The 270,000-nt window shown below is 42.6% G+C and overlaps 7 protein-coding genes and 4 pseudogenes across 16 annotated transcripts in view; 3 read left to right on the top strand and 8 right to left on the bottom strand.

Moving 5' to 3' along the window:
* rock2a (rho-associated, coiled-coil containing protein kinase 2a) overlaps positions 1-15,604 on the bottom strand; it is a 47,321-nt gene extending 31,717 nt beyond the window's left edge. For all 3 annotated transcript variants that reach the window (XM_023994291.2, XM_023994293.2, XM_023994294.2), the window contains exon 1: positions 15,196-15,604. In XM_023994291.2, the coding sequence (XP_023850059.1) occupies positions 15,196-15,294 (99 nt within the window). In that variant the 5' untranslated portion in view covers positions 15,295-15,604. The remainder of the gene's footprint in view (positions 1-15,195) is intronic.
* A 1,603-nt stretch (positions 15,605-17,207) lies between these two features.
* Positions 17,208-57,184, bottom strand: LOC111968597 (sine oculis-binding protein homolog A). 7 transcript variants are annotated; one of them, XM_023994282.2, is made up of 9 exons: positions 56,858-57,174; positions 43,412-43,483; positions 36,492-36,627; positions 35,650-35,862; positions 33,629-33,780; positions 33,090-33,113; positions 29,460-29,555; positions 23,391-25,434; positions 17,208-22,813 (listed from the first exon to the last, which is right to left on the bottom strand). In XM_023994282.2, exons 1-8 carry the CDS (start codon positions 56,951-56,953, stop codon positions 23,401-23,403), a joined length of 2,823 nt encoding a protein of 940 aa, XP_023850050.1. In that variant the 5' UTR covers positions 56,954-57,174; the 3' UTR covers positions 17,208-22,813; positions 23,391-23,400. The 7 variants fall into 7 exon arrangements, with proteins under 7 accessions (XP_023850050.1, XP_023850056.1, XP_070301262.1 ...); XM_023994288.2 differs by having other exon boundaries at positions 23,682-25,434; XM_070445161.1 differs by lacking the exon at positions 56,858-57,174 and adding an exon at positions 44,609-44,778.
* Positions 57,185-60,728: 3,544 nt separating this feature from the next.
* LOC111968598 (all trans-polyprenyl-diphosphate synthase PDSS2) lies at positions 60,729-104,159 on the top strand. 2 transcript variants are annotated; one of them, XM_070445162.1, is made up of 9 exons: positions 60,729-61,388; positions 71,655-71,792; positions 82,340-82,538; positions 92,946-93,020; positions 94,606-94,779; positions 102,094-102,225; positions 102,375-102,410; positions 102,824-102,856; positions 103,802-104,159. In XM_070445162.1, exons 1-9 carry the CDS (start codon positions 61,144-61,146, stop codon positions 103,955-103,957), a joined length of 1,188 nt encoding a protein of 395 aa, XP_070301263.1. In that variant the 5' UTR covers positions 60,729-61,143; the 3' UTR covers positions 103,958-104,159. The 2 variants fall into 2 exon arrangements, with proteins under 2 accessions (XP_070301263.1, XP_023850058.1); XM_023994290.2 differs by lacking the exon at positions 102,375-102,410 and having other exon boundaries at positions 60,730-61,388.
* Positions 104,160-124,969: 20,810 nt separating this feature from the next.
* Positions 124,970-129,218, top strand: LOC111968595 (BEN domain-containing protein 3-like). The gene is made up of 4 exons (XM_023994280.2): positions 124,970-125,057; positions 125,908-125,962; positions 126,111-126,307; positions 126,486-129,218. Exons 2-4 carry the CDS (start codon positions 125,911-125,913, stop codon positions 128,733-128,735), a joined length of 2,499 nt encoding a protein of 832 aa, XP_023850048.1. The 5' UTR covers positions 124,970-125,057; positions 125,908-125,910; the 3' UTR covers positions 128,736-129,218.
* A 5-nt stretch (positions 129,219-129,223) lies between these two features.
* Positions 129,224-132,813, bottom strand: mtres1 (mitochondrial transcription rescue factor 1). Its single transcript, XM_023994281.2, has 4 exons — positions 132,692-132,813; positions 131,437-131,884; positions 131,099-131,171; positions 129,224-129,707 (listed from the first exon to the last, which is right to left on the bottom strand). The coding sequence occupies exons 2-4, from the start codon at positions 131,862-131,864 to the stop codon at positions 129,525-129,527; spliced, it is 684 nt and encodes a 227-aa protein (XP_023850049.1). The 5' UTR covers positions 131,865-131,884; positions 132,692-132,813; the 3' UTR covers positions 129,224-129,524.
* Positions 132,814-136,052: 3,239 nt separating this feature from the next.
* LOC111968997 (transmembrane protein 151B-like) lies at positions 136,053-138,920 on the bottom strand (annotated as a pseudogene).
* A 1,257-nt stretch (positions 138,921-140,177) lies between these two features.
* On the top strand, positions 140,178-146,423 carry LOC111968594 (growth/differentiation factor 6-A-like). The gene is made up of 2 exons (XM_023994279.2): positions 140,178-140,705; positions 143,574-146,423. The coding sequence occupies exons 1-2, from the start codon at positions 140,288-140,290 to the stop codon at positions 144,578-144,580; spliced, it is 1,425 nt and encodes a 474-aa protein (XP_023850047.1). The 5' UTR covers positions 140,178-140,287; the 3' UTR covers positions 144,581-146,423.
* A 9,240-nt stretch (positions 146,424-155,663) lies between these two features.
* Positions 155,664-223,084, bottom strand: LOC111968593 (lipid droplet-associated hydrolase). The gene is given in 11 exon segments (XM_023994277.3): positions 155,664-156,103; positions 161,407-161,489; positions 173,209-173,245; positions 173,247-173,273; positions 173,275-173,333; positions 173,336-173,370; positions 173,372-173,448; positions 203,891-204,060; positions 207,769-207,903; positions 221,944-222,096; positions 222,689-223,084. Coding segments are annotated over 10 exon segments (963 nt in total). The 5' UTR covers positions 222,089-222,096; positions 222,689-223,084; the 3' UTR covers positions 155,664-155,908.
* Positions 223,085-230,621: 7,537 nt separating this feature from the next.
* On the bottom strand, positions 230,622-234,017 carry LOC139028263 (apolipoprotein B-100-like; annotated as a pseudogene).
* A 506-nt stretch (positions 234,018-234,523) lies between these two features.
* On the bottom strand, positions 234,524-235,331 carry LOC139028262 (apolipoprotein B-100-like; annotated as a pseudogene).
* A 10,000-nt stretch (positions 235,332-245,331) lies between these two features.
* Positions 245,332-249,690, bottom strand: LOC139028261 (apolipoprotein B-100-like; annotated as a pseudogene).
* Positions 249,691-270,000: the final 20,310 nt, after the last annotated feature.

Genomic DNA, 270,000 nt, shown 5'->3' with positions numbered 1-270,000 from the left:
ATGTGCAGTTGTGTCACACAACACAAAGCCACAGATGTCTCAAGTTTTGAGGGAGCTTGCAATTGGCATGCTGACTGCAGGAATGTCCCCCAGAGCTGTTGTCAGATAATTCTATGTTCATTTGTCTATCATAAGCCGCCTTTTGAGAATTTGGCAGTACAGTGGCTTGCGAAAGTATTCACCCCCCTTGGCATTTTTCCTATATTGTTGCCTTACAACCGGGAATTAAAATAGATTTTTTGGGGGGGTTTGTATCATTTGATTTACACAACATGCCTACCATTTTGAAGATGCAAAATATTTTTTATCGTGAAACAAACAAGAAATAAGACAAAAAAACTGAAAGCTTGAGCATGCATAACTATTCACCCCCCCAAAGTCAATACTTTGTAGAGACACCTTTTGCAGCAATTACAGCTGTGTGTCTCTTGGGGGTATGTCTCTATAAGCTTGGCACATCTAGCCACTGGGATTTTTGCCCATTCTTCAAGGCAAAACTGCTCCAGCTCCTTCAAGTTGGATGAGTTCCGTTGGTGTACAGCAATCTTTAAGTCATGCCACAGATTTTCAATTGGATTGAGGCCAAGACATTTAAATGTTTCCCTTTAAACCACTCGAGTGTTGCTTTAGCAGTATGCTTAGGGTCATTGTCCTGCTGGAAGGTGAACCTCCGTCCCAGTCTCTAATCTTTGGAAGACTGAAACAGGTTTTCCTCAAGAATTTCCCTGTATTTAGCGCCATCCATCATTCCTTCAATTCTGACCAGTTTCCCAGTCCCTGCCAATGAAAAACATCCCCACAGCATGATGCTGCCAGCACCATGCTTCACTGTGGGGATGTTGTTCTCGGGTTGATGATGAGAGGTGTTGGGTTTGTGCCAGACATAGCGTTTTCCTTGATGGCAAAAAAACTAAATTTTTGTCTCATCTGACCAGAGTACCTTCTTCAATGTGTTTAGGGAGTCTCCCACATGCCTTTTGGCAAACACCAAACATGTTTGCTTATTTTTTTCTGGCCACTCTTCCGTAAAGCCCAGCTCTGTGGAGTGTACGGCTTAAAGTGGTACAGATACTCCAATCTCCGCTGTGGCGCTTTGCAGCTCCTTCAGGGTTATCTTTGGTCTCTTTGTTTCCTCTCTGATTAATGTCCTCCTTGCCTGGTCCGTGAGTTTTGGTGGGCGGCCCTCTCTTGGCAGGTTTGTTGTGGTGCCATATTCTTACAAAATTTTTATAATGGATTTAATGGTGCTCCGTGGGATGTTCAAAATTTTGGACATTTTTTTTATAACCCAACCCTGATCTGTACTTCTCCACAACTTTGTCCCTGACCTGTTTGGAGAGCTCCGTGGTCTTCATAGTGCTGCTTGCTTGGTGGTTCCCCTTACTTAGTGGTGTTGCAGACTCTGGGGTCTTTCAGAACAGGTGTATATATACTGAGATCATGTGACACTTAAATAAAGTCCACCTGTGTGCAATCTAACTAATTATGTGACTTCTGAAGGTAATTGGTTGCACCAGATCTTTCTGCCATCGTCTCATGTTTCAACATGATAATGCATGCACACAATTCCTGGAAGCTGAAAAAAGTCCCAGTTCTTTCATGGCCTGCATACTCACCAGACATGTCACCCACACCCATTGAGCACGTTTGGGATGCTCTGGATCACCATGTACAACAGCGTGTTCCAGTTCCCGCCAATATCCAGCAACTTTGCACAGCCATCGAAGAGGAGTAGGACAGCATTCCACAATCAACAGCCTGATCAACTCCATGCAAAGAAGTGTTGCGCTGCATGAGGCAAATGATGTTCACACCAGATACTGACTGGTTTTCTGATCCATGCCCCTAACTTTTTTAAAGGTATCCGTGCATATCTGATTTCCCAGTCATGTGAAATCCATAGATTAGGGCATAATGAATTTATTTTAATTGACAGATTCCCTTACATGAACTGTAACTCACTAATATCTTGACCATGTATTATCAGTTACCAGTTTTAAAACCATGTCTATTTTTATTTCCCAAACAATTCAACAATCACTTATTTGTCTTTTCATGATTTTAAGCATATTTTAAAACACATGCTTAACACCTTACAAACACTTCGTACAAAAAATGAAAGAACAAACTTTTAAGGTAGGCAGGCCCTGTTGTTACCGCATATACCAGCAATAATGCCTTGCATTACGTGTGGGAAGAAAACACCAATTTGCTCAACTTGACATTGGGTCAACTTAACCCATTGTCATTGGCTCAACTTACCCCATGGTCATTGCCCAAAGACAAACATTTCAACAATATGAGCCCACAGAGCTACAAGGATGCACTTTCATGCTAGGTTTAGGACCTCATATTGAAGCTTATAGAGACCCCCACTGATGTATAACACATTCAATTCATTTGACTTGGAGAAAATCTGATTTTTGGATGTAACTTACCACTTTTTCCATGTGGTTTCTTTCTTCACAGACACCATGAAATTATGACCTCTTCCTAAATAATTGGTAAAATTATTAATTTTGTGTATGGTTTTCTAGAAACAAGATTGGCTCATCTTACCCCACTCTCCCCTATCGGTATTATCTTTGTGTGACTTTCCTGTCACAAGCAAAGGCAAAAAATCATTGAAGGGAAAGAAATGTTTCATTTTCTGATTCAACTATTATTATTTATTATTATGAGTAATGCAGTTTATTATTATGATCCATTTCATATGAAGCCTTTATTTCATTGTATTAATTAAGAACAAATTCTTGTTAGTTAAACCAATAGCAACAGACTTGACTCCAACAGGGAACCTCCTCTCTCCATTTCCCAAACCCTCCTCCCTATCTCCAATCCCATCTCCAGGCGTGCGAAACAGAAAACAGCCTTTGGACTTTAAAAGGCTTGAGTAAAAAGCTAATGTTTTGATCAAATTCCAGACGTTTAAAAATAGTTGCTGGGAGAAGTGGAGCCGGAGCTCAGGCAAAGTGAGGGGTATGCCAGGCAGAGCCCATAACTCTAAAATACTGGAACAGCCAGAGCCAGAGTCTCACAAATGGCAAGGGCCCCATGTTGTACTGTGACCAATGGAGGGAAACGGACAAGCACCACGTCTGTGTTTTGTCTAACTGCTGATGGATGTCTTGCCTGATATGTTCTGTTTTTGAACAGATGTGCTGGACGTCAGAGAAATGAACCCGTAGATGTTTTGTGGACTTATTCATCAAGTATATTATGTATTTTTCCATAGGTGATTTGACTACGGGTGATAATGTACATAGAGTTGGTGTGATGACGGCTCACTGCTTTGTATGTAGGAGTGTGCATGTGTTTATGTGAGCGTGTGCATGCACAGCGTTTCTGTGTCTGTGGGAAGCGGTCTCTACCCAGGAGGTTGTCATGACGAGGTGATGCTTGAAGTCAGATGGATAGAATGGTAAATGAGTAGGCGGAACGCTTCTCCAAAGTACCTTCTACTCCCATCGCTGACATGTTGTCATGCATGAAAATAGAGTCTGACTCCACCCCTCCCCCCCACACACAGTAATATATTATATCACATTCACAGAATTCTCCCACACAGGTCTGTTAGCAGTGTTAAGTGAGGTGTTTCACCACCAAATTAAATCGTGCTTGCTTTAGCTAGAGACCTAGGTGCTTCTGAACCAAACACTGTTGTCATTTTATACTATGAGTAGCCAGCATTCATTCAAAATGAAGCACAGAGATCCACCTGTAAAGGACTAAGTCTACTGGGCAGGATGGACTGAAGGACTGACACTTAGCTACACCAAACAAGGCAACAACAAAAATATCCAACACTAACTACTTCCGGTCGTAAGCTTAGCCCCTTGGCCTACGATTACAGAATACACTTGCTCTACATTTGCATGACCAGAGCAAACTAGCTAACATTCTGCATCCTGCACAGGAGCCGGGACTTCCGCTGCTAACAGAGAGAATGTGGGAGAAGGAATAGGGGAGGAGAGGGAGAGGCTGTCTCAAGAGAGGAGGTGTACAGGGTTGTTTTGCACAACTTGGCCCTGGCCACCATCACACCGCCATATATGGCAGTGTTTCTCCCCACTGGCACATCGCACCCAGTGCTGCTAGTGAGCAGAGCGGTCACATTTAGAGACAGATCGGACAGAAAATCTGCCTCCTCCAAGTCAGAGCACAGCTGGAGCTGAGCAGAAGTGCCATGGAAGACTGAATTTCCCGCACAACTGGAGACAGGAGAGAGAGAGAGAAGGAAAGAGGAAGAAGGGAAAGGGAGAGGGGACAGGGCAGAGAAAGGGAGAGGAGTCAAAAGAGAAATGAATGTGGAAACAAATACGAGCAGAGATTAAACCTGGTCCTAAGATCATGAGAAGTGGATTCATATTTTACACCACTTACAGGCAATTGCAGAAGTGTAACTTCATTTTAGCGATCTGCTGGGGTAAGAGCCTCCAAGTTCTGTGCTTTGCAATGGCTTCACTGTGATGTCGGCCCCTAGATAACACTCTACCATTAATCTTGAACAATGTACACAAACTTCAACACATCAATTCAAACAATGTGTCTCCTATCCACAGAAACATCCTAATTATCAATCAATAAAGTCATCTTCTTGTTAGCACTAACCATAACATGGCGCTACAGCAAAGAGAAGGGAAAATGGCAGTCTGCTACTAAACATTTACCCAATCAATTACCCAAATCTATTCTCAATACCCAAACAAAGCCCATTGATGATAATACTTCCTTCAGATGGCACCACCTATGCCAGCCAATGCTAAACTCAGACCATACAAAAGTACAGACCCAGAAATCAATGGTGCCATTGCCATGAATGTGGTTCCACTCAAAGTAACCCACATATATAAATAATCAAAACAAGCCGGCAACTAATAGTAACGCAGCGGTAGTTGCACTGGCAGTATGTCAGTGAATACATACAAACAGTAGATGGACTTTCTAGGGCATCTGCATGTTTCCAACAGACATTTAAAGTGCCTCACTCACAGCACCAGAGAGAAGTTTGATAGACATTGCAATGCCGTTGGGGGTACGCCAAATAAAAATGTGATTCACATAAAAAATGTATACAGGTCGTGGCCAAAAGTTTTGAGAATGACACAAATATTAATTTTCACAAAGTTTGCTGCTTCAGTGTCTTTAGATATTTTGGTCAGATATTACTATGGAATACTGAAGTATAATTACAAGCATTTCATAAGTGTCAAAGGCTTTTATTGACAATTACATGAAGTTGATGCAAAGAGTCTATATTTGCAGTCTTGACCCTTCTTTTTCAAGACCTCTGCAATCCGCCCTGGCATGCTGTCAATTAACTTCTGGGCCACATCCTGACTGATGGCAGCCCATTCTTGCATAATCAATGCTTGGAGTTTGTCAGAATTTGTGGGTTTTTGTTTGTCCACCCACCTCTTGAGGATTGACCAAAAGTTCACAATGGGACTAAGGTCTGGGGAGTTTCCTGGCCATGGACGCAAAATACCGATGTTTTGTTCCCCGAGCCACTTAGTTATCACTTTTGCCTTATGGCAAGGTGCTCCATCATGCTGGAAAAGGCATTGTTCGTCACCAAACTGTTCCTGGATGGTTGGGAGAAGTTGCTCTCAGAGGATGTGTTGGTACCATTCTTTATTCATGGCTGTGTTCTTAGGCAAAATTGTGAGTGAGCCCACTCCCTTGGCTGAGAAGCAACCCCACACATGAATGGTCTCAGGATGCTTTACTGTTGGCATGACACAGGACTGTTGGTAGCGCTCACCTAGTCTTCTCCGGACAAGCTTTTTTCCCAGATGCCCCAAACAATCGGAAAGGGGATTCATCAGAGAAAATCACTTTACCCCAGTCCTCAGCAGTCCAATCCCTGTACCTTTTGAAGAATATCAGTCTGTCCCTGATGTTTTTCCTGGAGAGAAGTGGTTTCTTTGCTACCTTTCTTAAGACCAGGCCATCCTCCAAAAGTCTTCACCTCACTGTGCGTGCAGATGCACTCACACCTGCCTGCTGCCATTCCTGAGCAAGCTCTGTACTGGTGGTGCCCCGATCCCGCAACTGATTCAACTTTAGGAGACGGTCCTGACGCTTGCTGGACTTTCATGGGTGCCCTGAAGCCTACAGGAAACGTATGATCTCTGTAATTGCAAACAAAGGTTTCTGTACCAAATATTAAGTTCTGCTTTTCTGATGTATCAAATACTTATGTCATGCAATAAAATGCAAATTAATTACTTAAAAATCATACAATGTGATTTTCAGGATTTTTGTTTTAGATTCCGTCTCTCACAGTTGAAGTGTACCTACGATAAAAAGTAGGAAAACCTGCAAAATCGGCAGTGTATCAAATACTTGTTCTCCCCACTGTATATATACATTTTTTGTTAAAAAAAAATGTCTTCTTCACATTTTCAAACAGCCCATTTATATTTTCCAACGGGGCTATACATTTGGCTGAGGTTTTTATCCTCGCCTGAGTAGTGTCGTTTCACTGCCAAAAATAAAATTAAACCATCTAGTGTTCATATAACAACACAATGTCAAATACAGGTAGCCTAGTCAAATAATTAACATCCAATCACATTAACCGTTACTCTCTCGCGGGAATTCCCCTACGTATGTAGCCAAACGTAGCTGCTGCTCATGTTGGTATCTGTACTGATGGAGCAAAAGCCATGACAGGGAGACATAGTGGTGTGGTAACACGCGTGCAAGCAGTTGCTCCCGACGCCACTTGGGTACACTGCAGCTTCCACCGAGAGGCTCTTGCTGCCAACGGAATGCCTGACAGCTTGAAAGACGTTTTGGACACTACAGTGAAAGTGGTTAACTTTGTTAAAGCAAGGCCCCTGAACTCTCGTGTATTTTCTGCACTATGCAATGATTTGGGCAGCGACCATGTAACGCTTTTACAACATACAGGAGTGCGCTGATTACCAATAGGCAAAGTATTGACATGTTTTTTGTAATTGAGAGACGAGCTTAAAGTTCTCTTTACTGACCATCAATTTCACTTGTCTGACTGCTTGCATGATGACGAGTTTCTCACAAGACTGGCCTATCTGGGTGATTTATTTCTCTCGCCTGAATGATCTGAATCTAGGATTACAGGGACTCTCAGCAACTATATTCAATGTGTGGGACAAAATTGAGTCTATGATTAAGAAGTTGGAGCTCTTCTCTGACTGTATTAACAAGGACAATACACAGGTCTTTCCATCATTGTATGATTCTTTTGTGTGCAAATGAACTCAAGCTTACGGACAATGTCAAATATGATACAGCGAAGCACCTGAGTGAGTTGGGTGCACAATTACCAAGGTACTTTCCCGAAACAGATGACACAAACAAGTGGATTCGTTATCCCTTTCATGCCCTGCCTCCAGTCCACTTACTGATATCTGAACAAGAGAGCCTCATCGAAATTGCAACTAGCGGTTCTGTGAAAATTGAATTTAAATCAGAAGCCACTGCCGGATTTCTGGATTGGGCTGCGCTCAGAGTATCCTGCCTTGGCAAATTGTGCTGTTAAGACACTGATGCCCTTTGCAACCACGTACCTATGTGAGAGTGGATTCTCGGCCCTCACTAGCATGAAAGCTAAATACAAGCACAGACTGTGTGTGGAAAAAGATTTAACACAGACTCTCTCCAATACAACCCAACATTGCAGAGTTATGTGCATCCTTTCAAGCACACCCTTCTCATTAACCCGTGGTGAGTTATTCACAATTTGATGGACAAATAAGGTTTAAATGTAAGATGGTTAAAATAAAGAGCAAATTGATTGATTATTATTTGTGCCCTAGTCCTCTTAGAGCTCTTTGTCACTTCCCACGAGCCGGGTTGTGACAAAAACTCACTCTTATTCTTATGTTTAATAAATGTATTTTATAGTGTGTGTGTGGCAGGCTTACAATGATGGCAAAAAACAACATTTGAGAGTGCGCTGACCCTGGTGCTAGATGGGGTATGCAGCTGGATGTTGAATGTTTAAAGGGGTACGGGACTATAAAGAGTTTGTGAACCACTGGACTAGTGTAACCAATGCACTTTGACACATTTAATTGAGAGTTCAGCTTGATGTCAATCGTTTTTTAGTCTCTCTCTCCAGACTCTGAGTGCTCCGCATGCTTCACAGCGACAGTGAGAAGAGACTAATCGTTTATATAATTCCATCATTTGCAAGTTGTCACTCACAGTGGAAGCTTGAAATTGAAGCTGTGTCGAGTCTGGCTGTCACATTTGAGACGTGAGAATTGAAAAAAAAAATTCTGTCATACCAGGACAATTCCACGATAATGGAATTGCGCTGAGACTCAGATTTTTCACTTAAAAAGTATGCCAAACAAAAAACATTGATTTAAAAGTTTAAGAAACCATACAACTATATGCACATGGACATTTTTTTAAAAAAACGTACACTGAACATTTTATAAAAACATTTACTGGAAGAACTGTGCAGATGCAAATTTTGGCAACATAATTCAAAATCTCCCTCATTGTTTTGGGAAAAGGTGGCCACAAACTATCTGCTCTGAATGAAGATTCAACTATGTCTGCAGAAAGAATGGGGTGTCAGGTATGACATGACAAATTTACTTTGATCAAATCTCTTTTGGGTATTAAACTACACTAAGTGAAGTGGATTTACACCCAGTAACGGAATTGCAAGAAAAACAAGACCAACGGAAAAACAAGACCACATTTTGTTGGACCAGACCAAATCTGAACCAATTATACACGTCTATGTTTCACAAGTTTGGACAAAGTACAGCACAGAACAGTAGAGTTCAGTACAGCAGAGTATAGTTCAGTACAGTACATTATAGTGTACTCAACTCGTGTACGCTGTCCAAACTTGTAGCCAATTCAATAGCCGAAATTACATTACTAATTTTTGGGAAATTCTGTTACTGATTTGATAACATAATTACGTTTTTTTTTATTAATCACTTAATAATTCAAACAAAATCGATATTAAAAACACTAATTGATAGGTCTACCTTCACTTGTTACTTCTGTGAACTTGTATTATCCTCCCTCCCCATGACAGAGATATTTGAAAATATCTTAAAAGGTATGTGGGTTTTTTGCTAAAGTAATTCTCAAGGAACAAGGCAATGTTTCTTTAAAAAACGAACAGAAGGCAGAATAATTTATCCGAAACTAAATATGTGTTGCTATTAGTTGGCAGGGGTCTTCACTTCAACATGATTGTGTTTTGATGTATTATTAATACCTTTCAAGACTTTCTGGATGTTTTCCAAGACCCCTTTCCCATCTGTTGGACCTGAAATCAAAGCCTTTGCTTAATCCTAATTTTTAGGATGGAAAATGCTTGAAAAGTGTATATATACTTTAATAAAATATATATTTTGACTCAGCTTTCATTTGACATTTTCCTACAAACTTCACATGTTGGTGCTCAGGTGTCCTTTTACATGGAAATGACCATCAGCTGTCTATTCTGGTTCAATGGTTATCTAACAATTATGTATACAGTGGGCATCATACGTTTTCACCCCCCATGGATTTGTTCACATTTTGTTGCATTACAAATTAAATTTAAATAGATCTAATTGTGATTTTTTTTGTCATTGAGCTACACAAAATCCTCCATAATGTCAAAGTGAAAAGAACATTTTACAAAGGTTTACAAATGAATACAAATTAAATAACTAAAATATAGTTGTTGCATAAGCCTAAATTAGTTCAGGAGTAAAATGTGGCTTAACAAATCGCAAAATAATGGACTCACTTTGAAATAGAGATTTGACATGACTTATTTAATGACTACCACTTCCGTTAGTCAAGTACTGAGTTTGAAGCACAAATTCAACTACAAAGACCAGGGAGCTTTTTCGAAAGCCTCAAAGAAAAGCAGTGATTAGTAGATGGGTAACAATAACAAGTCAGACATTGAATATATCTTTAAGCATGGTAAAGTTTAAATGATGTATTAAACCACCAAGACAACAAAGATACAGTGGTCCTTCTGAACTGAACTGCAGGAAAGGAAGGAAACTGCTGAGGGATGTCACTATGAGGCCAATGGTGATTTTAAAACGGCTAGAGTTAATTGACTGTGATGGGAGAAAACTGAGGATGGATCAAGAACATTGCAGTTACTCCACAATAACGACCTAAATGACAGTGAAAAGAACAATATACAGTACCAGTCAAAAGTTACTATTTTCTACATTGCAGAGTAATAGTGAAGACATCAAAACGATTAAATAACACATATGGAATCATGTAGTAACCAAAAAAAGTGTTAAACAAATCAAAATAGATTTTAGATTCTTCAAAGTAGCCACCCTTTGTCTTGAAGAGAGCTTTGCACACTCTTGACATTCTCTCAACCAGCTTCATTAGGAATGCTTTTCCAACAGTCTTGAAGGAGTTCCCACATATGCTGAGCACTTGTTGGCTGCTTTTCCTTCACTCTGTGGTCCAACTCATCCAAAACCATCTCAGTTGGGTTGAGGTTGGGTGATTGTGGAGGCAAGGGCATCTGATGCAGCACTCCATCACCCTCCTTGGTCAAATATCCCTTACACAGCCTGGAGGTGTGTTTTGGGTCATTGTCCTGTTGAAAAACAAATGATAGTCCCACTAAGTACAAACCAGATGGGATGGTGAATGCTGTGGTAGCCATGCTGGTTAAGTGTGCCTTGAATTCTAAATAAATCACAGACAGAGTCACAAGCAAAGCACCCCCCCACGCCATCACACCACCTCCTCCATGCTTTACGGTGGGAACCACACATGCGGAGATCATCCATTCATACACTCCTTGTCTCACTAAGATACAGCATTTGGAACCAAAATCTCACATTTGGACTCATCAGACCAAAGGACAGATTTCCACCGGTCTCATGTCCATTGCTCGTGTTTCTTGGCACAAGCAAGTCTCTTCTTATTCCTATATGTCCTATAGAAGTGGTTTCTCTGCAGCTGTCGTCAAGGCAAAGAGTGGCTACTTTGAAGAATCTCAAATATATTTTGATTTGTTTAACACTTTTTTGGTTACTACATGATTCCATATGTGTTATTTCATAGTTGATGTCCTCACTATTATACTATAATTTGGAAAATAGTCAAAATAAAGAAAAACCCTGGAATGAGTAGGTGTGTCCAAACTTTTGACTGGTACTGTAAATATATACACATACATACAGTACATATATTCCCAAAACATGCATAATCTATGCAACAAGGCACTAAAGTTATACTGCAAGAAAACACAGCGAAGGATTACAACGCTTTGCCTTTAGGCCAAAAAGTATGTTTGGGGAAAATCCAACAACACATCATTGAGTATTTGCCTCCTTATTTTCAAGCATGGTGGTGGCTGCATCATGGTATGGGTATGCTTGATGTCGGCAAAGACTGGGGAGTTTTTCAGGATAAAAAGAAACGTAATGGACCTAAGCACAGGCAAAATCCTAGAGGAAAACCTGCTTCAGTCTGCTTTACACCAGACACAGGGAGAGGAATTCACCTTTCAGCAGGACATTATCCTACAACACAAGGCCAAATCTACACCGGAGTTGCTTACCAAGAAGACAGTGAATGATCCTGAGTGGCCAAGTTATAGTTTTGACTGAAGTCTGCTTGAAAATCTATGGGAAGAGTTAAAAATTGCTTTCTAGCCATGACCCCCAGCAACTTGACAGCACTTGAAGAATAAGGTACAAATATTGTGCTATACAGGTGTGTTAAGAGACTTACCCAAAAATAATCACTAGTGTAATTGCTTACAAAGGTGTTTCGAAATATGTATTCATTCAGGGGGGTGCATACTGTTGTAATCAAGGTATATTAGTGTTTCATTTTTTATATAAAAAACACATTGACAGAGTATTGTGTAGATCTTGACAAAAAAAGAGGCACTTAAATCCATTGCAATCCCACTTTGTAACACAAAATGTGAAGAAATCCAAGGTGGGTTTGTGATACCCACTGTAGGTGCATATAGAAACAAACAAATGAAACAATCGTATATATGTTCCTTTGACAACAATGAAACTCTAATATCAGAATAGAAATGAGTTACTGGTGTGAATCTCTTTGAAACTCAAATAAAACATTCATTTTGAGCCAGTGAGAGAGGAGAGGTGCAGTTAGATAAAGAGAATAGTGAAAGGGGAAAGTGCAGCAATTCAGAGGGACTTTGAGACCCATATATAGCTCCAACTATTTACTCAATGAGGTCATTTCCTTGAGGACAGTGAAAAGGCTGCAATCAAGTGTGCCTAGTTAGGCCTATCTCAAGAAATGCCCTCTCTTTCATGCTGCTAGCCCCGAGTGGCCGTTTTGGCGTTCAAGTTTCATCTTTTAATATCACGTGGTTATCAGTACAGTGGTTGATGCTGGTGACTGAAAACAGTTACCCAGTCAGCACTGATGCTCTGCCAAATAAAGGGGATCAGTGGGGCTGGGGCCTGGAGAAAAATACTGCCATCAGTGATGTTTTACTTCAAGCCTCCATGATACAGTATAACGTGTCTAAGCTGATACAGAGCACTCCTGAAATTAAAAGGGTGTGCCCTGGGATTATATTAGATAGCAGTATAGGAGAAGGAGCAACAGAATACAGGAATGTTACATTACTACAAAGTTTTGCAGGTGAAAATGACTATCAACGTAGTTGACATTGCAAAATATGCCAACTGGGCAGGATTTTTCACACTAGCCAGCAATGGACTCAGCTCATGAAATATCTCAAGTACAATTTTTATTGAAATAGTAAAAACATATAGCTAATCAAAGTTCAACATTTCATTTGAACACTATAAAACACTAAATGCATTCCATCCAATAAAGAAAAAATAACATTAATGGGTCAATTTGAAAGTGCCAGAGGGAGAAGAAAAGAAACAGCCAACACTGCAGATCAGATCCTGTTGACTGGCCTGAGTTACCCGCCCCTGAACCTGTACTGAACACACCTCACTCTCTCAGCTGCCTGTTAAAGGCACGCCATCTGATCCAGTTCACATTCTGAGATGGCAGAATGAATGCCATCTCATTCCTGAAGCTTTCCAGGAGACCTTAGTCAGTCTGCTGCAGTACCAGACAGGTCAGCAATAGTTGTCCTCCTCTACGTAGCCCAAACTAGTCTACACACACTCCTCTGATATGAGTTCCCTCCTATCCTTCCTTTTATTGGATAAATTGCACACTCCATTTAGGTGAATCACAATTCACTAGTACCCATTCAAATGCATTCCATTTAAATGCTTTGAAACACTGCATTCTTCATTCTATTACACACATTAAACACATTCAAGTCAACAGTACTTCAGTCATTCATAAGATTCACACTGCTCAGTTGTGTAGTGAAACCTTGGCGGGGTAACTGACAGATCCCAAGCTGCATTCCACTGAGTGTGGGCCTAATTTCAAGTGGTAGTCAGTCCTACACTGCATCAGATCACATCAGGGTGATAAGAAACCCCCTTTGAAGAGCAGCTTGACATTCCTGAAACACTCCAGGGACATGTTTTAGGCCTACTCTCTATTTTAGACTATTATCTCATATGTACATTGTGCAAAACAAGAAGCGTACAGGAAGAAAAACGTTTACAGGAAGTAAGGACATAAAAAAAGGCCCAGGCATTGTTCTGCTGAGGCAACAAGTGCCTTATCCAGGATAATTATATATAAGCAGCTGTTATAGGTGTTAATGGATGTCAATGACTAAATATGTGTGTGTTCATAATTTATCATTAGGCAATGTTTTTAAAGTGAACAATGGATGGTATATCAGGAAAGGTCTGAATGTGAGAGCATGTAGAAACAGGTCTGACTACATTATTGCAATGCCTGATGCTTGCCTCTGTGCCTTCTTCATAGCAGACAATAACAGAAAGCGAGAGTAGGCCAAAAATGGCTTGGGAGGATACAGCCTGTTCAGTCCTACGCACTCCTCCCACTCAACTTCAGTCTAGAACAGTCATCAAGCTTTGATATCTATCTCCTACTCATTCCCAGGAAATAAACACTTTTCAGCTGAGGATTCAGTCACTGCATATAAATTAGACCCATTATGCACTTTTAACAGATGGATTCTTAATTCAACTGGTACTGAAGAAGTTGAACTCTGGTTCAGAAACTGCTTGACATTTTTTAATAGTGTCTGAGGGAGCTTCACCAGGAAACACTTCAAATCCTGAATGTGTAAATCATGAGTGTTTATGATCTTGGTGTGGCCATTTCAGGCTGGACCAACTATTAGGCTATCACAATAGGTTTCTGCAGAATGTTTTCAGGCCTATAAACAGATGACAGTCCTCTCGACATTCCACAGCAGTGAGTAGGCCTGTATGGGTAAACACTCCTAAAACGTTCACTTATTATTATTATTAACCCACTCCTCTCTTTGGCAGTTACTACAACGCATCAGTTTGTAGACAAGCGCGCGTGTGACATGCCGTTGGTACCCGTCTGGTGCCAAACATGACAATGTGGCGCATATCCCATACAAGTCAGTGGGCCAATCCCTTGCCAGGCGGGAGATCGTTCAGGGACTTGACCGGAAGAAACGTTTCCATAGAAGTAGGCTAACCTACAGGACTATGCACATTTTCCAATAATCTTCAAACAGATGTAATGCAGTTAGCCTACAGCTATAGCTGTGTTGTCTGCTGCATCAGATGCCCTCATATCACTAGAAAAACATATGGCTCAACTATTTTCGATCCATATACCCTTACATAGGCCTATGTTGCCTGGAATCCCGATGTTGAATTGCATGGAATTCTAAGTCAGGCAGAAATGAGCATTTCAATCAGGAACTATTAACAATATAGGCTACACATTGTCACAGGAAAGGCTACACATGATGCTGTTATAGGTGACAACTTAATGCTAAATAATAACGATGTGTTTATAATTTTTGTTACTCTAAAATATAGTGTAACAGGCCTATTCTTTCTGAAGTAAATGTTGACCTGAATCATGAAAGGCTTGGTGGTGAGGAAGTTAGCTAAACCTTGCCCAACACCGCGCAGCCAGCGAATGATAGGATTTGGCTACAATGTCGACATCGGCAACATCAAAATAGATACATATTGGTTAAATGGCGTAAGAAGTATACTGCTACAATGCATCATGTTGGTTGCTTCAAAGTGCGCGAAGGGAAAACAGAATAGGCCCTATTAATAATTAATAAAATATTAGCAGACTTACGAGTAAACTTTCCAAGTTTATCGCAGATCTTGGATCTTTGATCATGGCCTCCAGCTTTTTCAACCGGTTTTCCATCCTTCTCTCTGCACCAAGTGACATTTTTGCGATTGATAAATGCCCGTTTCTTTTACATATAAGACGAGCCTTATGAGAACTGTTTGGGTTTACATGGGGAAAAGTCTTTTTGTTCTTGGGCAATGGCCGTGGGCCTAGCAGCCTCCTTCTATAATCGCCTCGGAATTGTAGAATCCACAATGTAGAAAAAAATTATAATCCACCATAAACGGAGAAGCGCAGCACCGCAAACTTGCCAATTAGTCCGGAGATTTAGTTGAACGCAAATCAAGATAGACATTTATAGTACCATATTCCATATGACTGTTCTCTGTGATTCACACCGCGATTAAGTTAGAATTTTAAGAAGATTCAGCAACAGGGCGTTTTCTTGCCCCCCTCCCTTCTCTTTTTGGGCGCTCCGATGTGCTTTGCTTAAATAAAAAAAAATGTGTTTCCAAAACAGTCGAAAGTGTTTAAAATCCAACATTTGAAACACTCAAATTACATGGATTTTGTAATTGCATCACTGTCATAAGCAAATTGACAGAGTATGGCGTTCTCCAAAATAGCTTGAGCGATGAACAGTTTAAAAACGTTATACAATCAGCTCTTCTCCTATGCACTACAGAACTATTTCGGTATGTATCCCTGCATGACGAAAAACTAAGGGTTGTCGGAATGTCTAACTGCAGTTAGCCACTGTGGATTCCTCGTACATACTCCACTTCCAGAGCTAGATCTCTCCTCCCTCCTCTGACATCAACATGCAGACACAGCCGCCTCATTTACCCATAAGCCTTCTCTGTCTCCTCAAATCAAGCTGCTGTTCAATGTGGGAAGCTGCATCATGATGAATAATAGAGCTATGTGATGACTACTCTCCTAAAGTTTTACAAATACATTCTTCACACTCAGTAATGATTTACCTGATTGACACATTATTTCCACTTATGCCCCACCATCTCTTGATATTGTTATAACAGTAAAGTTTTTATGGCTGTGTGCAATGATCATGAAGTGTGCAACAAATATGCTACTTCCAGATGATATCATAGCTGCAAGTTAATAGATGTCTGAATATTAGTTGTTGGATTTAAATGTAACATCTGGCCTCCCAGCAGCGCCATATGACTTCTGACACCAGTGTAGCGATTTGGGGGGCTAGCCAACTGGGACTTGAACAGGCGTCCCTCAAATGACCCTGCGACTATCAATCGAACACATTGCAACAAGACATTTAAACCTCTTGACGGCTTGCAAGGTGTTGTACTAAGGTAGCTACAATTCTATGTTTAATTGGTCAGCATCACACTATTGCAGTAGACATACTGTAGGCCTACACATACTACAATTTACTGTTGCTTATGTCCGTCCATTGATGTCGATGACATTGCTCCCATTATAATCTATGTGTGGTGTTGTTTTGGTACATTGTGTTTATGCCAATGCATGTAGCTGTTCAGGCGGATGTGAAACCCCCACGGTTTGCTAAATTCAGCAATGGGAAGGGGGACCCCTGCTGGTGGGCTATTAAGGTGGGTAGCGCACAGTGAGGAAAGCGCCATAGGATGGCGCCATAGCCACAGGCTCCTACTGTACATACCTGCAGTAGAGTATCAATATGGCACTGTGGTTGCACCAGTCTTCATGCTGTGTAGGCTGGTGCAGACTTTTTGCTGATTGCCACCCCAAGTGTTCTGTGATGCACGGTGGATGCTATGACACAATGTGTCCAATACATATTTTTGTGCTTCTGCTCCACGGTGAGAGAAGGAATTCATGTGTGTGTGTGTGTGTGTGTGTGTGTGTGTGTGTGTGTGTGTGTGTGTGTGTGTGTGTGTGTGTGTGTGTGTGTGTGTGTGTGTGTGTGTGTGTGTGTGTGTGTGTGTGTGTGTGTGTGTGTGTGTGTGTGTGTGTGTSTGTGGWTAAACAGATATTGACAAAGATGAAACAAGTTGGTGTGTGCCTCTATTTATTAGTCTCCATAAGCAATTCACTGAATAAAGCAAATACTGTTACAGCACAAAATTATTATTTTCAAAGCAATCTTGGCAACAAGTTATAGTAACAACTTCATAATAAAAAGACAACAGTTATATCCATTTCTTGCAGTTTTCTTCACTTTAATTAAATAATACTATAAAATGTACACAAAGGTTGATAATTCACCACTAGATAAAACATAGAAGGGGAAGGAGGATGTTTGTTGGTGGTGTAGGAAGAAGGGTCCTTTAGCAAAATGTGAGGGTTGGGTTTATACAAGTCACAGAAAGCTGATCATCTATACATCAACACTAGCAACATAACAAAGTTGTTTTTTGTCCATTTTATTTTGTACAAAGTGGGGAGTCTTACAAGCGAGCATCATCGTCTGCACTGTAGAGTACACAAGTGAGAGTTAAGGCAGATTTTCTGTTCACGTTTGAAAAGTGACATGAGAAATGTCATGTTTTTGTTTCGTTTAGTATTTCTACTCTCTATCAAGATTTTGAATAGGAAGTTGTCATTGCATATCTTAGGCTGTTGACCTAGCCTATTTAATTCCATTAAATGGGTGCTGGATTTTCGCTTTTATTCTTTCATCTCTCCCCAATGAAATAGACAGATGAAGTTATTTCCACTTCATTCCTTTAAGTAGCATTTGCAAGACTGACGATGCTGGCACTGGAGGGGTGAATTGGCCTTTCGGTCACAATGATGAAGGCGATATTAAGGTGTGTGTGTGTGGTATTGTCGGTATGTTAGGGTGAGGAGGACTATGCGTCAGGGCCACTATGCGTCAAAGGTCTGTGGAAGTGCTTAAAAAAATCATAGTTGTGAGTATTTTCAGTTCAACTGTGTTCGCAGCAAAGAATATCTACCCTGACACCTAGTGGCAATTCTTAGCTTCACACAGTTATTTATATTTTACTGAGATGCCTCCAGTCCAACAGACAATGGCAGCAGTGGTCGGCTGAAATCAGTTGAACACACACATGCACACACAGACCCAGACACACATTTCTGCTGTCAGACAGAAGCCCGACCTGTTTCATTGTCTCAGTTTCAACTGTCTCCCACATCTGTCAAGAACCGCAGACACTACAAGTTTCCAGTTTCAAGGCTATATTTGTTGAAGTATCTCTGGTTCGCATTACATATGGTGATGAGGTCAAGTGAAAGTGAATGAAAGAATGGAAATTATTCCTCATTATCTCTGTTTCTTATTTGATCTCTAATTTTGGTTGAAATCATTGAGGATTAGTCAGTGCAAAAGTTATTTGTTTTCAAATGAACTGCTACTCTTTGAGTGTGCAGTCGGATGACTGCAAAAGGCTAGGTTGCCGAGTCTGGAAATGTATTTTTTAAAGATATATACAGTACCAGTCAAAGGTTTGGACACACCTACTCATTCAAGGTTTAAAAAAAAAAATGTATTACTATTTTCTACATTGTAGAATATAATAGTGAAGACATCAAAACTATGAAATAACACATATGGAATCATGTAGTAACCAAAAAAGTGTTAAACAAATCAAAACAATGCATTGATGACAGCTTTGCACACTCTTGGCATTCTCTCAACCAGGTTCATGGGGAATGCTTTTCCAACAGTCTTGAAGAAGTTCCCACATATGCTGAGCACTTGTTGGCTGCTTTTCCTTCACTCTGTGGTCCAATTCATCCCAAACCATCTCAATTGGGTTGAGGTCAGGTGATTGTGGAGGCCAGGTCATCTGATGCAGCACTCCATCGCTCTCCTTGGTCAAATAGCCCTTACACAGCCTGGAGGTGTGTTAGGTCATTGTCCTGTTGAAAAACAAATGATAGTCCCACTAAGCCAAAACTAAATGGGATGGCAAATCGCTGCAGAATGCTGTGGTAGCCATGCTGGTTAAGTGTGCCTTGAATTCTAAATAAATCACAGACAGTGTCACAAGCAAAGCACACCCACACTATCACACCTCCTCCTCCATGCTTCAAGGTGGGAACCACACATGCGGAGATCATCCGTTGACCTACTCTGCATCTCACAAAGATATGGCGGTTGGAACCAAAAATCTCACATTTGGACTCATCAGACCTAAGGACAGATTTACACCGGTCTCATGTCCATTGCTCGTGTTTCTTGGCCCAAGCAAGTCACTTCTTATTATTGGTCTCCTTTAGTAGTGGTTTCTTTGCAGAAATTCAACCATGAAGGTCTGATTCACACAGTCTCCTCTGAACAGTTGATGTTGAGATGTGTCTGTTACTTGAACTCTGTGAAGCATTTATTTGGGCTGAAATCTGACATGCAGTTAGCTCTAATGAACTTATCCTCTGCAGCAGAGGTAACTCTGGGTCTTCCTTTCCTGTGGTGGACCTCATGAGAGTCAGTTTCATCATAGCGCTTGATGGTTTTTGCGACTGCACTTGAAGAAACTTTCAAAGTTCTTGAAATTTTCCAGATTGACTGACCTTCTGTAATGGACTGTCATTTCTCTTTGCTTACTTGAGCTGTTCTTGCCATGATATGAACTTGGTCTTTTAACAAATAGGGCTTTCTTCTGTATACCACCCCTACATTGTCACAACACAACTGATTGGCTCAAATGCATTAAGAATGAAAGAAATTCCACAAATTAACAAGAAATACCTGTTCATTGAAATGCATTCCAGGTGACTACCTACATTTTTGATCCTTTATTTTACTAGGCAAGTCAGTTAAGAACAAATTCTTATTTACAATGACAGCCTAGGAACCGTGGGTTAACTGCCTTGTTCAGTGGCAGAATGACAGATTTTTACTTTGTCAGCTCGGGGAGTTGATCTATAAACCTTTTGTTTACTTGCCCAACGTCTAACCACTAGGCTACCTGCCGCTAATGAAGCTGGTTGAGAGAATACCAAGAGTGTGCAAAGCTGTCATCGAGGCGAAGGGCGGCTACTTTTGAAGAATCTCAAATATAAAATATATTTTGATTTGTTTAACACTTTTTGGGTTTTTGGTTACCAAATGATTCCATATGTGTTACTTCATAGTTTTGATATCTTCACTATTATTCTACAATGTAGAAAATAGTAAAAATAAAGAAAAACCCTTGAATGAGTAGGTGTGTCCAAACTTTTGACTGGTACAGTATATATATTTATTTTTAAGACTGGAAATTCAAGAAAATAATTACTGTGACACAGAATCGTAGTCTTGGCACGGGACAGGCGAAGCCTAAATGCCTGACTATCATGCGGCAGATTGTGTTGCAGTGCTTACTTTGAGTCAACAGTCTCTAATCTGAACATTGGTCTCTGGTTCCACCTGCTTGGCATACACAGACACTGGCAAACACTACTGTCATCGGGGAGGAAGTCAAGATAGAGCAGTTGGAACAATACATGGAAGGAGAGAGAATGAATCTCTAAACATCATTTTAGTTAGTGTGTGTGCATGTGCGTGTGTGAGAGAGTACATCATGGAGGGTGGTGAGTCGTTGCTGTGCGTGTGCGCGTGTCTGCAAATGCATGCATGTGTGTGTATGTTTATGTGTGTAACTCTCCCATTTTTGTAATAAAACATGCAACCCATAGCTCTGGCTGGTGTGTGGAATTACACCTCCCATCTGCGTTCAGAGGAAGAGAAAGAGGGTTCAGACCCAAAGGGAAATGGGAGAGATGGAAAAAGAAGTTGGCAAGAAGCTGGAGATTTTGGCTGGACAGATGGAGCATGAAAATCGAAAGAGCAAATTTTATGTTGACAGAAGTCTATAGGGAGAAATCTTTGTACCAAAAGACATACTTTTATCTGAACCTGACAAGCAACATGATGCTTTCTAATTTTTCTGTGCAACTGACAAACTTAGAGCCTTTTTGACACCCTCATGTGGTACACTACCCACCAATTTGGCAACATGTACTGTAAGTGCAACTCATTTTGGGTAATAATACATAAGGTTCGTCATTATGTCCCTCAATAGACTCTCAGTCCTTTCAGATCACCGAGCACCAACTAGTGTGTGTGGGGGGTCTGTTTGTGTCTACCGGCAATATAAACTAGAATGAAGCAAAATATACACTGCCAAAATGTTATAATGCAGACAGATTAACACTTGCAAATGACAACATTTTGAACAGGGTGAAGGACAGGGAAGTGAGATGATTCCCCATATCATAATGTAAATATGACAAAATCTTTCACTCATTAAAGAATTGACTAATTTGTTTCAGTAGTTTGACTTTACAAATAGTTCTACAGTACGTTTGGACCAGTGTTTCCAGAGAATTATCTATGACTGACAAGCAAATTTGATTTAAGAGAGCCAGCTTCCCTTGTCAATGATAAATCCTAGTGCAACATTACGACCCTGAGCACTAGTGACGAAACAATGCTAATGGCTGTGGTCTCAACTCTCGATTCACGCAATCCCTTTGTGGTGTGATAAGCAGCAGTCATATTTTTGCTTCCATGATGAAAGTCACATCCTTACCATAACCTTACTGTACACATCAGAGATGTGGCTGTAGATATATCATTATCATCAATATCATTGCGGTGTTAAAAATGTAAATACAGCCGTGATGATTACAATTAGAATTACACATCTGATTTTGTCTGACCAGGGGCTTGCAGAGAAGCAAAATAGCCTCCACGTTGGCAGAGATTGCACATTGTCCACAGTTACCCACCATCGTTTGCTGGTGAGGTCTCTACCCTGTTGTCCACAAATCAGTGAATGAGGATAAACTTGAAAAATCTTGTCTTTTATGACCATGAAACCCACTGAAGATGAGCAGTTCAATAGTGCCAAGGTCTCCTTTTATTGTGGAGATATCCCCACTGCTCCACAAGAGAAAGGTTCTGTGACGCAAAGGGGCCCCTGGTATCTCCAGGAATAGAGTGTGCTACAGTCAGAACACAAGGATTTAACCGCTCCTCTTTTTTCTTGTTATTATTCCTCAACCTGTGAGGCTCAGAAAATGTCTCCCTCTGATTGTTACCTTCCATTATGAGATGTCTCTTTTTGGTTTCCAGTTCAAAACAAATGTCCTGTCACCCTCAATGGTGGGATGGGGGTTGGAGGTTAGCATTTTGTGCTGGTTGTGATCATGCAAAAGTGGGTGGGGATGACTTTAGCCTGAATTTCTTGCCACATAAAAATGCTACACCTTTCACTTTGGAACAGATTGGCTAAAAATGCTACCTTAGGCCTCTTCCAGCGAACACAAAACTGCTGGTAAATCTATTGGCTTAGCATTGTGGCTTATCAGTCTGACAGCAGAGATCTGACAGAGCATTTGCTTTGGAAGGAAGGGAGAGAGGGGCAGTGTGGGCTAAAGGAATGTGTCTCAAGAGAAAATAACACGTCTGGTCTGGGTTAAAGGTGAATGCCTCCAAGTCCCACTTCCACTGGTCCAGGGGTTATTGTGGTCGGCCTGTGCCGAGTTGTTAAGATTAGGGTGACAAGGCTAGAATTTTGAGTGCTAGTTGGCTGGGAGAGACGTTCATGGAGTGGAGGAGCGACGGGCGGATAGTGGAAGGCTAGTGTTGTCAAGAGCTTCAACAGCATACCTCATTCTGTAGGGGAGTTACTGCCATCTGTCTGAGCTGAAATATGAAAGGAGAAAGAGGATCCAGAATTAGACATGTTAGATCAGACAAAGGGAATCCCCATTCTACAGGTCTATTTTTCTACCAGACATCTCTCTCGCTCAGATCCAATAGATTTACTGCGGCATGCTTGACTAAAGTAACATTAGCGTGTTATCAACCCTGACATCAATAGTATATCTTCCTTCATGGTTGTACATTTCTGTCAGCACCCTCTCTCAGATCAGGTCAAAAGCTACAACAAGGGCAGTGGTGAGGGAAACATTGCAATAGATCTATGCTGACAAAAAAGGTAATTATATGTTTGATGAAGAAAAGTCTCTGTATATTTAAACACTATGATCAAACAGTGCAATGGTATGCATCAAAATATGCTGCAAAGCAGCACAAACAAAAAATACCCTACACAGATTTAAATCGGACATCTTCATGTTTTGAAGGCCTTTTTGAAAAACTGTCAGACTGTCTGATATTTTTGTGATATTTCCACACCACCTTTAGGGACAGGTACAGGGCAGAGATGATGGGAGGGGGACCTCCTTGGGTCCTCAGTAGAGGGCGCCATGAGACCAACCTTTTCTGCCTCATTTGTTCTGATTGCGTATTCGCAGGCACCTCCTCTTTAGCGGCGGCTCCAGCTCGGGGCTCCCTGCCCCTGCTGCCAGGGGAGCGCTGATGCTGCATGACACGATGGCCGTCTTGTCGCTGGGCTTTGGCAGGGGCTGGATGACACAGCCAGCCTTGGGCAGCAGCAGTGCATAGGCGTGGTCGTCATCATCGTCCAGATCCATAAGGTCGCTGAAAGCTTCTAGCTTGCCTTCATCAGTCCCCCCCTGTGCTGCCTCGTCACTCGGGCCTCTCTTACCTGGTTCCCACTCCGCCACTGTGCAGCTGTTCTCCTTCAGGGCATCCCGCTCCAGCTCGCAGTTGGCCGGTTCGCCACCTCCTCCTCTCCGACCAGGGTCAGACTGAGGTGTGGGTAGCGTGCTCCTGCCGGGACTGTCTGTGGATTGACTGCTGCCGTTTACTATGACATTAAAGGGGGCAGCGAGGTTGCAGAGCTGGGTCTGTGGGGTGCCAGGGTGGTTTGTGAGCTGGGTGGGGTAGGAGTTTTGGTTTGGCTGGGGGGATGGTGATGTGGCCTGGCAACAAGATAGGGAGTTTGGCTTCAGAGAGACACTAATGGCCTCCCTGACCTCCTGGCTCATGTCCTCTAGGCTGCTGTCCCCCTTCCCAGAGACATCAAGAGAGGATGGTCCAGAGGGTGGGGGGCTGGATGAGTCCCCTTCCGGTTCCACCTTCACCTGGACACTGGGCACCACCCGCTGGATGACTTGCTGCAGCCGCGACCGCTGGCCCAGAGTCAGGTCGATCACTCCCTCGGGGAGAGAGGCTGCGGGGCCACCAGAGAGCGAGAGTCCCAGGGTGGTGGCACTCTCCGGACTCTCAGTCTTCATGGTCAGGTCCACCACGTCAATCCTACTTCTCTCAGAGCCAAAGCGGTCCAGAGTGTAGCCAGGAAAGCCCAAGGAGTGCACCCCACAACTGGAGTTCCCCAACTTCAGTTCCCCTCTGGAGGAACCAGGGTAGAAAGGCTTGGGCTCCATCGGATCAGTGTTCTCCCCCGACGCACTTGGAATGGGGTCGTTGTTGTTGCTGGGGTTGTCCTTGGAGGTCTTGGGGTTGAAGGGGAAGGGTATGGGTATAGGGATGGGCACCGGCAGGGGCACGATGACAGGGTAAGGGACCAGCAGGGTTGGTGGGGGCACCAGGGGGGCGAGGGAAGGTATACTGAAGTTCATCATGTGCGGCATATGCATGGGCCCGTTTGGCATCATGTTGGAGTGGAAGGGAAAACCGGGTATGTGTAGGCCTGGATGGGGTGGCATCATCCCTGGGGGGTTCCCTACCAGGTTGGGGTTGTTGGAGGGATGGTGGTGGGGTGAGAACTGTGTCCTGTGCATAGGGCTGGATGGTGGACCCAGGGTTCTCGGCGGGGGTGGTGGTGGTCCGATGCCAGGGATCATTGGGTTGGACAGAGGGCTGTTGGGGTCTGGGCGGTGGGGAGGTGGGCGGAGGAACGACGGGCGCATCTGCTGCATCATCTGATGCTCCATGAAGAAGGGCAGGGGCACAGGCCCCCGGGGCGTCATCACCATGGGGGGGCTGCCCGAGGGGACTCCCATGGGAGGGTGCAGAGAGGGGTGTGGGGGAGGGGGTAAGGTGGGGGTCTCGTGGGGTCTGGGAGTGGGGTTTTTGGAGGAAGGGGAGCAGACAGTGCCTGTCTCAGAGGGAGAGGCAGCGGTGGAGCTGGAGGGGACTGGCACAGAGGGGTTTCCCCCAGGGGAAGGGGCTTTGCGGCGTAAGTCACCCAAGGGCGTGCCCCAGGACTCGGGGGTGAGGAGCTGAGCCCCGGTGCTGCTCTCCGACTTGCCCTCCACAGGGCCGTGTCCTGGGTTACACAGGCCCCCTGGCAGCGCCGCCTGAGTCTCTTTGTAGAAGATGTCCATCTTGTACTGGTTCAGGCATTTGGCACTGCAGAACTGGAGCCTCCGTTCACCAGCACCAAAGTCCAGGTACTCCTTGGTGTGGCGGATGTGTTTGCACCAGTCACACACCTGTAACACAAAACACAAGACAAAAGACATCATCAGGTATAATGCATTACAGATACCACACATAAGCAGTTAAAAAAGTCAGCAACATTGCCCTTTTGCCATGTGGTTATTCAAACAACTTTGGTAACCAGAATGTAATCTCTCAGCCTCACACAGTATCTGCAGATTAGGTACACTAAAACCTGGATTGTAATTAAATTAACTGGTCAAATTTTGTTTTGTTACACCAAGTAAATAAAAGTAAATCTGCATGGCATGTTTGTATCCTCGTTATTGAAACCCATCTGTATTTTTGTGCTTCCATTGCATAATGGCACATGTATAGTCTATATGTACTGAGTGAGACAGAGAGATTTTCATACTAACTTCACACTGCTATGACCCTTCAGGTACAGGTAATGTACAACACATGGCAACATCTTGATAAATGCTTACAACGTGAGGAAGTAGCATTCAACTGGCTTTAAACGTGAGTGCAAATCTGGATCGGCGTACTTAAAGCTTTTTAATGAAAAACACTTTGTCCAGACATGTAATTCACATTTACACCTGCCATGGGGTTTTCACCTCTTAAACTTCCTTCATAAGGAGGAACCACTCCGATAAACATGAATCCACTGAGCCGTGTGTGACAGTGGCCACAGGCACAGCCGCAGGACATAACAGCCTCAAGTAAAAGGTTTTCCCTGTAAGGCATGATCATAAGTGGGGGTAGATGAATGTGGTGGCTGGGTGAGATGGACAGACGGAGACAAGTGAACAAGCTGCCAGTAGGGGGCATGGAAGTGAGAGTGACAGCTGGGTGGAGTTTTACATGTTCTGGTGAAAATGGCTGCTGAGAACCACCTAGGTGGGTGCTATGATGCATCGCTATTCACTACTGGTGTGCAACTTTAATATGAGTGTTTTGGATATTTTTATTGCATAAAAATATTCTGATTAATGAATTGACTGCATTAAAATGGAATTGACTGCATTAAAGTAGAATTGAATGCATTAAAGTGGAATTGACTGTGTTTAAATGGAATGTGATTATCGAACCCTACCCCGGGGGCATTACACACATTGGTCAGGGCAGGGGAGCAGCCTGGCACAGCTTGTCAACACTGTGGGATGCCAGGGCCTTGTGATGCCAGGATATTTTTCACTGGCTACAAAAGTTTCCAAAATGCTCACTGTGAACGTTCAATCATCATGTGGCTGTTCGTTTCCATACGGTTAGTTTCATTAGTGTACCTGAGATAATGAACATGACCCTGGTGAGTGGATGGCAATGGGTGGGCCAGGGAGATGGGTACAGCCCGGGCACACAACTCACTCTGCCAGCTCAGAAGGACGTGACAGCGACTCACTGAAGATAATTAAAGCATTAATCAGCTGTCAGACCCATGAACGACGTTCATCCATCACACACACCATAATCCCCCTTGTTGAATGCTAATAAATTGTGGGATGCTACTGGAAGATGACTAGGTTCGGCTCACAGACATACATGTACTGTATGATCCTTATGATCCTAACCATTTAACGTTTCAGAGCTCACATATATGCCTGCCACACTTGAGTCAAATTTCGATTTGAACACGCACACAAGCACGCAAACACACACACGTCATGACAACTTCAGATTTGGAACGGTCATGGAACCCTCATAATAATACGCTACTCTTGTGTCATCCTCCTCTGAAACCTGGCCTGATTCAGTGATTTGTACCTCATTTTTCACTAAACTAGATTTCCCATAAAGTACTTAGATCTCAGTTGATAGGCCACCCTGATTCATTCAATCTTCTTTAATCTCTCTTTTCCATCCCTTCCCCGTCTCTCAACTGACAGGTCACACATGTCAAAGAGATGGACAAATCAGTCAATGACAATCTTGTCCATAATTGGATTTTAATGTTAAACAGAGGTCTCCTCCATCACTAGATTTCAGTCAAATGGCCACTGTTAGAAAGGCTGTCATAATGTAGACATGACCATCAGAGACCATATCTGTAGTGCTCTGTACTGTTATAGTGGCGCAGCATTACAGGACCAAAGACTAGTGTTCCATATACTGTCAGCCTGGTTTCATAGACTAGACGTAACATAGTAAACAAAAATCTGGTACACTCAAATTAGTAGGATATGTTACGTTTGGTATGGGTACATAAGACAGAAGGTTACGTGTTCGAATCACATCACGGACAACTTTAGCATTTTAGCTAATTAGAAACTTTGCAACTACTTACTTTTTTTCTCTACTTTGCAACTACTTAGCATGTTAGCTAACCCTTCCCTAACCGTAACCCTGTAACCTAACCCTAACTTTAACCTTAACCCCTAGCCTAGCTAACGTTAGCCACCTAGCTAAGGTTAGCATTAGCCACCTAGCTAACGTTAGCTACAACAAATTGGAATTCGTAACATATCATACGTATTGCAAATTCAAAACATTTTGTACGAATTGTAATTCATAAGATATCACAAATTGTCATTCGTAACATATACGAATTGTAATTCGCAATATATCATACGAAATGGATGATGGAGATCCACAAATTAATGTTACGTCTAGCCCTGAGTCCAAGTTGATACTGTAGCTCGGTACTCTTACAGGTGAGTGATCAATAGTCAGCCCTTTAGCCTTGATATCAGTAGTCTTCTTTTTAAACTGTCCATTTGGTACAGAATGACCCATAGCTAAAAAAGTCTGAAAAGTGCTCTGAGAGTTGGGTTCAATGATGGTAAGCCTGGATATTTTAAATTATAAATGTGTTGACATTTTCTTGGGCTAAAAAAGAAGACAGATGGAGAGCAATTAACGACTTTCTGCACCGTGAGTGAAATTTCACTGTGCATTACCATAATGGAGTTCTTTTTTATCTCTCTCTACTCACTTCCTCTCCTGCACAAAGATGTTTGCAGTTTAATGTAATTATGGTCATTTATTTCAACCACGGCCATCATACTGGCGGTCGCTCTGGCTCGGTTTAACCATTTGCTTTGCTGTAGGTAATTACCTAGCTACCTGGGCCTCCCGAGTGGTGCAGTTGTCTAAGGCACTACATCGCAGTGCTAGCTGTGCCACTAGAGATTCTGGGTTTGAGTCCAGGCTCTGTCCCAGCTGGCTGTGACCGGGAGACCCATGGGGTGGCGCACAATTGACCCAGCGGTGTCTGGTTAGGGGAGGGTTTGGCCGGGAGGGATTTCCTCACCACAGCGACTCCTGTGGTGGGCCACAGCTGTCACGGTAGCCAGGTGTATGGTGTTTCCTTTGACACAATGGTGCGGCTGGCTTCTGAGTTAAGTGGGCATTGTGTCAACAAGCAGTGCGGCTTGGTTGGGATGTAATACTGATTTCTAGTGTGTCTAGAGAATTTCGTTTTTGAAAACCTCTCCATCTCGCTAACCATCTGGTTAAACACTTAACAAAGTGATCAGCAAGAGAACAGATTCTGATACTGTGTGTGATAGTATGTGCTGGAGGAACAATATCTGATGGGGTGGAAAGTATTATTCGGGAAATTATATTATGGGGACCAGTATCTGCTGGGGGTACAATATCTGGATCATGATAATCTTATGAAGCTTGCAAAACAAAGTGGGTATATTCCATCACAAATAATTTAAATGCATTCATTGAACCTGACACGATTCAAATAGAAAATGGCCAATGTTGTAGAGCTGATCTTTACATGTGAACCGCATGTCCAATTCTATTACTGGATTGAAATGTATTGAAATGTCACCCCAAAAAATGGTCAAGATAAAATTGGCAGAAAATTCCTCATTATGGATCTATGAAGAGAGAACACAACATCTGAATCTAACACAATGCAGAATGAAAATGGGAAAATAAAACAATTTGAATGAAAAAAGTATGTGATTCACTTTAAATCAACGTAATTGTTACATTCTCTAAAAACAAACCTCTTTCCATTATTCAACACATCAAACAGTCATGAATATCAAAATATGTCATTACATTTCTAGCCATCAAAAACTTAAACTCTATCTTTGTTAAACGTTTTAGTCCTTACAAGCACATCGCTGTTTGTCTTGAAGACAAGCCTGGGCGTATCCTTAGAATAGCTGTGCTGGGGTAATTTCTCACCACGGCCGTCTTCGTCTCTCGCCTGAGGGGAGAAATAACGGCCTCTTTTTACGAACGGACAAAATAAACAGGTGGACAGAAAAGAAGAAGGGAAAAGAACAACAAACTTATGAATGGAAAGACACCGACAAAGGTAAAATGGTGAACATGCATTTGGGTTGTGGAATCATATGCAGGTTCTCAGCATCATAAAATAAAGCCATGTGGAAAGTGTGTGTGTGTGTGTGTGTAGTAACTATAGTTAATTGTTCACATTGACAGCTAAAGAGCCTAGATGTTATATTGGCATTATGAACTGTGAAAGAGGGGAATTCTATGAGATTGCACATTAATCTAAACATTGTTATCCGGGGAGTAAATGCTGCATTAATCCTATTTAAAGACTTCCAAGGAGAAACAACTGTTTAACAATATCACAAGCAATGTCCCAGTAATAAAGGTTAAAGGAAAGAGGATATGGGATTTAAAATTCACCAGCACCACTGGGTTGACGGGATGCTCTCTCTTTTTACATTGGCACTAGACACTGTGCAGTCACATCTATAAGCATTGAAATTTACACCACACACACACACACACACACACACACACACACACACACAACACACACACACACAACACACACACACACACACACACACACACACACACACACACACACACACACAGATGTGTCATTGTGTCATTATCCAGTCTCCATTTTGTGCTGTGACCTCTGGTCCTGTGCCAATTCATTTACATATAGTGCTAATGAGGTGCTGGCACAGTGAACGAGGCATGAGGGGCACACACACACATACACAAACAGAGAGAGGGAGAGAGAGAGCGATGGAGAGCGAGTTCAACCAGCACCAGACATAGTGTCGGGTGAAAGTACAGTCATACAATGGGGACACCACGTCCTTTACTGGGAATCAGGCACAACTGTGTTGTATGACGAGACTGAGAGTACGAAGGAAAACCGACTACCTGGTGATAAACCCAGACATTGGCTATGAAAGTGCCTACCCGCCATGGGTAAAACAATTTGTCCATCCAGAGAAGTCAAGCTGCAAACAACTTTCCTTTCAAAAAATCATATAATCATTGGCCATCATTTCTAATCATCAGTTGCTGTTGCAGTGATTATGGGTGACGATGACTCACTCTCCACTTTTTGGAAGGAAAGCTGTTTCAAAAGTACTCTTCCTCAAACTACTCCTTGGCTATTAGAAATGTTATTTACGCAAATATTACCACAGCTTATTCCCCTGGAAAATCCAGTAACCCTTTTTATCACAGAAAATATTGATGTCTTATTGTTGGAAACACTATGACAACTAAATACAGTTGCAGTCTGGCTAAAGTGTCCGGTGTAAACATGGCATCACAGTTCCACACCCACCAGTATCTGTGCCATTGGTGACTAAGATGCCCAGAGGCAGTGGCACACCAGCTGTCACTGTGCAAGCCTCCATCTGCGCATCAGTGCCTGCACAAGTGTGTGTGCTTTTCACCTGTCAAGAGGTGTGTTTCCCAAAAGGTATACCCTCACATATATACACACACACACATACCCACAACAACAAGAAACAAACAATCATGGAGGACGCTCCATCGACAAAATACACACACATACACACTCACACATTCTCAAACGCATCTAGCAACTTCACAACTCGTCCACCCACCTGGGACAACACACATCTTTGGGCCAACCTCCTCCTTCTGTCCTCTCATTAGATTAACCAGCTAATAGGAAATGTTCCTTGAACATTCTCTTTTTGTTCATGTTTGGTTGTGAGATAACAAGCTTGTTTAAGCTTGTCAAGTAACTTATGTACTGCTGTTGTAAAAGTGATCTTCATGTCATATTACAACGATCTACAAAGTCAGTGTTTATTTATCTGACTAACATTTATTCTGTCGGTAGGTGCGCTGATTGGTCCAACCAGGCCTCTTTGTTGTGATTTCTAATGATCATCAACCTTTACCTAAAAAAGAAATACAAAATCTAAGCCCGAAGCTATCTAGCGGGGATAGTTAGACTTTGAGAGGAAGAGAGAGCATGATATGACCATGTCTGTGTAGTGCAAGTTCAAGCTCTGGTTTCTTCCCTCAAACTACTCTCTAAGTTTCCCCCTTTCCCTTTTTTTGTATTAATCGCTGTCAGCTATGAAATAATCACCTCCCTCACTAGGCTCTCCTGCTGCGATATGGGGACCTATAGGTTCCCTAGCCAGGACTGAATCACAATGAGGACAGGTAACACACTTCATCAAACACACACACATACACATCTTATTCCGTGTGTCTTCCTTGATACTGGATCCAGATGGTAAAGTAAATTGCAGAGTGTGTCAGAGCAGTGCAGGCAACCGACAGCCTGTGTATAAAAATTTGTGTCTGTTTGAGGTGATGTGACATTACTGGGGTTACGTAAAGAAGCACTTGCCTGGAGGGACCTCAGAGACAAAGACAGAGATGGAATTTTACAGGTCTCTAGAGGTGTAAGGAAAGATTCCTGAGCCATGAAAAAAGATAGACGTATTACATCAGAAATGGGCTGTAAAATACAAGCTAGGGCCTCTTCACTTGGACTTTACCCTCTCTAGTGCTTTTACATGATGTGAGGGGAGGGCTGAGAGAGAGAGTGTGTGTCTATGTTGAATGCCTATGTGAAATAAACCAGACTAGTCATTAGATGAGCTCAAAACTGGATCAAAACTCTTCTACCCCCAGCCACCCTATCACATGGCTGAATGTTGGTATTATTCCTGGTGCACTGGATGGATGGTGTTGTGCAGTGGCAATGGAGGAAACTGAATCCTCCTCACCCGCGCTCGCCATAAGAGGAGATTGGATTACGCGGACGAAGCAGCTGTAGATATTTAGCGAAACATGATGCGTCTCCACTGCCCACCCCTACGCCACCCTACTCGCTATGTCCTGGCTCCCCTTTCAGACACAAACAGACAAGATACGTTTTCAGCCATGCCATTTTTTTTGTTGGAAAAACTGGAGGGTTTGGAGTTGTGGCCAATCTTGTGGGTGCATGAAAAAAGAAACATGTGGATATCACTTACACAAATGGCCTGCATGAATGTGAGAGTGTGAGACATAATATAGAATCTGCACCTCCTCAGCAGACAAGGACTTTCTGTGCTCTAGCCATGTCTGTTTTCCTAACGTGGGAATTCTGTCCCTGGATAGCTCTTCACTTTGGTCCTTACTCACTGAAATGCAATATCACTTCAGTTGTGCTTTTGTTTATATATCTACGTACAGCACTCATAGAAGTGTCAAATAAACTTAGACTTTAGTGTGAACTGTCACTTTACGACTAGCAATACTTAACAAATGTGGGAGAAACCACAGCAGGTACAAGGCAACTCATGCTATGAAAATTGATAATGTGAACAGAAAAAACTGGATTCCCGTACAGTATCTTAAATTATCAGACATATGTATACTTTCATTTCAACAGCCGGTAGCATACAGAGCTATGCTAAGTGATTATGTTTTGATGAAAAAAGGGAAAGGAATAAAGACATAAATAAAAACATATCATACTTACACTGTAATTCCTTACATATCCAAGCTTAGGTATAAGAAAGAAAGCAGAATGTTTAACTTCAGAAATCAGGACAAATTAAAACACTATTTACTTTATGGTCTGTCTTTGTAAAGATAATATATACTGATAATTGGAACCAATGCATGTTTGAAAGTCAACTGCATAGGGTGTGACTGAAACCGTGTTTCTACATGTTCAATGATGAAACCACAAGCCAAGGATGGATATTGGTTTTGTGTTATTCTACTACAATGGGTACTCAAAAGAAAGGCCAAAACTCAGGAGCGAAATATCCAAAGTACCTAAGCTTCTGGGCTCCTCACCCAGCCATCTAGTGGAGATATTGTACAAAGTTGAAAGTTGGTCAATACAATTCCTAAGGACTGACAAGTGTCCTACAGCATCTTAATCTGAGAAATCAGGAAGAGTGGATGTAGGGAGGAAGTGATGTATGTCAGTACATGTATGTACCACATGGTCTTGTGTGCACTTGCATAATTGGTTCATTAATGAGATGGGAGTGTTAAGAAGGAGTTTACCTTGTTTCTCTTGAAGTAGGCTCTGCGGCAGGCGGCAAAGCATTTCTCACTGCAGAAGCTCTTCAGCTCAGTGCCCATGTTGAGGGAATAGCGTTTGACGCCAACCTTCTGACACCATGCGCACATGATCTGGACGTTAGACACATCCTCGTCTGGGGGACCACAAACACAAACAGACACAATGTGAGGATAACTGGATAACACTCCAGCCAACCCCCCCCCCACCCACCCAAACAATCTGACAGCCACCTGTCAAATCTCATCATGTGAATGAACCGACCAACAATGCATCCTGACAGTATTCCCCTTCCAGGCAAAAGAGGACAGTGCTTCCCACCCCAAGTTTTTTTTTCTGCAGTCATGAAGGCAGTTAGAGACATTCTAACTAGACAGATGCCCTAAGAAATCGCTGTGGACAAAAATTGTTTGTCGATTTTAAAATGCTTCAGCTGAAGTCTACCTAATTAAATTGCAGAGGGCTTCATTGGAGATTCATTAGAACATGGAAACTAAACACCCTCCATGACATCAAATGGGTCTCTCATCTTAAACAAGGGTTGCTGGGTAATTTACATTGCTTTTTTAGCCCCTCAGTGTTGTACTATGTGGAGAGACTTCTTCCTGTGAGACTCACAATTATCACATTATGACTAAGTGTGTGCAAAGGTGAAAAGAAATGTGCCCATTAGTCTTTCACCTCCGCTCGCTCCCTTATCACACTGTGGTGGGTACTGGGAAGGCTTTTTCCCTCTTGTTAAGCTTAATAGATCTATAGTGCAAATCTGTTTTAAAGGAAAGACATTTTCAATTAAGGGGAATAACTCCCGGGAGGCCCAAAGATAGCACCGTGGCCACAGCATGCATATTTTATATTCCTTTATGCTCCTGCTGCATGGCCCATATTGAGAGATCTCTGTAGAGGTAGGTGTGAATGGGGGTAGAAGAGCTATATTAATATTAATTTCTTCTTTCTAGAAAATTTTCCTGGGGTAGTTCCCCCTCTACATGCCTCCATTATTGCATTGTTTTATGTCTAAAGTCCAACGGCAACCTGGCAGTAATTAAATAAAATATTTGGCAACAACAAACAAGTTAAAATGTGGCAGGTAGCCTAGCGGTTCAGAGCGTTGGGCCAGTAACCGAAAGGTCGCTAGTTCGACTCTCCGAGATGACAAGGTGAAAAATCTGCCGATGTGCACTTAACCCTAATTGCTCCTGTAATTCGCTCTGGATAAGAGTGTCTGCTAAATTACTAAAATGTAAAGTGTTCATTTGAAAGCATCTAATTATTTTCATACAAAAAGGTCACTTGACGTGGTATGTTTGCATTCAGATTTTTCTGGCCTTTTTCTCAGCTCTCGTTATGCGTTTCCTTATTAAAGAACTCACATCTGCTGGGAGAGAGCCTTGTACTGTAATTACGCAGCGCCCATATTAAATACCTCTATCATCCAGTGTACCTGCACCTCAAAAGCCCCTCTATTGCTCTTGCAGGGCATATGAATAATTCAAAAGGGGTACAAGTTGGATGGGCGGTGGGAGGGGGAGTGGGAGTGGGGGCGGTTGGTGTTGAGCTGTGAGAGAGGGACCATACCATCTGTTTTTCCCCGTGCTGTGTTAGGTTGTGTGAGGCTGTGAGGCCGCCTCTAGGGTGATGCCATGGCACTCTCCTCTCCCCGTGCAGGCTGATGAGCCTCTTGAGTATCACGGCACACTTGAAGCCCTCTGTCCATGTACATTTCCACTGAGTTGACCAGGTGATACTGACACTTAAACAGTTGGAGGAGGGGAGCCTGGGGTGTCTGTCTATGTATTTACAGACCTTTGTTCCTCATTTATCAAGTGATTGTAAAACTGACAGTGGATTTGAGCACTGAAATGGCAGTGATTCGTTAGATTCGTACTACACTGTTATGTATATTTGGGATTCGATTGTAGGATCCATTCTGATAGTCCTTAAAGTGCAAGCTTAAACACATGCAGTATGTTTGTTGTTTTTAGGTGTGTGTGAAGTGTTTTACCTGCTGGTGGCTTGATCATGGGGGGTGGGATCAGTGGAACTATGATGGGCATGTTCCCATGCTCCCTGGTGCTGGGTGTGGAGGTGGACGGGGTGGTGGAGGACTCTGTCACTCCGTTCCTCAATATCGGTGTAGAGTGGGAGCTATTGGCTTGGTTTGGGGAGACATCACTATTCTCCCCCGATCCTCCTGGGATTTTTGGTAAAGAGTTTTCTGAGGGAGACAAAGTGAGTGTGCTGGTCTTTCTGGAGTTGCTGTATGTAAAGCAATGGAAATGGACATCATTGATCACTTCAATGAATCCAAACAAATATGCTTTTGATGCAAGATGGGTGTCCTTTGTGTTACCCTGGAAACCATGTTGGCAGCTTTGATTAGATAAGGCCCTATGCTTGCTCAATGCCTGATGTGAATTTCTACAATTTTATCCAACATTATAATCAGGGATCACCATGTAGAGATTCCAGAGACACTTGTTTAATCACCAATAGGAAAGCAAAGTGCAGTTTCCTGCTGAAACACAACTACACCATAATGACTGGATGATGCAACTACAGCAGATTTTGAACTGGATAGCCTGACTGAATTGCCTCATCAATCATGATAAACTACTGCCAAGTTGCAGCAGTACTTTCCCCAGCCTCTGTCCCTGACCCTGCAGAGGGAGTTTGCAACTCAGCATAGACAGTAAATGTCACATTTTGCATCACTTGTAATACCACTTGCAAAACCGTATTTTTAGATTAAGAAGTATGCTCCTGTGCACAGAAAATAGCTTTTTCAATGAATCAACAACTGCAATGACCAGATAAATAAATATCTGTCTCCATGGTTATGCTCACCTTTCAGGACAGAGATGTGTTGTTGTGCCTCTCCATCTGGGTAGTTCCGTATGTCGATGTTGTCCTGGACTCTCAGGTCCACCTTGTCATAGCCATACCAGCCAAGCAGCTCATTCATGGTGTTCTCTGCAAAACTCTGCAAGACAAGAGCCACAATATTTGCCATTAGGATTAACAAGCATGAACCTCGTTTCACTATTACATCACAGTGTAATGAGGGGAGCAATGAGGGATAAAAGGGGTTGTTTGCATATGAACAAGGTTTTCTCCCCCAAAAACACACAATAAAGGACATGCTTGTTATATGAAACAAAGCTACATGTTTTTTGAATTGGTTGCTCCAATTTCCTGCAATAATGCTTAATATATTCACAGTAGCAATTATTCACTGATGGCAGAATCCTAACTAGAGATACGTGCACACGTACTGGATCAGGACAACTTGACAGCTGACTTATCCCAGACTGGTTTGATCAAGGCCTCAATTTACCAACACATAATCTAATAGTTTGATCATAGCTTTTTACAGTTGATTTCCAGAAGCAATCCACATGAGTAGCATGTAACAAGTCTATACTGATCACAGCACAACAATTCCACATTGTCTACGTATCATACGTTATACAGAATTCCCAACCCATTAAACCATGACTGAGAACGACCACAGAGTTATTTTCACTGCACTTCCACTGCAAATCTACACAGGCAGTAATATCCAGTCAACCCCACCTCACGTCCTTACATGTAAGGAGCACAATAGTGTTACTCTATTAAGACAGAACCCTCTGCCCCTCATACATTAAACCTGAAAATCTCAAGACACTCTCCTAGTAGCACCAGAATCGTATGTAGACAGAGTTTGGTCATCTTTAGTGGTGCTACTGTATGTTCATGTTGTATTTCTAACAGTTCAATTAGCTATCTAATTAGTGAATGCTACATGCTGACCAGACCGGACATGTAGCATGCGCGAGCAAAATAAATTTAGAAATCCATGTTATTCGATTATTGGAAAATTGGGTAGTATTTGGATGAGACGTTGATCAGTGAGATTGCAACCTATATTCACCCACTCAAAAAGACATCCAAAGGTTAGTTGAATTTCAAAAGTCTTATCACAAAGCTTTCAACCATCTAAAAACAAAAACTAATTCTAATGGAAAAACAATGTCAGATCTTTGGTGTAGTTGTCACTCCAATGTCTATTAATGCGCTTTCAACCATTTAAAAGCACAGAAAATGTTAAATGGGAATTCAATGTCAGATATTTTGTTTATTTACACAACAGATGAATGTGTTATCCTCACTAATAGCAGAACCAAATGATCTGGATTGCAGTTGAGATTACATAAAAAATACAACTGATCAATGTAGTTCGAGATTTTGCGCAATTGTGAAGATCTCCACAGACCTGTGACGACCTATGTAGGCTATCATGCACATGCACGCTTTATGATTACATAAGAAGAAATGTATAGGTACAATAGCCTCATAATGTGGCCATGGATGTGCTACTCATTTTAAGGTTGAATGTTACATTAGTTTGTAAGATTGCCTTAACTTTAGGCTATTTACTGTATTACAAAAGTAATGTTTCATTGTGTTTGGTTGACAACGCATCCAAATATCAACATTTAAAATTAAATGTATCTACTGCTTGGATAGTTTCATCTGTGCCTACAAATGAATAATTGATATGTTGGATTCACGTCTCCAACTCAAAGTAAAAAAATTGGTTTAAATTCACATCAAACTTAAATTGCACATTAAAGTTTGATTTAATTTAGTCCCATTCTTTAACTTAGATTTTTGGTTGAGATGGAGAGGTGAATGAAACATATCAATGATTAATTTGTAGACAAACTGGAATTAAAGGCAGACTAAGCCAAATATCAACACTGCTCGCGCGCGCCAACGAGCGTCTGCGATGCCAAGGGCTAAAATAGAACTCCTGTCTATTTCTGACGCAGATCGCGCTGAAAGTCCTGCCTCTCCCATCTCCTCATTGGTTTATAGAAGCAGGTACCCATGTGCCATCTCCTCATTGGTTATACCCACGTGGGTGATTGATAGGCGAACTATTTGCCGGTCGTCGTGGTAATACTATGAAAGTTTAGATGTCGATCACCATATAAGTTCAAAGATGAAAAAGCCTGGAAGGAGGAGAGATGACTAGAAACGATTCGGTTGGCCGTTTTATATGTGGATTAATTGTCGGAGTAGAGGACCTTGCGCATTTCAGGTAAAATAACAACTCAATGTTTATATCCCAGGACAAATTAGCTTGCAACAGCAAGCTAGCTAAATAGGACAAATTAGCTAGCAAGTGCAAGCTAACTAGCTAAATTGCCATACATGTTTAATGCTTTTTGACCTGTCCCCAAATTAATGTCATTGGTTCAGAGTTTGTTTTGATATTTTAACCTGCTTGTCGTGATCGCGTTTGGTGTAGGGGGACAAAATAAATGTATGCACGATAGCGCACGATGGCGCACGCGTGCAGCCGGTTTGGTTTCCGTGTTAGGCTAGGAAAACATTAACATGGCTGCCATAGCATTATGTGATGTCATGTAAATGACAAATACAGCTTTCTGCCTGCAATTTCAATGGACAATCTCTCTCTCTCTCTCAATAAATCCAAGATGGCGTAGCAGTCAGACGTCTTTGTCTTGTCCCATGTACATATCTTTTTATATCTTTTTATTTTTCTTTGCATTCTTTTAAATATTTTTCCTAAACCCCAACTTCAAAATACTCTCCTGCAACCCGCCTCAACCAATGTGGTGTGGATCTGGGTTTTTTTCTAAAGTATTTCTACTTACATCGGAACTGGAACTCCTCAACTGAAGCTAACTAGCTACCAGCTACCAGCTATCAGTCAGCTAACCACTGCTAGCGGTCATCAGCTAACCTTTAGCTCGGAAAGCTCTCGCCAGTTCGTACAACGCGTTTCAAACCAGAGCATACCGGACCTATTTTTCTCTCCATATCCCCAGATTCCTACCACAAACTCTGAACTTTTTCATCTGGACCATTGCAGCTAGCTAACCGCAACCCGGGTTGAATACTCCTGGCTAACGTTTCCATCCCAGAGCAAGCACCAATTAGCCTGGAGCTAGCCCATGCTATGTTCATCTCCCGGCGAGGGATCCTGGGCTACTCCTGAAGCCCACTCCTCGGCTACAATATCCGGACCCCTTCTACTGCCGGTACGGGGCACAGAACCCTGCCGATTCTTCACGACTGGAATACCGACATAATCTGCCCGAGGATTCCAACAGACCCCCCAGGCTCGACGTCACCTGAAGGCCCATTCTGCTAACCGCGGCCTGCTAGCTATCTAGAGCATATTGGACTGATAGCTGATCCATCGGACAGTTTCTTGGACCCCTCTGCTACTTGGAACTCTACTAATTCCACGACTGGTCTATCGACGTCACCGCACGAAGAGGCAAAAACAGACTTTCCCCCATCGCGACATCCCTCTAAGGCCCTTCTGCTAACTTGCTAGCCCCAGCCTGCTAACTGCTAGGTTGCTAGCCCCGGCCTGCTAACTGTCTGAATCGCCATGTCCCCAGCCAGCCCAACCACTCACTGGACCCATACGATTCACTTGGCTGCGCATGCTTCTCCCTAATATCAATATGCCTTGTCCATTACTGTCCTTGTTAGTGATTACTGTCTTATTTCACTGTAGAGCCTCTAGCCCTGCTCAATATGCAACCATGTTGTTCCACCTCCCACATATGCGATGACATCACCTGGTTTAAACGTCTCTAGAGACTATATCTCTCTCATCATTACTCAATGCCTAGGTTTACCTCCAATGTACTCTCTTCCTACCATACCTTTATCTGTACATTATGCCTTGAATCTATGTTATCGTGCCCAGAAACCTTTTATCTCTGTTCCGAATGTGCTAGATGGCCAGTTCTTATAGCCTTTAGCCGTACCCTTATCCTACTTCTCCTCTGTTCCTCTGGTGATGTAGAGGTTAATCCAGGACCTGCAGTGCCTAGCTCCACTCCTACTCCCCAGGTGCTCTCATTTGTTTACTTCTGTAACCGTAAAAGCCTTGGTTTCATGCATGTTAACATTAGAAGCCTACTCCCTAAGTTTGCTTTATTCACTGCTTTAGCACATTCTGCCAACCCGGATGTCTTAGCAGTGTCTGAATCCTGGCTTAGGAAAACCACCAAAACCCCTGAAATTTCCATCCCTAACTATAACATTTTCCGCCAAGATAGAACTGCCAAAGGGGGCGGCGTTGCAATCTACTGCAGAGATAGCCTGCAGAGTTCTGTCTTACTATCCAGGTCTGTACCAAAACAATTTGAGCTTCTACTTCTAAAAATTCACCTTTCCAGAAAAAGTTTCTCACCGTTGCCGCTTGCTATAGACCACCCTCTGCCCCCAGCTGTGCCCTGAACACCATATGCGAATTGATTGCCCCCCATCTATCTTCTGAGCTCGTTCTGCTAGGTGACCTAAACTGGGACATGCTTAACACCCCGGGCTTCCTACAATCTAAGCATGACGCCCTCAAACTCACACAAATGATCAATGAAACTACCAGGTACAACACCAAATCCGTAAACACGAGCACCATCATAGATATCATCCTAACTAACTCGCCCTCCAAATACACCTCTGCTGTTTTCAACCAAGATCTCAGCGATCACTGCCTCATTGCCTGCATCCGTAATGGGTCTGTAGTGAAACGGCCACCCCTCATCACTGTCAAACGCTCCCTAAAACACTTCAGCGAACAGGCCTTTCTAATCGACCTGGCCGGGGTATCCTGGAATGACATTGACCTCATCCCGTCAGTGGAGCATTTTTCTACAGCTGGCCATGCTTTCCACCTGGCTACTTCTACCCCGGTCAACAGCCCTGCGCTCCCCACAGCAACTCGCCCAAACCTCCCCCACTTCTCCTTCACCCAAATCCAGATAGCTGATGTTCTGAAAGAGCGGCAAAATCTGGACCCCTACAAATCAGCCGGGCTAGACAACCTGGACCTTCTCTTTCTAAAATGATCTGCCGAAATAGTTGCAACCCATATTACTAGCCTGTTTAACCTCTCTTTCGTATCGTCTGAGATTCCCATAGATTGGAAAGCTGCCGCAGTCATCCCCCTCTTCAAAGGGGGAGACACTCTAGACCCAAACTGCTACAGACCTATATCTATCCTACCCTGCCTTTCTAGGGTCTTCGAACCGTACCTTCTCCGCTATGCCCACCGTACCTTCTCCGCTATGCAATCTGGTTTCAGAGCTGGTCATGGGTGCACCTCAGCCACGCTCAAGGTCCTAAACGATATCATAACCGCCATCGATAAGAGACATTACTGTGCAGCCGTTTTCATCGACCTGGCTAAGGCTTTTGACTCTGTCAATCACAACATTCTTATTGGCAGACTCAACAGCCTTGGTTTCTCAAATGATTGCCTCGCTTGGTTCACCAACTACTTCTCCGATAGAGTTCAGTGTGTCAAATCGGAGGGCTTGTTATCCAGACCTCTGGCAGTCTCTATGGGGGTGCCACATGGGTTCGATTCTCGGGCCGACTCTCTTCTCTGTAAACATCAATGATGTCGCTCTCGCTGCTGGTGATTCTTTGATCCACCTCTACGCAGACGACACCATTCTGTATACCTCTGGCCCTTCTTTGTACACTGTGTTAACTAACCTCCAGATGAGCTTCAATGCCATACAACTCTCCTTCCGTGGCCTCCAATTGCTCTTAAATGCAAGTAAAACTAAATGCATGCTCTTCAACCGTTCGCTGCCTGCACCTGCCCGCCCGTCCATTATCACTACTCTGGACGGTTCTGACTTAGAATATGTGGACAACTACAAACACCTAGGTGTCTGGTTAGACTGTAAACTCTCCTTCCAAACTCACATTAAACATATCCAATCCAAAATGAAATCTAGAATCGGCTTCCTATTTCGCAACAAAGCATCTTTCACTCATGCTGCCAAACATACCCTCGTAAAACTAACCATCCTACGGATCCTCGACTTCGGCGATGTCATTTACAAAATAGCCTCCAACACTCTACTCAACAAATTGGATGCAGTCTATCACAGTGCCATCCGTTTTGTCACCAAAGCCCCATATACTACCCACCACTGCGACCTGTATGCTCTCGTTGGCTGGCCCTCGCTTCATACTCGTCGCCAAACCCACTGGCTCCAGGTCATCTACAAGTCTCTGCTTGGTAAGGCCCCGCCTTATCTCAGCTCACTGGTCACCATAGCAGCACCCACCCGTAGCACGTGCTCCAGCAGGTATATCTCACTGGTCACCCCCAAAGCCAATTCTTCCTTTGGCCGCCTCTCCTTCCAGTTCTCTGCTGCCAATGACTGGAACGAACTGCAAAAATCTCTGAAGCTGGAGACTCTTACCTCCCTCGCTAGCTTTAAGCACCAGCTGTCAGAGCAGCTCACAGATCACTGCACCTGTACATAGTTCATCTGTAAATAGCCCATCCAATCTACCTCATCCCCATACTGTATTTATTTATCTTGCTCCTTTGCACCCCAGTATCTCTACTTGCACATTCATTTTCTGCACACCCTACCATTCCAGTGTTTAATTACTATATTGTAATTACTTCGCCACCATGGCCTATTTATTGCCTTACCTCTCTCATCCTGCTTAATTTGCACATGCTGGATATAGATTTTTGTACTGTATTTTTGACTGTATGTTTGTTTATTCCATGTGTAACTCTGTGTTGTTGTATGTGTCGAACTGCTTTGCTTTATCTTGGCCAGGTGTCAGTTGCAAATGAGAACTTGTTCTCAACTAGCCTACCTGGTTAAATAAAGGTTAAATAAAAATAAATAAATAAATACATATATATATGGCTCAGAGTAGCACTATTGTCTCACACGGACAAGGGGGCTCACCATGGAGTAGGGCGGGTTGCCATGGAGATCACCCGCCTTGCCTGCCCATGGGTGGGCCCGCTCATCCCGAACCTGATGAGACACGAGTCATTTCATTACATTCTGGCATTGAACTGTCAATCAAATAGTACTCAATCAAGCATTTAATTGTCAATTACGGGCTGCCCTGTCAATACCACTGGATCAGGGAGGTAATTTCATTACATGAAAGCATAATCAACATCAGTTATAACATCAGCTCAGAATCAAAAACTGCAGACGTGGAATCACAAGGCATGATATACAAGTAACATTTAGCCAAAGAAAAAAGGCAATGTTTTAGAAATATAAGCACTGATAATATACTTATATCTTACACCAAGAACAGACTGAGACAATACTAGGCTAGCTGCTTCACATGCCGATCATGTATATATTCATACCACATCTACTAAAGCGAACATCATGTCAAATCAATAATAATTTTGTTTTCATTATGACATTTGTAATCTATGCCCTAACCGATGAATTGCTTTTCAAAAGTTTCCTAAGCATCCATTGATAATACTGCCAGTCTTTAGCAGGGATGACCAGACCCTTAAGTGAGGTTATTCATTACAATCAGTTGGTCCAACACATTCGTTCAGGGTGAGGTGAGTTACCCCAACATCAATTCGGAGTGCAGGTGCACAAGACCCGATGGTAATGCCTGTGGTAAATTTGGGTTGACTTTGAATATCCCTATGGGGCTAGTTAGGGACCATCCGTAAATTACACAATGTACATGGGACAATATGTTCAAATTCCAATAGCTCCAAATTTCAATGACTTAACCACCCCCAGGACTAAGTTTGGGAAACCCTGTCTTAATATACCAAATCTAAAATAAGGCAAAATCAGCCGTCCTTTAAAAAATGTTTGCCTTCTGCCCCTCTAGAGCAGTTGAATATTCCAGTCACTAGGTGTCACTAAGGATGCTGAGAGTCATATCCACCACTTCACTGAGACTTCTTAGTCACTACACTCACAACAACATAACATGAAAAGGCACAATGTCTGAGTTTCATCACCAGTCAATAGCAATACTTATGGAGATCAAAAGATATAAACACATCAATAGTTAGTGAAAACAAAATCTAAGACATCATGACATCAAACACAAAAGGTCAATTGAAGTTTGCATGAGACAGGTTCAATGAAAGAGTTTGTAGTCCCTACTATTGTCTCGGTTCGATTCTGCTGCGCTACTTCTTTCAACCACTTCTGAGGTTTTTACATGTTACAGAAGAACATTGACTCTTGCTTGCCCATTGACTAAGTGCTTGTTTGACTCAGATGTGACTGGATCACATTACTCAAACAAAATGAAAGGGTACAAAGCCAGCAACGGTCATCTGTCTGTCTCTCTCCGTCTTCAAGAAAGTTTGCCCTCGTCTTTGCTCCCTGTCCCCTCTGTCACCCTGCCACTTCCAGAAAGAGGGAGTGGTATAAAGTGAGTGGAACCCAATCTGTATGGCAGGTCATGAAAGAAGCACACAGGCTTGATGAGGAGGGAGGCAGTGCTATGGTGCTGTCTGGTCACTGATAGTCAACTGTTTATTGCAAATGTGCAAACTCTCTGGGCTGGACTAAACCTCTTCTATGGCTATCCAATTTATCAGGCTTGTCCTACAGAGTGTCCTTAAACCCTGGTCCTACAGGACTTTGTTCCAGCCCAGGACTAACACACATGATTCAACTAACCATCAACCTCTTAATCAGTTGAATCAACAGAGATCAAAAGTGATCAATGTAGAAACAGAAGTATGAGCAAACTTTAATATAAGAAATGGTCGCAAAATACCACCATTCAACCCCAATCACAGCTCTGCGAAACACTGACTTGCTGCCGATGTTCAACTTTGAACAGAAAAAACTTTAGCAGTTTAGAATAATGATATTATTTAATACAAAAGCTTGTTTCCTTCAGTTAGCAAGAAGTGAAAGGTAGGGGCGAGCAGGAGGAATCCGATACCTTGGGCAGAAACCAGAGTAGGTCACAGTACACCATAATAAAAGTCTCATTGAGTGGGCCCTCCTTCACTCTCCTAGCCCAGACTTTCTCCCACTGCTCCGATTTCATTTCCCCCTACCTTCCTTGATATCTGATCCTGTGCAGACGCTCAGGTTTCAGTTTTTACAGCTTAGGCAGCCTATTGCTGTATACATTCCTTTCTCCCCTGCTCTTACCCTGCACTATCCCCTATCCCACCAAGTATCTCCTTGATTACTTACTGTGGCTTATTTTACCATGGTGCACATTAAAGCGGCACAAGATGAAGGAAACACTGTCAGACTGATTTTCTGAGGTATGATCTCTCACAAGGGCACATTGTGTGGTGTTTTTTTTCTTTCTTGCTTTTTCAAGCAGAGGAGAGAGGAGGGAGAAAAGAAAGAACGAACAGTAAAAATGTTTCAAGTAGCAAACAGGCCTTCAGTTTATGGTTAAGGGAGAGAGTTAAACTGTAGCATGTTTGGCAGAGAATGTTTAAGATAGTGGCTTTTGAGATAAATACTGTATCTTATGGAAACATGGAACTAGGGCTACTTTTTCATCTGTATCCACTAGTCTTACTGGTCTTTGTTTAGCAGTAACAATTTTGTCACACTGTTACATACAGTGCCTTCAGAAAGTATTCACACCCCCTTGACTTTTTCCACATTGTGTTGTATTACAGTCTGAATTTAAAATGTATTACATTGAGATTTTGTGACACTGGCCTATACACAATACCCCATAATGTCAAAATGGAATTATATATACTATACTAGTCAAAAGTTTGGACGTGGCTACTCATTCAACGTTTTTTCTTTATTTTTACTATTTTCTAAACTGTAGAATAATATTGAAGACATCAAAACTATGAAATAACACATATGGAATCATGTAGTAACTGTCACGAGCGTTTGTAGAGATGGACCAAGGCGCAGCGTGATTAAAGTTCCACATAATTTATTAAAGTGAAACTATCAAACAAAAACAAGAAACAAACAACGAACCGTGACTACAGAGGTACACATGCACTAACTCAAAATACAAAATTCAATATCCCACAAACACAGGTAGGAACAAACACTACTTAAATATGATCCCCGCCTCCCGGGTGGCGCAGTGGTCTAGGGCACTGCATCGCAGCGCTAGCTGCGCCACCAGAGTCTCTGGGTTCGCGCCCAGGCTCTGTCGCAGCCGGGAGGTCCGTGGGGCGACGCACAATTGGCCTAGCGTCGTCCGGGTTAGGGAGGGTTTGGCCGGTAGGGATATGTCTCATCGCGCTCCAGCGACTCCTGTGGCGGGCCGGGCGCAGTGCGCGCTAACCGAGGGGGCCAGGTGCACGGTGTTTCCTCCGACACATTGGTGCGGCTGGCTTCCGGGTTGGAGGCGCGCTGTGTTAAGAAGCAGTGRGGCTTGGTTGGGTTGTGCTTCGGAGGACGCATGGCTTTCGACCTTCGTCTATCCCGAGCCCGTACGGGAGTTGTAGCGATGAGACAAGATAGTAATTCCTAGCGATTGGATACCACGAAAATTGGGGAGAAAAAGGGGGTAAAATTTTAAAAATAAAAAATAAAAATATGATCCCCAATTAGAGACAACGATTACCAGCTGCCTCTAGTTGGGAATCATACAAATCACCAACATAGAAAATTAAACCTAGAACCCCACATAGAAATATAAACTAGAACACCCCCAAGTAACGCCCTGACCTACTCCACCACAGAAAATAAAGGCTTTCTATGGTCAGGACGTGACAATACCCCCCCTAAAGGTGCGGACTCCGGCCGCAAACCTGAAACCAAAAGGGAGGGTTAGTGTCGGGTTAGTGTCTAGTGTCGGTGACGGCTCTGGTGCAGGACGAAGAACACTCTCATCCCGCGGATCAGCCAGCATCGGGGGCAGCTCTGGTGCGGGACTAGGAATCCGCTCTGCTCGAGGATCAACCCTCTTTGGTGGCGGCTCTGGTGAGGGCCGAAGAACCCGCTCATCCTGCGGATCCAGCCATGAACCCAGGCTGAACACTGTGCCTGGACTGGACCTAGATGCCGCAGGAGGCTCCTGCCATGGAACAGGACTGGACACCGACCCTGGCCTGAACATCGGTGCAGAGGAAGACTCCTGCCATGGAGCGGGACTGGACGCCATGTCTGGACTGGGCATCGGCGCAGAGGAGGGCTCCTGCCATGGAGCTGGACTGGACACCATGTTTGGACTGGACCTCGGCGCAGAGGAAGGGTCCTGCCTTGGAGCTGGACTGGACGCCGTGTTCGGACTGGGCATCGGCGCAGAGGAAGGCTCCTGCCCTGGAGCTGGAGGTTCCGGACCGTGGACCGTCGCAGGAGGTTCCGGACAGTGGACCGTCGCAGGAGATTCCGGACCGTGGACCGTCGCAGGAGATTCCGGACCGTGGACCCTCTCAGGAGGTTCCAGACCGTGGACCGTCTCATGAGGTTCCGGACTGTGGACCGTCGTTGGAGGTTCCGGACTGTGGACCGTCGTTGGAGGTTCCGGACTGTGAAACGTCGCCGGAAGCGCTGGACTGGGATCGTCGACGGAAGCTCTGGACTGGGATCTGTCACCGGAAGCTCTGGACTGGGAACTGTCGCCGGAAGCTCTGGACTGGGATCTGTCGCCGGAAGCTCTGGACTGGGAACTGTCACCGTAAGCTCTGGACTGGGAATTGTCGCGGGAAGCTCTGGACTGGGAACTGTCGCGGGAAGCTCTGGACTGGGAACTGTCGCGGGAAGCTCTGGACTGGGAACTGTCGCGGGAAGCTCTGGACTGGGAACTGTCGCCAGAAGCTCTGGACTGGGAACTGTCGTCAGAAGCTCTGGACTGGGGCTCGTCGCAGGAAGCCTGGTGCGTGGGGCCGGTACCAGACTGGTGACATGGACTTCAGGGCGAGTGCGGGGAGGCGGCACAGGACGTACTAGACTGGGGAGGCGCACTGGAGGCCTGATACGTGGTACCGGTACAGGTGGCACCAGACTGGTGACACGCACTTCAGGGCGAGTGCGAGGAGAAGGAACAGGACGTACTGGGCTGTGAAGGTGCACCGGAGACCTGGTGCATATAGCCTGCATCAATGGTACCGGTTTGATGACACACCGTGCGAGGAGCTAGCACAGGACACACTGGGCTGTGGAGGCGCACTGGAGACCTGGCGCGTAGAGCCGGCACAAATTGTACCGGAACGATGACACACTTTCGCATGGTGAGTGCGAGGAGCTAGCACAGGACGTACTGGGCTGTGGAGGCGTACATCTGGGCGAGTGCGAGGAGCAGGCACAGGACGTACCGGACTGGGGAGGCGCACTGGAGACCTGGTGCGTAGAGCCGGCACACATGGTACCGGACAAATGACACGCTCCTCAGGACGAGTATGGGGAGCTGGCACAGGTGGCATCGGACGGCTAACATGCTCCTCAGGGCGAATGCCGTGCATACTACACCAAACCAACAGCTCTCTCGCTTCACTCTCCTCCAATTTATCCAACAACTCCTCGAAGGTTTCTAACTCTCCCCTCCGTTCACTCTCCTCCAATTTATCCAATAACTCCTCGACGGTCTCTGACTCACCCATCAACTTCGCCGACCACCCCGTGTGCCCCCAATTTTTTTGGGGGGGGAGGCTGCTTCTTGGGGTTGCGTCGTGGCCATGAACCCCGGCGTCGTCGCTGTCCTTCCTTCACCGCTTGCGTCTGCTTCCATGGAAGGCTTTCGTCTCCTGCCATTATCTCTTCCCAAGTCCAGGATGTCCTTACCTCCTGGACACGCTACTTGGTCCTGTTGTGGTGGGATATTCTGTCACGATCGTTTGTAGAGATGGACCAAGGCGCAGCGTGATTAAAGTTCCACATAATTTATTAAAGTGAAACTATCAAACAAAAACAAGAAACAAACAACGAACTGTGACTACAGAGGTGCACATGCACTAACTCAAAATACAAAATTCAATATCCCACAAACACAGGTAGGAACAAACACTACTTAAATATGATCGCCAATTAGAGACAACGATTACCAGCTGCCTCTAGTTGGGATTCATACAAATCACCAACATAGAAAATTAAACCTAGAACCCCACATAGAAAAAATAAACTAGAACACCCCCCAGTCACACCCTGACCTACTCCACCATAGAAAATAAAGGCTCTCTATGGTCAGGACGTGACAGTAAACATATTTTAGATTCTTCAAAGTAGCCACCCTTTGCCTTGATGACAGCTTTGCACACTCTTGGCATTCTCTCAACCAGCTTCACCTGGAATGCTTTTCCAACAGTCTTGAAGGAGTTCCCACATATGCTGAGCACTTGTTGGCTGCTTTTCCTTCACTCTGTGGTCCAACTCATCCCAAACCATCTCAATTGGATTGAGGTCAGGGGATTGCGGAGGCCAGATCATCTGATGCAGCACTCCATCACTCTCCTTCTTGGTCAAATAGCCCTTACACAGCCTGGAGGTGTTGGATCATTGTACTGTTGAAAAACAAATGATAGTCCCACTAAGTTCAAACCAGATGAGATGGCGTATTGCTGCAGAATGCTGTGGTAGCCATGCTGGGGAAGTGTGCCTTGAATTCTAAATAAATCACAGACAGTGTCACAAGCAAAGCGCTCCCACACCATCACACCTCCTCCTCCATGCTTCACAGTGGGAACCACACATGCAGAGATCATCCATTCGCCTACTCTGCATCCCACGGTGGTTGGAACCAAAAATCTCAAATTTGGATTAATCAGACCAAAGGACAGATTTCCACCGGTCTCATGTCCATTGTTCGTGTTTCTTGGCCCAAGCAAGTCTCTTATTATTATTGGTGTGCTTTAGTAGTGGTTCCTTTCCAGCAATTCGACCATGAAGGCCTGATTCACGCAGTCTCCTCTGAACAGTTGATTTTGAGATGTGTCTGTTACTTGCATTTATTTGGGCTGCAATTTCTGAGGCTGGTAACTCTAATGAACTTATCCTCTGCAGCAGAGGTAACTCTGGGTCTTCCTTTCCTGTGGCGATCCTCATGAGAGCCAGTTTAATCATTGCGCTTGATGGTTTTTGCGACTGCACTTGAGTAAACTTTCAAAGTTCTTGAAATGTTCTGCATTGACTGACGTTGATGTCTTAAAGTAATGATGGGACTGTTATTTCTCTTTGCTTATTTGAGCTGTTCTGGACATAATATGGACTTAACTTTTAACAAGGCACACCTGTTAATTTAAATGCATTCCAGTAATTTAAATGCATTCCAGGTGACTACCTCATGAAGCTGGTTGAGAGAATGCCAAGAGTGTGCAAAGCTATCATCAAGGCAAAGGGTGGCTACTTTGAAGAATCTCAAATATAATATTTGAATAACTACCTCATCTCTGTACCCCACACATACAATTATCTGTAAGGTCCCTCAATCGAGCAGTGAATTTCAAACACAGATTCAACCACAAAGACCAGTGAGGTTTTCCGATGCCTCGCAAGAAGGGCACCTATTGGTAGATGAGTAAAAATGTGAAAACAGACATTGAATATCTCTTTGAGCATGGTTTAGTTATTCATTACACTTTGGATGGTGTATTATTTTTATTTCACCTTTATTTAACCAGGTAGGCCAGTTGAGAACAAGTTCTCATTTACAACTGCGACCTGGCCAAGATAAAGCAAAAACAACAACACAGAGTTACACATGGGATAAACAAACCGTAGAAAAATGCTTATTGAAATTCTTGATTATTGAGGATATATCGGTGGTGACAGTGTTTCCTAGCTTCAGTGCAGTGGGCAGCTGGGAGGAGGTGCTCTTATTCTCTATGGACTTTACAGTGTCCCAAATTTTTGGGGAATTAATGCTACAGGATGCAAATTTCTGTTTGCAAAAGCTAGCCTTTGCTTTCCTAACTGACTGTGTATATTGGTTCCTGACTTCCCTGAAAAGTTGCATATCGTGGGGGCTATTCGATACTAATGCAGTACGCCACAGGATGTGTTTGTGCTGGTCAAGGGCAGTCAAGTCTGGAGTGAACCAAGGGCTATATCTATTATTAGTTCTACATTTTTTGAAAGCTTATTTAAGATGGTGAGGTAAGCACTTTTAAAGAACAACCAGGCATCCTCTACTGACGGGATGAAGTCAATATCCTTCCAGGATACCCAGGCGAGGTCAATTAGAAAGGCCTGCTCGCTGAAGTGTTTTGACAGAAAGGCCTGCTCGGGAGCGTTTGACAGTGATGAGGGGTGGTCGTTTGACAGCGGGCCCATTACGGATGCAAGAAATGAGGCAGTGATCGCTGAGATCCTGGTTGAAGACAGCAGAGGTGTATTTAGAGGGCAAGTTGGTCAGAATGATATCTATGAGGGTGCCCATGTTTACCTATTTAGGGTTGTACCTGGTAGGTTCCTTGATCATTTGTGTGAGATTGAGGGCATCTAGCTTAGATTGTAAGACGGGCAGGGTGTTAAGCATATCCCAGTTTGGGTCACCTAACAGTACGAACTCTGAAGATAGATGAGGTGCAATCAATTAACATAGGGTGTTCAGGGCACAGCTGGGGGCTGAGGGGGGTCTATATCAAGCGGCAACAGTGGATTTTTAAAAGTAGAAGCTCAAACTGTTTGGGCACAGACCACTACAGTATGACAGAACTCTGCAGGCTATCTCTGCAGTAGATTGCAACTCTGCCCCCTTTGGCAGTTCTATCTTGACGGAAAATGTTGTATGAAATTTCTGTCACGTTCCTGACCTATTTCTGTTAGTTTGTTGTATGTGTTAGTTGGTCAGGGCGTGAGTTTGGGTGGGCATTCTATGTTGTCTGTTTCTATGTTGGTTTAAGGGTTGCCTGGTATGGCTCTCAATTAGAGGCAGGTGTTTGGCGTTCCTCTAATTGAGAGTCATATTTAGGTAGGTTGTTTCACAGTGTTCGTTGTGGGTGGTTGTCTCCTGTGTCTGTATGTATGTTCGTGCCACACGGGACTGTAGCGTTTGTTTGTAGTCGTGTACCTGTTCGTGCGTTCTTCACGTTATATGTAAGTTCGTGTCCAGGTCTGTTTTCATCGTTTATTTGTTTTGTAGTTTATTCAAGTATAGTTCGTTTTCTGTCTTCGTTGTTTTGTCGTGTCTTAAATAAATCATGTCATCATACCTCGCTGCACATTGGTCTTCAGATCCCTCTCTCCTCTCCTCGTCTGAGGAGGAGGAGGATTTAGAGTATCGTTACAATTTCAGAATTTTTGGTGGCCTTCCTAAGCCAGGATTCAGACACGGTAAGGACATCAGGGTTGGAGGAGTGTGCTAAAGCAGTGAATAAAACAAACTTAGGCTTCTGATGTTAACTTGCATGAAACCAAGACTTTTTCGGTTACAGAAGTCAACAAATGAGAGCGCCTGGGGAATAGGTGTAGTACTGGGGGCTACAAGGCCTGGGTTACCCTCTACATCACCAGAGGAACAGAGGAGGAGTAGGATAAGGGTACGGCTAGAGGCTATAAGAACTGGTCGTCTAAGAACTGGTCATATTTTTATTTATTTAAATGTTTTTATTTCACCTTTATTTAACCAGGTAGGCCAGTTGAGAACAAGATCTCATTTACAACTGCGACCTGGTCAAGATAAAGCAAAGCAATGCGACAAAAACAACAACACAGAGTTACACATGAGATAAACAAACGTACAGTCAATAACACAATAGAAAAATCTATGTACAGTGTGTGCAAATGTAGTAAGGTTAGGGAGGTAAGGCAATAAATAGCACATAGTGTCGAAATAATTACAATTTAGCATTAACACTGGAGTGAAAGATGTGCAGATGATAATGTGCAAGTAGAGATACTAGGGTGCAAAAGAGCAACAACAAAAAAATAACAATATAGGGATGAGGTAGTTGGGTGGGCTATTTACAGAAGGGCTGTGTACAGGTACAGTGATCGGTAAGCTGCTTTGACAGCTGATGCTTAAAGTTAGTGAGGGAGATATAAGTCTCCAGCTTCAGTGACTTTTGCCATTCGTTCCAGTCATTGGCAGCAGAGAACTGGAAGGATAGGTGGCCAAATAAGGTGTTAGCTTTGGGGATGACCAGTGAAATATAGCTGAGCTGAGATAAGGCGGGGCTTTACCTAGCAAAGACTTATAGATGACCTGAAGCCAGTGGGTTTGGCGACGAATATGTAGTGAGGGCCAGCCAACGAGGGCATAAAGGTGGTGGGTAGTGTATGGGGCTTTGGTGACAAAACGGATGGCACTGTGATAGACTACATTCAATTTGCTGAGTAGAGTGAGTAGAGTGTATCAATACATCCAGTCACTACAAAGGTACGGGTGTCCATCCTAACTCAATTTCCAGAGCGGAAAGAAACCTCTCAGGGATTTCACCATGAGGCCAATGTTGACTTTAAAACAGTTACAGAGTTTATTGGCTGTGACGGAAGAAAACTGAGGATGGATCAACAACGTTGTAGTTACTCCACAATACTAACCTAAATGACAGAGTGAAAAGAAGAAACCCTGCACAGAATAAAAATATTCCAAAACATGCATCCTGTTCGCAATAAGGCACTAAAGTTAAACTGCAATAGAAGGTGGCAAAGAAATAAACGTTAAGGCCTGAATACAAAGTGTTATGTTTGGGGCAAATCCAACATAACACATCACTGAGTACCACTTTTCATATTTTCAAGCTTGGTGGTGGCTGCATCATGTTATGTGTACGCTTGTCATCGGCAAGGACTAAGGAGTTTTTTAGGATAAAAAGAAGCTAAGCACAGGCAAAATCCAAGAGGAAAACCTGGTTCAGTGTACTTTCCAACGGACACTGGGAGACAAATTCACCTTTCAGCAAGACAAAAACCTAAAACAGAAGCCCAAATATACACTGGAATCTCTTACCAAGTTTACACTTAAATCAGCTTGAAAGTCTATGGCAAGACTTGAAAATGGCTGTCTAGTAATGATCAACAACCAACTTTCAGAGCTTTAAGATTTTTTTTAAAGAATGTGCAAATATTGTACAATCAAGGTGTACAAAGCCCTTAGAGACTTACCCAGAAAGACTCACAGCTGTAATTGCTGCCAAAGGTAATTCTAACATGTATTGACTCTGGGGTATAAATACTTACGTAAATTAGATATTTCTGTATTTAATTTTCAATAAATTTGCTAAAATTTCTAAAAACAGATTTCCACTTTGTCATTATTGTATTGTGTGTAGATGGGTGAGATAATTAATTTTGAATTCAAGCTGTAACACAACAAAATGTGAAATAAGTCAAGGGGTATGAATAATATAAAATCCATGAACACTTTCAGGGTCAGATTTGATTTAGTACCAGGTGCAAAGTTTAAACCTTGTTTTTCCAGATGGAATTACTGCATCTCAGTCAACATAAAGCCAATTGTAATTGTGGCCCCATAAGAGTCTTGATGGTCAGGAACAGCTTGTTGACACCACAGCACATCCTATAGCCACAAACTGGCTAGGAATGCTATTTGATCGGTCTCTAATTCTATTACCACTTCCTTGATAATCACTTATCTGTTAAGGCTGACATAGAACTGGAATTCACAGTAGTAAGTGAAAGATGTACATTGTACTTGATGTAGACTTTTGCTGTTTTCTGGCTACCATCAGCTCTGAATTGGAACTGTGTTCTTCAATGTTGAAGGAGAATCAGTTAATCTTATATTTGGTTGTACGGAGACATCCAGAATTCTCTACATATGCTGATAATTATACTGTAGATGTGGCACCTTCCACACTTTAAACTAAGGTAATTGCTTTAAACTAAGCTCATTGAGGAGGAGATGGAACAGAAGGATATGACAGCTTTGCTCTGAGTAGTTTTTTTACAACTGATGTCAGTCAGTCACTTCAGAGAATGAATATGACGATTGAGTCATTTTCCCAACAGTGCAGACAACTTTGTCTGTCTGACACTATGAAATTAATTAAACACTTGGACAGCATTTCATAATTTGATTGATGGAGACAAAGAAACAAAATCAAATCCACAGAATACTATTATGTGCTAGTCAAAATAATTCCCATTTAGAATGCCTGTTGGTCCATTGTCTCCCACTGGGCACACAACAGTTGAATTGACGTTGTTCTCACGTAATTTCAATTAAATTACGTTGATATGCCACTCATTTTGTAGAAATTAAAATGAATCAATACATAAATATGGCATCTTAAATGCAATAGGGCTGAATGTAGCACGCATGAGACCAATATTCAAATCCAAATATTGTATGTAGCATGCCTCCACACAATTCACAGCAAGAGAAAAAGGGGTGTTTCTCTGAAACCCAGTACACACACCTCTCAGACGAGAAGAGACATGATGCACACCAAAACGTCTGTAGGCTTTTCTGACAATCTTTGTTCATAATTCCTCTAAATCAATATATAAAAAATAAAACCCATACTCTAACAATAAGCCTATATCTGAATATGCTTTGGGAATTATTCTGTATTGGAAATTGTTTTTCTCAACCCAGGCATAGAATGTGTACAAACAATGAACACATGATGAAACCCTGAGACAAAGCAGCGATAGGTTCCCTGCATGCCATGCCCTCTTCACGTTTTTTCCACAATGTACGACAATTCCATCACAGCAGGAAAATCTATCTTACTGCTAAATATTTAGATCAATACATGGCATGCATAAGTGTACCATTAGGTAGGCTTATAATGTATGCAGAACAGTATAACGCACGATAAACAATGTGATCTTGTCCGGCGTCTGTAGACACACATCTGGAAGCACACCTCTAGCGCTTCGGCTCGTCCACAGCTGGAAAGGACAGATATCGTTTGGCTTGAGTTCACGATGCCGTCTAGAGACGATGTCTAGCGTTAATAATTTGCAGTAAGTCAATTTCCTTTCATTGATCATGATAGTCTCCCCGCGATGTTTCAATTGAAATGCGTAGGCTACGCTCAGTGTTGTTTCTGCGGGAGTAGCGGTAGTAATAGTATAGTGGCACTGTTGACGCCTTGACTGACGCACTGGATTTACCATTTACTTCAATGGAACCATGTGGGCCAAGGAAAACCACACAAATTACTATAATGGGGTCCTAATTCTCCAGAATATGTTTTCCCATTCATTGCCAAAAAGTAAATGTGGGCTACTGTTAGGCCTATGTGGAACAACAAAGACGGTGTAGCCTAGGCTGTATTATAACGCATGGCAAGACATTCTACCCTATCAATTTTTATTCAACCTGCTGTGGACACTGGACTATGAATGGGTTTAATTAATTCCCAAAAATTGATATGACGTTGAACTTATTCGCTATTCATCCAATAAATTGCATTAATGAATCAGGTCTACTCTAAAATGTGAACGAGGATGCGCGCTTTACGCATCCACATATATCACGCGTTTTAATGAGTGCTCTGTTTCCATGCGTAATCACAACCAAGTGGTCCAATGTCGATCACTTACCTTCATTTCTTCGTTGATTTCCCTTTTCACCGGGTGAGCCGGTTTTCTGCTTCTTTTATTTTCGGGGGGTCTGCCCTCTTTTTCCATCTCTGCCATTTTTTATAATAGCTCTGTCAATATTTGCGATTGGGGTAGAGTGGACAAGTGCGAGGCGGGGCCGCTTTAAAGTTGCCCAAAGGCTAATGTCAAGCTGGGGAACAGCCCGGGTGAAGTTGATGATGCCGTTGAGGGCTTGCGTTGCCCTGTTAAGTCAGCCATCTTCTGCCCCTATTTTTCCACGGTCTGTGCGCAAGTTGGTGTGTGTGAGCTGCCTCTGAGTCAAATGAGAGGTTGAGTGAGAAAAAAATCTAGACAGGGGGAGGAGCGTCCCCTGTAACATAATATGACGCTGTTGATCAGAGGTGGGCTATTTCCTCTCGATTTTCCGTAACGTTTTAACTTTGGGCCCTCCTCACCTCACACATGCAATCTTACAACCTAGTCTGGCAGGCTCTCCCACTTCATGAAGGTATTTGCGCCCTATCCTGTCTGCCACTTCTGGACAGATGTTGCTTATCTGTAGCCATTACAGATTTACAATAGAAATTGTGCAAGCCTCTGACAGGTGGTCCCAATCAAGTTCTTGACCTCTTCCATGTGATAGAACCAAGGAGTTTAGGTAGAACTCAGTTGCAACAAAGGCAAAGCTCTAACACACTTGCATGATTTTATGATGAGAAGAGGCAGATGCCCTCCTACTTAACATATTAGCTCCATGACTTTCCACAGGGTGTATCTACTGTAAGGTGGCTTACTTCCTTCCTGGTAGGCTATAATTGATTTTACTATCCTCAATGCAGATGAAGGAAAGGAGAGGCATCATCGTTAATCCACAGAGGAGTCCCAAAAATGGGAGCTCCTTGTTCTAGAAGAAAATGTCCTTGAAATAATATCCCTGTCTAGTCTCTGTTCATAAGCAGATTGTGTAACTCAATGAGTGCATTGTCCCGCGTATGCATGCACAGACAGACAGACAGACACACACACAGCCTGCAGTTCGATATTGTTACATGAACTGAAACATAATAATTATGTTTTTCCTGTAGAATAGTCAACACAAAATGTAATGTAGCACAGCTCCTTCCACTCAACCAGACCCTCCAGACATCTGCAATTGGTAGTTGTGTTATTACACAGGTAGGCTTATATGAGCAAGTTGGTATAAAGTGTTATCAAAATGCTTAATGAAAGCAAACACATATTTAATGAAATTATAGCTATCAGTCATATTTAACAGATTTAGATTTTTTTTCCTGGAATCCATGCTCAACGGCTGCATTTACACAGGCAGCCCAATTCTGCTCTTTTTTTCAACAATTTTGTCTTTTGACCTATCAGATTGGACAGTAGATCGGAATTGGGCTGTCTGTGTAAACACAGCTAAAGATGCTCTAAGGCTGCATTTACACAGGCAGCCCAATTCTAATTGATGTTTTGACCAATCAGATCAGCTCTTTTGCCATTAATTGGCCAAAATATCAGAATTGGGCTGCCTGTGTAAATGCAGCCAAAGTTCTCTGAATAAGAGTGAATTTACATGGTGAAGATCCCACGCTTATAGAGTATGACGTAGATGTAAAAAGTAAACAGCATAGTGGGTCAATTTCCGCAACAACTAACAGCATTGAAGCGCGAAGCTACAACTTCTCCCCTGTTTTGGTGCCCTGGCTACCATGCTGTCAACAGCATGAAGCGAACTCGTGCACATGTGCAGATACTGTGTGTGACTGTGAAAGAGCCTCTCGCTCTTCTCAATATCTGCGGTGCTACTCGTGGCAAAGTCATTTCGCTGAGTACCTTTAATTAGGCAAACTTTTTTATTGGTAGTGTAACAGTTTAACTTTAGTCCGTCCCCTCGCCCCGACCCGGGCGCGAACCAGGGCGCACACATCAACAACAGTCACCCACGAAGCATCGTTACCCATCGCTCCACAAAAGCCGCGGCCCTTGCAGAGCAAGGGGAACCACTACTTCAAGGTCTCAAAGCGAGTGACGTAACTGATTGAAACGCTATTAGCGCGCACCACCGCTAACTAGCTAGCCATTTCACATCCGTTACAGTAGCACACTGGTGCTCCCAACTTAAAAAAGTTAGGAGCACCAAACAATATTTAGGAGCACCAGAAAAAGAGATTAGGCCTAGGCCTATTCTCAATTTAATTCATTTTAAACTCAGGCTGTAGCACAACAAAATGTGGGAAAAAATAAAGGGGTGTGAATACATTCATACTGTATGTCCCTCCGTGCACCTTCTGTGACTTCTACGATTTTAACTCATTAACCACAATATTTCTCCAAGTTTTCACCATCATTGTTAAGCCCTAGTTCTTTTTTTGTTGCTTTGACAAAGTAAGTAATTTCTGAAGATTATTATTTATTTCATGTGATGAGTGATTCAATTACGTCTGTCCCTCATTTAAAGTCAACCTTAAACAAAATCTTGTTTAAAATATTTTTTTATATTTTATTTCAAAAGAAACATTGAACATCTAATAGTCAAATCCTGGTGTAAAAACAGGTAAACTGGTTCTACTCTTTTTGGCCATTTTCTAGTATTTTGTGGTGGAATACTGAGCTGGTTGAGCATAGGCCTAATTTGAAATGTTTTGACAATTTCATTTTTTTGCTTACAATTGCTCTTCCCTGTGCACACAACAAGCTTCCATTCCCCATGTCACAAGAGGATTTATGGCTGATTTTAGATTAAGTCGTCAACCCTGTTACTTTATTTGGCACTTAATAGGCACTTATTTTGTTTCTCTTGAGATGTGAAAACGTTTTTCTTTTATTAAGTTGAACATGTGCTCTGTATGACAGAATGTTAAAATGAGGTGAAATCAAAGTTTTTTTGTTGTTGAAAAGGCACCAATTGCTGGAACGACCCAAATAGGGCTAAGCAATTTTATCAACTTCCACTGTCCTCCCAAGAGTTTCTGAATTGCCTCAGGTGAGGTGAAATGATAGGCTGCAATGTATTGACTTTGCTCGCCGCTGATACAAATGTAACAGCAGCAGGAGCGCACCAGACACGAACACAAATGTAACAACTGTGATGCCAATGACAAATTCTAGCCTACATGGTGGTATCATGTCAGCTTTGTTAGCCTAAATGAGTTTTCAATAATCATATTATATCAAAGACACTTCTTCTGAAGGATATCCAAAATCCGAAGAAAAAAAGCATGTTTTTTCCCTCAATTTTATTTCACCCGAATGTTGGATCCTTCCCAGTTAGTAAAATTAAACAATGTTTTATGTTTTGTCAATTTTTCTACACGCAACACTAATATTTTTCTTTGCTAAAATGCGTGACGGTTAGTACTGAATGACGCGTTTCCCCCAAAAACATTCTTCAACGTTCTCGAACAGATTTTGAGGTACGTTTACTCCGTTAGGTGGGTGTCGCGGGTGTGGCTTGAAGCTATGAGTGCCTTATTCAAAGGCCGGCAATGCATTTTGCCAACCCCTCCCCGTTTTTCAACTGGTTGTTCAGAACCGTACAGTTTCCGTTTAACTGAATGTTGCACACCGTTTTTCCGGCTCGCCACTGGTTAATAAGGCACAAAGTTAATGAGACACAATAAACACCACCAATTTCTACAATTTATCTTCTTAAAACCTGTTTTTAAACCTATCCCTAACATTAACCACAATACTAAGCGTAGGCCTACAATAATCTTAAATTAAGACCATAAAGCAAATGTTTGTTCTCATACATACATTTATTTACGATATAGCGAATAGTGGATGTGCTATCTAGCGGAAATTTATTTTCGTACTGAACGCAGCCCAGGGCACATCAAGCAATAACTTTTGTGACGTTTTTGCGACATACCGTATTGCGTTTCGTCAAGATGGCGGCCTCCTGTGTCAATGTTTAACATTTTAGGTCGTGTGTTACGGTATATTTACTGGACATTTTATAGGATACATCAAAGGGTATAAGTATCAGATTAAGTAGGGTGATAACATTATGTATAATACTTATTTCAGTTAATGTGACTGTCGACAGCGAGGATGATATCCATTATAATAACATTAGGTTCTGTAAATATGGATGGATAGCTAGCTAACAGTTACATATCTAATTTCATCAGTTAATGTAATTTTCCTGCCACCGTTTAGTTTATTTATTTAATCGACATAGCTATCTATACTAGCTTGTGTCAAGCTTGGATATAGACCTGTCAAGGGTTTACTTGATATTTGTTTAAACTTTAATTAGTAAAAGACCTTCAGCTGTAAAGATGACAGTAATTTGGTCTCGGCTCTCGTGCATTGTTTTGCTAAACCGTGGACAGAGGAACATAAGTCTTTTCTCCAACACAACGCCTTCTAATTGGAATAAAGTGGTCTCGGATGCAGAGAAAATAGTGGGTTATCCGACTTCTTTTATGAGCCTACGCTGCTTGCTGAGTGATGAACTCAGTAATGCAGCAATGCACGTGAGGAAACTGGTTGGAACAAAACACCCGTTACTCAACACTGCAAGGTATGGTTTACACACGATCATCTAGTATTGCATACATTACATCATGTTTGTAATGCAAATGTCAAAATGTCAAAAATACACAATTTCATCATACACAATGCAACTCTATATTGGCTGTGGTTTTAGAAGACCTGATTTTATGGACCTGTCATGGTTATGACGTCAATCACCAGCTTTTTAATTTTTAATTTGTTTCACCTTTATTTAACCAGGTAGGCCAGTTGAGAACAAGTTCTCATTTACAACTGCGACCTGGCCAAGATAAAGCAAAGCAGTGTGACACAAACAACAACACAGAGTTACACATGGAATAAACAAACGTACAGTCAATAACACAATAGAAAAGTCTTTATACAGCGTGTGCAAATGGCGTAAGGAGGTAAGGCAATAAATAGGCCATAGTGGCGAAGTAATTACAATTATACAAGTTAACACGAGTGATAGATGTGCAAGTAGAAATACTGGTGTGCAAAAAGTAAATGAAACAATATGGGGATGAGGTAGGTAGTTGGATGGGCTATTTACAGATGGGCTGTGTACAGCTGCAGCAATCGGTAAGCTGCACAGATAGCTGATTCTTAAAGTTAGTGAGGGAGATATGTCCAACTTCAGCGATTTTTGCAATTCGTTCCAGTCATTGGTAGAGAACTGGAAGGAAAGGCGGCCAAATGGGGTGTTGGCTTTGGGGGTGACCAGTGAAATATACCTGCTGGAGCGGGTGCTACGGGTGGGTGTTGTTATGGTGACCAGTGAGCTGAGATAAGGTGGAGTTTTACCTAGTAGTGACTTATACATGACCTGGAGCCGGCAGGGCGAATATGAAGCGAGGGCCAGCCGACGAGAGCATACAGGTCGCAGTGGTGGGTGGTATATGGGGTTTTGGTGACAAAACGGATGGCACTGTGATAGACTGCATCCAGTTTGCTGAGTAGTGGTGGAGGCTATTTTGTAAATGACATCGCCAAAGTCGAGGATCGGTAGGATAGTCAGTTTTATGAGGGTATGTTTGGCAGCGTGAGTGAAGGATGCTTTGTTGCGAAATAGGAAGCTGATTCTAGATTTCATTTTGGAATGGAGATGTTTAATATGAGTCTGGAAGGAGAGTTTACAGTCTAGCCAGACACCTAGGTGTTTGTAGTTGTCCACATATTCTAAGTCAGAACCATCCAGAGTAGTGATGCTGGTCGGGCGGGCGGGTGCGGGCAGCGATCAGTTGAAGAGCTTTAAGAGCAGTTGGAGGCCACGGAAGGAGTGTTGTATGGCATTGAAGCTCGTTTGGAGGTTTGATAACACAGTGTCCAAAGAAGCACCAGATGTATACAGAATGGTGTCGTCTGCGTAGAGGTGGATCAAGGAATCACCCGCAGCAAGAGCGACATCGTTAATATATACAGAGAAAAGAGTCGGCCCGAGAATTGAATCCTGTGGTACCCCCATAGAGACTGCCAGAGGTCCGGACAACAGGACCTCTGATTTGACACACTGAGCTCTGTCTGAGAAGTAGTTGGTGAACCAGGCGAGGCAGTCATTTGGGAAATCAAGGCCGTTGAGTGTGCCGATTCAGAATACGGTGATTGACAGAGTCAAAATCCTTGGCCAGGTCGATGAAGACGGCTGCACAGTCCTGTCTTTTATTGATGGCGGTTATGATTTTGTTTAGTACACTGAGCATGGCTGAGGTGCACCCGTGACCAGCTCGGAAACCGAATTGCACAGCGGAGAAGGTACGGTGGGATTCGAAATGGTCAGTGATCTGTTTGTTAACTTGGCATTCGAAGACTTTAGAAAGGCAGGGCAGGATGGATATAGGTCTGTAACAGTTTGGGTCTAGAGTGTCACCCCCGCATCTTCCCAAGCATAACTTCTGATAGAGCTGATTCAACCAACTTCTGCCTTCTCGACTGACAAGTTCACCCCCACAACAATGCCCCAAAATGTAGACGCACTAAAGGGCCCGCTTTCTTTCATATAGGCCTGTCGCAGCTGGCACCATATGCCGTCGAGCCACTAGAGCTCACTTTTAGTGACCCAAGCCATGTTGCAGTTACTGGGTACCAGTCTGTGTGTGCCATCATGGCACTCCTTGTCATGGACGTTGACATGAAAGCAAACAGATCTGGGACCAGGCAATGCTGCAGTTAGTTACGAAATGTGGCGATGAATTATGTAAACAATGCCATGCATATTTACATAGAAAAATGCTAAACGTCCCTTGTCTGTCACGAATGTTGAATACAATTATATTTAAACTTACTCTGCCGATTGTCTGTGGTGTTGGTGGTCAATCTCTAGTCGAAATCTGAGAGAAATGATCCACAGGAAAGTATTATTATTATTAAACCTACTTCAAAAAGTGGGTCTATGGGCCTCCCGAGTGGCACAGCTGTCTAAGGCACTGCATCACAGTTCTTGAGGTGTTACTACAGACCTGGGTCGATCCCAGGCTGTGGCACAGCAGGACCTGACCAGGAGACCCATGAGGCGGCACACAACCCAGCGTTGTCCGGGTTAGGGGAGGGTTTGGCCGGTTGCGATTTCCTTGTCCATCACGCTCTAGCGACTCCTTGAGGCGGGCTGGGCGCATGCAAGCTGACTCGGTCGCCAGCTGGACGGTGTTTCCTATGACACATTGGTGCGGCTGGCTTCCGGGTTAAGCGAGCAGTGTGTCATGCATACTAACCGAAGTCTTACAGGTGTTTACATGGTTTTGTTTAAATTTTGAGCAGCTGAACACACTACGGACAATCGGGCAGAGTGTAAGTTCAAATATAATTTTATTTAACATTCTTGCTTGCAGAGAACCTGAGAGGACCAATTCATGATTCTATATTTGGTGCACTGACTCTGTCATGTTAGGTTGTATTTTGAGTGGACAATTCCTTTTAATTTATCATAATTCAATTTAATTAGAAAACCCATTGTTTCTGGTGCCTCAGTACAGTCTACGCCAGGGGTATTCCATTCTTACCCTACAAGGTCCGGAGCCTGCTGTTTCTCTGTTCTACCTGATAATTAATTGCAGCCACCAGCCACTGTCTTCGAGGTCTGGAGTTAAGTTTGAGGGGTCTACGCTATAGGCTAAGTGTGTCAAAGATGCTGGTATTGAGAGCAAGTGTGATTGACTAGATGGTTGTAATTAACCATCCTTATGTTTCAGAAAAGTTTGAATTTCTTATTTTATTTCATGGTTGCTTTTACAGGTCCCAGAGGAAGATGCTGGTGTGTCTTCTTGTTTCTCTGAGCTGTAGAGGAGTGAGCTGGGTACAGTGGCTACCCCCTTGTGGCTTGTACTGGCAATTTAAATATTCTCCTCTCCTCGTACAGTGCCTGCTGGTATTGGGTGCAAAGTTATGTGTAGACTAGAGTGACCTCCTCTGACAAATAGTGTCATCCAGTAAATGGATCCAGTTGCTTCTTAAAACAGCCTACAGTAAATCAAATGGAGGATTTAAATATAATAAAAAGACACAATGATGCATTGTGGATCATGGAATGACAACTAAAAGAAAGCCAATTTTGGTGATTTTCCTTCAGTGAATTGTAGTCTACTAAAAGGTGAAACAAAATAAACGTATTGTTTTATTATTCCATGTCTCTAAATGTGTCTAATTTAAATGAAAAGTCCCATGGAATCTGTGCTGTTTAGATTATGTTAAATTATCAACCCCAAATGAGTGTGTGACATTGACAGAGTGACATTAACTGATCTAAACATTTGACCTCTGTTAGAGGTTAAAACGTTGATTTTGTAGTACACCTATCACTTAGTTCAAATGTATTAATTACAGCCTCGTAGCTGAATTTGACCAAATTACCCATTAAGCATTTACCCTCCCACCACCTCAACAAAGGTATTGCAGGGGAATATATCTTATTTTTTACCTCTCTAAACTATCAGCTAGATAGAGTCCATTCGGAAAGTAGTCAGACCCCTTGACTTACAGCGTTATTATAAAATGTATTACATTTCCCCCTCATCAATCTACACATACTACCCCATAATGACAAAGCAAAAAAGGTTTTTGGAAATGTTTGCTAATTTATACATTTTATTTTTAAGTATCACATTTACATAAGTATTCAGACTTTGTTGAAGCACCTTTGGCAGCGATTACAGCCTAGAGTCTCCTTAGGTATGATGCCTCAAGCTTGACACACCTGTATTTGGGGAGTTTCTCCCATTCTTCTCTGCAGATCCTCTCAAGCGCTGTCAGGTTGGATGTGGAGCGTCGCTGCACAGCTATTTTCGGGTCTCTCCAGAGATGTTCGATCGTGTTCAAGTCCAGGCTCTGGCTGGGCCACTCAAGGACATTGAGAGACTTGACCCGAAGTCACTCCTGCGTTGTCTTGACTGTGTGCTTAGGGTCGTTGTCCTGTTGGAAGGTGAACCTTCACCCCAGTCTGAGGTCCTGAGCGCTCTGGATCAGGTTTTCATCACGGTTCTCTCTGTACTTTGCTTGGTTAATCTTTTCCTCGATCCTGACGAGTCTCTCAGTCCCTGCCACTGAAAAACATCACCACAGAATGATGCTGCCACCACGCTTCACCGTGGAGATAGTGCCAGGTTTCCTCTAGACGTGACACTTGGCATTCAAGCCAAAGAGTTCAATCTTGGTTTCATCAGACCAGAGAATCTTGTTTCTCATGGTCTGAGAGTCTTTAGGTGCCTTTTGGCAAACTCCAAGCGGGCTGTCGTGCTTTGTACTGAGGAGTGGCTTCCATCTGGCTACTCTACCATAAAGGCCTGATTGGTGGAGTGCTGCAGTGATGGTTGTCCTTCTGGAAGGTTCTCCCATCTCCACAGAGGAGCTCTGGAGCTCTGTCAGAGTGACCATCGGGTTCTTGGTCACCTCCCTGACCAAGGACCTTTTCCCCCGATTGCTCAGTTTGGCCAGGCGGCCAGCTATAAGAAGAGCCTTGGTGGTTCCAAACTTATTCAATTTAAGAATGAAGGCCACTGTGTTCTTGGGGACCCTCAATGCTGCGGAAATGTTTTTGTACCCTTCCCCAGATCTGTGCCTCGATCCAATCCTGTCTCGGTGCTCTACAGACACTCCTTTGACCTCATGGCTAGATTTTTTTCAACTGTGGGACCTTTATATAGATAGGTGTGTGCCTTTCCAAATCATGTCCAATCAATTGAATTTACCACAAGTGGACTCTATCAAGTTGTAGAAACATCTCAAGGATGATCAATGGAAACAGGACGCACCTGAGCTAAATTTTGAGTCTCATAGCAAAGGGTCTGAATACTTATGTAAATAAGGTATTTCTGTTTTTATTGTTAATACATTTGCAAAAATGTCTAAACCTGTTCTCTCTTAGTCAATATGGGGTATTGTGTTTAGGATTGATGAAGGGGAAAAAATTAAGTCTGTAATGTATCAAAATGTGGATAAAGGAGTCTGAATACTTTCCGAATACACTGTAGTTAGATTACCCTCCAGTGCCATCTCTCTTCATTGGGGATGAATGGCTCCTCACTGTAAGAAATAAGGAATAGGACATGGAATGATAGTGCTGGAATCCAATCCCGCCATTGCAGACGAGTGTGTTGGAAACTGTAGCTCAAGGGTGTAATAACCTATACACCTAAATCTGATATGACAATCCATTTGGGTGTTGTAGTGCGGGGGCGAAGTGGACCTCTGACAGTCTGACTCCTCACTGTCAGCTTGGGTTGGCTGGTTCCTATTTCCTACTGTGTCTCTGCCCAAGACGTGGCGCAGATAAAAATATCCACAATAGCAGACAGGCAGACCCTTGTGGAGTTGTGTTTCGGTTTTCCCTTTCCTTTCATTCTAAAAAATGCAGCTCAGCTAACTTTGCTCAAAGTCTGGAGTTAGTGTGGCCATGCAGGAAAAAGGAACTTTCACTTTGTAGCAGGGAAAGACCTTGACACAGTTTGACTTTTCTCTTCAAGTGGCTTCCATTATTTTTGACTGAGTTTTGTCTTCCTTTTTTTTGTTTGTCACATTTAGGGTTTCAGGAAATATTTAGAGGTAGATGTCAAATTCTATTTTGTACACGAAAGAGTTTATCCAAATGTTACTTTTATGTGCTTAAGGCTTCAGTGGTTGTGCACTCACTTAAGAAATGGTTATTGCTGCTTTACCCCAAAAATTGGCTAACTAGGCCTACATTCGATACATTTGAATAATTGTGCAGGTCTAGGTAGAGGACCGGTAGATAAGATTCAGAGAGCACTGTGATAAATGTTGGCTAACATTTAGTCCTACCCATTAAAATGACATTGACCCATCTCTCTCCCTCTTTCCCTCTCTCCCAGCGCTCATCCCAGCCCCACCCCTTTGCAGGAGGGTGATTATGATTGATTGATGTGCCATGGTGTAGAGACTGGCATGCATATTAATCATTTGTCATCTTCAGGCTGCGGACTTGGCCAGTCTCGCCATAGGCAGACAAAAATTTTGGTGTGGTTGCCGTTGTTTAATTGAAAGCTATAGGAATTCCAGTGTAATTTCACCCCTCGTAATGTCAGTTTTTACCTTTTGAATACATATTTTTTGGTTACAGAAAGTGCTTCGAGAGGCTAGTCAAAGACCATATCACCTCCTCTCTCGCCAATGCACTCAACCCTCTCCAATTTGCCTACCGCCTTGACAGATCCACGGACGACACAATCGTCATTGCACTGCACACTGCCCCTACCCACCTGGACAAAAGGAATGCTTATGTGAGGATGCTGTTCATTGACTACATCTCGGCCTTCAATACCTTAGTGCCCTATAAGCACTTTACAAAGCTCACAGCCCTGGGTCTGAACTCCTCCCTATGCAACTGGGTCCTGGACTTCCTGACGGGCCGCCCCCATGGGGTGAAGGTAGGCAACATTACCTCCTCGACACAGATTCTCAACACGGGGGCCCCACAAGTGGCATCCTCAGTCGCTTGCTGTACTCCCTGTATACCCACGACTGCGTGGCCTCACACAGTTCCAACTCCATCATGAAGTTCGCTGACGACATGACAGTATTAGGCCTGGTTACCAACAACGATGAGGCGGCCTACAGAGAGGAGGTAGGCACTTTCATGGCGTGGTGCCAGGTAAACAACCTCTCCCTCAATGTCAGCAAGGAGCTGATTGTGGACTTCAGGAGGATCCAGGCTGGACACGCCCCCATCAACACCAGGTGTCGCAGGAAGGCCAAGAAGATCATCAGGGACCCCAGCCACCCAAACCATGCCCTGTTCTCCCCGCTTCAATCGATCAGACGCGGGCAGTACAGCAGCATCATGACAACTGGAAGACTGACTAATAGTTTCTCCCATCAGGCTGCTGAATAGCCAACCCTAGTCAGCTACCTTCCCCCCCCCCAAACGGACTTTTACTCTGCTCCCACCTCAACGACGTTCATCACTGTTGTTAATATGTATATTAGAGTTTAAAAAAAAGAAGTTTAATCATTTTTGTTTTTATTTCACTTGGTCCCCACACATGCTGCTCCCCCTATGGTCATTCCACCCCACCCCTTCAACAGTCTTTACTCTGCCTCCACCCCAATGGACATTTAATTTATTCATCACTGCTACAGTTGTTATGACGTGTGTGTGTGTATAGTGCTATTTATATTGTAGTTTTTTTAATTACCATTTTCATTGTTTTATTTCACTTGGTCCTGCATGTTGAAGCTCGGAGCCTAAAATGTTCACTGTACTCTGCAATCACACCTGAAACCCTGTACATGTGACTATTAAAAACTAAATCTCTGAATCTGATGTAGGAGGTATTTTAGAAACCTGGTAAAAGTGTTGTGGTTCACCTAGGCTACATGCTGTTCTTTTTGTTACCATTACGAACACTGGAAAGTATCAGACCACAACTTACATTATTTCATGTGATGGTTTTTGTTAGGGTCCATTGGATTTAACAGATCTAATTAGACTTGTCACTTTCCTCGCTTATCTATTGCACTTACCGTATCTCCTATCATCTCCCTTTTTTATTTCTCTCCATTCCCCTCTCCCTGCCCGTCTCTCTCCCTTTCCACTCCTCTCTCTTCCTCCACCTCTTTCTCCCGCTCTCTTCTTCCTCTGCCTTTTGCTCTCCCTTCATTTTCTGTCTGTCTCTTTCCTCCCCTCTGCCTCACTCCCTCTCCCCAGCTCTCTCCCCTCCCTGTGGTGCAGGGCTGGGTCAGGGGGAGGGAGACTGTCTTGTGGACGCTGGTGTCTGGGCTCGAGCAGAGTGGGCGGTGCTCGGTGTCTACTCGGGGCTCTAACGAGAGTGTGATTCATGGCACAGGGGGCACCCTGGGGACAGGATTAGATGTGCTCTGTCTAAGCGCTCCCCTGGGACCATAGATATTTTATCTCCAGAGTGGCAAGACCAGTGCTAGACTTGCAGCTCTGCTTGAACTGCATGTTGTGCCACAGCTGATCAATATGGTTTGGTCTTTAATGAATCATAAGTCTCTTTGTTTATTTCACCTTTATTTAACCAGGTAGGCCAGTTGAGAACAAATTCTCATTTACAACTGCGACCTGGTCAAGATAAAGCAAAGCAGTGTGACAAAAACAACAACACAGAGTTACACATGGGCTAGACAAACGTACAGTCAATAACACAATAGAACAATCTATATACAGTGTGTGCAAATGTAGTAAGATTAGGGAGGTAAGGCAATAAATAGGCCATAGTGGTGAAATAATTACAATTTAGCATTAACACTGGAGTGATAGATATGCAGATGATGATGTGCAAGTAGAGATACTGGGGTGCAAAAGGGATGGGGGGGATGAGGTAGTTGGGTGGGCTTTTTACAGATGGGCTGTTCTATAAGCTGTGATCTGTAAGCTGCTTTGACAGCTGATGGTTATAGTTAGTGAGGGAGATATAAGTCTCCAGATTCAATGACTTTTGCCATTTGTTCCAGTCATTGGCAGCAGAGAACTGGAAAGATAGGCGGCCAAAGTAGGTGTTGGCTTTGGGGATGACCAGTTGCAGCGCGTGCTACGGGTGGGTGTTGCTATGGTGACCAGTGAGCTGAGATAAGGCAGGGCTTTACCTAGCAAAGACTTATAGATAGACCTGGAGCCAGTGGGATTGGCGATGGATATTTTTTTGTTTGACCTTTTATTTAACTAGGCAAGTCAGTTAAGAATAAATTCTTATTTTCAATGACAGCCTAGGAACAGTGGGTTAACTGCCTTGTTCAGGGGCAGAACGGCAGATTTTTTACCTTGTCAGCTCAGGGATTTGATCTAGCAACCTTTTGTTTACTAGTCCAACACTCTAACCACTAGGCTACCCGCCACCCCAATGTAGTGAGGGCCAGCCAACGAGAGCATACAGGTCGCAGTGGTGGGTAGTAAATGGGGCTTTAGTGACAATGGCACTGTGATAGACTACATCCAATTTGCTGAGTAGAGTGTTGGAGGTTATTTTGTAAATGACGTCAAAACTTGCTTATTTAAAGCTACTCTGTGAGATGTATATTTGTTTCCATCAAAGAGTGGAGTCCACCAACAAACAGGAAGTAGTGGAGCAATATTCTGAGGTCCATTCAATGACATACATTTTCACAAATAGCAAATCAAGTTCTTCTCTCACCTCCCCATAGCTGTGCTCTCAGGTGGACACTTTCCCCTAGCAATTAAAAAAAGTTTGTCATTTCAGCTACTGAAAATGTTTATCTAACTCAGAGCTCTTGACTGAATAAAAAGCCCCTTCACTATTTGCAATGATGTAGCCCAAATAATCTTTGGCAATGCAGCTGAATTAATGATGATCTTGAAAAGCAGTTGTCTTCATGAGTGTGTTGACCTTTCTCTATACGTCACCCCCATGAAGCAGCAATTAGCCATTTTGTTTGCTTAGCGATGATGTGAGAGGGAATAAAGGGATTTCTGGGGCACCCCTGGAGAGAGGTGGTGAAAGCTACACACAGCCTCATTAGCATAGTTGCACCACATCTCATTTCCATACAGTTACTGGCCATTTTCTTTGTCATTGTTAAGAGGTTGCTTACTTAGCCTGCCATCCCAAGTCAATTCCCTGCTTGTCAGAATGGATTTTTGAATGATGAAAATATATCGTTTTTTTTTTTCTTACTCCTGAAGGACATTTCTTTAAATGTGTGGGAACGAACAAATATCCTACATGAAATGGCCAATTTATTCAAATTCTAGATTTGGCACAAGGGCTGCCTGTTTTATGGATTTTCTGTGTATGAAACAGTGTATTCCCACATTTATAAACCCTTACCCAACAATAAATGTGTAATTGATGCTTGTCCCTCTTCTCAGGGGCTTTGTCTATGACAGTAGAAACAACCTTCAGATGAGGGGCCTGGTCGTCCTACTGATGTCCAAGGCAGCCGGTCCCAGCCAGCACAAAGCCTCAGACCTCTTCCCCCAGGACATGATCAGTGGCATCTACCCCAGGTAAACACGCCTCTCTGGGGCTTTGTCTTCACATTCCTTTATCTTCCTTTCCTTAACTCCTTTCCTTTATTACCACTGACTTGGTGAAAAGACAGGAAAATACTTGTCATTGCTCCTGATCTGACAGCACCCACACACACCAGCTCCAATTTATGTCCTTTTTTCTGATGACGACATTCACTCACACACGCACACGCACACACCGCACATACACAGAATGTTGCCCAGAAGAGGGAATTCTCTGTGAAGATCACTCTACAACCATGCCAAGTGGTTACCAGAAGTCGCTGTTGTGTTTGGCAGGTGATGCGCTGGGTGTCTGAATGGCCCTTTTCTCCTAGCTGGCAAGCAGCGCTGCCTCTACTATAGGATCAGTGAGGGAGTCTGTCAAGCAGGGCGGGTAGAGGGGATATTGGGGGGTGGCTGAAATTAATATGCTTACAGTCTGACTTGTCCATGGTTAATCATTTGGTAAGATTAAGGCACCAGCTATTGACATGACCAACTATTCAGATTAAAGAGAATGAACGGTATCTTCAAACTAATGTATTTTGAAAAATATATATATTATTTTTTGTACTCGACGTGGCAATGTAGGGTTCATACATGTATAGTACACCATTTATATTTTCCTGGCGGAGAAAACCTAGCAGTACATTGAATGCATAAAATATTTGGAGTGGCTGCGATTCCTGATTTTCTGGAACCTGGAAGTTTTGGACTAAAGAGAGATATTTCTGCGCATGTGCAGGATCTGCTTTTTATTTTAACTAGGCAAGTCAGTTAAGAACAAATTCTTATTTACAATGACGGCCTACACCGGCCAAACCCGGACGACGCTGGGCCAATTGTGCGCCGCCCTATGGACTCCCAATCACGTCCGGATGTGATACAGTCTGGAATCGATCCAGGGTGTCTGTAGTGACACCTCTAGCACTCGGATGCAGTGCCTTAGACCGCTGCGCCATTCGGGAGCGCAAGCATGACGCAACAGGCAGTCTAGAGATTTCATGTAATTTTTTCAGAAGGGGAGTTAGCCTACATGCAGCTATTTATGCAAGCTATATACAAAGTATATCAACAAGCAAGACACAGAGAGTCAATAGCGATTTAATGGGCAACCATTGGCTATTGGGAGGCAGAGTTCTTTTTTCAGCAACTTTGGCAATATGGCAGCATAACTATAAAGATTACATCACATAAAACGCGTATAGTTTTGCCCCAATGCAATGTATTGTGCAATATCTGTTACAAAATACAGATAGCCTTCATATATATTTTTGGGAAGGTTCGCTCAAATCGCCACCAAGTTTTTATTTTAGCTGTTCAGAAATACAGTACCAGTCAAAAGTTTAGACGCACCTACTCATTTTCTTTATTTATATTATTTTCTACATTGTAGAATAATAGTGAAGACATCAAAACTATGAAATAACACATGGAATCTTGTTGAATCCAAAAGTGTTAAACAAATCAAAATATATTTATATTTGAGTTTCTTCAAAGTAGCCACCCTTTGCCTTGATGACAGCTTTGCACACTCTTGGCATTCTCTCAACCAGCTTCATGAGGAATGCTTTTCCAACAGTCTTGAAGGTGTTCCCACATATGCTGTGCACTTATTGGCTGCTTTTCCTTCACTCTGCGGTCCAACTCATCCCAAACCATCTCAATTGGGTTGGGGTGGTTGTGGAGGCCAGGTCATCTGATGCAGCACTATCACTCTCCTTGGTCAAATAGCCCTTACACAGCCTGGAGGTGTGTTGGGTCATTGTCCTTTTGAAAAACAAATGCTAGTCCCACTAAGTGCAAACCAGATGGGATGGCGTATCACTGCAGAATGCTGTGGTAGCCATGCGGGTTAAGTGTGCCTTGAATTCTAAATAAATCACTGACAGTGTCACCAGAAAAGCACCCCCATACTATCACACCACCTGGAGATCATCCGTTCACCTACTCTGTGTCTCACAAAGACATGGCAGTTGGAACCAAAAATCTCAAATTTGGACTCATCAGACCAAAGGACAGATTTCCACCGGGTTAATGTCCATTGCTCGTGTTTCTTGGCCCAAGCAAGTCTCTTCTTCTTATTGGTGTCCTTTAGTAGTGGTTTCTTTGCAGCAATTCGACCATGAAGGCCTGATTCACGCAGTCTTTGAACAGTTTATGTTGAGATGTTTATGTTGTTACTTGACCGCTGTGACGCATTCATTTGGACTGCAATATGAATGTATCCTCTGCAGCAGAGGTAACTCTGGATCTTCCTTTCCTGTGGCGGTCCTCATGAGAGTTTCATCATAGTGCATGATGGTTTTTGCGACTGCACTTGGTAGAAACTTTCAAAGTTCTTGAAATGTTCCGTATTGGCTGACCTTCATGTCTTAAAGTAATGATGAACTGTCATTTCTCTTTGCTTATTTGAGCTGTTCTTGCTATAATATAGACTTGGTCGTTTACCAAATAGCCCTATCTTCTGTATACCACCCCTACCTTTTCACAATACAACTGATTGGCTCAAACAGATTAAGAACAATAAATTCCACAAATTAACTTTTAATGAGGCACACCTGTTAATTGAAATGCATTCCAGGTGACTACCTCATGAAGCTGGTTGAGAGAATGCCAAGAGTGTGCAAAGCTGTTATCAAGGCAAAGGGTGGCAACTTTGAAGAATCTCAAATATAAAATATATTTTGATTTAACACTTTTGGCTACTACAAGATTCCATATGTGTTATTTCATAGTTTTGATGTCTTCACTATTATTCTACAATGAAAAAATAAAGAAATCCTGAAATGAGTAGGTGTCCAAACTTTTTACTGGTACAGTATGATGCAAAGACATAGGCTACATCATAATGTCGTTCAAATTGGTTGAGCGGTTCAGAAAAGGATGAATAAAGCATAGAGTAAAGAGAGTTACTTGAACGTGTGTGTAAAATAACACAACATGATTCGAATCCTTAGTTTAGAGAAAGTAGTTTCTAGAGGGGCAGGCGGGCGGGAGAACTCTGTAATCGTAGCCTTGGTTTAAAATATTTAGTAATTGTGAGTTGCGCGCTCGTCCCTTTCATTGTGAAACTGCAATTACAAATTCATAACATACTGTATTGTACGAATTGGAGGACGCAACATATCAATCATACGAAATGGATAATGGACATCCACAAATGCATACGTAACATATCATAATAAATGGAGGGACACAAATGTATTGTCAACACGATCAGAAACACTCTGCTCACAACCATTTATCTTTTAAATTGTGTCGCTGGCATTTTTTTGGAATTTTGGAATATAACTTGTGCAGTATGCTTTTAACAGGCGCGAGCCCATCTTTATCCTGTTGGCACAACACTAACTTTTTATGCGCTCGAGAAATCTATAGTGAATCAAACGTTCACCTTTCACTTTTTAGATAAGAAAATATTGACCTAACTTTTTGTTATGTCAACCATCCATCAAAATCAAATAATTACATGTGTCTGCCTTTTGTCTTTATAAACGTTCACACACGTATTCCATGATATGGGGTAATCTGGGCAACATTAACTGTTGATAATCATTCATCACGTAATGTAATCATATGCTATATATAACCAATACTCAACTTCCAAGGAAATAGGGTATTTGATGCAAACATAAGTATACTTTTCCATTGTATAAATTTCCATTAAAGTATTTATAGATACAAAGTGCTTTCATTTCTAAACGGTAAAACAAAGTTGTATGAAAATACCCTCAAATAAAAGGTCACATTCTGTACTGTTGCCTCAGATGAAACATTTTATTTCAAATCCAAAGTGAGTATAGAGCCAAATTAAACATTTTAGCTACACTTTCCAAATAAATAGAGGGGAGTGTATGTTCGCTGTCAGCTGGTGGCTACTATAGGGAAGTTACAATCTAATGAAGCATTTTGTTAAATAACAAATTATTTTAGTCCAGGGGTCATGTTAACCCAGGATTCTGCGTTTTTTATGCAGAAAAGGAAAGAAACTGCTTTTACAAAAAAAAAGGTCTTTTCTCCGTTAAAATGGAAGATTAACATTAGGAAGTGTAGCTGGCTACATTCTTTCTATGATTAACATTAGAATTAGAATTGCCATGCATTGTTTTTACAAAAATACTAATTAACTTGTGTGGCACATCTGTCTGTTGTCATTTGATGAATTTTTTTGTTGTTGCTGAAATGTGTTTCACAAAATGAAAAGATGAAATGTCTTGTCAATAAGTATTCAACCCTTTTGTAATGACCATCCTAAATAAGTTCAGTAACAATGTGCGTAACAAGTCACATAAGTTGCATGGACTCTGTGTGCAATAATTGTTTTTAACATGATTTTTAAATGACTACCCCATATCTGTACCCCACACATACAATTATCTGTAAGATCCCTCAGTTGAGCAGTGAATTTCAAGCCCAGATTCAACCACAAAAACCAGGGAGGTTTTCCAATGGTTCGCAAAGAAGGGCACCTATTGATAGATGGGTAAAACAAATAAAAAAGCAGACATTGAATATCCCTTTGAGCATGGTGCAGTTATTAATTCACTTTGGATGATATCAATACACCCAGTCACTACAAAGATACAGACACCCTTCCTAAATCAGTTGCAAAAAAAAAAATATATATATATAAGGAAACCACTAAGGGATTCCACCCTGAGGCCAATGGTGATTTTAAAACAGTTAGAGTTTAGTGGCTGTGATAGGAGATAACTGAGGATGGAACAACAACATTGTAGTTCCTCCACAATATAGAAAATAAATAAATAATAATACAAATATTCCAAACCATGCAAACTTTTTGTCCAGAATACAAAGCATTATGTTTGGGGCATATCTAACACAACACATCACAGAGAACATATTTTCAAGCATGGTGGTGGCTGCATCATGTTATGGGTATGCTTATCATTGGCTAGGACTAGGGAGTTTTTTAGGATAAAAAGAAACAGAATGGAGTTAAGTACAGGCAAAATCCTAGAGAAAAAAAACATGGGAATTGCAAAGGAAATTCATATTTCAGACTGTCCAATAAAAATAAAAGATAGGCAAAAGAACAGACACTGGACAGAGGAACTCATCCTAGAAGGCCAGCATCCCGAGGTCGCCTCTTCACTGTTGACGTTGTGACTGGTGTTTTGTGGGTACTATTTAATGAAGCTGCCAGTTGAGGACTTATGAGGCGTCTGTTTCTCAAACTAGACACTCTAAAGTACTTGACCTCTTGCTCAGTTGTGCACCGGGGCCTCCCACTCTTTCTATTCTGGTTAGAGACAGTTTGATCTGTTCTGTGAAGGGAGTAGTACACAGCGTTGTATGAGATCTTCAGTTTCTTGGCAATTTCTCGCATGGAATAGCCTTCATTTCTCAGAACAAGAATAGACTGACGAGTTTCAGAAGAAAGTTATTTGTTTCTAGACATTTTCAGCTTGTAATCGAACCCACAAATGCTGATGGTCATAGATACTCAATTAGTCTAAAGAAGGCCAGTTTTATTGCTTCTTTAATAAGCACAACAGTTTTCAGCTGTGCTAACATAATTGCAAAAGGGTTTTCTAATGATCAATTAGCCTTTTAAAATGATAAACTTGGATTAGCTAACATAGCGTGCCATTGGAACACAGGAGTGATGGTTGCTGATAATGGGCCTCTGTACGCCTATGAAGATATTCCTTAAAAAATCTGCTGTTTCCAGCTACAATAGTCATTTACAACATTAACAATGTCTATACTGTATTTCTGATCAATTTGATGTTATTTTAATGGACAAAAAAATGTGTGTTTCTTTCAAAAACAAGGACATTTCTAAGTGACCCCAAACTTTTGAATGGTAGTGTATGTTCCTGAGTGGCCTAGTTACAGTTTTGACTTAAATTGTCCTGAAAATCTTCAGCAAGACTTGAAAATGGCTGTCTAGCAATGATTAACAACCAACTTGACAGAGCTTGAATTTAAGTAATATTGGGCTAATACTGTACAATCCAGGTGTGCAAAGCTCATAGACTTATCCAGAAAGACTCACAGCTGTAATTGCTGCCAAAGGTGATTCTAACATGTATTGACTCGGCGGTTTTAATCATTATCTAATCAAGATACTGTATATTAGTGTTTTATTTTCCATACATTTTGTTAGATTTTTTCCCACTTTCACATTAGAGTATTTTGCGTAGATCATTGACAAGAAACTACAATTAAATCCATTTTAATCACACTTTCTAACACAAAAAAATGTGGAAAAAGTCATGGGTGTGAATACTTTCTGAATGCACTGTATGTGACATCGTGTTCACTTTTCAGATACCCTTTTTGGCTCTTGAGTGCTACTTTTAAAGCTACTGGCTTAAAGTATACACTACCTCTACATCATTCTTTTTTTAAGTGACACTACTCATAATGCAAGATGTTGCATCCAGTTGCATGACCTCGTGCCTTCTATGTCATGTGTCGTGACTCATGATGACTAACTATTGTATTGTACTCACTGACCTTTGCATTTGCATACACAATCATATGTGTGTAGACACACATACTAAACCTAACCCTAGCTCCTAACCCCAACACTAATTCTAACCTTAACCCTAAACCCCTTAGAAATAGCATTGTGGGGACTAACAAAATGTCCCCCGTTGGTCAAATTAGTGTTTGTTTACTATTCTTGTGGGGACACGTCCACTCAGAGAAATCTCTGCTGGGTCACCTCATTTGCTCCTTTCACTCTTTCTGTACCACAACCCCCCTTTTCCTCTCTCTCCTTCTGTCTCACCCCCTCTTCCCTGTCAGAGGGTGGGCTCATTAGCACCTGGGCCGGAGCACTGATGGGGGGATTGATTGATACCTCTAGGGGAATGTTCTCCCCCCTTCTGACAGCCAGCATTTGTAAAATGTCTCCCACTCCAGTGCCCAATACTGATGGCTCACCAGGGAACTAAACACAGAGAGAGGGCCAGAGCTGTACAGAATCAGAGAGATGGAGAGAGAAAGACAGAATCAGAGAGAGTGATAAAGACCGACAGAGAGAGAGAGAGGCCAGATACACAGCTGTATTGCAGGGTAATGGGGACCCTGTAGAGGGAGGAAAATGGAACAGAACACTCAGGACAATGGGCGTGTTAGGGGCGGGAACGCCTCAGCGAGATGGCATCAGTTGCTATGCAACCGGGTGCCGAAGCTATTTATACACAAGTCCCGTTTTTCCTCTCCTGGCGAAGACGCTGCTTATCATGAGTTGTAGATCTAAGGCAGAGACGGGGCGAGGATTCTGTAGGGGTCCTAGGGTGGGGTGGGAGGAGTGGTGAATATCGTCAGAATAGCTCCTAGTGCCAACATTATTATTTAGCTGCATTTGTACAGGATGTACTCAATATCCTTTACTTTTGCTGCAGTGACAATGTGTTTGGTATATTTGTACCAAGGTTACTATTTGATGTAGGGAGTATGAACATATAAATTATTAAACTGTTTTGAATGTTGAATCCAATAATCAAATAGGCCTATTTTGAATGTAAGGTCTTAAATACATCTTGTTAAATTAGATAAATTGTTCTCAACATTTAGGCTGTCATTTTCATCCCTAACATGAATTGTCTGTTAAAACGTCTACAGCAACACAATTGAATCCTGTGTGTGTTAACAATAACATCAATGCAGTGTCAGGGATTGAAATGAAAGACATTGCCAAATGTTCTCCTCTCCACAGAAGGGGGACAATAGATATGATTGAGCAGACAAATAAATTACATTATTGCATTTTAATAACAACTCTCTCTGAGCAACTGTAGAACATGCAATTACCTGCCGTTAGACAAAGCACGTATGTGTACGGCTATACGGCGTAGTATGGGCAGGAACAACTAGAATTGACAGACGACTGGAATTGAAATGTCTTATCAGGACTGTTTCACACCGGCTGAAAGATGGTCCTAAGTGGCCATCAGCGCACCCATCCCTGGCTCCCTCCACAGACAGATCCCCCTGTCTGTCTCGCCCTGGCAGGCTCAGCCCATATGGAGAGGGACGTAATTATCCACCCGCAATGAATGAATCAACATTTGATTATAGGCTTCCTCAGGCCAAGTTCAAAAGCTCCGTTCAAAAACCAGTTGAGCGTCTTTTTTATGGTAATCAAGAATAGCACTGAGTAAAGGCTTATTTTTTTCTCAATAATGGTAAACTTTTTTCTCCAGGTTATATAAAATCTATTTAAAAATTATCTCTGAAAAATCGTCTAATTTGTAGGATGTGTGAACGTGCTTTGGTGATGAAATTTCACTTCTTTATGCTATAAAATACATTTTACCAAGACAAATGATAATTATTCATGTTCGGAATCGTTAAGTGATGTTTTGTCTCTAACGTAACATTAACATATCCAAAAAGTCAGATTTCGTAAACTAATACATCCGATAATAACCACTGAGCGCTGTTGATATAGCGGTGAAGGTTTCTCGTAACAGCTTTTGAGAATTTTACATTTTGTGGTCATCTTCAAAGTAATATCAGCGTGTCGAAAAAACTAACATTATCATGACAGAGCTAAATTAAATTAAAGACTTTGAAAATAAAAAGCCTTCTTATACGCTCAGTGCTCTGTTGACATTTCAGAGTTAAGTTTGTTTTGGTGAGAAATCTTCGAAAACGAACAGGAATTTCAAATTAATATGCAAATCGTATACTAAAATACTACGTCGTGTCTCAAAATCGATATCCTTCCGATTCGAGAAGAAATATGACCAGTTCAATGCGAAAGTGTCAGTGCCTGTCAGGTAGCCAGTAGCCTTAATACTAGCACATAATCCAGCCTGAAGCGATTAAATTTTCCTGATTAATTCTTTTTTTTACCACTTTTTCCCCCGTTTGGCCTCTTGATTTAGTCACCCTAATTCTGGCCACGCTACAATGGTAAAAACTCCAATAACTTTTGAACGGATTATGATAGAGAAATGAGGTTGGAACCTTTGATTTTCTTAGAGGATTGTCTACACAATTTGTCATTGGTCAAACTGTGTTTTTGATTAGACACCCTATAATTTGCACTTTTGATCTTTAAACCATTGTAACTCATAACATTTGATACATGCTTTTGTAGAAGTGAATGTGAAATAGAATGAGCTTCAAAAGTATTGGGCAAGTGACATATTTTGTTGTTTTGGATTTGAAATGATACAATGACTGAGGTTAAAGTACAGACGTCAGCCACTCCTCAGCTTTAGAAATGTAGAAATTACAGCTTTTTTTTTTATCATAGTCCCCCCGCCCATTTTAGGGGACCGAAAGTATTGGAACAAATTCTCTTATGTGTATTAAAGTAGTAAAAGGTTTAGAATTTGGTCCCATATTCATTGCACGCAATGACTACATAAATATTGTGACTATAAATTGGTTGGATGAATGCTGTTTGTTTTGGTTGTGTTTCTGATTATTTTGTGCCCAATAGAAATGAATGGTAAATAATGTATTGTCATTTTGGAGTCACTTTTAAAAAAATATATAAAAAAATATATATATTTTTTAGCCCCCTTTTTTCTCCCCAATTTCGTGGTATCCAATTGGTAGTAGTTACTGTCTTGTCTCATCGCTGCAACTCCCGTACGGACTCGGGAGAGGCGAAGGTCGAGAGCCATGCGTCCTCCGAAACACAACCCAACCAAGCCGCACTGCTTCTTGACACAGCGCACATCCAACCCGGAAGCCAGCTGCACCAATGTGTCGGAGGAAACACCGTAAACCTAGCGACTTGGTGCACTGAGCCAGGCCCGCCACAGGAGTCGCTAGTGCACGATGAGACAAGGATATCCCTGCCGGCCAAACCCTCCCTAACCCGGACGACGCTGGGCCAATTGTGCGCCACCCCACGGGCCTCCCGGTCGCGGCCAGCTCCAACAGAGCCTGGGCTCGAACCCAGAATCTCTGGTGGCACAGCTAGCACTGCGATGCATTTTGGAGTCCCTTTTATTGTAAATAAGAATATAATATGTTTCTAAACACTTCTACATGGATGTGGACGCTAACCTGATTTTGAATAATCCTGAGCGAGAAAGTTAGACGCACAAATATATATGCTAACCTCCCCTCTTATTGTAATGGTGAGAGGTTAGGATGTTTTTGGGGTATGATATGTGTGGCTGTAACTTTTGGTCCCCTAAAATGGGGGGACTATGTACAAAGAGTACTGTCATTTCTTAACGGTTCGCCCGATATGGATGAAAATACCCTCAAATTAAAGCAGATATCCACAGACTTCCAGTCATTGCTCTAACGCTTGTTAGTATTGGCTCATGAAACTACCTTTAACTTGCTTCATACTGGAGACATAAAAATGGTATCCACTAGTTCATCTGACTAGGGAAGTAGATAAAGGGCCTTATTGCCAAAATCCCAAAGTATCCTTTTAACCTCGTTGTATCATATTTAAATCCAAATTGCTGGAGTACAGAGTCAAAACAACAAAATGTGTCACTGTCCAATACCTTTGGAGCTCACTGTATGTGTTAAATTGGATGTTTTATTGATGTCATAAAGTGTGTTTTTCTCCTCTGCAGCCAGCGGAACCTGGCTGAAATCACAGAGCTCATCCACACGGCTTTCCTGGTGCACCGTGGGATTGTCAACCTCAAGGAGTGGACCACCTCAGACGGACCCCTGAAGGACATGCAGTTTGGAAACAAGATGGCCGTTCTCAGTGGGGACTTCTTGCTCGCTAACGCCTGCACCGGACTGGCCCAGCTAAACAATACTAAGGTATGAAATAGTCATCATATAACAAATTCTGTTGGAGATAGAAAGATTTCTTGCCCTGGAGCTTTTTTGTTCAGCCTTCAAATGAGTCTTCCAAAATGCAATCTGAATTCAGCATTTATATGTCTGAGGTCTCAATAGTTTTTCAGTGAGATGAAATGATACTTGACAATGTTGAGGTTGTTGCAGTATGGCAAACGATATTGATGAGAACACAAACCGTCTAAGCGGAGGAGTTTAAACACCACTCAATTTTTCCTGGCTGTTGTGGATTGATTGAATCAACAAATCTATTCTCTCACTTAGACCTCTGGCAGGCAAACAGATACTCACACACATAGATAAATAAAAATATGTTTGGGTGGGAATAATGCACCCGCATATACACAGTATGTAGAAGAGGTTGCGTTCTCTTACGGCCTTCTACTTATTCTTACCAAGCACTTCTGCAGATTATGTGTGTCTGTGCGTGCATGTGTCCGTGTCTGGGTGCAGGCATGGGTGTCACAGATCACTTCCAGTGTGTACGCTGGCAACCCATTGCTGACATAATCTGTGACCAAGCTCAACTGTCAGAATGTGGCTGCACAAAATAATCTAAATAACCTATTTTCTCTCTGCTTTGCGATCTAAAAAAATTCTCCTCCCTGCATCAGCTCAGATGGTTCATGCTCAGATAGAAAAACGGGCATTTAAAATGCCACCTCAGGTCATGGTGATCATGATCAAAGGGATAGTAGAAGTACTTTTTCCCCCCTCAAATACATGTGGGCATATTACAGCAAAAACATCTGGCAGCTTTCAGAGGTTGTCAGTGACAGTAAACATAGGCATTATTACACCTTCACCTTATTACACTTTCATGTGTTTTGCAGTGTTCTTAATATCTTATTTTTCACCATTTCATCACATTCTAGAGCTCCCCCTGCTGGACAGACATGCATGTCAAAAATATGTTTGGGTGGGAATAATGCACCCCTATATACACAGTAAGTAGAACAGGTTGCTTACTCGTATGGCCTAGTACTCATTCTTACCAAGTAACCACTCTTCCCCTCAAATGAAATGAAATGAAATGTTATTGGTCGCATACACATATTTAGCAGATGTTAACACAGGTGCATCAAAATGCTTATGTTTATAGCTCAAAGTGCAGTATATCTAACAATATACCTAAATTAAAGAATGTGAAATGCCAGAATAATAGTAGAGAGAATTATTTATTTCAGCTTTTTTTTCTTAGATCACATTCCCAGTGGGTCAGAAGTTTACATACACCCAATTAGTATTTGGAAGCATTGCCATTCAATTGTTTAACTTAGGTCAAACGTTTCGGCTAGCCTTCTACAAGCTTCCCACAATAAGTTGGGTGAATTTTGGCCAATTCCTCCTGATCGATCTGGTGTAACTGAGTCTGGTTTTTAGGCCTTCTTGCTCGCACACACCTTTTCAGTTCTGCCCACAAATTTTCTATAGGATTTAGGTCATAGCTTTGTGATGGCCACTCCAAAACCTTGACTTTGTTGTCCTTAAGCCATTTTGCCACAACTTTGGAAGTATGCTTGGGGTCATTGTCCATTTGGAAGACCCATTTGCGACCAAGCTTTAACTTCTTGACTGATGTCTTGAGATGTTGCTTCAATATATCCACATAATTTTCCATCCTCATGATGCCATCTATTTTGTGAAGTGCACTAGTCCCTCCTGCAGCAAAGCACCCCCACAACATGATGCAACGTGAAGCACAACCCTGTGCTTCACGGTTGGGATGGTGTTCTTCGGCTTGCAAGCATCCCCCTTTTCCCTCCAAACATAACGATGGTCATTATGGCCAAACAGTTCTATTTTTGTTTCATCAGACCAGAGGACATTTCTCCAAAAAGTAGGATCTTTGTCCCCATGTGCAGTTGCAAACCGTAGTCTGGCTTTTATATTGACAGTTTTGGAGCAGTGGCTTCTTCCTTGCTCAGCGGCCTTTCAGGTTATGTTTATACTTGCGTACTATTGTTTGTACAGATGAACATGGTACCTTCAGGCATTTGGAAATTGTTCCCAAGGATGAACCAGACTTGTGGAGGTCTACAATTTTTTTCCGGAGGGGTTTTCTTTTTGATTTTCCCATGATGTCATGCAAAGAGGCACTGAATTTGAAGGTAGGCCTTGAAATACATCCACAAGTACACCTCCAATTGACTCAAATTATATCAAATAGCCTATCAGAAGCTTCTAAAGCCATGACAATTTTCGGGAATTTTCCGAGCTGTTTAAAAGCACAGTAAACTTAGTGTATGTAAACTTCTGAACCACTGGAATTGTGATACAGTGAATTATAAGTGAAAAAATCTGTCTGTAAATAATTGTGTCAGTACAGATCTGGGGAAGGGTACCAAAACATTTCTGCAGCACTGAAGTTCCCCAAGAACACAGTGACCTCCTCCATTCCTAGAGCTGGCCGCCCGGCCAAACTGAGCAGTCGGGGGAGAAGGGCCTTGGTCAGGGAGGTGACCGTAGAGCTCCGAGACAGGATTGTGTCGAGGCACAGAGCTGGAGAAGGGTACCAGATCTGTGTCTCCCCAAGAACACAGAGGCCTCCATCATTCTTAAATGGAAAAAGTTTGGAACCACCAAGACTCTTCCTAGAGCTGGCCAAACTGAGCAATCGGGGGAGAAGGGCCTTGGTCAGGGAACTATCTCTGTATCACTCCACCAAACAGGCCTTCATGGTAATGTCCAAACGGAAGCCACTCTTCAGTAAAATGCACATGACAGCCCGGTTGGAGTTTGCCAAAAAGGCACCTAAAGGACTCTCAGACCATGAGAAACAAGAATCTCTGGACTTTTGAAACCAATATTGAACCCCTTGGCCTGAATGCCAAGTGTCATGTCTGGCGGAAACCTGGCACCATCCCTACGGTGAATCATGGTGGTGGCAGCATCATGCTGTGGGGATGATTTTCAATGGCAGGGACTGGGAGACTGGTCAGGATCGTAACAAAGATGAATGGAGCAAAGTACAGAGAGATCCTTGATGAAAACCTCATCCAGAGCTCTGCCTGCCCTCAGACTGGGGTGAAGGTTCACCTTTCAACAGGACCAGAACCCTAAGCACACACCAAGACAACGTAGGTGTGGCTTCGGGACATGTCCTGAATGTCCTTGAGTGGCCCAGCCAGGGCCTGGACTTGAACCCGATCGGAGAAACCTGAAAATAGCTGTGCAGCAACGCTCCCCATCCATCCTGACAGAGCTTGAGAGGATCTGCAGAGAAGAATGGGAGAAACTCCCCCAAATACAGGCGTGCAAAGCTTGTAGCATCATACCCAAGAAGACTCGAGGCTGTAATCGCTGACAAAGGTGCTTCAAAGTACTGAGTAAAGGGTCTGAATACTTAAGTAAATGTGATTTCGGTTTACTTTTTTTTCTCTCTAAAAACCTGTTTTTGCTTTGTCAAAATGGGTTAGTGTGTAGGTTGATGAGGGGAAAATGTATTTAATTAATTTTAGAATAAGGCTTTAACGTAACAAAATGTAGAAAAAGACAAGGGGTCTGAATAATTTCCAAAAGCACTGTATGTTGTGGGTAAAACATAATGTAAACATTATTAAAGTGACCAGTGTTCAATGACTATGTGCAGCAGGGTAGAGTACCGGGTGGTAGCTGGCTAGTAACAGTTACTAAGTTCAGGGCAGGGTACTGGGCAGAGGCCGGCTTGTGGTGACTATTTAACAGTCTAATAGCCTGGAGATAGAAGCTGTTTCTCTCTGTCCCAGCTTTGATGCACCTGTAACGTCTCCGCCGTCTAGATGCTAGCAGGGTGAACAGGCCGGGTGGCTGAGGTCCTTGATGATCTTGTTGGTCTTCCTGTGATACCGGGTGCTGTAGATGTCCTGAAGGGCATGCAGTGTGCCCCCTGTGATGCGTTGGGCTGACTGCTCCAACCTTTGGAGAGCCCTACGATTGTGGACGGTGCAGTTGCCATACCAGGCGGTGATACAGGCCGACAGGATTCCCTCATTGGTGCATCTGTAGAAATGTGTTTGTCTTAGAGACCAAGCCAATTTTCTACAGTCTTCAAAAGGTTGAAGATGCACTGTTGTGCTTTCTTCACCACACTGTCTGTGTGGATGGACCATTTCAGGTTGTCAGTGATGTGCACACCGAGGAACTTGAAGCTTTTCACCCTCTTCACTGCGGCCCTGTGGATGAGGGGGGCTGCTTCCTCTGCTGTCTCCTGAAGTCCACGATCAGCTTCTTCTTCTTAAACCACTCCCCCAGGGCCCTCACCTCCTCCCTGTAGGCTGTGTCATCGTGGTTGGTAATTAGGCCTACCACGGTTGTCTTCAGCAAACTTCATAATTGAGTTGGAGACGTGAGTGGCCACGCACTCATGGGTTAACAGGGAGTACAGGAGGTAAAAGTTTCACAAGCATGGGAAAGCATAGCCTAGGTGAAATGTTGAAATCAAATTTTATTGGTCACATACACATTTTGCAGATGTTATTGCAGGTGTAGCGAAATGCTTGTGTTCCTACTGTAGCTCCAACAGTGCAGTAGTATCTAACAATTCACAACAATACACACAAATCTAAAAGTAAAAGAACGGAATTAAGAAATATATAAATATTAGATCGAGCAATGTCGGAGTGGCATAGACTAAAATACAGTATATACATATGAGATGAGTAAAGCAGTATGTCAACATTAGTAAAGTGACTAGTGTTTCATTATTATAGTGACCAGTGATTTCATGTCTATGTATATGGGGCAGCAGCCTCTAAGGTGCAGGGTTGCGTAACCTGGTGGAAGCCAGCTAGTGATGGCTACTTAACAGTCTGATGGCCTTGAGATAGAAGCTGTTTTTCAGTCTCTCGGTACCAGCTTTGATGCACCTTTACTGACCTCGCCTTCTGGATGATAGCGGGGTGAACAGGCCGTGGCTCGTGTGGTTGATCTCCTTGATAATCTTTTTGGCCTTCCTCTGACATGGGGTGCTGTAGATGTCATGGAGGGAAGGTAGTTTGCCCCAGTGATGCGTTGGGCAGACCGCACCACCCTCTGGAGAGCCCTGCATTTGAAGTTGCCATACCAGCCAGTGATACAGCCCGACAGGATGCTCTCAATTGTGCATCTGTAAACGTTTTAGGGGCCAAGCCAAATTTCTTCAGCCTCCTGAGGTTGTAAAGGCTCTGTTGCACCTTCTTCACCATACTGTATGTGTGGGTGGACGATTTCAGATCGTCAGTGATGTGTACGCCAAGGAACTTGAAGCTTTCCACCTTCTCCACTGCGATCTGGTCGATGTGGATAGGGGCGTTCTCCCTCTGCTGTTTCCTAAATTCCACCATCAGCTCGTTTTGTTGAGTGAGAGGTTATTTTCCTGGCACCACTCTCCCAGGGCCCTCACCACCTCCCTGTAGGCTGTCTCGTCTTTGTTGGTAATCAGGCCTACTACTGTTGTCGCCTGCAAACTTGAGTTGAGTTGGAGGCGTGGGTGAACATGGAGTACAGGAGGGGGCTGAGCACGCACCCTTTCAGCGAAGTGGTTCAGTTACCTTTGCTTTCTTGGGTACAAGAACAATGGTGGACATCTTGAAGCAAGTGTGGACAGCAGACTGGGATAGGGGAGAGATTGAATATGTCCGTAAACACTCCAGCCAGCTGGTCTGTGCATGCTCTGAGGCTAGGGATACCGTCTGGACCGGCAGCCTTGCGAGGGTTAACACGCTTAAATGTCTTACTCACGTCGGCCATGGAGAAGGAAAGCCCACAGCAATACCCTTGGTAGTGGGCCACGTCAGTGGCACTGTGTTATCCTCAAAGCGGGCAAAGAAGGTGTTTAGCTTGTCCGGAAGCAAGACGTTGGTGTCTGCGACGTGGCTGGTTTCCCTTTGGTGTCCGTGATTGTCTGTAGACCCTGTCACATGCGTCTCGTGTCTGAGCCGTTTGATTGTGACTCCACTGTGTGTCTGTACTGACATTTGGCTCTTTAAAAAATGTTTGCCTTACGGAGAGAATAACTACGCTGTTTGTTTGTATTCGGTTATATTCCCAGTCACCTTGCCATGGTTAAATGCGGTGGTTCAGTTTTGCATGAATGCTGCCATCTATCCAGGGTTTCTGGTTTGGGTTGGTTTTAATAGTCACAGTGGGTACATCATCTCCTATACATTTCCTGAAACTCAGTCACCATATTCGTGTATTCGTCGATGTTATTCTCAGAGGCTACCCGGAACATATCAAAACAATTAGTACTCACACTTGTGTCTAAACTATGTTCATGACACTGCCTGTTAAACCAAAGGACAATGACAAATAGAGAACCCTATTCAATCCTTAATGGAGAATAAAATGTTTTAAACTCACCAATTGCTTGAGGTGTAATGATGTTAAATTGTATTTTTTTGTTTTGTGTTTGTGTTTCACCAAGACAGACATGACTGTAGTAGCAGTCGTAGCATTAGCACTGTGGTTTGGCAAAATATATTTTTTTAGGAGAGCAATTCATCTGGATTATGTGTCCCGGCTTTGAGAGGAATCCTAGGCTGGTACTTGTATAAATGGTAAAGTGATCTCAGAGCCCAGCTCCGGTTTCTCTCCCTCACAGACCTGTCGGCAAAACACGATCCGCCTGGATTTGGGAATAGAGTAAGGGGGAGGCGGGGGCTTATCTGATACTTTCCCCAAAAATGTTCCTCATACCCAGCCTAACAAAGATAGCACATCTGGTAGCACTTTAGGTGCATTGTCCTTTGGGGCCTTTTGTGAGGCTGGTTACCCAGAGGTCACTACTAAGACTAGAGACAGACAGTGCAACCACTTTTAAATTATGAAAAAACGACTTGAATGTATTGAGGGAGTACAACGTATGAATTCTCTTTTTCTTATCATCTACGTAGACCTGTAAATGTTTGCCCATACACGGCCATTTCTGAAATTGGTTGTGAAAGATGATAAAGCTAACCTTTGTAAAAATCATGGTTTGAGATCTAAACTCAGTCACTGGTTTGAACAATCATAAATTAAGGTGTCTGATTGATTTTTACTTTGGAGGATTAGTATCACGTGTGAGCAAGGGTGCTATTTAGAATGTAATCATGGATGCCCCCTGCAAGAGGGATATTGCAACTGCAGACAGATGACACAAAAGTTTAGTGGAGCTTAATTTTTTATTTTATTTTTTATTTCACCTTTATTTAACCAGGTAGGCTAGTTGAGAACAAGTTCTCATTTGCAACTGCGACCTGGCCAAGATAAAGCATAGCAGTGTGAACAGACAACACAGAGTTACACATGGAGTAAACAATAAACAAGTCAATAACATGGTAGAGAAAAAGAAAAAAAAAGAGAATCTATATACAATGTGTGCAAAAGGCATGAGGTAGGCAATAAATCGAATAATTACAATTTAGCAGATAATGAGACAAAGCTGTTCAGCCTCCCAAAGATCTTTGACTTGGCATCCCAAAGGTCACAATTTTACCTGGGGCAAGTTGAATCCTAAATAAGAAAATACAAATGAAGTAAGAAGAACCTTTTAATTTTGGACCATTTATTCCACTACATGCCCGCACACCTGGACCTAGTAGAATTCCTCGAAGGCGAGGGAGGGTGCTAGTGAAGAACATCTTGATCATGATGAACGTACGATACCACCCAGCAACACACTGTTGAACAGAGTGAAGTTATATCTAAAACAAGAAGAAGGTATCAATACCGAGTTAGGTTCTTAATGACAAAGATCCACAGCAACAGATGTCAGACCACTGCTCAAGAGCCTCATCCATCCTCACAGCCCCCATGACATTTCCTGATTTCTGCCTTGCCATCTGCCTTTCAGCTCCTCAGACTTGACACCTGATAAAGCCTCATAATAATTCAGTTTAAACTGGAGGTCGCTATAAATAAAATAAAAATGGAAAAAGCTCAGTCTGGGTGTACTTAAAGAAAACAGCAGCCAGTCCACACTGGTCTGATAATGTGAGGAGTTAGAGTTGGTCAATTCACAGCCCAGACACCCACTAAGTCTCAACCCTTATGTTTACAGCCACCCCCTTAGTCTAGAGGATGGGAATCCTCTATACCAAGGATCAACAACTAAATTCAGCCGTGGGAATTTTTTTTCTTGATGATGGTCAGGGCACCGGAACATAATTACAAATAATATGTAGACTGCACATTTTCTGCAAGAAGCCCAAACAGATTTAATATTTGGGTAACACTTTACTTGACACCCAGCGTCATAACACATTGACACGTCATAACACTGTCATGACCCATATATTTACATCTTATGTGACATATTGCATTATTTTATGGCTGGTTATGACACCTGCATAAGTGTCAAAACCCACATTTATTCAAATGTGTTTTTTCCCTTGTGCGCAATTACAATTTAATATGGTAAATTTCATGAAATGTTGTGTGACATAAACGTACTGTTGACATGTAGGCTATGGTGTAATGGAATATTTTGCGTTGTGTGGTAGGTTTTGACACTCTTATGAAGGTGTCATAACCAGCCGTAAAATAATGCAATATGTCACGACAATATTATGACGCTGGGTGTCAAGTAAAGTGTTACCCAATGACTAAAACAATAATTTCAAACCTTGCTTACATTTGTATACGAGCACACATCTCTTTATGCGTGGGAATACTTTGGGGAACAGATTTCCAACATTAAAACACCAGCTCCAAGTGATTTTAGTCTTTTATGTCCAACAATAAAAATGTAAAAAATACATATACAGTACCAGTCAAACATTTGGACACGCCTGCTCATTCAAGGGTTTTTAATTTTTATTATTTTCTACATTGCAGAATAATAGTGAAGACATCAAAACTATGGAATAACCAAAAAAGTCTTAAACGAATCAAAATACATTCTCTCAACCAGCTTCACCGGGAATGCTTTTCCAACAGTCTTGAAGGAGTTCCCACATATGCTGAGCACTTGTTGGCTGCATTTCCTTCACTCTGCGGTCCATACTATCTCAATTGTGTTGAGGTCGGGTGGTTGTGGAGGCCAGGTCATTTGATGCAGCACTCCATCACTCCTTCTTGGTCAAATAGCCCTTACACAGCCTGGAGGTGTGTTGGTTAATTTGTCCTGTTGAAAAACAAATTATAGTCCCACTAAGCCAAAACCAGATGGGATGGCATATTGCTGCAGAATGCTGTGGTAGCCACACTGGTTAAGTGTGCCTTGAACTCTAAATAAACCACTGACAGTAACACCAGCAAAACACCATCACACCTCCTACTCCATGCTTCATGGTGGGAACCACACATGCGGAGATCATCCGTTCACCTACTCTGCGTCTCACAAAGACACGGCGGTTGGAACCAAAAATAAAACATTTGGTTTCATCAGACCAAAGGACAGATTTCCACCAGTCTAATGTCCATTGCTCATGTTTCTTGGCCCAAGCAAGTCTCTTCTTCTTATTGGTGACCTTTAGTAGTGGTTTCTTTGCAGCAATTCGACCATGAAGGCCTGATTCACACAGTTGATGTTGAGATGTGAATGTTACTTGAACACTGAAGCATTTATTTGGGCTTCCATTTCTGAGGCTGGTAACGCTAATGAACTCTGGGTCTTCCTTTCCTGTTGCGGTCCTCATGTACTTTAAATTTGTGTGTATTGTTGTGAAATTGTTAGATATTACTGCACGGTTAGAGCTAGAAACACAAGCATTTCATATCTGCTAAACACGTATGTGAAATTAAATTTGAAGGCCAGTTTCATCATAGAGCTTGATGGTTTTTGCGACTGCACTTGAAGAAGCATTCAACTTTTTTGAAATGTTTCGCATTAAGACATGAAGGTCAGTCAAAGTAATGATTGTCATTTATCTTTGCTTAGTTGAGCTGTTCTTGCCATAATATGGACTTAGCCCTATTTGGTAAATGACCATCTTCTGTATACCACCCCTACCTTGTTACAACACAGCTGATTGGCTCAAATGCATTAAGAAGGAAAGAAATTCCACAAATTAACTTAAGGCACACCTGTTAATTGAAATGCATTCCAGGTGGCTACCTCATGAAACTGGTTGAGAGAATGCCAAGAGTGTGCAAAGCTGTCATCAAGGCAAAGGGTGGCTACTTTGAAGAATCTCAAATATAAAATAAATACAAATTGTTTAACACTTTTGTTTTCTACATGATTCCATATGTGTTATTTAATAGTTTGTCTTCACTATTATTCTACAATGTAGAAAATAAGAAAAAGTAAGAAAAACCCTTGAATGACATTTTTTTTGCTGTTGTTGCTCAGAAAACTTGGGGTCCAAATACAATCCTGTTGGGGAACCCTGCCCTATACCATCTCTCTTTAGAGCAATTTCAATACTACATAAAGTGCTTTCAAGGTGGTTAACCAAAGCTTTTTTATTTTGCATTTGACAGGTTGTGGAGTTGATCTCAAGTGCCATTGGTGACTTGGTGCAGGGAATCTACCATGAGATGCCCAACAGTTTGGAGGTAAGACCATTTCCATACCACTACCAGGGACAGTGTAGCTAGTTAGCTGTAAACTCACCTAAACAAACTACACTGTCAATTTAGGAGTCTACAATCTCACCATGTTCAACCTGCAGATCGATGTGCCTCACAGAGTGGAGTCTTAACATACGCAACAGCAGATACACTTTTGAGGAGATAGGGAGACGTTGTCCATGCTACATCAATGGGCCACACAGTGCATTCTGGGACAAGGAGCGAATGGGAGTCTATTGGTCACTAGCTCAAAAACCCAACATTAGCTTGAATTTCGTCAACAAGAAGTACAACATTACAAACCTTTTCTGAGATGTTAGATAATTAACTTGCTCTCTGTAATATCGAATAGCTTTGGAATCATGACATTACGTACTTTCGAGGAACATAGGCACGTTTCTTCGATATATACACAGACTTTGAGAAGGGATTGCGTGACGATTAGCAAACACGTGACGTAGCATGACAATGTGAACGTGATTGGTCGACAGTCTGCTGTGTGTGGCTTTATACTTTCCTTCATACCTCTGGCAGCGCACCGTGGACTAAAGAGGCAGACAAATAGGAAACATGCTAGACCCTCCATTCAATTACACATTTCTCAAGGTAGGAATATCGCAAAAATATGATCAATGGCTCATTCGAGAGAAGACATCCTCCTGTGTTATGACATCGGACAGTATTGAAGTCTGACATGTATGGTAAATGTTTTCATGATCTAGAAGTTGTATTCCTATTAACTTCCAGTGTAGTGAGAGCGAATTTATCACAGTGCTGTCATACTGGCCAGATTTATGGCCAGATTTATAGTTGTCTTGTCTTGGCTGTGTGCTTAGAGTTGTTGTCCTGTTGGAAGGTGAACATTCGAACCAGTCTGAGGTCCTGAGCGGTCTGGAGCAGATTTTCATCAAAGATCTCTATGTACTTTAGTCAGGATCGAGAGAAAGAGCAGTCTCCCAGTCCCTGCCGCTGAAAAATATCCCCACAGCATGATGCTGCCACCACCATGCTTCACCGTAGGGATGGTGCCAGATTTCCTCCAGACGTGACGCTTGGCATCCAGAGAATCTTGTTTTTCATGGTCAGAGTCCTTTAGGTGACTTGACAAACTCCAAGTGGGACTGTCATATCTTTTACTGAGGAGTGGCTTCCGTCTGGGCACTCTACCATGAAGGCTTGATTGGTGGAGTGCTACAGAGATGGTTGTCCTTGTGTAAGGTTCTCCCATCTCCACAGAGGAGCTCTGTATGAGTGTCCATTGGGTTCTTGGTCACCTCCCTGATGAAGGCCCTTCTTACAGTGTATTCAGACCCCTTGACTTTTCCCACATTTTGTTACAGCCTTATTCTAATTATTTTAGAATGCGAAGATAAAATAAATGTTTTTGCTCTTCTCACTAACAGCAAATGATTGCATCTTATTCTATTAAGCTACTTGTTTATTTTGTCATGAATAAGAGCGTCATCATATATTCCTGCAAAAGGCTACTACTAGGATAAAAATGTACTTCCACACAATGGGAACAGACAGAACTGAATACATAACGTTTGATGTAAACTGCTATTTTCAGGACAAGAGCCTGACTGATGACATCAACATGGTTACGTGGGAGGAGCAGAGGTTCTTGTCCCATGGTGCCTTGCTGGCGAAAAGCTGTCAGGCAGCGATGGAGCTCGCCAAACATGACAAAGATGCCCAAGGACTGGCCTACAAATACGGCAAGCATCTATCACTGGGCCACAAGGCAAGTACTGCATGTTATGTCTCGTGGGTTTCGTCTTTATAACAATTCAATAATGATGAGACAGAAGGGGCCTCCTGAGTGGCGCAGCGGTCTGAGGCAGTGCTAAAGGCATCACTACAGACCCGGGTTCGATCCCAGGCTGTCACACAAAGGGCCGTGATTGGGAGTCCCATAGGGCGGTGCACAATTGACCCCAGCCACATCCGGGTTAGGGGAGGGTTTGGCCGGAGGGGCTTTACTTGGCTCATCGCGCTCTTGCGACTCCTTGTGGTGGGCCGGGCACCTGCAGGCTGACCTCGGTCTTCAAGGTGAGCGGTGTTTCCTCCGACACATTGGTGCAGTTGGCTTCCGGCTTAAGCGGGTGGGTTTTAAGAAGCGTGGTTTGGTGGGTCATGTTTCGGGGGGATGCATGACTCGTTCTTTGAGACCGAAGACCGGAATCAGTTCAACCATTATCTAGAACAGGGATGGGCAACTTTTAAAGGGTGGTGGGGGCCACTCATCATGAGGGTCTGCAGTGGCTCGGGAATCCATACACACACATGCAGTCAGAGCCGGCCTTAGCCTTTTGGGGGCCCTCCCTCCCCCACCTAGAGGAGCAAAACTTTTTAGCTGCCCCCGTCTTGACAGCGGAGATACTTTAAAAAAAATTGAGTTAATTTCCTGCAATTCTACTAATTTTGCCATGGGGCGGAGAGAACATGTTTGCAGTTTAATATCATCTGAGTATCTTTTTGTAGAGGGTACTATGCTGCATACAGACCCCGCTGCGCACTCAATGTTGCGGGGAAACTGAAGTGAGCTTTAGCCTATTGTCTGAGTCTTAGAAAAAAGAAAATGTAACATCGTCTATTTTCTGCTTTTCAATCAATCATGTAGCTGTTCTTTAGGCTATGGCCTAAGATAAATGTGTTCATATGGGCAGAATATTATATTTTGTATTATGAAAATAACCAGTTCATGTGAAAATATTCGGATCTGGTAAAAGGCTGACATTAGCTTGTTTCAATAAAATAAAAAAGACTGTCACATGACAATGGAAACTGATTTTAGAGACAAAGTAACAATAGCCTCTACAATTAAAGGGATCAGAGTCCATCTTATTGGGCTCTTACCATTATTTATATCTTTCAAATTCACCAAACAATTTTGTTTAAAAGCCCTCTAGGCTACTCATTTGTTAAATGTTTTTGGATAATAGAAAGGAAAATGCTGTTGGGTGTTAATGTAATTGCCTATCCTACACAGTACCCTACTGTACCTCAGTGTCCAATCCGATACACAGAAACATATGAAAACATTACCTTGATGCTTTCTCTGTTAAATCTTCTAGACCCTGCTGTACCTCAAGGAGACGAGCAGATAATCAACAAATGTAGGGGTATTGGATCCAACACGGATCACAACTCCCTTCACTGGCGCAACAAACGAGACAACATATTCTGGACATTCTTCTGAACGCTGTTTTGGCATCATGTGCTATATCACAACAGCTGTGTGTCACTCGACTGTCATTCAGAAACATATTTCCTGGATTAGCTGATGATGGCCTAACTAAACAGCTGGATACTAAATGTGCATCCAACAAGTAGGTCTAGCCTACCATAGCCTATAGAAGAACCACAAAAGTTAGGTGACTTTCGGTTAGAAGCATTCGATTTTGCAACCGCATACATTTTGGATTTACCAACCCTGTTTTATTTATTCTGTCTAAAAGGAATGCAACACATTTTTATTTATACAATATTCTGCCCATATGTTTTTAAATTATTTTAGTGCATAAGGGAACCAATATATGAGAACCTTCAGACCGGTTTAAACAAGTTTCCTCATGGAGCCATTGCATTTTTATTTATTTTACTCAATATTCTGCCCATATTAATTAATTTATATAAAATATTTTGCCCATTTTAACAAATTTATTTTAGGGCATAAGTGAACCAATATATGACTGGGTTGCGCCGTGAGGAAACTTGTTTAAACCCTTCAGACGGGTTTAAACAAGTTTCCTCACGGCGCAACCCAGTTGTTCCCCAGCCTGCGTGTGTGAAAAAGTCGCCGACAAAGGAGTTTGCTTCTGCCTCAGCCTTCGCTGTAAAATATTACTCATTACGGCGGTGGTTCGCACACTCCGAGTAAGAGTGACTAACAATGGGGGCCCCCTGGTCGGTAATTCGACCATGATTACTACAAATTGAGATCGCTGGCCGCTAGACTAACTTGCCAGTCAAAAAAATGTAGTTGACATGGGCTAATTGAGTGACTGACATAAGAGGAAAAACTGCTGATGCACAATCAAATTTAGAAATTGCACCTTGTGTATTCTGCTATTCTAAGTTGAGACCAGACTTCCCAAAAAACATTTTACATTTTTACTGATCTGCGGGCCTACAAAAGGGGCCAGTTGCCCATCCCTGATCTAGAAGTGCTTGGTCTCAATACATACAACCCCCATGATGCTCCGCTGCACAACCCCAATACACCACATCTCTTCCCCTCCTACCTAAATTGTCCCCATTATGAACAATAGTCCTGAGAAGCTGACTGAGCCCCTATAGGTGACTGCTGGGTCAGGGTGTCAACCAATAACAGTTCCAGACCACTCCTGACTGGTGGTTCTGTCGGTGTTGCGGGACCAGTTTGAGCAATGCCTGTAGCAGGAACCCACTTTGGTCCATTGAGGTAGTTCCTAACTAAGACAGTTTCTCCAGGATTGAAAGCTCTGTCTTTTGTTCTCAGTTCACGACTTGACTCTCCTGTTGACGTCACACTCCTTTTCCTTCTGAGGTTTGAGTAGGTCGAAGCTTGTGCTTAGCACCCTCTGAGTAGCAAAGCAGGGAAGCCTTGTTTGTTGCATGAGGCTTGTTCCTTTAGGATAGCAGGAAGCTGTTCAAGCGTTGGTGCAACGTCCCTTGACCATAACACTTTCAATGCATGTTTCATGGTCTGTATGAACCTCAACGCCAGCCAGTTTATAGATGGATGATACGGGGCGGGCCTGATGTGCTGTACGCCATTCACCTGTAGGAACGTAGCCATTTATTGGGACACTAGGTGTGGTCCATTGTCGCTAACGAGTTGGAGTGGCGATCCGAACCGACTACACTTCCCCAAGTTTATCGATGCTGTTCTCTGCAGTAGTAGACCTCATGATGGCAACATCTGGCTACTTGCTATGAGCATCCACAACCACAAGAAACATGGTCTTCAAATGGACCTGCGAAGATGCGTTGCCACACCTCCTCTGGCCAATCCCACAGATGAAGAGGTGCAATTTGAGGTATGTTTGCGAACCTTCTGACAAGAGGAACACGCTTTCTCCTCCATCCAGTCCATCAGAGGTAGCTTTGTGCAATTACCTGAGTGTAGCTGGTAAATTTTCCACTTGTCTGGAGTAGAAGTCCACTTGGCGGGACTCTGGCTTGACCACAGGTAGTGGTAACCTGGAAGAACTGCAATGCAGATGGATTTAACTTGCGGCTTTTGATGTCCTTTGCAGCAAGTGACTGAATCCCAGTATGCAGTCCAAAGATGCTCGTCAGCGGACGATGATCTGTAAAAAGGGTGAACTTACTCCTGTACAGCTACTAGTGAAATTTACGCCCTCCAAAAACAAATGCCTAGGGATTCTCATTCTATCTGTGCATAGTTCGTTTTGGCTTTGTTTAATGTCCTTGACGCGAAAGCGATAGACTTCACCTGAAGGCATGATATGGGACACGACTGCACCCGCACTATAGGTACTAGCATCACAAGCTAGTTGGATGGGCAATGACAGGTCGAAGTGCATCAGATTTCAGAAGTGTTTCCTTGGTTTTCACGAATGCTTCCTCGGATTGTTCTGTCCATTTACATGTTTTGTCTTGACAAAACAACTAATGCAGCAGCTTCAGCTTCATTGCTAAGCTCGGAATAAATCGTCCTTAGTAATTCAGTAACCCCAGGAAAGAACATAGTTGGCTTACGTTCTGAGGAGCTGGGGTCCAAGATAGTCTTGACCTTGGACGGAGCCCTGTGAAGGCCCACTGCGTTGATGACGTGTCCAAGGTATTCAACCGGTGATTGGAAGAATGCACCCCCTCTCCCATCAATCTTTTTTTTTTTTAAATGTCACCTTTATTTAACCAGGTACGCAAGTTGAGAACAAGTTTTCATTTACAATTGCGATCCAGAAACTCCCCAAATACAGGTGTGCCATACCCAAGTAGACTCGAGGCTGTAATTACTGCCAATGGGGCTTCAAAGTACTGAGTAAAGAGTCTGAAGACTTATGTAATATTTTTTTATAAAGTCTAAAAAACTGTTTTTACTTTGTCATTATGGGTTATGTGTAGCTTGAGGACAAAAAATAATACATTTTAGAATGAGGCTGAAAAGTCAAGGGGTCTGAATACTTTCTGAATGCACTGTATATCCAAAACTAGGTGGACACCCCTTCAAATTCGTGAATCCGGCTATTTCAGCCACACCCGTTGCTGACAGGTGTATAAAATCGAGCACACAGCTATGCAATCTCCATAGTCAAACATTGGCAGGAGAATGGCCTTACTGAAGAGCTCAGACTTTCAACATGGCACCGTCATAGGATGCCACCTTTCCAACAAGTCAGTTCGTCAAATTTCTGACCCGTTAGGCCACACAAGCTCACAGAACGGGACCGCCGCGTGCTAAATCGTGTAGCGTGTAAGAATCATAGGTTTTCGGTTGCAACACACACTACCGAGTTCCAAACTGCATATGGAAGCAACGTCAACACGAGAAATGTTTGTGACACTAAGATCACCATGCGCAATGCCAAGCGTCGACTGGATTGTGGAGCAGTGGAAACACGTTCTCTGTAGTGATGAATCACGCTTCATCTGGCAGTCTGACGGACAAATCTGGGGTTGGCAGATGCCAGGAGAATGCTACCTGCCCCAATGCAAAGTTTGGTGGTGGAGGAATAATGGTCTGGGGCTGTTTTTCATGGTTCGGGCTAGGCACCCTGTTCCAATGAAGGGAAATCTTAATGCAACAGCATACAATTACATTCTAAACGATTGTGGGAATCCAACTTTGTAGCAACAGTTGGGGAAGGTCCTTTCCTGTTTCAGCAGTGCACAAAGTCCATACAGAAATGGTTTGTCAAGATTGGTGTGGAAGAACATGACTGGCCTGCACAGAGCTCTAACCTCAACCCCATCAAACACCTTTGGGTTGAATTGGACCGCCGACTGCGAGCCAGGCCTAATCGCTCAACATCAGTGCCCGACTTCACTAATGCTCGTGTGGCTGAATGGAAGCAAGTCCCCGCAGCAATGTTCCAACCTCTAGTGGAAAAACCTTTCCAGAAGAGTAGAGGCTATTTTTGGGGACCAACTCCATATTAATGCCCATGATTTTGGAATGAGATGGTCGACGAGCAGGTGTCCACATGCTTTTGGTTATGTAGTATATGTTCTTACGAACTCGTCTGTAATGTGGTGTATGTCCTTACGAACTCCTAGTCCGTAGTACTTCAATCTCTGTAAGGTCTTCTTCGTCTTTCCCGGTAACGAAGTGTCATCCAGGTAGCATTGTACCCCTGGCAAGATCTTGTCATTCGCCCTCTAGAACAGCGCTGGCGCACTTGGGATTCCAAATGGTAGATGAGAGTACTTGAAGAGCCTCTTGTGTGTCACGATGGTCAGAAGCTCCATTGACTTTTCATCCATGTGCATCTGCAAGTAGGCCTGGCAGAGGTCGATCTTGCTGAACTTTTGACCCCAGATAATCCTGTGAAAAGGTTGTGTATGTGTGGTAGCGGATTCTGCTTAGTGGACAACACGGGGTTAACAGTAAAGTTAGTCTCCACATATCCTAATTCCTCCACCTTTTTTTAAGGACTGGTACGATGGGTGTTGCCCATTCACTCACGCTGACCGGCTACAGTGTCCAAGTCAGCCTTGACTTTTGGTCTTATAGCATAAGGTACGAGTCGTGCTTTCAGAAACATTGGTGTGCTGTCTAGCTTAATGCTAAGCTTCAATGTAATGCATTTCATGCTACACAACTCTCCATTAAAGACCTCTCTGATTTTCAGTTGCAACTCCCTGCACTTTTCCTGATGAACTCAACTACTGAGCCTCTTTAGCAGCTAGTTCCATGGACACACGGACTTCAATGTCCTTTGCCAGTGTCAGATTACATGCAGTCAGTAGTCTCTATTGTGTAGCTTCACGCCATAGCCCACATACTATGTCTCTAATGGTGTCATTTAGAACATCATTAAACTCAGTACTCTGATCGCTTCTTTAACGAAGCAGCAAACATTATCACTGATTCTCCCTCTTCCTGATTTCTTCTGTGGAACCTAAACTTTTCAGCAATAACTAGTGGTTTTGGTGAAAAGTGTCCTTTCAGTATTTCCACAATATCCCCATATGTCTTATTATCTGGCCTGTGTGGCTGTAGCAGACCGCATAGTATATTAAATGTCTTTAAACAAAAAAATGTAGGCACAATTTTGTCCTCAATGTCATTTGCAAGAACTAAATATTCAAACCGTTGTGTATATGAGCTCCACACGTTCATTAAACTGTCCAATGTTTCCAAAAATTCGAGCAATTTTTAATTTCTCAATTGGCTCCTGATTGTCAATTACTTTAATATTTTCCTCAGTCACGTGATCTTCATCCACTTCACGTTTCATCCTTAATTTCCCCAGTTCTTCCTCGCATGTCCATTCCTCCCTTTTTAATCACTTTGTTTCCTCGCTTCGACGTCCGTCTCAAATCCTTTTCTGCCGTCCATGACAATGCAAACTCTCTCTCTCTTAGCTAGCTCGACTATGCACTTGCCTCTACTAGCAATACACTGTCCTAACATTAGCCTTAAACTTGTTAAAACCGACTTCTTCCAGACAGAATAGTTCCCATAGGTTGACTCGTTGCCAATGTTTTGTTATTTCTCGTGAGTTTCATAATAATGAGACGGGAATCAATTCAACCATTTATCTAGAATTTGCTCAGTCTCAACACACAAAGCCCCATGATGCTATGTGGCACAACCCCAATACATCACACTGCAGAAAACCTGAAAGATTGGCTTTGCTGAAAAGGAATCATGCTGAAATGTGAAAATGTGAGTGAAAAGGACATAATAGTACAGCTGATTCAAATAGTCAACTCCTCATCAAGCGTTGATTATTTTAATCAGCTGGGTAACACTAGGATAACAAAACATCCACCCCTTGTTTCCCAAGTTTGGGAAACGCTGTAGTTGGTGAGATGTAACATGTAAGGATCATGATTAGGCTGTCATGACTGACTAATGCTGTCATTTCCCACTCTTTAGTTGAACTCTGACCTGCAGCCATTTGTGAAGAACAGTTCAGCAGGCCCAGTAACATTCAGTTTGAACTCTGCTCCTGTGGTTTTCCACCGGCAGATTGTGGGGCAGGAGAGATGGCGTCATCAGCTGCAACAGGTACTGAACCACTTATCCCGTGCCATTACTTTTTCCCTGACAGTTTAATTGGTGTATATATATATAGCCACAAGGTAAAGATCTACACCGAGTGTACAAAACGTTATGAACACCTTCCTAATATTGAATTGCACCTCTTTTGCCCTCAGAACAGCCTCAATTCGTCAGGGCGTGGTCTCTACAAGGTGTCAAAAGCGTTCCACAGGGATGCTGGCCCATAGTCTCCAATGCTTCTCACAGTTGTCAAGTTGGCTGGATGTCCTTTGGGTGGAGGACCATTATTGAAACATACGGGAAACTGTTGAGCGTGAAAAACCCAGCAGCGTTGCAGTTCTTGACACCTACTAACATACCCCGTTCAAAGGCCCTCAAGTATTTTGTTTTGCCCATTCACCCTCTGAATTGTACACATACACAATCCATGTCTCAAGGCTTAAAAATCCTTATTTAACCTGTCTCCTCCCCTTCATCTTCACTGTTGAAGTGTATGTCACAAGTGACATCATTAAGGGATCATAGCTTTCACCTGGTCAGTCTGTCATGGAAAGAGCATGTTGTATACTTAAATGTCTTTCCCTTTTTCTCGCTCTGTGAACAGGCAAAAACTATTGGAACTATTGACTATACAAAGGTAAGCAGGGTGGATATCCACTGTATGTATGTTTATTATTGTGGTATGGTAGCAAGGTGGGTTGCAAGACTAAGATGCTTAGAAACGGTTGACATCCGCTCTATAACCAACTGTAAGTTAGAAATTTCCTTCCCAAAGTCAGTTGGAGGGAAAGGAGGGGACAGACGGGGCGCAGGAAGAAACAGAGGTGGTGGTGGGGGGAAATCTCTGGTCACGTCTGAAACCAGATCGTGGAGGATTAGGTACCTAGGACTATTTGTGGAGGAGACAGCGACATTGTCAGAATCTCCTTCATAAGGACAGGAGGGGGGATATGGGGAGAATGTATCCTCCTTAACTACACCCCAGTTATTGTAGTTACTCTAACTTCCATTTCCATATAGATTAGTACTTAGAATACATTTGTTCTCCTTGCCTGGGCTTTTACTCTGAAATGTATATTGTGTCAAACACTAGGTGTACCCTGTGCACTGCTCCTCTTAGTCTTAATGTAATGCAGTCTGAAACCATGAAGATGGTCTGTCAGACCATATTTTGGAAATATCTGCCACCTGTTGTTCGACATAGGAAAGAAAGTGGTGGACAGGGGCTCTCTGGGAAGAAATGGAGTGTGGAGAAGACCCTTGGAGTGTGCTGTGTCCCTGTTTTGAAACTGACAAGTGTGCACCCACATTAGCGCAGTGGAGCAACGCTCCTTGCCTGCTGTTTTTTTAAGCTAAGGCCCACAGGGGTTTTTCGGTCTCAGAATTCATTAGGTAGAACGCCCTGAGCAAAAAATATGCCCTGACAGAGCTAGAGCAGCAGGGGGGATAGACACCTAAGATTACTCAGTGTGTCTGAGATGAGGGGTTCTAATGACCAATGTACAGTTTTGTTATGACCGCTGCTCATTTCAACATTTGCTTACATAAAAAAATGCTGTCCTATGGTCTCTTCCTGCAACAGCTGCGGTCCACGATCAAGTTGGAGGAAGGTGTCACCTCGACAATGGACCTGTGTCGTTACCACGGCAACAAAGCTCTGGAGTCCATCCAGTGTTTCCCTTCCTCTGAGGCACGCTTAGCTTTGGAGAACATCGCTAGCACTGTCACAAAGTTCTGACCACCCCCCCATTACCCTGTGGCCTCAGGACAAATTGCACAATCAATTGATGCTCAAACACACAAAAACAATCTTTGTTCTATTTAAGCCAATCAGTGAGCAGAACTAAGTCCTATAGACGTTTACCAGAAATGAAACTACAGATTGCCCTTTTCAAAACGCCATTTAACTGTTTGCTATTAAAACAGTTCCCATCCAGTCATCTGAGTTATTTTATTGTGTTTGCTGCTATGTCCCTGTGCAATAGCAAAATAAAATCTAGGTGGGGAAAAATGTCAAAGCTTTCCTTGGCCCTGCCACGAGAAGCACACTTGAAGCTCCGCAAGCAGTAATTATTAATGAGGTCCAATCCCGTGACCTGCAGCAAATGGACAGGAAATGCAAGGGTATTGATTGGGCCGCTGTGCGCTGCGGGCTGGCGCCAGGGTGGTGGCCTGTGGTTTCCCAGGCACTCTCGGCGGGGACAGCCAAGGTGTGAAACTGGGTGGAGGAGCGTCACCACTACCAACAGTGTCTGTCACATGCGGCCCGGCCTGAAGGGCACGCGGCACAGGGGAAAGGTCTGAGGCTGATCCAGGAATGCAGAGGGCATTTCAAATACAAATTTGGATCTCATTCGATGGTAGTTTGTGTCCACTCCCGCTATGTTTTTGGCTCTGTTAGGTTCCTTCATTCAGTGTGTACAAGGGCAAGCCTCCAGCCATTGATGAAATATTCATCCATGCTGTGCGCAGACAGGAGGAAAGAAACATGGGAAGTTAAAGGTACCTGTTTTGGGTCTTCAAATAACTAAAACTAAGAACATCTTTGACTGAGAACATTTACCTGTTCTTGAGATCCTTGCCACAGGGCTACAGGGCCTGAATTACATGTGTGGATCTCTAGTTAGAATTGGGTCCTTACAGATTAGTGATAACTTCAAGGCAGGGAGGTTGCATTTTAGAAGGCTCCATACAGAGCCACAGCTCCATGTACAGTATCATACATCTGAAACCCAAGACTGGTATTATTCATAGAGATGATTTTTGTGGTTTGCTGTCTGTCACACCCAGACTGCTCGGCTGTCAAGAGGGCTGAGTTTACATAAATGTTGGCGGGGGCATCAGCTACCCCCCGTGGGTGGGTGTCTGTGTTGTAATTACAGATGGGGCGCAGTGGAGAGCTAGCCAGCGCAGCAAAACAGATTCCATTACAGCGTCCCCACATCATGCTCCTACAGACAGAGGACAATACCACTTCAAAGTCCACAAAACAGAGAGACTTCAGTGAGAGTCTTCGAGGGGCAGAATCTTCAAATGCCACTCAAATGAAGATGAGTACTCTGGCCTTGTCTACTAACGTCACAGCATATTTGAAGGAAACCTCTACTCTGACAGGTGTGTCCCAAAAAGGGGGGGGGGGACATCCATCCATTGGTTTGCCTGCATTCTAGACACACTGAAGACCTAGGCTACCCCTTTGCCTTGCATTTATTATTATATTTTGTGTGCATTGAAAACATGATATGGAAAAAGAAATCTGATCCATAAGTGGGATATTAGACTTAATTTGTATATCTTTTTACAAGTGAACACCTGTTAATAACATCACATGGCTGACTGATGGATGAAATCACTCAGCACAATAGGAGCAATATGGTATTCTCTCTTCTACAGAAATGAGCATATTGTCCAAAAATTGCATTTTAACGAGCACTTCTCAGTGTTAAGTGCTGAATCCCAGACCCTCTTTGCAAGCCTTCGCTTCAGTGATCCGACTCTGCTTTCCAGCACAGGTCTCGCGCTTATTGGCTGACAGATCAGACTGCTGCGCCACACACTGCCACTGAACCAGCTCATTACCCAAATAATGACTGTCGCACCATCTCGGTTGCAGTGTCTTGTTATATACCCAACAGACACATTTGTGACCAGTCAGTGCTAGAACATTGGGTACTAGAGTGCGCGTGGATGTTAGATATATGTTCTCTACAGAAAGAGATCAAGTTGTGCTCCCTACATTGTGACGGCACCAATTAATTACATTGCTTTGTTAACTTGCAGAATCCATATGTAATGCCATGGAATTTGGGTCTGGGATTTGGAACCTGTCCAATATGGTCATTTCTGGACAATTATTTATATCCATTAGGTGACCCATTTTGCCTCGAGCAAACCCAGGAGTGATAGGTTCTTATGGGGAGATTAATTGGTATTGCTTGCCTCTTCATCTCGCCTCCTTTTGAAGAAGGTCAAAAGGTAATCGAGGGGAGGAAACGTAGAAAGAAAAGCACTTGTGTTAAATTACTCCTTGTCCGCTAGCGCGTCATCATACAAATACATTTTTTACAGAGAAGGAATCCCAAAATATGAGTCGTGGTCAAAATAAATGTAGCTAGTTGTGCCAGACATTTTAGAGATTAAAAATGATAGGGTACTTATCTTTTTTAACATGCACATGCTTTTCTAATCCGATATAACAACCGCAGTTTCAAAGGGGGTGAGGTAGATTTCAAAACTCTTGCGCATCCTCCGCCAGAGGAGGTAATTGAGGAGAGGAGCAAACTTCTCCGTTCGCCTATTAATGAATTTACACTTCTACATATGGCTTTCAGTTTCCGGGTAACGGAGGATGGACTTTTATCCAATTGAGAATCTCCCATTGCCTCCTCTTGTATAGCCTCTTTAGCTTTAAAGGGGAGTTGAAATAATTTAAAATGGTAGAATAGTAGTTTCCTTTGTCTACATAATGACTTAGGGCTCTATTTGATCTGAAGTGTTATAGATTCCGCTATAGAAAATTAAAGGCAGTGTTTACTGTGAATGCAGTCACCGCTAAAACAGGAGCATTGCCTTTAAAATTCAAATCACGGATTTCAGTGATGCGGATTGAATAGAGCCCTTAAAGCCTCTTGTCCTCAGAGACAGGTTGCTGTCCACATGCATGAATGACCTTACAAAACTGGATTTGTATTGTTAGATGCTGACATATTCCTTAGATCAAAGGGTAATGATGTTGGATTTCAGGCATTTTAAGTGAGAAATAAATAAGTTAAAAAACAGCACATATCCCTGACCTAACAAGTATGATAAGATATTTAAGTTCGGCTGACTTAAAGGGCCATGGGAATCTAACGTGGACCCCATAGAACCATTTCATTACCTCCACCCTCTGTTGTAAATACAATTTTGTTTAAAACCACAGTAGGGTCACACACACCATATAGTAATGTTCAATTTGCAAGTGGAGCTGAAAAGGGGGTTGTTGATTGCAATGTGTATTAAAGGGGTTTATAAATCAATTTCATTGATGTTTTCATTGTCGTAGAATGGTTTATAAACAAATGATGCATTCGATCACAAATGTTTAGGTATGCTATATAGTATCATGGAATGTCATTCCATAATAACACTATAATTTACTTTGTGCAGGTGAAAATGTCATGGGATGCATTTTCTCCATTGTTTACATTTAGTTTGTGGCCCACTCTGTGAAGGAAAAGGTGTTTAACAGTTTTTATAGACACCCACCCCAGAAAATAATAGTAATCGAATACGTCAGCCACTCACACAGTATAGACTTCCGATCACTGTCCATGGTGCTGAAATTGCTACTTTTATGCGGCTGCTTATCGAATTGATGATAGGCTTTCTGTGGTGCCAGGGCATGTAGCCTATAGCTTTTCTTTAGCTAATGGATAATTGGTAGGCCTATTTGGTCGTCATTTTCTCATGTTAAGCCTAACATTTCAAGAAGCTATTCACGGTGTCGTAATGCTGGCTGGCGGAAATAATGTAATTACTTGTTCAGTAATTAAAGTTGGATTTAATTAATTTTTTATTAAAAAAAAAAACTTTTTACACATTCTCCTCCCCAATTTTCGTGATATCCAGTTGGTAGTTAGTTGTGTCCCATCGCTGCAACTCCTGTACGGTCTAGGGAAGGTCGAAGGTCGAGAGCCATGCGTCCACTGAAATACGACCCTGCCAAGCCACACTGCTGGCTTAACCCAGCCGCACCAATGTGTTAGAGCGCGATGGGACAAGGACATCCCGGCCGGCCAAACGCTTCCCTAACCTGGATGACGCTGGGAGAATTGTGCGTCGCCTCATGGGTCTCCCGGTCACGGCCAGCATGGGTCGCCTCATGGGTCTCCCGGTCACACAGCCCGGGATCAAACCCGGATCTATAGTGACTAGTGACGCCTCAAGCACTGCCTTAGACCACTGCGCCTCTCGGGAGGCCCATAAAGTTGGAAATTCAAACAATGTAGATTGTAAAATACATTTCATGCAACAGCATACTAATCAGCTACTGTACCAATTGTCCTGTATAGCATATCTGAACCTGCATGACATGAGCCGTCCTCGCGCTCTCGCCCAGCTTCCATAGAAAGGTGTGGTGCATAAAACAAGTCTAACGCCAACCAATAGTCAGTCCACCCTCAAAGCACTAGCTTGCTCGGGATTATTTCATTATGCAGTGTAGCCTACTATCTATATAGCTATATGAAGTATTAAGCTGCTATATAAAAATGACATCAAATAGCCTAAAAATTATCCTGAAGTGTTTCCTTTTGTGTTTCTTTCTCTTAGAAATACGTTTGTGTCTTTGCTCTTTTTTCCCCTCCTACGTGGAGAGCTACAGTATGCGACTGCATTGCCTTACATTTTTCTGTGCAAATGTTTTCACTACGGCCTGTAGGCCTAGGTTGCGGTCCCAACTTTTCTATAACAATTATTGATAACTGTGTTTTTTGATCAGTTTAATAACATGCTTAGGGAATGTGATTTTGGAAAGAGGTCATCTTCATGGGAGATTTTAATATTAATTATGAAGACAAGTCTTGTAGGAAAACCCTGAAATGGATCACTAACACCTTTGACCTTTCACAGCTAGTTAAAGGGCCAACCAGGGTGACTTGTTGCTCTAAAACACAGATTGATTTGGTGTTCAGTAATAAACCATTCAATATGGTTACTGGGCTATCTGATCATAATCTGACACTTATAGCCAGAAAGCTGTCTAAGAGCAGGTTTAACCTCTCTACTGTTAGAAAGCCGGATCAACTAAGAATAATTAAGAGTGAATTAAACTATTTTGAAAACGCAATTAAGGGAATTAACTGGAATGATCTCTTGTCCTATACAGACGTGGAAGCTGATAGTCAGGTTTTTCTATCCACAATCCAGACTACAATAAATGGTTTCCTAAAGAAAATCAAATCCAAACCTGGCCAAAAGAGCACTCTTCCTTGGCTAAATGGAGAAATCTGGAAATTGATGAAAGAACGAGATTATGCTCTAAAAATAGCCCTAAGATCCAAATTAGAGCATGACAGACATAGGTTTACCATGTTGAGAAACAAGGTGATGAAAGAAATCACAGGCCAAGGCAAACTTTTTTTATTAAAATAATTGGTGAAGCAAAGGGAAATTCTAAAAAAGTTAACAGGGAAAGACCATAGTAACCCTGCAAAAAGACTAGAAATCATGGTGAATAACAATCTAACACAGGATGCAGTTGAAACAGCAATAGCCTCAGGGTACTAACACAGAACCCCTCCACTGGTTTCTTGGGCTCAGTGCTAGTAAATGACACTAAACCTGTCTTCATCATAAGGGAGGTTTCTGAGTCAAAGGTGAACAAGGTGATTAGCTCACTGAAGAACTCTAAAGCCAAAGCTGTGTTTGGGCTGGACTCTACCTTTCTTAAAAACTACAAAGAGTCACTCATTGGCCCCATTACTAAGGTCACCAACACATCTATTGGTCTCGGGGTGTTTCCAAGGGTATTGAAGTCGGCCATAATAACGTCTATCTTTAAATCGGGCGACCCTGCTGACGTGAGTAACTACAGGCCCATTAGTATACTACCTGTGGTGTCAAAGGTTGTTGAAAAGTGTGTAGCAGAACAACTGATTGCCCACCTCAACAGCCCCTTCACATTACACTCCATGCAGTTTGGCTTCAGAGCGAAACACTCTACAGAAACGGCCAACTGCTTTCTTCTGGAAAATGTGAAGTCCAAGATGGACAAAGGGGGTGTTGTTGGGGCTGTGTTTCTGGACCTAAGGAAGGCTTTTGATAAGGTTAACCATGAGATTCTCATCACAAAATTGTCCAAGTTCAACTTTTCCCCCGATGCCTTGAGATGGATGAAATCATCCACTCAGTGTGTCTGACACACTCAGTGTGTCAGAGCTATGATGTGGGCGTGCCCCAAGGGTCAATACTGGGGCCCCTCCTGTTCAGCCTGTACATTAATGCCTTCTGTCTGTACTGGGTCTGAAGTTCAAATGTATGCAGATGATACTGTGATATGTGCATGCAAAGAGCAAACAACAAGCTGCACAAGAACTCACTACTGTAATGGTCCAGGTTACAAAGTGGCTCAGTGACTCGTGTTTGCATCTCAATATGAAAAAAACTGTTTGCATGTTCTTCACAAAGAGGGCAACAGATGCTACTGAGCCAGATGTCTATGTGTCGGGGAGAAGCTCCAGGTGGTATCTGATTTTAAGTACCTTGGCATCATACTTGATTCCAACCTCTCTTTTAAAAAGCATGTGAAAAAGGTAATTCAGATAACCAAATTCAACCTAGCTAATTTCCAAATTTATACGGTATTGTTTGACTACAGAGGTAGCAAAACTGTACTTCAAATCTATGATACTCCCCCACTTAACATACTGCTTGACTAGTTGGGCCCAAGTTTGCTGTACAACATTAAACCTATTCAGTCTGTCTACAAACAGGCTCTCAAAGTGCTTGATAGGAAGCCCAATAGCCATCATCACTGTTACATCCTCAGAAAGCATGAGCTCCTGAGTTGGGAAAATCTTGTGCAATACACCGACACGTCTTGTATTCAAGATCCTAAATGGCCTGGCTCCCCCTCCACTCAGTATTTTTGTTAAACAGAAAACCCAAACATATGGCAGCAGATCCACAAGGTCTGCCATGAGAGGTGACTGTTAGTAAATCCGCTTTCTCTGTGAGAGCTTCCCATGTCTGGAATACACTGCCATCAGACACACATATCACACTTTCACAAAATGCATGAAGACATGGCTAAAGGTCAATCAGATTTGTGAACATAATCCCTAGCTGTGTATTGCCGCTTTCCATGTTGTCTGTAGCTTGTGAGGTGTGGAAACACTTTGTTGCTTTTATGAATTTTGTCTTGCTGCTTTTTGTTCTATGTTGCTCTGTCTGTATGCTACGTCTTGCTTGTCCTATGTTGCTCTGTCTGTATGCTACGTCTTGCTTGTCCTATGTTGCCCTGTGTGTGCTCACTGCTCAATGATTGTCTATATTGTAATTGTTTTTAATAACCTGCCCAGGGACTGCGGTTGAAAATTAGCCGGCTGGCTAAAACCGGCACTTTTACTGAAAGGTTGATTAATGTGCACTGTCCCTGTAAAAATAAAATAAACTCAACTCTTTCCTGAGACACTATGCATTATATTGTGCAAGTGTTCCAAAGGCTTGCTGGCCTATGTTGACTCCAATGCTTCCCACAGTTGTGTCAAGTTGGCTGGATGTCCTTTAGGTGGTGGACCATTCTTGATGCACATGAAACTGTTGAGCATGAAAAACCCAGCAGCGTCTGGCACCTACTACAATACCCCGTTCAAAGGCACTTAAATCTTTTGTCTTGCCCATTCACCCTCAATGTCACATATACACAATCCATGCCTCAACTGTCTCAAGGCTTAACAATCTTTCTTTAACCTGTCTCCTCCCCTTCATCTACACTGGTTTAACAAGTGACATCAATAAGGGATCAAAGCTTTCACCTGGTCAGTCTGTCATGGAAAGAACAGGTGCTCATAAGGTTTTGTGTACTCAGTGCATGTCCATTGCGCTGCACACAAGTTATGCATGCTAAGGTATACCAGAGACTGTTGATATTGCAACCACTAAACTCAAGCGCCGGTTCACCAGTATGAACGAAATCGGAAACCGCTTGTTTTGTTTGAGCCCTCAAGAACTGTTGTCCGCTAAAGATGATCATCTGTTTGCATCTGCCACTTTATTGGCTGTCCAGTATCCAAACGACCTGTCCCCAGAGCTTCCTATACAGTTCATTGGTTTCTGTAACGTGGTGAGGCCGGCAATTAAGAATAATGAGAGGCTCAATTAAAGATGTTTCAAAACTGCTTATTTGAAGTTTCCCTGATGTTGCTATGGCAATCATGCTGTTTTTAACCATCCCTGTAACTTGCTTCTGCTGCGAGACCATTTTCTCAACTAAAACTTAAGAACTAGGCCTACCTAAGAAGCATTAGGCTCTCGGTCTGATATGCACTTTTGTATTGCTGCCACTCAAACAAATATTTTAAGATAAGCTCACGTTATTACGAAATAATTCTTATGAGAAAGATGTCAAAACGAAATAATCCGGTTGCATGTCATGAGAAATAGCCTTTTATGCTGAAACGGTAGCATAGGGTACTTGGCAAGCAAGGCATCCTCTCATGCACAGGTTGACATTATGGCTGGTTTGCTTGAGTTGATCAACTTTTATTTTCTCCTCCGTTTGAGGCATTGGGAGATATGTGTCGTTGAGCAATATAGATGGTGTTATAATTAGTTTACGGAGAATTCTGAGTTCCAGGCTCTATAGCAGACGGAAAAAACTAATCTGACCTCCTTGACCGACATGGGAAGCTTCATGGATACAAACTGATGCGGGATATATGGTTACCCAAAATGCAGTCTGGTGTTCACATCATATTCTAGACCCCCATGGAGTGCGTATTTGGGCGGAAGTCTTACTTTCACAACCATGATGACAGAGGAACATCTTAGGTAGGTGTCCTTTTTGTCTTGTAATTTCACATTTGGAAGGAGCATTGAAATAATTAGCTAGCATGATATAATTTCTAGAACAGACATATCTAGCTAGCAAGCTATATGAATGATGCACTGAAATTAACTACTCGAGGGGGATCACTATGATAGCTATTCTCAAGAACAAGCAAGCCCCTACCTGAGAAGCATGTCCGCAATGCATCAAGCATTCTACTCAATGTATTGTCAATGAGCGCTGATTATCAAAAGTGCATTATAGTGGCTTGGAAATAAAATGACATTGCAAAAGGAGGCATAAAATTAGCAAGAAAACCTTTTGACATCGTCAGATTGACGATGAATGCACCAATAGAGCCTATTGGTGCATTCTAGCATGTACAGTATTTGCATATTTCCATATTAACCCTTGCACTCCTAAACAACTTAAATTATTTTATGTTGGCAAAGGGTCACATCTACAAAATATAGTCCACTCTGTTTGTAACAGATTCTAGTGTTGGGAAAGGAAAACAGTATTAAGATCAAATGTTTCATCAATGAAAAAATTAGCATAATGCCAGGTAAAACGGACTATTTCTCAGGCTCAGATATTAGAATATGCATATAATTGACAGATTAGGATAGAAAACACTCTAAAGTTTCCAAAACGGTCAATATTGTCTGAGTATAACAGAACTAATTTTGCAGGCGAAAACCTGAGGAACTCCAACCCGGAAGTGCATTTATTTTTATTTTTATCCCTGTTTCATTGCTTGCCCCTCCATTTAAAAGGGGTATCAACCAGATTCCTTTTCCAATGGCTTCCTCAGGCTGTGACCAGGCTTTAGACATAGTTTCAAGCTTTTATTTTGAAAAATGAGCGAGATTTATCAAAACGCGTCAGGTGTCCTTTGTTTAGTTCCTGCGCAGGAGAGGTGTGGCTCGACATTTTCTTTCTCTGTAGTATTGAACACTTTACCGTCCGGTTGAAATATGATCGATTATGTATGTTAAAAACAACCTGAGGATTGATTATAAAAAACCTTTGACATGTTTCTACGAACATTACGGATACTTTCTGGAATTTGTGTCTGCCCTTCAGGACCGGAACGAGCTTGTGGTTTTCTGAACATAACGCGCAAACCAAATGGCGGTTTTTGGTTATAAAACTAATCTTTATCGAACAAAAAGAACATTTATTGTGTAACTGGGAGTCTCGTGAGTGCAAACATCCGAAGATTATCAAAGGTAAGCGATTCATTTTATTGCTTTTCTGACTTTCGTGACCAAGCTAATTTAAGGCTAGCTGTTCTAGCAGTGATTGATACACTCACAAACGCTTGGATTGCTTTCGCTGTAAAGCATATTTTCAAAATCTGACACGATAGGTGGATTAACAATTTGGTATATTTCACTTGTGATTTCATGATTATAAATATATATATATATTTTTTATTTTATTTGGCGCGCTGCAGTTTAGCGGTTGTTGTTGAGAAATGATCCCGGTAACAGGATCCGTAGCATCAAGAAGTTAACTGACTTTCCTATTTAAATAAAGGTTAAATAAATAAAAAGTGAGTGGAAACGCCAACCAGATACTTCCCACTTAAACATCCGGTGAAATATCTGGCTCATTGTTCTGTGGTATAACGTTTATAGCTAGCTAACATTGAGGGGACACCACTGGATGTTAGCTAGCTAACATTCCTAGCTATTTTTGACAAATTTGTCACCCCTCCCTAGGATGTCTGGAGAATTTTGTACTGCAAAAATGGGTTGAATGGTCCGCTGGGAGTGATTTTGATTGGATGTTACATTTAAAGAACCCCCTCCCCCACACGCCCGTAGAAGGTGTGCTGTGTGTTATATAAAGTTGAAGTCGGAAGTTTACATACACCTTAGCAAAATGCATTTAAACTCAGTTTTTCACAATTCCCGACATTTAATCCTAGTAAGAATTGCCTGTCTTAGGTCAGTTAGGATCACCACTATTTTAAGAATGTGAAATGTCAGAATAATAGAGTGATTTATTTCAGCTTTTATTTCTTTCATCACATTCCCAGTGGGTCAAAAGTTTACATACACTCAATTAGCATTTGTTAGCATTGCCTTAAACAATTTAAACTTGGGTCAAACGTTTAGGGTAGCCTTCCACAAGCTTCCCACAATAATTTGGGTGCATTTTGGCCCATTCCTTCTGACAGACCTGGTGTAACTGAGTCAGGTTTGTAAGCCTCCTTGCTCGCACACGCTTTTTCAGTTCTGCCCACAAATGTTCTATGGGATTGAGGTCAGGGCATTGTGATGGCCACTCCAATACCTTGACTTTGTTGTCCTGCAGCCATTTTGCCACAACTTTGGAAGTATGCTTGGGGTCATTGTCCATTTGCAACCAAGCTTTAACTTCCTGACCGATGTCTTGAGATGTTGCCTCAATATATCCACATAATTCTCCTTCCTCATGATGCCATGTATTTTGTGAAGTGCACCAGTGCCTCCTGGTTGGGATGGTGTTCTTCGGCTTGCAAGCCTCCCCCTTTTTCCTCCAAACATAACGATGGTCGTTATGACCAAACAGTTCTATTTTTGTTTCATCAGACCAGAGGACATCTCTCCAAAAAGTATGATCTTTGTCCCCATGTACAGTTGCAAACCATAGTCTGGCTTTTTATGGCAGTTTTGGAGCAGTGACTTCTTCCTTGCTGAGCAGCCTTTCAGGTTATGTCGATATAGGACTCGTTTTACTGTGGATATAGATACTTTTGTACCTGTTTCCTCCAGCAACTTCACAAGGTCCTTTGCTGTTGTTCTGGGATTGATTTGCACTTTTCGCACCAAAATACGTTAATCTCTAGGAGACAGAACGTGTCTCCTTCCTGAGCGGTATAATGGCTGCGTGGTCCAATGGTGTTTATACTTGCGTACTATTGTTTGTACAGATGAACGTGGTACCTTCAGGCGTTTGGAAATTGTTGGAAAAATGACTTGTGTCATGCACAAAGTAGATGTCCTAACCGACTTGCCAAAACTATAGCTTGTTAACAAGAAATTTGTGGAGTGGTTCAAAAACGAGTTAATGCTCCAACCTAAGTGTATGTAAATGTCCGACTTCAACTGTAAGTCACCGTCCGGGTAGGACACATTTTGTAGAGAATTGATGCATATGCTCATTTCAAGTTATCAAATGTGGCCGACAGTCTGCAATTAATATTTATTGAAAGTGGATTATGCTGGTGAAGTCAAACGTCACAACAGGTTCTAAAACCGCTCTTGGTTCTATTTTTTGACACGCTGCAAGTCCCGCCTCTCCCATCTCCTCATTGATTTTTAGAAGCATATACCCACGTGGCTGATTTTAAGATGAACTGAGGTCCACACTCCAGTCCAGTTGGTGATGGTAATGCACCTTAAAGTTGGTTGCAACTGCCATATAAAGTCCAAGAAGAAGACCGAACGAGGAAAGATTACTAGAAACTAACTCAGTTTACCCTTTTATCTGTGGAGTAATTGTCAGAGTAGAGGACCTTGTGCATTTCAGGTAAAATAGCAACCCAATGTTTAAATTCTATGAAAAATTACCTAGCAACAGCAAGCTAGCTAAATGGCCCTGAGTGTTTCGCTCTTTCCCCAAATTAATTTAGTTGCTTCAGAGTTCGTTTTGATATTTCAACATGCGTGTCCTGATCGTGTCTGGTGTGAATGGACAAAATCGACATGCACATGCAGACGCGGACGCTCGCCCAGTCTAGTCTAGTCGGCATGTAATGAAGCCTGTTTTTTGTCCTCAGATATGGAAAGCTGTGAGACTGTTTGCAGCTGAAGAGAGGTCCCAATGAAAAATCTAATCAAACTATTTGTCACATGCACCGAATACAAGTGTAGACCTTACCGTGAAATGCTTACTTACAAGCACTTAACCAACAGTGCAGTTCAAGAAGAGTTAAGAAAACATTTACCAAATAGAAATTATTTAACTTTTGCTTAAGTAATACAATAACATAACAATTGTGGAAGGATCACCAGAGGGCAGGCTGGGCTCACGGATAGTAGCCCAACAAGGCATGGGAGACAAGGTAACCAGAGGCAATTAAGCACAGCTGATGGTACTAATGACATATTCCCCTTCCCCTATAAGAGAGAGTATGGAACCAGCAGAGATGGGGAAAATACTATCTCTGGAAGATGGCCACCGAGACAGAGGAGCTATCCATGAAGAACCACTAAGACGGTGACAATCCCGTGACTTTTGTTGTAGTTTAAAGATAATCGTATTGTGTTCCTGTTTGATCTGGAGAAGAAGATGTATGTTTTTTTCCCTTGGGAGATTTTCATTGATTATGTTGGAGTGTTTGTGTTGACCAAATACCCTCAATAGAGAACTGTGTTCAATCAAGAAAACCTACTCCTGACTCATTTGTTCCACCTTTCCGCTTTAGAGTGACGCCCAATTACTTGGTCCGCTCACACAATAATGAGGCTATATACAGGGGGTACTGGGACCGAGTCAGTGTGCGGGGGTACAGGTTAGTTGAGGTAATTTGTACATGTAGGTAGGGGGAAGTGACTATGCATAGTTAATGAACAGCGAGTAACAGCAGTGTACAAAACAAATGGAGGGGGTGTCAATGTAAATAGTCCGGTGGCCAGTTGATTAATTTTTCAGCAGTCTTATGGCTTGGGGGTAGGAGCTTTTAGGTCCTAGACTTGGCGCTTTGGTACCGCTTGCGGAGCGGTAGCAGAGAAAACAGTCTGACTTGGGTGACTGGAGTCTCTGACAATTTTATGTGCTGTCCTCTGACACCGCCTATTATATAGGTCCTGGATGGCAGGAAGCTTGGCCCCACTGATGTACTGGGCCGTACGCACTACCCTCTGTAGCACGTTACGGTCAGATGCCGAGCAGTTGCCATACCAGGCGGTGATGCAACCGATCAGGATGCTCTCGATGGTGCAGCTGTAGAATTTGAGGATCTGGGGACCCATGCCAAATCCTTTCAGTCTCCAGAGGGGGAAAAGGTTTTGTCGTGCCGTCTTCACAACTGTCTTGGTGTGTTTGGATCATGATAGTTTGTTGGTGATGTGGATACCAAGGAACTTGAAACTCTCGACCCGCTCCACTGCAGTGCCGCCTTGGAATTCAATGTCCCGAGTGACATTTCCATACAGGACTTACCCCAGTGTTTTACCCCAAAGCTCAGACTTTTCTGTTTCCATCTACGCAGGCCGGCACACCCGTTTCACTGAGCCATGGATCCAGCGGACCTGCTCTCACTTGGGGCCAAAGCCAGGCCACTGGTACTATATGCCATGGGTTATATGTGGAGGCCTACCTATGTTAGCACGTTGTATACACAAAAACAGTTAAACAACACACACAATGTATAAACCTATTAGAATTGGAGCAGGCCAACCTTGCTGGATGTCAGCTGGGTGTGCAGGGTTCTGTCTCAGCCCAGCAATAACACACCTGATTCAACTTATCAAACCTAATGCGTTGATAATCAAGTGGGCTATTGCTGGGCTGGAATAGAAGTCTGCTCACCCAGTAGATCAGGGATCAGTGGAGCAATGTTGGCTACCGCTGGTATAGAGATTTTTTTGTTCATCTGAAATGATGCTTTAGTAATAATAGCATACGTGTTACTACTCAATTATCTATTGTTGTATAGACAAAGATGTGTAATCTTTACATACAACTTAGCTTATTTGTACGCTTTGAAGTGTTGAATCTTTGATGTGAAGTGTTAAAATTGTTAAACTATTTAAAATGAACTAGTGTCAATGTTGATTAATCACATTCCTGCAAAAAAGAGGGGAAGGGGTTCTGTGTCTGTATTCTCAAATTAACATTTCCTTTTTGACTATTTGTAAGAACACCAAGCTGGGTTTTTTTGTCACTGTCTCAGTATATCAGCTATCTGAATCCATATAACAGCTTATGATAATATTACGGCATGCATGGCATGCATTGCCCCCCGAGGGGTGCACGTTTTGGTTTGACCACGTCATTTGTTCATCAAACATCTGCGACTCCTACAAAACCATCCACCACCCCCACTTTGGCCAATCAGATCACATCTCGGTTCCTACTCCCCGCCTACAAGCAACAACTCAAGAGGGAGCCACCAACACAGAGAATAGTGAGGTGCTGGACAGAGGAGGGAGACTTAATGCTGCAATCAAAAGATTGTTTTGAGAATACTGATCGACTTTGGTCACATCTGAAAATATGGCGACGTACTGGATGGCCGCCGTTTTGCTAGCGCAGACCCAAGTTCGCTATTTTGTGATTATTTTGTCATTTATTTCGTACTTTATTTTTTCAATCTATCCGCTACTATTTCTTTCAACCGATATTAACTTTTGAAAATCAGATTGGCAGTTACCTCAATTCTGGCTTCAACTTCGACTCATCTGCCCTGGGCTCTTTCTGTAATTCCGACCCAAGAGGAAATTTGACGTTAGAGGCAGGAGAGGGGGGATTCCTGCAAGATTAAGGTGAAGGGAGAACCGTCCACCTCTTCCCTCCATTCTACTTGCCAGTCACTTGATAATAAGATGGATGACCTCCGATTGCAGATTTGCTATCAACAGGACTCTCAAACTGCAATATTCTCTGCTTTTCTGAAACATGGCTCTTGGACAAGATATCCCCCATGGCTATCCAACTCGAATTCTTAATTAACCGTGCTGACAGGACAGTGGATTCTTGGAAATCGAGGGGAAGGGGTTTGCCTGTTCATCAACAACTGGTGTGCTGACTCGAGAATGGTGGAAGTGTCGACCCATTGTTCACCCGTCTTGGAATACCTGATGGTCAAATGCCGACCCTTTTACCTCCTGAAGGATTTTTCAGCTGTTATCGTGACTGTTGTACACATTCCATCTCAGAAAAATTATGAACTGGCACTTAAACTGTACGAGGCTATAACTTTTCTGGTTGCCGGCAATTTTAATTCCACGTCATTAAGATACGTGATGCCCAACTTCCATCAACACGTCTCCCTTGCCACTAGGGGCAATAAAGCCGTAGACCACTATTATTCTACCCACAAGCATGCATACAAGGCCCTCCCACATCCGCCATTTGGCAAATCAGATCGTGACTCTGTACTCCTGCTTCCTGTTTAAAAACAGAAACTCAAACAGAAATTACCTGTGACTCGCTCCGTTGAGAAATGGTCTCCAGAATTAGATATACAACAGGACTGCTTTGCTCGCGCTGTTTGGATTATGTTTCGGGACTCCGCCGATAACATTGACGAGCTAACCACCTCCGTCAATGGCTTCATTAGGAAATGCATTGGCGACGTTGTCCCCACAGTTAAGGTTCGCTGCTTCCCCAATCAAAATCTTTGGATTAACACTGAGGTTGGCACTAAACTAAAAGGATAGGGCTACTGCACACAGAGCTTTCGCAGACAACCCTGAGGCTACAGCTGAGGACAGGAACAAGTACTGCTATGACCTACTCACAATACTCACCAAGACAACAGCTGAGATGGCATCCCTGGCTGTGTCCTCAGAGTGTGTGCTGACAAGCGTCTTCTCGTATATCTTCAACCTGTCTCTGTCCCAGACAGTTACACCAGTTTAAATGTTATGCCAGTTAAAGGGCTCTGGGCTATTCCTGTTGATGCACTGGTCTAAGAGTAAAATAATCAGGTAGCTTTTGAGTGGACATTGTTACTTTTTGCTTTAAGGAGACCACCATTGTCCCAGTGCCAAAGAAAAACAAGGTGACATGCCCAAATGACTTTCACCCAGTCGCACTCACCTCGGTCATCATGAAGTGCTTCGAGAGGTTGGTCATGGCTCACATCAAGGCATGCATGCCAGACACACTGGACCCACTCCAATTTGCCTACTGCTCCAACAGATCCATGGAATATGCCATTTCCATCGCCATTCACACGGCTGTAACACATCTGGACAAGAGGAACACCTATGTGAGAATGCTGCAAGCTCAGATCCCTGGGTCTGGACAACACCCTCTGCAACTGGATCCTGGACTTCCTGATGGGCATCCCACAAGCGGTGAGGATTGGCAACAACACCTCCACACTGACTCTTAACACAGCACCCCCCCAGGGGTGTGTCCTCAGTCCTCTGCTGTACTCCCACGACTACGTGGCTTTACACGAAACCGACTCCATCATGTTTGGTGACGATACCTCGGCTGTAGGCCTGATAACCAACAACGACAGTCAGTCTATAGGGAGTAGGTATTTGAACGGGCATTGTAGTGTCATGACAAAAACCTCTCCCTCAACATCAGCAAAACAAAGTTGTTGATGTTGACATCAGGAAGCAGAGGAGGGAACATGCCCCGATCCACATCAATGGGACTGTAGTAGAGAGAGTCACACATTTTTATTTCCTATGCGTCCACATCACCCCAGCCATGAGCTGTTATCTCCCTTACCATCGGGCAGACAGTGTCAGAGCATGAGGTCTGACAAACTGTCTCTGAACCTGTTGGTATCTACAAGCCATCAGACTGCTGAACACTTGAACTGGACTGACCACCTGTCCTTCACCTGCTCTGATTCTCTGCACTTTAACACACATCACAACTGCAGCTATCAGACTCCTATTATATTGCTCAATTTATACACTTGCCGCCCCCATTTCGCCCTTCCCCAATACACATGTAAATATTGCCTTCCTGTATTACACTTATGCTAAAATGTTTATTCTATTGCTGCCATTTACTTTGTATTCTCATGTTTTAAATCAAGAATCAAATCAAATTGTATTTGTCACATGCGCTGAATACAACAGTGACTTACAGTGAAATGCTTACTTACAAGCCCTTAACAAACAATGCAGTTAAGAAAATACCCCCAAAAAGTAAGAGATAGAAAAACAAATAATTAAAGAGCAGCAGCAAATAACAATAGCGGGGCTATATACAGGGGGTACCGGTTCAGAGTCAATGTGCGGGGGAACCGGTGTCGAGGTAATTATGTACATGCAGGTAGGGTTATTAAAGTGGCTATGCATAGATAACAGTGAGTAGCAGGGGGTGCAAATAGTCTGCGTAGCCATTTGATAAGCTGTTCAGGAGTCTAATGGCTTGGGGGTGGAAGCTGTTTAGAAGCCTCTTGAACCTAGACTTGGCACTTCAGTACCGCTTGCCGTGCGGTAGCAGAGAGAACAGTGTATGACTAGGGTGGCTGGAGTCTGTGACAATTTTTTTGGCCTTTCTTTGACACTGCCTGGTATAGACATCCTGGATGGCAGGAAGCTTGGTGCCGGTGATGTACTGGGCCGTAAACACTACCCTCTGTAGTGCCTTGCGGTCGGAGGCCGAGCAGTTGCCATACCAGGCAGTGTTGCAACCCATCAGGATACTCATGATGGTGCAGCTGTAAAACCTTTTTAGGATCTGAGGACCCATGCCAAATCGTTTCAGTCTCCTGAGGGGGAATAGGTTTTGTTGTGCCCTCTTCACGACTGTCTTGGTGTGCTTAGACCATGTTCATTTGTTGGTGATGTGGATGCCAAGGAACTTGACAAGCTCTCAACCTGCTCCACTACAGCCCCGTCGATGAGAATGGGGGCGTGCCCGGTCCTCCTTTTCCTGTAGTGCACAATCATCTACTCTTGTCTTGATCGCGTTGAGGGAGAGGTTGTTGTCCTTGCACCAAACGGTCAGGTCTCTGATCTCCTCCCTATAGGCTGTCTCGTCGTTGACGGTGATCAGGCCTACCACTGTTGTGTCATCAGCAAACTTAATGATGGCGTTGGAGTCGTGCCTGGCCATGCAGTCGTGGGTGAACAGGGAGTACAGGAGGGGACTGAGCACGCACCCGTGAGGGGCCCCTGTGTTGAGGATCAGCGTTGCGGATGTGTTGTTACTTACCCTTACCACCTGGGGGCATCCCGTCAGTAAGTCTAGGATCCAGTTGCAGAGGGAGGTGTTTAGTCCCAGGGTCTGTAGCTTAGTGATGAGATTTGAGGGCACTATGGTGTTGAACGCTGAGCTGTAGTCAATGAATAGCATTCCCACATAGATGTTCCTTTTGTCCAGGTGGGAAAGGGCAGTGTGGAGTGCAATAGAGATTGCATCATCTGTGGATCTGTTGGTGCTGTATGCACATTGGAGTGGGTCTAGGGTTTCTAGAATAATGGTGTTGATGTAAGCCATGACCAGCCTTTCAAAGCATTTCATGGCTACAGACGTGAGTGCTACGGGTCAGTAGTCATTTAGGCAGGTTACCTTTGTGTTCTTGGGCACAGGGACTATGGTGGTCTGCTTAAAACATGTTGGTATTACAGAATCGGACAAGGAGAGGTTGTAAATGTCAGTGAAGACACGTGCCAGTTGGTCAGCGCATGCTCGGAGTACACGTCCTGGTAATCTGTCTGGGCCAGCGGGCTTGTGAATGTTGACCTGTTTAAAGGTCTTACTCACATCGGCTGCGGAGAGCGTGATCACAGTCGTCCGGAACAGCTGATGCTCTCATGCATGTTTCAGTGTTACTTGCCTCGAAGCGAGCATATAAGTTATTTCGCTTGTCTGGTGGGCTTGTGTCACTGGGCAGCTCTCAGCTGTGGTTCCCTTTAGAAGTCTGTAATAGTTTGCAAGCCCTGCCACATCCGATGAGCGTCGGTGCCGGTGTAGTACGATTCCATCTTAGTCCTGTATTGATGCTTTGCCTGTTTTGATGGTTTGACCAACTGGCAAGTGTCTTCTTATAAGCTTCCGGGTTAGAGTCCAGCTCCTTGAAAGCGGCAGCTCTACCCTTTAGCTTAGTGGGAATGTTGCCTGTAATCCATGGCTTCTGGTTGGGGAATGTACATACTATTTCTTATTGTTGTTGCCTTGTCAAGAAGGAACCTGCAAGTAAGCATTTCGTTGGATGATGTATCCCATACATACTAGTAAACCAACTTGCGCGCAATTTAGGCCATCGTTTCTCGGTCATCATGCACACGGCCACCTTTGTGACGCTAACCACAATAAGTATAAATCACAATAATGGAATTTGCGGTTCGCCTTCTAAATAAATATCCCCCTTTGAAAATGATCCAAATATTGGAATAATGCTAAACAAGGTTGGAATGTTATATAACTTAAAAATGAATACAATAATTAATTAATTTCACAAGAAACTGTAAACAACGTTCAAATCCCACTGTGAATGTATAAGACTGCATAATTGCATTGGGGGCATACATACAGTTATTCAATATACAGCCTAGCCCTCAAACTCAAGGTGGCATTCTGCCTTATCCCTACAGTTTTCATCCATTAGCTTTTCCCACGACTACAATCCCAACACTGTGTTTTAACGTTTAGAAATGCCAATAATCGTTGTTTGCGGTACGTCTTTAGAAACATATGGGCCTCATCTTTCATCAGAAAGAATCCTTTAAATAAAAATGATTAACTTACTGTAGTAGTTCTGCACATATCCATAAAGCTATGGGTACCGCTTCTGCTACACTTCCCGAGTTATGCTTACACACAGGTGTTCGGAGCATGCTAGATAGGTAATTAGCACAGCTGGTCGTTCGCCTCATGTCTTCCGTAAACAAGCATTGTAACATGAAAATATGGCCGTGTGGGAACACTAACCCTATCAAGGTGTGTATCAATTTAACTTTTTTTTTTAATATATAATTTCTCGCTGATATGAAATATAAGATCCTTATGCTTTCAAAACCGTACCGCAAGCGACAGTTGTTAATGTTCAGATTGAGCGTTGGGGCTCTTAACAAAACTCCCCGTACAGAAGACGCCTTCGTCCAATGACTCTTATGTGTAACGTAATGGAACTGAGAGTCATATCAAGGGCTATGTGCAGCCTTAACTATGGAAATTAGGTATCAGCCTTGTCAGTGACACACACAGATTAAAATCCCAAAGAGTTTACACAAATATTAGCGTCATAGTTTATTGCATGATTTTGACCCTGGGAAATCACCTCCCCAGTTAGTCTATTGTGTTATTGAACATTAATATTGGACTGTACTATGGAGTGCACACCAATGAAATGGGGTTATCAGCCTACTCAGGGACACCCACAAAACACAACACAATTATGCAGTCTAATACACTTTGAAGGCAAATTCCTCTTTTGTGGCTAATCCTTATTGTCGCTAGCCTCACAGGCCACACCGCCACACAAGACACATCCACAGCTGTGCGGAAATGACACTGCAGGCGCGCGCCCCGACACGTCACGCGAGACGACAAAGACCCCCCCCCCCCCCCCDCCAAAAAAGGAGAAACACGAACAGTGTGAAATTCCCACGGCAGAGATGTTGACCACGTCTTCCATTACTGCAAAGGACTACATTAAACCGTAAAGGTGAGTTCGAGCTAAAGCATCTGTGTTTTCATTTTGACAATTCCACGAAGAGTGGGGAAAACTCGTACAAGGATATACACTGACGCGCCACGAAATGATAAGCTAGCTGTAATGCGAAGTAGAAATATATATTTTCTGTGTATTCAAATACATGTCATAGCGTTTTTTAATTGCCACGAAAGGCTGAAGTTTTTATTTCCAGTGGGAAAAGTAAAACAGTTGTGTGTGTGTGTGTGTGTGTTCATGTTTTGGTTCATGGGCTTCTAGTGTAGAAGAATGAGGAAGTGGATGGGACAGAAACCGAAGGGGGCGAGTGAAGCAAATCATATAAAGCCTCCACAGACTGAGTCCTCTTGCATCAGAGAACACAAAACTCACACACTGTTAGAAGTTAAACAAAAGAGCACAAGTTAGTGTCTTATATTGAATTGTAAAATTAACGTAGCTTACTGCGACGCTGTCCAATATTTTCGTTAAGTAAACATGCGCCCAAGCAGCTGATCAAATAGCACGGGTTCAGAATATCATCCATGTATGCCTATGAACATATAAAGCGGTGCAGTAGACAAGGGCCTGATTGATTCCAACAATATTACATCAAATGCTTTGCTTTTTCTATGGAACAACAATCACAGTTGTTGTTGAAGCATAGAATGTGACTTTTAATTTGAAAGATGAAGTCTCCAACAATATAACAACATTAGGACAATGCAATCAAAGTAATGTGCCTATTTAGAGAAATTACCACAGTCAAGGTTATTTTCCAGTGCAGTGACATTGGAATTCTGAAAATGGCATAAACAGTGATGTTGCAGGTTTTATTTATTTTGATTCTATTGTTTTACTATAGGATATGAATTCCTCTGACCATAGGGAAAACTCAGATGGCGAAATGCTTGAGATAGGTAAGTATAAACCATTTAATATTCTACTGTTATTGCAACTATTCACTTCCAAACTGTTTGGATTTAGCAACAGCTAAAGTGGGGAAATCTAATCAAGCTGTATATTGGAAATAACATAACAATGATTTGAAATGTTTATTTTCTGCAGAGCGAGAACCCATTCAAGACATCAAGACGGAGACAGATGAATGTACTATTAGTGAGACAACTGAAGGACCCCGAAGATGGTACCTTGGAACTAGTGAGGCCACCAGGAAACGTATTGCCAAGGACATGGGCTGTGACGCACACAATTCTGAATTGCTTCAGTCTACCAGCGGCAAAAGAGTCAGGGTCTCTAGTGAGGTAAATTAATGAAATGGCATAATCTATGATTATGACTAACTTAATTTGGTAAATAGACAAATGTCATCAAATAGACATAGGCTTGCTTATTCCTGTTTTTATTTACAGGACATTAAAAATACATTCTTTTTTTTATTTGAGATAAGAAATGCATAATGTTGTTGTTGTCTCTGTGTAGGCAGGGCGGCGCTTGCTGAGGAGATTGTCTGAAGAGTCCACGAGGCCACAATCCCTCTGCCTGACATCTGCGGAGAAGGACCCTGCCCAGGAGAAGACTATAGCCTCTTACAGGAAGCCTCTCTACAGCATCTCTCACAGAATCACAGAGAAGAAGCACACATCAAGCCTGGACCAGCAGGCTCAGCATGATGGAGGAGTGCAGCTAAGCTACAGCAATCTCTTATCCCCTCAACTGGTCAATACAGGGGAGCACAGCCGAAGTGAACCCCTCTCTGCCCTGGAGGCAGCAGGGTCCATGTCTTCAACAGACTCTAATCTATACTCCCTCATTGAGAAGATGTTTTTCATCCTCAATACGCTCAACTCAAGCATGACCCAACTGCACAGCAAGGTGGATCTACTTTCCCTGGAGGTCACTCGCATCAAAAAACAGATCAAACCCTCAGAGATGGCAACTGAGTTCCAGCCTCCTCCAGAATACCTGTTGACAAGTGAGGAGCTGAGTCAACTGATGGAGCAGACATCAAATGCTGGCGAGTTGGGTTGTCGACTGCTAGTACATCTCTTCCCAGAACTTTTTAAAGCCAAGGAGTGCACTCCTGGTTGTATCGCCAACAAGAGAACGTTGGATTCCCTACAGCTGCAGCTAATACGCAACTATGTGAAGGTGTGTTTTCCTCTGGTAAAGAATAACAACATTTGGCAGGATGAATGCCTATTACAGATTAATAACTTCTTTAACCGCTTCTGGGCTCAGAAGGATATGGAGAGTGGGCCACAGTCATGTGGGAGACAGACTATTACAGACTTTGGTTTAAAAGCTGAACGGAACCAGCCCTGCCATTTTATAAATGAGGAGGGGCAAGAAGTGCACCTCGAATTAGACTCCAATAGTGACCACACCAACAATAAAGTAGTAGTGCCAGACCTTGTGTTTGACACTCAGGAGGTTGGAGAGGATCTTGATAAACTCTCCTCCCCTGAAGACTTTATGTTTCTTGTAAACAGAGTTTTCCCAGAGGTTTTTGAGGAGGGGAAATTCCTAGAGGGTACTGTGGGAAAGATGATCCTGGACTCGGACAGGATAGAGATTATCCGTAAGTACATGGAAGCTAATTTTCCTGACGTCCCAGAGGATAGTTGGCTGCATGTGTGTGTGCAGCGCATAGAAGATGCAATAGAGGGTTATCACAATAACAGTAATGGCAGTGAGCCTGAGAACATGAATGATGAGAGCTATGACTCCACAAGCCTCCCTGATGATGTCTCTATCATCAAGATCAGTGACATGTGTGACTACGAGAGACCAGGTCGTAGGTCAAAAAAGTCGTTGCTCGTGCCAGTCGATTTTGAACAACTTGAGATCCCCCTACCAGATTTCAGTGTGCCTAAAGAGTATCTGCTCTCTAGGGAGCAACTGAGGAACAACTATGACTGTAGCTTGTCAATTGGGAACTTTGCCTCTCGCCTCTTGGTACTTACATTCCCTGAGCTCTTCACCTACGAGAACACACGGAAGCATTACAACTGTAGTGGCTCTCTCGGGAAGAAACAGCTTGACCCTGTGCGGGTCAACCTTATTCGCCACTATGTACAGCTACTATATCCACAGGCCAAGAATGACAGAGTGTGGACCCTGGAATTTGTGGGTAAACTGGACGAGCGGTGCAGGCGACGAGACACGGAACAACGGCGGTCGTACCAGCAGCAACCCAAAGTCTATGCTCCTGAGTTGGAGCAAGGGCCTGTGGACTTTGTGGCTGCTTGCCAAGTGAACCAGCTTAACACAGAGCACTTGGAGGACTTTGAGATCCCTCCACTACCCCCTGAAAAAAGTAGCAAAGACTTCTGCATGATCCCCCTGGAGGAATTGACGGTGTCGATTCCAGACTTCCCAGTGCCTTTGGTCTACTTGCTCTCAGACACTGAGGTGCGAGAGATTGTCCAGCAGAGCCTTTCAGTGGGAAACTTTGCCGCCCGCCTACTGGTGCGCCTCTTCCCTGAGCTCTTCACTCAGGAGAACCTGCGGCTTCAGTATAACCACTCAGGCGCCTGCAACAAGAAGCAGCTGGATCCAGTGCGTCTCAGGCTCATCCGCCACTATGTAGAAGCCGTGTACCCAGTTGAGAAGATGGAGGAGGTCTGGCATTATGAATGTGTGCCAAGCATAGATGAGCGATGCCGGCGGCCCAACCGCAAGAAGTGTGACATACTGAAGAAGGCCAAGAGATCAAATACTGTGTCCTAGTAGCAAAGCTAAAGACAATTTTTATATTTTATTCTAAATATTTGCACAAGTACAGAAGCTGAATAACATAGTGGAGCCTTTGCACACTGTTCTGTGTAGGATATGGCCAACTTGTAAAGGCTTTTCATTAGTACTCAATGTATTTGTAATATTGAACTACAGTATTAGACAGTTTTGTTTTTCATCGTCTGCTTGTTTGAGATTATAGACTGTATGTATACACCAAAACAAGTGTCATAGCTCATCTAATTTACCCTGTATATAAGATGTGTAGCCTTAAAAACAATAACCATGTAAATATTACAAAGACAGTAGATCACAGGCAAAGATGGATAAAAATGGTGATCGTTTTTTCCATTGCTTATTTGTCGCATTGTGGCACTACTTGTCTTTTATAACAATGTTATACCTTCTTATAGAAGTTTGTATTATAAATATGTATTAAACCATGGCAACAGATCCCATTAAGCCATTTGTAATCAAGTCAGTCGATTTTCAGCATTTCACTTTATTAGCATTTAGCACTCCATAACTTATCCCCTTGCATCTGATTCAAACCATGACCATCCATTTCATAATTACATAGTAATATTGAGAATGAGTCTTACTAATATTTGTTAATAGAAAATTGTGTCAAGGCCCAAGGCCATTTGAAACCAGATAAGCCAATGATGACACATACCAAGAAGACTATGTTTAAAAAAATGCACCATTACTTTGATGTAACATCATACATAGATATTCCAAATCCCTTGTCAATGAGTGGTATATTCAGTATTGTACACAAACTCATTGTTTAAAGGCATTCTGCTTGGGAAGTTCTATGTTTTTCCAGCGCCTCAGAACAACTTTGTACCGGTCTCCATCCTTGGATTCACCCAATTCCTTCTTAATGATGACTCTCAAAAGCATGACAGTGTCTGTTTCTTTGTTCTCTGACAATACCAGGTCCAAGGTGTCCCCAACTTTAACCTGAAGAGAGAACCAAAGATGGGTACAATTAAGAAAGTTAGGGTTTGATTCAATCCATATTGCTGAAGATCTGCGTTATCTACTGATCAAAAATATATAACACAACATGTAAAGTGTTGATCCCATGTTTCATGAGCTGAAATAAAAGATCAGAAATGTTTCATACACACAAAACACTTATCAATGTTTACATCCCTGTTAGTGAGCAATTCTCCTTTACAAAGATAAACCAGCCAGCTGACAGGTGTGGCATATCAAGAAGCTGATTAAACACCGATCATTACACAAGTGCACTTTGTGCTGTGGACAAAAGGCCACTAAAATGTGCAGTTGTCACAGCACAATACCACACAGATGTCTAAAGTTGAGGGAGTGTGCAATTGGCATGCTGACTGCAGAAATGTCCAGTGGTGTTGCCAGAGAAGTGAAAGTTAATTTCTTTACCATAAGCCGCCTCAAATGTAATTTTAGAGAATTTGGTAGTACGTTCAACTAGCCTCACAACCATGTGTAACCACGCCAGCCCAGGACCTCCACTTCCGGCTATTTCACCTGCAGGATCGTCTGAGGGGGTGCCGAGGAGTATTTCTGTCTGTAATAATGCCCTTTTGTGGGGAAAAAACTAGTCTGATTGGCCAGGCCTGGCTCCCAAGTGGGTGGGCCTATGCCCACCCATGGCTGCACCCTTGCCCAGTCATGTGAAATGAATATATTTGGGCCTAATACATTTATTTAAATTGCCAGATTTCCTTATATGAATTGTAACGGGTAAAATCTTTGAAATTGGTGCATGTTGTGTTTTTATTTTTGTTCAGTATAGATTTGTTTATATAGCGCTTACAATACAGAATCTGTCGATTTAAAAAATAAAATAAACTTCAGGGAGCTGGCAGTTCATGGGAGATGGGCTTCTACAGCTGGATGATGATGCAGTTCATTAAAGAAGTAGCTTGGGTGGAGGTGGTGTCGATGGTCAGGGAGGGAGAAACATGAATCAGGCAGGCAGGCCCGGAGCTGTTTCTGAAGTTCAGTTACTCCTCCTCTCTAGGTAGGCTTTAACAGCTACTCCATGAAAAGCGCAGCACCCATATGGGTGATGCTTCGGCTGGTATTACAAGCACAATTAAAAAATTAAGGTTATTTACCGTAAATGCAGTCTCCGAACGAGGAAACATTGCCTTTAAATTTCAGTCGCGCTATAGTGCGGATATTCAGTGCTACGGATTGAATCGAGCCCTTAGACTTGTCCCTGACAATCCAGTTGGTTAGACTGCTCTACCACTTCAGTTCACAGGGGGTGGGTTTGGATCCTAAGAGTCCTGTAAGATGTTGAAGGTTGACAGAAATATTGTTTATTTTATACATCATTACTAGGCACAAAAGTAACTCACCAATTTACTTTTCTTGACAAGTTTCTGTCCATTTAGCCAAAGCTTGTTGCCATAGAATGCATCCTCCACTTTGCTGAAATAAAGACAACAAAAAAATCAATTGGCCACTGAGGATAGGCCTAGATTAGAGCCTTTTAAGTAATTCCATATCAATCAAATAATTTGACCTCATCTCTTCATTGAAGCGTTCAGGAGAGGTGCTCAAAGTCGACCCATTTGGATTCCCTCAAATTGTTATCAATATTGATGCCAAATATTAATGATACAATAACCCAACCCTCTTTATCTCCTTGAGTGCATCCATTTGAAAACAAAAGCATATCTCTGTAACAACTCACTTGCGTGCTATGTCAAGGCCAGCTTTCATGATAACATCATATCGAAAGGACTGCACATATTTCTCTATGTCTTTGTAGTCTTTTGGCACACTGGGGTCATCCTCAGGTTCATCTTCATAGTCACTGTCCTCCAGGTCCTTTTCATCATCTTCTTCCTCTTCCTGTACGACCTTTGCGCCTCCTTTCTTCTTGCTGCTTTTGAACCTCACGTGATGAAGAACCAACTTGCTCCTAGCTGAATTCCAGCGTTTAGGAAGCTTGTGTGTCCCAAGGGTCAGGAAAGAGGGGGAACCACACAGCTGGCGGGTGTGTAGTGTCCTTGGGCACCATTCTGTCCAGTAAGGTCCCAGTCCAGGGTTCAGCAGCTTTCGGGTACTCAGCCTTCCCAACTGTCTCAGGGCCAGTGCCTGTATCAACAATCCCTGCATGCTGTAGCTCCTCCTTGTGACTTGAAAAAAGTAGACAGTCGTTTACAACAATAGAGTTATAAAGAGCAGTTGAATGTGGATTTTTGGTACAACAAGCCTTTAGGAAATCAATAACTATATATGTAATATAGATAGGATACATTGTCAAGTTATGTTGGTGGCCCACTATGGTAATGGTATGCCTCCAGAGTCGTGCAGCGGTCTAAGGCACTGCATCTCAGTGATGGAGGCGTCACTACAGACCCTGATTAAATTCCAGGCTGTATCACAACCGGCCGTGATTGGGTGTCGCATAATTTGCTCAGCGTTGTCCGGGTTAGGCCGTCATTGTAAATAAGAATTTGTTCTTAACTGACATGCCTAGTTTAATAAAGGTTAAATTAAAACGTTTAAAAAAATGTATGTGGGGGTGTGGCCATAAGAGCAGCATTCATTAGGGTTGAATAGCTTTAATTAACTAACTAGTGCACAAGCTACCGTTACCTCGTTTGTTTTTAACTAAGGTTAACTAGTTGACATGCAGTAGCTAGCTACATAATCACATTGTTTATATTATGCAGTGTACTCAACCTCTTCTCGTCCTCAGCTAGGGTACATGATATGTAGCTAGCTAACATAAGTCTAAAAAAAATAACACTACAAATAATTGTTTTCTTCAACCTAGGCTAAAGTGAGCTTACTTTGTAATGTGTCACATTAGTTTAGCTAACGTTGCTAACTGAAATAAATACCTTGCTATAGAGATAAGCAATACAGCTAGTAGCTAATAAACGTTGTTTCCCCTCATGATTACTGGTTGTAGCTAAGCCCATTCATGTCGTAGTTACCTTAATTTTGAGATGAGTCTCCTTCATTCAGTTAGCTTGATAGCTAGCTAGGTACTTATAACATGACCCGCGTGAAGGTCAGCAGCAGTAATATCACTTCCGCGTCAAATTAGACAATTCTTCAAATTAAAAGTCCGCTGTATTTTTTTAATTTAACCTTTATTTAACTAGGCAAGTCCGTTAGGAACAAATTCTTATTTACAATGACGGTCTACCAAAAGGCCTCATATGGGGACGGAGGCTGGGATTAAACATGAATAAATACAAATAAAGGACAAAACACACATCACGACAAGAGAGACAACACAACACTACATAAAGAGAGACCTAAGACAAGAGACGTAAACAGTGAAAATTAATTGTGAAGGCAAAAAAGATGGACCATTGGCACCATAATCATCATATCTGACTAGTAATCCAACACATACATTTCTACGAGACATAATAGAGGAATATACAATCTGCACAAAAGCAAGAGCTGTCATTGTAAATAAGAATTTGTTCCTAGCGGACTTTCCTCGTTATAAGGGGTGGGGGGGCTGGGTTTGAGTAGGAGTTTGTTGCTTTTTATGAAAAGATGGTGTACGGTGGATTTACACCTCACGAAAACTATTATTGTTTGCGGCATAACTTTATACATATAATTTCCAGCATTTCAATGAAAAAACCTTCATCAGTGTTTGTTAATGATGGTTTTTTAATATTCAAAGTATTTGAGGTTCCTCAAAAACTGGTGAAATGTAGCCTTTTTATGCTCCTTCGTACACCTGTTGTTTTTGCAATCTCTTGTTTGTAAAGATTTTCTGTGTAATTTAATCTCTATTTAAGCATTGCACATAGTGAATTTCTCTTGTCCATCATGTTTTGTTTTGTATTTTTTGTTTTTGTTATTTGTCTCAGATCATTTGTTATTTATTCCGTTTTTCCCTTGTTTAATAATATTACTTTAGATGTCACCATTCATTAGCACACTTCCGACTTAGGCACAGCACATGTTGTCGTCTTTTCTTGGTGGTTGCGCCGCACTCTTCTTCACATATCGACACTCACCACACCAGACACATGCGTACTTACTTCATCCACTACACACCACAGCACACACACACACATGTGTGGAGGTGTGTGGGGTCCGGTGCTTGTTTGTGGGTGCGGCGCGGGGCGGGGCGGTTGGGGTGGTGTGGCTTTGTTTTCGCGGGCCCGACACTAGTGCCCTCTCCACACTGATCACTACTTACTTGGGATCTGCTATTTGTATATATACAGTACCAGTCAAAAGTTTGGACACACCTACTCATTCAAGGGTTTTTCTTAATTTCTACTATTTTCTAAATTGTACAATAATAGCAAAGACATCAAAACGATCAAATAACACATTTGGAATCATTTAGTAACCAAAAAAGTGTTAAACAAATCAAAATACATTTTATATTTGAGATTCTTCAAAGTAGCCACCCTTTGCCTCGATGACAGCTTTGCACACTCTTGGTATTCTCTCAACCAGCTTCATAAGGTAGCTCTTCCAACAGTCTTGAAGGAGTTCTCACATATGCTGAGCACTTGTTGGCTGATTTTCCTTCACTCTGCAGCTAACTCATCCCAAATCTATTTAATCCATTTTGAATTGAGGCTGTAACACAACAAAATGTGGAATAAGTCAAGGGGTATGAATACTTTCTGAAGGCACTGTATACAGTGCCTTCAGAAAGGATTAAGACCCCTTGACTTTCTCCACATTTTGTTGTGTTACAGCCTTATTCTAAAATTGATTAAATCGTTTTTTTACTCTCATCAATCTACACACAATACCCCATAATGACAAAGCAAAAACAGGTTTTTAGAAATGTTTGCAAATTTATTAGATATAAAAACTGAAAATATAAATGTACGTAAGTATTCAGATCCTTTACTCAGTACTTTGTTGAAGCACCTTTGGCAGTGATTACAGCCTCAAATCTTCTTGGGTATGACGCTACAAGCTTGGCACACCTGTATTCGGGGAGTTTCTCCCATTCTTCTCTGCAGATCCTCTCAAGCTCTGTCAAGTTAGATGGGGAGCGTAACTGCACAGCTATTTTCAGGTCTCTCCAGAGATGTTAGATTGGGTTCAAGTCCAGGCTCTGACTGGGCCACTCAAGGACATTCAGAGACTTGTCCCGAAGCCACTCCTGCATTGTCTTGGCTGTGTGCTTAAGGTTTTGTCCTGTTGGAAGGTGAATCTTCGGCCCAGTCCAAGGTCCTGAACGCTCTGGAGCAGGTTTTCATCAAGGATCTCTCTGTACTTTGCTTTGTTCATCTTTCCTTCATTCCTGACTAGTCTCCCAGTCCCTGCCACTGAAAAACATCCCCACAGCATGATGCTGCCACCACCATGCTTCACCGTAGAGATGGTGCCAAGTTTCCTCCAGACGTGATGCTTGGCATTCAGGCCAAAGAGTTCAATCTTGGTTTCACCAGATCAGAGAATCTTGTTTCTCATTGTCTGAGAGTCCTTTAGGTGCCTGTTGGCAGACTCCAAGCGGGCTGTCATGTGCCTTTTACTGAGGAATGGCTTCCGTCTGGCCACTCTACCATAAAGGCCTGATTGGTGGAGTGCTGCAGAGATGGTTGTCCTTCTGGAAGGTCTTCCCATCTCCACAGAGGAACTCTGGAGCTCTGTCAGAGTGACCATCGGCTTCTTAGTCACCTCCCTGACCAAGGCCCTTCTCCCCCGATTGCTCAGTTTGGCCTGGCGGCCAGCTCTAGGAAGAGTCTTGGTGGTTCTAAACTTCTTCCATTTAAGAATGATGGAGGCCACTGTGTTCTTGGGGAACTTCAATGCTGCAGAAATATTTTGGTACCCTTCCCCAGATCTGTGCCTCAACACAATCTTGTCTCGGACCTCATGGTATGGTTTTTGCTCTGACATGCACTGTCAAATGTGGGACCTTATATAGACAGGTGTGTGCCTTTCCAAATCATGTCCAATCAATTGAATTTACCACAGGTGGACTCCAATCAAGTTATAGAAACATCCTCCAGCCTCCAGTATTTATGCTGCAATAGCGTATGTGTCGGGAGGCTAGGGGGTCTGTTATATCTGGAGTATTTCTCCTGTCTTATCCGGTGTCCTGTGTGAATTTAAGTATGCTGCCTCTAATTCTCTTTTTGGTAACATCTCCACATTTTTGTGTTATCACAGCCAAAATGTAACCCCTAGAGATTACTAGTTAAAAGGTACTGAGGGACTAATCACCTACGATTTACATATATACAGACCCATTTACAATCTTATGCCATGAGGTTTTCAGTAGTTGTTAGTTTCCTGCGGACATACATCTTTGTTCATACACAAAGTCATGGTATCTGTGAATACACTGCATTGTCATAGGGAGGTCTCCACATTGGAGCCATTCCTATGGAAGGACCTGTGATTGTGGTAGTTCTCCCTGCAGTGGACATGATTGTGGCATTTCTCACTACAGTGGACAATGAGCACTGGGAAGCAGAGAGCATCCTGGTAATCCAGGGGGGTCCTCGTCGTCAGTGCTTAGGCGTCCGGACAGGCAGCGGATGTTCTCACTGGGACTCAACTGCTCATCCAAACTGTTTCTACTCCTCCAGAAACAGCTGCGCTGCGAGCCATAACGCCAGCCCAAGGAGAAGCGGTTGTCGCTGTAGGACACCTGGCCGACGCGCGGGCTACTGCTGGTACATAAGCTGAGGGCACTGCCGGAGAAAACGGAGGAGCTGCTCATTGCCCAGTGACAGCGCTTGCAGTTCTGTCTGAAGCCACCAGAGGAGCACTGGGCCATTTCCATGAGACAAGCCTCAGAGTAGCTAGGCACCAGCTGCTGGTTGGAACGGATGTGCCACTCCAGATCTGTTCTGTCGATTGTGTTAACCCGGGGGATCCGGTGGCTGTAAGGTCATTCGTTGAGAGGGGTCACAGGGACGTAAACCGCCCTGAAGAGCTTCTCCACACGGTAATGGACGTAGGTAGTGTGGTACTCTGTGACAACCCTCAGGGGCCATGAGAAGGTGAGAAAGGATGCCGCCCAGAACACATGATGAGACACCATACCATGGACGGTGGTCAGGGTGAGAAAACACAATCACATACTCCTTTAAGTTGATGTCCTTCAGGTGCATCCCCCCGTACCTCCATACAGTCATCTAGCTCCTCGTTGTGAAGAACTTTGCTCTTTGGGTGAGGTAGGAGTTCTCAGACTCCACATTAGCAAAACTAAAACACTCAGTGAACCTCAGTTTTGTGAGTGGGGCCATGCAGTTGTTTTGAGACTGTCACACCCTGGCCTTAGTTATCTTTGTTTTCATTATTATTTTAGTTAGGTCAGGGTGTGACATGGGGAATGTATGTGTTTTGGTTTGTCTAGGGGTTTGTACGTTTAATGGGTCAGTGWCTTGTCTAGGTGTTTGTATGTCTATGGCTGCCTAGATTGSTTCTCAATTAGAGGCAGCTGTGGTTTATTGTCTCTGATTGAGAGCCATATTTAAGGCAGCCATAGGCATTTGGGTTTTGTGGGTAATTGTCTATGTTGTACGTTTGTAGCTTGTGTGTGCACTTACGTTTATAGCGCTTCACTTTTGTTAGGTTATAATAGTGTTTGTTTTCGTGTTTTCTTTATTCTCAAATAAAAGAGAATGTATTTTCCACACGCTGCGCCTTGGTCCACTTCTTCCACTGAGAACGCATCGTGACAGAGACGTCCTTCACCCCACAGTGAACGTTGTCATATTCCGCCTCAGCCACATGTGGCGTTGACCCATTATGGTAGACCTGGGTTGCTGGTGTAGGCGTTCCTCAACGGGTAGCATGTGACCTGCCGGTCTGTCTAACATAGTGGTAGCTAATGGTCTTTCCACCAGATGCAGGTTTTAGCTTGCTGCATCCTTTGAACACGTTCATTAAATGCCTTCCACGCCCCATTTATGCTGCAGCTCACTCTTGTCATGGTGCTAGCACTCCACTAGGTAGAGTAGGTAGAGCATGAGTAGGAAGGCCAGAGGGGTGTAGACGTAGCCATCAGAACAGGGGCTGTCATGGTACATCATGGAATTCCCTTTAAAGGCACTGTCAAAGGTGAGGCGGGTCACCTTGGTGAAATGACACCACACCATGGCTCCTTTGCAGCTGTACATGAGGCATGGAGAGCAGCAGCCCTTTCCAGATGCTCTCTTTACACAGGGACTTGATCAGGGATTGTTTCAATGTCACGGCTGTTAAAGGAGAGGACCAAGGGTGCAGCGTGGGTGAGCGTACATTTTCTTTATTTAATCAAAATGACGCCGAACAAGACAATAAAACACTGTGAAGCTCAAAGGCTATGTGCCCTAAACAAAGTCAACTTCCCACAAAGACAGGGGAAAAAAAGGCTACCTAAGTATGGTTCTTCAATCAGAGACAATGATAGACAGCTGCCTCTGATTGAGAACCACACCGGCCAAACACAAAGAAATGAGAAACATAGAACATAGAATACCCACCCCAACTCACGCCCTGACCAAACCAAAATAGAGACATAAAAAGGATCTCTAAGCCAGGGCGTGACATTCAAGTGCTTCTGCTGTTAATTCAAAGCATACAAAAAAAGGAGGATAGTGTAAGTAAATGTAAATGGACACATCATTTTGAATTCAAACCATTCAACATTTCATGACACATTGTTGAGTCTTTCGATGTTTTATTCACAATGTTTATCCTCCCCCCCCCCCCCCCCCCCCACATCTATGAAGCTCCTATAATTCACTGCAAGGTGCTTGACTCATATTTTATAATATATATATATATTATATATATAATATATATATATAATATTATTATATATATATATATATATATAATATATATATAAATCTACCTAAACCTAATTATGCAATTGAAACAATTTGCTTCATTCTTGATAGGAAAATACTATAAAAAATACTATTAAATAACAGGATAAAAGGAATCGTCATACCCCCTTAATGTTTTAATGTTTTTTTAATATAGCTTTATTTCCACCTTGTTCATCCTAGGCTACACCTGAATACAGTAAGGTCTGAGTAAAAGCAGGCATCTGATGTACGAATGTACATCTTGAATCTTTCGATTGCCATCAATATTCGACCATGTATTGCTTTTATTATAGCAAGACTTGTGGAAATTGTATGGCAGCATAATATGAGTGGTACCTCTTCTCTGGTGTCATCCTCAAACGGTGGTTGTACTGCTCTCACTCGCTGAAGCAGCCGAATTTCAGAATTGAGTTTACTTAGATTGCTTGCTCCAACGTAGAGATAGTTGCTTGTGTCTATCCAGTTTCCTTTGTTAATTTTGCACATAAAAAGCGTGATTTATTTGCTTTTAATCTATAGGGTATGTATTTTAAATAAAGGCATTCAGCAGCTGAGAGAGCTGATGGCAGACATTTAATCGAATAAAACATACAGGTAACAGACTAAAACGTCGCGATCAAGAAAGCATTTACACCAGCGGCGTCTTCCAAGAGATCAGGGTATTTAGAATCGTGTTTGAATTCTCCCTCACCCAGATTAAGGAACGTGACCTTGTCGGTATGCTGAAGTTATCCTCTCCACTAAGCCACTATAGTCAACCTGAGCAAATTGGGTCGAGTCATACACACCTGTTATAAAGACTTTATAATATGAACAACAACCTAACAATAATAGAATGACAAATTGCCTAGTAACAATACAACTGATTCAGCCTACTAGCCTAATACTTGCCTAGGCTACTAATAACAATAGTATGTACTATAATTGTATTTATAAATAAACACTAAAGAATGGTAAGAAAACAAAAAGCAGACGGGCAAGACATGGTGAAATTGTTATGCGATATGTCTTGAGTTTGTTCAGGTTAAAAGATTGTTCTGAAATGCAAACCCTCAATGAAACGGCAGATGGCAATGTAGGCCTACACACGTACAATATGAGTAAAAAACGAAGGCAGTAAAAAGTGTTAATTTGTTGTGTAGGACTATTTTTTATTAACATCCCTACTGAAAGTAGATCAGGATCTTTATGGATCATTTCCTCTCCAATATGTCTCAGCATATGAATAACTGAAAATGGCTAACTATTTACATTAAGGTATAGGGCCTACTTGAAATTATGTATAAAAGAGTTTACGTAGGTATACTGTAACGGTTAATGATTAGATTAATCCAATATAATTTATGCATCTATAAATAAACACATTGATATGTGTCCTTGTCATTAGCTGCATGCACTGGCAATAATAACAGGCTAATTATCAGTGGGCTACAGTGAAGTCACATAAACTCACTATTTGGCAAGGAACAAAAAAACAAGCACACAATTTCAACCTATGTGTTTTAACGGTTTATTACAGATTCATAAACTATTCATAAACCCCATATACAATAATTTGTAACGGTTTATGAATAAATCCTATTAAGCAGACTAGTTACCGAAATATATGTAGGCTAGCCTATACTTTGGCTGGGAAAGATGGTGAGACTCAAAGCATCTTGATTGAAAAAGTATCCTACAATTGTTGCTCCTCGCTAGGGGCGCTGGTTGAACACAGTGCAATAGAGAATACAATGTAGCCACTCAGTGTCAGCCAAATCCATGATATTAACACAATCTAAAGAGCAAGGGGAGTTTCCAAAGTCATCAAACCCGTCCAACTTTCTCATTTACAGCTATAGACCACTGAAAATGGATCCTATTAGGGCTGCTGTTCCTTTGCTATGGCTTTCCCTGTGCTTTGGGAATATTCTGGAGGCAGCGGTACTTGGATCATTGCAGTACCCCTCCGGTGCGGATGATAACGGGCTTGTTTCACATCTGGATGAGCGGAGTCGCAGAGAGCCGACAGCAGTGTCCAGGAAAGACCCTCCGATAAATGATACTATCGTCCCCCATGAGTATATGGTATCTCTATACAGGACACTATCTGAGATAGAGAGCAGAGGGCTTAACAGCAGTGTTCCTCGCACCGCAAGACACTCCAACACGGTGACCAGTTTCGTGGATCAAGGAAAAGGTGGGTGAAAGTGAAATCAGTAGGTTTATTATTATCACTCAAGGTAGACTTAATCATGGTGGTTGCCATTTATTTTGGGTTTGAAGGCAACTCAAATAGCTGACTCTACTGGACGTAATAAATTAATTGTGATTAATGGGTTACAATCAATCAGTTATCCAAACATCCATAGCCTACTGCAAATTGCTGTATTATAGGTCAACCTATTTGGACAAGTCTGTGTTGGAAAATTATATGGTAAATACGAGACAACTGATTTGGGAATATTTAGAAAAATGTCTGTCATTGGGTTTAAAAAAAACTTTTTTGCCATTTAAAAAAACATGATTTCCCCTCATTAATTAAAATAGAAACATTGAATTGCAATATCTTGAAAAACCTGATAACCTTACAGCGAATTGCTTGACAATTTCCTTCTCCAGCAGTCATTATTTTAAGATGAATGCATTCATTTGAAATGCTCCCCTACGCCACATCCCGACATCTGTCACGTTGGCAACAATGCGTTATTGAAAAGTATTAAGGAGTCTAAAGTAGGCTACCTACAACTGAAACATTAGTCTATTTGGGGAGGTAGCCTACATTTGTTTCACATTTATATGGGAGTTTTCTAAATACTCTAAATACTTCCAACGAAATATGAAGTCAAATGTCTCGTATTTCTAACATCTGTGATGTATAAACCTCACTGGCACCTTGAGCTAAACACTTCGAAAAGGCCTGCTTTCCCCGAGTCCAGGTGTTGCTGATAAAAACATACTTGTAATTTAAAACGGGTGTTCACATAGAATATTTGTTTGAATAAGTATACTCTGTCAGTAGGCCTATTCCATCAAAGTAAATAGCAGGAATACAAGTACCTAAACTATGTCCAAAACTGTTTTTTATTGGGCATAGTGCAATTTGTTAATCAGGATTTTTAAGGAATACGTTTTCATGTAAATATAATAACAATGACACTGTTTTAGGTTCATGTAAACTTATACATTATAACAACAACAATAATAGTAACTATAATAACAACAATAACAATAACAGCAAGGATTATTCAACATTTTGGTTTGTAGACCTATGGCAAGGAATTATTTCTCTACTTCCTCTCAAAACATGTTATAACTGTGTGTTATTCTTGTGTGTTAAGAAATGTGTTATTATTTTCAAAGGACTATAGTCATTTTACATAATCTTTTTGATGATTCCAAACTTGTTTTAAAGAACAAACACAATTAGAAGGTAAAAGTGGAGGTAATTAAAAATAATTTTAAACCAGATTCCAAAACAGGCATGAACATCTTTTCGGTCTTAATGCACAATCATTTAAATGCATCAAAGATGAGAAGTATCATTTCCTTGTATTTTGGTTTCAAAGTCAGCAATTAGTAGTAGTCTTAAGAGACAATATTATAGTTTTTTATTGATGTAACTTAGTTTTGCCAACAAAGTAATCTAGTCAATGTGCACCTATGTGTGAGTTTAACTGTGTGCACTGACTTTCCTATTCACTTGCCCCCATAAAGCTCACAGAGCAAGTTCACGTCAGGTACATGTAGACACAGAATATATGAAAAGAATGCAGCTTTATCTTTTATTCACTGAGATTACAACATAGTCTGGGTTATGTCATTGTTTTGTTTTGCAAGCGGATATTTGCTAGGATAGTGCTGCTCCCTTCACCTTTCATTGTCTGGGTATTCCACTTAAGCCTGCCTGGCTGGTCTTTCTCAGAGGGGGACAAGGGGTAGAGATCATCTGCACTCAACAAAGGCTTGAATGTCCTTTTCCAGCAGGAGCCTCACTGTGCACAATTCCATTTATTTTGAGGTCCCTTCCATAATGCATCGATGACACGACACCACAATCTGGCCTTGGATTCTTATGCTACCCATCTGTATTGGAGAAGAAAGCCCCTTCATGTTTTAACCATGGAACTGCGGTTTCGTCCTCAGGTTGCACCGTATCCCAAGACCTCTTGCTTGGGTTGAATGTCAACATGAAAACTTTTGAAAGTTAGGCGATAGTCTGTTCCCTCTTAGCAAGCTTTCCCCCCTGCCAATTGCCACATCTCCGTCATGGTTGCAACTGTGGTATGGCTGATGCTGTGAATAGCTGTTACGTGCCAAACTGAATTCTCTGGGGAGGGAGGACGTAGACGTGACTAACATATCAGATGCATAGAAATTATTTAAATATTATTTTGTTTGTCTTTCTTTTTCATGTATGTGATACTTCAGGTGAGTGTCAGGTTTCTGTTTGTTTGTGGACTATAGCTGTATGTGCACCCATCACTATATGAAATCCAAACATTCTACTAAATATACATTACATCCCCATCACTTTGGTGTGTTCAAATCTCTAAAGCCACCACTTTCTCTCTATGAGAAATATGGACCGAAGGAGGAAGAAAGGAAGGGAACTGAGGCCACTTCAGTTTCAGTTTCTCCAGTGTCTCGCCAAACCCTCCTCTCACTCAATCAGTGTAATTAGCACATACTGCCAAGGACTTGAGCCTGCCTACAGGTCAGCCAAGTGCTTTCCTCCTGGCCTGCTCCTGCAGCTTTTGTCAGCTCTGTTGCTTGCATGTGGAAATGGTATTCCCACCGAGGGGGAGACACACAGACAGGGCTTCATGGCCACAGGCTTTCTGTCTAGCGTAGAGAGCCACTGCACTTGACCAAAGGGGAGTTCCTGCCAAACGTTGAAGACTTGTTTACATATGGCCGCAGACACTCAAAGAGATTTAAGTCAGCTGACGTCCAGTGCTTGGTTTGCGTTCCCCACCCTCTTTTGGAATAGGTGTGTTTTAATAACTGTGTATGTGTGTGTTAGTGTTAGATTCAAGTGACTAGCCTGTGTTTGATTCCACTACAGATCACTCCTCCTGGGGAAGTGGCCAGCGCTATCTCTTCGACCTCTCCAGTCTGTCCAGGACTGATGAGCTTGTGGAGGCAGAACTGAGGATCCTGAGAAAGCCACTGTTGGATCTCCTTCCTGTGCTGACATGGGGCAGGAATCTTTATCGCCTCCTCCTCTACACTTGTTCGTCTGAGGGGAACTCTGGGAGACGGCTGCTGGATTCCAGGACAGTCGACGTTCTGGATGGCGAGCCTCCCAAATGGGATGTATTTGACGTGTGGGCAAGCGTGAAGGCTCGACGAAGGAGCCACAGGACAGCAGCGAGCAACGACCTCCTTGTGGCCTGCTTTGACCTGCTGGTCGTTTCGGAGTTGACCAAAGAGGCAGCCAACCCTCTTACAGTAGGGCTGGGACGCCGGTCTCGGCAGCCCCAGGAGAGGGCCTTGCTGGTGGCTTTTTCTCGCACCCGCAGGAAAGAGAACCTGTTCAAGGAGATCAGGGAGCAGATAAAGGCAGTGCGAGGAGACATGGGTTTTCTGGATCCTTTGGACCTCTCTGGTGACGTGGTTGGTCACCTATCCAGGCGTCGCAGACGCCGGACTGCCCTGACCAGCAGATCTATAGGTGGAGCTGGTGGGGGAGGAGGAGGCGTCGGTGCTGGAGGAGGTGGAGGAGGAAGGAGTGGTGGAGGCAGCGGGCGCAGGAAGACTCGATGCAGCCGCAGGCAGCTCCATGTCAACTTCAAGGAGTTGGGCTGGGACGACTGGATCATCGCACCGCTGGATTATGAGGCGCACCACTGTGAGGGCGTGTGTGACTTTCCGCTGCGCTCACACCTGGAGCCAACAAATCACGCCATCATTCAGACACTTATGAACTCTATGGACCCTGACTCCAGCCCTCCCAGCTGCTGTGTCCCCTCCAAACTCAGCCCCATCAGCATCCTCTACATTGACTCTGGCAACAATGTGGTCTACAAGCAGTATGAGGACATGGTGGTGGAGAGCTGTGGCTGCAGGTAGCATTGCGACAGAGGGGGATGTCTGATTGTCTTGTCGGAAAATCAATTGGTGGTTTGATGCGCTTGTTAACGCAGGCCTCCCCTATTTCTTCCCCCTAAACCAACTGTATTTTGTGATTTGCTGAAAAAAGTCCCGACAAGTATGCTCATTACTGATCTGCCTTAACTTGAGTGGAACATAATCTAATTTGCTGCTTAATTTATTAGAATTTGTCATTGAGCTGCTATTTAATTTCATGAGCTCTTTAGCATTTCTTTACTCATAACATGCTCCGTCTCTCTCTCTCTCTCTCTCTCTCTCTCTCTCTCTCTCTCTCTCTCTCTCTGTCCCCTTGGCTCTGCATGTTGTTCGATGCTGTCAACCTTAGTAAATATCCCATTCTTAAACAACTGCTATGCTTCTGACTTTGGTTCTAATACATTACTTTAGTAATCCATTTATGATAAAGTGTATAAAACATCAGCCCTAGCTTTAAATTTGCTGAACAGCAGACAGAATGAATTGAAATGAACAAAACCCCAGACTTCTAGCGTTATGACAACAGCGTTAGAGTACATGTGTGTGCCTATAAGAGAGGCATGGGAGTAAATTATTTGATATCTTTAACTATCAGAAGACATTGTAAGACAGTTTTAGTTCCCTGAACTGCTCCCACTGTGCTTGCTCTTAACTAAAACAATATTTCAAATGTATGGGAGGACACAATCAAAAAGGACTTTTGAATATTGCAGTTTGCATCACACAAGACCCTACCGTTATCTCTTGGACATGTTTTAGATAATGCTGCTGTCAGTATTGAAAAATCTGGACATTGTTATGCATCTCTTTAGCAAGACAGAAAACGTCTCCCATTTATGGAGCTGTCTGCTGTAGAAACCTCTGTCTATCAGCCCAAGTTGGCGGAACCGTGATCTTTAGTTAGGGATATGCTATAGGACCCATTTACACAGTTAACTTAGAAAAATAGCTGTGTCACAATGCATTTGCTTATATCACTCTATATCATTACTATGCAAAGATCAGAGGTATATGATATGGAACATTTAAGGTATGAATGAAGGCGGTATGAATGAAGGGCGACAAGGTGAATTTGAAGCAGATTTTTATGGCATGACTCCGATTTATTATTGCTTGCAACTGAGAAATTTCGTTTTTTTGCAGTAGGCTTTCTACTACAGCTGGTAATGTACATGACTTAAACAAGCAGATCCCGTGCTAACTTTGATTGATATGGCGATTCATTTCCCTGTCAACAGCACAGAACCTATAGGCTATATAATGTCCATAGGAATTCCTTGTCAGGGAAATGGAACATTGGAATTCACCATTTAACACTCCAGGTACTGAATTATAAGAGCACATGATTTTGCTAAATACTATTGATCAAACAGCAACATGTGTAGGTCTTTGGATGTAATTTCCATCTATTCCATTTTATTTTAGAGTTCAGTCCAGAGTGGCATGTTAGCCTGCTGGTCCAAATACACTATATATACAAAAGTATGTGGACACCCCTTCAAATTAGTTAACTTGGCTATTTCAGACACACCCATTGCTGAAAGGTGTATACAATTGAGCACACAGCCATTCAATCTCCATAGACAAACATTGGCAGTAGAATGGCTTTACTGAAGAGCTCAGTGACTTTCAACACGGCACCGTCATAGGATGCCACCTTTCCAACAAGTCAGTTTGTCAAATTTCTGCACTGCTAGAGCTGCCCCGGGTCAACTGTAAGTGCTGTTATTGTGAGTGGAAATGTCTAGGAGCAACAACGGCTCAGCCGCGAAGTGGTAGGCCACACAAGCTCACAGAATGGGACCGCTGAGGGCTGAAGCGCGTAGGGCGTAACAATCGTCTGTCCTCGGTTGCAACACTCACTACCGAGTTCCAAACTGCCTCTGGAAGCAACGTCAGCACACTAAGTGTTTGTCTGGAGCTTCATGAAATGGGTTTCCATGGCAGAGCAGCCGCAAACAAGCCTTAAATCACCATGCGCAATGCCAAGCGTCGGCCGGAGTGGTGTAAAGTTCGCCGCCATTGGACTATGGAGCAGTGGAAACGTGTTCTCTGGAGTGATGAATCACGCTTCACCATCTGGCAGTTCGACGGATGAATCTGGGTTTGGCAGATGCCAGGAGAAGGCTACCTGCCCCAATGCATAGTGCCAACTATAAAGATTGGTGGAGGAGGAATAATGGTCTTGGCTGTTTTTCATGGTTCGGGCTAGGCCCCTTAGTTCCAGTGAAGGGAATCTTAATGCTACATCCAACAATGCCATTCTAGATGATTCTGTGCTTCCAACTTTGCGGAAAAGCGAGGTCCATACAGAAATGGTTTGTCAAGATCGGTGTGGAAAAACATGACTGGCCTGCACAGAGCCCTGACCTCAACCCCATCGATCACCTTTGGGATGAATTGGAACGCCGACTGCGAGCCAGGCCTAATAGCCCAACATCAGTGCCCGACCTCGCTAATGCTCGTGTGGCTGAATGGAAGCAAGTCCCAGCAGCAATGTTCCAACATCTAGTGGAAAGCCTTCCCAGAAGAGTGGAGGCTGTTATAGCAGCAAAGGGGGTACCAACTCCAATTTAATGCCCAAGATTTTAGAATGAGATGTTCCATGAGCAGGTGTCTACATACTTTTGGTCATGTAGTGTATGTTTGTGCTTTAGCCAACTCTTCCCTGCCGTGTTTGTTCATTGTCATTCCAAACATACAGGTATCACAGCAAGAAATAAGTTATTACCTGCTTTTCAAAGGTGGTAATTAAGTGTAAATTCCCCACTGTATATTATTTCACAAATCCCAGTGGAATCACATTAATACAAGGTAACTAAATATGCACAGTCAACACATAGGAAACAAAACCACTTGCAAAGTGTAAACTAGGCACAGATCATATGTGGTGTCCTTAGGAGAGAACTCCCTTGCAGATATTTCATAGTATTGGTGAAAGAGATCAGCCTTTTGCATCACACTCTCTCTGTAATATATTTAACACTGTTTGTGGTTACGTCATATCACTGAGTCTCAGTTTAAATGTAATTATATTTCCTGTAATTCCAAGTCAAATTCAAACAAAGATTCTTGAATATAATTTGAAATGACCAAACCATTCTGTCTCCATTGACTCCCGTGTGGTGTATCAACATTTATGTACATTTAGTTGTATTTCTTCAAATAGATATATTCCCATGTTTTTGCACAAAAGGCAAATAGTCGATAATTTATGACTACAGACTAGTGCATTTCTAAGTACAGGAGTATTTGTACTGATATACAATATGTGAGTCAAATGTAATGTACTAATTATCATATTTGAGTGTTTGCTTCTTTTGTTTGGAATTCTGTTTGTTAAAATATTTCATTTCATTTCTAACCAAAATCCAAAGCAGCTTTCATGCATTTTGTTCCACATGTTTTAGTCCAAACCAGAGATTGTTTACTTTTTACGGTTTTCTTTTACGATTATGTTAAACCGATTTGGTTCTTTATGAATTAAAACAAAATCCTGCAAAACGGACTATAGTGGCATTTTGAACTAAGGACTACGCTCAAAAACAAACAAGAAATTCTCTGCTTGTGTTATATTTTCAAACAGCAGAGGAGATTTAGTGGCACATAATTTCCAGGAGGCCGATACATGGCTATAATGCAACTCTCCAAACATTGAATTCACCTAACATTCATTGATCAATAGCAATGTTTGAATAAATTTTCCAGAGTTTTTATATAAATGTAAACATGAAACTGCCCAAACATTAAGAAAAAGGGGGTGTAATGATACAACTTCCTGTAAATTCCTGTTGCACATATTTTCGATGGAAACATGATTACTATCAAAGTTACCCTCCTTTTTGAATATATTTTCAACTGCAGTGACATTCTGCTCAGTGGAAAATAGTTACCATAAGAGCTTCTTGATTAGCGTGTATACCCTTTATCTAAATTACATCAATACGGCAAAGGATAATAAAACAAAAGTGGCAGGCAGAAAATAAACCCCAAAAGCTAATTTAGTCCAGAGAGTAGCTCCTCTGGTATGCTATGCCTTGATATTAGATACATTTGTATTTTTTCCACTTTGTTTGTGTGCGTGTCCTATTACAGCTACTTTGTATGACTGGTTTTTTTCTGCTTCTTTGTGATCCATAATGCCAAACACATTTTCATGAAAATGGCAGGACAAGGAAGTGATTGAGCTGTTCCATACTTCATTGCATGTTTACTTCAGCAAGCTTGTCTTAGCATGTCCATTGTCTTGAAATAGTATTCCCCTGCACAGTTGTTACATTTTGTTGCACATTTTGCGACTGAAAATCTGTGGCAAGACAGAGTTTGCTGTAAATCAACGATCCCCATCCAACTTGACAAAGCTTGAGCAATTTTGCCAAGAACAATGGACACATGTTAGGATTTGGTGTTGAGTGTTGTAAAGATCATTGGGGGAAAATGCCTCAAAATCCTAGACTCTAACGCAACAAAAGGTGAAAGCTGTGCAATGGTTAGGATGGATGTTGTTTCAAGACTCATGGATGCTTCACGAGTACAAAGTGTTGTTGTGAACATCTGACCGACTCCCGGGTCGGCTTATCCAAGGATGGTCTCTCTTCCAAATGCACTGTGGGAGGTATTCTGACTTGAGATCTGCATGCTCTATTCTAATTTAACAATATCATCAGTTGCGGTTTGACCTGGGCAATGTTAAAGTTAGTAGCTGTTAACACTGACAAAATATATTTTGAGTTTTGTTTGTGTAAGAGCATTGGTTTGTTATTGAATTGGGATTCTGATATGAAATTCACAGATCTTAACAACATCTATGCAATGTGTATTTCGCCATAATTCTGCTTTAACCTAATCAAATATGATGTCTTCCCCATGCTTTTCAAGGGAAATTCAGATAAAGGTAACCTTTTCCTTTTCATTCTCCTCCTTTCCACATTTATTGATTGGATTTATTGAATATTAGAGAGCATTTGATTTCTGGCAAGAAACACAAATTGTATGAAAGTCCCCCACATATTTTTAAAGACATGTAAGCTTCTGTATAAAGATCATTGTACAAGTGAACGCTTGGTGAAGTTCATATTTTGTTGAGAAGGGAAATGTTTGAGATTTAACCGTTAGACGGCCATTAGTTTTTTATGTGTTCATGTAAAATGCACTGTGTGTATGTATGTATGTATTCTATGGGTTATAAAGGTCTGTACATAATGTAAATTAACTGTAAACAGCTCTTTTCTCTTTTGGAAATATTTTATAGTAGTATATATTTGAAAAAGTATATGTAAGCACACTTTTTATCCTCATTTTATGTTCACCAGTTTTTTTTGTAAAGATTATTTTATTAAATATTGTATTCATAATAATATGAATAATCTTCCTTTGAGTCTTCCTGTAAGTGACTTTGAGAGCCTTAGTAATACAGGTAAGAGCAAAAACTGTGACAACCACGGTCTTCCCTGTATAGCACTACCTAGATTTGAAACACAGACTTTTTGACCTTGGGACAAAAAGAACCCACACAGTGCCTTCAGAAAGTATTCACACCCTTTTAAAAAGTTTTGTCGTCTTACAAAGTGGAATTAAAATGGATTTGTCCTTTTTTGTCAATGATCTACACAAAATACTGTCAAAGTGGAAGAAAAAATATATTATTTGTAAAAAAAATGCATGTAAAATAAAACATAATATATCTTGATTAGATAAGTATTTAACCCTCTGAGTCAATACATGTTAGAATCACCTTTGGCAATGATTACAGCTGTGAGTCTTTCTGGGTAAGTCTCTAAGAGTTTAGCACACCTGGATTGTACAATATTTGCACATTATTCTTTTTAAAATTCTTCAAGCTCAGTTAAGTTGGTTGTTGATCATTGCTAAAGAGCCATTTTCAAGTCTTGCCATAGATTTTCAAGCCGATTTAAGTCAAAACTGTAAGTAGGCCACCCAGAAACATTCAACTCCAGTGTATATTTGGCCTTGTGTTTTAGGTAATTGTCCTACTGAAAGGTGAATTTGTCTCCCAGTGTCTGTTGGAAAGCAGACTGAACCAGGTTTTCTTCTAGGATTTTACCTGTGCTTAGCTCTATTACGTTTATTTTTTATTCTAAAAAACTCCCTAGTGCTTACCGATGACAAGCATACACATAGTATGATACAGCCACCACCATGCTTAAAAATATGAAGAGAGGTACGCAGTGTTGTGTTGTATTTGCCCCAAATAGAATGCTTTGAATTCAGGACATGAAGTTAATTTCTTTGCCACATTTTTGGCAGTTTTACTTAAGTGCCTTATTGCAAATAGGATGCATGTTTTAGAATATTTGTATTCTGTACAGTGTTCCTTCTTTTCACTCTGTCATTTAAGTTAGTATTGTGGAGTAACTACAATGTTGTTCATCCTCAGCTCTCTCTTATCACAGCCATTAAACTTTGTAACTGTTTTAAAGTCAACATTGGCCTCATAATGAAATCCCTGAGCGGTTTCCTTCTTCTCCTGCAATTGAGTTAGGAAGGACGCCTGTATCTTTGTAGTGACTGCGTGTATTGATACACCATCCAAAGTGTAATTAATAACTTCACCATGCTCAAAGGGATATTCAATGTCTGCTTTTTTAATAGGTGCCCTTCGTTGCGAGGCATTGGAAAACCTACCTGGTCTTTGTGGTTGAATCTATGTTTGAAATACACTGCTCGACTGAGGGACCAAACAGATAATTGTATGAGGTAGTCATTAAAAAATCATGTTAAACACTATTATTGCACAAAGTGTTCATGCAACTTATTATGTGACTTGTTAAGCACATTTTTACTCATTAACTTAATTAGGCGCGCCATAACAAAGGGGGTTGAATACTTATGGACTCAAGACAATTCAGCTTTTCATTTGAATTAATTTGTAAACATATCAAAAAACATAATTCCACTTTGACATTGTAGGCACAACATAATGTGGAAAATGTTGAGGGGTGTGAATACTTTCTTCAGGCACTGTAGTTGTTGTTGTGGGATTTGGAAATGAAATGATGTAATTTAGTTATAAACATTTGAGGAAGGCTGAAAAGAAGCTACTGTATCAATGTCAAAACAAAACATAACAAAGGGAAACAATAAAGGGACTTTGTAAAATTATGATTTGTTGCAGACGATGGTGGAACAGGAGAAATACAGAATATTTCTGGATATTTTTTTGTCCCCGCAAGGGGACCTGCACCACTAAAGACACATAACACAGTAATGCTTGTTTGATTTTGCCACAGTTTAAACCACCAGGGCAGGATTACTCTATTTCCCGCCACAAAATACCCTTGTCTCATGGTTTAAATCAAGGATAAGTTAATTAAGGGGTTTTGTCATTCCTTTTGATGGGGCCAAAGAGGGAGATTAAAGTAGGCTTGGTTTACACAGGGATTCTTTCCTCCAATGTCTCCACAATGCAGCTGGTGATGGTTTTCTCTAGGGAGATGTTTCCCTCTATGTTTTCCATAAGTAAAAACTAGCATGGGGTTTGGGTAGGGTAAGATATGACATCTACCTAAAGCAGATCTTTGATAGAGCATGCACAGGCACCTTGGCCGTCAGTCCATGGTCAATGCCAAGTCCATTCACAGAAAAATCTAAACGATGACCACGAGGGATATAACAATGTGTAGCCAATGCTCAGACCAAGATTTAGTTCTCAGAACTTCAATGGAGTTCAATCCATTGGTGTCATTCCTGAGCTTGAGTTGATTTAAATCAAGCAAAAACAAAATATGGACTCCTTCAAAAAACATTTAGATTTTAGATGACTTTGCCCTAAGGCAAATTAAGAACCTTTTCTTTTTTACCCAAAAAGGGTTGACCGCTTACTCTGACAAAAGCAAACTCTTACTTCCAAGATTAGTATATTTTTGTCAAATAATTGATTTTGTATTCAAAACTCAAAGAGATCGCCTTCACTTAAGCAGTCAATAAATTGTTAAATTCAAATAATTGTCCAGGTTCAGAAAAACGTACATTAAAGTACTGCAATTCTGGCAACGTTGATACACTGTGAGAAACTCATATTTTGAGATCAGGTCCCCTCTGTCCATATAATCATATTAATTTAAGATTTAAAAGGCAAAACCGATCAGAACTCCTACTCTGAGACTCTTTATAGAGGCCCTGGAGTGTTTTTGGTGCCTGCCTCTGTAAAACACGACTGAGGGAAATGCCACTTCATCTTCAGAATGGGGATAATTGTCCTGAATCAGCTCTTGTGTGTTTTGGCTGCACATGTCTGTCTCTATTGCCATCTTGTTGTACTTTTATGGAAGAAATTGACTATTTAACCCCTCCTTCTAAGAGGCGGAAAAAAGTCACAGGATTTTCTGAACTGTGGGCAATTTGATATAAAGGGACCATGCCATGGCTTTAAAAGGGTATGCTGAAATGTCAGAGCAAATATTAACTCACACACCACTACATTGTCTTTCTTTGTGGAGCTGGAAAATAGAATTTAAAAACCCAATAGTTAGTCATCAATGATACATTACTTTGTCTCACAAATTATATATATTTTTAAGGAAATGTGAAAGTAGAGGCACTGCAATCACAAAGCAAGTCAATGGATGTGAAAGAACATACATTCCCCAGATAAATACTTTTCCTTCATTTATTTCAATTCGAAATATTTACATAGAACAAAAGCTGTCACTTTTTAATAATTATATATATATTACACATACATACACACACACAGTACCAGTCAAAAGTTGACACACCAACTCATTCCAGGGATTTTCTTCATTTTTTACATTGTAGAATAATAGTGAAGACATCAAAACTATGAAATAACACATATGGAATCATGTAGTAATCAAAAAAGTGTTAAACAAATCAAATATATTTTAGATTCTTCAAAGTAGCCATCCTTTGCATTGATGACAGCTTTGCACACTCTTGGCATTCTCTCAACCAGCTTCATGAGATAGTCACCTGGAATGCATTTCAATTAACATGTGTGCCTTGTTAAAAGTTAATTTGTGAAATTTCTTTCCTTCTTAATGCGTTTGAGCCAATCAGTTGTGTTGTGACAAGGTAGGGGTGGTATACAGAAGATAGCCCTATTTGGTAAAATACCAAGTACATATTATGGCAAGATTAGCTCAAATAAGCAAAGAGAAACAACAGTCCATCATTACGTTAAGACATGAAGGTCAGCCAATCCGGAAAATTTCAAGAACTTTGAAAGTTTCTTCAAGTGCAGTCGCAAAAACCATCAAGCGCTATGATGAAACTGGATCTCATGAGGACCACCACAGGAAAGGAAGACCCAGAGTTACCTCTGCTGCAGAGGACAAGTTCATTAGAGTTAACTGCACCTCAGATTGCAGCCCAAAGAAATCCTTCACAGAGTTCAAGTAACATATACTATGCCAAGAGTGTGCAAAGCTGTCATCAAGGCAAAGGGTGGTTACTTTGAAGAATCTAAAATCTAAAATATATTTTTGGTTACTACATGATTCCATGTGTGTTATTTCATAGTTTTGATGTATTCACTATTATTCTACAATGTAGAAAATAGTAAAAATAAAGAAAAACCCTGGAATGAGTAGGTGTGTCCAAACTTTTGACTAGTACTGTATATATATTTGATTTCATATTTTTCATGACAATTACAAAACATTTAGTTAATACAGGGTACATAATGATTAGTAATTTAAAGTAATATAATCTAAAGTAATGTAAAACCAAATTTACACATGAGCACAACTCAAACATTTTTTGTAGAGGATCAACCACCAATTGCTTTGTTTAATGAATTTCTGTTAGTCTCTGTATCTGAAATTCTTTCTATTGCATTGCAGTCATGACAAGGATGAACGAAACCCCATCTAGTCTGTAACTCTCTCTCCCTCTCCGCCCAGATCTCATCCATCACACTGGTATAAACAACATTAGTCTCAGTGTGTATTCAACAGGAGCCTAAGCCTCAGATAACACTAAGCCTTCCATATTCATTTGCATTTCAAAATGGGCAGATATCAAATGCATCCAGACAACTAATAAACCAAGATTCCCCATCAAACACATAAATTAAGGAAGGCTTTTTGAAGAGCTTTCCTGTAAATGGTTACATCACCAGTGGCTGGTGGCCAACAGTGGAAGGAGTGCTCGGTCAGAGGTTGGAGGTCAAAGATGAACACGAAGTCTGCAGATTCCTTTGTCAGAAATAGACTTTCTTAGATTTCCAAAATATAGGAAATCCAACTTTAGTTGGAGTTAACCTTTTGGAATGATGCGCATGCCTTGTTATTTCATCACAGATGTATGGCTAAATTCAATCAAACATGCACTAAAAACACATTGTTCCGGCACTGCACTGTAGGGCAGGAAATGGAGACAAGTTATCTGTATCAGGCTGTGTTGACAGAACACAGAAAAATATAAATCAAATAAAACCATCGAGTTGATCTGCCAACACATTTTGCCATGTGCAATCAAACATGTTCAACACGTGTCTGGGATAATTCAGAAACAGCATTCTTTCTTTCCATGCATCAGGAAAGCATGGTTGAGTTAATATGTCTTTGAGTTTGTTTGACACTAATGTGCATTTTTGCAAAACAAAAAGGATGCTGTTTTTGATTGAATAGTGCCATATGTTACATTACATTACAGGGTAATTAAGAACCTATGAACTAATCAAATGTATAAATAGATTCCAGCTGATTTCTCTTGGTCCTCTTCAGCAAACACATACCATTACTTTACAAAGTGAAGTATCACAATTTCCTGCCAACCCAACAGAAATTTGGTAACAACAAATACATATTTATATGATTGGTGGTCCAATAAAGATATAACGCGATACGCAAATCAATACAATTAGAATTAATAATCGTATCAAAGTTTTGGTCATTATACATTACTTAGCTATACAGTATATTGAAATAAAAACTTATTTTAAAATTTTAAATCGGGAAAGAAAACAGACAGAACAAAGTTTGGGGTCCAATGTCAAAATACAAGTCAATTTTGGGATTTTCATAAAAACTATGTGGTTGTTGAAGCCTACCTGATATCTCTGTAACTATAAGGCAGTGATGGTACTGTAGTGGCTATAATCACACGTTATAGCCTAGGGAACTAGTTTAGTGCTTAAAGAGCTTTGACAATGATTTGGACAAATATCTCATTCTTTCATTTCACTACCAGATGTCATCACTCCTTAAAAGTTTTACATTAATTTAGGTAACATAAACCCGACAACATCATTATCCAATTGATATTTCGATGACAATTTCCTTAAATCACGGTCACACTGTCATGCTGCTTGGAGCGTATTTGAAACTAGCTCCATGTTTGCAAATCTTTGCGGATCCATTCAAAGATCATACCAGCCACTTCCTTTCCTGCGTCCAAGACGAAGGCATGACGAATTCCTCGACTACACAGTCTGATGTCTCCCTCTGGAAACTTCTTCTTGATCTCCTGATAATACTGCACAGGGCACCAGTGGTCACTGGCTCCATAGTAAAACACAAGCTGAACAGAGGAATGACAAAATATCCATAACTAACATAGCATTAACACTTTTCATTATGAATTTACAACTCCATTTGATCTGTGGATACACTTGGCACTGGAAGATTCAAAGGTTTTCATTCACTTATTTTAATTCTCCTTTTTAACCGACAATAGATGAAGTCCAAAGACTGTCAACCAGTGCAGATCCATCGCCTCCGCCCATCCTCTGTGAGGATGGGGATTCTGGTTAATATCACAGAGAGAGAAGGAGTACACTAGCGAGAACACATACACGCATGCACACACACTGAAGGGGATACACATTATTCTTGATGAAAAAATGGATAAGAATAAAGTGGGAGAGAGAGAGAGAGAGAGAGAACGTTGGGCTCAATTCAGAATTTTGGAATTGACTCGCATTCACCTCATGAGTTGAAATCCAATTGAATTGGCCACACCACATGGGATGTAGAATTTTAATTTGAGTGAAAGGAAGTAGAATTTAATTCAGTGCAATTCAAATAAATTCTACTCAGTCATAAAACATGAGAGTTTCATTGAATCTGACAGGTCACACTTCCAGATACCAAAGAATACATCACTTTTCTCTGGAAACAAGGTTCCTTATACTCCTTTAGCCTTAGTGCTAAAGAATAGGCAATTATATTTCCATTAATAAAAACTTAAATTCAAATTCAGTTCAAATACAAGAATTTAATTGGAATATGTGAGGCATCCTCAATTTAATTCTGATTTGAGCCCAACCCTGATAGAGACAGTGGAAGGGGGATCCTTACAGTGACACCTGCTATTATAATCTGACCACACCCTCTGCACATTAACTATGAAGCTTATCTCCCTTTGATCAGCTTGAATGTGACACTCACCTCTCCACTCTCTTTGAAAAGGAAGAAAAGGAGTATCTGCCATTTAATGTCTGGCTTTTGTCTTTACTGTGTATGTGTGTGTGTTCGAGAAAGAGAGAGTGTATGTGTGAGAATGTTATAGCTACAGAGAGTGTAACCCATAAAATATTCACATCTGCCAACAAGGAAACATTAAAACGTGAGGGTATATGAACAGCAGATTTATGAGGCTAATAAAATGGATCAACTGAGACATCTCTTAACTGCAGTTTGTAAGTGTTCCACTGCATTGGGCCAAGAGTCCTCAGGAGTTCAACACCTCCCTGTGAATAGGTAATGGGAAGGTAAATGGATGGTGTGTAGGAGGATATGTTGCAGGTCCTCCAGTAGTTTAAATGGGTCAGAGAGGGACTAACACTTTGAAGGACTGGCACATGGGAGAACTTCTGTCACTGTGTTTCAAACAACACCTTATATTAACATGCTGACTAGACCGGGCATGTGCGTGCGTCCGCATATGCCATTAGGCGCATTTTGATTTTGTCCATCCCCAACAGACGTGATCAGGACAAGCATGTTGAAATATCAAAACGAACTCTGAACCAACTATATTAATTTGGGGACAGGTGGAAACACATGAAACATTAATGGACATTTAGCTAGCTAGTTTGCTGTTGCTAGCTAATTTGTCCTGGGATATAAACATTGGGTTGTTATTTCACCTGAAATGCACAAGCTCCTTTTTTGGGGATATTTGTAGAATTTTTTCCCATTTTGAGTCACACAAAATTGTGAGTTCTCTACTCCAACTAATAATCCACAGATAAAAGGGGAAACCTAGTTAGCTTCTAGTAATCTCTCCTCCTTCAGTCTTCTTATTCTTCTGTGGACTTTATATGGCGGTTAGCCACCACCTTTGACTGGAGTGTGGACCTCATTTCATCTTTCAATCACCCATGTGGGTATATGCTCCTAAAATCCAATGAGAAGATGGGAGAGGTGGGGTTTCCCAGGGCGTCAAGCATTAAACATAAAACCAAGTTCTATTTTAGCACCTGGCTGTGCAGACGCTCATTGGCGTGCGAGCAATTTGGATGAAATGAATGAATAACATGTATGTGTACATTTATTTTGCAACGCTCGCACACGCACCGCTCGCACACGCAAAGCGGGTGGTGTGGTCAGCATGTAACATGTCAGTCCATTTCTCAATATGTCCACCAGAGATGGTTTGTTTTACCGTCTGTATTCACCCTGTATCTATGGGTAAACTTTATCAAGCCCATATCGGGATGGAGTTATAGTGCATTCTTCAGACCACTTCACTTTTTCCATATTTTGTTACGTTACAGCCTTATTCTAAAATGGATTCAAAAACAGTTATTTTTAGACATTTTAGCAAACGTATTAAAAATAAAAACGCAAATATCACATTTACATAAGTATTCATACCCTTTACTCAGTACTTTGTTGAAGCACCTTTGGCAGCGATTACAGCCCCGAGTCTTCTTGGGTATGATGCTACAAGCTTGGCACACCTGTATTTGGGGAGTTTCTCTCATTTTTCTCTGCAGATCCTCTCAAGCTCTGTCAGGTTGGATGGAGAGTGTCGCTGCATAGCTATTTTCAGGTCTCTCCAGAGATGTTCGATCGGGTTCAAGTCTGGGCTGGCTGGGCTACTCAAGGACATTCAGAGACTTGTCCCGAAGCCACTCCTATGTTGTCTTGGCTGTGTGCCTAGGGTCTTGTCCTGTTGGAAGGTGAACCTTCGCCCCATTCGGAGGTCCTGAAGGCTCTGGAGCAGGATTTTATAAAGGATCTCTCTGTACTTCGTGCCGTTCTTCTTTTCCTCGATCCTGAATAGTCTCCTAGTCCCTGCTGCTAAAAAACATCATGCTTCACTGTAGGGATGGTATTGGCCAGGTGATGAGTGGTGCCTGGTTTCCTCCAGACGCGATGCTTGACATTCAGCCCAAAGAGTTCAATCTTGGTTTCATCAGACCAGAGAATCTTGTTTCTCATGGTCTGAGAGTTCTTTAGGTGCCTTTTGGCAAACTCCAAGCGGGCTGTCATGTGCCTTTTACTGAGGAGTGGCTTCCGTCTGGCCACTCTACCATAAAGGCTTGATTGGTGGAGTGCTGCAGAGATGGTTCCATGACCAAGGCCCTTCTCCCCCGATTGCTCAGTTTGGCCGGGCGGCCAGCTCTAGGAAGAGTCATGGTGGTTCCAAACGTCTTCCATTTAAGAATGATGGAGGCCACTGTGTTCTTGGGGACCTTCAATGCTGAAGACATTTTTTGGTACCCTTTCCCAGATCTGTTACCCGACACAACCCTGTCTCTGAGCTCTACGAACAATTCCTTCAACCTCATGGCTTGGTTTCTACTCTGACATGCACTGTCAACTATGGGACCTTATATAGACAGGTGTGTGCCTTTCCAAATGTCCAATCAATTGAATTTACCACAGGTGGACTTTAATCAAGTTGTACAACATAAGGTCTACCTGTTGTATTCGGCGCATGTGACTAATACATTGTTTTTGTTGTTGATTTGATCTCAAGGTTGATCAATGGAAACAGGATGCACCTGAGCTCAATTTTGAGTCTCATAGCAAAGGGTCTGAATACCTACAGTGGGGAGAACAAGTATTTGATACACTGCCGATTTTGCAGGTTTTKCTACTTACAAAGCATGTAGAGGTCTGTAATTTTTATCATAGGTACACTTCAACTGTGAGAGACGGAATCTAAAACAAAAATCCAGAAAATCACATTGTATGATTTTTAAGTAATCATTTGCATTTTATTGCATGACATAAGTATTTGATACATCAGAAAAGCAGAACTTCATATTTGGTACAGAAACCTTGGTTTGCAATTACAGAGATCATACGTTTCCTGTAGTTCTTGACCAGGTTTGCACACACCTGCAGCAGGGTTTTTTGGCCCACTCCTCCATACAGACCTTCTCCAGATCCTTTAGGTTTCGGGCTGTCGCTGGGCAATATGGACTTTCAGCTCCCTCCAAAGATTTTCTATTGGGTTCAGGTCTGGAGACTAGCTAGGCACTCCAGGACCTTGAGATGCTCTCTTACGGAGCCACTCCTTAGTTGCCCTGGCTGTATGTTTCGGGTCGTTGTCATGCTGGAAGACCCAGTCACGACCCATCTTCAATCCTCTTACTGAGGGAAGGAGGTTGTTGGCCAAGATCTCGCGATACATGGCCCACCCATCCTCCCTCAATACGGTGCAGTCGTCCTGTCCCCTTTGCAGAAAAGCATCCCCAGAGAATGATGTTTCTACCCATGCTTCACGGTTGGGATGGTGTTCTTGGGGTTGTACTCATCCTTCTTCTCCAAACAGGGCGAGTGGAGTTTAGACCAAAAAGCTCTATTTTTGTCTCATCAGAAACATGATCTTCTCCCCATTCCTCCTTCATCCATCCGATTGATGGTCATTGGCAAACTTCAGACGGGCCTGGACATGCGCTGGCTTAGCAGGGGGACCTTGCATGCGCTGCAGGATTTTAATCCATGACGGCGTAGTGGTGTACTAATGGTTTTCTTTGGACTGTGTGCCCAGCTCTCTTCAGGTCATTGACCAGGTCCTGCCGTGTAGTTCTGGGCTGATCCCTCACCTTCCTCATGATCATTGATGCCCACGAGGTGAGATCTTGCATGGAGCCCCAGACCGAGGGTGATTGACTGTCATCTTCAACTTCTTCCATTTTCTAATAATGCGCCAACAGTTGTTGCCTTCTCACCAAGCTGCTTGCCTATTGTCCTGTAGCCCATCCCAGCCTTGTGCAGGTCTACAATTTTACCCCTGATGTCCTTACACAGCTCTCTGGTCTTGGCATTGTGGAGAGGTTGGAGTCTGTTTGATTGAGTGTGTGGACAGGTGTCTTTATACAGGTAACGAGTTCAAACAGGTGCAGTTAATACAGGTAATGAGTGGAGAACAGGAGGGCTTCTTAAAGAAAACTAACAGGTCTGTGAGAGCGGAATTCTTCTGGTTGGTAGGTGATCAAATACTTATGTCATGCATAATTGCAAATTAATTACTTAAAAATCATACAATGTGATTTTCTGGATTTTTGTTTTTAGATTCCCGTCTCTCACCAGTTGAGTGTACCTATGATAAAAATTACAGACCTCTACATGCTTTGTAAGTAGGAAAACCTGCAAAATCAGCAGTGTATCAAATACTTGTTCTCCCCACTGTATGTAAATAAAGTATTTCTGTTTTTGTTTTTTTATAAATTTCTAAAAACCTGTTTTTGCTTTGTCATTATGAGGTATTGTGTGTAGATTGATGAGTAAAAAAATATATTTTATCGATTTTAGAATAAGGCTCTAATGTAAAGAAATGTGGAAAAAGTGAAGGGGTCTGAATACTTTCCGAACGCACTGTATATTCCAACAAGATCACAATACATACTGTATGTTTCCTACCTTGTCAAGGTTTTGATTGATGGTGAAGTTGTCTCTCTCCAGAACTTCCAACATCTCTTGACTCCCCATGTACATAGCATTGGCTGAAATAAAAGAGGTGAAAAAAGTCATATAATTAAGCTGTTGTTATCATACTCGATGGCCAGTTTATTAGGTTATGGCTAGGTTCATGAAACCAGGGCATGGCTCGCTATATAAAGCAGGCAGACAGGCATTAAAGCATTCAGTTACTGTTCGATTGAACGTTAAAATGGGCTAAACGAGTGACCTAGGAATGGTATAATCGTTGGTGACAGGTGCGCCGGTTCCAGTATCTCAGAAACGGCCGGCCTCCTGGGCTTTTCACAAACGACAGTGTCTAGGGTTTACTGAGAATGGTGTGACAAACGTAAAACATCCAGTCAGCGGCAGTCCTGTGGGCGAAAACAGCTTGTTGATGAGACAGGTCGAAGGAGAATGGCAAGAATCTGTGCAAGCTAACAGGCGGGCCACAAACAAGCAAATAATGGCGCAGTACAACAGTGGTGTGCGGAACGGAATCTCGGAACGCACAACTCTTCGGTCCTTGTCATGGATGGGCTATTGCACCGGGTTCCACTCCTATCAGCTAAAAACAAGAAGAAGCGGCTCCAGTGGGCACGCGATCACCAACACTGGACAACTGAGGAGTGGAAAAACATTGCCTGGTCCGACGAATCCCGGTTCCTGTTGCGTCATGCTGATGGCAGAGTCAGGATTTGACGTAAGCAGCATGAGTCCATGGCCCCATCCTGCCTGGTGTCAACGATACAGATGGTGTAATGGTGTGGGGAATGTTTTCCTGGCACACGTTAGGTCCCTTGATACCAATTGAGCAACATTTGAACGCCACAGCATATCTGAACATTGTTGCTGACCAGGTGCATCCCTTCATGCTACAAGGGTCCGACCGGGTACTAGATGGGTGTACCTAATAAACTGGCCACTGAGTGTATAACACTGTTCCTTCTATTTTCTCAAGCTGTAAAAACACACAGACAGACATGTAGTATCACACAGGCATGTGTAGTATCATTGTTTTAACATTCAACAAAAATTCAAAGGAAAGAGTACGAGGACTAAGAAATCAGAGATTAATGTATCTCACCCCCCCACTAACTCCCAATTATCCATCTCAATCTTACACAGCTGGAAAATATAATGGGGAAGAAGGGGGGGACATGGATGGCTCATTGGATACCAGAAATGATAACGGTAAAAATGTGAGTGAAAGATGGGGAAAACCCTCCCCAGAGAGCAGTGTAACTCAATGCCTTTGATTCTACGTTCCATTACATTTCCCTTTCAGCAGCATGTACTTTTTATTAAAAACATTAGTCGAGGGACAATTATTATTTATTTTTTTAAAGCTGCACTTGCTGGTAAATATTGCTGCTATTTCAGAAGTTTTGAGAGTCCATCAATAATTCAGACACGCAAGCTGCACGCACACAAACACACACACACAAAATCATAGAACCGAATAGCTAATTTCTGCTCAACACAATGATTCAAGGAAATGTTCAGTGAGAGTAATCTCTAGGCTGTACTCAGTGGGTGGTTGGGGAGGAATATATGGATGAGAAAACTGTTAATATCCTGTACAAATATCCTCCTGTCCTGTGAGTGATCACTCACGCCTATCTCCTCACTGCCACGGTCCCTTTCTGGATGAGGTGGTGGCAGTGGGGGGTTTGTGTGTGTGTGTCTGTGTGGGTGTCTGTGTGTGGAAGGGGGAGGGGGGATTCAGGTCCCCGTAGCAAGCCACTCATATTTCCATCTTTTGCTGTTCTGAGGAGGAGGAAGCGAGGGTCCGTTTGCAAATCTGCACCACTTGTGCGCATATTAATCATAATCTGTGAGCGGCGTCGCCTTGTATTGTGGAGTGCCGGCTTTGAAGCGCTTTGTACCTGGCACAGGACTGGAGAGAAAGAATGCTTTTCTTACTCCAAAGGCCAAGGGTGAGAGGCAGAAAGAGTGAAAGACGAAAAGTTCCAAGTCAGTAAAGAGGGTGTGATTCTTTCATATAGCACTGGTTTGTTTAGTCTTTGAGGTAATTTCCTACATTTTGAGAGCTTAGCCCAGGGTTGTAAGGCAGCTTGTACGTCTCTCAGAGATCCCGGTGAGTTGGGGGTTTCAACAGCGTCACAGCAACAAGAGGGACACACTTAGCTCTCTGATTTATGCTGCAGAGGGATGGCCAACAGGAGAGAACGGCCTAGTGAATGCAGGCATTGTGTGTGTGTGTGTGTGTGTGTGTCAATTTGTGCAAAAACTGTGCGACACACTGCAACCTGAAGGATCTCAACAGATGTGCTGCACATATGTTTCTAAAATACAGTCTCCCTTGAAAATGAAATCAAAATGTGATATTATATTACCATCTGGCTATTGAATAAGCAATTCAATTGTACATCCAAGATGAGTCAATCATAGCTTCTGTGAGACTGTGCTTTCAGACACTCAAAAGACAGGGGGGAAACTATTATAGATCGAATGATAGGAAACATTGAAACCTCACCATAACCCTGTCTCAATCAACATCTAGCTGTCTAGAAAAACTCAACCAGTAACTCCTGTTTGTGAGCCATCTTGAGGTGCTACCCCGGGTCTTTATGAGCTACTTCCTACATTCCACACACATTTTTAACTATCTCCGTAAATCTTCACTCTCTGTAAAATCCAGCCTTTTCTGAGTGTGTAAATTACTTCATGATAGCATCCCCTTGGTTCCAAAGGTCTTTAACCTTGTCAAGCTGAATCATTTCTCTTCCCACCATTGTGTAATTACTCATAAATGGTTATTCTACTTCCATTTAGTTACACAGCCTTACTGTTACCTATGGAGCAATACTACATCAAAATAAAGGTTTCCAACGTATTCCTCTTTGATGGTATGCACATTTGACAGTGTGGCTTTAAGTAAAATATTTATTGAGTATTACACCAACTAGATCCTGTTTCAGGTAGATGTTTTACTATTTTGAGAGAATATACAGTACTGTATATGGTGATATAGGAAAAACCAACCTCAACGCAAATACACCTTGATTTCAAAGCCTTTAGGCATTTGGGTTGGGTGATGTTTGATCTCTCACAAATGGCCAGTTATCTGCGTATTATGACAGAAAACAAAATCTGTACCCCCTTCCTCCGTGCGTAACCATGGTGACTCATGTATACCCGCCGATATCAGCAATATTATGTTTAAAGTATTCTGTTTACCCCAGTCAAGTTTGAACATAGTAGCCTCTAGGCTACGTTCCTGGTCTTTCTGTAACACATGACTGAGGACAGAATCCTAACTTGAGGAAGTCAAGGTAAATCATGCATCAATGTCAATGGAAGACATGTGATGCAGCTTGAGTTGCATGTAAGTAAAGATAAATTAGAGCACAGTAAGGAAAACAGATGGGATGACAAAGAGAGTAAGAGTAATAGGAAGTTAGGAAGAGATAGATGTGAAGAAATTCATGTAAGGAACTTAGCAAGAGAGAGAGAGTGTGTGTGTGTGTGTGGGGGGGGGGGGGGGGGGGGGGGGGGGGGGGGGCGGGGGGGGGGGGGGGGGGGGGTGGGGGGGGGTGAGCAAAGGGGAGGGAGAATCCAACCTGTCCATGAGATCTGTTGGGGAGACATCCCCAGCTGTAGCAAGCTCCCTTATCTCTAGCAGTGGAGTTGGGGGGTGGATGGGGGGGTTGTACTTGGTAGGGCATGGCATTCCAGCCCAATATACAGATCCTCACACATGTGGCTCGTTAGTGACTGGCTGAGGAGATAAGACCAGAGAGAATCAGCAGCACAGATCCCATTCCAGATCAGATTGAAACCACTGTCTCACTGCTGCTGCCAGCACTAATAAGTAGCTACAGTGCCTTACTATAGCGAAACACTCCCACCTGAAACAGGCTGAAACAGGCTATCATCTTGCTGTTTTTGTGAGGTTTTAATCTACCTGTAGCATAACATTGATTTCATAACGTAGAAAATCTCATGCAATCAGCAAAGACCAGTACGATGAGGAAGTTGATAAGTCCAGTCACATTTACCCTGTGTTACCCTGTGTTTAGGTAATGATGGCAAAACATTACACATATCAAAGAAAGTTAGTGCAAGACTTTCTCTTCGTGCTGCATATCCCTCTTCCCAGTATGGAGTACGTGGAGAGGATATTGTTCACTGTGTTACTTGGACTTCCTTAAGAAGAAAAAAGGCCAGTCTCCCTCCAGCTGAGTGATGACATTGCTCTACCTGGTGCAAGGTTGCCTGCTTAGAGGAGTTTAATCCCCTTCCTGCTGTGCTCCTGATGTATATGCTGCTAACTCTGTTCCACTTGGCCCCTGAGTCTGAAGAGACAGGCTGTGGAGTCAGTCTCTGACTAGATTGCCAACTCACCAGCAAACAGAGGATGAATACCAGCAACAAGCAAAGGCATGCAGGAATGAGAGAACAATGAGATGTGTTCAAATAAGCTGAAGAACAAACAAATATTGTATTCCAAGAGACAGATGGGTGGGATGGAGTGTCTGTGACACAGTTCAGTTAATAAGTAAGCTATACTTACTAAATAAATCAAATTAATACTTCAAACAATAAAGTGTGAACAAAATTCTATATATTTCGTATTGTATAATAATTGGCATTAGGCTACCATTTATGGTCAACTCAATTGTCTAGAGCAGTACAAGCTAAGAAATGGGGTACAGACTATTGCTTTCCCTTCAAAGCATTATAAGAATGGTGGCGGCCTGTGACTGCTACTGCTATTGAGCACCCAGAACCCTCCTTCAGCACCAAAACATCAACGTTCTCTGCTTCTTTGCGAGGGATTTCAGAAAAAATAAACGCTGAAATGTATGCAGGAAATTCCATCTAATCGCAACATGTTTTGTTAATTAGGCCTGTCAACTGGCCATTTATTATATACTGTATGTAACACATGACAGAGAACCATCTGTAGGGCCAATGTTCAATAGCGCAACACCAATAAGGAGCAACTCTATTCCACCTTGCCTTTAGAAATCAAAGAAAAATTATATTCTCTTTTCGAAAAAAGGTATAAAACTATTAAGAATTTAGGTTGTTTAAAGCCTTATTTAACTAGTCCGAAAATAATTAATTGAGCAGGAAAACGCAAAGCATTTTGACCATGAGGGAATAAAAATTCCAAAAGCAAATTAAAGGGAAGTGCTAATGATTAAAAACATGCTCAGCTGAGGCAAGAAGAAGAAGAGGCTTTCTGACCTCACAGGAGAGACTGAGGGCATGGCTACTTGCTGTAGAGACCTTATTTGGCATAGGCCCTCGGGCCGCCACAACATCAATCTCTCCCCTCCCAGGACAGACGGTGGGGGAAAACACAGCGCACTTCAAATCCGAGGGAAAGAGAGAGTGAGCTTTCCTCCACTCTGTGCAGGAAGGAGGGATGGCTGGCTCTTCTCCTCCTCCAAAGAGCAGTCTTAATTACTCCCGCTCATACCCATACCCCAGCAATCATCTGGCAAATAAAGAGGAGGGGATATATTCTAGGAGTTCTAATAAATAACATATAATCTCTGACAGTGAAATATGCCATCCTCCTCTTGGCAGCCACTCCCGGCTGGGATTATCTTCGCTTTATATAAACCTAATTACAAACATCGTATCTCCTGATGCTACAGTAATGTATGCCTTCGTTTGCCAAAACGGAGAAACTTTCTTTCTTCTTTCAAAAGACTGGATAAAGCAACATGAGATTCACACGCAACGTTTTATGGGGGAAGTCACTACTGGATAAAAGAGAACACTGTAGGAGAATATACACATACAGTTGAAGTCGGAAGTTTAGATACACTTAGGTTGGAGTCATTAAAACTCGTTTTTCAACCACTCCACAAATGTCTTGTTAACAAACTATGGTTTTGGCAAGTCGGTTAGAACATCTACCTTGTGCAAGACACATGTAATTTTTCCAACAATTGTTTACAGACAGATTATTTCACTTATAATTCACTGTATCACAATTCCAGTGGGTCAGAAGTTTACATACAGTGAGTTGACTGTGCCTTTAAACAGCTTGGAAAGTTCCAGAAAATTATGCCATGGCTTTAGAAGCTTCTGATAGGCTAATTGACATAATTTGAGTCAATTGGAGGTGTACCTGTGAATGTATTTCAAGGCCTACCTTCAAACTCAGTGCCTCTTTGCTTGACATCATGGGATGTCACCTCAGTGAATGGGAAATAGATCAAGTAGTGTATGTGATTTTAGAATGTGGGTCAGAACATTCTCCTGGTGAAACTTTTGTCATTTTCAAAAATGACAAAAGTTTCACCAGGAGAATGTTCTGACCCACACTCTAAAATCACATACACTACTTGATCTATTTCCCATTCACTGATTGGAGGGAAAACTGTTGGAATGTTAATTTAACAAAATAATAGCAAGAACCCCCTCTGCAGTTTAGAAAATGCTGTCATAATGCTGTGGTGATAAACATTTACAATACACCTCAGAAAAACAATTCTAGACCTCCACAAGTCTGGTTCATCCTTGGGAGCAATTTCCAAATGCCTGAAGTTACCACGTTCATCTTTACAAACAATAGTACTGTCACGCCCTGACCGTAGAGAGCTTTTTATGTCTCTATTTTGGTTTGGTCAGGGTGTGATTTGGGTGGGCATTCTATGTTCTTTTTTCTATGTTTTGTATTTCTTTGTTTTGGCCGGGTATGGTTTCAAATCAGGGACAGCTGTCTATCGTTGTCTCTGATTGGAACCATACTTAGGTAGCTTTTTCCCACATGGTTTTTATGGTAGTTAATTTCTGTTTAGTGTTTCACCTTACAGGTCTGTTTCGGTTATCTCTTGTTAATTTTTGTTATAGTGTTCAGTTTTAATAATAAAGCATGAACACTTACCACGCTGCGCTTTGGTCCAATGATCCTCTACTTCAGACGACGAAATAGCGCTACAGAACTACCCACCACAAACGGACCAAGCAGCGTGGTAACGAGGCAGAGGGTTCAGGACTCCTGGACTTGGGAGGAGATATTGGACGGACAGGGACCCTGGAGACAGGCTGGGGAAATACGCCGCCCGAAAAAAGAGCTGGAGGCAGCTAAAGCGGAGAGGCGGTGATATGAGGAAGGCAGCGCAAAAGGCACGAGAGGCAGCCCAACATTTGGGGGGGGGGGGGGGACACGGGGAGATTGGCGGAGTCAGGCGATAGACCTGAGCCAACTCCACGTGCTTACCGGAAGCAGCGTGGTACTGATCAGGCACCGTGTTATGCGGTGAAGCACAAGGTGTCTCCAGTATGCGCTCATAGCCCGGAGCGCTATATGCCAGCCCCCCGCAAGTGCCATGCGAGAGTGGGCATCCAGCCAGGGCGGATTGTGCCAGCTCAGCGCGTTTGGTCTCCGGTGCGCCGTTTCGGCCCAGGGTATCCTGCGCCGGCTATGCGTACTGTGTCTCCGGGGCGCTGGGAGGGTTCAGTTTGTCCTATGCCTGCGCTCCGCCCGTGCCGGGCGAAAGTGGGCATTGAGCCTAATGGAGAGGTGCGAGTGTTAAGCACCAGAATCTCCAGTGCTCCCCCACAGCCCGGTTCGACCTGTGCCTGCACTCTGGAGGGGCCGGGCTAAAGTGGGCATTCAGCCTGGAGGAGTGGTGCCAAGGCTGCGCACCAGGGCTCCAGTGCTCCCCCACAGCCCGGTTCATCCGGTGCCTCCTCTACGCACCAGGCCTCCTGTAGGTCTCCCCAGCCTAGTGGGCCCTGTGGCAGCCCCACGCACCAGGCTGTCTCTGCGTCTCCTCCCTCCAGAGTCGCCCTCCAGTCCGGATCCTCCAGCGACGCCCTCCAGTCCAGAGCCTCCTGTGTCGCCCTTCAGTCAGGAGCTTGCAGCGACGCCTCCAGTCCGGACCCTCCAAGAGGCGCCCTTCAGTCCGGAGCTTCCAGAGGCGCCCTTCAGTCCGGAGCTTCCAGAGGCGCCCTTCAGTCCGGAGCTTCCAGAGGCGCCTTGCAGTCAGGAGCTTCCAGAGACGCCCTCCAGTCCAACAAGGGTCCCCAACAAGGGGCCCGCTACAAGGGTGCCCAGTCCGGCCCCCACAACGAGGGTACCCAGTCCGGGGCCCGCTATGAGTGTCCCCAGTCCGGTGTCGGCAACGAGGGGGGGGGTCTACGTCCCTCACCAGAGCCGCCACCGCGGAGAAATTCCCACCCAGACCCTCCCCTATGGGTTCAGGTTTTGCGGCCAGAGTCCGCACCTTTGGGGGGGGGTACTGTCACGCCCTGACCGTAGAGAGCTTTTTATGTCTCTATTTTGGTTTGGTCAGGGTGTGATTTGGGTGGGAATTCTATGTTCTTTTTTCTATTTCTTTGTTTTAGCCAGGTATGGTTCTCAATCAGGGCCAGCTGTCTATCGTTGTCTCTGATTGGGAACCATACTTAGGTAGCTTTTTCCCACATGGTTTTTGTGGGTAGTTCATTTCTGTTTAGTGTTTTCACCTTACAGGACTCTTTCGGTTATTCTCTTGTTTATTTTTGTTATAGTGTTCAGTTTTAATAATAAAAGCATGAACACTTACCACGCTGCGCTTTGGTCCGATGATTCCTCTTCTTCAGACGACGAATACCGTTACAAGTACGCAAGTATAAACACCATGAGACCACGCAGCCGTCATACCGCTCAGGAAGGAGACGCGTTCTGTCTCCTAGAGATGAACGTTCTTTTGTGCGAAAAGTGCAAATCAATCCCAGAACAACAGCAAAGGACCTTGTGAAGATGCTGGAGGAAACAGCTACAAAAGCATCTATATCCACAGAAAAACGAGTCCTATATCAACATAACCTGAAAGGCCGCTCAGAAAGGAAGAAGCCACTGCTCCAAAACCGTCATAAAAAAGACAGACTACGGTTTGCACCTGCACATGGGGACAAAGATCGAACTTTCTGGAGAAATGTCCTCTGGTCTGAGGAAACAAAAATATAACTGTTTGGCCATAATGACCATCGTTATGTTTGGAGGAAAAATGGGGAGGCTTGCAAGCCGAAGAACACCATCGCAACCGTGAAGCACGGGGTGGCAGCATCATGTTGTGGGGGTGCTTTGCTGCAGGAGGGACTAGTGCACTTCACAACATAGATGGCATCATGAGGAAAGAAAATTATGTGGATATATTGAAGCAACATCTCAAGACATCAGTCAGGAAGTTAAAGCTTGGTCGCAAATGGGTCTTCCAAATGGACAATGACCCCAAGCATACTTCCAAAGTTGTGGCAAAATGGATTAACTTCTCTAGTGTATGTGGGACGGTAGGGTCCCACCTCGTCAACAGCCAGTGAAACTGCAGAGCGCCAAATTCAAAACAACAGAAATCCCATAATTTAAATTACTCAAACATACAAGTATTTTACACAATTTTAAAGATACACTTGTTGTAAATCCAGCCAAAGTGTCCGATTTCAAAAAGGTTTTACGACGAAAGCACACCAAACAATTATGTTAGGTATGAGCCAAGTTGTAACGGTCGTCTTGTGGTGAATGAGCGGACCAAAGCGCAGCGTGAAATGTTGACATAATGAGTTATTTAAACAAACGACGAAACACGAAATAACACTTGATAATTAACAAAATAACAAACGACGTAGACTGACCTAAAACATGTGAACTTACATATAACGAAGAACGCACGAACAGGTACAGACTACAAACAAACGATACAGTCCCGTGTGGTAACATATACGGACACAGGAGACAACCACCCACAACAAACAATGTGAAACAACCTACCTATATATGGTTCTCAATCAGAGGAAACGTCAAACACCTGCCTCTGATTGAGAACCATACAAGGTCAATTAACAATGACACTTAACATAGAACAAACAACACAGACTACCCACCCAGCTCACGTCCTGACCCACTAAACACAACTATACAAAAGGAAAACAAGGTCAGGAACGTGACACAAGTCACAGAAAAAGACAGCCATTTTTCCAGCCAAAGAGAGGAGTAACAAAAAGCAGGAATAGAGATAAAATTAATCACTAACCTTTGATGATCTTCATCAGATGACACTCATAGGACTTTATGTTACACAATACATGTATGTTTTATTTTGGTAAAGTTCATATTTATATCCAAAAATCTGAGTTTAGGCGGGACGCTACTGTCTCACTTGGCAAAAAGCCTGAGAAAATGCAGATCGCCAAATTCAAATTAATTACTATAAAAATGACTATAAAAATCAAACGTTCATTAAACAACACACAAAGATACCAAATTAAAGCTACACTGGTTGTGAATCCAGCCAACATGTCAGAATTCAAATAGGCTTTTCGGCGAAAGCAAACGATGCTATTATCTAAGGATAGCACCGTTGTAAACAAAGAGAGATAAGCATATTTCAACCCTGCAGGCGCGACACAAAACGCAGAAATAAAAATAAGATCATAAGTTCCTTACATTTGAGAGAGGCTTTTGTTGTTGGCACTCCAATATGTCCATAAAATCACAAATGGTCCTTTGTTCGATTATTTCTGTCTATATAATCCAAAATGTCCATTTATTTTGGCGCGTTTGTATAAACACCGGTTCCAATTTGTGCAACGTTACTACAAAATATCTCAAAGGTTACCTGTAAACAAAAAATTCAAACTACTTTTGTAATACAACTTTAGTATTTTTATGTTATAAATCGATAAATTGAAGACGGAGATCTTGTGTTCAATACAGGATTAAAACCAACTGTAGCTAGCTTTCTGTCTCGCGCCTTATCTAACAGGACACCTCGAGTGACTCTCGTTCAAATGCTATTCATTACACAAAGGAATAACATCAACCAATTTCTCAAGACTGTGTGACATCCAGTGGAAGCGGTAGGAACCGCAAGCAGTAGAAATCTTCCCAATGAAATCTCATTGAAAAGAGAGTGACCTAAAAAAAATAATCTGAATGGTTTGTCCTCGGGTTTCACCTGCTAAATAAGCTTCTGTTATCTACAGACATGATTCAAACAGTTTTAGAAAGAGTTCTATCAACAAATCTACTAATAATATGCATATCTTATCTTCTGGGATGAGTAGCTGGCAGTTTAATTTGGGCATGCTTTTCATCCAAAATTCCGAATGCTGCCCCCTACCTAGAGAAGTTAAGACAAAAAGTCAAGGTATTGGAGAGGCCATCACAAAGCCCTGACCTCAAACCTTATAGAAAATTGTGGGCAGAACTGAAAAAGCGTGTGCGAGCAAGGAGGCCTACAAACCTGACTCAGTTACACCAGCTCTGTCAGGAGGAATGGGCCAAAATTCATCCAACTTATGTGGGAAGCTTGTGGAAGGCTACCCGAAACGTTTGACCCAAGTTAAACAATTTAAAGGCAATGCTACCAAATACTAATTGAGTGTAGTAAACTTCTGACCCACTGGGAATGTTTTAAAAAGAAATAAAAGCTGAAATAGATAATTCTCTCTACATTTATTCTGACATTTTACATTTTAGAATAAAGTTGTGATCCTAACTGACCTAAAGAGGGAATTTTTACTAGGATTAAATGTCAGGAAGTTGTGAAAACTGAGTTTAAATGTATTGGCTAAGGTGTATGTAAAACTTCGACTTCAACTGTAGTTGTGAGCATGTACAGACTATGGAAATGATAATATAGACAGACATGGACAAGACAAAGTTTGATTGTCTTTACATGGACAGGTTAATGATTTTAGTTTGACAAAGCTTGAGTTCACTGGTTTCCCCTTCTTATTTGGCTCTGAAGTGAAATTAAACTGAATAGAACAGAGGGAGAGACTCACCAGCGGTGTCCACGTTAATGAGGCTAACAGCAGGCACAGGCAGTCGAGTGGTCCAGTGAACGCAGCCCTCCGAGACAGACATTTAACCATGAAGGCCTTGAGTATATCAGGTGAGAGAGAGAGAGGAAGATGGGCAGGTAAGCACCATAGCGCAGGCGACAGCACCGGGGTCATGACCCTTCCCTGAGGGGTCGCCGCCATGCGCTCGATGGTGGGGAACAGCATCACTGACTTCACCACCTGCACAAGAACGTGTAGAAGAAAGGATGTTAGCATACACAAACTTAAACCTCCTTCTTCTATGCATTCATTCAGTGTGTGTCTTACAATAAATATAGAAGCATAATATTTCATGACATTCACAGACACCTGACTTCAGCTTTTTATGGCTTCAGTTTAAAAGATGACTATGGCACTTTTGGCATCAGTTTGAATAAATACGATGAATTTGGTTTGGATTTTTCCAAACTTTTTGACAATGTGCAGGTATCTTATTGCAACATTCAGTCTTGAGTTAAAAGTTGTGTGCAACTCTAATGTTATGCTACACAGTGCTGCCAGGGGCACTATGTGAAGAAGGAGTTGCTTAAGTGGAGGAGCAAAGGCATAAAAGACAAGAAGCAGATGAGAGGAGGAGAGAGAGAGAGAGAGAGAGATGAGAGAGAGAGAGAGAGAGAGAGAGAGAGAGAGAGGAGAGAGAGAGAGAGAGAGAGAGAGAGAGAGAGAGAGAGAGAGAGAGAGAGAGAGAGAGAGAGAGAGGAGGAGAGAGAGAGAGAGCGAGAGAGAGAGAGAGAGAGAGAGAGAGAGAGAGAGAGAGAGAGAGGAGGAGAAGAGAGAGAGAGAGAGAAGTAGAGAGATGAGAGAGAGAGAGAGAGAGAGAGATGAGAGGAGAGAGAGGAGAGAGAGAGAGAGAGAGAGAGAGAGAGAGAGAGAGAGAGAGAGAGAGAGAGAGAGAGAGAGAGATAAATAAATAAATAAATAAATATATTGTTGGTGAGAGCATGTGTGTGTCGGAGAAGTAGAATGAAAGCGGTAAAAGTGATGATAGGTCCAGGAAAAGAGAGGGCGTGACATGGGCAACGCATGTGCTTACATGAGCTGGAGAACAAATAAAAGGGGAGAAAGAAAAAGTGAAAGAGAGAGAGATAGATATATAGATAGATAGATAAAAGAGAGAGTCAAAGAGAGAAAAGACACCAGTCCTAGGAAACAGGAAGCACCTGCCCCTGTTTGGCCAGCAGCAGGCTGGAAGAGTGATAAACCTCAACATAACAGTCAGTCATCGACCCAGAGAGAGCAAGGATGTGAATATTATCCATCCTTTGTGGTTGCTGTATTTCTCGTTTTCTTACCAGTTCAAAGCAGGGATTGATTAACTAGATCCAGAGATCCCGGAGGTTTAACTCCTTTTCAAGGACTGCACCAGGGACATAAGGGATGGATGGAGAGGTGGGCGGAAGGATAGGTTTAAATTTAGGGGTAAAAGGAGTGAAAGAGAGAGACAAGGAGTGAGGAAGAGAGAAAGTGAGTGAAACAAACTCACTAAAAGACAAAGGCATCCCTTTAAGACCAGGTAGTAGGAAGAAAGGCGGGGTTTTTTTTTACATGGGGAGGGGGACGGGGGCAAGCAACCACATATTAAGACATAACATAATAGCATGCTTTAACAGTGATCTACTACTGTGAAACCTGTGACGTTCATAGTTTACCACAGTATGAGTCATAATACCCATAAAACCTAGCGGTCAAACACGGAAATGGTTCCAATTGTTTTTCCATCTATTGTGGATTTTACAAACACTTCAAATAAGGGCTGTGTTTCGTGTAGGCTTACCCTGGCATGACGTTTTGATAACCATGTAAATCTGACTCGGGCAAGGTGACTTTTATCAATATATTAGCCTATATTTACCACCACCAAAATGAAATGCTAATTAGCTGCTAATGTGGCTATCATACAGAACTACAAAGGAATGTCTCAAGCTTCACATGACTAGGCTGGACAATAGAACGAGTCAAAATTCACCCAAGGCTGAAAAACGGCAAAAGAACATTGGCTAAGCTGGAACACTAGCGCGAGCCCATAGCAAATGAATGGAATCGAACATTCACAGAGCCTGTTTTGACTGGAGTGATGCTTGTAATTCCATTTTGCCTAAATTGCACAATTTTTTTTAATCCCTTTTTATTTGACCACTACTATCTGTTCGTCGGACGAAACTGGAAAAAAACTACTTAAACATCAGCACCTCGATGGTGTCAACTGTGCTAATGTCTGCATAATGAGAAAGTAGGGGAAAAATGAAAACTTCTGACTATTTCTGGTCTAGTGATTGATGACAACCGAGCTCGCTGCCCAGACTTACATAATTACAAAGAGGAGATTCTCATGACTAAAATGGTGCCCGACTTGAAAAAATCTAAATATACACAGTGAGATATTTGGTTAAATAGACCGGCATGCCTTTCCATAGGAAAACAATGGGGAGAGCTCAGCGTTCCAAGGGCAAAACGTTTTTTTGCGTCCACCGGACGTGCTACCTGTCCCAGACCTGCTGTTTTCAACTCTCTAGAGACCGCAGGAGCGGTAGAGATACTCTTAATGATCGGCTATGAAAAGCAAACTGACATTTACTCCTGATTATTATTTGACCATGCTGGTCATTTACGAACATTTGAACATCTTGGCCATGTTCTGTTATAATCTCCACCCGGCACAGCCAGAAGAGGACTGGCCACCCCTCATAGCCTGGTTCCTCTCTAGGTTTCTTCCTAGGTTTTGGCCTTTCTAGGGAGTTTTTCCTAGCCGCCGTGCTTCTACACCTGCATTGCTTGCTGTTTGGGGTTTTAGGCAGGGTTTCTGTACAGCACTTCGAGATATTAGCTGATGTACGAAGGGCTATATAAAATAAACTTGATTTGATTTGATTTTGGGGCTAGCATTTGATGACAACCAAGCTCGCTGCCCAGACTTACATAATTAGAAAGAGGAGATTCTCATGATTAAAACAGCGTACGACTTGAAAATAAATTAAATATACACATTGCGATATATTTGGAGAAAGGGCCTATAATTCCCACATAAGAAACAATGGGACGACCTAAGAGATCCATGAGTAATTTTTTGTTGTTTAAATTTTAACTACCAACAACGTGAGCAGGTCTCACTGCCAACAATAGCGAAGCAGGCATTGTGACGTAGAACATTAAGCTGGGAATAAAATGTTCGGAAAGCGAGTTGGTGCCACGGTGCTCAATAGAACTAATGGGAGCTGGCAGGGTGAAAAATGCCCTAAAATAAGGCCTGTGATTGCTTCAAAACGACGGCAAGCAGCTGAGAAATATGGTCATATTATGAAACTGGGCTCCACGGCCGATGCAATGAACTAGTTTTTAATCAGAAAAAAGTGTTGTAATGTGTCCAGCCTAACATCACTCACCAGGGCCATGATGATCTGGAAGAGACTGCCGAATCGAGGCAAACATAAGAATCTTTGGATTAACTATCTAATGTTAGCTACATTTTATAATGAATAAATTGGCTAAAGTTGTTTAAATAGACAATTCTGTGAACTGTCTTGGGCAAGTTCTACATTGAAAATGCCTGTTATTTAGTTAGCTAGCTCATGGTTAGCTAGTTAGCAACATTAGCCTGGTTACATGACTACATTTACGTACAAAACAAGCTTTTTTTGGAGCCAATGGGTGTGCCTGAGTCTTATCACCTCTCAACTAAACTGAACAAAAATATAAACGCAACATGAAAGTTAGTGTTGGTCCCATGTTTCATGAGCTGAAATAAAGGATCCCAGAAATGTTCCATATGCACAAAAAGCTTATTTCTCTAAAATGTTGTGCAAAAATGTGTTTACATCCTTGTTAGTGAGCATTTATCCTTTGCCAAGATAATCCATTCACCTGACAGATGTGGCATATCAAGAAGCTGATTAAACAGCATGATCATTACACAGGTGCACCTTGTGCTGAGGAAAATAAAAGGGCACTCTAAAATGTCTCAAAAGGGCACACAATGATGTCTCAAGTTTTGAGGGCCCATGCAATTGGCATTATGACTGCAGCAGAGCTGTTGCCACAGAATTTAATGTTAATTTCTTTACTATAAGCCGCCTCCAATGTTGTTTTAGAGAATTTGGCAGTACGTCCAACCGGCCTCACAACCGCAGACCACGTGTAACCACGCCAGCCCAGGACCTCCACATCCGGGCTAACTCACCTGCGGGATCGTCTTGAGACCAGCCACCCAGACTGCTGATGAAACTGTTTGTTTGCACAACCCAAAAAACTGTCTCAGGGAAGGAAGCTCATCTGCGTGCTCGTCCTCCTCACCAGGGTCTTGACCTGACTGCAGTTCGGCATCGTACCCTTCAGTGGGTAAATGTTTACCTTCGATGGCGACTGGCACGCTGGAGAAGTGTCCTCTTCACGGATGAATCCTGGTTTCAACTGTACCGGGCAGATGGCAGACAGCGTGTATGGCATCATGTGGGCGAGCAGTTTGCTGATGTCAACGTTGTGAACAGAGTGTCCCATGTTGGCGGTGGGGTTATAGTATGAGCAGGCATAAGCTACAGGCAACGAACACAATTGCATTTTATCGATGGCAATTTGAATCCACAGAGATACTGTGATGAGATCTTGAGGCCCATTGTCATGCCATTTATCCACCGCCCTCACCTCATGTTTCAGCATGATAATGCATGGCCCCATGTCGCAAGGATCTGTACACAATTCCTGGAAGCTAAAAATGTCCCAGTTCTTCCATGGCCTGCATACTCACGAAACATGTCACCCATTGAGCTTGTTTGGGATGCTCTGGATCGACGTGTTCGACAACGTGTTCCAGTTCCCATCAATATCCAGCAACTTTGCACAGCCATTGAAGACGAGTGGAACAACATTCCACAGGCCATAATCAATAGCTTGATCAACTCTATGCAAAGGAGATGTGTCACGCTGTATGAGGCAAATGATGGTCACACCAGATACTGACTGGTTTTCTGATCCACGCCCCTACCTTTTTTTTGACCAGCAGATGCATATCTGTATTCCCAGTCATGTGAAATCCATAGATTAGGGCCTAATAAATGTATTTAAATTGACTGATTTCCTTCTATGAACTGTAACTCAGCAAAATCTTTGAAATTGTTGCATGTTGCTTTATATTTTTGTTCAATGTAGGTAAGCTCTTTCAACCTGAAACACAATTATGTATAAACGCATGCATCAGTCAACAAGTTCAACTCCAACTTGAGAGTGGAGCATGCATTTATATATAATTGTGTTTCAGGTTGAAAGTATTTTTATCATGAATGAATAAGCATATTTATTTGACAAGAATGCACCTATTCACCCATCAATTCGTCAAACACCTGAACTCAAACAATTACATTGTTTTAAGGAAATCAAAATTGTAAACAATGCATATACAGCTCTGGAAAAAATTAAGAGACCACTGCAAAATTATCAGTTTCTCTGGTTTTACTATTTATAGGTATGTGTTTGGGTAAAATGAAAATTTTTGTTTTATTCTATAAACTATTGACAACATTTCTCCCAAATTCCAAATAAAAATATATTGCATTTATTTGCAGAAAATGACAACTGGTCAAAATAACAAAAAAGATGCAGTGTTGTCAGACCTCGAATAATTCAAAGAAACTAAGTTCATATTCATTTTTAAACATCACAATACTAATGTTTTAACTTAGGAAGAGTTCAGAAATCAATATTTAGTGGAATAACCCTAATATTCAATCACAGCTTTTATGCGCCTTGGCATGCTCTCCACCATTCTTTCACATTCATGTTTGGTGACTTTATGCCACTCCTGGCGAAAATTCAAGCAGCTCGGCTTTGTTTGATGGCTTGTGACCATCCATCTTCCTCTTGATCACATTCCAGGTGTTTTCAATGGGTTTCAGGTCTGGAGATTGGGCTGGCCATGACAGGGTCTTGATCTGGTGGTCCTCCATCCACACCTTGATTGACCTGGCTGTGTGGCATGGAGCATTGTCCTGATGGAAAAAACAATCCTCGGAGTTGGGGAACATTGTCAGAGCAGAAGGAAGCAAGTTTTCAACCAGGACAACCTTGTTCGTGGCTTGATTCATGCGTCCTTCACAAAGACAAATCTGCCCGATTCCAGCCTTGCTGAAGCACCCCCAGATCATCACCGATACATTCTGCAATTAGTTAATTTGGCTTTGAATTTGCAACAGAACATGTCAACACGCTAGTTCAGAATTGCTTTAATACAGCAGTGCATTCTGACACCATGAATAGTTGGCAGAAATTATAAGGGATTAAAGAAAGACTTCCACCGGCTGAAGAAGAGGATCTAGTAAAATAAGGGTATGTTGCTAATATCATCTAGGTAGGTAGCTAGCTAGCTATATAGCTTCTTATTAAAAAAAAACTAGCATAGTATTCATGGCACATTATAAATATCTTTACTGCTACTAGGATAGTATTCTGTACAGGACACAATACCAAATGCATAAATAAGACATTAGTTAATATTATATTAGTTAAATATTAGTTAAATAAAATATGGAACAGTAAATTTAAAAAATGCAATATATCTTTCATTTTAGATCAAGGTAGAAAGTAGCTAGCTAGCTGACAGCAAAGGTGTCAGCTAGAGATGGTGTGCAGGAGGTTGCAGGGATTTGCAGTCTTACATGGTCTACTTTGATGCTAATTAGCATTTTCTAATCTTAAAGTAAATAGAGACGAATCTATAGATAAAAAAGTCACCTCGTCCAAGAGAGATTTACAAAGTTATCAAAAATTCACGCCAGGGTAAGTTACACGAAACACAGCCCTTATTTAAAAGTGTTTCTAAAATCCACATTGGATAAAATGAATGGTGAAAAAACAGTTGTAACCATTTCGGTGTTTAACCGCTATGTTTTATGGGTGTTATGTGAGGCTCATGTGGGGCTCAATTAGAGGCTCTCCCTTTTAAAACAATCAAAGTTGCTTCATCATTAATCTTCCAATTTCATGGCCCGCTTTGGCAATACTTCAACATTAAGTACCAATGTAGCCTTGTAACTATAGATTAATGGAGATGTTGAAAGATACCAATATGTGGTAGTGTGAGTGTGAGCGTGAGAGAAAATGTAGTATGTTTGAGAGCAAAAGAGAGACAGAGAAAGAGGGTGCGCAGAGGGACACAGGTGAGCTTTGATGTGTAAAGCGGTAGTTTTGATGGGAAGCAGCTACTCTTCCAGTGGAACAGAGGAATGTTCTAAAGACTGTAGAAAGAAGAGGCTGGTGCTTAAACACGGAACAAACTGCATAGGCTCAGACACACCCTAATGAAAGAATAATACTAACTAACCAATATAATAACTATTAACACAAACACACACAAAACACACCTAGACAACCACACACATGCACAGACAAACACACTTTATTCTTCGGTCTCTTCCTCTCCCTCTAGCACACCTAAAGTCCCTTCAGAAAGTAGTCATAACCCTTGACTTATTCAGCATTTTGTTGTGTTACAGCCTCAATTCAAAATGGATTAAATGTATTATTATTCTCACCCATCCACACACAATACCCCATAATGACGAAGTGAAAACATGTTTTAGAAATCTTTGCTAATTTCTTGAAAATGAAATACATAAATATCTAATTGACATAAGTATTCACAAGCCTGAGTCAATACATGTTAGAATCACTTTTGGCAGCGACTACAGCTGTGAGTATTTCTGGGTACGTCTCTAAGAGATTTGCACACCTGGATTGCACAATATTTGCCACATTATTATTTTTAAAATTCTTCAAGCTCTGTCAAGTTGGTTGTTCATCATTGCTAGACAGCCATTTTCTAGTCTTGCAAAAGATTTCCAAGCCGATTAAAATCAAAACTGTAAGTAGGCCACTCAGGAACATTCAATGTGATCTTGGTAAGCAACTCCAGTGTATATTTGGTCTTACCTTTTAGGTTATTGTCTTGCTGAAAGGTAAATTTGGAAAGCAGACTGAACCAGGTTTTCCTCTAGGATTTTGCCTCTGCTTAGCTCTATCCCTTTTCTTTTTATCCTAAAAACTCCCTAGTCCTTGCCAATGACAAGCATACACATAACATGATGCAGCCACCATGCTTGAAAATAAGAGTGGTACTCAGTGATGTCTTGTGTTGAATTTGCCCCAAACATAACGCTTTGTATTCAGGACATAATGTGTCACAGCTGTCGTCTAGTTGGAAATGACCGGACCAAGGTGCAGCGTGGTGAGTGTACATTTTCTTTTATTTAGAATGTCGCCAACAAAACAAGAAACAAAGAAACGACCGTGAAGCTTACTAGGGCTATAGTGCCACTAACAAAGTCAACTAACCACAAACACAAAAAGAAAAAATGCTGCCTAAGTATGATTCCCAATCAGAGACAACGATAGACAGCTGTCCCGGATTGAGAACCATACCCGGCCAAAACATAGAAATACAAAACATAGAAATAAAGAAACTAGAATGCCCACCCTAGTCACACCCTGGCCTAACCAAAATAGAGAATAAAAGCCTCTCTATGGCCTGGGCGTGACATAATGTTAATTCCTTTGCCACATTTTTTGCAGTTTTACTTAAGTGCCTTATTGCAATCAGGATGTATGTTATGGCATATTTTTTATTCCAACTTTTCACTCTGTCATTTAGGTTAGTATTACGGAGTAACTACAACGCTGTTGATCCATCCTCAGTGTTCTCCTATCACAGCCATTAAACTCTAACTGTTTTAACAGTGACCGTATTTCCGCCACACCGGCGGTCACGAGTCATGATGGCAGTCAAATTCCAGGTGACCGTTTAGTAACGGTAATCAGGCTTCTCCAAGCTCTAATGCTGCTGATGGCCATTATACCAAACTTGCTAACTGCCTGGTACTTAGCACTCTATTGTCCCTCTAATGACTCTGACATCAATACAAATGTAATCGAAAATCGAATCAAGCTCATGTTGCGCAACATTTCTATAGGCTATGCAATTGCGTGAGAAAACAGAGTGATGGCCTCTATTAAAAAGAGGAAGATCCCATCAGCTTTCTATAGGCTAGGCCTACTATATTTATTTATCAACTTTCCTAATATTAAGCAGATTGCTTCTCTTTACAACAGGAGTATAGACTACCTGGCTGGCATGAAAAGGAACCACGGGAAAAGCGTCCTCCATTCGCTATTGAAGTGCATAGATTACTTTTTTTTTGGCAACTTTTTCAAATCATAGTCGCACACCTCATGTAGCCTAGCCCATAGGCCTATATGTTTTGATAAGATTTGTATCAGAACTAAAGTGGCCAAATAACTACTTAAAATGAATCACATTAATCTGCTTTACAAAGGGTGAGGAAGACAACGGTGCATTTTTATGGTGAAAATTATAATAAAAGCATTACATGCACAGTCGCATTTGTGGTCACTTTTGAGAATGGTGTTTTCCTGCTAATGGAACATTTGCGCTTATAGCCCATTGCCGTGTGCGCATTGCTGCGCTTATAATGTGAAGCCCTTTTAAGCTAAACATTCTCATCTGTTGCGTCAGGCTCGTTGCTTAAAACGGGGTTTTAATGCTAGTGGTTGTATTCATTTGGGATCTATCGCATCCCATAACTGTCCCAGACTTTGTTTGGAATATTTATTTCTCACACGGAATAGAATAGGTCAACTTTTGTACTATGGGGGATAGTAGATTGACATAGGCTACTGCTTTTGCTGTTCGTTAGGCCTACTCATCTTGTTGGCTGACGAAAAGTAAATGTGGACAGTTCTTCCAATATCTTCAATATGCGCCTCGGAAATGGATAAGGACGTGCGCAGTTGCGCCCCCGATGTGTCTGTCTTCACTTGTAGCCTGTGAAAAAGACCCGATCACATGACGGAGAGCCATGTGAGTGAGAGGTGCTTTGGCACACACCCGGGAGAAGGGAATTATATTCTTATATTCAGCCCAAGGGCACAATGGCTACTAGCTGCAAAGGGCATGGATTCTTCTAGGGGACATTACGGCCACACAGAGGGGATGCAGCCGGGAAATTCGAGGCATTATCAAGTGCTTGTCAAATTGTGAATGAGAGACTGATGAAGTGTGTACAGCCTGCGCAAAAAAACAAAGCAGAGCTCATGCCTTTCATGTGACTTTTTTCAAATCATCATTAGAGTTGCATGCAGCCTTAAAATGTATTACAAATCAAAACATATAGACCAACATTTGTATCACGACTAAAGTTACATAAATAACTCTAAATTAAGCATATAGGAGTACCTGTTTCTTTGTTAACGCTCAACACAGAATAGCCGGATGTGCGCACTCCCTCAAATCGTTTGGAGAAAATATCCTTTCTATTTTATTCAGCTATGTTCAAAAGTATTCTTCATACTATAAAATAATGCCACGGAATTCTAAGCAAATCTTGTCTGCTAAATGAACTATGAACTAGCACACAGTCATATGGCATAGCCAGATCAGGACCTAACATAAGGATAACTCAGAGTATGCTATTCTGTTCTTCTGAAATAGACTACATTTTCTTCATATCATGTTTCTTTAGACCTGTCTAAAATAAATAATGGATTTATTGTGATAGTGTAGACTATATTAGATGGATTTATTAGACTTTTTAAAATGTAGATGTTCCAAAGGTCTGCATCAGTGGCTTGTAGGCTATGGGTGGAAGCCAGGAGATGCTAAATGTGTTTATGTTAATTAACGGTCAATTACCGTGAGACCGGCAGTGATTTGTTTGACAATCACCAGCTGACAAAATTTCATGACAGCCACAGCCCTAGTCTCATGGTGAAATCCCTGAGCAGTTTCCATCCTCTCCAGCAAATGTTAGGAAGGATGCTTGTATCTTTGTAATGACAGGTGTATTGATACACCATCCTAAATGTAATTAATAACTTCACCATGCTCAAAGGGGTATTAAATGTCTGCTTTTTCTTACCCATCTACCAATACATGAACTTCTTTGCGAGGCATTGGAAAACCTCCATGTCTTTGTGGTTGAACCTGTGTTTGAAATTCACTGCTCGACTGAGGGACATTACAGATAATTGTGTGTTAAATACTATTATTGCACAGAGTGTGTCAACGCAACTTATTATATGACTTGTTAAGCACATTTTTACTCCTGAACTTATTTTGGCTTGCCATAACAAAGGGTTGAATACTTATTGACTCAAGATATTTCAGCTTTTCATTTTTAAATAATTGTGTAAAAATGTCTAAAAACATAATTCCACTTTGACATTTTGGGCTATTGTGTTTAGGCCAGTGACACAAAATCAAAATTTAATACATTTTAAATTCAGGTTGTAACACCAAAATGTGACCCGTTCCAGGAAGCTAGGCGTATGTCACACATCACTACTTCACAGGAGAGGCATTTGAACATTTTGGCAGAAATTCCTTCTGGAACAAGAACTGTGAACTTTAATGTGCCTTAATAACAAACTTGCATGCCATCTGTAAATATGAATAAAATTGTTAAGCTACAGAAAAAGTCAGGAACCTTCCTGCTAGCCATGATTGATTGAGATAATGGATTGGCTGGACATGCCGAGAGATGAGTTCGGATAGGTCTGCCATGTCGCATGCTTCTGTCTATAACATGAGCTGCTCAGTATGTGTAGATAATCCATTCTACCGTAGATGTTTTGAAAGATATCCCGAAGAACTGCAAAAGTGTTGCTACTGCTCACAACTGAATTTAAAAGGCACTATCAACAAAGATTTTGTGGGAAAAGTTCTGATGGACTATTCTGGAGGACGATTGTGCAATGCTGACTCTCTCTGGCTCTGAAAATGAACTAGACATTGTAGAGTCTTCTGATGAAAGTGATGGGGAAGATACGGCGATCATCAGTGCTGTTGTCACGGAAGAAGTTGACAGAGTTTTGAAAGTGGAATGTCCGGTGGAAGCAGAGTATGGTTGCAAATGCGGTGGGAGTCGAAAAAAGAACAAGGATGGCTAGACAGGATTACATCTTCAAACTAAGGGCAACCATGGCATCCATGACAGAGAGGGCGAAGCATTCATTCATGTGTACGGGTATAAGTCTAGCTACATTTTCAGCTATTTTAAGTTTGACATTTTGTCAGAAAGTCATTTTCATTGCAAGTTAAAGCATACTGTTAGCTAACTAGCTAACGTTAGCTGGCTGGCTCGCTAGCTAACGTTAGCTAGCTGGCTCGCTAGCTAACATTATGTGTATGAGCTGTGTAGTAATATTATTTGCATTTCATTTGCTAGTGTTAGCTAGTTAGCTAGCTGACATTGATCATAGTTGGTTAGCTAAGGGCAACCAGGGAGAGGGAGAAGCGTTCATCCATGTATACTGGTAAAAGTCTAGCTACATTTTCAGATATTATGGTGCTTTCAAGACAACTGGGAACTCAGCAAAATACGAGGTCAAATCATGACATCAGTGATATTCAGGTCGGAAAGTGGGAGCTCTAGAATGAGGCCCGAGTTCCCGAGTTGGAATTCCAAGTTAGATGACAGTTCAAAACAACTTTTCCCAGTCAGGGCTCATTTTTGGCCAAGTTCCCAGTTGTCTTGAATGCGGAATATTACATTTCTAATTTTGTCAGAAAGCCATTTGCATTGCAAGTTAAAGCGTACTGTTAGCTAGCTAGCTAAGGTTAGCTGGCTGGCTCGCTAGCTAACGTTACGTGTATGAGCTGTTTCTTATCTCAGAAAACTATTTGCATTTCTAGTTATAGCCTAATGTTAGCTAGCTAGCTAACACTGAACCTAGTTGGTTAGGTTTAGCTACCTGCAGATTCATGCATTGTGCATGGTACACTACATGACACCTGCTCATTCCAAAATCATGGGCATTATTGTGTTTGTACCCCCTTTTCTGCTATAGCAGCCTCCACTCTTCTGGGAAGGCTTTCCACTAGATGTTGCAACATTGCTGCGGGGACTTTCTTCCATTCAGCCACAAGAGCATTAGTGATGTCAGGCACTGATGTTGGGAGATTAGGCCTAGCTCGCTGTCGGCGTTCCAATTAATCCCAAAGCTGTTTGATGGAGTTATGGTCAGGGCTCTGTGCAGACCAGTCAAGTTCTTCCACACCGATCTCGACAAACCATTCCTGTATGGACCTCACTTTGTGCACGGGGGCATTGTCATGCTGAAACAGGAAAGGGCATTCCCCAAACTGTTGCCACAAAGTTGGAAGCATAGAATGGTCTAGAATGTCATTGTATGCTGTAGCGTTAAGATTTCTCTTCACTGGAACTAAGGGGCCTAGCCCGAACTATGAAAAACAGCCACAGACCATTATTTCTCCTCCACCGAACTTTACAGTTGGTAATATGCATTTGAGCAGGTAGCGTTCTCCTGGCATCTGCAAAACCCAGATTCGTCAGTCGGACTGCCAGATGGTGAAGCGTGATTCATCACTCCAGAGAACGCGTCTCCACTGCTCCAGAGTCCAATGGCGGCGAGCTTTACACCACTCCAGCCGACGCGTGGCATTGTGCATGGTGATCTTAGGCTTGTGTGCAGCTGCTCGGCCATGGAAACCCATTTCATGAAGCTCCCGACGAACAGTTCTTGTGGTGACATTGCTTCCAGAGGCAGTTTGGAACTCGATAGTTGGTGTTGCAACCGAGGACAGACAAATTTGACGTGTTACGCACTTCAGCGGTCCCATTCTGTGAGCTTGTGTGGCCTACCACTTCGCAGCTGAGCCGTTGTTGCTCCTAGACGTTTCCACTTCACAATAACAGCACTTACAGTTGACCGGTGCAGCTCTGGCAGGGCAGAAATTTGATTAACTGACTTGTTGGAAAGGTGGCATCCTATGACAGTGCCACATTGAAAGCCACTGAGCTCTTCAGTAAGGCCACTCTACTGCCAATGTTAGTCTATTGAGATTGCATGGCTGTGTGTGCTCAATTTTATACACCTGTCAACAACGGGTGTGACTGAAATAGCTGAATCCACTAATTTGAAGGAGTGTCCACATACTTTTGTATATATAGTGTAGTATGGGTTGGGATTACAGGTCTAAACTGTAGTGTTTACACCTTCGGTATCCTGTGCATGTGACAAATAAACTTAGATTTTATTTGATATAGTGTGTGTTTACCAGAGACGGTAATGTGAAGAACAACATGACCTGCACCAAAGTCAGATTAGGATATAGGCCAAGGACTAGATAAAGACGATTTTTACTATTACTTTCAGCACTTTTAGTCTTAATCTTTGATTGTTTACTACACTACTTTACTCTGTTTAGCACATGGCCTCAAATGTGAATCCTAAAAGAGATGGGTGGGGCTAAGGCTTAAGAGAGTGTGAGCAATGCTGAATGGGTGTAGACAATGAAGAGCAGTAGGTGTACCAAAACATTCACGGGCCAAGTTTATCAACTTTCAAAGCAGAATTACTTTCCCATTGTTCCTTAACTGCAATGTTTGATATAATATTTTCTAGCTCTGAGTCTATACTTTCATCCAATGTAAAAAACACAATTTAAAATGTTGCTACATACGACTGAATCAAGGTGTTGGGTCACAAATGTGGAAAAAGTCAAGTGGTGTGAATACTTTCTGAAAGCACTGTACACAAGCTTCATGTCTTCCCTTCAATCACTGCTTGTTTTCTTAGGACACACACACGACCAGTCCCTGTGGCCGGGTCAGAAGAGTCCTTGAACCTGCAACAGCATCTGGCTGTACTGTGCTGGACAGAGGATGGACGAACGGAGTGGACTTAAGATGTCCCAGTGAAAAGGGCTGATTTCTAAAGACCTGAGCTCTAAATGTGACAGAGCAGGAATGTTAATGTTTTACAGATGCACCAGAGCTGCAGCCAACAGGACACGTACATTTCACTTGGGTGTATGTTCAGTCTGTTTCGTGAAATAAAACACGCACGCATGCACACGTACGTACTGTTTACTGAAGTCAACTCCTGAAGTCAAACTCCTGAGACAGTGAAACATTTGTAAAGAACACACAAGCTCAGAGAGGTACAGCTTTACCCAGGAACTAAGGAAACCAAATGGTTTTCCGAAATGGGAACAATTTGTCAACGACTAAACCATCCAGCATTAGTTGTTTTATAGATATATTACCTTCCTTTTTTATTGTTGCTGAGTTGAGAAATGAAAGGAGTAGGAAAGAGAGAAGGAAAGTTAACAGAAGTTTCTGGGAACAGCATGGAACGTTGGTCAGGGTCTTTCAGCCCGCCCTAACACACTCTGTAACGAGGTCCAATGCACCGACAGGCCACGCAGTGCCAGGCCAGACCCAGTGCACTGTTAGACAGCAGGTGTTCCTCTGGTCGTAAAACATTAGTGTACAGGCCACCTGGCCATGGAGCGTGTGGAGGGCCTTGTGCAGCCCATTGCAGCCGCTGCTGTTAAGTGACAGAGTGTGGGTTAAGGGCTGCACTAAAGCTCTCCTCGCGTACCTCTCTCGCACCTCATAAGAGAGAAGTAGCCTGGGGACTGCTCAGGCTCCATTGATATGCCCAAACTCCCTGCTATAGGCCTGCCCATGGATTTTCTGACTAGGAAAGAGGAGGGAGCTGGAGACTGGGAAAGATGGAGTTGACCTAAGGGCTCACTCTCCAGTCTCCATGGTGTATGATGTGGTGTCTACGTGTGTCAGCTGTCTCTGCTGGTAAGTGACATCAGGTGGAAAGTACAGTTATGGAAAGCTGGAACAGAGAACGTATGTGTGGATGACAGGTAGATTTGTGACGACACACTTATGGTGAAGGTCATAATTTAATGAATAATCCTGATCACAGAGAAAGGTAATGAGAGGTCAACATTTTTCTTGCTCTATAGAAACACCTTCATTATCAAGATGAAAGACAAAAGCAGATTAAAATGTTTCAATATGTATTAATTTATGTATTCATTTGTAGATGTAATATTCCCATCAGGCTGATGAAAATGATCCAGTTTGTAAAATTTGCCAGAGCCCACCCAAACAGTTAACAAGCCATCAATATTCTCCATTACACTATTAGACTCCATTACACTATATAGGGTGTGTACATTGTATATAGAACCTCTAGAGCAGGGGTCAAACATGAGGCTCAGGGGATATTTTAGGACCCCACTTGTTTAAACTGCTTGTTAATGCAGTCAAGGCAATTGCCAGATTACAAGTAAGTATATAGGCTACATAAGTGTGTAACAATGTACTTTTTTGTCGTCACCAATATGCAGCCCTCCTGAAATTTGGCTTTACAGAAATGGCCCCATTGGCAAAATTACTTTGACACTCCTGCTGTGAGGCACTGAACAGCTACAGAGCTGCATTAATGATACACATATCTCCATTAAAAGCCATTCAAAACATTTCTATCCATGTCCAACCCATGTCTCCAGTCACTCAACATTTGAGGCGTGGTACACAACCTTGGCCATTACTCTCTTAGCTTCAGCATCCACCCCAAAACAGTGACAAAGACTTCATAGGGCTACTACGGTACTGATGATAACTCAGTCCCATAGGAAAGTACATTTCCATTTCTAACTACCGCCTCACATTCCCATGTGAAAGATGTTCTGAGCCTGGTGGAGATGTATAGCCTGGCTTTGCGATGTCAAAACCATGAATAATGGGTGTGATAAAATGTTGCCATTCAACAGAAACAGCTGGGGCAGTTTGAGCACCTAGGAAAAAGTGAGATTTTAAGGGCCTCCCAGATCTGACGTCTTTCCAGAGGCTTGTGTTTGGAGGCCTTGTCACCATTTGTCATCACACCATAGCTTCTATAAGAAATTCTGAAGATTCATTTTTCCCATCATTATACATGTTAACTAATATTTGTTACTCGTTTCAGGAAACTAGGCGCATGTCTCGGGTCACTACTTCACAGGAGAGACATTTAAACAAACTTTGTTTAAATTAAAATACGTTTTTTTGGCAAAGATGCCTTCTGGAACATGTGAAGTTTCATGTGCCTTAATAACAGACGTGTATGCCATCTGTAAATACAAATAAAATTGTTAAATTACGAGCCTAGTTGGTTTAGCCACAGAAATAGTCAGCAACCTTCCCGCTAGCCATGATAAGCTGAGATAATGAGCGGGCTGGACATGCCGAGAGATGAGTTCGGATTGGTCTGCCATATAGCACATTTCTGTCTATTTGAGCTGATCAGTATGTGTACAGTAGGTAATCCTGTCTAACACAGCTTAAAAAAAAATGTATCACGTAGTAGAACTGCATAAGTGTTGTTCTCTACTTTCTGGAGGACCGAGGTTTGAAATCAGTGGAGTTATAGTATAATAGCTAAGGAGATGGAGAAAACACCTGTATCCGGATTACATCTTCAAACTAAGGGCAACCATGAAATCTGTGACAGGGAGAGGCATACATCCATGATATTACACTTTTCTAAAGTAATTTTCATTTCAAGTTAAAGTGTACTGTTAGCTAGCAAGCTAACGTTAGCTGGCTGGCTCGCTAGCTAACGTTACGTGTATGATCTTATTATTCGTATCTCAGAGCCATTTGCTTTGCTAGTTATAGCCTAATGTTAGCTAGCTAACATTGAACCTGGTTGGTTAGCTACCTGCAGATTCATGCAGGGTAGAACATCATGAGTTGGGATTATGGTTCATTGTTTACCTAGCTAGCTAGCTACATGTCTTAACAAAAGACTCCACTATACAAGTAACCATTTCAATAGAATGTCACCGCGACAACTGTTGATAGACGTAGCTGGTAAATTCGCTCTGGCTACCTACTCCGATTTCAGAGCACTCTCGCCTGAGTGTGCCAGAGCGCAAAATAACTGACACATTTACGAACGCTCAACACCTGTTGAATATGGCTGGTGTCAGTAAACTTTGGCAAAAAAGCATAAATTGTTGCCAGCAGCACAGTTGGAGTCACCAAAGCTCTGGATAACATAAAAACAGCCTAACCAGCTCTGCTAGGGCGAGTAAAATGGTCAGTGAACGGTTCTCTCACGTTAGCCAGTTAGCTTGAGTGCTTGACTGTTGTTGTTAGGACAGAACGCTCGGATCAAAACATTCAAAGGCCATTTTCTCAAAAGTGAAGTTACAAGTTTATCAACTTTCAAAGGAGAATTACTTTCCCATTGTTCTTCAAATGCAGTGTATGATATACCATTTTGTAGCTCTGTGTCTCTGCTTTTATCCAACGTAAAAAACACAATATCAAATTTTGCTACATAAGACTGAATCAAGGCGGTGGGTCACATTTATCATAACACAAGATTTATCATGTTAGGCTATCACAGGGATTCACAACCTTTTTCACATCAAGTAATTTGACTGCCATTTGAGAATGGCCTGAGACTGCTTGTTAATGTGTTAATGTGTAACGTCCTGAACTAAACTAGACACATTCATGGGGAAGTGTAGGCTACTGGCTGTTGTTATAATATTTATGATATTAGTGGTTATCGAGTTTGTGGCAGCTCAATTCTATGTGGCTATGGCTGGGTCGTGATAGCAGTCTCTCCTTATGGCGGGATGCGCTGTGGTCCCAATATTATAGTGTCGGGTGCAGGTCGGGGGAACTACTAAGCTATATGGAATTGTTTTAAGAAGGTCATACCAGATTAGAATTGTAAGACCCCTTGAAGTATCAATAAAACATATGAAAATAATATTTTTGCCATTACTGCTATTAGCCCACTACAGTGCCTTGCAAAAGTATTCACCCCCCTTGGCGTTTTTCCTATTTTGTTGCATTACAACCTGTCATTTAAATGGAATGGATTTTTATTTGGATTTCATGTAATAGACATACACAAAATAGTTCAAATTGTTGAAGTGAAATGAAAAAAAGAACTTGTTTCAAAAAATAATAATATATAAACAGAAAAGTGGTGCGTGCGTATATATTCACCCCCTTTGCTATGAAGCCCCTAAATAAGATCTGGTGCAACCAATTACCTTCAGAAGTCACATAATTAGTTAAATAAAGTCCACCTGTGTGCAATCTAAGTGTCACATGATCTGTCACATGATCTCAGTATATATACACCTGTTCTGAAAGGCCCCAGAGTCTGCAACGTCACTAAGCAAAGGGGCACCACCAAGCAGGTGGCACTATGAAGAACAAGGAGCTCTCCAAACAGGTTAGGAAAAAATAAGCAAACATGTTTGGTGTTCGCCAAAAGGCATGTGGGAGACTCCCCAAACATATGGCCATCAAGGAAAATGCTATGTCTGGTGCAAACCCAACACCTCCCATCACCCCGAGAACACCATCCCCACAATGAAGCATGGTGGTGGCAGCATCATGCTGTGGGGATGTTTTTCATTGGCAGGGACTGGGAAAATGGTCAGAATTGAAGGAACGATGGATGGCACAAAATACAGGGAAATTCTTGAGGGATTTTTTTTTTCAGTCTTCCAGAGATTTGAGACTGCGACAGCGGTTCACCTTCCAGAAGGTCAATGACCCTAAGCATACTGCTAAAGCAACACTCAAGTGGTTTAAGGGGAAACATTTAAATGTCTTGGAATAACCTAGTCAAAGTCCAGACCTCAATCCAATTGAGATTGCTGTACACCAGCAGAACACATTCAACTTGAAGGAGCTGGAGCAGTTTTGCCTTGAAGAATGGGCAACATTCCCAGTGGCTAGATGTGCCAAGCTTATAGAGACATACCCCAAGAGACTTGCAGCTGTAATTGCTGCAAAAGGTGTCTCTACAAAGTATTGACTTTGAGGGGAGGAATAGTTATGCACGCTCAAGTTATCTATATATTTTTTTGTCTTATTTCTTGTTTGTTTCACAATAAAAAATATTTTGCATCTTCAAAGTGGTAGGCATGTTGTGTAAATCAAATGACACAAACCCCCAAAAAATCTATTTTAATTCCAGGTTGAAAGGCAACAAAATAGGAAAAAAGCCAAGGGGGGTGAATACTTTCTCAAGCCAGGAAACATTTGTTATTTTTTTGGACATGTATTTAACCCTTTATTTTTTACTGTCTAAGCCCCGTCTAAGCCAGGGGAGGGGGGGGGGGGGGGGGGTCTACTAAGCTATATGGTATTGTTTTAAGAAGGTCATACCAAGGACATTTTTGCTATTTGATTTAGAATTTTAAGACCCCTTGATGTATATATAATGTTTACATACCCTACATTACTCATCTTCATATGTATATGATATACTGTACTCTATATCATCTACTGCATCTTGCCATCTTTTGAGTAATACATGTATCACTAGCCACTTTAAACTATGCCACTTTATGTTTACATACCCTACATTACTCATCTCATATGTATATACTGTACTCTATACCATCTACTGCATCTTGCCTATGCCGTTCTGTACCATCACTCATTCATATATCTTATGTACATATTCTTTATCCCTTTACACTTGTGTGTATATGATAGATAGTTGTGGAATTGTTAGGTTTAGATTACTTGTTGGTTATTACTGCACTTGTCGGAACTAGAAGCACAAGCATTTCGCTACACTCGCATTAACATCTGCTAACCATGTGTATGTGACAAATAAAATTTGATTTGATTTGATTTGTATAAGTATATAAGAAAGATCAGGAAACATTTACAAAATGTTTTGTCTTTAACCCCTTATTTTTTCCACTAAATACACATTCAATTTTTTCAGCTGGTACCGGGGGACCTTCAGATGAGTCTTGAGGCCTGGGGAATCCTAGAGCTTGTACAGTACCAGTCAAAAGTTTGGACACACCTACTCATTCAAGGATTTTTTAAAAACTATTTTCTACATTGTAGAATAATAGTGAAGACATCAACACTATGAAAAACACATACTGTATGGAATCATGTAGTAACCAAAAAAGTGCTAAACAAATCAAAATATATTTATATTTGAGATTCTTTGCTTTGATGACAGCTTTGCACACTCTTGGCATTCTCTCAACCAGCTTAACTTGTTTGGGTAGGGGCAGCATTTTCACTTTTGGATGAATAGCAATGCCCAGAGTGAACTGCCTCCTACTCATCCCAGATGCTAATATATGCATCTTATGATTAGTATTGGATAGAAAACACTCTGAAGTTTCTAAAAACTGTTTGAATGATGTCTGTGAGTATAACATAAACTCATATGGCAGGCAAAACCTGAGAAAAATCCAACAGGGAGTGGGAAATCTGAGGTTTGTAGTTTTTGAACTCACCCTATCGAATACACAGTGGGATATGGGTTATTTTTCACTTCCCGAGGCTTCACTAGATGTCAACCGTCTTTAGAATGTGGTTTCAGGCTGCTCATGTGAAGGGGGGCCGGATGGGAGATGTTTTACTAAGGGGTCTGCCTACAGCCTTGTTCTCAGTCATGCGCTTTCACTTGAGAGGTTGCTCTCGTTCCAGTGCAATTCTACAGACAATGGAATTCTCCGGTTGGAACAGTATTGAACTTTTATGATAAAAACATCCTAAAGATTGATTCTATACTTAGGTTGACAAGTTTCTTCGACCTGTAATATAACTTTTTGAACGTTTTGTCCAAATGGACCAGATCGCGCTTTTGGATTGTTTACCAAACTCCCTAATTCTAAATAAATGGACATAAATGATGGACATTATCGAACAAAACAAGCATTTATTGTGGAACTGCGATTCCTGGGAGTGCATTCTGATGAAGATCATCAAAGGTAAGTGAATATTTATATATGAATAATGTTGACTACCCAACATGGCGGAGATTTCTCTGGCTGTTTTGGGCTCTGAGCGCCGTTCTCAGATTATGCTTTTTCCGTAAAGTTTTTTTGAAATCTGACACAGCGGTTGCATTAAGGAGAAGTGTATCTAAAGTTTCATGTATAATAGCTGTATTTTCATCAACATTTATTATGAGTATTTCTGTGAATTCATGTGGCTCTCTGCAATATCACTGCATGTTTTGGAACTACTGAATTTAACACGCCAATATAAAATACGATTTTTGGATATAAATATGAACTTTACCGAACAAAACATACATGTATTGTGTAACATGAAGTCCTATGAGTGTCATCTGATGAAGATCATCAAAGGTTAGTGATTCATTTTATCTCTATTTGTGCTTTTTGTGACTCCTCTCTTTGGTGGGAAAAATGGCTGGGTTTATCTGTGACTTGGTGGTGACCTAACATAATCGTTTGTGAAGCTTTCGCTGTAAAGCATTTTTGAAATCAGACACTGTGGCTGGATTAACGAGAATGTTATCTTTAAAATGGTGCCTAATACTTGTATGTTTGATAAATTTGATTTACGAGATTTCTGGGGGGATTTATTTGGCGCCCTGCAATTTTATTGGCTGTTGGCGAGGGGTTCCGCTAGCTAGACAGGTTAATGAGGAATGCTTTTCCAACAGTCTTGAAGGAGTTCCCAAATATGCCTATCCAACTCATCCCAAACCATCTCAATTGGGTTGAGGTCGGGTGATTGTGGAGGTCAGATCATCTGATGCAGCACTCCATCACTCTCCCTCTTGGTCAAATAGCCCTTGCACAGCCTGGAGTTGTGGTTTGGGTCATTGTCCCATTGAAAAATAAATGATAGTCCCACTAAGCGCAAACCAGATGTGATGGCGTATCGTTGCAGAATGCTGTGGTAGCCATGCTGGTTAAGTGTGCCTTGAATTCTAAATAAATCACTGACAGTGTCACCAGCAAAGCACCCCCACACATCACACCTCCTCCTCAATGCCTCACGGTGGGAACCACACATGTGGAGATCATCCGTTTACCTACTCTGCATCTCAAAGACACGGTGGTTGGAACCAAAAATTAAACATTTGGACTCATCAGACCAAAGGACAGATTTACACCAGTCTAATGTCCATTGCTCATGTTTCTTGCACCAAGCAAGACTCTTCTTCTTATTGGTGTCCTTTAGTAGTGGGTTCTTTGCAGAAATTCAACCAGGCCTGATTCACGCAGTCTCCTCTGAACAGTTGATGATGAGCTGTGTCTGTTACTTGAACTCTGTGAAGCATTTATTTGGGCTGCAATCTGAAGTGCAATTAACTCTAATGAACTTATCCTCTGCAGCAGAGGTAACTCTGGGTCTTCTTTTCCTGTGGCGGTCCTCATGTGAGCCAGTTTCATCATAGCGCTTGATGGTTTTTACGACTGCACTTGAAGAAACTTTCAAAGTTCTTGAAATATTTTGTATTGACGGACTTTCATGTCTTAGCGTAATGATGGACTGTCCTTTCTCTTTGCTTATTTGAGCTAATCTTGCCATAATATGGACTTGGTCTTTTACCAAATAGGGCTATCTTCTGTATACCACCCCTACCATGTCAAAACACAACTGATTGGCTCAAACGCATTAAGGAAATAAATTCCACAAATTAACTTCTAATGGGGACACCTGTTAATTGAAATGCATTCCAGGTGACTACCTCATGAAGCTGGTTGAGAGAATGCCAAGAGTGTGCAAAGCTGTTTTATGAAAATACCAATTTTCAGGATGTTTAGCTCTGTCACTATTCACTGCAAAAGTGGCAATGTTACATACATGTGGTGGATTGAGACGCATCCAATGCAAAAATAAACAGATCTCTCTAGTTTAAACTGACGGATTCCTTGGGGATTTTTGTATTATGCTAATTAGATCAGGGGGTTTTAATGCCCCCCTAGCAGTAAAGGTTTTCTATAAGCAATGTGGTTAATAACATCATTATTGTTATTCATTATTCACTGTATATTTATTCCTTGTGTCATAATTTATATTTTTTATTTTATCTTTAACTCTGCATTGTTGGAAAAGGACCCGTAAGTAAGCATTTCACTGTTAGTCTACATCTGTTATTTACGAAGCATTAGACAAATACAATTTGATTACATTTTTGATTTAAGAGGCTGTAAAATATAAAAAGTTTCTTTAAGAGGAAACTCTACACTGCAGTTAGAAACGTTGATTACACGCTGGATTTTTTGTCTTTGCCTTTTTCATGCCGTCGTTCAAAGAAGGGTGCTAAAAGAGAGTGAATGTGGACCAGCAGACCAGCCTCAGGTCAGGGCCAGCACTGAAGAGAAAAGGATGTTTCATATTGTGTGGACCGGAGTATCAACTTCCTCGTAACTGGATCCTCACTTCACCAGAACTTGGGAATCTTGCCTGTTTCTGGAAATGTATGACTTTAGTATTCTGATTCAAGTCATCAGGAAAGGTATTATTAAAGAGGGAAGCAGTAGCTTCCTAATTTTGTGCTTTGGGGACTGGCAGAATGTTCCTGGCAGAATGGGTGTTCTATGTGGAGGATGAGGGTTTCAGTAGGTATCTCAGATTGGGTGGAGTGAGGCCTAAGGGTGAGGGTTTTATAAATAAGCATCAACCAGTTGGTCTTGCGCCACGTTTACAGAGATGGACCGTTTACAGAGGAGTATAGAGTGCATTGATGTGTCCTATAAGGAGCATTGGTGGCAAATCTGATGGACGAATAGTAAAGAACATCTGGCCGCTCAAGAGCACCCTTACCTGCCGATCTATGAATTACGTCTACGTAATCTAGCATGGGTAGGATGGTCATCTGAATTAGGATTAGTTTGGCAGCTGTGGTGAAAGAGGAGCGATTACGATAGAGGAAACCAAGTCTATACTCCCAAGTTCTTGTATGAGGTGAGGGGGGCATTCTTCTTACCGAACCACATGACCTTTGTTTTGGAGGTGTTCAGAACAAGGTTAAGATACAGAAGATGAAACTGAAGGCTGTTGTGTCAGTTACCCTGCTTGACAACACATAGGCTCTATAGGCTAGATGCCATACATATTCTTCCTCTAGACATAAACAACCTGGTCCAGATATCCAACAATCACTTTTCCACTCTGTCTTTATTTCTCTGCCAATCTGCTTCTGTCTGTCTGGCCTGATAATGATCCCCTGGAGATTAACATAAACAAGTCAGCGGTGGTTACCAGTGAAATCACTGTTTTGGCATATCATATCCAATGTTCTTCCAAACAGTGCTAAATATACAATCACAACGTAGCCTACTAAAAAGTACTGTTTATCGGGCGGCGCACAATTGGCCCAGCGTCGTCCGGGTTAGGGTTTGGCCGGGGTAGGCCGTCATTGTAAATAAGAATTTGTTCTTAACTGACTTGCCTAGCTAAATAAAGTTTCAATAAATAAAATAAAATACAATTAGTGTAGACAGAATTTAGAATGTATCTATATACTGTAAGCACAAACTCAGAACACATAGTATTGATCTATTGCAGTTAATAGCCAACATAGACAGACTCAAATATAAACTTCCCTGAACTGCGTGCGACCATTGTTTTCATAGCTTCCAGCACCCCCTGTTGCAGTGGGTTGTGAGGCTACATTCCTGCGGCATATTTCTCCTGACCCCTCAGGCTATCAGCTCTTCATGCCTGCACTCCAGCAGTGTTCCAGCTATCCCCTACTACTGGACCCCAATGTCTGCTTCTGAAGTTTGGGCAACAAAAACCCCAGTAGTATTTGCACAGTAGCATAAACATTAGACATGGGGGCAGGCAGCAAACAAATGCATAAATGTTCAACATGCTGGTTTGAATCTAGCCTTCCCCTGCCATTCAAAGATGGCGTCTCAATAGTGTAGTCTCCCACTTAAGACCACTCTTGGCAGCTGTGCTCTTAATCTTGGCCTTAGACAATGATCTCGGGGGAGACAGATGTCAATGTATATCATAGATCATTGTCTTCTGACAGGTGACGTCATTCTAATGTGAATCACAGCATTTACTCAGTGATGGGCAGCCAGAAAGCTCCAGCATAAGCCTCACTCAAGCCACACTCCATTGAACCAAAGTGCCATTGTGGAAACAGTGTGAGGATTTCCATTTTAAATAAGACAAACTTGGCTCCTTGTAGCCTGCTGTGCTGTGCCCAGTATCAGGGTATCACCCTCTCCATTACTACAACAAGCCTTGTGGTGAAAGGCGGTAGGAAGAGAGAGCTGCCACGCTAAACATATTTTGAGGCAGCTGGTTTCCTTAAAGTCATATTGGATGTATACAACATGATCTGATGGCTATCTCGCGCCAACATGGTCTAACCTATCATTTCACATTAATTGGATTCCAGTTAGAACTGCCAGCCCCAAAGCTGAAAATGATTTAGAACGCTCCTCTGACCAGAGAATCCCCAGAGACACCTTTCTTACATACTAACTGTATGAGCAAGATGGAAAGCCATCTGTTGTCAAGTCAACGGGAGATGGTGTTTGTGTGTAAATGACAGGTACAGAGATTGAAAAGGGATAGGTTAAGTGAGTTGGCTTCTAAAGAGCTTTTTGTTTGACTCAGTTCTCTATACCGGTAAAGAAAACATGATGGTGCTGCCCGAAAAATCAGACAGATCTTTTAACCAATATTCACAGACTATACCAAACATTAGGAAAACCTTCTTAATATTGAGTTGCACCCTCCCTGTTTGCACTCATAACAGCCTTAATTTGTCGGGGCATGGACTCTACAAGGTGTCGAAAGCATTCCACAGGGAAGCTAGCCCATGTTGACTCCAATGCTTCCCACAGTTGTGTCAAGTTGGCTGGATGTCCTTTGGGGGATGGACCAATATGATATCCGTGGCAGTTCTTTTATTTCTTTTTTATTTACAACTTTTTCTCCCCAATTTTGTGGTATCCAATTGGTAGTTACGGTATTGTCCCGTCGCTGCAACCCCTGTATGGACTCAGGAGAGGTGAAGGTCAAGAGCCGTGCGTCCTCCGAAACACAACCCAGCCAAGCCGCACTGCTTCTTGACACAATACCGGCTTAACCTGGAAGCCAGCAGCACCAATGTGTAGGAGGAAACACCGTGCACCTGGCGACCGTGTCAGCGTGCATTGCGCCCGGCCCACCACAGGAGTCACTAGTGCGCGATGGGACAAGAACATCCCTGCCGGCCAAACCCTCCCCTAACCCGGACGACGCTGGGCCAATTGTGAGCCGCCCCAATGTTCTTCCGGTCGCGGCCGGCTGCGACAGAGCATGGACTCGAACCAGGATCTCTAGTGGCACAGCTAGCACTGCGGTGCAGTGCCTTAGACCACTGCGCCACTCGGGTGCCCTTGCGTTGCAGATCTTGACACAAACCGGTGCATCTGGCACCTACTACCATACCCTGTTCAAAGGCACTTAAATAATGTGTCTTCACCCTTTAAATGGCACACATACACAATCCTTGTCTAAATTGTCTCAAGGCTTAAAAATCCTTCTTTAACCTGTCACCTTCCCTTCATCTACACTGATTGAAGTGGATTTAAGTGACATTCATAAGGGATCATAGCTTTCACCTGTATTCACATGGTCATTCTATGTCCTGAAAAAGAGCAGGTGTTCATAATGTTTTGTATGCTACCTTGTACCACACACACACACAACACACACACACACACACACACACCACACACACACACACACACACACACACACACACACACACACACACACACACACACACACCACACACACACACACCAACACACACAACACACACACACACACAAACAAACAGACAGACACAAACAGACAGACACAAACAACAACTTCTCTCCAAATTGTGTCAGATGAAAAGCAAAGCTTGTAGTATTGTATGAACATGGTGTTAGAAAGACCAGGCCAAACATAAACTCTTCATAATGCACCTGGAGAAAACTCTGGGCATAACCTAGACATTCTCATCAGGCCTTCCTCCCAAATCCAATTTTCAGGGGCAGGCAGCGTGCCAGATGCTTTGCTCTGGAAGTGTGCTAACTCACCCCAGTCTGGTCCCTGCTACAAGCTGAACTCGGACTCCTTTTCTGTCCGTAAGTATACTAAAAGCCCCGCCACCACTTACCTAGGCCTCGTCGGTGTCCCAACCCATAAGGCAAGCCATTATTCCAACACAAATACCTGAGACCCAAAGGAACAGGAGTTTCTGATTATCACACATCATACGTTACAGGACATAATCGCTTGTGTTTTCTTCTTGGCAGCATGCAATCTTCAGTGGGAAAGGAAGTATTTTTCTCCTCAATCTTTTTTTACCGACAAGAATATGGCAGAGCCGGCTGGACCACAGAATGGGCTGTGCCAAATCTCAGGAGGAGATACCAGCTCAAGGAGAGACAGAGAGGGAGAGTGAAGCAGCTCAAGGTTGATGCATAAACGTGTAGCCTATTTAAGTGGTCGTGGGGTATTTGGGTAACACTACCGTACTTAAAGCCAACTGGTTGTTTAAGTTTTTTACTTGAAAACATGAGATCCAATAAAAGAACCTGATAGAATTAGCTATTTTTATGTACTACATGTTTTCAGACTAATCACTTTATTATTCATTCCTTGACTATTACAGATCTGTATATCTATAAAGGCCTACATACAGTTGAAGTCGGAAGTTTACATACACTTAGGTTGAAGTCATTAAAACTTGTTTTTTCAACCACTCCACACATTTCTTGTTAGCAAACCATAGTTTTGGCAAGTCGTTTAGGACATCTACTTTGTGCATGACACAAGTAATTTTTCCTACAATTGTTTGCAGACAGATGATTTCACTTATCATTCACTGTATCACAATTCCAGTGGGTCAGAAGTTTGGAAAATTCCAGAAAATTATGTCATGGCTTTAGAAGCTTCTGATAGGCTAATTGACATCATTTGAGTCAATTGGAGGTGTACCTGTGGATGTATTTCAAGGCCTACCTTCAAACTAAGTGCCTCTTTGCTTGACATCATGGGAAAATCAAAATAAATCAGCCAAGACATCAGAAAAATAATTGTAGACCTCCACAAGTCTGGTTCATCCTTGGGAGCAATTTCCAAACGCCTGAAGGTACCACGTTCATCTTTACAAACTATAGTACGCAAGTATAAACACCATGAGACCACGCAGCCGTCATACCGCTCAGGAAGGAGACGTTCTGTCTCCTAGAGATGAACGTCCTTTGGTGTGAAAAGTGCAAATCAATCCCAGAACAACAGCAAAGGACCTTGTGAAGATGCTAGAGGAAACAGCTACAAAAGTATCTATATCCACAGTAAAACGAGTCCTATATCAACATAACCTGAAAGGCCGCTCAGCAAGGAAGAAGCCACTGCTCCAAAACAGCCATAAAAAAGCCAGACTGTGGTTTGCAACTGCACATGGGGACAAAGATCAAACTTTTTGAAGACATGTCCTTTGGTCTGATGAAACAAAAATATAACTGTTTGGCCATAATGACCATCACTATGTTTGGAGGAAAAAGGGGGAGGCTTGCAAGCCGAAAAACACCATCCCAACCGTGAAGCACAGGGGTGGGAGCATCATGTTGTGGGGGTGCTTTGCTGCAGGAGGGACTGGTGCACTTCACAAAATAGATGGCATCATGAGGATGGAAAGTTATGTGTATATATTGAAGAAACATCTCAAGACATCAGTCAGGAAGTTAAAGCTTGGTCGCAAAGGGGTCTTCCAAATGGACAATGACCCCAAGCATACTTCCAAAGTTGTGGTAAAATGGCTTAAGGACAACAAAGTCAAGGTATTGGAGTGGCCATCACAAAGCCCTGACCTCAATCCTAAATGTGTGGGCAGAACTGAAAAAGCGTGTACGAGCAAGGAGGCCTACAAACCTGACTCAGTTACACCAGCTCTGTCAGGAAGAATGGGCCAAAAGTCACCCAACTTATTGTGGGAAGCTTGTGGAAGGCTACCCAAAACGTTTGACCCAAGTTAAACAATTTAAAGGCAATGCTACCAAATACTAATTGAGTATATGTAAACTTCTGACCCACTGGGAATGTGATGAAAGAAATAAAAGATGAAATAAATCACTCTCTACTATTATTCTGAAATTTCACATTCTTAATATAAAGTGGTGATCCTAACTGACCTAAGACAGGCAATTTTTACTAGGATTAAATGTCAGGAATTGTGAAAAACTGAGTTTAAATGTATTCGGCTAAGGTGGGGACCTTAAACTTCCGACTTCAACTGTATCACTAAGCACTATTTGCTTGAGGATATGTTAAAGATAGCACGATTAAGATTAGACAGAGCAGTTACCAATGTTTCTACATTTTGGTCTCTACAACACATAGGACATAGGAAAAAGCCCCACAGAGAAGGGAAATTACAGACAAGTAGAGAAACAAGACAAAAACAACCTGTGAAAAGGCTCTATCTGAAATAAGAGCTGGAATGCCCCCCAGAAAAGAAATATGATTTCTTGTTATTCAATCCATTAACCTTTAACGTTGCGAGCGGATTGGGAAAGTTCCAGGGGGAGTCCTATCTCGGCCTAGGATGTTTTCACAGGCCGTCTCTAACATGCACCTCTCCCATGCTGAGGCAGAGTTTTCACTGCACTTCGCAATGTGCCATGCTCCCACCCTGAATCAGCCTAACCCATCACTGGACAGCAGAGTGCCATGAAGCAGAGGCAGCTATATGGGAATCAATGCTCAGAGGCCCATATGCACCAATTTGGCTAACACATTTAGGCAGCCTAAAGACATCCTTTATCATGGTGGTAAATGAATGTCATAATTCTCAAAAATTAATGCAGTAATTCTAACGTATGAACATTAAAAGCGGGTCAACTGTTGGTCAAGAAGGTTGTAGAGATCTATGAAAAACTTCATAGATCACTTAAAGCTTGACAAATCTCCATGTTATAGACATTACACTACAACCTCACTTCTACAGTAGTACTTGAATCAAAGTGGGGACTCACCTGCAGCTCAGGAGCCCTCTTCATCATCTCCAGGATGAGGTAGCAGCCAATGGAGTGGCCCACCAGGACCAGGCGAAAGTCCCTGGGAACGTGCTCCGTGAGGAAGGCCAGCTTGTGCTCTATCTGCCCGTTCAAACCAAACACGTCCCCCACTGCCATTACTGTTGGGTCTGCAAAGATCAAGGTTCATCATTAGTATTCAGTATTACATCAGTATGACATCATCTATTCAAGCACCAAGGACATGGACATGAGTACTTGAGCCAGCATCATTCATCAATGTCTCTGTACACAAGATAGTCTTTATTTACATTTGGCACATGGATCACCCCAACATAGGTCCAGGGACATCATGCTATGGTAATGTGCACTGTTTCATTCACTGATGTCCTCTCATTAGTAGTACTCAGGACCCTTTGACAACAAAACTAAAACAAGAACATTCAAATGGCAATCGAAGTTAGGAAGTATTCTAGAAACATCTTGATTTCATTTCTGTAATCTTTTTGGAAAGATATTTAACGATATTTTATCATATAATGCTGTAAATCTAGGGACAGAACAAAGCTTTGAAGGAAGCGGTTAACAATTCTCTACCTGTGCAGAGCAGTCAAATCCAAGACAATGTTACGATTAGAGGGTATGAGAAAAGGAGATGGAGATGATGAAAGAGAAGGTAAGAAAGACCGAAAGGAAGAATATAATGTGTCTATGGTGATTTAGCGGGCGGGAAAAGACAAATTCAAAATTAATTTCATAACGAAAAAAATCAATCCGCTTAGAATTGAGCATAATTGGTGAGGGACTTGATGTTTGATTCTTTCAGAGTGGAATTTGGAGCAGCCGTTCTGTGTAGACAGCATAAGGATCGGGTAGGGAAGGTTGTGGGGGTTGGGGATATGCTTACTGTATAATGGAAAAAACTAAATGAGTGCAAATTGTGATTAATGGATCAATAAAGAATAACATATGGCAAAGACAAATTCCCCCACACAACATAATGATCCTCTTGGCAAGAGAAAGAACATCCCAGGCTGGGGCGGCCCGTTAAGCGATTAAAGCCTTCTCACAAATGTGCAATAAATGTGTGCTGCATTTTTTCTTCTAGGGAAAAGGTAACTGATTTCCTATGTGTCAAAAGAAACCTAACTTGTGGTGTTACTGATTGCAACATGGGAGGTGTAGGCTCTTTTCTTTCTTTTTTACTCTCTCCTCTGTAATTGGGTGTGGTGGCACCATAAATGAAGCTGACGAGGATACGGAGAAAGAGATGAGAAGGAGATTAGCAACAGCCTAGGTCCTGTACTGCATTGTGCATACTTCCTCTCAGAATACAAACTTCCTTCTCAAAAGGGTTTGTGAAGCTGGGTTCAACATCTGTACCACAGTGGTAGCCCACAGTTGTCGACCTTGCATAAAAAAACGAGAGATCAAGAAACAAGATAAAGTGAAGGTTGTCTTGAAATTATTTGATCAGATTGAAAAGCTGGGCATCAGATCAAAATGTCATAAAGTGGTGGTAAACAAAAACGTTTAAGTCATTATTGCAAATTTCTACTGCTTTATGCCATTTCTCTCCAAAATTTATTTTCAAAAGATATGCTCAAACGATCAACAAACCAATATCCATGGCACAAATCACATGGAGTTGTAGACGTGACCGACGATAGCGGTGGGAGGTGGGAGCATAATTGGAATCAGAAAGACTCCATAAAAACCTCTCGTGATATTAGACCTTGGCTGGTGTAGCATTTTTGGGGGGGATTACATTTTCTGAATGCATGTTTTAGTACTCTGGACATTAATAGTGTGCAATTTAGCCATATCAAAGTGAGAAAGTTGCTGGTGAAAAGTAGTGTTGCAAACTCATTCTGACAAAATGAATGAGATCTGAGGCCCCTGGAGGATCCCGTGACCCAGGAATGGATTATTGATGCTGGCACAGGGAGAATGTTCCCTGTGTTTGCATTAACAGATATTTTTACAGTCATCAAAACCATCAAGGAAAACTTGCCTTGCCACAGGAACACTTCTACCACTGGAAGATTTGGAATAGAACCTTTAATGCTGCACTTTTTTTTTTACTCTGTTTGTTTTTCCAAAACTGGAAAACTTTTTTTCAACTTCATCAAGTATGCATTAGCTGTTAATAATAATAACTGCCAGTCTTTAATTTGCACAAGTCACTGGAAAGTCAGAGGCCCAATCAATGCTGTATGGGTTTCTCTGTATCGGCGAGGCCTTTCCTTGGACGTCCCAGAGGTTTTAGAAGCTGCTGCTCTACGATGCCACCCTATCCCTTAGCAAACTGAATGCTCTTTGACGAGTTGTAAATCAATGGCAAGCATTCAAGGGGTTGACCAGGGTGGTAAATCCCCAAAGGCTTGGATTGTTGCCGCAAGAAGAGAGGTGAAAAGGAAGCTGATATGTCAGACATGTTTGTGTTTCCATGTTGGATGTGGGTAATAGTCGAGTGGATATGGAAAGTGCCATCCAAAGAATGAACACCTAGTTAGTAATGCTGGAATAATACTGCATGATAACCACATGAGCGTGCAGGTCTAGCCTGGCTATCATAGCCACAAGCAGATAAATTATTTAGTAGTATTTACAGTAAATCCTAATCATAGTGAGCAGATTTCCTTGGATAAGGGCATCTCACCAAATGGAAAGACATGATGAAGGACTATTGAGATGAACACAGGACTTGCTGCTAGATAATTTGAGCCTTTCTCTGGTCTTAATCAGGGCCGTTGTTGAGGTTTTGGGATAAAAGATGAGTCCTTCCCTGCCCATCTTGAGATAGGGCTGCTGCTCATTGTCACCCCCTGGAACACCAGGCTGAACAGAGTGGTTTTCATTTATTCTCTCTGATGATCGGATGACATGCTACGAATTGGCAGGGTTGTCTGATTTTATTTTTACTGTATCTATTGACTATCTCCAGACTTTGCCTTGTGTGTTCCATGAATCATTTATGAGTTGGAAGTTTCGACAAGTGTGTGCCATGTGTTCACAATAAAAGAGGAACTGTTCAATGCTTGACTTTGTTACATGAATGTCTATTTAATCTAGACCAACTATACCAAACCTCTGGAAAAGACTAAGTATTACATCATTATTTCTCATTATAATAAAAAATATATATATTGCGTCATGACCATAATCCTCTGACATCAACATTGGTATCTATATGGTCAAAATAGGTTGTCTGATTACAGATAAATTATTATGTCCTTTACAAGAGAAGCCTGGAAATCAAGGCTTCCGTCAAGTTATCATCAGAACTCATGCTAGTTATCGCACATCCAAATGAGGCTACCTACCAGGGTACACTTTGACAGAATGTTAACTTACACCTACACACTTATCTGTCCTTTACAAACCCTCAAGATGGATATATTTGTCATTTGTCCTTCTCAAGGTGGACAGATCCAAACCGTATCGTCCAATGTATCTCATGAGCCCTCAGAGAAGGGATTTAACTTACTACATGTGAGGGCTTGGTAATGTCTTTCCCATGTATCAGGCACAATAAAAACGTCCTCACTGCTTTATGAATGAATATTACAGGGCTCATATGGTGGTGCTGGCTAGAGAGGGAGAGGGAGAGGCCCCTTGGCTCAGGCTAACTCGTCCAGCTCAGCTAACATTCCTCTTCTCCTGCGCCATCCTTAGCATCGTCTTTAGTATTGGAGAGTGAGCTAACAAGGACGTGCCCATTTCAAAGCTAGCTAATCAGTCATTAGTGGTCAGGAGATGTGCTGTTGATGTGAATAAATGGAAGTGGATCAGTGTGGATACACCAGCAATAAGGACTCATAGAAAGTCCAGCTGCACAAAGCACTCTCAATAAGAGATATGAATTAGCTATGTACCTTCAATCATGTCCATAGTATCAGGAGGCACACAGTGTCCAGCATGGCTCACTGCCCAGACAGGGTAGCGCCGCCCCAATGTCTGGTGAAGCGTCTGCATGAAGGTCTTGTAGAAGCCAACCACACCTGGGTTACCTGCAAAGATGCCGAAAACACTATAAACATCATAAAGTGCTCTGCAAATGTAACACCACATGATAAAAACTAGGGATGTAGCGATTCACAGATTCACAAGCTGGGGCGGCAGGTGGTTAGAGCATTGGACTAGTAACCGAAAGGTTGCAAGATCGAATCCCCGAGCTGACATGGTAAAAATCAGTTGTTCTGCCCCTGAACAAGGCCGTTAACACAATTACCTGTTCCTAGGCCGTCATTGAAAATAAGAATTTGTTCTTAACTGACTTGCCTAGTTAAATAAAGATAAAAGATAAAAGACACGACTGCTTCTGTCCGTGGACCACAAACCGCAGTGTTGTAGTACTCAAGACTGGTCTTGGTCTCTAGACCACATATTCAGTGTCTTGGTGTTGGATACATAGACAAAAAACAAAGGCTACATTGCCCTCCCCTAATCTGATAGTGGTAGATGCCTAGTCTCCATTATGGCTCAGATCAGGTGCCTATAGACATACATAATTACTTACACACACAAGTCAGCTCATGAGCTCCAACAGCAGCAGATTTTTATTTAGAATGGAAAATGAATGTGTTTATGAACCAAATGTTAGTGCATCGAATCATATCGCACAGAATCACTTTGATTCGTTCTCTAATCAAACCGAATCGTTTTATACTCAAACATATCATTCCTGTATTGTATCGGAGCCCATGTCTCCAGATATGTATCAAATCATCTTGAAAGGGAAAGATGCACATCCATAACAAAAACATAAACTACGCTTTATGGAGGTAGGCTACATGACTAAATGCTATAAAACAAACCATATAAAACATATATTGACAGCCAACCTTACCAACTTCTTAGTATGTTAATCATTTTCTTCTCTACTCTTGAAGATGTCACGCATGACAACAAAGTGTTGGCCATGTAATGGTTGTCATTCCCTGGCCTTTGCCATCAATCTCATCAGCCCCCATACAGCAGCATGTCATAGGTAGCACTGTCAGCTCAGCTGCTAGCTAGGAACTTTATTTAGCTCATGGTACTGATGTCTTTACACAGAACAAAGAGGGACTTTTATTCCATAGGTAAAAAAGGAGAGTTTATCCTGGGTGGGGGTTTATTTCGTACTATCAGGGTGCGATAAAAGTGCAGAAAAACTGTATAGCAGCTGCTAAAGAACAATGGCTACTCTGTGTGGTCTGTCTTTTTTTGTACAACAGGACAAATGTTCGTCGATGTTTTGTATAGAGCTTGTTTGAGTTGCTTGTATGCATATATATGGTATTTTGATGTATACTGTAAGCGTGAGTGCGTATTATCCGGATGTGTGTTAACTGCATTCTTTTGGAATCTTTGTTATGATGATTTTGCCTGTATGTGTCATTTCATGAGTGTTCAATGTATAACTGCCTCCGTGAGAGGGTGCTGAGAGAGAGAGCCACAGGTGCAATCTTTGGAAGAACACTCCCATTAGGAGTGTTACAAGAACACATAGACAATCATCGTTCAATAACATGCCACATTTAGGCTAAAGCATGTGGAACAATTAGCTAAAGCAATCTAACACTTTGGATAAAATTCACCTGGGTGATTTGTTTGTTAAAATGGTGTTGAGTTGTTTGTTGGTTGGATAGTTCTTATGCCACTGTTAAAAATTGAATGTTGGAACATTTCTTGGTGGGAGAAAATACAGCCAATGAGTGAACACATTGCTTCTGTTACATACATTTTTGTCTATTATCCCCAAAATACATCCAATTAGTTTTATGCATATTGGGTGTGTATAAAATGCATAAGAAATAACTGGCAACACGCAGACCCCATACTTTTCCCCCTGGTATGTTCTCAGGACGAAGTAAAGCCATTGCAACACACAGATGTGAATCTAGATGTTTTTGTATTTAAGAGCTCTACCGTCTTGGATTTGAATCCACATGTATTGCATTCTGAAATCAGCTAACCACATGCTCCCATCAAGTTAACAAGCTAATAAGTAACAATCACTCATAGTTAATATCAGCAAAATAATTAACTTGTCTTATTTTGCCTGGCAGAAGGGCTTGGATTCCTTGTGAAAGCTGATGCAATCTTGAAACAATCATAAACATTTACTATGAGTTCAACTCTATTCTTCTAAGGTGGATGACGGCAACCATAAAGTACATGAACCTACCATAGATGAGGCTTTTGTGGGAAATAATGATAAACAGTGGTTTGAGGGTGAGGGATATGGGATAAAACCTGTAGTCAGAGTCTGAACTCTCACTACAGTGGGCCCGAGTTCAGAACACTTGCCGCAGTTCTCGGTAGTGTTTCCATATTTTCATTCACATATCCTGAGTCATTAATCAAGAGCCAAATGCAGCTGAAGATGTTGCACAACACTTTGTGTGAGAGCAGGCAAGCTTCTCTGCTGAGCCGAGGGTACAAAAGTAAATATGGGAGGCAAATAGACTTAGAAGAGTACAGATACATTGCCTTCAGAAATAATTAATACCCCTCGACTTATTCCACATTTTGTGTTACAGCCTGAATTCAAAGATATTGATAAAAACATTTTTTTAGACTTTTTTTTGCAAATTTAGTGAAAATGAAATATAGAAATATCTCATTTGCATAAGTTCACACCCCTGAGTCAATAATTTGTAGAAGTACCTTTGGCAGCAATTTCAGCTGCAAGTCTTTCTGGGTAAGTCACAAAGAGCTTTCCACACCTGAATTGTGCAACATTTGCCCATTATTATTTTCAAAATTCTTCAAACTTTTTCAAATTGGTTGCTAATCACTGCTAGACAACCATTTTAAGGTGTTGCCATAGATTTTTTTCCAAGCAGATTTAGGTCAAAACTGTAACTTACCCACTCAGGAACATTCACTGTCTTCTTGGTAAGCAACTTGGCCTTGTGTTTTATGTTATTGTCCTGCTGAAAGGTGAATTCATCTCCCAGTGTCTGGTGCAAATCAGACTGAACCAAATTTTCCTCTAGGATTTTTCCTGTGCTTAGCTCCATTCCGTTACTTTTTTATCCTGAAGGTGCCCTTCTTTGCAAGGCATTGGAAAACCTCCCTGGTCTTTGTGTTGAATCTGTGTTTGAAATTCACTGCTTGACTGAGGGGCCTTACAGATAATTGTATGTGTGAGGTACAGAAATGAGGCAGTCATTCAAAAATCATGTTAAACACTATTATTGCACACAGAGAGTCCATGAAACTTATTATGTGACTTGTACACATTTTTTTCTCCTGAACTTATTTAGGCTTGCCATAGCAAAGGGGCTGAATACTTATTGACTCAAGACATTTTTCAGCTTTTCATTTTTTATGAATTTGTAAAAAATTTGAAGAACCTAATTCCACTTTGACATTAAGTGGTATTGTGTGTAGCCCAGTGACAGAAAAGTTTTATTTAAGAAATGTTTAATTGAGAGTAACACAACAAAATGTGGAAAAAGTCAAGGGATGTGAATACTTTCTGAAGGCACTGTATTTATGAAGCACACGTTATTAGAGGGACAATTCCCCCTAGTAAGAGTTCAGGGAGGTGGAAACTTATTCAGTCTTATTCATTTAATTGACAGGAGTAAGCCTAGGTTGTGATGATCAGTGAAAAAACAACTCATTTGAATCTCATGAAAGCTCATGCCTCTACTGTAGTAGATTCCGTTAGAATGGACACCATCACTTTGTTTTGACCTTTTTGAACGTGAAATCCAACTTTCCCCTTTAACCGACCATGACAGATAAGGCCCCCTCTTTTCCCTCATCGCTGGGCAACCTTTCTCCATATCTGCCAGGCTCCCGCAGTTGAACATTGTGTTGACTCTCTCCTGCTCTCCACAAGCTGAGTAAACAGTCAACTCCCTCTTTCTCCCAGACAGTGGGGAGTGTGCAGGGGATGGGCTTTCCTTAAATGCAGCACCCTTTTCTAGACTCCGTCCACAGCCCCTCCTAGCCTACTGATTAAATACATTTGTATGTTTTTATTCACGCGCTGCGTTTCCAAATCTCTCCCAGATGGCCCCAGACATGCTCAAGAAGCAGGTTTTCAGAAACCTAGCCCATACCAGAGATGTGCCATTGGAAATGACAGTGCTATTTTTGCTAGGCACCACAACCGCCCCTATTCTCCCGCTTGTGGCTTGCACTCCCAAGAGAAGTAATGAAGGCCCCTGAATCCCACTGTCACACAGCTTGAATCAGTTTGAACTCGAGGCAAGTGTAGAAAAGAAAACAGCTTTATACTGTAGCAGTCTGGGACCACACCTCAGACCGCGCTTTTGCAAGAAGTAGACAGGTACCCGAATCTGAACACATAATTGGGATGTGAACAGATGAACTTTCAACTGATTCTTGGTCTTTATGAACATAAGCTTCAGTATTTGCATGAGTTTTGGGCCCAACATCTGTCTCTATCAGCAAAGCTGAGTTTGGAATGTGAATCGCTGGAGGTTACATCTGTCTGGTGTTCACAGCCAATTGATGGACCAGGGGCGGATTACATGGGTTCTATGTTGCGACGAGTGTACCTCTCACTCAAGAGAGGTCATGAAGGAGATTGCAGAAGTCCCCTTTTGTGAAAAAAATAGGACAAAAACAAATGAATAGAACAAATGACATTAGTACACAATGTTAAGTCTGTGGGCTGAAAGAGACAGAGCACATAGTAAGAAACCTGAACTAACAATGGGTTACAAATGAGTTGATGGAGAGAGATGGCTGAGGTCTCATAGAGTCATGAGTCAGTGGTTGAGAGGGAAAAGCCTGAATACTTAACTCCACAATAAGACTCTTCAGAATAGGTGGTCGTAGTAAACACCTGAGTACTGAATGATCCATGACAGAGGTATTGAAGTAGTGGGAGCAAAGAGGGTTTCCGATTGTTGTACTCAGGTACTGTAGGTAAAGCACAATAGCAGGACGAAATTCAGATGTCATTGTTTTCGATGAGACAGCGATGGGAAATTCCAACGAAGTTACACCATCTACCGCAACAGCAAAGGCCACACCAGATGTCGGCTAGCCATCAAACAAGTCATAACTAATTTAGACTACAATGAGGATTTCACAAGCACACTGTACCCATATGCACCTAAAGAAATTGGGAAATGTAAAACAATTTTTGATTTCAGCAACTGGTACCAAAAATGTAACTGATACAATAAATATTACAGACTGCAGGGAGATAAAAGGATATACAGGGAGATGAAGGATAAGCAGCATGCTAGTCTTCACTGGTTAGGCCATTCTTCATAGCTGTCTGTGACGACGCTGCACATTGCAGGCAAGCGGTCTTGATTTGACAGTCATCATTCACTCTCTCTTTATTAGTCAATCTCCTCTCACACCCTGCTCTCTTGGGGTTCTCACAGATAGCCTTCTTAAAATGTATTTTAAATACATAATTCTAACTCTTGACAACAACAAAAAATGGGAGAGAAAAACTTGAAAGGGTGAGCAGCCAGTTAGTAATGTAATGTCTTACTACATATAAATAATATCTGTTTATTTAACCAGTCAGAGTGAACTACATGCTACTTAAGTCTGCAGGGTCGACCCAGACAAATTATGAGGCTATAATGGTATTTCATTCAGCCTAAGGAAGAAGGTGTTTACTTTATAATGCTTTAAAGAGATCTGTGGGTCAAAGTATCAAATACCAGGGGAGGTCCTGCATCTGTTCAAACTGCAGACAATGGGTAGAGAGAGAGCTGTCAGGCTTGAATCCACACTTTAATATGTTTCCCTTCCCCAACTAGCACTGTGTGACAGTAACACCACTCCCTCTATAGGAGGAACGAAGCAGATAGCCTATAGAGGGAAAGAAAAGTCAGAAGTCTTCTTGATTAGGGAATAAGTTAGTAAGAGATTAAAGTTAGTAAAACAGTTATTTCATTATTATTATTATTATTATTATTATTATATGTTACATTGTTGGAAATATCCATTATTTAATCAAATATTCCTTGGTTCTAAGATATAATAACTCAATAAAAGTACATTCTTATTGTTTTAGTGTGTCTGTCGCTTTAAAGCTTCAATATGTAACTATTTGGGCGACCCGACCAAATTCACATAGACATGAGTTATAGATCTGTCATTCTCATTGAAAGCAAGTCTAAGAAGTGATACATCTGTTCTATGTGCATATTGTTTTGCTTCCCATTCTAAAGTTTCGTTTTTGCGTCTTTTACTTTCAGTCTTGTACACCAGCTACTGATATTTTTGGTTATGGAAAATATATTTCACAGCGGTATAGATGGTACAATCCTCTACACTATACTTGCTTGCTTTGTCACATAAACTGAAATTAGGCGATCAATAAAAATTTTAGCAACCAGGAAATGGCAGAGCAATTTCTGAATAGTGCACCTTTAACGGAATTCCCTGTTAGCCACAGTTCAGGTCCAAAATCACCTTATTAATGGCAACAGCAGTTAACAAGTGCGCAAGTGCTTCTTGAGGTATATAGCAGACACTGGCAATAAGAGAGTGACACATGATGATGCACTATTAATGTAGTGACATAATGTAACTACCTTAATGTGAGACTGACTCATTACACAAAAGTCCATTGGGTATCTATTAGGCCTAATTCTTTAAATACGGATGTCTCATGACCAAATGTATCAGTTTTTGAAGAGGACAACTCCTGAATCCCTCAAGCTTGAGTAATTCAAGGAAAAGTCAAACCAACCCCTCCCAGTCTTTCCCACTTGTTATCTTTCCTCCCTTCGTCCCTCACCAGAAAGGGCGCTTTTCTAGTGCCTATAAATTTGGGCCTGCTGAGCTGAACACTGTGCAGACCTCCCTCCCTAGCGTCTTTGACCTCTCGGCTTGGTGCCAGAAGTACCGCAGCAATGACGTAGTCCCGCACCTGCAGTGCACTTAGAGCTTCCACTGCACTTCCAAAGATTGAGTTATACTTCCAAAAACACATTTGCCTTGTAGGTTTATTCTGCGAAAATCAAGCAGTTTAAGTTATCAATGAGCAGTGGTAAATATTACAGACTGCAGTCACTGCACCTTAAAATTTGTATTTTAACTCACTTTAATCACGGTGGTATTACAGGGGCACAATTCAGACGTTTATCTAATAGTGACATGCCTGGTACTGCTAATAGCATTGTGGCATGTGGATTGAGGGCTAGCACTGGAATGTCAGCCCAAGTTATTGGTTTAGCTTTTTTCATACATTGCTGAAATATTTGGTGGAATGATTTTGGAATGTAACCTGGAGGTAACATTTGATTGCCATTCCCTCCCTTGATCTTGCTGACCTTTTTAACTCTCCTCCATCTGTTGAGAATGGAGGGATGCCTGGAGGGAGGGTGGAGGGATATATCGATGGAGTGTGGCCGATGAGGGTGGCCTATGTATCAAGTAGGCTATCCTATCCATTTACCCTTGAGGCTAAAGAGAGCTACTCTTGGTTACTTTTTCTATACGTTTTATTTAATTTAACTTTATTGATCCTCAGGAGGAAATCAAGACGTCAGAGGCACACACACAACACAATCACACAGAATACAAAAACATTTGCCTACACATTACAAAACATATTAGGTGCTGGTATTAAAAGTTTTCAAACTTTTTACGAACAAATTTTTCATGTAAACATTTTACAAGGAATATACACTACATGACCAAAAGTATGTGGATACCTGCTCGTCAAACCTATAATTCCAAAATCATTGGCATTAATATGGAGCTGGTCCCCCCTTTGCTGCTATAACAGCCTCCACTCATCTGGGAAGTCTTTCAACAAGATCAAAATCAAATGTTTTATTGGACACATAACCATATTTAGCAGATGTTATTGCGGGTGCATGTTGGAATGCTTGTTGGATGTTGGAATATTATGTTGGAACATTGCTGCGGGGACTTGCTTCCATTCAGCCACAAGAGCATTAGTGAGGTCGGGCACTGATGTTGGGCAATAAGGCCTGGCTCGCAGTCGGTGTTTCAATTCATCCCAAAGATGTTTGATGGGGTTGAGGTCAGGGTTCTGTATAGGCCTGTCAAGTTCTTCCACACCGATCTCAACAAACCATTTATGTATGGACCTTGCATTGTGTACGGGGCATTGTCATGCTGAAACAGGAAAGGCTTTCCCCAAACTGTTGCCACAAAGATGGAAGTAAAGAATCATCTAGAATGTCATTGTATGCTGTAGCATAAAGATTTCCCTTCACTGGACCTAAGGGGTCTGAAAAACAGCCCCAGACCATTATTCCTCCTCCACCAAACTTTACAAATCAAATCAAATGTTATTGGTTACATACACATATTTAGCAGATGTTATTGCGGGTGTAGCGAAATGCTTGTGTTCCTAGCTCCAAAAGTGCAGTAATATCTAACAATTCACAACAATCCACAAATCTAAAAGTAAAAGAATGGAATAAAGAAATATATAAATATTAGGACTTGCAAAATCGGAGTGGCATTGACTAAAATACAGTAGAATAGAATACAGTATATACAGTTGAAGTCGGAAGTTTACATACACCTTAGCCAAATACATTCAAACTCAGTTTTTCACAATTCCTGACATTTAATCCTAGTAAAAATTGGTCAGTCTTAGGTCAGTTAGGATCACCACTTTATTTTAAGAATGTGAAATGTCAGAATAATAGTAGAGAGAATGATTTATTTCAGATTTTATTTCTTTCATCACATTCCCAGTGGGTCAGAAGTTTACATACACTCAATTAGTACTTGGTAGCATTGCCATTAAATTGTTTAACCTGGGTCAAACATGTCGGGTAGCCTTCCACAAGCTTCCCACAATAAGTTGGGTGAATTTTGCCCAATTCCTCCTGACAGAGCTGGTGTAACCGAGTCAGGTTTGTAGGCCTCCTTGCTCGCACACGCTTTTTCAGTTCTGCTCACAAATTTTCTATAGGATTGAGGTCAAGGCTTTGTGATGGCCACTCCAATACCTTGACTTTGTGGTCCTTAAGCCATTTTACCACAACTCTGGAAGTATGCTTGGGGTCATTGTCCATTTGGAAGACCCATTTGCGACCAAGCTTTAACTTCCTGACTGATATCATGAGATGTTGCTTCAATATATCCACATCATTTTCCTCCCTCATGATGCCATCTATTTTGTGAAGAGCACCAGTCCCTCCTGCAGCAAAGCACCCTCACAACATGATGCTGCCACCCCCGTGCTTCACGGTTGGGATGGTGTTCTTCGGGCTTGCAAGCCTCCCCCTTATTCCTCCAAACATAACAATGTTCATTATGGCCAAACAGTTCTATTTTTGATTCATCAGACCAGAGGACATTTCTCCAAAAGTACGATCTTTGTCCTTATGTGCAGTTGCAAACCGTAGTCTGGCTTTTTTATGGCTGTTTTGGAGCAGTGGCTTCTACCTTGCTGAGCGGCCTTTCAGGTTATGTCGATATAGGACTCGTTTTACTGTGGATATAGATACTTTTGTAGCTGTTTCCTCCAGCATCTTCACGTCCTTTGCTGTTGTTCTGTGATTGATTTGTACTTGTCGCACCAAAAAAACATTCATCTCTAGGAGACAGAACGTCTCCTTCCTGAGCGGTATGACGGTTGCGTGGTCCCATGGTGTTTATACTTGCATACTATTGTTTGTACAGATAAACGTGGTACCTTCAGGCGTTTGGAAATTGCTCCCAAGGAAGAACCAGACTTGTGGAGATCTACAATTATTTTTCTGAGGTCTTGGCTGATTTCTTTTGATTTTCCCATGATGTCAAGCAAAGAGGCACTGAGTTTGAAGGTAGGCCCTGAAATACATCCACAGGTACACCTCCAATTGACTCAAATTATGTCAATTAGCCTATCAGAAGCTTCTAAAGCCATGACATCATTTTCTGGAATTTTCCAAGCTGTTTAAAGGCAAAGTCAACTTAGTGTATGTAAACTTCTGACCCACTGGAATTGTGATACAGTGAATTATAAGTGAAACAATCTGTCTGCAAACAATTGTTGGAAAAATGACTTGTGTCATGCACAAAGTAGATGTCCTAACCGATTTGCCAAACGATAGTCTGTTAACAAGAAATTTGTGGAGTGGTTGAAAAACAAGTTTTAATGACTCCGACCTAAGTGTATGTAAACTTCTGACTTCAACTGTACATATGAGATGAGTAAAGCAGTATGTCAACATTAGTAAAGTGACTAGTGTTCCATTATTAAAGTGGCCAGTGATTTCATGTCTATGTACATAGGGCAGCAGCCTCTAAGGCTAGTGATGGCTATTTAACAGTCTTATGGCCTTGAGATAGAAGCTGTTTTTCAGTCTCTCAGTCCCAGCTTTGATGCACCTGTGCTGACTTTGCCTTCTGGATCATAGTGAGGTGATGTCCTTGATTATCTTTTTGGCCTTCCTGTGACATCGGGTGCTGTACGCGTCCTGGAGGGCAGACAGTGTGCCCCCGGTGATGCGTTGGGAAGACAGTACCACCCTCTGGAAAGCCCTGCGGTTGTGGGCTGTGTAGTTGCCGTACCAGGCGGTAATATAGCCCGACAGGATGCTCTCAATTCAAATCAAATAATTTTATTCGTCACATTCGTCGAATACCTTACAGTGAACTGCTTACTTACGGGCCCCTAATCAACAATGCAATTACATTTTTGGGGGATAAGAATAAGAAATAAAAGTAACAAGTAATTAAAGAGCAGCACTAAAATAACAATAGCAAGACTATATATACCGGTACAGAGTCAATGTGCGGGGGCACCGGTTAGTTGAGGTAATATGTACATGTAGGTAGAGTTATTCAAGTGACTATGCATAGATGATAACAGCAGAAAGTAGCAGCAGTGTAAAAGAGAGGGGGACAATGCAAATAGTCTGGGTAGCACTTTGATTAGGTGTTCAGAAGTGTTACGGCTTGGGGTTAGAAGCTGTTTAGAAGCCTCTTGGACCAAGACTTGGCGCCCTGGTACCGCTTGCCGTGCGGTAGAAGAGAGAACAGTCTATCAAATCAAAGTTTATTTGTCACGTGCGCTGAACACAACAGGTGTAGACCTTACAGTGAAATGCTTAAATACAGGCTCTAACCAATAGTGCAAAAAAGGTATTAGGTGAACAATAGGTAAATAAAGAAATAAGTTACAAATAACACATAAGAGAGAACAGTCTATGACTAGGGTGGCTGGAGTCTTTGAAAATGTTTAGGGCCTTCCTCTGACACCACCTGGTATAGAGGTCCTTGATGGCAGAAAGCTTGGCCCCAGTGATGTACTGGGCAGTTCGCACTACCCTCTGTAGTGCCTTGCGGTCGGAGGCCGAGCAGTTGCCATACCAGGCAGTGATGCAACCAGTCAGGATGCTCTCGATGGTGCAACTGTGGAACCTTTTGAGGATCTGAGGACCCATGCCAAATCTTTTCAGTATCCTGTGGGGGAACGGTTTTTGTCGTGCCGTCTTCACGACTGTCTTGGTGTGCTTGGACCATGTTAGTTTGTTGGTGATGTGGACACCAAGGAACTTGAAGCTCTCAAACTGCTCCATTGCAGCTCGGTCGATGAGAATGGGGGCGTGCTTGGTCCTCCTTTTCCTGTAGTCCACAATCATCTCCTTTGTCTTGATCACGTTGAGGGAGAGGTTGTTGTCCTGGCACCACGCGGCCAGGTCTCTGACCTCCTCCCTATAGGATGTCTCATCATTGTCGGTGATCAGGCCTACCACTGTTGTGTCATCTGCAAACTTAATGATGGTGTTGGAGTCGTGCCTGGCCGTGCAGTCATGAGTGAACAGGGAGTACAGGAGGGGACTGAGTACACACCCCTGAGGGGCACCAGTGCTGAGGATCAGCGTGACGGATGTGGTGTGACCTACACTTACCACCTGGGGGCGGCCCGTCTGAAAGTCCAGGATCCAGTTGCAGAGGGAGGTGTTTAGTCCCAGAGTCCTTAGCTTATTGATGAGCTGTGAGGGCACTATGGTGTTGAACACTGAGCTGTAGTCAATGAATAGCATTCTCACATAGGTGTTCCTTTTATCCAGGTGGGAAAGGGCAGTGTGGAGTGCAATAGAGATTGCATCATCTGTGGATCTGTTGGGGCGGTATAAAAATTGGAGTGAGAGAGAGCCATGATTCTGTGAAACAGAGTATGTTACAGTCCCTGATGTCGCTCTGGAAGGGGATCCTCGCCCTGAGCTCGTGTACTTTATTGTCCAGAAACGGAACATTAGCGAGCAATATACTCGGAAGCGGTGGATGGTGTGCCCGCCTCCTGAGTCGGACTAGAAGTCCACTCCGAATACCTCTTCTCCGCCGGCGGCATCTTGGAGCAGCCTCTGTGATAAGTTCAATTGTCCTGTGGGTTACAAACAAAGGATACAATTCGGGAAAGTCGTAATGCTGGTGAGTTACCGCCGCTCTGATATCCAAAAGTTATTTCCGGCTGTATGTAATAACACAAAAACGTTCTGGGCTAATAATGTAATAAATAACACACACAAAAAACAAAATACTGCAAAGTTGCTTAAGAGCTAGAAGCAGACTAGCCATGTCTGTTGTCACCATATTTTATCGTTGGCACAGTTGGCACTGCATTGGGGCAGATAGCCTTCTCCTGGCATCCTCCAACCCCAGATTTGTCTGTCGGACTGCCAGATGGTAAAGCCTGATTCATCACTCCAGAGAACATGTTTCCAGAGAATGCGTCTCCACTGCTCCAGAGTCCAATGGCGGAGAGCTTTACACCACTCCAGCCGACGCATGGCATTGTGCATGGTGATCTTAGGCTTGTGTGTGGCAGTTCGGCTATGGAAACCAATTTCATGAAGCTCCCGACGAACAGTTCTTGTGTTGACATTTCTTCCAGAGGCAGTTTGGAAATCGATAGTGAGTGTTGCAACCGAGGACAGAAGATTTTTAAGTGCTGCACGCTTCAGCACTCAGCAGTACCGTTCTGTGAGCTTCTGTGGCCTACCACTTCACGGCTGAGCCGTTGTTGCTCCTAGACGTTTCCACTTCACAATAACAGCACTTACAGTTGACCGGGGCAGCTCTAGCACTTGTTTAGCACTTGTTGGAAAGGTGGCATCCTATGACGGTGCCACATTGAAAGTCAATGAGCTCTTCAGTAAGGCCATTCTACTGCCAATGTTTGTCTATGGAGATTGCATGGCGGTGTGCTCGATTTTATACACCTGTCAGTAATGGGTGTGGCTGAAATAGCCAAATCCCCTAATTTGAAGGGTGTCCACATACACTATATATACACAAAAGTATCTACTGAATGTCTATAATTCTAGTCGGCTACATGCATTGACGTTTTAGAATGATTGGCTGTCGCACCTGTGTTCTATCGAAACAGTCAAAAAAACATAAGTTTCATTGGAGGAGGTCATGGTTTCCATTCGTCAATCAAAACACACACACCTACAGAGAACACAGAGGCACCTGTGAGTGCTTTAGGGTATGAAACACCGGTTGGACACAAAGATCAGGGCTCTGATCACAGGGAAAAGGGCAGCTGGTCTACAATAACAGGGCCTTCGCAGTGTCTCTGTCAGCCATAAAGGGTCCATTGAGCCCCAAGTTCAGTGATATTCAGAGGGCAATGAACGAGCTCCAGTCACTGCGACCTTTCAAAGGTCACTGGCATGACTGAATCTCCCCCTGACTCTATGGCTCATCTTTCTCAAAGTTTCCAAATTTAAACACAAATAAGTGGGTGACATAGGCAGAGTTGTATTGAGGCATACGAGACCCAAATGATGTTTGTGTACTATTTGGTCCAGAGAACATAGTCTCAGACTCTCAGGATAGTGAGTAAGGCTTAACACATTTAATATCAACATCACATGACATGATGAGACACCAAGGGTAAATTACAGCAAACTGCTTAGTCAGGAATATAATTTAATTTGTAGTATTAACAATACCACTTTTATATCTCCAGTTGAAAGGGATAGCCCACTCAAAATACCTTGGGTGTAGTCGATTTACCAATACAGATTTAGGATGAAAACTACAGGCATCTCACAATAATCTAACCAGGGATAACATAATGCATTTCCCTTGAATTAAGAAAATGCTTTAATGACACTCACCTGGTATGATGAGAAAAAGCACTTTAGGTTGATTGCCAGAGTGTAGGTTACGGGTGCCGAATTTGAGGACTTCTGTGACAGCACCACAGCAGTATAGGTGCTCTGTGCAGGCCTCATCCTTATCCTCCATCACTGAGGATCCCATCTCAAAGGCTTAGCAAGAGAGAGAGAGGCATAAACAGGGTTATGTATTGTTATTTCATACTGTACATCTGGAAATGTTACATTATGTTTGTTACGCAACAAAAAATGTTTTTTATTCATAGGATGAATATTGGCTACTAGCTTTCATTATTATGGAGATAATCAGACATTCACCCTATGAAATACATCCTATCCTTAGTAATAGCTTTACAGAAGTAGCCTAATATTTTCTATGCATCTCAACTGCACAGCTACTGTAGCTAGTAGAGGCTGTCCTTTCGAGAATGATCCAATTTCACTGAGATTAATAGAACACACTACACTCAACCTTTCACCTATTTGTTATCAGCTAAACGTGTTATGAACTTTGACACCCAGTCAGTGTAATACATTAGCTATATGATACTATAAGCATTAGTTGAGCATTTAAGGAATCGTTTTTAGGTTGTTTGAAATGACATGTCTTGCATTTGAAGTCTAGCTAGCTAATTTGTTAGCTCATTACATATGAACATTTGTCTGTGAGCTGGCTAGCTAGCATTATGTTGCTAATGTTGGCAATAGGTCAGCTAGCTAGATTTTCACAGCGATAATTACATACCAAATTACTTCTCGAAATTAAATGTTTTGCCGCAGCTACTGTATTCCAAATGCTTTGCTACACAGAAGATGGTGATGCCTTAGTAGTGTGTGCCAGTGAGACTGAAGAAGCACGAGCGATAGCGCGCACCCGGCTTCGTGCTGGTCCAGTCTGACAGTCTTCGGTGTCGTTCCAGATTAGCTAGCTACATTTTAACCCTGTTCAGCAAATTATCACACCGTGAAGACACGACCGCATTTGTGGGGACCTGAGACCATTCAGCTGTGTATCAGATCTTTTAAAACATGGGAGCAGCGTTTAATATGGCTGAAATCCCATCAATACTTAACGATTTGATATTCTGCGCAACACAACTACAAAATAAGTGGTCTGAAACGTCGCCGTTTGCTTCGTCTTCTTCTTTCTCATTGAGGTTCAATACCAGTGTGCAAAACCTTGTTTAGGTGCATTACCGCCACCTTCTGAGCTGGAGTGAAAACATTGTTCTTCAAACAAACAAAGCTATTTTATTTCTGTCACATGCGCCGAATACAACAGACCTTACAGTGAAATGCTTACTTACAAGCCCTTAACCAACAATGCTTTAAGAAGTTTTTAACAAAAATAAGTGTTAAGTAAAAAATAGAAAATAAAAAATCAAAGTAACAAATACTTTAAAACAGCAGCAGTAAAATAACAATAGTGAGGCTATATACAGGGGGTACCGGTACAGAGTCAATGTACGGGGGCACCGGTTAGTAGCAGCAGCGTAAAAGAGGGGTCTGGGTAGCACTTTGATTAGCTGTTCAGGAGTCTTATGGCTTGGGGGTAGAAGCTGTTAAGAAGCCTTTTGGACCTAGACTTGGCGCTCCGGTACCGCTTGATCACGTTGAGGAGATGTTGTTATCCTGGTACCACACGGCCAGGTCTCTGACCTCCTCCCTATAGGCTGTCTCATCATGGTCGGTGATCAGGCCTACCACTGTTGGTCATCAGAAAACTTGATGATGGTGTTGGAGTCGTCCTGGCCATGCAGTCATGAGTGAACAGGGAGTACAGGAGGGGACAGAGAATATTTAATGTTGGTTGTTGATGAGAATGCAGATGCCTCTCTGTGTGTGTGTGTGTGTGTGTGTGTGTGTGTGTGTGTGTGTGTGTGTGTGTGTGTGTGTGTGTGTGTGTGTGTGTGTGTGTGTGTGTGTGTGTGTGTGTGTGTGTGTGTGTGTGTGTGTGTGTTGGTGTTGTGTGGTGTGTGGTTGGGGTGTGTGTGGGTGTGTGTGTGTGTGTGTGTGTGTGTGTGTGTGTGTGTGTGTGTGTGTGTGCTTTGATTTCAGGAAACAAGTTAACACGCAGGACTGAGAGAGCCTCTCTCTGGGGAGAGGAGATAAAACTCTCCTCAACTCATTGGATCTGGCCTAAACCTAAATCACTTAGCCACATTTCCGAGCTTTCACTATGTAGTGGCTGATATATGCCTGACCAGGTCCATAAAACAGCAGCTGGGCAATGATTGAGAAACATGTAAGAACCATAGCACACTTACAACCACTGAACATCACATCCATTGTCCAGCGAAATTCATGATCACAGTACTTACTGTTACACCTGCACCTTGTCAGATGGGACAGTACATTCAAAAGATGTTCTGTTTGGCTGTTGCATTTACATAACAACTTTCCGCCTCCCACCCCATCAATTTCTCTCTCTCTCTCTCTCTCTCTCTCTCTCTCTCTCTCTCTCTCTCTCTCTCTCTATATATATATTGACATTTTCCATATTCACGCTGGCGGGCTGCTGTCAGACATTTCCTGCCGAGTGTTACGCTGCACCAGCTGTGATCCCTAATGTAGCAAAGGTGATGCCCCCTGTTGACTGTGAGTAGAGAGCCAGTGATGTGCAGCCTACAGAGACACCTGCAAGTCATTTGGGTCCAGCTGTGAAGAGTTCATTCAGAGAGTAGCTAGGCCCTGTGCGTAATAGATTTGGATGTGCTCCCAAACCTGCAGGGAGGGAGAGCGGAGGCTCTCATGCAGCCTGTGGGAGGCAACAGTGGTGGTGAAGTTGCTGCTGTTTCCAATGGAATGTGGTGTGATGTGGTGTGGTGTGATGGGGTGGCTGAAAAGTTCCCAGACCTGAACTCCTTATTATTTAGAAGCCACAAGCTGGGAGCCGTTAATGTTTGAGGGCTGACGGAGAAGACAATATCAGCACATTGTGTGTAGAAATGAAATCACTCCTCCTCCTAGGTGGTGGGATGTCCCTCTCCTGCTGTCAAAGGTGCCTCTCTTCCATTTGCAGATTTGTTCTTTAGTTGTTTTTGGGGGGCATCCTTCTTAGTAAGGGAGGCGGAACGTTACTTTACAGTAATGATACAAACAATAATGTAATTTGAAAAGCTTGCACAAAATTATCAGGAGTATCATGCCATAATATTTCAGTGGCAGAAGATAGTGTTTATTTGCCTTTATATCAAGTTGGTGTTAAGTCAGCTCAGATTGACTTAAGGAAAACCTTTTCATTTCAAGAGCGATGGGTGTCAGCAGGTGCGAGAAGAGAGCCACTGGCTGGCTTTGGTGTCGTTCTTAAGTACCAGTGTGTCTTCCCTAAAGGAATGGAAACTGACCTTATGACTAATATGATCCTGGTGCAAGGTGCTGATGACACCCAAATGCCAAGGTCTCTCAGGAGCACGGCTGCATCTGATCTTAAAGGTCAAATTAGGACTGAGACGAAACATTACAAGAATTTACAGTCATTTATATGATTTTTATCAAATCAAATCAATTAAAAACAAATGTTATTTGTCACATGCGCCGAATACAACAGGTGTTGTACTGTGACATGCTTACTTACAAGCCCTTAACCAACAATGCAGTTCCAGAAATAGAGTTAAGAAAATATTTTGTAAAAAAACTAAAGTAAAAAAATCTAATCAAATCAAAAAGTAACACAAGAAAAGAACGTAACAATAACGAGGTTATATACAATGGGTACCGGTATCGAGTCAATGTGCGGGTTAGTTGAGGTAATTTGTAAAGTGACTATGCATATATAATAAACAGTGAGTAGCAGCAGTGTAAAAACAGAGGGTGGGGGGTCAATGTAAATAGTCCGGGTGGACATTTGATTAAATTGTTCAGCAGTCTTATGGCTTGTAGCATCAGCGTAAAAGAGGGGTCTGGGTAGCACTTTGATTAGCTGTTCAGGAGTCTTATGGCTTGGGGGTTGAAGCTGTTAAGAAGACTTCTGGATCTGGACTTGGCGCTCCGGTACCGCTTTCCGTGCGATAGCAAAGAGAATAGTCTATGACTTGGGTGACTGGAGTCTTTTGACAATTTTTGGGGCCTTCCTCTGACACTGCCTAGTATATAGGTCCTGGACGTCAGGACGCTTGGCTGTATGCACTACCCTGTGTAGTGCCCTATGGTCAGATGCCGAGCAGTTGCCACACCAGGTGGTGATGCAACCGGTCAGGATGCTCTCGATGGTGCAGCTGTAGAACTTTTTGAGGATCTGGCGACCCATACCAAATCATTTCAGTCTCCTGAGGGGGAATAGGTGTTGTCGTGCCCTCTTCACAACTGTGTTGGTGTGTTTGGACCATGATAGTTCGTTGGTGATGTGGACACCAAGGAACTTGAAACTCTTGACCCGCTCCACTTCAGCCCTGTTGATATTAATGGGGGCCTGTTCGGCCCTCCTTTTCCTATAGTCCACAATCAGCTCCTTTATCTTGCTCACATTGAGGGAGAGGTTGTTATCCTGGCACCACACTGTCAGATCTCTGACCTCCTCCCTATAGGATGTCTCATCGTTGTCGGTGATCAGGCCTACCACTGTTGTGTCATCAGCAAACTTAATGATGGTGCTGGTGTCGTGCTTGGCCACACAGTTGTGGGTGGACAGGGAGTACAGGAGGGCACTAAGCACACACCCCTGAGGGGCCCCAGTATTGAGGATCAGTGTGGCAGATGTGTTGTTGCCTACCCTTACCACCCGGGGGAGGCCCGTCAGGAATTCCAGGATCCAGTTGCAGAGGGAGGTGTTTAGTCCCAGGGTCCTTAGCTTTGTGATGAACTTTGTAGGCACTATGGTGTTGAACGCTGAGCTGTAGTCAATGAACAGCATTCTCACATAGGTGTTCCTTTGGTCCAGGTGGGAAAGGGCAGTGTGGAGTTTGATTAAGATTGCGTCATCTGTGGATCTGTTGGGGTGGTATGCAAATTGGAGTGGGTCTAGGGTTTCCTGCATGATGGTGTTGATGTGAGCCATGACCAGCCTTTCAAAGCACTTCATGGCTACCGACGTGAGTGCTACGTGGCGGTAATTATTTTGGCAGGTTACCCTCGCATTCTTGGGCACAGGGACTATGGTGGTCTGTTTGAAAGATGTTGGTATTACAGACTCGGTCAGGTAGAGGTTGAAAATATCAGCGAAGACACTTGCCAGTTGGTTTGCGCATGCTTTGAGTACACATCTGGTAATCCGTCTTGCCCCGCGGCTTTGTGAATGTTGACCTGATTAAAGGTCTTGCTCACATTGGCAACGGAAAGCATGATCACACAGTTGTCTGGGAACAGCTGGTGCTCTCATTCATGCTTCAGTGTTGCTTTCCTCGAAGCCAGAATAAAATGCATTTAGCTCGTCTGTAAGACTTGCGTCACTGGGCAGCTCGCGGCTTGGTTTCCCTTTGTAGCCCGTAATACTTTTCAAGCCCTGCCACATCCGATGAGCGTCAGAGCCGGTGTAGTAGGATTCAATCTTAGTCCTGTATTGACGCTTTGCCTGTTTGATGGTTCGTCTGAGGACATAGCGTGATTTCTTATAAGCATCCAGATTAGAGTCCCACTCCTTAAAAGCGGCACCTCTAGCCTTTAGCTCGGTGCGGATGTTGCCTGTATTTCATGGCTTTTGGTTGGGAAATGTACGTATGGTCACTGTGGGTACGACGTCGTCAATGCACTTATTGATGAAGCCGGTGACTGAGGTGGAATACTCCACAATGCCATTGGATAAATCCCGGAACATATTCCAGTCTGTGCTAGCAAAACAGTCCTGTAGTGTAGCATCCACATCATCTAACCACTTCCGTATTGAGTGAGTCACTGGTACTTCCTGCTTTAGTTTTTGCTTGTAAGCAGGAATCAGGAGGATAGAATTATGGTCAGATTTGCCAAATGGAGGGTAAGGGAGAGCTTTGTATGTGTCTCTGTGTGTGCAGTAAAGATGGTCTTGAGTTTTTTCCCCTCTGGTTGTACTTGTGACATGCTGGTAGAAATGAGGTAAAACAGATTTGCCTGCATTAAAGTCCCAGGCCACTAGGAGTGACACTTCTGTTTGAGCATTTTCTTGTTTGCTAATGGCCTTATACAGCTCATTGAGTGTGGTCTTAGTGCCAGCATCGGTTTGTGGTGTTAAATAGACGACTATGAATGATATATATGACAACTGTCTTGGTAGATAGTGTGGTCTACAGCTTATCATGAGGTATTCTACCTCAGGCGAGCAATATCTTGAGACTTCTTTAATATTAGTCATCACGCACCAGCAGTTACCCACACCCCCGCCCCTCGTCTTACCAGACGTAGCTGCTCTGTCCTGCCGATGCACAGAGAAGCCAGCCAGCTCTATATTGTCCGTGTCGTCGTTCAGCCACGCCTCGGTGAAATATAAGCTATTACAGTTTTTAATGTCCCATTGGTAGGATAGTTTTAATCGTAGATCATCCCGTTTGTTTTCCGATGATTGCACGTTGGCCAATAATACGGAGGGTAGTGGTGGTTTACCTACTTGTCTGCAAATTCTTACAAGGCACCCCGCCCTCCTCCCCCTTTTCCTCAGTCTTTTCTTCACGCTGATGACAGGGATTTGGGCCTTGTCTTGACAAAGCAGTATATCCTTTGCATCGTACTCATTAAAGACACACAGCTGACAATGTGCATGAGGAATATTATGGGAATGGGGTGGGGGTGTCACAGCGGATGTTTCATTGCCTTTTACGCACCCCGTAAATCACAGACATTTTGTTTTCTTTTGCAGCCTTGTTACTCCTTCACAGAAATTAGATTACTCAAAGCTGGCAGTAATCCAATTCAGGGATATTTAACAATAGGACATCTTATTAATGACCTCTGAAGTCACTTTAACATCTGGGCAATAGCTTGTGTTATAGTAACATCGTCAGTTAAGTCTGGCCACTTGTAGCATATTGTGGCACCCTCTGGGCAAGCCAGTAGGTGCACAGGTCACCTGCAGACATACAGTATGTATGATGCAATTCCACCAATGTCTGCTCGAGAAATAAGCCTATATGTGATCATGTTGGTATGACGATGTAATACGAAATGGGGTATTGGAAAGGGATGGGGTGTTCTATTTTTGCCTTTCATTTTGGGGTCAGGTGGGGAGAGCAGGGAGTAGGATTGAATAGCAGAAGAAAGTATGTGTTTACAACTGTATAACTCTACATACGTCATATGTCTTACTAGATAAAGATGAAAACAAATGTTTTGCTAGTGTCCAACACCAAAACACACCGTCATTTGTTGACCTCTATGAATATTTAAAGAAATATGATGTATGTTTGTTCCTGAAAATAAAGCCACACTGAACTTTTCATTTTTGACATTTTCTGAAATTAACATGAAACTCATACAGATACTTGCCCAAGCTGGACATGTGACTTAGTCACTTGAATCTGAAGGAGATTGCTCATAATGAAGTAATACATAGAGCCAAAGTCCTTTCTGGTTCACCTTTCCAGCAATGATCTTGAACCTTTTTTAGTCTAATGTGAGCTATTAATAAAATAGAATGCATTTACATATTTTGAAATTGTTGATGTCCATACAGTTTGATGTTTGAGCAAAACTCAAACATAAAACTTTTTGATAGACTACTGTGGGAAAAGCAGCACGCTCTGGCGACCAACACAGCCCTGAATTCCAAACAGGTGACAGCCACCATGCTTAGCAACATTTGTTATGGGCCCCTCTTCGGGAGAGTATATGAAATAGCTGTGGGGGGCATTAAGTGTCCAACCAGGTAACCAGGGGAAATAAGCAGGGGGAATGTGGCACACAGTATGAAAGAGGGCAAGAGGCTGTATGAGATATTTGGAGTGAGAAAGAAGGGAGGGCAAGAGGGAGAGAAGAGGCAGGGTGAAGGGTGAATAACTGGACCCACCAAACAAAGGTTTTTAGCTTCCTATGCTGTAGACAGCTGAACTTCTAAAACTAGAAATATTCCAATGAGTTGGACTACCCTGCCATCTAAGGGCCATACTATTCCAACCTTGAGCTCCAACAAAAGAAGAATCTTGGAGTCTGTAATTTATGTGTGTGAACCATCTTCCATTGTTGGGATGTAAGAATCCCACTTGAAAGCATTGTTGACCATATCGTGGAATTGAACAATGTACAGTACTACTTGTGCTGTAAAAATTCCCTTTTTGTCTCAATTAACATGGTCATCAAAAAGAAACAACATGCTACATGAATTGTTAATTGTTCAGGAATTTAAAAATAAAACTGTCTTTAAAATTTAACACAGAGATACATATATAATAACAGCTCAAACATGATGTAAATGTGTTAGTGTAATATTTTTTGGTTTTCCATAGCAAAGTCACAGCTCAAGCATAAAGTATATGTTAGTATAGTGTTTTTTGCCCATATAGCACAGTCAATGCAGTTAGCTGTTCTCATTCAAGTGGTGATAAGCATTGCTCACTCACTGCCTGATCTGCGTTGGCCACTCACTGAAAGGCTTCCAGAAGAAGGGAAGGGGAAAATCAACGTCCATCTTTTTCAAGCTTACTCTAATGTATGGAGCCATGCTTTACGATACCTGCTCAATTAGGTTGATAAATTCTTTGAGTCCCCCATAAAAGTGAGACTGTAAAATAGCGACAAGCTCCTTGAGGTCACTGTTCACACGCTCCATGGTCACTTCATTATAGGTTTCCTGGATCTTCATTTTGGCAGTATTTGTACTCGCCAGCTTCAGATCTTGCCACAACCAAGATTTCGCTGGCCATTTCCTCGATTTCCTCCAATTTGAGGAACTCTCCTGCCATCTGCAGTTCATTCACTTCCTGGATCAGCTCTCCTGCCATCTGGAAACATAGTTGCAGGAGTTCATTCACTTCCTGGATCAGCTCCTCCAGACTCACATCCTCCAAGTCGCTCTCTTCGTCGGTTATATAATACTTGGTGGCTTTAATGGCAGACCTCAGATTGGCAACAATATCCTTTCCGTTGAAGACTACATTGCTACCAGAGAGGGGGAACTCAAAACATTTAATGAAACGTTCAATCTCAGTTATGGCCTCCATGAGATTTAAGAACCTTTGGGCAACCCGGTCAATGGTTGCAGACACAGAGCGACTGGCCCTCTCATAGAGCTCCTGTCCAGAAAGTCTCTCCTCTAGCCCGGGTGTATCTGCAGTGTATCGAGACACATTGGGACATCATGATAGGCTCTCTCAATGACGTTGGAGACAGTTCTTCAGCTTCATGGAGGCACGGTTTACATCGAAGCCAAAGTGAGCTGTGTGATACTTGTTTATGAACTTGAGCAGCACATCTGTGATGGCAGGCATCCGCTCTTTGAGCCCTTCAATGGTGGAATGCATGGTATCCATGTTCCAGGCAACCTGGAAACTCAACTTCTCAGAGTTCTTCAGAGTGGCTTTGACACACACTATGTCTGTATCCTTGTCGGGGTTAGACTGGATAGATAAGGAACAAGAGGGGATCAGCATTTGTCTCATACCTTCAGGGTAAACACTAATTACGGCAAAAATAATGCAATGTATTGTGTCCATAAAATATAACATCTAGAAAACTCTAAGCTTTCATTATGACAATTTATAGTAAAGAGGTTTGTAGTATGTGTAGTAAATAAAAGTGCCAGTAATTCAGGAGTTTCTTACCAGTTAGCGGCTGAACGCTTTTCCGTACACCTGTGAAGGTGACCTCCCTGTAAGAAGGAATATGAGGAAACCAACCGAAGCCATGAAAGTGGTGAAGCCATCCTTGCGGGAAGCATCGCAGAAGCTCACACCAACATAGGTTGGCTGGTGATATCCACATTCAAATTATGACAATATACCCTGAAAGATAATGGAACATTTAGTTACATTTTTATGCAATTTGCATAGGTCAGGTCTGGGAGGTCGGATAGGTAAAGTGCTATAAAGTCTTAAAAGATGGCCTCGGGTAGATGCATTGGAACCTCATATTCTTAGACCTGGTCGAGGAATGCAATGATCTTTTCTTTGATTTCCTCAAAATCTATGGTAATGGCTGGTAAAGTGTAAGAACTCCGAATGGTGAACTCAGGGACTGAGTTTTGGGCCGGAATGCTTATGTCCTGCAGCCTGTTCAGTTCAGGTTGATTTGGATGGTGGGAATGACGAGGTCAGTGAGAGAGACACTAAAAAGGAGGAAATCTCAACCTCTGCTGTCTTTAGTCCATCCTGAATGCCATCCACAGCCTGACTGATCTTGTTTAATATGTCTTGGTCCTTGGCCACCTTGCAGATTTTCTCAATTAGTTTGTTCTGCTGAACAGAAATGTAGCCGACCTTGTTGGTTTAGGAGTCACTTGCCTTTTGCAGATAGATGAGTATCTCCTCTTTAATGTTCATGCCGTTAACTCTATCTCTCATATCTTGAAGGGCTTTCTGTTTAATCGTCTTTATATCATCGAAGGCTGTAGTATCAATCACATCCGTTATCATCTCTACGACAACTTTTGGCTCTTTGAGTTGTTCCTATTATTTGAAGATTCTCCGGAAAAGTCATTCCATATGCTTCAATTTGATTATTAACATAACTTGTTAGTTCACTGATCTTCTGGTTAGCATTGTCAATAAACATATTTTAGTCAAACTCCTTTATGGTTTTGATGACTCCAGAAATGTATTAATTTATGCTTTGCTTGAAGTCAATTGATTTTAACGTACTTACAGCCCCATCCAGTAGTTGCATAACTTTGTCATACATGACTTCAGTGTATAGATCTCAAGGCATCAACCTGCGATTGCACAGTTTCTTGAACTTTGAATTCCTTAATGAGTACTACAGTCTGATCCATGAACACTTTAATTATCTTGTCAAAATCATACCTGAGAAGCAGATTTCTGATGTGAGAATACACAGCATTGATTTTGTCTACAATTTCATATTCTTCAACCAGTTGACAATTACATCCATTATAGATTCAAGGACCCTGGTCATCTCCTCAGAGGGAATCTGAGCAGTTAGCTGCTCCACATATATAGCAAAGTTGATCGGAAGGATGTAATCCCTGAGATCCTGGAAAAACATTGTGACATCAAAGGTCTCAATAACCTGTTTCAATTCATTAATTTTATCTTGAAGTTTTTCTTTGATTCTAAATCTACCATCAATGTCCCCCAACCAGGCAACACTGCTGTCGCTTAGCTTCTGTAGATCAATCTGTCTGATGACATCAATTGCATCAATAGCTCGGACAATTGTCTCTCTGATATTAAAATGGTAATCGAAGTCCTTCAGTTGATTTCCAGTTTGTGAGAGGAATGGCATTTGAAAGTCTCCACTCTCAATGCTGCCCCTGACTGTAGCCATCAGGTCTCTGATTTTGGTTGCAATATCAATCAGGGATTTCATTCTCCACAGAGGCCTCCAAGTCTTCCAGTGTCACAACATACTCTTGTGTCAAAAGAATCAGTTTCTCTTTCACCTCATTCACTTTATACTCCAAATCAATCTCTGTCATTGACTTGTCACTGACTTGCTGCGGCAGATTGTTCAAATGAACTCTTAGCCCACCAGTTAGCTGGTTAATGTCTAAGCTGATGATATATTGTTGCATGGCCTCCAGAGCATTGACAACAGCAGTTTTGAGAAGCTCAAAGCAGCTGGAAGTATTTTAATGAAGGGAGGCTTGACGATATGTGAGTCACTGTTCTTGTCAAACTTCAAGAAACTGGAGACATTGAATTCTTGATTTTCCTTCTCTGAGCTTCTCAGCATTGTTATAAGTCTTGATTATAAGTGTGGTTGTCAAACTTGGATTTAGTCTTCTAGGTCAATGACTGTTCACTGGGTGTTAGAAGACCGTCAAATTTGTTATCCAGGTGAGCAGCAGATTCTCCACTCTCCAGCAGGTGTGGTTGAGACCAGGCAGTCATGTGAATAAGCAAGTGCAAGAGGCTCACAAGCAACTTGCTGTAGAGCTGCCCAGTGTGCTTCCCAAACAGGTCCACCAGACCATCGCTGTTGATTATGGCATTGGCATTGACACTGGAGGTCAGTCCTGCAATTTTAATTTCACAGTTGTGTCTCATCTGTGCATCCATTATCTTCCCAGTTGTGCTACACTTCAGTGGGCCAGCTACTGTAGGTCAGCATAGTTCATTTCATAAGTGTGCCTGAGCTCATGTTCTTCTCCGTAGGCTCCTCTTACAATTCCAGTCAGCTTTAGCTTGGTAGGCTCCATCTTCACGTGGCCTTCATTGTCCATACGGAGGTCAAAGAACTTGAGATAATTTTTCATGTCAATGGAGGTAAAACAAGGCTTCATGCCAACCTTTATATCATGTTTGTATCATCCTCACAGATGAAGTAGTCTGTCTAAGACCAGAAAACAAGGGTCCATAATGTGAGACTCAGACTATGGGTGTTTTCTGTCTTCATGTCCTGCAGAGATCCCTTCATGTTGTCGGAGAAGGTCCCCCTCCTGTTCAATGCCAGTTTAATTGTGCTTCTTGCGTTTGAGTCATAGGCGTTGCCTCTGAAGGTACTGCCTACCTAGTGAAGCCTCAGTACTTGATATTCTGCCCTCCAAACTTAGCTTGACGCTGATTTATTCAGCCATTCCTTTGGTCGTGTAGGTCAGGGTGGTGCCACTACTATCTATGTCACCATTGTAGATGTTTTCAAATGTCAAGGGACTGCACTGTAGGCTGTTGGTGCCACTGGTAACCAGTCCATTTCTGTTCACTGTCACAGTGGCATCCTTGTAGTTGAGCTCTGCCATATGCTTGAGAGCATCGTCCTGCACATTGGATTTGGACACAATGGACAACTTGTCATTGGCATACACTCCCTTGATCATGTTGTGAGCCTGTATAAGTGTCGAGTTCACCCGCAGGTTGGACTCTCTTCTTCTCATCTATTGAGGGGGTGAATGGCATAGTTATGGCTGTAGGAAGAGTCAGCTTTCAATGAGCCCACTCTGATGGTTCCATCCAAGTTATCATCCCCTGTGACCTCTTCAGAAGTGCTCTGACTTTGCAGAGTAGTACAGAAAGGTCTGCATGCCCAGAGGACTTGAAGCTTCAATCTTGTCGTTGGCCCTGGCATTCAGTTTGTCTGTCACACTCAAGGTTTCAAAGACAATGAAGCTGGCATCAATGGAGCTGTGGCTCTGTGACCCTTGATGAGGTACTTCAGATTATCTTCCACAGTTCCTGAAATGATTGGATGAAACCATTGTCATTGTCATTGTGATATGGTGACTTTATAGAAAATTATCTAAATATCGTTCTATTCTATATTCTTAAATATATGAGGACCATGTGTGGTAAATATAAATTTAAATAAATGTGGAAAGATAAGCAAAGTTTACCTTCAAGTCTGTAGGAGAGTGGGCTAACAGGGGACTCAGCCATGACGTTATATTTAAGCAATAAGGCCAATATACCTGTCACGTCTACTCCCACTCCACCGCTCCGGCACTCGAGGTCGGCGGTTTACTAACCACCGGTCCTGGCAACCCATCATTACGCACACCTGGCAACCCTCATTACACAAACCTTCCCTGCCTGTCTCACCAGCACTGGCAGGGAAGTTATAAACTATAAATCTCCACTATAAAAAGCATCTAGACATTATCATACATTTCTTTTAGACTAAAATAAAGTTTTCAACAGTGGAGATTTGTATAAACCTTACTGTCTGTCTCTCTGACATTTCAACATGGTTTCAATATTCAAATTCGATCACCAACTGTCTCATAGTAATGAATGTGAAGGGTCGGGAGTCGGGACGAGAGAGAGAGGCAGGCAGTGTTTCTCAGCCAGTCGAAATCATGAAACAGCTGGCATAATTTTTATGAATATATACAAAGAAAAGTCAATTGAAAAAAGGTGCAACGAAACAAAGTGCAGCTAGTTTGCAGTCTTTGCAGCTTCAGTTTGAAGTTATTGTGAAGCTATGTTGTTGAGTAGCTCCTCCGAACAACAGTGTCCTAACGATAGAGTACATTTTCTATGCCAGGAGAAATCGTGCCTCATTAGCTCATTGTTATGGATGTATCCAAATAAATGTCACTAGAAAACAGCTTAAACAAATGCAGCTACTGATTTTATTCTTTCTGCACTGTTTGACGTGACTAAGTTAGCCGTAGTTGGCTAGCTAGCAAGCTTAGGATAAGAATGTTTCCAGCCAGTATGGCAATGGAATATTTAGAACGTGTCATGCCTGCTCCCGCTCTTCCCCCCTGGCGCTCGAGGGCGCCAGGCTGCCCTGCGTTACGCACTCCTGCCACCATCATTACGCACACCTGCCTTACCTCATCACCCGCATCAGCGATACTGGACTCACCTGGACTCAATCACCTGTTTATTACCTCCCATATATTTGTCAGTTCCCCAGCTCTGTTTCCCGCTGCTGTATTGATTGTCATCTGTCTTTGTGTTTCCCAGTTCTGACGCTGTTCCTGTTGCATGTCTGTTCCAATTAAATGTTAACTCCCTGTACCTGCTTCTCTTCTGCAGCGTCGTTCCTTACAGAACGAACGACTCGGTCACGTCCATAGATACAGAACAAAAAGACTGAACGACTGGGTCACGTCTCTGACATCCGAACCAATAGAACGAACGACCAGCCGGCTTGGGTAGCAACCCTAGATTTGTTCCTAGACTATATCTTGTGGAAGGATGAAATAGTATCAATAAATTCATCAAAATAACATTTTTAATGAAAATATGTCAATCATTATTTGAATATGTTGGTAACCCGTTGTATAAAAGTAATAATAAATATCACAAACCCCCGAGGTGCCTTATTGCTATTATAAACTGGTTACCAATGTAATTAGAGCAGTAAAAATAAAAGGTTTGTCATACCCGTGGTATATTATCTGATATATCGGCTGTCAGCCAATCAGCATTCAGGGCTCGAACCACCCAGTTTATAAACAGTGTTGTTTCCCCCAGAGATGGATCCCTCCCATTTGTTGAAGTTGCTGATCACTTTGGAGTTCACCTCAGCAAAGCTAAGCAAGGGCAGCATGAAGTCAAAAGAGCGAGGTATGGTCAAAGTTAGGATTTGGGTCTCATTTGCAGGAGTCATCCAACCTATTTCAGTAACATCGATCGAAGGAATGTACAGGGTAGTGGGAAAGTTTCGCTTTTCAGAAGATTTTCCTATGAAACAACTATGAAATATTGTGCCACGCATCTTCTTCCCCTTGACGTTGCTCTCTGTGACTGCCAGCTTTATCCCTGCCTCAATGTCCTAATCAGGGATCTGGACGTCAGTGGTTAGAGTGTCCTTGTAGTACTTCAGTGTTACGGTCGCCTCTGTGGGCTCAGCACCTAATATGGAGAGGACAGATACAGTGCATTCGGAAAGTATTCAGACCCCTTGACTTTTTCCAAATTTTGTGACGTTACAGCCTTATTTTAAAATTGATTCAATCGTTTCTTCTCCTCATCAATCTACACACAATACCCCATAATGACAAAGCAAAAACAGGTTTTTAGAGATGTTTGCAAATGTATAAAATAAAATAAAAACTGAAAACTCACATTTACATAACTATTCAGACCCTTTACTCAGTACTTTGCTGAGGCACCTTTGGCAGCGATTACAGCCTCGAGTCTCTTGGGTTTGACGCTACAAACACCTTTATTTGTGGAGTTTCTCCCATTTTTCTCTGCAGATCCTCTCAAGCTCTGTCCAGTTGAATGGGGAGCATCGCTGCACAGCTATTTTTAGGTCTCTCCAGAGATGTTAAATCGGTTTCAAGTCCGGGCTCTAGCTTGGCCGCTCAAGGACATACAGAGGCTTGTACCAAAGTGTCACGTCTGCTCCTGCGTCGCCAGAGTACTACCCACCGGTCCTGGGATTCATCATTACGCACATTTATCAATGTTGCGTAGAAAAGCTTAGAAATTAACTCGTACAAAGAAAATGTCGAATATTCGCAAGAAACAAAAAAGTTGATATTTATCAATTGCTTGTACGCTTGATTTACACACACCTGTAAGTATTTTGCCTTGATAAATCAGGCACATTCTAAAACACTGTGCTAGTGCACGTGAAGTCTCATTTATAGAAAGAACCACCCTAAATGACCAGTTATAGTCACAAACCTTCCCTTAGAAATATAACTTTTGATCACCGAAGTAGAAGCAAAACAAGCCATACTTTTTGGAGACCTCAGCAATGGCTTGACAAATAAGATACAAAATATTACTTGGGAGCAGGTTAGAGCTGGGGTAAATTCTGCCTCATCTGAGTGCAGAACAGTTAATGAAATGAAAAAGAAATGAAAATAAAAATCTTGACAGATGTGGGTGATTTGCCTGACCCCTCATCCCCAGGCCTACAAGAAGGGTGTCCTCTGACCCCTCATCCCCAGGCCTACAAGAAGGGTGTCCTCTGACCCCTCATCCCCAGGCCTACAAGAAGGGTGTCCTCTTTGGCGAGCGCTTCAGCTGCACAGCATGTTTTGAGTGACGCAGTCCTGAAACAACAAGAAGAGATCAACACATCAGTTATTGGACTCAAACAGCAGCTGGAGGATGTATGCAACAGCCTGAGAGAGATAAATCAATCATTGAAAGAACTTGTAGACTGTGTCAAACATGTGAGACAAATTTTGGTGCAATGCAAATGTGTTTTCCTCATTGATTTGATTACAATATTTGGAAGAACAGATACCTAAAACCGTTGTATGATGTTGACTCTTGTTCTCAGTGCCAGAGCTATGGGTGGTGGGAAACACTACCTGTCAGGCACGGGCTCATTGGGTCTGGGTGGATCATTCAGGGGAATGCCATTTTTGATTGCAATGTTGCACACTGCAAGCCTTGACAATGTAGTAAACCTAAAAAGGAATTTGCACATTGTATTACATTCACGTAATGGCATTTGAAGGAATGTCATTGCAGAGGCAAGCCTTGCTAGGCTGGTATTGCAGCCAGGTAATGCCCTTTCAGCAGGCCTATGGTGTGCTCCACTGTTGCTCTTGTGCGTGCTTGGGCTTGGTTGTACCTTGCCTCTTGTTGGTTTGAGGGGTTTGTGAGGGGAGTCATCAGCCATGTTTTTAATGGGTAGCCCCGGTCTCCTGCAGTTATGAACACAACATTCAGATATTGTTTCCCAATAGAGGTCTAACGTGGCAAATAAAACCTTGCAAATAAAACATAAGTCACTTACTAATAAGCCATCCGTCCTCAACAGCTCCTTCCTGGAGGTTAGGGCCTACTGAACTGTTCTGCACAATGAATGAATCGTGTGTCCCACTTGGCCACTACATTCAACAAAGCCAAATGTGAATCACAGAGGACCTGCACATTGACAGAATGGAAACCTTTTCGGTTGAATAAGTTGGATTTGTTCAATGATGGTGCTTTTATTGTGATGTGGGTGCAGTCAATTGCTCCAATGACATTGGGAAATCCAGCTATGGTGTGGAAATCCCTTTTCACTCTGGCCTGTTGCACAGTAGTGTACGGAAACTGTATGTATTGTGGGGTCAATGAAATAATGCCACGAAGGACTGCAGGCAATATTCGGCTCCTGGTTGGTTGTGAAATGCCAGACCGATCCTCAATCTCCCTTTGGAATGTTCCTGTGGCCAAAAATCCCAGGGTGGAGAGGACTTGGGTATTTTTTTTTATTTCTTTTTATTTCACCTTTATTTAACCAGGTAGGCTAGTTGAGAACAAGTTCTCATTTGCAACTGCGACCTGGCCAAGATAAAGCATAGCAGTGTGAACAGACAACACAGAGTTACACATGGAGTAAACAATAAACAAGTCAATAACATGGTAGAAAAAAAGAGAATCTATATACAATGTGTGCAAAAGGCATGGGGTAGGCAATAAATCGAATAATTACAATTTAGCAGATTAACACTGGAGTGATAAATCATCAGATGATCATGTGCAAGAAGAGATACTGGTGTGCAAAAGAGCAGAAAAGTAAATAAACAAAAGCAGTATGGGGGGGTGAGGTAGGTAAATTGGGTGGGTAGTTTACAGATGGACTATGTACAGCTGCAGCGATCGGTTAGGCTGCTCGGTAGCAGATTTTAAAGTTTTGAGGAGAGTAAAAGTCCAACTCAGAGATTTTGCAATTCGTTCCAGTGCAGGCAGCAGAGAACTGGAAGGAAAGGCGTCCAAATGAGGTTTTAGCTTTAGGGATTGATCAGTGAGATACACCTGCTGGAGCGCGTGCTGCGGGTGGTGTGTAGCCATGTGCACCAGTGAACTGAGATATAGCGGCACTTTAACCTAGCATAGCCTTGTAGATGACCTGGAGCCAGTGGGCTGACGACGAACATGTAGCGAGGGCCAGCCGACTAGGGCATACAGTTCGCAGTGGTGGGTCGTATAGGTGCTTTAGTAACAAAGACATGGCACTTGTGATAAACTGCATCCAGTTGCTGAGTAGAGTGTTGGAAGCTATTTTGTAGATGACATCGCGAAGTCGAGATCGGTAGGATAGTCAGTTTTACTAGGGTAAGTTTGCGGCGTGAGTGAAGGAGGCTTTGTTGCGGAATAGAAAGCCGATTCTTGATTTGATTTTGATGGAGGAATTTTGATATGAGTCTGGAAGGAGAGTTTGCAGTCTAGCCAGACACGTAGTCTTATAGATGTCACATATTCTAGGTCGGAACGTCCAGGTGGTGATGCTAGTCGCGGTGCCGGTGCAGGAGCGAACGATTGAAAAGCATCATTGGTTTTACTAGCGTTTAAGAGCAGTTGGAGGCCACGGAAGAGTGTTGTATGGCAATTGAAGCTCGTTTGAGTTAGATAGCACAGTGTCAAGGAAGGGCCGGAAGTATATAGATGAGTATGTGTCGTCTGCGTAGAGGTGGATCAGGGAATCGCCCGCAGCAAGAGCAACATCATTGATGATACAGAGAAAAGAGTCGGCCCGAGAATTGAACCCTGTGGTACCCCCATAAGAGACTGCCAGAGGACCGGACAACATGCCCTCCGATTTGACACACTGAACTCTGTCTGCAAAAGTAGTTGTGAACAGGCAAGGCAGTCATAGAAAAACGAGCTACTGGGTCTGCCGATAAGAATATGGTGATTGACAGAGTCGAAAGCCTTGGCCAGTCGATGAAGACGGCTGCACAGTAATGTCTTTATCGATGGCGGTTATGATGTCGTTTAGTACCTTGAGCGTGGCTGAGGTGCACCCGTGACGGCTCGGAAACCGGATTGCACAGCGGAGAAGGTACGGTGGGATTCGAGATGGTCAGTGATCTTTTTGTTGACTTGGCTTTCGAAAGACCTTAGATAGGCAGGGCAGGATGGATATAGTCTGTAACAGTTTGGGTCCAGGGTGTCTCCCCTTTGAAGAGGGGGTGACCGCGGCAGCTTTCCAATCCTTGGGGATCTCAGATGATACGAAGGAGAGGTTGAACAGGCTGGTAATAGGGGGTGCGACAATGGCGGCGGACAGTTTCAGAAATAGGGGGTCCAGATTGCAAGCCCAGCTGATTTGTATGGGTCCAGGTTTTCCAGCTCTTTCAGAACATCTGCTATCTGGATTTGGGTAAAGGAGAAGCTGGGGAGGCTTGGGCGAGTAGCAGCGGGGGGGGCGGGGCTGTTGGCCAAGGTTGGAGTCGCCAGGAGGAAGGCATGGCCAGCCATTGAGAAATGCTTGTTGAAGTCTTCGATTATCACGGATTTATCGGTGGTGACCGTGTTACCTAGCCTCAGTGCAGTGGGCAGCTGGGAGGAGGTGCTCTTGTTCTCCATGGACTTTACAGTATCCCAGAACTTTTTGGAGTTGAAGCTACAGGATGCGAATTTCTGCTTGAAAAAGCTGGCCTTGCTTTCCTGACTGACTGCGTGTATTGGTTCCTGACTTCCCTGAACAGTTGCATATCGCGGGGGCTCTTCGATGCTATTGCAGTTCGCCACAGGATGTTTTTGTGCTGGTCGAGGGCAGTCAGGTCTGGAGTGAACCAAGGGCTTATATCTGTTCTTGGTTCTGCATTTTTTGAACGGAGCATGCTTGTCTAATATGGTGAGAAGTAACATTTAAAGAATGACCAGGCATCCTCAACTGACGGGATGAGGTCAATATCCTTCCAGGGTACCCGGGCCAGGTCGATTAGAAAGGCCTGCTCGCAGAAGTGTTTTAGGGAGCGTTTGACAGTGATGAGGGTGGTCGTTTGACCGCGGACCCGTGGCGGATACAGGCAATGAGGCAGTGATCGCTGAGATCTTGATTGAAGACAGCAGAGGTGTATTGGGAGGGCAGGTTGGTCAGGATAATGTCTATTAGGGTGCCCATGTTTACGGATTTAGGGTTGTACCTGGTGGGTTCCTTGATGATTTGTGTGAGATTGAGGGCATCAAGCTTGATTGTAGGACTGCCGGGTGTTAAGCATATCCCAGTTTAGTCACCTAACAGAACAAACTCTGAAGCTAGATGGGGAGCGATCAATTCACAGATGGTGTCCAGGGAACAGCTGGGAGCTGAGGGGGGTCGGTAGCAAGGCGGCAACAGTGAGAGACTTATTTCTGGAGAGATTTAATTTTTAAAATTAGAAGTTCGAACTGTTTGGGCATAGACCTGGAAAGTAGAACAGAACTTTGCAGGCTATCTCTGCAGTAGATTGCAACTCCTCCCCCTTTGGCAGTTCTATCTGACGGAAAGTGTTATAGTTGGGTATGGAAATCTCAGAATTTTTGGTGGCCTTCCAAGCCAGGATTCGGAACGGCAAGGACATCAGGATTGGCAGAGTGGTGCTAAAGCGGTGAGTAAGGCAAACTTAGGGAGGAGGCTTCTGATGTTGACATGCATGAGGCCAAGGCTTTTTCGATCGCAGAAGTCAACGAAAATGAGGGTGACTGGGGACATGCAGGGCCTGGGTTTACCTCCACATCACCCGAGGAACAGAGGAGTAGTAGGATGAGGGTGCGGCTAAAGGCTATCAAAACTGGTCGCCTAGAGCGTTGGGGACAAAGAATAAAAGGAGCAGATTTATGGGCGTGGTAGAATAGATTCTGGGRATAATGTGCAGACAGGGGTATGGAGGGGCGCGGGTACAGCGGAGGCAAGCCCAGGCACTGGGTGATGATAAGAGAGGTTGTATCTCTGGACATGCTGGTCTCAATGGGTGAGGTCACCGCATGTGTGGGGGGTGGGACAAAGGGGGTATCAGAGGTACGGAGAGTGGAACTGCAGGGTCCATTGCAAACCAAAACAATGATAATGAAAACTAGCCTGAACAGTATGCAAGGCATATTGATAWTTGAGAGAGACATACAATAAGGCATAAAGTGATTGCAGGTCTTGATTGGGAGAGCTAGCTAAAACAACAGGTAAGATAACAGCAGCAATAACAGGGTGCTAGTCTAACACAGCAACAACAGGTAAAAATGGCGACGACTAGGCAGAGAGGGTCGGATTAACTACACACAGATCCTGAGTTAAAGCACAGAGCCGACAGATAAAACACAAATAAACAGAATGGAGTACCGTGAATTAATGGACAGTCAAGCATGCATCAGCTATGTAGCCAAGTGATCATAGTGTCCAGGGGGCAGCCGTAGATGGAGCAGAGGAGGCCTCCACTAAGCTAGCACGCGGCGTTTAAAGTTAGTAGCCCGGGGGGTGGTCTGCTCAGACGGAGGGGGTCTGCTCAGACGTGGTTGTGTCGACAGAGAATCCAAGCCAGATGGCGATGGCGAAAGAGAGGTTGTGAATTGTAGAATTGTGTTTGCTAACTGGTGCTAGCTTCGTGGCAGTGGCGCTAGCTGCGCTAGCCCCAGTATGCACTGGGATGGCATTGTTGCGTTTCGTCTCCCTTTCTAATACTGGAGTGAGTTGGTTGCAGAGATACAATAAACTATGCCTTGGAAAATGAAATCTACTAATAAGCCAAGTGTCGCTCTCAGCAAAAACATCTGCACGCTCATTGAAAATACGCTCCCTGTGTAATGCAGCTTGTGCCAGATCCTCTAGCAATGCAAGATTTGCCATGTTGGACAAGTCACAATGCCTCAGTGTTGCCTTTTATATTATTTAACTGGTTTAACTAAATTGCCTCCATCCTTACATTCCACTCCCTTTCTAATTTACTTTATTATTTAATTAGGCTTAAATGGTTTCATATTTATGAATTTGATAGCACCCTGAGAAAACTATTAGCTTAAGTGTCTATGAACGAAATACATGAATAAACCATTAATGCATTCTCTTTTTTCTTCATAGTTTATTATTTGATACATGTGTGTCAATACTTTCTCCATTTGGTGGATGGTATTTCATTAGCAGTTTGACTTTTCTACCACAAGGTGCTGTGTGTACGCATGGTCAGAGGTGTGCTTAAATTTACGCACATTCTCAAGTATAAGTACAAATTAATAAATCCCACACTTTGCTTAGAAATGATCGCACGCATGGTTTACGAACATTTCTGTTTGTAGGCAACATTGATAAATGAGGGCCCTGGCACTCATCATTACACGCACCTGTTAATCATTATGATTCACACCTGAACTCCATTACCTTCATAATTTCCTCCCCTTTATATGTCACTCTCCCATGGTCACTCACCAGTTGGTATTGTTCTTGTGTATCGGCATTCTGCCTTATGTGTCACGCTCTGATCTGTTTCACCTGTTCCTGTGATTGTCTCAACCCCCTCCAGGTGTCGCATATTTCCCTGGTGTATTTATCCCTGTGTTTCCTGTCTCTGTGCCAACTCGTCTTGTATGTTAGTCAAGTCAATCAGTGTGTTTTTCCCCATTCTCCTTTTGCTTTTTGATAGTCTTCCCGGTTTTGACCCCTGCCTGACTCTGGACTACTTTCCCGCCTGCCTGATCATCCTGCCTGCCCTGACCTTGATTCTGCCTGCCCTTCGGTACCTTTTGGACTCTGAACTGGTTTTGACCCTTTTGCCTGTCCATGACCATTCTCTTGCCTTACCCTATTGGATTAATAAATGTTGTAAGACTCCAACCATCTGCCTCCTGTGTCTGCATCTGGGTCTTGCCTTGTGTCATGATATTATGTTAGTGTCGTGTTCTTGGTTTTGTTGTTTTAGTAAAATTTTGCACCTGCTTTCGACTCACCGCACCATCATTACAGAATACCAACTCAAAATATGGAAGCAGCAGGACAACCGGACATCTCCCAGGTGATTGATGAACAAGGTTACCTTCTTCGTCAACACAATGATCAGCTGGCTCAACTGGAGAAGGCCATGGAAGATGTTCTCGGCAGTCTACAATGTCTCAACAGCGGAGGATATTCTAGAGCCAGTCTACCCAACGAGTTAGCACACAAGCCCATCCAGCAAACTGCTCAGGTCAGCGATACCCTTCTATCCCTCCCGGAGAAATATGATGGGACACCATCCAAATACGGTGGCTTCCTCCTTCAGTGCTCCCTCTATTTCACACATCAGATGGGAGCCCCCACCACCGAGAAGTCTAAGGTTGCCACGGTTATTTTTCTGCTGACTGGGCGGCCATTGGAATGGGCTACGGCCGTCTGGAAGAGAGGAGAGGAACTTGAGTTTTATGAGGGGTTCATGTATTTTCGATCATCCCGCGGAGGGCAGAGAGGGAGGTGAGCATCTGCTTCAGCTCCAGCAGGGGAATCAGACAGCTGCTGAGTATGTGCTTACCTTCCGGAGAGTAGCAGCTTCCAGTGGATGAAATGAGCCGGCGCTCAGCACGTTATTTAGAAGAGGTCTGCGCGGGGAGATCCAGACGGAACTGGCTTGCCGAGATGACAACCTCACCCTGGACGCACTCATTGATATGGCCATCCGTCTGGATAACCTCCTCCGGGAGCGCGGGCATCTTCGTCGCTTCTCTCCCTCCTTCGGCGAGTGTTCGGGATCAGAGCCTGAACCCATGGAGGTAGGGGTCACACGCCTTCCCGTGGCGGAATGACGCAGACGGATACAGCTGGGGCTCTGTCTGTACTGTGGCCAGAGAGGGCACAAGCGCCAGCTGTGTCCGTTTCTTCAGAATCCAGGATCCACTAGAGCAGAGGGAGGGTCATGTGATGTTACATCCCCTGGACCAGGAGTGAGTATTCCATCTACTGCTCTTCCTGTTAGATTCTTTGTAGTACCATCACTCTGGCTGCCTGTCCCTCATGCCCTGTGTCTACAGCTTTAGTGGATTCTGGCGCCTCGGGGGACTCAGACCCTTGCCTCCTCTCTCAATATTACTACCTACCCGCTCTCCTCTCCTTTTCCGGTTCAAAGTCTCTACCTTCGATCTCTAGGATCCGGAACCATCACACACATCACCCAACCACTCACCCTCACCATAGAGCCCAATCACCAGGAAAACATCCCCTTCATCACCTGTGCACCAGTTCACAAGATCATCCTCGGCCTACCTTGGCTTCAGCGCCATAACCCTACCATCTCATGGTCGAGGATGAGAATCAGCAACTGGTCACCTGAATGCCGGAAGACCTGCTTTCCTGTCCCCTGTTTACACGTCGGTTGCACTTCAGCCCAACATCCCGGAGGAATATCAGGATCTAAGGGAGGTATTCTCCAAGACAATCCAAGCGGACTGTCATGTGCCTTTTACTGATGAGTGGCTTCCATCTGGCCTCTACCACAAAGGCCTGATTGATGGAGTGCTGCGAAGATGGTTGTCCTTCTGGAAGGTTCTCCCATCTCCACAGAGGAACTCTGGAGTTCTGTCAGAGGGACCATCAGGTTCTTGGTCACCTCCCTGACCGATTGCTCAGTTTGGCCGGGCAGATAGCTCTAGGAAGAGTCTTGGTGGTTCCAAACGTTTCTCATTTAAGAATGGAGGCCACTGTGTTCTTGGGGACCTTCAATGCTGCAGACATTATTTGGTACCCTTCCCCAGATCTATGCCTCGACACAAAACACAGGACAGGCGTGTGCCTTTCCAAATAATATCCAATCAATTGGATTTACCACAGGTGGATGCCGATCAAGTTGTAGAAACATCTCAAGGATGATCAATGGAAACATGATGCACCTGAGCTCAATTTCGAGTATCATAGCAAAGAGTCTGAATACTTAAGTAAATAAGGTATTTCTGTTTAAATTTTTAATGAATTTGCTAAAATTCCTAAAAAACCTGTTATCGCTTTGTCGTTATGGAGTATTGTTTGTAGATTGAGGACATTTTTTTATTTAATCCATTTTAGAATAAGGCTGTAAAGTAACAAAATATGGAAAAGTCAAGTGGTCTGAATACTTCCAGAACGCTCTGCAGACCCCAATTAATTTTATGTGGATATCTATGGCATTTGTCTGTCTTAATTAGATTTTTTTTTCTCCATTGGCCACACATACCATCCACCCTCGGGGTTAGCTTCAGAGAGTCCATTTTCTTGCGTCCCTCCTTGCACCCTCTGAGAGTTTCAGAAGTAATGGCAGCAGTGTATTCTGTGACCTCCCCTGTTGGTTGGAGCTCCACATCAAGCCTAATGGATTGACAGACATGTGTCTCTTAAATATTATCCTTTTAATAAATAGAATGATACAGTTGAAATCAATCATGTTTGGAAATCCAAGCAATGGACGCAGCCTTCACCTGCTCTCCCCTGTAAGGGGGTAGTATGGAGCATCGTCTGAGTTTGCGTTGGCGTAACACAGTGTGGTGCAGATATTCATACCAGTAAACAGGAGCTGGCACTCAGGAGTCTGTCATGCGCTCTCCTATTGAGGGCACCATCTTAGTCTGGGGGGAGGACACTTACATCATCTTGTTTCTGGATTTTGAAGAGTTGTAGGAATTTAATTTAAGAATATTTAATATATCTTTTTACATCATATAGTAATGCTTAATATAACTGATGCAAGTTGAGGCTGGTTTAAGTCAAGTTGGTCTACATTTAAAGATGATGGCATTTAATACAAACTGGACTCTTAATATGTATGTGAGCTAACCATAATGTGCCACTTACTGTATATTTCAAATTAAATTATTAGAATTAAAATAATTTAAGTTGAAGTTAGAGTAATTCCCACCTGACGCTGAATAGCAGCTGAGTGGTTCCCTTGGGTGCAAATATGGAGAGCTTGTGTCACGGCCGTTGAATGAAGAGGACCAAGGTGCAGCGTGGTCAGCGTACATTTTACTTTATTTATATGACGCCGACAAAAACAATAAACAATCTAAAGGCTAGCTTTAGCTGAAGGCTATAGTGCCAACAAACAAAGACAACTTAGGACTACCTAAGTATGGTTCTCAATCAGAGACAATGATAGACAGCTGTCCCTGATTGAGAACCCTACCCTGCCAAAACATAGAAATACAAATAATAGAACGAAAGAACATAGAATACCCACCCCAAATCACACCCTGACCAAACCAAATAGAGACATAAAAAAGATCTCTAAGGTCAGGGCGTGACAGTTTGATAACATTCCTGCTAATGGTGACTTTGGCATTCAGGGAACTCTCATGGTATATGCTGGTGTGCATCTCGATGCCAGCCACCACAAACTCAGGAATGTTGAGGCCCATTTGTGTAATATACTCCACATCAATAGATTGCATGAAAGACAGCTGCTGCTACAGGTAAGAAAGGCATAATTTACATGTAAAAATCACCTAGGATCCTAAATAAATGAAAGAATTTGTTCAAATATAGTCAAAATCCATAAAACATGTTCCATAAGGCCTATACATTTAATTGAATGGAAACAAAAGAGCAGGCAGTTTACCATGCCAGTGGAAAAGTTCAGACCTCCCTTAGCTCTAGGGGCAAAGACACCAGACAAGGAGAATTTCAGGGGTAAGCCAGACACAGAGGGAAGGGAAAAACTCTAATCCAGGAAGATATAGTGGGCCTGAAGCTCATTGTCAGTGCTGGACATCAGAGACTGCATGGCCTGTACAAAAATAAAGAAAAGGCTAATTGAAACAAAGAGACTTTGGGTGTGGGTCAGTTATACTCTAAATGTATAGAAATAAATGTTTAGCTTCATTTGTAATTTACTGTTTTGTTTAGTTTTCTAGTTTTCACATACTGTATATATTATTATTATATGCTTTCCCCCTCAGAATGACCTATTCAGTCAACAATGATTTACCTTCAGAGGCATTATCTTGAAGAACACGTCAGTACATAGCTAGGGTCGGGGCCATGTGCTCCATCTCACTGAACTTGATGTATCCAACTTCATCTCCAAGAATCCTTAGGTAGGCCATGGCCTCAGCGGAGTCTTGAGAGTGCAGTTCCCTGACAAGCTTTTGGAAGTTCTGTCCAATGTCTCTTACGAGGTCCTGCGGGGCCTGTAAGATATGGATGATTAAAAATGTCTTTAAATACTTCAGCTCACACTGAAAAGCCTAACGAAAAGACTATTCCTTGAGCAGCAATATATCAAATTATACAGTTTTCCAGCACCTGTTGGACTGAGTCTGGCATCTTGAGACCAGCCCAGTACAGGCCTTGGAGACAGGGGTGAAACCTTGCTCTCCAAAAAGGGCCTCAAGGCTCAGTTCATATCCATTTCCTTCAATACAGACCTCAAAAATGGAAGTGGAAAAAAAGGGGGAGACAAGATATCAATGTAATCACACCAATATTGATGCAATATTCTTTTAAATAATAAACATTTTAATTAAATGTTTAATTTATTATATAAATATATATTTTAAAGTTTCTATAGTTTTTTAAAACCTCTAACATATTACCGTTATACCCAAAGGCTTTGAAGATGGTCTCCAGCAGGACTTCCTTTGGCAGGGATGCAGTGGAATCAAAGATCATGTTGCTCTTTATGGAGCCCATGGTGGTGTCCATTTTGCAGTTGCGGGACGTTGTGGCGAAGTGGTTATTAACAGAGTGCTGATGGTCTTGCAATGCCTCCTCGATATACTTACTGTCTTATTCTTGAGGAAGATAGAAAGAGAGCACTTTTCAGAACCCACAACTTGCTTGAGTTGCACAAGTAATTATGGGGACTAGGACAATAAAGGTTTTTTTTTTTTTTTTTTTTTTTTTTTTCACCTTTATTTAACCAGGTATTATTTTGCGGTGGTGGAAAAAGTACCCAATTGTCATACTTGAGAAAAGTACACATACCTTAATAGAAAGTTACTCAAGTAAAAGTGAAAGTCACCCAGTGAAAAACTACTTGAGCAAAAGTCTAAAAGTATTAGGTTCTAAATATACTTAAGAATCAAAAGTAAATGGAATTGATCAAATATACTTATGTAGTAAAAGTAAAAGTATAAAACATTTCAAATTCCTTATATTAAGCAAAGCAGAAGACACACCTTTCTTGCTTTTAAAATGTGCAGAGGTACACTCCAACACTCAGACATAATTTACAAACAATGCATTTGTGTTTAGTGAGTCTGCCAGATCAGAGGCAGTAGGCATGACCATGTGTTCTCTTGATAAGTGCGTGAATTTGACCAGTTTCCTGTCCTGCTAACATGTAACGAGTACTTTTGGGTGTCAGGGAAAATGTATGGAGTAAAAAGTAAATTATTTGCTTTAGGAATGTAGTGAAGTAAAAGTAAAAGTTGTCAAAAATATACATAGTAAAGTACAAATACCCCAAAAAACTACTTAAGTAGTACTTTAAAGTATTTTTTACTTAAGTACTTTACGCCACTGTGAAAAATAGAAACTCAATAAAGATGATTTCCTTAGCTAGGTGTCAAATACAGTAGGAGATACAGAAAACATCAACACCTTCCACCACTGTGATCACACACATTCAATTCATCATGTAAATGAAGAGGGAGTGACTGAACATATCATGTTCAGTCACTTACTGTTGCATTTTGGGATCAACAGAGTGGCAGATGTTGTCAAGGTGGCAGGCCACAAAGCTCCTGACCTGTGGGTCCTGCTCATCCTTCAGCATGGTGATCATCTTGTTAAGCAGCGCATTGTCAGGACTCTTCATAAGCATCAGATAAGCTGCCACACGTTTCTGGATGGGGCTCTCAGCATCTTGGTACCCCTCCAAGAGAGTTTTTCTGACCTGTCATTCACAGCAGACATATTTCTAGCTGTATCTGTATGTTAGGTGTAAAACAACACAATACTTAAAACATGACTTGTAATATTGCTTATAAGCGGTTGTATACCCTTAGTATCAGGAAAGTCATGTCCTCATCCCTTGAGCAGTCTCCCAACATGGTATCCATGAACTCTTTCACCTATTTGACCTCAGGGGTGGGATGTCCTGGGTGAAACCTGCAGATGAGTTTTGGGAATATGTTACCCAGTAGTTCTGAATTTTATTGTAATGTATTGCCCTCTGGTGGTTAACTTAAAAAAAAAATTGAATAAAAAATCTAAACGGTTAAAAAGCTGTTATGGTCAAATTAACATCAACCATGTTCCCAGATAAAAAATAAATTAAAAAAAGGCAATTGATGAGATATCTATGATTACAGTTATTTTGGGATGAAAGACTAATTTCACTTACTTCCTGACAGTGTTTTCCAGAGCGTACATAATGTCTTTGCTCTGTTTGTATTGTGCCAAAATGAGCATATCTCTGACCCAGTGGAAGTCAGGACTGGACTGTACACAAAGATGTCCCCATACACAGCTGTGCTGTGCATCCTCCTGATGACTTGGAGGATGGAGAACCGTTTTACAAGAGGGACTAGTAGCACATTCTTTGTACAAATTATCAATACATGTTTTATCTTTATGGTAAATGTTTGCACTGACTTCTCCATTGCAGCCTGGAAGGCCTCAGCTCCTGCAGCCTGTCTATACACAGCCTCTCCCTGGGGGTTGATGACCAACATCTCACTGAAGGCACAATCCGCCGTGTGAAGAACGAAGCTGCATTCTTGTGGGACTTCGAGTTCCACCTGAATGAGGAGGATGATAACAAGAGAGGAAGGGCCAGGCAAACAGAGTGAGGAAGGGTCAGTAAGATAACAGTTCCCCCAGTTACCAGCAGGTATAAGTCAAGCCACAAAAACAAACGAAGGCCTACCTGCCATTCCTGAGGTTGGATGTCCCAGTCACGTCATTTTCTCTCTCTGTCATGTATTGGTATAATTACAGTATTTCATAAAGGTCTTTAACCTTGCTGACACTGGAGATCACACATAATGGGCAAATCAATTTGAATAATTTTACTGTATGAACAAGTATTATACCACCTCTATCAATATTTCTCATATACTACCTAATAGCCCCTGGCTAAGTTTTAGATTGTCACGCCCTGGCCTTAGTATTATTTGTTTTTCTTTATATTTTAGTTAGGTCAGGGTGTGACATGGGGTATGTGTGTGTTTTGGTGATTATATGGTATAGGGGGTGTTGGTTGTAGTGTATGGGTTTGTGTTGAGTGTATGTGTCTAGGTATGTCTATGGTTGAGTGTAGGTGTTTAGGAAAGTCTATGGTTGCCTGATTTGGTTCTCAATCAGAGACAGCTGGTTATTGTTGTCTCTGATTGGGAGCCATATGTAAGGTAGCATAGGCTTTAGGTGTTTGTGGGTAATTGTCTATGTCGATGTTCTATGTTGCATGTATGCACTAGTTCATGCTTAGCTTCACGTTCGTCAGTTTGTTATTTTGTTAGTTTGTAAAGTGGTTTCGTTTTGTGTTTTTTCTCTTCTAAATAAAAGAAGATGTTCTTTTCACGCGCTGCGCCTTGGTCCTCACTCTCTACCTTTGACGATCGTGACAGAATTCCCCACCAACATGGACAAGCAGCGTAAATCAAGGCAGAGTGGCTGGAAGCCCGAGAGGCTACCCCAAAATTTATTGGGGGAGGGCACACGGGGAGTGTGGCTGGGTCAAGTGGGAGAATTGAGCCAGTTCCCCGTGCTTACCATCAGGAGCATTGGCTAAACGAAGGTATGAGTCTGAGAATGTGGAGGAGTTATTGGACAGATTGGAGGAAAGTGAAAGGAGGGAGATTATGAGACATTTGAGGAGTTGTTGGTGTTATTGGAGGAGAGCGAAGAGAGAGAGATGTTGATATGGGGGAGCATACAACAGGTAAGGTTGGGAAGCCTCCTGTGCGTCTCCGAGCCCTGTACGCACTGTTCCTTCTTCCTGCACTCTTCCTGAGGTGCGTGCCCTCAGCCTGGTACCACCAGTACCGGTACCACGCACTAGGCCTAATGTGCGTATCCAGGGTCCAGTATGCCCTGTTCCTTCTCCCCGCACTAGCCTTGAGATGCGTGTCTCCAGCCCGGTACCACCAGTTCCGGCACCACGCACCAGGCCTCAGTGCGCCTCATCCGGCCAGAGCCATCCGTCTCCCCAGCGCCATCGTAAGCCATCCGTCTCCCCAGCGCCATCTGAGCCATCCGTCTCCCCAGCGCCGTCTGAGCCATCCGTCTCCCCAGCGCCGTCTGAGCCATCCGTCTGCCCAGTGCCGTCTGAGCCATCCGTCTGCCCAGTGCCGTCTGAGCCATCCGTCTGCCCAGTGCCGTCTGAGCCATCCGTTCGCCCAGTGCCGTCTGAGCCATCCGTCTGCCCAGTGCCGTCTGAGCCATCCGTCTGCCCAGTGCCGTCTGAGCCATCCGTCTGTCCCGAGCCATTAGAGCCGCCCGTCTGTCCCGAGCCGTCAGAGCCGTTCGTCAGTCAGGAGCTGCTAGAGCCATTCGTCAGACAGGATCTGCCAGAGCCGCCAACCAGACAGGATCTGCAGAGCCGCCAACCAGACAGGATCTGCAGAGCCGCCAACCAGACAGGATCTGCAGAGCCGCCAACCAGACAGGATCTGCCAGAGCCGCCAACCAGACAGGATCTGCCAGAGCCGCCAACCAGACAAGATCTGCCAGAGCCGCCAGCGAGCCATGAGCGTCCAGAGCCGTCAGCCTGCCATGAGCGTCCAGAGCCGTCATCCAGCCATGAGCGTCCAGAGCCGTCAGCCAGCCATGAGCGTCCAGAGCCGTCAGCCAGCCATGGGCAGCCAGAGTCGCCCGCCAGCCATGGGCAGCCAGAGTCGCCCGCCAGCCATGGGCAGCCAGAGTCGCCCGCCAGCCATGGGCAGCCAGAGTCGCCCGCCAGCCATGGGCAGCCAGAGTCGCCCGCCAGCCAGGATCGGCTGAATCCGCCAGTCAGCCAGGATTTACCAGAGACACCGAAGCGGATATTGACAATGCTGGAGTGGGGCCACGTCCCGCACCCGAGCCGCCGCATATTAGGGCCCACCCCGGACCCTCCCTTTATGTCAGGTTTTGCGGCCGGAGTCCGCCACTTTTGGGGGGGTCTGTCACGCCCTGGCCTTAGTATTATTTTGTTTTCTTTATTATTTTAGTTAGGTCAGGGTGTGACATGGGGTATGTGTGTGTTTTGGGTGATTATATGGTATAGGGGGTGTTGGTTGTAGTGTATGGGTTTGTGTTGAGTGTATGTGTCTATGGTTGAGTGTAGGTGTTTAGGAAAGTCTATGGTTGCCTGTTTGGTTCTCATCAGAGACAGCTGGTTATTGTTGTCTCTGATTGGGAGCCATATTTAAGGTAGCCATAGGCTTTAGGTGTTTGTGGGTAATTGTCTATGTCGATGTCTATGTTGCAGTATGCACTAGTTCATGCTTAGCTTCACGTTCGTCAGTTTGTTATTTTGTTAGTTTTGTAAAGTGGTTGTTGTTTTGTTTTTTCTCTTCTGAAATAAAAGAAGATGTTCTTTTCACGCGCTGCGCCTTGGTCCTCACTCTCTACCTTTGACGATCGTGACATAGATGTTTTCTCCAAATTGAGTCAATATTTGTTTAGACAACATCCTCAGTTTCTAGTCAAAGTCCCACAACACCACTTGAACTCCAGACTCAATTACGTACTAAATGGCAATTCTCTTAATGAATAACATCAATTCTACTGAAGCATAAACATTATGGTGCAATGTTCAGATCTAGCCAGGTTATCTCCAGTTCCACTAAAACAGAAAATCCTAAAGCTGAGGTTATTAATTAAGGTCAGTGTACAAGAAACATGCTTGTACCTTGTTTCCTAAGGCCCCTGCCTACATGCTAGGGATTCATTCAGGGCCAAATCATCACTTAAAACAATCAACATAACTTTTCAACAACCAACATAACTTTTCACTGAAATAATTTATTAACTGAATGTAAGATTAACAGGTGAAGTAAACCCTTAGAGACTTCTGTTCATCAGCATTCTCACTGCTTTCTCACAAATTAAAAAGTCCTCATGTTAGTGAACATCTTTACATTGGTGTTGCATTTATTTATTATTTAGTTACATTAAATCTGTGTAAATGTCAGAGACATGATGATACATTTTTAGACATCTTTTGGTCTTTTAGTAAGTAAAAAATTGTATTGAGACCTAAATTAGGTTGGATATTTACTCAAGGTTAAAGTGGGTCAGCAGTATAGGACACCAACTCAGAAACCTGCTTTACACTAATGAGAGGTTGAGAGAACACCAACTTCTGAAGAAGTTCGGAAAGGGACCTGGTCTATCTAAAATCATGTTTAATGTAATAAATTAAAGTATAATTTAGTATAGAATATATATATATTTTTTTTTACATATTACAAAAATATTTATTATCCTATATTGACAAAATACAATGCAAATGAAGAATGGTCTTCACCATCAAAATTAGATATTGGTGCTCAGAAGCAAATCCTGGGGTCCCCCATGATGGGAAGCTCTGTCTCTTACGTTTAGTTGAGTTCTCTCTAGAATAAGTGTTTTGCAGATTTGTCAGTATTGATTCTTCCATTTGGCAATTGTTTTGCGTCAAAATATAATTGTCTAATGTTTTGTTTCTCAGGGATCTTGTCTACTGTCCTGTAGCAACTTACAACAACTATCTGTTGCACATTATGTAGGTCAATATACTGTATGAGGAATTATAGCTATTCTTTGCTATAATGTTCCATACAGTTTTTGGAAAAGTTGTACAAAAGTATATTATAGTAATGCACGCTGAATAAGAGTAGGATTTGGTATTCTTTTTAAAAAGATTTTGGAACTTGCAGAGATCTGATACAGGTACTGATAAACTTTCAATTGAACCCTTCCCTTATATTCGAAAAAGCTATACACGGATGACATTCTGGGTCAATTTGACCCAGTACAGTAAGTACTTTGATACATGTGCCAAAGTCCTAGTCAATCTAATCATTACATTTAATGACATTTAGGACATTTTTGCCAAACTTCAGATCACTGTTGTTTGGCCTCTGAACATCACAGGGAAACATACTTATATCCTTCTGACAGTCATGGTTAGACCTTTACTGCACATGAGGCCATTTGTCTCTAGCACAAAGGTCAAATGTCAAATTGCAGGTAAAATTGCAGGACAAGTGGACGTCAAATACAGGTCAAGTACAAAGTAGTGTTTTTTGTTGTTGTTGTTGTTTTTACTTCATTCCCCCTACCTAGAGGACTAGATGAAGGGTCATCATGATAAAAAAAAAAAAAATGTATTTCAGGTCACTTCCATGTAAAAGGTCCCATGAACCCCAACATGTGAAGTTCATAGGAGCATATCAAATTGGGTGTTAAATGAAAGCTAAGAGTCTGCAAATCAAATCAAATCAAATCAACGTTTATTTGTCACACGGAGCTGAATACAACAAGTGTAGACCTTAAAGTAAAATGCTTACTTACAGGCTTTAACCAATAGTGCAAACAAGGTGTTAGGTGAACAATAGGTAAGTAAAGAAATAAAACAACAATAAAAAGACAGGCTATATACAGTAGCGAGGCTATAAAAGTAGCGAGGCTACATACAGATACAGATACAGTTAGTCAGGCTGATTGAGGTAGTATGTACATGTAGATATGGTTAAAGTGACTATGCATATATGATGAACAGAGAGTAGCAGTAGCATAAAAGAGGGGTTGGTGGGTGGTGGGTGGCGGGACACAATGCAGATAGCCCGGTTAGCCAACGTGCGGGAGCACTGGTTGGTCGGCCCAATTGAGCTAGTATGTACACGAATGTATAGTTAAAGTGACTATGCATATATGATAAACAGAGAGTAGCAGCAGCGTAAAAAGAAGGGTTGGGGGGGGTACAAAATGCAAATAGTCCAGGTAGCCATTTGATTACCTGTTCAGGAGTCTTATGGCTTGGGGGTAAAAACTGTTGAGAAGCCTTTTTGTCCTAGACTTGGCACTCCGGTACCGCTTGCCATGCGGTAGTAGAGAGAACAGTCTATGACTGGGGTGGCTGGGGTCTTTGACAATTTTTAGGGCCTTCCTCTGACACCGCCTGGTGTAGAGGTCCTGGATGGCAGGCAGCTTAGCCCCGGTGATGTACTGGGCCGTACGCACTACCCTCTGTAGTGCCTTGCGGTCAGAGGCAGAGCAATTGTCATACCAGGCAGTGATGCAACCAGTCAGGATGCTCTCGATGTTGCAGCTGTAGAACCTTTTGAGGATCTCAGGACCCATGCCAAATCTTTTTAGTTTCCTGAGGGGGAACGGGTTTGTTGTTCCCTCTTCACGACTGTCTTGGTGTGCTTGGACCATGTTAGTTTGTTTGGTGATGTGGACACCAAGCAACTTGAAGCTCTCAACCTGCTCCACTACAGCCCCGTCAATGAGAATGGGGGCGTGCTCGTTCCTCCTTTTCCTGTAGTCCACAATTATCTCCTTAGTCTTGGTTACTTTGAGGGATAGCTTGTTATTCTGGCACCACCCGGCCAGGTCTCTGACCTCCTCCCTATAGACTGTCTCGTCGTTGTCGGTGATCAGGCCTACCACTGTTGTGTCATCTGCAAACTTAATGATGGTGTTGGAGTCGCGCCTGGCCATGCAGTCGTGGGTGAACAGGGAGTACAGGAGGGGACTGAGCACGCACCCCTGTGGAGGTCCAGTGTTGAGGATCAGCACTACCTGTACTCCAGTGTTGAGGATCAGCTACCTACCCTCACCACCTGGGGCGGCCCATCAGGAAGTCCAGGATCCAGTTGCAGAGGGAGGTGTTTAGTCCCAGGATCCTCAGCTTAGTGATGAGCTTTGAGGGTACTATGGTGTTGAACACTGAGCTGTAGTCAATGAATAGCATTCTCACATAAGTTTTCATTTTGTCCAGGTGGGAAAGGGCAGTGTGGAGTGCAATAGAGATTGCATCATCTGTGGATCTGTTTGGGCGGTATGCAAATTGGAGTGGGTCTAGGGTTTCTGGGATAATGGTGTTGATGTGAGCCATTACCAACCTTTCAAAGCACTTCATGGCTACGGGCGTGAGTGCTACTGGTCTGTAGTCATTTAGGCAGGTTGCCTTTGTGTTCTTGGGCACAGGGACTATGGTAGTTTGCTTGAAACATGTTGGTATTACAGACTCAATCAGGGACATGTTGAAAATGTCAGTGAAGACACCTGCCAGTTGGTCAGCACATGCCCGGAGCACACATCCTGGTAATCCGTCTGGCCCCGCAGCCTTGTGTATGTTGACCTGTTTAAAGGTCTTAGTTACGTCGGCTACGGAGAGCGTGATCACACAGTCGTCCGGAACAGCTGATGCTCTCATGTATGCCTCAGTGTTGCTTGCCTCGAGGGGAGCATAGAAGTGATTTAGCTCGTCTGGTAGGCTCGTGTCACTGGGCAGCTCGCAGCTGTGCTTCCCTTTGTAGTCTGTAATAGTTTGCAAGACCTGCCGCATAAGACGAGCGTCGGAGCTGGTGTAGTATGATTCAATCTTAGCCCTGTATTGACGCTTTGCCTGTTTGATGGTCCGTCGCAGGGCATAGCAGGATTTCTTGTAAGCTTCCGGGTTAGAGTCCCGCACCTTGAAAGCGGCAGCTCTACCCTTTAGCTCGGTGCGAATGTTGCCTGTAATCCATGGCTTCTGGTTGGGGTATGTACGTACAGTCACTGTGGAGACGACGTCCTCGATGCACTTATTGATAAAGCCAGTGACTGATGTGGTGTACTCCTCAATGCCATCGGAAGAATTCCGGAACATGTTCCAGTCTGTGATAGCAAAACAGTCCTGTAGTTTAGCATCTGCTTCATCTGACAACTTTTTTATAGACCGAGTCACTGGTGCTTCCTGCTTTAATTTTGGCGTGTAAGCAGGAATCAGGAGGATAGAGTTGTGGTCGGATTTACCAAATGGAGGGCGAGGGAGAGCTTTGTACGCGTCTCTGTGTGTGGAGTACAGGTGATTGAATTGTTTTCCCTCTGGTTGCACATTTAACATGTTGATGGAAATTTGGTAGAACTGATTTAAGTTTCCCTGCATTAAAGTCTCCGGCCACTAGGAGCGCCGCCTCTGGGTGAGTGGTTTCCTGTTTGCTTGTTTCCTTATACAGCTGACTGAGTGTGGTCTTAGTGCCAGCATCTGTCTGTGGTGGTAAATAAAAAGCCACAAAAAGTATAGCTGAAAACTCTCTAGGCAAGTAGTGTGGCCTGCAATTTATCACAATATACTCTACTTCAGGCGAGCACAATCTAGAGACTTCCTTAGATTTTGTGCACCAGCTGTTGTTTACAAATATGCACAGACCGCCACCCCACCCCGTCTTACCGGAGTGCGCTGTTCTATCTTGCCGGTGCAGCATATATTCCGCTAGCTGAATATCCATGTCGTCATTCAGCCACGATTCCATGAAACATAGGATATTACAGTTTTTGATGTCCCGTTGGTAGGATATTCGGTAAATGAAGGCATAGATACATTTCTGAGTTGGATCTTCTGATTAAATCCCCATGGGAGCATACTAGAGTTGCAGACAATCCTTATTTATTCATAGATACATTTTCAACCATTTTTCTGTCAATTAATATCAACACTACAGCGCATTCGGAAAGTATTCAGACCCTTTGCAATGAGACTCAAAATTGAGCTCAGGTGACTCCTGTTTCCATTTATCATCCTTGAGATGTTTCTTCAACTTGATTGGAGTCCAACTGTGGTAAATTCAATTGATTGGAAATTATTTGGAAAGGCACACACCTGTCTATATAAGGTCCCACAGTTGACAGTGCATGTCAGAGCAAAAACCAAGCCTTGAGGTTGAAGGAATTGTCCGTAGAGCTCTGAGACAGGATTGTGTCGAGGCACAGATCTGGGGAAGGGTACCAAAACATTTCTGCAACATTGAAGGTCCCCAAGAACACAGTGGCCTCCATCCTTCTAAAATGGAAGAAGTTTGGGACCACAAATAATCTTCTTAGAGCTGGCCGCCTGGGCAAACTGAGCAATCGGGGGAGAAGGTACTTGGTCAGGGTCACTCTGACAGCGCTCCAGAGTTCCTCTGTTGAGAAGGGAGAACCTTCCAGAAGGACAACCATTTCTGCAGCACTCCCCCAATCAGACCTTAGTGGAGTGGCCAGGCAGAAGCCACTCATCAGTAAAAGGCACACGATAGGCTGCTTGGAGTTTGCCAAAAGGCACCTATAAACTCTCAGACCATGAGAAGCAAGATTCTTCAGTCTGATGAAACCAAGATTGAACTCTTTGGCCTAAATACCAGGCGTCACGTCTGGAAGAAACATGGCACCATCCCTACGGTGAAGCATGGTGGTGGCAGCATCATGCTGTGGGGATGTTTTTCAGCTGCAGGGACTGGCAGACTAATCAGGATCGAGGGAAAGATGAACAGAGCAAAGTACAGAGAGATCCTTGATGAAAACCTGCTCCAGTGCATTCAGGACTTCAGACTTGAGAGAAGGTTCACCTTCCAACAGGACAACGACCCTAAGCACACAGCCAAGACAACGCAGGAGTGGCTTCGGGACAAGTCTCTGAATGTCTTTGACTGGCCCAGCCAGAGCCCGGACTTGAACCCGATCGAACATCTCTGGAGAGACCTGAAAATAACTGTGCAGAGCTTGAGAGGATCTGTAGAGAAGAATGGGATAAATCCCCAAATACAGGTGTGCCATGCTTGTAGCGTCATACCCAAGAATATTCAAGGCTGTAATTGCTACCAAATGTGCTTCAGCAAAGTACTGAATAAAGGGTCTGAATACCTATGTAAATTTGATATTTAATTTGCAAACATTTCTAAAAACCTGTTCTTGCTGTGTCCTTGTGGGGTATTGTGTGTAGAATGATGAGGGGAAAAAACAATTGAATCCATTTTAGAATAAGGCTGTAACGTAACAAAATGTGGAAAAAGTCAAGGGTTCTGAATACTTTCCAAATTTACTTTATATTTAGGTGAGTTTTGGAGAAATTATTTGCCTTCTGTAAATTTAAGAAACATTGCATTTTTCCTTGTAATTCCGTTAACAAAAACCTACATATCTTTAAGATATTTTCCAGTTTCTTGCCCTCGTGAGGAGGGAGGACAATGAAAGTTCACTGAAATAACAAAGGTAGACCTACCAATTAGTTAGTGTTTTTACTGATATAGATTCTTGTTTATAAATTATTAAGTGATTAAAACTCGTAGTTCTAACAGAATTACTGCAATTGAATTGGCTATGGGAAATCATAGTATTCACAAACCACAATTGGGTCACCTGCTACTGTCCTCCCTTCCACTGGCATACTGTTATGTTCAGCTCATACCTGTTTCTCTTTCTTTCGTCTGGTGGTCAAAGTGAGAGTGTGAAAACAGTCTGGACAACCCCTCCATTATTCTTCTCTCTCTCTCCAGTTAATGTTACCTCTCCCAGGTCTTCCTGACTTCTACTCATGAGCCCCCTCTCTTTCCATTTACTGTAACCAGCATCCATTGAAAGGTAGTTGAAATTTGGTCAGTCCGCTCTGGCCTTGATTTCAACGTTCACAGACAATGTTTTATGGGCCAGTCTGCACCGGCCTTGATTTCAACATCCACAGTAGTTGTATCTTTGGCCTTAATTTGGCCCAAACATAGATGTCCATGACTGGAGACTGGACCAAATCTGAACCAATCACAGAAGTCCATGTTTCACAAGTTTGGACAGCACAGCACATCACAGTAAAGTAAAGGACAGTAGAGTATAGTTCAGTATAGTACAATTTGTAAAATTTTGTTTTGTTTGGGGGTGGAGCTCATTAGAATAATAGGCAGTGTGTATATAGCGGACATGAGTCAGTCATGGTCACGTGATGAGGTAACCATTCCTGCGAACTTCAAAATGAGTGTCTGCCTTCATTCCCATAAATGTCCTTTTGGTCTACATGCTGACCAGACCGGACACATCGCGTGCGCGAGCGTCGCAAAATAAATGTAGAAATCTATGTTATTCAATTATTGCACCCACACTGCTCGCACGCGTCTGCGATGCCAAGGGCTAAAATAGAACTCCTTTCTATTTCTGACGCAGATCGTGATGAAAGTCCTGCCTCTCCCATCTCCTCATTGGTTTATAGAAGCAGGTACCCACGTGCCATCTCCTCATTGGTTATACCCACGTGGGTGATTGAAAGACGAACTGTTTTGCCGGTCGTCGTGGTAATACTATGAAAGTTTAGATGCCGATCACCATATAAGTTCAAAGATGAAAAAGCCTGGAAGGAGGAGAGATGACTAGAAACGATTCGGTTGGCCGTTTTATGTGTGGATTAATTGTCGGAGTAGAGGACCTTGTGCATTTCAGGTAAAATAACAACTCAATGTTTATATCCCAGGACAAATTAGCTAGCAACAGCAAGCTAGCTAAATAGGACAAATTAGCTAGCAAGTGCAAGCTAACTAGCTAAATTGCCATACATGTTTGATGCTTTTCGACCTGTCCCCAAATTAATGTCATTGGTTCAGAGTTTGTTTTGATATTTTAACCTGCGTGTCGTGATCGCGTTTGGTGTGGGGGGACAAAATAAATTGATGTACGATAGCGCACGATGGCGCACGCGCGCAGCCGGTTTGGATTACGTGTAATGGTCTAAGACGTTGGTTGCTCCCAAGGGAGACCCAGGTTCGTATTCCATGTGTAACAATGGCGCCCAACGTGGGGCGGTCTCTCATGGGGGAGGAGGTTAAAGGGGGGTGAATGTAGCAGACACCTGGCCACCTCTTGGTCTGATGGTCTAAGATGTTGGTTGCTCCCGGGGGAGACCCGGATTCACATCCCGTGTGCTGCATGTAGAATAATACCCATTTATGCAAAGGATTATATTGCATATTTCTACCTTTGTGTACCTATTCAGTATACATCACCATGAAGAGAATGACATTCCCATCCATAATTATGTATTCCTGTGTAGTACAGATCAGGGACCCATGATGTAATTCCGTTACTATAATTATAATTCAATAAACAAAATAGATGTTTTCAAACTCAAGGTGTCATGTCATGGCTGACACCCCATTCTTTCTGCAGACCTATTTCTATCTTTATACGGAGCAGAAATTTTGTTTTTGGAAAATGTGGTCGCATAAAAAACTGAGGGAAATTTTACCGTAATTCTGTTACCAAACTTTGCATCTGCACAGTTCTTCCAGTAAATGTGTTTTAGTGACATTTTCTGTGTAAATTGTTCAAAGCATTCCTAGTGCATAAAGCTGTATGGTTTGCTAAACTTTGAAATAAATTGTTTTTTGTTGGCATACATTTTAAAATGAGAAATCTGAGTCTCAGCGTAATCCTGATACCGTGAAATTGCCCTTCAGTGTTGTTAAACTCACTACAGGGTCAAATTGACCCGCAACATAAGGGAAGGGTTAATATCCGTTTAACATTCCAGAAACCCAATCAGTATGACTTAACGATCTGAACCTGTGCTGTGTACTGCAAGGCGTTACAAAAGGTGTTGCGGACAGCCCAGTACATCACTGGGGCTGAGCTCTCTTCCATCCAGGACCTCTATACCAGGTGGTGTCAGAGGAAGGCCCGGAGCCACCCAAGCCAGAGACTCTTCACTCTGCTACCGCACAGAAAGCGGTACCAGAGCGCCAAGTCTGGGACCAAAAGGTTCCTGAACAGCTTTTGTGAGTGGACGAATGTGTGTGGGAAGTCTACTGAAGTGCCTTTGTTAAGTGATTGTTAGACAATCAGATGAAAACATCATGACAGGTTGTGTTTATGCCACATTAAAATCATAGGTGGCATGTCCATAAGGCTAGGGGAAGCTAAGCTTTCCCTAAAGTAAATTGAATTAAATTGCCAAAATTATAAATCCTAAATAGCTTAATCCTGTCTATACAGAAATAAATAAAATAATTCAAAATAGGCTTCTACAGCAGAAAGCATGATTGCATAGTCTACAGTTGGAAGGCCTGGAGGGCCCTCAATTTGGGCAGCGCATGCTGCAAATACCAATATATATTATACTGAACAAAAATATAAACGCAACATGTAAAGTGTTGGTCCCATGTTTCACGATCTGAAATAAAAGATCCCAGAATTTTTATATATGCACAAATTTGTTTACATCCCTGTTAGTGAACATTTCTCCTTTGCCAAGATAATCCATCAACCTGACAAGTGTGGCATATCAAGAAGCTGATTAAACAGCATGATCATTACACAGGTGCACCTTGTGCTGGGGACAATAAAAGGCCACTCTAAAATGTGCAGTTTTGTCACACAACACAATGCCACAGTTGTCTCAAGTTTTGAGGGAGTGTGCAATTGGCATTGCTGACTGCAGTAATGTCCACCAGAGCTGTTACCAGATAATTTAATGTTGATTTCTCTACCATGAGCCGGCTCCAACGTCATTTTAGAGAATTTGGCAGTACGTCCAACCGGCCCCGCAGACCATGTGTAACCACGCCAGCCCAGGACCTCCACATCCGGCTTCTTCACCTGCGGGATCGTCTGAGACCAGCCACCCAGACAGCTGATGAAACGGAGGAGTATTTCTGTCTGTAATAAAGACCTTTTGTGGGAAAAAAGAAATTCTGATTGGCTGGGCCTGGCTCCCCAGTGGGTGTGCATGGCTCCCAAGTGGGTGGGCCTATGCTCTCCCAGGCCCACCCATGGCTGCACCCATGCCCAGTCATGTGAAATCCATAGATTATGGCATTATTTATTTATGTCATTTGACTGATTTCCTTATATGAACTGTAACTCAGTAAAATAATTTAAATTGTTGCATGTTGCGTTTATATTTTTGTTCACTATAGATGATTGTTGAGTTGCAACTGTCAGTGAAAAGCAGAGAGACCAGCCAGGCATATTGCAATATTTAAAAATACAATCGCGAAAAAACTGTTTGCAAAGCAAATGGCTATTTCTGCAAAGAAATTACAATGAAAAGACTCCAATCTGTCTTTTAGTTATCAAAATTCTTCTTATTGGTTACCAATAATCATCTTATTGGTTACCAGCTGACAACATCAGCCATATCCCCGGTGAGTGTGCCTATTCACTGTCTTTATCATTGGGTCAGTACCACGTTAGATGTTAGATGAATGTCATATTGTATTTGTGTCTCCCCTTTTTCATAGTCCAATTTTATGGATCAGACAACATCATTTTATTGATCTGTCTGTCAGTGTCATCAGAGTAGGCTACCCTGTAATTTTTGTAGTATATAAAAAAAATGTGTTCACGCACTTGGGTGTCCCGTACCGGTAAGAAATTAAATCTACTTTCACTCCTGCCTACATGTACATATTACCTCAACTATTTTTATTTTTTATTTTATTTATTTCACCTTTATTTAACCAGGTAGGCTAGTTGAGAACAAGTTCTCATTTGCAACTGCGACCTGGCCAAGATAAAGCATAGCAGTGTGAACAGACAACAACACAGAGTTACACATGGAGTAAACAATAAACTCGTACCCCTGCACATTGACTCCGTACCGGTACTAATTCAGGAGGCCATAATTATATCAGGATTGGCTAAACGTAAACAATTCAGAGACTGAAACGAATAAATCAGATTACTTATATTTAAGCAGAGCAAATCGATATATAATCCCGAAATCCGCTGTAACTGTCAACAGTAAAACAAAGCTTAAAACGATGTTTGAGAACTCTGAATGCAGAAAAGGAATGATGAATTCACTTCCGGACACGGTAGGCTCTATGCTCTATGCTGTCTAAACAAGCTATTCTTTCCTTGATTTTGGTTTGTTCTGCTCCTAACATCTGCCTCTCAGTTTACAAAAAAATTGTGGATTTGCCTCCTTCCCAGTCAGTAAGAGATGCCCTTACAAAAAAAAATTGCAGTTTTGAAACTGCAGTAAAAGTGCAGTAACTGCAGTCGACTTTGGTATTTTGGAAGCAGTAATTGCAGAATAACTGCAATGTCCTGCAGTTATACTGCACTGTAAATTAAGTTACTGTCACATTCTGACCTTAGTTCTTTTGTTATGTCTTTGTTTTAGTATGGTCAGGGCGTGAGTTGGGTGGGTAGTCTATGTTCTTTTTTTAGGTTGTGGTTTTGTGTTTGGCCTGGTATGATTCTCAATCAGAGGCAGGTGTCGTTCGTTGTCTCTGATTGAGAATCATACTTAGGTAGCCTTTTCCCACCTGTGTGGTGTGGGTGATTATTTTCTGTTCTGTGTTTTGCTTCACCGTACAGGACTGTTCGTTTGTCGGTTTATTGTTTTTGTTCAGTGTTCAGTATTATTATTAAAGCAATATGGACACTTATCACGCTGCGCATTGGTTCTCCTCTTCTTTCACCCACGACGAGCGTGACAGTTACACTGCAAAATAACTGCAGTTAAAAAAACAGTGTTATTGTGGACTCAGTGTTTGCAACATACAGTACTGTAGTTATACTGCACTCTGACTGCAATCTATTTTTGTTAGGGCGACACGCAAGTATTCTTCTCAACTCAACGCCCAGCAGCAGCAGCAGGACGAATACAGCTGCATGCTGAGGCAGTGAAGAAAGTACAAGAAGATGGGTCAAGGGGGAGGGATCCTGAGAGGAGTGGTGTGAGTAGTATATCTGTACCAGTACAGGGGGATAGACCAAAAAGTGATATAGCGTACCAGTCAAAAGTTTGGAAACACCTACTCATTCAAGGGTTTTTCTTTATTTTTTACTATTTTCTACATTGTAGAATAATATTGAAGACATCATAACTATGAAAAAACACATTCCTAAACTCTTTATAATAGCTACATAAGGCATAATAAGATTACGATTATGAACAACATGATATGATACAATTCTAACAGTTGGATTTTAACCCCAAAAATATTGCTATAAAGGCTACAGGCGTACCTAGATGTTACATGTCTGACATGTGTTTTGCAGGTTTCAAAGAAATACAGGGAAATTGAAGAGTTTTACTACAGACTCATTGGTCAGTATCGGAAGATTACCTTACCGGATATGCCTTGCAAGGCTCTGTTTGTAGGCGAGGCAGACATCCAGGAGCGTAGAGTGGCCTTTGACAAACTAGTCAAGTGCTACTTGCCCAGAGGTGTTGGAATTCTTAGGTAAGGTACCACAATGCACTTCAAGTCTTTTCCATGCAGTTTTGAGAAATGTTGTGTAATTACTTGTTCCTTCCCTCTCTTTCCAACTAAATATGGCACCATGCACTGTTGGCCGGTAATTAACTAGTTTGATTTGCTTGTATCTGACCGAAACTTGCACTTGTTAAGTCGGAAGTTTACATACACCTTAGCCAAATACATTTAAACTCAGTTTTTTCACAATTCCTGACATTTAATCCTAGTAAAAATTCCCTGTCATAGCTAAATTAGGATCACCACTTTATTTTAAGAATGTGAAATGTCAGAATAATAATAGAGAGAATGATTTATTTCAGCTTTTATTTATTTCATCACATTCCCAGTGGGTCAGAAGTTTACATACACTCAATTAGTATTTGGTAGCATTGCCTTTAAATTGTTTAACTTGGGTCAAACGTTTCGGGTAGCCTTCCACTAGCTTCCCACAATAAGTTGGGTGAATTTTGGCCCATTCCTCCTAACAAAGCTGGTGTAACTGAGTCAGGTTTGTAGGCCTCCTTGCTCGCACATGCTTTTTCAGTTCTGCCCACAAATTTTCTATAGGATTGAGGTCAAGGCTTTGTGATGGCCACTCCAATACCTTGACTTTGTTGTCCTTAAGCCACATTGCCACAACTTTGAAAGTATGCTTGGGGTCATTGTCCATTTGGAAGACCCATTTGTGACCAAGCTTTAACTTCCTGACTGATGTCTTGAGATGTTTCTTCAATAGATCCACATAATTTTCCATCCTCATGAAGCCATCTATTTTGTGAAGTGCACCAGTCCCTCCTCCAGCAAAGCACCCTCACAACATGATTCTGCCACCCCCGTGCTTCACGGTTGGAATGGTGTTCTTCGGCTTGCAAGCCTCCCTCTTTTTCCTCTTAACATAATGATGGTCATTATGGCCAAACAGTTATATTTTTGTTTTATCAGACCAGAGGACATTTCTCCAGAAAGTACGTGTCACGCCCTGGCCTTAGTATTCTTTGTTTTCTTAATTATTTTGGTTAGGTCAGGGTGTGACATGGGGAATGTATGTGGTTTTTGTAGTGTCTAGGGTGGTTGTAAGGTTTAGGGGGTTTATTAGAGTAGTTGGGTTTATGTTTAGTATAGTAGTCTAGCTGTGTCTATGGTTGAGTGTAGGTATCTAGGAAAGTCTATGGTTGCCTGAATTGGGTCTCAATTAGAGACAGCTGGTTATTGTTGTCTCTGATTGGGAGCCATATTTAAGGCAACCATAGGCTTTAGCTGGTTGTGGGGAATTGTCTATGTGTAACGTTTGTAGCATGTGTGTGCGCACTACGTTTATAGCTTCACGGTCGTTTGTTGTTTTTGTATAGTTTGTAATAGTGTTTCGTTTCATGTTCATCTTCGTAGTAAAAATAAAAGAAGATGGCTTATTTTCCACATGCTGCGTTTTGGTCCGTCTCTCCTCCACACGATCGTGACAGAATGCCCCACCAACATCGGATCAAGCAGCGTGTGCAACAACAACAGGACCCACCTACACAGGACTATTGGAATTGGGAGGAAATTCTGGACCGCGAAGTACCAGGAGAATATAACTGCCCCAAAGCTGAGCTGGAGGCAGCGAAAGKAGAGAGGCGGAGATATGAGGAGGCAGCAAGGAAACAAGGCTGGAAGCCCGTAAGTCAAACCCAAAAATTTCTTGGGGGGGGGGCTCTCGGGTAGTTTAGTTGGGTCAGTCGGGAGACGTGAGCCAACTCCTCCTGCTTACCGTAAGGAGCCGGTGAGGGCGGATTTGGAGGTGAGTGACGCAGAGACAGTAAAGGAGTTAATGGAGAAATTGGAGGAGAGAGTTATGAGGGATGTACTGGTTTGGTGCATGAGGCACGGCATTCGTCCGAATGAACGTGTTGGTGAGTTAATGTCACCGGGAACAGCTCTCCATACTCGTCCTGAGGAGCGTGCTAGCCGTCTGGTTAAGACAGTGCCTACAGCACGCACAAAGCCTCCTGTGCGTCTCCAGAGTCCTGTGCGTCCTGTTACTGCTCCTCGCACTAGCCCTGTGGTGTGTATTCCCAGCCCAGTACCACCAGTGCTGACACCACGCACCAGGCTTCCAGTGCGTCTCCAGAGCCCTGTTCCTCCTCCACGCACTCTCCCTGTGGTGCGTGTCTCCAGCCCAGTGCCTCCAGTCCCGGCACCACGCACCAAGCCTCCTGTGCGTCTCCAGAGCCCTGTACGCACTGATCCTTCTCCCCGCACTCGTCCTGAGATGCGTGCCCTCAGCCCGGTACCACCAGTTCCGGTACCACGCACCAGTCCTATAGTGCGCCTTGAGAACTCAGTGTGCCCTGTCCCTGCTCCCCGCACTAGCCTTGAGGTGCGTGTCTCCAGTCCGGTACCACCAGTTCCGGTACCACGCACCAAGCCTCATGTGCGTCTCCAGAGCCCTGTACGCACTGTTCCTTCTCCCCGTACTCGCCCTGTTGTGCGTGCCCTCAGCCCGGTACCACCAGTGCCGGTACCACACATCAGGCCTATAGTACGCCTTGAGAGTCCAGTGTGCCCTGTTGTTGTTCCCCGCACTAGCCTGAAGGTGCGTGTCCTTAGCCCGGTACCTCCAGTTCCGGCACCACGCACCAGGCCTACAGTGCGTCTCAACCGGCCAGAGTCTGCCGTCTGCCCAACGGCGCCTGAACTGCCCGTCTGCCAAGCGGCGCCTGAACTGCCCGTCTGCCAAGCGGCGCCTGAACTGCCCGTCTGCCAAGCCGCGCCTGAACTGCCCGTCTGCCCAACGGCGCCTGAACTGCCCGTCTGCCAAGCGCCGCATTAACTGCCCGTCTGTATTGAGCGTTCAAAGCCGCCCGTCTGCCATGAGCCTGCAAAGCCGCCCGTCTGCCATGAGCCT

The sequence above is a fragment of the Salvelinus sp. IW2-2015 genome, linkage group LG9, assembly GCF_002910315.2.
Source record: "Salvelinus sp. IW2-2015 linkage group LG9, ASM291031v2, whole genome shotgun sequence".
Taxonomy (NCBI): domain Eukaryota; kingdom Metazoa; phylum Chordata; class Actinopteri; order Salmoniformes; family Salmonidae; genus Salvelinus; species Salvelinus sp. IW2-2015.
The sequence above is the reverse complement of the archived record's forward strand: the minus strand, read 5'-3'. Positions and strand labels throughout refer to the sequence as shown.

Coding starts and splice junctions, on each gene's coding strand:
- mtres1 (XM_023994281.2), bottom strand. CDS start 131,864: ATGCAGGGATTGTTGATACAGGCACTGGCCCTGAGACAGTTGGGAAGG. Junction 131,172..131,436: donor GGCCTTGACATAGCACGCAA/GTGAGTTGTTAC, acceptor TCTTTATTTCAG/CAAAGTGGAGGATGCATTCT. Junction 129,708..131,098: donor TTGTCAAGAAAAGTAAATTG/GTGAGTTACTTT, acceptor TTCTCTCTTCAG/GTTAAAGTTGGGGACACCTT.
- LOC111968595 (XM_023994280.2), top strand. CDS start 125,911: ATGAATTCCTCTGACCATAGGGAAAACTCAGATGGCGAAATGCTTGAG. Junction 125,963..126,110: donor TGGCGAAATGCTTGAGATAG/GTAAGTATAAAC, acceptor TATTTTCTGCAG/AGCGAGAACCCATTCAAGAC. Junction 126,308..126,485: donor GAGTCAGGGTCTCTAGTGAG/GTAAATTAATGA, acceptor GTCTCTGTGTAG/GCAGGGCGGCGCTTGCTGAG.
- LOC111968597 (XM_023994282.2), bottom strand. CDS start 56,953: ATGGCAGAGATGGAAAAAGAGGGCAGACCCCCCGAAAATAAAAGAAGC. Junction 43,484..56,857: donor AAATCAACGAAGAAATGAAG/GTAAGTGATCGA, acceptor GTGTCTCATCAG/GTTCGGGATGAGCGGGCCCA. Junction 36,628..43,411: donor GCAACCCGCCCTACTCCATG/GTGAGCCCCCTT, acceptor CTTGTCTTGCAG/AGTTTTGCAGAGAACACCAT.
- LOC111968594 (XM_023994279.2), top strand. CDS start 140,288: ATGATATTAACACAATCTAAAGAGCAAGGGGAGTTTCCAAAGTCATCA. Junction 140,706..143,573: donor TTTCGTGGATCAAGGAAAAG/GTGGGTGAAAGT, acceptor ATTCCACTACAG/ATCACTCCTCCTGGGGAAGT.
- LOC111968598 (XM_070445162.1), top strand. CDS start 61,144: ATGACAGTAATTTGGTCTCGGCTCTCGTGCATTGTTTTGCTAAACCGT. Junction 61,389..71,654: donor CCGTTACTCAACACTGCAAG/GTATGGTTTACA, acceptor CCCTCTTCTCAG/GGGCTTTGTCTATGACAGTA. Junction 93,021..94,605: donor AGATGCCCAACAGTTTGGAG/GTAAGACCATTT, acceptor TGCTATTTTCAG/GACAAGAGCCTGACTGATGA.